The following is a 288358-nucleotide window of genomic DNA, read 5'->3' on the forward strand; positions in this document are numbered from 1 at the left end:
ACCATTCAGTTAGTTTTGATAAAGATGCTATGGAAATTGATATCTGGGTTTAGGAGGGGTAATCCTGAATTGTTACAGCAGGCGCCTCGTGACATCATCCAATATATAAAGAATATGAGGGATTCCCTAGAGTGCTTGATAGAATCTCTCATTAATTATTGAAACTCATTCACACTAATGCTCCAATTTTTCTGAGCATTGACTTTGAGGGACTTGATATTTTTGATGAAATTGAATGGAGATCCAATGGCCCCTTGATGCCTCTTTTTCACTTATTGATGTGACATGCAGACTTGAGTTTATGATATGAAAAGAATTAGATAATGCATCTTCATTACTGGTTATTTAGCTTTTAATGATGAATAGGTGAACCAGCCTAGAGTTGAAATTGGAAATAGTCAGGTTTAACCATGTAATCTATAAAAATGTATAAATTTTGGGTGCAGTGGTAACATTGTCCCTGACATTGGGTTTTGGTTCAAATCTAGCAAAGACATGGACAATCAGCAATTGGTTGTGTCCTAGTTGTAATAATTTGGTATACACTTATCGTTGTCTTAAATTATTGTTTTATGTTTAGACCCTAAAAACTGGGTACATGAGGAACAGTTAATTTGGTAAATGTGAGGTTTCATGGTTCAGGAAAAGTTAAACTTTAAATTATTTCTAGTATTGAATAACATTGAAAGCAAAAAACCCCAGATGGTTTAATTATAACTCAATTTTTGTCTATCTAAAAATGTGATGTCATTGCTTGATAGCTTTATCAGGGTAATAGCTTTTTATGTAGCATATCTGAACTGTGTCTAAATCACTCAAGCTTTGAAAATTATATGAAAATAGGAAAATTGATCTCTATATTATAAAATGGGGGCATTAAAAATCTAAATACCTCAACAACTATAAAAGATTCAAGTGGATTTTGTGTAATTGAGTTCAATAGTGCATTGCAAGAAATATGACTCAGAATTGAAATCAGTGTGCTCCTTTGATGTAGCATTAAGGGGTTTGTAGATAAAAAATGTAACGGGTATGCACAAAATGTAGATTGTATTAAGTGAAATTTAATAATCAGCAGCATTAAAATTGAAAAATTTAAGAATAATTCTTAAAGGAAATGAGTTAACATGTTTCAGGACAAAACAGAACATGTATTTAGGGATCATACACAGCCTTGTGAAAAGAACATTTGATATGTGTGGACTAAGTATTTGTATAGTCCAACGAATACAATTTCATCAGACTGAAAACATATTTCCATTGTCTATTGGTGACAGAATATTTAAAAAGTATTTTGCCGTGCCTTGTGGTATGGATTATCTGAGATATGGCTCATCAGGTCTCAAAAGTCAGTGAAAGACTCAAGAATGAAAGCAAAAGCTCGCTCGCGACAATGCTGGTGAAAGTTTGTTAAGCCTGGCTGCTTTCCATTGTTTTCATTTCTATTCTTGATAAATATTTTTAGAGTTTACTGTCATTGTGTGTTTGTTGACTTGTCCAGTGAAGATGTTGAATTTAATGTTCAATTTTATTTCTGCAAATTGAGGAAAACTTTCAAAAACAAGGTAAGATGTGAAATTTTTGTGTGACAGTGATGTCGCTATCTTTTATGCCATTAATTGTCCCTATTTTAATTTTTGTCACAAGCATCTTAATTCTTAAAGTTTTGTCAACTGGGTTAGCTTATGGCTTCAATGGTGCCACAACTGGCACTATAAAATGCTCACATCAAACTTTGAATGTCAAAAGAAGAAGATTTTTTATGTTCTTTTATCTGGCCAGCATCAGGTCATAGAAACCTAATCTTATAATGGAGTCTCTGTGTAATCTCTTCCTTCCTTTCACCCTTTATTCATAAGCTCGTCACTTGATTAAGAAAATGTCACAACTTTCTCCAAATCTGTTTGAGGGAGACCTGCAAAATTTTGTTTCGAAATTTTATGAATTTTTTATGTGGTATGAAATTTGGCCCCTATCCTGATACCTATTTAATTGGCTAATAAATGTTAAATTTAACATGGTAAGAGTCAAAACTAATCATAAAAAGCTGACATAAACTTTCCTTGATTGTGTGCACACAACTACATAAAGACAGGCTTAAGGAAATCTGACAAAAAATTCACACAGGTGAAGATGACTTTAAAAGTTGCTAAAGGGACATTTGAAATTCTTAGAGCCTAATGCAACAATAGGAGAAATTTTCCTGGATATTACAATACAAAGAGGGAGATGGGTTATAAGTAGAAAGATAGTGCAGACAAATTATCTTCATTTTCTCCGGTATTTATGGATACTCACGACTTTGTGGCATTTGAGGGGAAGAGGCAACTGGTTCAATGAGGCAGTTTGTTGAAATATTTACAACTCATTTTCCTCTTTGTCTGTACAATCCTTTGTTTTTCATCAGTCATAAACTGATTTGAATTTTTTTAAACGAATTTAAAAAGAGGTGAAACTGATAGTCAACGCAGATAAAATGCGACATTTGAATATCTAAGGCTTACAGGTGTGTTGTTGAAATTTTTGAGAAGTGTGTCTAAGGCATATAAAAACAATGAACTCTGAATTCTAATACCTTCTTCATTTCTCTATATCGTCATCAATATTTTGCCCCACATTCAACTTTGTTGAACCAGCAAGAGTCCGCTTAAAGCAATCAGATGACTCCACATAGCTCATGCTTGGGAGTTACATTTAAAAACTATCACTGCCTTGTGTTGGAATGTAGGAGAATATCTTCATTGCAGTGTGAGTTCTTTTTTTTTTGTAATTTTTTCCTACAATTTTACGAATTTAAGTGCTTGTTGAGTCAATTAAGACTATTTTAAATCTCATATAATTATAGAAATTTTTTTTAAGAAAAGTATCAATTGCCTTAAGTAGGAAATATTAAAATAATTTAGTTTTTTTGTGTGCATGTTTTTGCATTTTATCAAACCTTGGGGGAAGGATATAAAAGTGAATTCTGACAATGTCAAAAAAAGTGAAAAGAAATTATTAGGGGACATATTTTATTTATTTACTAATTACCAGGGAATGTGAGATCTTTAACAGTTGGTTAGGTTGATGCATAATCGTGAAAGGAGGTCTCCGGAAAGCTACAATAGACTCAGATAGTCATATTATCTGATATACTGAATACCAGCGAGTGACTCTTACGATGTGACGATAGAAAAACTGCAGTTCCTTGTTTACTTTTAAATGCACTGGAAGTTTGTTATCAGATAACATTTTTCTTTCTGTGGTCAGCTCAGTGATGAAGTCATCACATTGAGAAAAGCAATTTAACAAATTATATTTTGTGAAAAATTTTCATGAATGGAATATTATAACTAACTGTTATAACGGTAAGAAATCTCGCATATCATGTAAAAGACTTTGATATTCATTTTTGAATACATAGATGTTAATTGGCTTGGATTTCTGTAATTTTAAATGAAAAATGTTATTTTAATGAACAGAATTACAGCATATTAGAGTCACATAAAAATGTTCATGATCTATGTTGGGGAAACATTTTAAATCTATAAAAAAAATTCTCAACGATCAGAGCTCAGCATGTCTTTTAGTAAAAGTATCTATTATGATAATTGATTTTGCGGTTAAGGCCCACATATTTGTGAAGTGAAGTTTTGTCTTTAACTGAATCCTGCGGAGCACAGGTTCACCATACCTTCATCAATATGTCATGGTCAATACAGCTCTCAAACACGCTTACTTTTTTTTCCTCCCTTCTTTTTTTATGTGAACATTGATGATTTTTCTTCATATTGATCGGTATCACTAAACCTAACAACTGAACTACTTTGTTCAAGATTTTATCTGATCAAAAAATTAAAAAAATTTCATGCAAAATTAATAGTCTGTGTATAATTGATGATTTTGAAGTTAAAAACTATGAGCTTTACTTATAGATTTTAAGATACAGTACTTTTCAATTTTAAAAAAGTAATTTCCCAAACTTTTCCATGTCATTCGGTACTTGGGAGGGGAAACTGAAAGTGTTAAGATTAAATCTGTTTATCTCTGACCAAAATATCCAAGACAAGTAATATATGACTGGTTATGAATTTTCATTGTTTAATTTTCAATTATATCTAATAGCAACCACATATCTGTTTTACACCGTTGGAGATCTTAAAAAGAAATTAAACACCATATATGCATGGGGAGCTATTATATTGTTTTAACCTTTTGGGTAAGACTTTGTACTTTATACGCGGTGCATTGATCTGAGTATCCCTTTTAAAAATATCGACCAAGTGGTGCACATAAAGAATTAAAATCATTATTGATATTATTGCTGCCTGTTAAAACAGATTTTATTTTTTCAATAAAGCTTTCTGACTAATGATGGCAAATCTGAAAAGTGTGATTTAACAATAAACATTGTGGGGATTAAAACCTTAATTCTCTGTATTACAGGGGAAATGTTTATCTTTTTCTTGGTCTTTGTGCAATAGAATTAAATTTTTACGAGGGATCAACTAATAGGAAATATTGGACAATGCTGGTAGTCACCCGGGGGCATTCCGCGGACAATTGAGATGGAGGTTCCCAGAACCTCTGTTTAGGGCTTCTTACTGACTTATCAGTTTGGGTCATCCTTTAATTACTGGATCAACCAATAAAATATTTCTTTACAAGATTTATTTCATCATTTATCTTGAAAGGTTTAATATATAATTAACTGCATGTATGAGAAGGAGCAAAAAAGGGATTTCTTCTTCACAGTTTCAGTGTCTCCATAATAATTTTTTATTGTCCTTGCAATACACTGTTGATACATGTAAATCATTAAGTCATATGTTGTACCTAATGACAAACTAATTTTAATTACTTGCTTTGTTTTTAAATTTGATTGCACCCATATTTATTGATATGAAAGAGAAGGAAATGCCTATGGCTATAATAATTAATTAATAACTAAGATTCAAGATCAAAGAAAATATTTGAAGTAACTCCAGATTTAAATAGAAATTGTAACTGTTAAGTAATATCAAAGCACCTTCCTAATATTAGCGATTCCTTGTAAGATTTATTAAGTCGTATTTACAGATTAAGCAGGTGAACTTCCTAGCTTGATTAGTTTTTCCTAATCCACCTTTTATTTTAAACATTCCATAATTCTCATAAACAATGCACAATAACACCAAATTATATTGAGGATATAAATCGGTAGGAGACTATTTAAATAGCGCTGAAGTACGCACTGGGTGACTGGCGAGAAAACAGCAGCGGCCAAAAATAAAAGTCCGCAGATGTAGAAAACCACTGTTCTTCATTCATTGAAACTAATTACAAAGAACTAGCATAAGAAAAGAATATGACATCCAATGATATATAGCTGGCAAGCTTTGACTGAAGTTTATGTGGGTTTGGGACTCGGCCCTGCTAATGAACAGACCCTTTCAATACATTAACTGCAGTTTTTAAATTAACTTTAATAAAAACAGGATTTGTTTCTTTGTGTTGCTAATCAGGCAGATAATAAAGTTAGATTTAAATGTTTTACGACTTTATTCATAAAAAAATATATAGACATTTCGGTTGAATACCATATTTGTTGCAGAGGTTTACGAGCATAAATAAACAGGAACGATTCCTCTGAGTTCCTATGAAATATCTACAGGATGTTTTGTGTGGGCTTATGCGGGTCATTACATATTTAATTCTGGATTTGCAACTTTGATCTCATAGAAATTTGAAGCAGAAATAATGCCAAATTGATGATTGCTTAAAAGGAAATTTGATTTCAAGAAATGCTTTGAAGCTTTGCATGAATTTGCAGAATAATTTTGTAAATAGAAAAGTGAAAGTTTAGAGCAAATACATTTGATTCAGAGGGTGCACTCTTACTTCAAGTGAACTATCACTTATGCAGTTTAACTGTGTTTGAAACTTGAACTGCTTTCTAATAGAATGTTTCTTTATCCTATGGATAATGTCTTCCTGCTGCAAAATGTGCATTTACCACTATTTTGGCTTTTGCCATCTTAAAATGTGTCAAACATATGAACCCAAACTAAGTAAAGTTAGCAACTTGAAGGTGCATGCATTGAAAGTCATTGCAACATACTGTGATTTAAAAGTCAATACAAATGACAATTTTAAGAGTTTTTTGTCTTCTGAAGATTACCATTAAAAGAGATTTTTGATGTAAATTGGAAAATGATGGGAAAAGTGTCATTATTGGGAATTTATTTTCCAATATTCTGAATTAAGCTAGAACAAATGTTAGCATTGTCCAAGCCTCAAAGGATTGAGTGTGTTTTAATGTTGTTTTCAATAATTTCATAACTGTCTGTCAATCTCAGATCTTTGAAATCCAATATCTCCATCCAGCCGTGTTAATGATCTGACAGAGTAGCGTCCCCTGTGTCACTCTTCTGTCCCCTGAACATGAGGGTGACATTGGAGCAGACTCACTCTTAGCACAGAATCTATCATCCAGAAAAATGGTTATTGTTCCTCCACAGTGGTCATCTGGTCACTTGTCAATCATTGCAGCCGCAGGCTATTGTATGTCCATTCTACAATCAATGATGTTAATTTGTAAGGATTTGTAAGTCCCTGAATATCACTTTATTGAAAATAATTAGTCTTAATAGATGACAAATATAAGTTTACTTTCCATTATGGTGCTAGTGCATGACATGCCCAGAAAAAAATCATGGTGCTAACGACAACGCCTGGGCGAAGAGAAAATGACACTGCACATTCATTCTTTAGAATTTTTTGCTGCAGTAAAAAATGCATCACTTAGCAAAGTTGCAAATGTTCAACAAAAAGTTTACTCGCCTTGATTAAATGGATAGACATATAAAGATAAATTGTAAACGTAACTTTTTTCATTAACTTTCAACACATAACTTACATACGACGTCATGTTACATCAGAACTTATAGACGCACCAAATGCCACCTGCGGTTGGACGAGCCCGATCTAATATTAAAACAATAGAAGAGTTTGCGCTCGCTCAAACGGTCGCACCGTCAACATATTATATGTAGCGTATAACTATGACAAAAGACAATTGCAGATGATCCATTAGTTAAATTTTGTTTTTATTTCATTCTCCATATCAATTCAGAGTGTAAATATCTCGTGTTATTTTGGATTTAAGTCTGTTTTAACTGTGACTCAACAAGTACCCTTTAGTATGAGAATGGTTCTGTGATGAAGGCCATCCTATATAAACATGGTGACCCGATCTTTCTATAGTCCCAGCCTCAAGCCTGATAATTGTTTGATTCTAAAGTTTCATTAAAGTCTCATTAGCAGTTAGAAAGGCTTGTTTTGTATGAGATTGACTTTGATGGAGACCGTGGATAAGCGCTGGGCTCAGAAGACCGTTTGGTCCATTGCATCCTTTGTTGGGGTGTTGGGGTGTTGTGTGACAACCTCTTCTCTGACTGGACATTATTCCTGAATCAAAACTAAGAATAACAAATAACCTGAATTGTGCTAAAATACTTACACTGTGTTTCAAATAAATAAAAGGTTTAATGTAGACCAAAAGGCAAAAATAAATTTGAGACTATTTTTTGAAGGACAAAGCTTACTTAAATCCAGTGAGTCAGATAAAATTACAAAGCTTTAAGGAAATGTTTTTGCAAACTATTGTTCAACATTAAGTGTTGAAAAAGCAACTTTACAATGGAGGCGGCAGGGAGGGCCCAACATTGGCAAACAACCCTCTCCAGCAGATGAGCTTGTGTTGGTGTCAGTAGTGGGTTTACAGAAACTGTAATCTAAAGGTTGACAGGAAATCAAAGGAAGTTTAAAGATTTTTGTTGAGACTAATTAAGTTTGTTTTTGTGTGGCCAGATAAGAAGTTTTTGGATAATTACAGGTAATGTCTAAATGTGATAATCTGTGGACAGTTTCTGACATTTTCACAGGTTGGTGATAGGGACTTAGCTATAGAGAGGTGTTTTTACTAAGGGTTATACTGCTGAGATGGGCAAGACCAATTGTGAAAATATTTAGTTCTAGGGAAAAAGAACCACTGAGATTTAATTGAATTCTGTCAGGTGTATTTTTCTACAAACAAACAAAACTAGTATCTGGTGTGATTTTAGCAATTGGTGACATCAAGTCAAAGCGCCAAAAACAAATTAAATAGAACTTTTTTGTTAAAAAACAAGTTTCTGTACAATTTTTTTTTGACAATTCAGTGCTAAACACTCTCCATGATCCCCAGAAAAATAAAGAAGTTCACTCATATGTGATAAGGTTAAGCTAATTAGATTTTAATTCAGTTTTGAGGATTTGGAATGCCCATATTACAGGGGTCAGTGTTGTTCTGGACTCTCTGTAGTGTTAAGGTTGTGTATGAATTCTCTCAGATTCTTAGACCAAAGTGCAAACCAGGTCAGTAGTATGTTTCAGTATTTGTTAAAAATATATGTAACAATTTTTTAAAAAATAGAAATAAGCAAAATGTTTATTACGTTAATGTTCATATAAATATCATGAATAATGTTTTCTACAGTATTTGTGGAATTTTTTTGAAAGATTTTGTAATAGGTCTTGGATGCAAAAATTTGTTGAATTGATAATTAAAGAATCCATTCATTTCTGTATTTAAACAAAAAATATATTTCAGTCTATGTACTAATTTTTTTTTTGTGTGTTGATGCATAAAAAATCTGTTTAAATTTAGTTTCATGTGCAAGATACAAGTATTGAGATAAGATTTTTGTCATAATTTTAAAAAAATATTAATATTAATATTAAAAAAGGTGGTAAAGTAAATATTTAGAGGGCTTGAAGGATAAGTATATACAATCGGAATTTTTATTTAGCTAAAAAGTGTGTGTTTGTCTGTTTCAGAAGCTATGTTTGTAATTCTGTCAAAAATTGATGGATATCAAAAGGGTTCCAATGCAAACTGTGAACAAAGATTACATATGTTCTTGAGTTGCTATTTTGACAATTTTTGATTCATCATGAATGAATTAAATAAATGTTTGGCATTTTTAAAAAATATTGACCAAAGATAAAAATTAATTTGTCTTAATCAATCAGATAGGTATAGTTAAATCTGTAAAATTTTGATTTAAACAAGATTAATGAACCATGTATCTGCTGCTTTGTTTTGCTAATCATGGCTGTGTCAACAGAACAGTGACATTTTGACAGACTCTACAGATAAGTTCAAAGGAGCACAAGAATTATTCCCACCTATCTAAAGGATATTTTTCTAAAATTGAAGTTAAGGGGCTGGCATCTATTGAAATTTAAGTGAAGATTGAGCATTGATTAGTCTCGGTTTCATGTACAGCATGTCCCTGTATTCCCTGGGGTGCTTCTTCTGATTTCTCTCACTGCAGGTAGTCTTCCTATCCCCTGCTATCAATTTCTTACACCATAATTAAAACTGTAACAAAGTTTTAAAATTTGAACCAATGAAATTTCAGCAATGTACAAACATGGAAATTTGTTACTTGATGCATGCTTGCTAGGGTCTTAAGGCTAAAAGTGGCACTTTATAAAATTCAGGGAATTAATTGAACACCCATAATCATTATTGGGTGACATAAGGAGTTAATCACTGGAAAATAATATAGTTAGTGTACTGTCAAAGAAGACTGTTCATGGAATGCTTGATGGTTTCTGGATCTTTTTGAAATATATGATGTGCATATGATACTAACTTGTAAATTTCAAAGAGGTAAAGTATTTCTATACTCTTAATTTCTTTCAATTTATTTAAGTTGGATTTAAAAAATACACTTTTTTACCTGTTTATTTCAATTTTGTTGATTTTTTAACCCGGTTGAAGTTTACAGTAACATTTCTATGTTTCATGAGGGAATCTACAGCTTCATTTTGCCCCATGTTCATTATTTGAGAGTGTTTCCAAATGTATAAGTAAATGACAATTGATGACCCTAAAATTTACAGCACTCCGGATTGGAATAGGACTTTGACAAATACCTGACACCACCAGACATCTAAATTTCTAAATAGAATTAGCCCTTTCATCTTTCCTTCTTTTAATCATAAACTTGTTTATTTCTATCATAAATGTCCAGGCCTTATTTGGTCTCCCTATTGTAAAAAGTAATTAACTCTGCGGAGCTTCATTTTCACTGTGTACGTTTCAATCAGTCATAGGCAAATAACAGAAAGGGAAATACGATTTAGACCATATAGAAATGATCCACAGGTATTGTGGTATTAATGGGCACTGGTCATCTTGTCCTGTCTCCTTTGGATCACTCCTGTGAATATTGTTTTCACCTGTTGGAATTTTTTCTCTTGTAATAAAACCCAAAACCTTTCAGTTTCTAATAGCTGCCTCTGTTTTGTTGGAGGTTGATACTCTGAATATTTACATATTACAAATTTTTAATTTTCCAATTACCTAATATTCAACCCTTACTACTAACTGCTACAAACTTTTTGAAAAATTAGCATTCTGCATTTAATTCCTCAAAAAAAAATGTTGAAATTGAACTCCAGCTAGAATACCCTATAAATAATTAATGTTATAATTGGGATTGTATTACAATGTGTAACACTAAGGTGTGATTTTTTTTTCACCTGTCTTTTTTTTCTTTGATCTGATGTCCACTTTTGGTCCAGATGAAATTACACCCTGATGAGGTGCCGCATGCTGTTGATGGTCAGTTTGGGTCATCCTGCCCTGGTATCTTCTCACACCTGTGAATTGGCATTGTTTCTAGCCATACTATCTTTGTTCAGTGTTTGATTAAGGAAGTCCAGTTGACTAAATAAGTTGACTTTAGGTGATAATACAGATACACACAACCTATTTATTTCTCTAAGATTGGGATAGTATTTAATCCCCCCCTTACCGCTGTGAAGAATGCCTCATGTTTATTCTCACTGTATGAGGACCATAGTCAAATTCCCCATATCCTCTATAAATCCATTATTTTAATGACCAATTCAGAAATGTCTTACCTGAAATTTACAGCCTCTTGCTGTTAACTAATCTGGGTTCGATTGACTTGGAAGGTCCGAGTTTATTTGCAGATGATTCATTTTCATGACATTACCATGGTGACCAGTATCATATAATTTGGGTTATGATTTGTCCGATATTTTGTTTCAGTATTCCGTAATCGAGGAGAGAGGATGTTAGTTAAACTACTTTGGCTTTGGTTTACTTCAAAATGAGGAATTTTTACATTAATTCAAATATTGTCTTGGTTTTTACCTGTCTATCTTTGGACATTGATGAAGGGAGTTTATCTTTTTCATCTGGGAGGTAACTTTGATTTTTTTTTATTATCTGTTTATTTTTTTGGGATAGTAGAATTTAAGAAAACATTTTTAATTAATATTCATTAATTTTTTGCACCTGAAAGCTTTAAATAATGGATTTTTAAAATTGTCTTAACACTTTTAAAACCTTGAAATTGGAACCTTCTTTCAATCTTAAATCTTGTTGTAAACCCCATGATTTATCTGGTCATAATCTTTTTTTGTCCAGGGCAAAAAGTTGGGTGTTTTCTTAAAAAGATCAGATGATACAGAAAACTCCAAAGACACAAGACAAAACAAAAGAACATGAAATTGACACAAAGTACTAAAGAAAGGACTTTTAAAAGGTGACATCACACAATTATTGTCTGGAGTTAATCACCCAGAAAACCTGTCAAAAAAAATCAGTATTGTGCCTTCTTAGTCTTATACAATTTAAATCTGACAACAATATTAAGACATAATTCAATTATTAGGTGTATTAAGAAGAAATTATGGGAGAGTAATTGCATTCATTGGTTAACAGTTGGTCAATTACCATAGAAGAAATGTAAAGAAAATCATTAGGGGGTAAAAGACTTCAAAAGTATTTTATTTCAACCTGTGGTTTTGATTTACTGGTATTTTTTATTTTTAAAAAAATTTTGTACAGCTCATAAAAAATAGGAAGGAATGAAGTTTTTAATTCAATGCTTGGATTAATTTACTTTTGACACCTGAGGTAAAATAATTAAAGTATATATTATCATGATTTTTTTTAAGCATTGATAAATTTTATTTTGAAGTAACCCACTTATTTTTTAGTATTTTTTTTTAAATGTGATAATTTGTTATTTTTATAAGTATTTTAATGATTTAAATGTATTTTATCATTAATAATTAATTCAAATTGAAACATCAAATGAAATGCAAATCAAATAAATAGCATATGCATAAGCAATTGATTTTGAAGGATACAGTGAGACTATTTATAAAATTTAGAACTAATAAAGATTTATAAAGATACTATATATAAAATTAGATAATAAAGATTAATGTGAAGAAGTAAATTCAGTTTGGGATAATTTTGTGTAATATTAATTGATTTTGATAAATTTCATCACAAAAGTCTTAAAAATTAATCTATTAAATGCTGTGTAGTACAAACTTAATGGCATAACATGACTTTCCTCTAGATCAGATTTATGAAGACTTCATTGAAATTTCTCTTTAAAGCACATGTTGAGTGGGGATTTTGAGTTTATAAATTTCTCCTATTAGAATCACAGTTAGTTTTCTGATCCTATTTAGCGGGGAATTACAACACAAAGACTCCGCATTAGGCAAAACGTAGTCGACTTTAGCAGGATATGCTCCGTGACGGCTCTCTACGGATCTCGCTTTGCCATTATGTAGGGAATTTAAACATGATTGGAAAAATAAGATGGATAAAGGTGATTTAAGTCCAAAGGTATAAACTGGTGCGGTCAAGATTTTTGTCAATATTTAATATTGGTCCGTCTATTTTTTCAGATTAATGACAAGTCCACCACAGACAAAAGAAGCCTGTCTTGTATTCTGACATGCTGGTGACATTTAACATTTCTTCATGATGTTGCGAGTCTGTGTACTGTTTTCTGTTCTCCAACTGTGTTCCTGTTTGGTATATCATATAAACGAAGAGCGGGTTCCTACGTATTTCATAGGAAATGTTGGACAAGATGCAAACGTTTCGTCCATGCCTGCTGTCACACCTGATGTTCTACAGAGGATGGAATATTCCTTCATTGGAGACAGTCAGGAAATGTTTGAAATTGATCAGCGTTCAGGCATTCTGAGTGGAAAGACAACGATAGACCGTGAAGTATTCTGTCCACATATGGTTGTGTGTAAAAAAGAATTGCGGGTTGCAGCAAGAAGTGGAAATTTTTTTCTGACCATAAATGTGATAGTTTATATAGATGACATCAATGACAATGCTCCAACATTTCCGCAGTCTTCGGTAGCTTTGGAGATTTCAGAAGGACCCTTCATCAATTCCACCTTTCCTCTGTTAGGGGCATCAGACATTGACATGGGACCAAATAACTCTATCACTCATTATAAAATTACTCCTGATTCTGGAATTTTTGCTTTGGATGTTATTCCAAAATTAGATGGAACTTCGGATCTAAACTTAAGGCTCATTCGAGCATTGGACAGGGAACTAGTAGATAGATATACCATATATGTCAGTGCTTTGGATGGAGGAAATCCACCCAAATCAGGGACTTTAACTGTGAATATAACAGTCACAGATATCAATGACAAAGCTCCAATATTTACTCAGCAGATGTACAATGTAACCATCAAAGAGGACATGCCAATGAACTCTCTTGTTGTACAAGTGACAGCAAATGATGGAGACACAGGCAGAAATGCTGAGGTTTCTTACAAGTTTGCCACAATTCAGACAGACAACATCGACATCTTCAACATGAATCGTGCTTCAGGGGAAATAACTCTGATCGGGGCTCCAGAATACAGTTTGACACCGTACAAAATAATCGTGGAGGCTGTTGACAATGGTGAACCCAGGAAGAGCAGTCAGGCTCAAGTGATTGTCAACATCAACGACACAAACAACAATGTACCGGTAATCAGCATCAACGTTCTGTCTGAGTATGACTACGCCATCATCAACGAAAATGCCAACATGGGAGACATTGTGGCACATGTGGAAGTAGAGGATGCAGACACTGGAATTAATGGACATGTTTCCTGTCACATTGAGGACAGTGACTACTTCAAACTCCAGCCCATGCCAGGCACGCAGAATGAGTTTAAGGTGGTAGTGAATGGAACCCTGGACAGGGAAGATATCATTGAACATATCGTCACTGTGTATTGTGAAGATGGTGGAACTCCAGCCTTAAATTCTACAAAGAGCTTCAAGGTTCAAATTCAGGATCAAAATGATAATACTCCTCAATTCATTAACAAAATTTATCCTTGTGAGATTTATGAAAATGAACCCAATGGAACAGTAGTTGTCAAAGTAAGTGCAACAGACAATGATCAAGGCCACAATGCTAAAGTCCGCTATTACATCAATCCCAATGGCCAAGTGGACTTCAGGATCGCTAACCCAGTGGATGGTATTATAACTACTAGGCACTCTTTTGACAGGGAAAAGACCAGCCACTTTAATTTCACCGTAATTGCTGTTGATGGAGGAAACCCTGTTGCTCTGACAGCAACAGCAACAATATTGGTGAGAATTCTGGACAAAAATGACATCACACCTGAGTTTGACTCTGATTTGTTTGAATTCCATGTTCCAGAAGAGATTGCCAATTTGACCACCATTGGTTTTGTAAGAGCAAAAGATGGAGATGCTGGAGAAAATGGCAATGTGACATTTGTAATGGATAGTAATTCTATAGGAAAAGTGCCCTTGATGTTGAAGTCAAATGGAGAAATTAAGAGCATCAGAAGACTGGACAGAGAGAAGAATGAGGAGTTTAACTTTACAGTGATTGCTAGAGACAATGGCGTCCCTTCCAGAAGTAGCAGTGCCACAGTCATTGTGAGGCTGACTGATATTAACGATAATGACCCAGAATTTATATTTCCAAACAGTGTTAATTACTCCGTAAACTTATCTTACTTGGCTGAGGTTGACAGTGTGGTGACTACTATTATTGCTGTGGATCCAGACAAAGATGTCAATGCAGAAATTAGATTCAACATTATTGAAGGAAATCAATTGAATTTATTCAAAATAGACACATATTCTGGAGAAATATTCCTAGCCAGAAAAATCCATCTACATGAAATTCGTATTTATGACCTTCTTTTGACTGCTACTGACCAAGGATCAGTACAACAAAAAACATCTCGACAGCTCTGTTCCATCCACATCAAATTTGTCAACACCACAGCAGTTGCTCAAAAAATCGCAGAGGATGAGCCTCAAAACTTGATCATTGCCATTGTTATTGCTATAGTAACCTTAGTTCTGTCCATTGCCATCATCATCACTATCTGTGTCATCAGGCGAGCAGACGTCAAAAAACACAACTACCGTGCCAAAAGTATGGAGGAAATGAAGATCATGGAAACCATGGCTCGTAACAGCAGTACTCGGTCCTCGTCTTCCCGGGGGTCAGCGGACCATATCATCCCCCACAGGGACTTCAACCGGAATCGTAAGGAGGTCAGCTTCTCCCTGGAGGAGGACAGTATGTCGTATCGTCATCCCAGCAGCAGTCCCAGCATGTCAACCTTCAAGTCCAGCCCAGTAGATCCTCAGGTATGGAGTCAGTTTAATTTTTTTTTTTTTTTTAAATTTCTTCCTAAATGAATAGATTGATTTTTGAAAATATTTTTGTACTAAATCAATTGGAAAATGATTGTAATATATGCACAGTGCAGGTGAAAGATCGCAAGTTTGCATAGCCACACTAAATACATGCAGACATATTGAAGACAAACAGTCAAACATGTATTGGATGTTCCTATGTTTGGACAGGAAATGGGAAATGATTTAATTACATGATTTTATCCATTAATGATGTTGACTCAAACTTTGTGCTTGATTTCATGCAAAACTTGAACTCTGTACAATTTTGAAACAAATATTTGATTTTTTTCTTGTTAGATAATAAAATCTCCCTGTGATGCCCGTATAACATTCAAGATGATTTCTGAGAGTAATTTTATCTCGCTTAAATCCGAAATGTAAATCTGGTAAAACCTGTCATCTTTACACTAACTGAAATCAAAATATTGGTCAACCACTAAAGCATCTCCTCTTGAGAATACCAAGTCAGTAGGTGTGACGATCGCAATGAGTCTCAAACAATATCGCTTCCTCCGCTAAAATATCACAATCCATTAATGCTTTTGACTGGAAGCATGCAATTTTGTATGTTTTGCAGATTACTTCTACATAAAACTATAACCATCTGTTAGTAATGTATTAGATGAATATGTTCTGGCCCTTAAGGGAGATGCAAGATATTTGTTTCAAAATCAGTTGTCTGTTTTAGAAATACCAGTAAGGGTGCCATAAATTTCTTTAAAAAAATAATCCAAAATGATGTTAACTCATAAATGTCAAAATTCATTTAGAAGTGCATGTATTTGTGCTTTAGTATTAATTGGTGTCAAACATCAATTCATAACCTGTTCAGTACTAATTATATAGACAAAAAAATCCAACTGTTGAGAATTTCACCTCTAGTTCTTACTTCCAAATTTTTTTTAAAGGGGTGATTCCCACTTTTATCCTATTTTAACACGAAGGCCTGATTTATTCTTAGCCTCCGTCGGTACATCACGCCCGGGAGGACAGCACGCTGTCAGACAAAAACGCCCGCAACATCAACAGAATGGAGTCGCTGAGACTGCAGCAACGAATCCTACAGACCAAGGACCAGCAACAGTGGCAGCAGGAGGAGAGGATCAAGGTGACCAAAAGATTTATAATTACCTAATTAAAAAAAGTATATACTGTACTTAGGGGTACATGTACTTATAGAAATGAATGAATAAGGGGTGCCATTATATTGCCATACAGTAAGTTCCTTCCCAAAGAGATCATAATGTTTTCTTTGATAAAAAGCCTTTGAAAAAAAATGAATGAGGACTTATTGAGGAGCATATATGATATGCAGCTTAAAATTTACCATTTAAAATAAGTTTCCAATTGATATCGCATTTGCTGCTATTTAGAATGCAGTGATCAGAAGTGCTCTCTCTCTGCATACCTCATAAAATTCATTCAGAAATCTTCGTTTTCTCACAGTCGTTTAGAAAAAGTTTAAGACATATTTAGATAAGAATCTAGATGAAAGGATATAATGACATAATAGATTTGGTAACTCGTAGGTAATAATATGTTTAGATCTTAAGAAAATATTGCAAATAAAAACCTTCAGATTGCTCAGGGCTCGTGTTGATAATAATGGTAATTAAACATCTTGAAGCTTTAAAGATGTCTTTATTATGCATCATTTTAAATATGTTGGAATAATAGTAAATGTCACAGAAACCTTTCAGGCTCTCTAAAAAGGTTAGAAAATTGCTGGAGCTGTTTTTAACAGTTGGTCTAGTTGAAAAATGCTCAATGATTAGAAATAATAGAGTGAAAAATGTCTCCTTTTGCTTAAGGCCAGTCTCGTGTTGTTCCAGCAAGTGACTTCTAACAATGTTCATGTTTTCCCACTATATTTTGGCTCTGAAGTTCAAAGATATATTTCTGTCATCAGAATCTATTATTAATATGACTTCAAGCAAAACTTTTATAAAGAGGAAGGTCATGTCAAAGTTTTCCTCTTCCTATGGCAAGATCGTCCTGTTAGATATGGTGTGTGGTTTTAAAACAGATTTTATGAACAAAAATATAAGGCAGGAAATATATATGAAGTAAAACCTGTCTAATGGTCGACTGTACTTAACCTTTTGGTTCTGTTTGACCCAGGAATATATTTCCCCGGATCTGACATTTTAAAGCCTCCCCATACGGAAAAGTTTTTTAACAAACTACTATCAAACCATCAACAAACTACCAACAAACTATATTTTAGTGGTTTGTTAAAGCAGTTTGATAGTATAGCATTTAATGAAACACAAACAAACCACTGTTTCTAAAAATAAGTATAGTGGTTTGTTAGTCTTTCATTTCTGCTGATTGTGATTTCTTTATAGTTTGTTAGACTTGGTATCTTGCAACAGTGTTTTATTAGTATAGCATTTGCATCTAACCACATGGGAAATTACTTTACAGACATGTTTAGGGTTGAATTATCTAGAATTGTTGAAGTTTCCAAGAACAGCTTAATCTTTACATCCGGTGTTGGCTATTTGCGCCAATTTTCAAACCACCAAGCAGGTCAGAAACAAAGGAACTGGTGAAGGGAGATTCAAATTGTTAGTAATATTCGTTCTATAAGATTCCTGACTGGAAAAAGCAGCAATTAACATTATTAAAAGATGGATCTGGAAACAGAAGAGGTATTTAATGCATGTCATGAAGTTCCTTTTTACCTAAAGGCTGGACTACAGTAACCTTCTGTGAATGTGGATGTGTCATGCTTTTTACTTTGGGTTTTTAATTGACACAATTCCTAATACTAGTTTAATCAGTTATGCATTGGATTATGGGAAGTATACTTGAAAATAAGACAAAAAAAGATGTCTTTCAAAGTTGCAATAATTGCTAGAAAATATATAATGCAGCATTTTCCATGCCAGATGAAGCAGTGAATATTTAAATGTCAGCTTGAAGAACATTTTTTTTGGTGAAAAATACTATGAAGAAGAATATGAAGGAGAATATATGTGATAAGTACATGGACATTGACTCGGAATGGCATCTCCTAAACAAAAGGGAACATGTTGGAATGTTGCACTTGCATTGGCTGAACTTGTGAATCCTGGAATTTAAAATACTCTGAAACAAGACTTGTTGAACATGTTGAATACTTCAAAGTGTGACAGTGTTTAGGTGTTTTCAAAGACTTGTAGATTTGTAATAGAAATTTTCAAATCTAGTGTTTTGCTGATGGATTTGTTACCAGTGATTTGTTAGTAGTTTGTTAGAGTGGTTTGATAGTAGTTTGTTTGTGTGGTTTGATAGTAGTTTGTTAGAATGGTTTGATAGTAGTTTGTTAGAGTGGTTTGATAGTAGTTTGTTAGAGTGGTTTGATAGTAGTTTGTTAAGAGTGGTTTGATAGTATATCTACTTTCAAACCATAGTGGTTTGTTAGTAATTTGTTATAGTAGTTTGTTTGCCCTTTTTTTCCGTATGGGTCCCTCTGGAGCTAGGGAGTGTGCATAAAGGGAAATAACTCTGATAGAATTATCTGCATGTAAAGCACTAAGTAGATAACACCTGGCTATCCCAAGGGCCCCATATTACATTACACAAAACAACATTATCACTACACTATCCTAGACTTCCACCAGCTCTATCTTGTTACCAAATCAGATAATTAAATATTTCTGGAAACATTGTGCATGAAGTGAATACCCAAAAGTGAATACCCAAACAGCCTTAGTCTATTGAGAGAGAACTTGGGGGCAACTGGAGCCACTTCAAAGCATGTAACAGGCTGCCTTTGTTTTCTTGTTTAGGGGGCCAGAGGGATTGTCATAATGTCATGCATATTGAAACTTAACTTGGAGATCCTTTTCAATTTTGGCATCCATGAATATTAACTTGTTATGTCATATGAAGTGGTTCTGGTGTATTCAGTTGACATTTCTTGTTTCAATAATCATAGGAAAAGTATTTTATAATAAAAATTTTTTTTTTTTAAATTTAAAAATTCATTTATTTTTTAGAATATGCCCTACATGGAGATTGCTCGTCCATCAGAATTAAAGGGAGATAACCAAAGCGACTTGTCGGAGGAATCGCTAACCGGCGACAGTGGGAGGGGAGGTAGCGAGGAGGATATCCGCAACAGTGGGGTCCCTCACAACGACACTACAGGTAGATCATTAGCTTCACTCATCTAGATCCTAAAATAAATAATGAATTTCTACATCAATATAAAATTCTTTAAAAATTAATGGTAGCTGAAATTGGTTCTCTAAATGAAAGGTATTCATTAATATTTTATTAGTATAACTACCTCATTGTAGCAAAAACTAGTCTTGAGAAAACCATGTTTCATTTAAATTTAGTTTATAAAATATTCATGTAAATTTGACATTTTTTGGTTCATTTTTAATTGGAAATTTTGTTTGCTCTTTTCTAGGTGTAGATCAAGACTCAACAAGATCTCGTCATTTATCAGTGGCCAATAGCAGTGGCATTTCTTCTATAGGTTCACATTCCCTCACCAATCACATGAACTTTTCCACATTTGGACGTGGATCTCCTTCTGAAGGCTTGTCCACATTTCCCCGCAACGCCGGATCTAAAAATATTCTCAATGTCTCAAGACACCCTTCCTCAAGCTCAGTGAACCATAGTGGTAAAAATTTACAGAGACTTCATTCTGAACACTACTCACCGCAGAGGAAAGCTTTACGAGACATTCCCTCTGTGCCAAAGTCTTTCATACAGGATAGACTGCATAGAACTGAAAATCAAAACTTAGTGCGGTGCGATGACACTTATAGTGAGAGCTGTAATACCACAGCGCGAGACGACGATGACGCTACAACGACGTCAGGCAGTTACACCATCAACCCCGACGATCTGTGCAATGATATTGACAATCTCTTCTTTAAATCGGACACTGTTGTTTGATGTTGTTAGAAGAAAATTTGTAAAGACAGATATTGTGATATTTCATAACCTTCTTTAATTGTTCAAATCTTGCCAAAGTCTCATTGTATGTCAGATCACCAATCATATCCAAGCTTACATTTGTTGTCTTCCATGCTGCTATTTGCTAATTGTGTGTGAGAGAGCTGTATCACTGCCATGTGTGGGTGTGGTTTATATACAGCTAGTCCAATCAGATGACTAATTCAACTGTCATTCATTTTAATTTTATGTATTTATTATCTTTGTTGAGTTTTAGTTAGTTTTCTACAAGAGAATGAATTGATGCTAAATGATTGTACCAAACTATGTTATAGATAGTGCTTTTTGTACAGTGATGGTATATGCTCGTATAATTGTTCTTGGTACATTTTGTTTTCATTCTGTTTTTATGAATAATTAAGATATTCACATCAAATGTGATTTTTTTCACTCAGGGTAGAAAGAATAAGATCTGAGTTATCCCCCTTGAACACTGATCTTTTTTATTAAAATTAAGCAATGTTTTTTCTAATAAATTTCACAATGGAGAGTTTATTAATATTCACCTACACCAATAGCCACTCGCATGTCAGGTACAAGGGAAATTTGTTGTGACACAATGATTTTTTATTTGTTGAATCATTCAAATTGTTGTTATGCTAGTTTTTATATATACACTTAATATGAATATTGAAATATTTGTATTATAAATTTGGTGAAAAAAATGATATTAAAAATATGAAGAAATATGGAACAATGGTTTTGTTGTTTGTTTTTGTTTTTAATCTTTAAAAATATACACAACATTCTTGTGAAAATTCCCATGCAGTAATTGGCAAGTTACAAACTGCTCTTAAAAAATTAATTAATGGCTGTATGAAGATAGAATAATAAATTGAAGGCATTTTCAATACTACACCTGTCACATGTAGTTTCTAGATAAATATAAGGAACTAAAATACTTAGCATATATGATGAAATGGGATTTCTTTTTTGTGAATACACTAGATTATCACATGACCATAAATTTGGAAAATCAACCAGGACAATTTTGGGTGATATTAATTTTTAGCATTAAGGTTCATTTTATACACTATATAAATCTTGATAAATATAATCTGACAAATATATGCATGTAAAAAATCAATTGATTTCTAAAAATATTTTTTTTATTTACCTGTGATAATTTTAAAAAATGCAGCGAAATTAATTTTAGATAAGTTCCAAATAAATAAAATTGTGTTACTTATTAATCTGCATTGAATGCAAAAGATCGATTGAATTACAAGATATAATTCTTAAAATATTTCACTTTTTATAATTATATCTTATCGATAAAAGGAATATAAAAAATGAGTTATTGTTGAACTCATTGTTCACTGAAGATCACATTCTTTTTAATTTCACGTAAATATTCAACTAACTACTCGCGAAAAGAGTTTATAAAACATATATATTTTATTCACAGATAGCATTGCTATATTGTAAATTGTGTACTACTGTTTCACACTGAATTCAAAATTAACGATATATCAGTATAACCAATGTTTTTTGGAAAATTTTTAACTTCTTTCAAGCTTGGAAAAGCACGGCAAGTTAGTCTAAGCGAGATAACTCTAAAATTTTGAAAACCTGTACACGAAAATAAGGAGTTGTCTCTCTTGTTAAACTTAGAAAAATAGCTTTTTCTGACTAAATAGAACCCTTTCACGGCCTAAAGAGGTTTCATGCATGCAGATAATTTTGTATTCTATAAAATAAAACTTTCCGACAAATTCGAAATTATATGTAACAAAACAACCAGCTCAAAAGGCATTTGCATCTTTTTCCTGACTGTACTGTAAGCGCATGACTAATGTACAGTTTGTCCGTTCGTCTTTGTGTTCACCTGGAATTTTGGAATTTAGTGTTGTGGCACTCTTTGACCAGTTTTTAAACTTCTATTTCGTTTTACACAAACGAATTACATTCATGCTGTGTGAATATAAAGGCAGACTGTCCATTGACAGTTTCATAAGTTGAACAGTCAGGTTGATTTTAACATCTCTTTTCACAGTACATGTATATATTAGTATTCAGTACCTCTGCATTTTGCCAAGACCTGCAGTTTTTGATGTTGATGTCTATGAAAAGAAAATTAAAGACCCCCAACCTCGAGCTCCTTTCCAGAGAAACACATGGACAACTCTGCAATAGTCAGAAGATCAATGAATCTATGGAAAATTGGCTTAGAAAAATGCCCACTACTCATTTTTTAAATACTTTAACCATAATTATATATTCATGTATTCATATTACGGCAATGTAACAAAATGTTTTATAGCGAGAAGGCTTTCTGAGTTCCAGAACTATTGTCTTAATCAAATGTTTCACAATAAAATATGTTCAATTTACACACAAAAGAATTTTCTGCTTGGGGCAGGTTCTTTACATTTGTAGAAAAAAAAAATCCCTTTTTTGTGCATGTTCATGTTATCAAACTCGTCTTATACATGAAAATGAAATATATCTAAGGTATCGTGTTAAATGTAATGGCTACATTCTGACTGGAAGCTATTATACGATTTCAAGGAAGGGGAAGGATGGAATTTACTTCGTTAAAGGGGAACAACTCTTTAGCAAAGTTTAAAAAATAAAAATACCAGAGTTGTCTCTCTTTCATCAGTATCGATGCAAAATTCGAACACGCGATTACTTTTAAGAAATACGTGAATTTCCATTTGCTTGAAGAAATAACTACTTTAGGACAGAGATATGAAATGCATATATATCAAACGGATCGTAATAACTGTAATAACTATTGGTAGATATTTTAAACTGTATCAGGGAAAGAAAATATATTTTTCTTTGAAAGGCGAGACAACTCTTTTAGCCAAAAAAAAATTAAAATATTAATTTGAGTTGTCTCTCTTTCATCAGTAGAATGCAAATTTTGGTTATGGTACTTGTTTGTTATGTTGATAAGAAATAACTGCATTTAATTAAGAAAATACACGATATATGTGATGAAACAATTTAACATTCATAGGTTCATTAAAAAAAGTTGTGATTACACTTACGTTTCTGCCCCCCTCTCTCTCTCGCGCGCGCGTAGGTCCTACTCCAAATATTAATAAAATAAAATAAAGAGAGAGAGAGAGAGAGAGAGAGAGAGAGAGAGAGAGAGAAAATGGAACAAAAATAACACAATGTCCTTTTACAGTTTCCATTGTTTAGTTTGCAAATTAATTATATGCTGTGGGGAAAAAATCACAAATGTCGTAAGGAAAATTCACAAATGGTGTTGCATAGAGCAAATGTTCTTATGTATTTTCTTTATTTAAAAATACTTTTACAAATCACAGTATGTTTTATTTTATATACGGAAGTGTTTTTTTTTTTCTTTATAAAATTGCATGTTCATCGAAATAAAAGAAAAAAAATTAAATACATATACAATTATTTTACAGATATCGGGTAGCTGAATGTTTGTCTAGAGAAAATATTCCCTCCTTCCCTCTTAATTCCTGGATTTTGTTTGTTGGGTTCAAAATAATTAATTTACAAAAACGAATTTTTATTTTAAAAAAGCAGAAAATAATATTCGTTATCAATGTGAATATATTTTTTAAAGGCTGAAGGGGTCATACAATATTTTATAAAGGACATATGAACTAATAGAAATGTATGGGAGCATCTCTCATTTTCTCTTCACAAAGGGTTAAAAACTTATAGTAGCCTTCTTTTAAACTATCATGTGTTGTGGATTTCCAAAGACAGAGCAGGCATTAAAAATCGTGAAGAAATGTGGATCAAATCCCTTACAATTAATATTTCAGAATATTATTTATTTTGTGGTAATTCCAAATGGTGACAAAATGGACATAAAACCCAATCTTAACAGTGTTAAAAAAAAAAGGCAAATATACATTATCATGATGTAAATTTTGCAATTATCTCCCCAAATAAATTCAAAATATACATGATATATATATCATTATCAAATTATTGATTGAACAAAAAAAAATGCAAGTACAATGTATCGGATTTTAGCTTTACTAGTCCATCTACGATCTTTGTGTTGTTGCATTCAGAATAATGTCTTGATCCTTTTTTACACAATGAAGTCGAGAACAGGAAAAAATCACTTCATAGCTCTTAATTAAACTTTAATTTTTTACTTTTCAAAAGTATTGTTTTAAAATGATTGTATAAAGCACCAGAAATTACATGTTTCTTATAAAAAAAGAAAAAAATAATTATCCCACACCTAATAATACATGTTTATTATCAGGTACGATTTTTGTTCTTATAAGAAAAATGTTATGTCAAGTACCTGTGTGTAGACATATAACTGAATTTTTTTTACTCACATTCTTATCAAAAGAACAATTTCAAAATAAAATGTTTCCATTTCTAACTTTTTTTCTCTGTGATAACTCTTTGAAAGTTGTCGGAGTTGATTTTTTGATAATTCTGCTGGAATGTAAACTAGGCAGGTCAATAGGTCAGGAGCTATAAAGAGGCCTGATATGCTTGCGACAAATCTCGTGCGCATATGTCTCTGTGTCTGACGCTAAGGAGGACAAATATGCATGTAAATCTCATGCGACTGCCTTTGTGTTTGACGTCAGTGGGTGAGGACTATTGAAATTGGCATGGAAGTCCTTGTGTAATTTAAATCTATGTCTACATTTTTAAAGTCTAAATCTACAATTTTATTGTATGCTTCGCCCGTTATGCAAATTATCCCATGTTTCCCACTATTGTTGATACCCTGGCATACTATGCTAACTAGACAGTGATTGATTCCTTAAACGATTCCAACAGACATTCTTGTCATAGTCTTCATAATTCTATCTGTCATAAGTTCTTTGTAAATTGGATATGGTTTATGGAATCATAAAGCAGACACTCATTTTGGTGGAAAGGGGAGGGGGGACAAAATAAACAATTCATAAAAGTTTCAAACATGTCTAACACTGCCCTAACAAAAAAAAGTTAAAAATACAAGTTTTTTGACATTTTATTATTTCAAAGTAAAAAACAATAACAAAAATAACATTTTCTTGTATGTACAGCAAAATAAATAAATTATAACAACCTGAGATTAGAGTAGAAGTCTGATAATGACAATGGATGCATAGGAATTAATCAAATCAACTATATGGAAAAAATGTTTATAAGAAGTTTTGGATTATTCTTTTGTTTGGTATAAAATAAAGATTTGATTCAAAACATTTCCTCTGTTTTGTTGCATGGGATGAGAAAATGAAGCTGATGAAATGAGATCACAAGAGAGCAATATTATGTCCTATAGTTTGTCCTCGCTGTAGCCTGACAAAGGAGGTAACTTTGGTCTAAAAACAGAAAAACAAAATTTATATAAATATTAAAAGTTAGATATTTCTTTTTATTCTTTTTAAATCAAAAATATATCACTTTCAATGAAAAATACTAAAGTATGTCATAAAGTATTTACCCAAGCACCTGCTGAATTCTCTCCCTTGACTCGTCAGGTCCTGCAGTCTGAATCAGCTGTATTCTTTTCTAGTCTGCTGTAGTTCAGGTCTATTTTCAATAATGCACCAAAAACAAAATCCATTATCTCTGTTGGAATGTGGAGTCTTTCACATTTAAATCTGAAAGCACATTAACCAATGCAGTTAGTTTTAATACCAGATTTCTAAGCTGTAGTATTAAAATAGTTTTGAACAATAAGATTTAATAGCAGGGAACCTTCAATAAAGCATTTATAACACAAATCCTGCACTGATTACCCTATGTGGACAGCTTATTTTAATAGATATTATCTAAACTCCTATTGCTACAAATGCACATTTTCTAATATTGCATTTATGATTTAAAAAAGATTACTGACAGGTTATATATAATTTTAACCAATACACTGTATCCCTAGAAGCCAAGAAATAATATATCTGTCTACAGTTTAGAGACAAAAATGTTTTTTAAAGCTTGTAAGCAATTTGCAAAGTCAAAAATCAACAAAATCTGCATCAATTCACCAATACTGGTTTTCTATAGAATTACCAAAAAATGCTCCTCTACACTGTCATTAAATGAAGTCCCTCCCCCCTCCCTCAACTTTAACAGACTACAACTGACCTGTTAACGCCTCCCTGTGATGACTAGATCTGAACACTGGCCCTGTGGACATCCTCCATACTCCCGCCCCTTCCACTGTCTGACACAGTTACCTCCCCTGAACCATCACTGATTGAGTCCTCAACACCGGGTTTCTGCTGGGACAGATAGTGTCTGTTCTGAAACAAATAAAAGTATAGTTAGATTGCATCAATGGATTCCAAGTATTTTTCTTTTATTTATTTCCTATATTTTTTTTTTCTAATTCTACCTACAGATGAATAAGAAGAACAAAGGAAATTTAAAATAAAAACTTTTCAACTAAAAAGAACGATTAAAAGGAATTAAAGGCAAATTCTTCTTTTCCTCAATTTAAGGTCTTCAAAAATTATTTTACTCCTAAAGACTTTTTTAGGAAAAGCAACGTAATCTGTGAAAAGCCAAAAACCAAGAATAAAAAAAACATGATCAGATACTAATCAAATAAGAACAAATTCCCAAACTATTCTGTTGTATGAACATCATGTAAAGAACACCTCAATTTGTCCAAACTCACAAGGATTAACTTTGTTCTTTTGTGACACATAGCACTTAATCAAAACCCAGAATACAAGCCTAGATACCCCAAACACTTTGAAGTCCTGCTGGTAAAATTAGCCATTTTCTGCAAACCTGACAAAGGTTGCTGGGTGTGCAGTTTGGACCTGCAATGTGGCATTTGACCGATTCTGTCCCTCCCCAAGGTGTGATGACAAAAGTCACCTGTTGGTTTGGGAACAGCCAATACTTGGGAACATTCTGTCAGATGACCTTTTTATGTGACACAATCCGCTTCCCTTTCTTTCCATCAGACAGAAATTCACAGCTTTCTGTCCAGATCTTTTTACAATGTTCTAATCATGCCAATTTTTTTTTAATCAGTCCATCTGTATTTTTTTGTTAAATCCAATTTACCCTCTAAATTGCCTCCTACCAAGGACAAAGCAGTTTGAATGAAAATCCATTGCTGTCCAATGTACCCTTTAATACATTACAAAATCAACATCATCTAATACTAATCAAAATAACTGAGATAAAATGCCGGGGTATTCCCTATTTACTTTCCCTATGCATTGCGTAACATTATTTCCGCATGAACTGACCACAAATACCCCCACACCTCGACCCTGGATCGCTGCCATCTTCAGAGTCACCGAGGTGTCTCCATACTTGTTTTATCTTGGATCTAGGGGGGAGATTATGCCTGAATGTCCACTTATAGAGGATCAGCCTCACTGATTCTACAGGACAGTCAATACTTGTTTAGTATCTGTTATATGGTGCTTCAGTTGACATTGCCATTCAAAACTTTCCAGTAATATTTAACAATTGACACTAAATTGACACCACCAATATTTACAGTGGATTCATATTTTGCAAACATGTGGCAGGTATTGGGTATCAAATTTCTTGCATATTAAACCAAACTCTATCATACATTTAAATTATTCTGTCAAGAAACACATTGTACATGTAATTTACATGTAGGTAATAGAGAAACCAAATTATTCATATTTTGAAATGAAAAAAATATTTAGTCAGGAAATACATGTTGATATCTTCAATATTCCTTTTTTAAAATCCCTTGAAAATGGACGGAACCTTTGCTTACCTCGTCAGGGTGGTACATGAGTGGTTTATTGTAGTTTTTGATGAGTTTGTGGTGGAAGTTGATGGAAGCCATTCTGTTTAACTCCTCCTGGTGAAGATCTGATGGCTTCTTCTCTCTCCTCGGGCGAGGTGGGGGCGTGTCTTCTGGCTACAAAAAAATAACAGGAGCAATTTATTTTACATGTTCTCAGACAATTCATATTTCCTATTCCTGAATACTCTACTGAAAAATAATGAAAGTTGAAGATTTTTGACTAAATCAAATAAAGAAACTTTTTTTTTTATCTTCCACTAATAAATGCCTTGTAGATTAACATAACTGAGGTTGTTAATCTCTGTAATTTGCCTTTTATGTCTATTAAATTCATTAATTTAAAACAGATTAAATCATTAAGTAAATGAATTTTCATTGATTTTCTGTCGATAACTGGAATCAGGGCTGGTGATTATTCAGAGAGCGGTTAATAGCGGGGTAGGACACAGGTGTGCATGTTTACATGGCAACCAATGCACCACTCAGCTATGGGCTTTCTTTGTGATGATTAAAATTTGGACATAATCATTCACAAAAGATGTTCAATATTAAAGCCTAAATCAATATTAGCTGGCCCAAATTTTAGTTGACCACCATTAGTCTCTAAGAGAAGAATGATATCAGTTTTTGGTACAAGGGACCTATCTGTAAACAACAAACTAGACATGATATCCTCCGATACATGGTCTCTAATCCTATTCTCAAACAACCACACTCAAGTTTAAACAAATTGTCTTTCTATACATCTTTCAAAATGAAGAAAAAACCTGGTAATGAACCAGTTAAGCAGTTAATCACAATGTAATTTGAATTTTGTAGAAGCAAAGGGCCAAGACAGGGGTAGAAATTTATACACCTTTATCTTTTAAGGAAGAATAGAGCATTATCAGGATCAAACAAAAGTTTTAACAGATTACCTAAATACATCACAAGTCCAAGTCTTTTAGCTAATATTCGTTATTGAGGGGTAGGAGAGTGACAATATAATTATAGAAACCTGATCATGCCCGGCACGTTAAAGGGGCTACATTTCATTTTAATCAGTTTTACGTATCAACACGGAGATTTCAGAACCTAGTATCAATGATGATCTTGACAAAATCAAACACTGACTTTCCGCTATCTGAGTGTTGTGTAAGGATATGCTTTATATAGTGTTTTTATCAAGGTATTTTGAACATTTTTAGTGAAGAAATATCTTGTAATATATTTTAGGTATACCTGGCATTTCACACACATCTAGTCCTAATGCACTGACTATTAATGTACTAAACTATTTTTTTCAATTGAAACTGTGTGAAATTTTCAATTTTTAATAAACTTTTCTATCTTTAAATTACTAATGAACAAAATATGTATCAGAAATTTAAAATTAAATTTAGTTGAAAATTTATCATTTTTACAGGTAAATTACCAAATTCATAATCTCCTTTCAAAAGGAAGTTATAGCAGTCAGTTACCCATTAGTTAGTGTGTTTCATTCTGACTTGTTGTGGGACAAGTGTTTTGTCACAAGGAAGGAGGATGTTACATGCTATTGTTTGGTTACTGCCCAGAAGGTGTGGTTACAAATGGCTCCCAAAACAACATTACAACATCACAGCTAATTAACATTGTACACTCGGAGATAATTACTTGTTCAACATACATTTTGTTTGTTCTTTAAATTATTCATGTTAAAAGGGAAGAGAAAAATCAATGCAATTTAAAAATTTTACTTCTAACTTTTGTGGCTTTATGATTATTTCTTAATTTTTACAAAAATCTTTAAATAATGCACTGCCCAAATATGTAATAACATACGGATCAATTTCTCTGATTAGTAGATCTAATATTAATGGTGTTTTACAGTAAAACAGATATATACCTTCATGGATTCTTGAAAACATAAAGGTAATTAATTTTTTATCCCCAAAGATTAGATGAACAATTCTTTGACTCTATAAATCAACTTACCTGACTGTTGTATGGAGAATGATGCTGATTTGCATAGATGTGTTGATTGGTGGTTACAAAGTTATTAGGACCAACATCTCGACCAATCATAAAAATTCCTGAATCCTGTTGATCATCGGATGAGAAACTCACTTTCTTCACTTCCTGAGATGTGAGATTATTATTGTCTGTGAGATAAGTCTTGTGAGAATTTTCTCGAGTCAGGCAAGATTTTTTAGAGTTATATTGCACAGAGTCTGGAAGCTGAAATTCATGTTGATTACTTGACTCAACATTTGTAAATCTTTTACGCTTATTATTGTCCATCCTCCTAATTAGAAAAATGGTCACTATAATGGCTAATGACAGCACAATTGTCACACAGGCAATGGTAATAGCTATTAGCACATTCTGTCCAATTTTCTGTTCTGCCACTGTTGGAATAGCGTGATATTCCACAAATAGTCTCACCTCTACTCCCGTTTTCAGCGGCACTTTACCCTGGTCTGATACATCAATAAACAGAGAAAACTCTTTGATATCAAAACTCTCTATCTTCCTGGATAAATAGATTTGTCCAGATTTTGAATCAATGTAGAACAGGTTGTCGTCGTCTCTTTTCACAATACTGTACTTCAGAGATCCATTTTCCCCCTCATCTTTGTCATACGCTTCCACTCGAGTGACAACAGAGTTGGGGATGGTGGTATGGGGTACCTTAACAGACTCGTTTCCTCGGGTGGGAAACTTAATCTGAGGGTATTCATCATTCTCGTCCAGGATGGTAACAGTCACAGTACAAGAGGTGTTTTTAGGAGAGACACCTCTATCAGTAGCCATCACAGACAGTACGTACCTTGAGGTGACTTCACGGTCCAGTCTTCTGTTAGTTTTTATCTCTCCTGTGGACGGATTGATAGAGAATGGAGTGTTCTGGTAGGTGAAAGGAATGGTGTACACAATGGCTGCATTAGAACCAATATCTTCATCTGTGGCAGCCACAGTGCCCAGAACAAAGTCAGCATCCCTATTTTCCATCACTTGAAATTCATAACTACTTTGGTTAAATGTAGGATACTCATCATTATCATCTTCAATGTTCAGTTTGACAGTCGCTGTAGCTGTCAGTGGTACAGGGGATCCATTATCAGCAGCATACACTTTAAACAATATGCTACTCTCAACCTCTCTGTCAAAACGCACCTTGGCTCTGATGATTCCAGTACTAGAATCTACATCAAATTTTGTACGAAAGTTTTGCTCAATGGAGTAGCGCACCTCAGCATTGCTTCCTTGATCACTGTCTGAGGCGGTGACCTTGGTGATCATCTGACCTGGGTCTTTGTTTTCTGTTATGGTAGCATTGTACAGTTCCCTGTCAAACTTCGGTTCATTATCATTCCTGTCTAGAACTTGTACAATAAAGCTCTCTGACTTGTTCTGTTTAGGTACACCTTCATCCTCACAGTAGACTTTCACAATGTACTCAATGTTTTCCTCTCGGTCCAGTTCATTTGACACTATGACTTTATACTCTGTGTTGGAGAGGTTGTGAAGTTGGAATTTAGGATGGTCTATTGTACATTTCACCTGGCCATTCTTACCAGTGTCTTTGTCGACAACAGCCACGTAGGCAATAACTGTTCCTCTGTTGGAACTTTCACTGACTTTGCCCCCAGATAACAGGTTGATGTTGATTTCTGGAGCATGGTTGTTGACATCCACAACATGAATGTTGATAAAAGCCTGGCTGCTAAGAGGTGGGGATCCATGGTCCAATGCTGACACTACAATCCTGTGAGGTTCTCCAGAGGTGAAGGTCAACTGTTGAATGACCTTGACCTCTCCTGTACTGTTATTTATTGAAAATAACTTCTGACTTTCACCATTTGGATTCGACGAAAAACGATACTCAACAATACCATTTGGTCCCGAATCATCATCAGATGCAGACACTTTAATGATGTTAGTACCTACTGCAATATCCTCCTGTATTGTCACATTGTACTGTGAATAGCTAAATCGTGGCTTGTTGTCATTTATATCTGCCACTGCAATGTTAATTGTCATGGTGCTGGACCTTTGTGGAAGGCCGCCATCTTTGGCCACTAGGTAAATACGATAAGATCTCAACTTTTCTCTGTCTAGTTTCTTATTAAGCACCAAATTTACTTCCAAACTCTCATCAATTTTGCGGCTAAGTAACAATCCAAATGCGCTACTGGGTGGTTCCAGAACATAGGTTTTCAAAGAATTATTTTCCCCCATGTCTCTGTCTAATGCAGTAGGAAGTGGAAATGTGGCATTAATGGCAGTGTCCTCTGGTATTGAGAGGGAGGTAGAGTTCATTGGAAATAATGGTGAATTGTCATTTCTGTCTATGATGGAGACATTTACATTGATAGTTCTGAAAAAAGTTCCACTATTAGCACCAATCCTTAGAGATAGAACACATACTTTCATGAAAGGACATATGGTCTCCCTGTCAAGTTTTGATTTGGTTTTTAGTTCCCCTGTATTTTCATCGATTTGAAAATAATCACTGTTGGCTGAGTTGCTGCCCACACTAAGAAAGCTGTATTTGACATTGGCAAGAATGATTGGGTCAGTTGTGGAAGTGAGGTTGCTGTCATCTGCAACATTGCCAAGGAATACAGGAGGTAAAACTTCTTCTGTTGTGATGTAAGCAACACTCTGGCAATAGCAACACGAGATCCAGAAAAACACAAGAACTAAACTGGGCAAGATGGAGGCCATGATTGATTTCTTTTGTTCAAATTGCTAAATTAATGGTGTTGATCAATTATTAACAAAGTCTCACATTCAGTCATGTCATGTTGCCTTTCTGCTGACTTCACCAAATGACAGACCATCAAAACACTGACATTTATAAGCCTTTCAGTTTTCCTCTGGGACTAATGTTGCATCACAAAATAAACACAAATGGAAAATCTCTTCTATAAATTCTCCATGATTCAGTGTGGCTAATTTTCGGTAATCCAATTGTTATGTTGGTGAATTAAAGGCAAAATGGATTGTTTCCACTCCTCTGCTCCAAGAATTTTGAATCTACAAAATAAGAAAAGCAATTGAAGGAAAATATTGACATTTCTGGTTGGACTTGTGACATAAGGTTGGATAGCATGAAGACGGTAATCACAGGCTGATTGCAGAACACCTGAGGAAAAATTCCCTATCTAACATCATCTGTCTACTTCACTCAAGCAGTATTTCAATATTTTGATGAAAAAATCTTTTAAGTTCCCAACTGTTTTTCCCCTTATGCATTCTTGCATGTGTGGAAATTGAATTAGATTACGATATATCTGATTATAAAATCAAAGTGGGCATGATTTACTTAGACTTCTTCAATACTAAGTGACTTTATAGATTTCTTCACTGATAAATAAACATCCTGAGTCATTATTGAAACATCCTTTTGTCAGAAAGGTATTACAGTTAAAAGTCCCAATGCCTTTATTTTTGTTTTTCTACATTATTGTGAAAATTAATCTTTACAAAATCTCTTCAGGGAGGACAAGTATAAACTTAAAAGAAAAGAAGTTGTGTTAGTAATGGTTGAAAGTAAAGGCTATTTTGCATATAAGGTAATAAAATAAAATTCAATAAAAATTTCAAAGCTTTTTCTCCTTTGAACCATATGTTGAAAAAAAAAGTGGTGAATTTGTGTATTAATATTATTTGGATGACACTATATATGGAATATTCAAATGCAAATAACATTTCTGGCATTCAAATGTGACAATCAACAATAATTATATAATGGAAAATATATATCATTCTTATAAAAAAAAAGTGTCAAAGTCCAAAAATATATAAGCATGTACATATTTTCTTTGTAAATGGTATTTCTTTCAATAATCCAAAAATTAGAAATTATTTAAATATTTGCACTATAGCTGGTATCAAATTTTATAGAGCTATTTTCTTAAAATGCTTTTCATATCTTATATATGAGAAATAAAATTATTTAATCATACAAATAATTATTAAAACCTTTTAAAATTTCCAGTATTAACTTTGAATTGCTCTATTTCTTTTTTATTTCGATATATTAATTAATTTTAATATGGTTTAGAATTTGATAAAATCATGATTTTCATACATGACTTCAATAAAAAAAATATATGGAGATTTAATTAACCTAAGTGCAATTAAAAAAGGACCACTAAATGAAAATTAAAATATCAAGAACTTCCTATGAATTTAAAGAGAATATTTGATTAAAAACTGGATGCATACCTCTTCCACTTTGACAAAGATAAACAAAAATATCCCCTCCACTTCAGAAAACAAAAAACAAATAAATCCTAAGTGTTCATCATGAAGACAGACTCTGAGTTGATACAGGTAAGGCCTGGGTATAGTGATACAGGTATAAGGCCTGTGTATAATGGTACCTGTCTATACTACTGATCTCCCAACACACACCTAGTCACACTTTAACCTGATCAACAATACCGCCTATCCACCAATCAAATCGCTCCGTTCCACCGCCCCTCAGCTATCCTCTTATCTTATCATGTCAATGTACCCCTTTGCTAATTTTTAAGAATTCTGAGTGAAGGTTTCTATGTTTTTTGTTGTTTTTGATGTCTTGATAGCTGACTGGTTTGTTGTTTTTTCACTATGAAGGTGACACTGACATTTTTGGGTAGATAATTACATATGTTTCTAAAAACTTCATCCTCTCTCTGTCAACACAGTGGCATTTTACAAGGACATGTAAATTTGGCATTGGATTAAAATAAATAAAACAGAATTTACACTTCATTTAATGTCTTTATAATTATGTAAAGGAAGCAATGGAATTCAATCATCATGTTTTATCAACATTTTCTGTAATACAGAATGACAAGTTTACGACTTTTCAATTTTAAATTGAATTTCTTTCATTGATGAAAATTTAAGATAAATTGAACCAAAAATATTTATAATAATACCTTTATTTAAACATGCAACAATTTTCAACATTCAAACAAAAATTTTGAATGAAAATTTTGACATATCTGTTAAAATTTTAATTACAGTTATTAGAAGAAACTATGGTTAAAATGTCTTTAGGATATGATTTTTAATCAATGAAATTGTACAGCAATAAAATATTGATTATTACATGCTGTAGTAGCTTTTAAAAGCACATGAAAACAGATGATAATGTTTGTTTCTGATAATCAGTGGCTTCCTTGTACCACTGTCCATAAATCATAAAATTACAATTAATTTAATGTTAACATCATATTCTACATCTACAAAGATGGATTATTTAACATGCTGATAAAAGATACTTCAAAGTTGTTTAAAGGCATTTTTTTTTTAAATCTAGAACACGATTGGTTGTGCATTTTATGGTGTTTTTTTTTTTTTAATTATAATAAGGAAAAAATAACACCAAACAAAAATATATGGAAACATTTTAACAAATTAACATCTCAAAACTTGTAAAAGATGTTGGTACCAACCTCTCCAATAGTAAGCTTCCTCATGGAGGAAAAATTTGATTAAAAATAAAAAAATAACATAAAATTCTACAATTGAAAATATGTATCTAACCTTTTTAATCGTATGAATTTTAATTATTTAAGGAAGTTTATAGTCATACCTTATTTATCTGTGTTTGAAGACTAGATTTTATCTGTTCCAACATCCGCTCTCCCAAAATTTGATCAAATATTGATCATTTCTTTTTCATACAGTAAAGTTTTCTTTAACAATGTTTAGCAAGGGTCAACTAGTATCCTTACGCTTTCTTAGATAATGACACTTTTTTCTCTGTCCCCTGTTTATTTTGGATTGTTAATTAAACATTGCACATGTTTATATCTAAAAAATGTGACAATGGACTCTGTAGTTGGAGTGTGTGTCCAACTCAAGATGTTTATTCAGTGATTTACTTAAATACAAGTCTTTAATGCCATTTAACAGCCCACTCATACACAACATGCTGTTCCTCTCGCTTTCATTGTCCTGACAATTAGCTCACACTGTGCTGTGTTGTTTTACCAATTATTATTTGGGATAATTACACACCTGTTCAGGTGATAGGTTTACTTAGGACCAATCTGTTTCAATGTATGAAAGTCTTTGATGTCTTTTTTGGTCAAACAATTATCCTTATGGTCTTAAAGTCTTATGGTGCTTAACTGTTAATTAGTAAAACACTACATCAGTTATACTAAGTTAATTGATATTAACACAGTTACACAAATAAACAAAAAATCTCAGCAAATTTTTAATGTGTCCTTAAAGTGTAACACTTTGGAAAAATGTATGATACATGATATATGTATTTCCCCCTAAACCTTGATCTGTTGACTTCAAATATTATCTGAATATTAATGAAGTAAATTGTTAGCAACATCTGCAACCATGCACATAAAAAATTCTGTATATTTGTACATATAAAGTCTATACTTTGTATATTAAACCTGTTCGCTTTTTGTATTTTTTGAATATAAACAAATAACATACTGTATGTAAGTTGGAATGAAAAAAATATGGCTTTTGAGGTCATTTTGGTGAAAAATGTTCACTGAAGATTTTTTAAAATGAAATATTTATAAAGAATTAACATTTTGAATGAAAGGTAATGTGAAAAAGCTTTCACCTACAGAGTTGATATATTTCTTCTGTCAATAAACACGACTGTCTATAGTGAGGGTGAATTATCGGAGCTGTATGGTGCCTGTGACTAATTAACTCTACATTAACGTGGTGGGGCACGGCACTGACCATCTTAACGGTGCCTAGGTAAACTTAATCGCCCCCGTGCCAGGTAAGTTCCGCAGTCGTTGATACCCTGACCATTATCATAGCCATGTCAATACCTCAAAGATACAGCTCATAGATACTATTATAATACAAATCTACCCCAAACCTGGCACAAGGATTAGTGCCGTACTCGAGGATTACTCGACCTCTTTCAAATGAAATGTCATTAAATGATAAAATCTCGATTTTCTGTGGTGAGAGGGCTGATGAAGAAGTATCAAAACCTTCAGTGAGAACGTGTAAAGGATTATAGCCAGGTTTTAAAATTTTAATTTTTCAATGAAGGGGTTTTAAAATACAATTTAACACCTATCATTAGATTATTAAAGAACTAAAAACCTTGAATTTGATGAAAAATTAGAAATAGCAATATGCTTTCAAGAAATTTAAATCCAAAATCTTGCATTAATATCCCATCACGTACCAGAGAATTGAATATCAATGCCGATGCTTTGAATATCAAGTAATAACCTGGGTGAAGCCCGGTCTATCTGCTATGACAGTCATTTATTATATTCTAAATATCAGTTCCACCTAATTCCTGTGATATGTGTAAATACATCCTATTACTAGCTTTACCTAAAGTCAATAAGAAAGTCCCGACAGAGAGAATAATTCCTGAATCTCAGCCCGGCAATCTCCAGAACAGTCCAAATGTCCAGTATCACAAACACCAGCGATCAATTTCAGTTTATCTCATTACCTGATATCGTATCCACCATTTGGGCTTTTAAGAAGAAAAACACCTTTTCAGAGCTAGTATCCTAATCTGTTTGTCCACATATTATAAATGCACTCTCAGATCTGGGAGCCTGTCAGTAAGTGTAAGCATTGCGATGATTTGGTCTGTTTTGGGGGATTATGAAGCAGAGATTACAGTATTTGCAGAAGTTTTCTGATCAAGGGAGCAATCATAATCTTACTTTTGAAAGCACGGGGTTTAATCCATGTTTGTAATCCACCGACAAGAGGGTTAAAACAAAATGTTCAAATTGTGGTCTGTTTTAATCCAGTTCTGAGTTGAATGGCACAGGTTTCCTCATTGGGCTTACCTCAAATTCAGTACAAGTATTGTCATCAATTTAAAAAAATATAAAATGACAGATTGAAGGGGGTTGAGTCATTGATCTACCATAAGTATCTTAATTTGAAGGAGAATTACAGATGATTGAATGGTCAAAAATGAATTATGAACCCGAAAATATGAATTTACTTAGGGAAAAAACATAATGCACAACGAATTCCTGTCTGCTTACTTAGATCTATGAGAGACTTTCAAGATCTCTGGAGCAATGAAAATTGATATGAAGCTTGTTTGAAGTAATGATATGTGTATTTAAATATTTAACTCTTTAAAAAAGTAAAATTACTTTCTCTAATATATCAATTATAATGAAATTTGCACACTTAAAATCACGACACATTACGATGACTGCCATGATAACACAGTGATTAAATTGTCAGCCATTTCCAAAAAAAGACATAATTTCATTTCTGATAAAGATCTGCAAATTTTAAATCAAGTGAAAAAAAAACATTAAATTCCATTGCAAAGATAATCATCAAACTTATGGTTCCAGTCGTTGGGGAAGCTAACATGCAAGTTTAAATCCACTGCACGAGGGGCCATGTCATCTATATATGGCAAAATGTAACAGATTGGCACCATAGAAATATCACGAAGATCTCCATGGTCTATATTTTCATGGTCTCAGCTTTTTGAATTCTTTGATTTTTCATTTCTTGACAGTTGGAATGTGGATGGAAAAGTGTCAAATGGAAAAGTGTTTTTCGATAACAATTTCAATTACATTGATATAATTGACTGACTTATAAATCCAGGGCCAATAAAATGGATTGCATGAGCAAGGGCCATTAAAACCATTTCTATTGACATGACTACTTTTACCTTTATTTATTGATGTCCATGCAAGTCAAGCAAATTAAGATCGAAATTACTAAGAAAAATCGCATACAAGCAAGAAACTGAATTGAAGATTGTTGCAAGTCGATGCTTGGCAGGCTGTGTTAGTCCATAGACTAAACATTTGTTATTTTATTGCATTTCCTGTCAGAAGTAAAGAGAAAAACTTCCATTTACAACATTTACCCTGTCAAGACCAACTTTTTGATACATTTCCCTCTCACACCATCAACAATGGGAACTGCAATTTTGCTTAAATTAATTTTTGTTTATTCCTACATGGAATTCAAGTTACCCTCATAAATGTAGGTTTCATGTTTCCCAAAGTCAAGCAAAATAAGTGACAATTTCAAATGGCACATAGAATTTATGTTCCAAGTTATCACACCTTCAGATCTGAAACCAGTAATTGTCTACTTTAAAGAAAAATAAAACCTATATCCTTTGATGCTGGTCAAATCAGAACTAGTAAGCCATGTTTGATTTTCTTCCCAGAGAGAAAAATAAAAAGATGGTCATTTCTCAACTTGACAAAAAAATAGTCGCACAACGCAAATCAATTTTAGACTTTCAGCCAGGTATGAAGGGACATGTCAATTTGATGTATGTTTTGTGGCTCAATCATCTTTGATAAAAGTTTGCTCGGTCAGCTCGAAATATTTCTAATTTCCAGAAAATTATGAGAGGTGTTGAAGCATAGAGGACCGTATGAAAATGTTGAAAGGTCCGAGAAAAATGGGCTTCCTTCATAATGATTTGCTTGGTTAGGCACAATTTTTATCATGCTGGTCCAATATTAAGAGCTTTAAGAAAGCAGTGAGTTGGCTAGAATTTATAAAATAACATGGTATTTTCCCCTAACAAAAAGAGAAAAATTGGGTGAAAAAAGTATACTTCTTTGAAATGAAGACCTTGCATACATCTGTTAAACAGAGCTTAAAATTGATCAAACTATGACGTGTTTATCATATCTTTCTTTGTCTAAACATGACACTTTTCTTTTGATAAGATATTTTAATTTGTAAAGTTACATTTTTCTTAATTTAAAGCTTTCACCCTAAGACACCTTGCGTGTTTAAAATCTAACCTTTCTTTGTTTGAGCCCCTAGAGATGTATCATACACCTTGATGTGCAGGTAAAACACAGTTAAATATTATATCACAACGTTTGTTACAGGCACTGACATCTCTCTCATCCATTTCAAAACAAAATTTGTGCCCATAAATGTCTTGTTAACACATAAAAGAAAATGTAAATGTCTTATCATCATGTTATTGTTTCAAGGAGAAGAAAAAATATTTTTCCAAAAAATTCTAAATGTCACACAAGGGTATTTTTAAACACTTAACAAAAAAGGAGATGTTTTATTAAGATAAATGAAGAGAAAGACACATAAAAGACAGTCAAAATGAAAAGCTTTGAAAAACAGCAAAAAGCCTACTATTTTTTAAACAAAGAGATGAGTTTGGCACAATGAGGAAAAAAAGTCTCGTTGGCCTCTTATTGAAAAGAAATGTTCTGGTTTTGATAGACAATGAACAAATTTACACAGTAACCTAGCTTGCAAACTAAAAATCGTAAAACAAAGTGAATGGAAATTCTACAAGAATACTGCACTTGTTCTGTATTTTTCTAAAACATAGCATAAAACAATGAAAATTACACCACTGATTTCGGTACACACAAACATCTGCGAGATTAGATGGGATTCTGATAGATTTGAGAACAATTCAGGCAAGTGACCTGTTAGATTTAGATAACAGTTTAAACTCGACCAGGGACAAATTAAATGTTCAATATTTCGATTTTGAACTCTGGGATACGGGGGAACCTTGGAGTATTTCAATGTTCTTCTTTCTTTGTTAAAGAGGCCATGTTCTACAAGTGTGTCCATTCCAAGCTTCTGTCCCAGTAGCTCCTCAATGCCTGCAATGTCCCCTTCATTCCAGATACATTTTTTAATCATCAGGCAACTCACTGTGAGCGAGATCTTCAATGGCCGATGTTATCCCAGTAAGACGCAAGGTTAAAAATTGATTATTTACACCTGTCACCTTTTTATCAAAACAAATGATAGCTGGATTTAGATTTAACATGATCTGAGGAAAAAATATGCCACTTAATGAGTTGAATTGTTGGATATTGTCCCATAGTGAAGTGAAAATCTCCACTTAAATATGCCAGACCCCCTTGATCGTGTTAGTCTTTTCAGCGCAATAGCTCAAAGTTTATCACTGAGTACACTTCAGTTACATACACTTGAAAAAAATTTCATTATTTTCAAACTCAGTTGTCTTCAAGACAGGTCATATGTAATGAAATTAAATGGATTTTTTTTTTTTCAAATGTTTGTTAAAATTTTATTGTACTTAGTTCTTGCTCAATGTAAATTGCCTTGTCCAAATCCAAAGTTTTCTTTGATATTTAAAGTCAAGCAATTATTTATTTAGACACAAATTTTCAATTTCATGGAAAAATAAATTTAATGAAAGTGTAAAAAAAATCATTGCATAATGATGGTCAGCACCTAAAGGCTTAATATTAAAACTGAGTCAATTAAACATCCTCTGTTAATGACAGGAGTTATGTCTTACTAAAAATTTGAACAAAATTTATCAGAAAAATTCATCAAAAAGCCAAGCATTTCACTGTAAACATGTATAAAGTGAAAAATTTGGCACTGACAAGCTAATGCCATTAGAATGTAGGCCAGTGAAGGAAGAACGGAGTGGCGGGTGGCTGGGGGATATTTTTCTACACATCAGATAGGTATTCCGAGATATTTATCTACCCCACACTTCACCAAACACTGATTGAACTTGGATAACAGCCTGGGACGGTGGGGCTATAGGTTCTATTTCTCTCTGTCTCTCTGTCAATAGAACCTAATCATGGTCCCCTTACTCCATCATTTTATTACATAAGCTTTTTATCACGGGTAGATAGAAATGTACCCATCCATTAAAATATGCTTTGTGGTTGTAGGTCTTACACAATCTGTGTTTTTAAAAGGTTGTAATGTTATCTGGGTGACACATTAGAGTAAATTGTTACATTAACAGTACATGATGAGTGATAATGTACCAGATTAATATTGACTAACCTCAAGCTGGACAGGTTCATTTTTTCTTTTGCATATTTAAAAAAAAATTCAAATGAAAGTGGTTGTTAAAATTTGCTACATTGATATCATTTACAGCTGGAAATAAGATAAATTTACAAAATGATAACTTATATAGTTAAATATCATAAGAAAATTATTTCACAATATTTAAGAATGCACTCCTTAAAGGCTTGTGCAGGGATTTATTTTTTTAAGTACAAGTACTGGTACTTATATTGCAAATCTCTAAAGATATTAGAACTTTTATATAAAAAAAAATAGAAATAATAAGACTTTTTCTTAAAAATTACTTTTACAAATGTTTAATTAAATGTTTGATTGAAAATTATTAAGATTTAAAGAACAATGAGCATTATATACATTTAGTAGAAAATCCTAAATGAGATTTATTTTTAGGATATTTTCTCTAAGGTTTAATATGAAACTAAAAAATATTTCACCCGATTATGTGAATGGTCAGGAACATTCCGAGTTTTATTTCTTACATTAGCGAGTTGTTAATTATCCATAAATTCTGACCAGAACAAGAAGACGGCCATCAAATGAAACTTAGGTCAATTACCATTTATTAAAAATGTTTGGCCACGGGAGATGATTTTCACAGATAGACGTAAATGGAAAAATGGCATAAAAAGCCCAGGTGACCTCAACCAAAGAAACTTACTCCGGAGTCAAATGACTTCAATCAAAATACCTAGTGACCTAAACAGAGCTTTGACTAATGTTAAAATAACTGTTCATCATTTGAAAGGTTTAGTTCGATATCTATAAGAAAAATCAGCCCATTAAGAAGCAGTAGAAATTCTGGAGATACTGTTAGCTGTAGTATAACTGACATATATAGGCTTACCTTTGGCTCTGATCTTCAGGTGTCAATTTGTGGATTAAATAAAACTCAGATGATCCCCGTCATCAGATATCCTACAAAAACATAAAATTAACTCAGTCACACACGAAAAAAAAAATGTTACAGGAGCATGGCTAATTGAGGAAAAATAGAAAGGTGAAGATAAACAAAGGTCTGCACCTGTATATTACAATACTCACTGATCCAATGATTGACACATAAAACCTACCGAGTCAGCCAATTATATGGGACGATACCGCTGACTCTTAACGCTATATACACTGCCGCCAAACAAGAGAGGGGAAAAAATCTAACCCTGGATTTTTATATTTTCTGTCTCCTAAGCCCACCTTTTTATATCATAAATGTACAGCAAAGTAGACCTCATATTTTTCCTTTTAATTTGGGAAGCAAATTCTTGTGCCTGTGTGTGTGTTCAATGTTTTGTAAATAGAGGCTTTGAATGAAATCATAATAGAACTGACAGGAAATTGGTAGGTTTGTCCGTCTTTTCCGACCGTTCTGTTTGTCTAGCTCTTGTGTCGAACTTCCTTTGGAAACAAAAAATGTTACATTGAATGGGACCATCCACTTTCATCATCTTCTATAATGACTATTGTTTGGTCTACATAATGACAAAACTTACAAAGTAAAATTGTTTAGATTCTTATATAAAGGTCCCATAGAATAAATAAATCATTTTACAAGTATTTAAGAAAACTTTCATCTATGACAGAATTTGAACTGTTCCCTTGATCACAGCATGGTCTGGCTCCATTCTCTAATTTCAAAACTCTTCTATAATTTGAAGGACATCATAAAAATAATTCAAAATAATGATCCATTTTGTGGGGAGGTCAGTTTTGATAAAAAAAATCAAATGAACTTACATGTTCAAACATTGATAGAAAATTAATGGAGTCGTCTGATGACTGGTTGCTGACTAATGAACTTTAAATGACTTTCTTTATTTGCATTGGTTCACCCTAAAATTTTTTCTCCATTTTCACCTGAGTAATGACTTCTATAAATTACTTTCTCACTTATCGAGAACTTATCAAAGATTTTTATCTTGATGTTTGTCAATGAAATATGTACCGTATCTCATGACCATCAATAAAGGAAAAGCAGAGCATTATGGTCCATTAGAATATGTACAATTAGCCTTCCATCTCAATTTGATATTTCATAACTATGTTTATATAAAAAGTAATTACTCCAGCGGCACTTGTTACCTATCAAAGTTGATTAAAAATGTGACACATCTAAAAGAAAAAAATCATCACCTTTCCTGTAAAGTAATATTTATGTGCACAATTTGAATTTTACAGGGTGCTAAACATATTTGATCTTTTTTTCAACACTTCAAATAAGCATTAGTGACCCATACACATCCTTAATATTCCCCAAATCCCATCTGGGGTTCTATTACAAAAAATCATTTGGGCAGAAAAAATATTTAAAACAAATTCCTCAGTAACTTTTAGACCTGTGTCTTCTTATGCCAAATTAATACAGAAGTTGGGTCGGGACTGGGGTACAAGAATTCACGTCTGAGGATGATCGATACCACAGCTGTCAACGACAATTGTCAACAGTCTGCATGATTAGCTTCAGCGTCAGCTCATTTGTCAGCGATTAGCTCTGAACGATTTCCCCGACAAGAACCTCCAATTCATGTCCCCTAATTTGAATAAAAAATCAAAATGTAACATTTTAAATGTTTCAGATTTATAAAAGGAAAGAATCATTGTGGTTTCCGACAATCCAATATTGCCAACTTCCAAAAAAAAAAAACCAAGAAACATCTGCATTCTAAACAGTAAAGGAAACAAGAAAAAAACTTTCTTAGTTCCTTTACTAAACCATATCATTTTACCAGGTAACTCATGCAGTTGCTGACAATATTCATGTTTTCCTAATCAAGGTATTTCATCTACAAGCGAAATTCAACTTTTTAATTAAGCAATGAATTCTGTTTTTATAAAGAGGAATTATCACAACTACAACACTGTGTGCAAACAACTAAATGATTTTTATTTTTGTAATCTGTAATTGCAAAGTCCATATATATATCTGAAATCCATGTGTCACAGTTTAGAGTTTTGGAATCTTTCCTATAAAGCTGACTGCTCTAAAAGGCAAAGGTTTGGGAAGCGTTTGAATCACCATCCTTGTGGTTTATGTTTTAGGGGGACGACTTAGCAAGACTAACACATCAAACCAGCGGGAACTATAGGATCACCCTAATCACCCAGAAAACCAATCTGATTATGTGCTCAAATACTTAAGATCAGACAATGATATGGCAAATCCATTAACAAAACATTAAATAATGTCTTCCAAGTACACAGTCATTGCCAAGTATTGAAACGGCAAATGAAAAGACTTTTTCTCAACTGTATGCAAATAAATCTTTGTCCATTTAGGAGCACTTGCATTAAATTTTTTTCACAATACCATTCAAATCCGCATGATACAGCCAATACTTCTTGTTGGGGGATTACTTCAGTTAATTTTTTTTTTCAAAAAATTCAACAGTTCTTAATCAGATTTTAAATTAAATCTGTTTACGTGAAATGAGATTTAAAAATCTTTACAGTTTCACAACAAAAGATTTTCCCTCACTTACAATTTCATGTGTTTTTAGTTTAAGAAAAGAAAGTGTTTGAGTTCTTTGTTGAATGTTGATTCAAAATGCAAGATATCACGGGGTAATTTCTGTCAGAGATTTGACAAGTTGACCCTAGAACGGTTATTTGTAAAATCGACCTTTTAAGTCTAAACCTCTTTGTCCTTGGGTTAATTGCTCAGCTACTGTATTTTGGATATCAGGACTCACATCTCAAAAAAGCAATAGACTGGGTAGACCCTAGCTCACATATTTGTGAACATTTTAATTGATAAAAGCTATTAAACTGAATCCATTTGATGCTTCACTTTTTACCTTACTTATCAATGTTATCATGCATCTTCATATGTCCCGGCCATGTGATCTAGACAGTTTTAAGCTATTTTGATACAATGAGTATCTCTCCATCAACTTAAACAAGAGGCCCATGGGCCTTATAGGTCACCTGAGCATTATGCAACAACTTTCCAGTGATTAAACTTGATTCATGTTTTAAGCCAGATGCTATGGCATTCACAATTTTGAAAGAGGCACCATTGATCATCATTACAATACACTTAGCAGTTGCTTAGTTTGTTTACTTAATACCCATACGCAGGGTGAGGGAACACAAAATGCATTTCAACTAATCAGTAATATTCAGCAATAATCAGTAGTGCCCCTACCATACATGAACCCCTGACCCTTTGGCCTTGTTATTTAATTAATACCAAGGAGCAGATTTCAAACCATTCATTCATTTTCAGTATATAAGTACAGCCCCCCCCCCCCCTCTATGGTACCCCTGACCCTGGGGCCTTGAAATTCACAATTCTGTAAGATATGGGCCCTTGTCTATCATAACTATATTCATCATAACTTTATTTGTAGTTCATCTGCTTAATACCCTGGAGCAGAGAAGAAAATTTTTAAAGATTTAATGTATTTTCACTATATAATCAATAGAGCCCCACCATAACACCAGAACCCCTGACCCTGGGGCTATAAAATTCACAATTATAGAAGAGGCATTCTTGCTCATCATAACTATGTACTTAGTTAGTTTATTTATTTCCTAGGAGCAAAGGAGAAGATTTTCAAAGAATTCATATATTTTCACTATATAATCAATACAGTCCCACCCTAACCCCTGACCCTGGGGCCATATAATTCATTATTATGGTAGAGGCACTCTTGCTCATCATAACTATGCACTTAGTAAGTTTATTTAATACCCAGGAGGAGAATTGAAGATTTTCAAAGAATTCATGTATTTTCACTATATAATCAATAGAGCCCCGCCCTAACACCAGAACCCCGACCCTGGGGCCAAAACATACACAATTATGGAAGAGGCATTCTTGCTCATCATAACTATACACTTAGTTAGCTTATTAAATACCCAGGATCAGAGAAGAAGATTTTCAAAGAATTCATGTATTTTCACTATATAATCTATAGAGCCCCCCCCCCCCCCCAACACCAGAACCCCTGACCCTGGGGCCAAAAAATACACAATTATGGAAGAGGCATTCTTGCTCATCATAACTATGTACTTAGTTAGTTTATTAAATACCCAGGAGCAGAGAAGAAGATTTTCAGAGAATTCACGTATTTTCACTATATAATCTATAGAGCCCCTCCCTAACACCAGAACCCCTGACCCTGGGGCCATAAAATTCACAATTTTGGTAGAGGCACTCTTGCTTATCATAACTATGTACTTAGTTAGTTTATTTGATACCCAGGGGCAGAGAAGAAGATTTTCAAAGAATTCATGTATTTTCACTATATAATCAATAGAGCCCCGCCCTAACACCAGAACCCCTGACCCTGGGGCCATAAAATTCACAATTTTGGTAGAGACACTCTTGCTCATTATAACTATGTACTTAGTTGATTTATTTAATACCCAGGAGCAGAGAAGAAGATTTTCAAAGAAATAATGCATTTTCACTACCTAATTATTTAGCCCCGCCCTAGCACTAGAACCCCGGACCCCAGGGCCATGAATTTCACAATTTTGGTAGAGGACTCATTGCTGATTACAATCATGCAAACAGTTTGACTGCTTGATGTCCAGGAGTAAAGAAGAAGATTTTTAAAGATTGCATTAATTTTAGTGGTTTTGGCCCCACCCCTCAGGCCCCAGGGGGGCAGGGATCATGAAATTCACAATTTTTGTTCCCCTTCACCCATAGATGCTTTATGCCAAATTTGGTTGAAATTGGTTCAGTGGTTGCAGAGAAGAGGCTGAAAATGTTCAAATGTTAACGCACAACGTCGCACGACGCACAACGCACGACGCACGACGACGGACGAAAACGGATAGCAATAGGTCACCTGAGTTTACTCAGGTGACCTAAAAATTAAACAAATCATGACAGATTGAGAAATTGTATACTATTTTCTCAAAACTTCTTCAGGCTTTTTTTTTAACATTCACAAGCTTACATCCTAATGAAATAATAAAATTTTTCAATGATTAGTTTTTTTAACCACAAATGAAATTCACTACTGTACATGTACATGTATGTGGAAAATACCCATGTCTGTATGAGTTGAAGGAAATTGATTGAAAGTTTAAAATCTCAAAAACATCCAACTTCAATTAATTATTTTATGAACTTAAATCAAGAAGCTTTTTATTCTTTCAACATTCAAAGAGAATGACACTATAGCACCAACAGTAGGTGGACTATGACAGTTACTTTCTGCCGAGGACCCCAGTAGGTGGACAATGACTTATAGTACAGACTGTACAGGTGAGATCTTACTGTCACCTGTTGATGCTATCAGACGGGACCAAATACCAGGGGGGACTACGGACATATGGCCACTGTCTGCCCAACCAATCCCATTTATGTCTGCTGAAAACTGCATCAGCAGCTCTACCTCATTGTATAGAAATGTTTTAGAAGTAAGCTGCAGTGTAAAAAGGAAATTAAGGCCAATATTTTTCTGAAATTAAGCTCTCTAATACAATTTTTTGGCAAGATGATCCATTTCAAATATAAAGACTAAATCTAAATAAAGATTTCACTAACTTAACATAAGACATAATCAGTATGATTACATTCTTAATATGCATTGTCTATGATGTACCAGGTAAATAAAGAGAAAAATGTGAGTATGATAGGGATCAACTCCTTCTTCATCTCAGAATCTTAGGAATGTACCACTTCTTAGCTCACTCAATAGATAAGTCTCAGTTTCAAAATGCAGCACAAGACAATTTCAGTTAACTATCCTACATATGAAAATTAGTAAATTCAAATAATTTGAAAATGTTCATACCTGACGTGTATGAGAATGATATCCGTAAACCGATCAGCCGTGGTGAAAAGTCGACCAGGGGGCAGTATAGGTTACCTACCTGGTCACTTTACATTTAATTGGTTTAAATTGTCTCTTCTCAATTCCCCAGAAACTGCTTTGTTTACAATTGACCAACTAATGAAAGGGACCTTTTGGGACAAGTAATGCCCGGTCAACCAACAGAGAAATATCCAATGGAGGGGGGATAAACCATGCATGTTAAGACTTATACCTTTATTGTCAGTTACTATATAAAAGAAAATATCAATCTAGCAAAAAGAATAGACATTTTCCTGACACTTTTATTATTATTCACTGGATGTATGACTGGAAAAGACTGTATCAATTAAATTGTGTCAACAATGTTGATAGGTTTTTCGGGTAATTAAACCATTTCTATTAAAAATGTCTTATGCTACTGGAGAAAGGCGTCAATATATGTTTAATTATGCCAGGGTGTCGAAGATGACAAGACAAAACTTAAAGCAAACAAGACTGTGTCCTGCTGGTAGAGACTACAAACTACCATTACCAAATGTATTGAGGACCCTGAGACCCCAGAACAGTGTGAACAAAGTCAAGATTTCCTGCCAAATCTCACAGATTTTTAATACATCTTCAAAACCAGGCAGCAAACAATTACTCAGACTAAACTGTAATTACATAAATTCTAACACCATTTTAATTGATAGGAAGTGATTTATGGATTTTCCTTACCTAGGAAAGCTTAAGTTCTCTGCTGTTAAAATTTTATAAAGTGGAGTTTGAATGTACAATATGTCGGGGGCTTTCTGACATTGAGATCAAAGTACAGAATAGAAAAAGCCGGCCAAAATAAATTGTTTTGTTGCATGCTAATCTTCTTCTCAAAAGTCAAAATCTTAGCAAATACCAGTTTTCCGTGATCAATAATACAACTTACCAGAAACACTAATCCCTCTACCTGCCTGGCCAATCCCAAGACACTGAAATCTAACAAACTACCTTATCAAATCCCAAAGTTACAGAGCTGTGATAGAGTCCCACTTACAGAAGACACATTTTCCTTTTTGGACTATTGAATATAATTTATGGTATGACCCCCCCCCCCTCCCCCCGCCGCAAAAAAATTATACAAATGTGAGACAGTTTCTTAATACCAGTGCTGTATGTACTACCATAAATCTGGAAATTTTTCCTGTGATAGATTTTTAGCAAATTTGCAGGTTCACTGCATTCGCAAAAATGTTTTTCTTAAAAATAATTCAACAATAAGAAAATGTAAACAAAGTAGTGGTCATTCGCAAAATTTTAAAACCTAAAAATTAATTAACACCAGATTCGCAAAATAAATCGACGCAAAAATTTCCAGATTTACAGTAAATATCATAAGCATACAAAAACAAAAACATATCAAAGAAATTTACTGAAAGGTATGAATTCAACTTGAAGCATTTTCCAAGAACATGCATTTATCGCTGACAACATGAAGACCACTGTAAGTGAGGTATTGAAAGTGTCAAGGTCATAATTTTAAATCTTCAATTGAAAGGTCAGAATTCAAAGTTCATTTTTAAGATTATGCTTAAATAACATTGGTCATTATTTGAATAAGCTAAGAATTATTCTAATCTCATTTCAACCATGGCCAGAATGGAAGAGGATTGCACATTTTGGCCAATTGGTTTGCAATGTGCTGTTTGAGATAATAAAGTTCAATTGTTACAAACAACTTTTTGAAATATCTTTTTTATAAGATTTCAAACATGCATTTCAATGCAAAAATTAAATCTCATTGAAAAATGTATACACTGAAGCGACTTGGGTCATTAACTTTATGATTTATGATAAGCAATTTTTAAGAATGTAAGTTAGTAACTTTGACTATAATACTACATTCATAACTAAATAATTTAATTCTGTTTGTATTCTTGTCTCTCATTGGTTGATTTCCAAAAAGGTCATAACATTTTTAATTTTTTATGGGGACACACCCCCTTGACAACCAGCTGAATCATCTGTATCCATCAATCCCCTCATTTCCAGTCCTTCGGATTCATGAAAAATTCCAGATTTAATGAATGTACCTTTAACTTCAAACAGTTGCTCGATCTTACCTCATGTAGACAAGCACATGGCTGCTAGATCTATGTATTAGTTTTTACCTCCCCTTGCTTCCCATCACTTCCGTTACTACGGTTGTATTATTGCGCGGTACATTTGAACTAATAAAAACAACACAATTTTACATCCCCAGTTGTTTAATTATTTTAAAATTAAATTTTAAGGAATGACTCTAATTCTTGGTCATTTACTTATTTACTGATAAGCAATTTTTAAGAATCCGCTTCGCGGATTATAAAGCGTAACTTGAACTACAGTGTGTGGGAAATGAAAATTAAAAAAAAAACTCCTTAAATAACATAGGTTAAAAAGTCTATCAATAGTTATTATGGAGAATATTTTTGAAAATATCTATTTTTTTCATGGTCCATAAACAAAATCAAACTAGATAAAATTTGGATGAGCAGTCACCAGGGGAAACCGGAAAATAATAAATCAAATGGCTAATGGTGAAAATTACCTTTGGGCAACCACTATGACAAAGAGAAAGCTAAAGACAATTATCTCAAAATGGGACCAAATATTGGGCATAAGCCATGTCATGCTTGCATCAGTGTTTATTCTATATGTGACCATGTTAAAGCTTCGTTGACCACTTATGGTAGTGATTATATCAGTGAGAGGGAATAATATTTTCTTTTAATTTATAAAGGTACAGAGTGTTTTTGTGGGGAGATCCTAGCTACTGGCTACAGGACTTGCCCACAAGATGGAGACAGATAGGAAAGCATGACGACTAGCCATACTGTCCATAACAATCAAAGCACTCAAGAAAATTAACACAAAAATGTGGGGTGATTTCAATTTGGTTATCAAAGTCCAACCGAAAAATGTATTAAAGTCATAAAAATTCATAATATCTCATGTCAAGTCATTTTTAGCATTCCCTTTTTGTTTTTATTTTTATCTTTTATGGAAAGCTAATTTCAAAACACATGCAATATACACACATACAAACAATATATTAAAAAATATCCATGTACATATTTAAATAGTAGCTGCTATAAGTTTACAGACTCTCAATTTTTGTCCCCAGGCTCTGGAATCCAATAAAATCCCTGTCCCAATAGACAGCAAACTTACTGTCATAAAATCTCGTCTCAATTACCACACCTTTTACTGGGTGGCTTTGAAAAATTTAATTGAACAAGTTTGTGTATTGAAAAGGAGAGTTAATTATACCATCATAAAGAGGTCTGGGGGTATTAACTGGCCAACTCCAAATTCCTAATCAAAAAGTACACAATTTATCGACTTCATTTGCCTATTTGATGGCATATGTTGACTACCTCCAAGAAGGTGGGATATATAGACCTTTATAAACTGAGATCATTTATCTCATAAACTTTCAGATCAATCCATTGTTAAAAACAGACTTGAAGATTGGAATCAATGAAATTAGAAGGAATGGAGTGGAGGCCTTAAATATAAACTGTTATCTTCAAAAGCATAAAATTTGATCATTTTCTATATCTTCATATGCCTAAAAATTTGCAATATTCAAAAGAATCATGCAATAATATAGAAGCTTGGAGTAAAATCTTTATAAAAATATTTTGCGATCATTAAAGGAACCTGATTTACATCAGATAATTAAACTACCGAAGAAAGTTAATCGATACAAGATTTGTTGATATTTAGATTTAAATACGTGATTAGTGGTAGAAAAGATGAAAATCTTTTTTTATTTTAAACCTTAAAATATTTAATCATTGGTTGATCTGATCGAAAGACTTGACCACAAACAAATAAGACGTCAGCGTGTTCAGATATTCCGCAATGATCCACCACTGAATGCGAAACATGACTCACTATCAGAAACTGTGATTGATAGAGCTATCAACTAAAGAATGAAGATTACACTAGGTTACAGGACAAATATACCTCATCATTTCTTTATTCTGTCCAACAATGCCTTAGACATCATGAGGGAAAATATATTGTTTACCCTCAGTGTGTGGGAAATAGAAATTAAAAATACCTACAAACAGATGAAATTTCTTGATTTTTTTTTCCAGAAGTGAATATTTATATAGTAATAGCCTAAGTTAATAGAATAAAATTAAATTTGTTAAACTCACCATTCACTGACAATTAAAAAGTGAAATTAATCTTAATCCAGCCTTGAGATTTTTCAGCAAAATTCCAAACATCTGATGGTGATTATTTAAAACCAAAGTATTAGAATATAAAGTTATTCTAAGACTATGGCACCTGTCCTTGCAAGCGACCTGTATACCTCACACTCAGAAATAAATAATGAAAATCTATTGAAAACTTTCTGTTGATAAACATCAAATATTGTATAGTCTCCTTCTGTTCATTGTGCCACAGAAGTTTGCATGATGGAGAAAATAAAATTAGAAAGATAAAATCTGAGAGAATTAAAACACCATGTACCGTTACTAAATGTTGGTGAGCATACAGTGAACACAAACTGAAAGTAATTTTACTGGAAACTTGTGCTTTTGCCAGGGTGTCACCAATGGCTTAGTATACATACACATAAACTTGAAGCATGAAATAAGCTCTGAATGAACAAAAACTTTTCTGTTATAACTGATCAACATAAGAGATAAATTTCTTTATTTGTTCACCCAATTTTCCTTTCATCAATGAATTTTGACACAAGAGGTCAGAAAATTGCTTTTCCCTGTACCATAGATTTAGAAGAACTCACTACATGGACCATTCATGGCTACCATATATTAAAAGCAAACTCCCATTTGTGAATCTCATAAATTAGGAAAGCATGACCTTTCACAAAATGCTGGTTTATCACAATCACACATCATGAGGACCAACCAATACTATATCCTTTTGTCAGATAATATTTACAGCATAAATATAATATCCTCATCAACATGTACACATATTCAAACAAAATCAAAGCATAATTAACTTTCTGAACCCCTATTTTTAAAGTTGTTTCATATGGATATTACAGTTTGAACCATATCTTGAAATCAAAGTGATACTTCAAACAGGATTTTTCTACATTTACTCCTTTACGGTCAATCAAATTGAAATGGCTTGTTTCACTTACCTGAATATCAGCAGCAGTTTGATTATCTCTCCTCATCGGAGTGGTCAGCATTAGATGGTGGTGCTGTATTGCTTTAGTCTTTGTACTCCTAACTTCCGCTACAATAATATTTATTCCGTTAATCACCTATTTCTAAATTAGTGTCTTTGTAACGTGAACTCCAGGCATTTAATTCTTTAATGGAGACTGGCTAACTCGAATCAATTTGATCCTTATACAAATGTATCTCTTGTATTAATCAGATTTGCCACAAAAACGTACAGCAAAGAGGGAACAATGAATCCGGAATTGTGTAGTTAGAGACTGTCACAGATTTAATGTCAGTTGAAATAAATCTAATATCATTGTGTACATCTGACCTACCCCTGCGTGCCACCTTACCCACACACAAATTGTTTACGGCAAACTTCTGAACAAAAAATGCACTTCTGTGATCTTTTTTTTCATGGATGACTCTGGAAGAAAATAAATGGATTTTCGTAACATAGCTTTTACATAGTATCTATTTCAATAAGGGAGAAATGATAAAACTTCTAGTATACATGTACTTGACAATATGTTACCCTTCTTATTAAATCTGAATTGGAAATTTTAAAAATGAAGAAAATTCTGAGCAATTTTCACATTATAGATATCCCTACAACTTCTGAATTACACATGTAGTTAATCATATCAGCTCATCTATTTTATCAGCATCAGTTACTCAAGAAAGTGTTATAATTCATATCATGCATATAGACAAATAAAATTTGAACTCTGATGATTGGGCCCTATCTATTAGATTTTTTCCGCAGCAAATAAACTCTATAATACATTAACATAAGTTGGAATTAAAAAATTTAAAAAATTGAGTTCACCAAGAAACCTTGAATCTTTTTTTCCACTTAAAAAATCAAAACATATTTTACAACCACACAATGATTTTGTCTCCTTCTCTGCTATTGTCTGTCCCACCTATTGTTGTCAAGGGTTAAAAGTGTATCTCTATCAATCTGCCAATTAAATGAATTAAACGGAGTGGACTGGTTGACTCATTAATGATTGCTCGTTAGTTTGATCAGGACCAATAGACAAGGTGATATGCATCTCATACATCCCTCCCAATGTTTAAAAACAGATTTATGATAATTCTTGATAACACCTGAACTTTGCTTCAAAGCGATTAAATGCTCCACTGTGCTTCAAAACATACCTATACAAGATTCGAGGGAGGTTTTGTACTACATGAATTCGTGTGTGGACCCTGAAAGTTAAGAGGGCTAGACATAAATTATGATAGAAACAGATATCATCTGAAGATTTTTTTTATGATAAGGATCCAGCAGATAAAATAGTGACAAACTCAATAGAATCTCACCTAAAATCACACCCTATCTGACAAGTTGTGAGAAGTTTGTCAGAATTAGTCTAATATAACAAACTCTGCTACATGCCTGATTCCGCTACAATAATAGGGACACAAAAAATCCAGCAAGCTATCCAGTTGTTTTAAATTGTCTATGATCCTAGGTCTTCTTGTCTCATATCTATAGATAAGAAATAAATTTCAAGGATAATCTAATGAATAAAAAATCCTTTATAGGTGACAATGCTACTTTTAAATTAAAAATTAATCCATGCTTTTTTTGGAATATTGACATATTGTCAGAATTCTACTTTTCTATTGTTTTGTTTGGTGTTAAAGAGGAAATTCCATTATTAATAAAGTTACAAAAATTTTTAGATTCAAGGTAAAAATTAAGTCATTTCAACAACACACACACAAAAAGTCGGATGAAATAAAACAATCCTACAAAATTGACCACACTATCTAGCATTATATACATTAAAGTCCCAAATCGTAACTCTTGTGATCATTTCATGCCATCAATACAGGGACAAGTCATGAATATTAAACAGTTGTGCGTAGTTAAAAAAGAACTAGAAATATAATTTTTTTCCCCTCAGTGATTGACAGGTTATTGCTACATTAGGTGCTTTATTGAGTTGTTACTCTCAAGAATAAAGACATCAAAACAAATTTTCCCAACATTGCTTTACTGATAACATCAGCTCATTAAAGGCAAAAAATTCACCTTTGTTAAAAATAAAATAAGACACAAAAAAATACAAATGAAGCCATTAACTTTTGGCAATGTAACAAACCTGGCCTAATTGTCATGACAATATTCATAAAATACAAATTGAATGTACATTTAGAAAATTATAGAATAGCAGGTGTTCCATAGAAACTACATAATTATCCATCTGCAATAGTTTTGGGGCATTTCATGATCTTCAATTCATGAAATATGTGCTGTACAGTAAAATTTACATACTAGCTGTCTCAAAGTGTCATTTTTTTCCACTTTCTAAACATACTGTTTCTAACTACTTGTGTTTTCTTAACCGATGCAAAATTGTGCTTGCTCAACAGTATATGCCAATAATTTTGGTGGAATGTTTTGGACCAACACAGAGTTCCTTGGAGTTGTGAACGAAAGAAACCTTGTATTTTAGATGAGTTGTCAGTATAAGGTCCATCAAGGGTGCATCCTTAGCAATTAAAATTTTAGCATACTTTTTCTTAACCACTAACATAAGCCAAAAGTAGCATCACATTAAAAAGTCCTATTATATGGTAATTAAGATAGGGCCGATAAATAAATTATACAATAAAATTCGTTTTTCATATTTATATAACTTTAAAGAGTCTTGCTTGAATTTTTTTTAAAATCAATTTTAAGTTACAAATTCAGTTGAATAAGAAGCATGCTACATACATGTAATAACTTCTGAAAAATTATATACAATACCAAAATGTCACAGCAAACTGCTCAGTAAATCTGTACATACAGAGCCCAGGTAAGTTGATCTCAGTTCCCTCTGAGTTCCAGACAGGTGAGAAATATGGTCACCTCAGGTGTCACAGAGTCCCCAAAGAAAGTTCTGATGAGCCCCAGCTGAATATGCAGCAGACATCATTAGCACCTGATCTGTTCTACTGGACAAATGACCGATGTGTCTAAATCTGTGTGTCAGATCACCTGTAAGGTACAACGAGTACATAAAAATCAAGGGTGGAAGGTGAGTTTACTCCATAGAGACTGGATCATATATCATTGAAATCTATATAGTCTGTCCCACCAAGTTACTGTAAGCACTTTTCGCATAAAATCTCAAAATATATAAATACCTTGGCTTTCAACCCAGTTCCGATCGATAGATCATTTTTTTTCCAACCTTCCGCCGTTTATCCGAACCCTCGAGGTCAACCAGTGTATACACACGGCGGCAAATTCAAAGTCTACGGAGATTTAACATGGTAAACTCGTCCATTGGCGTCTAGATTACGGGGCCGGGAACCAGTTTTCGAAGGGAGTAGTCGTCCTTTGCAAAGTAAATTTCCAAAAAATCGTTAAAAATTCAAGGAATTAATTTAAATTGCTTTTATCGATAATATAACTTTTACTTTGAATTAAAATAAATTTTAACAGCATTTAACAAATTTAATTATAAACTACGAGAAAATAGTCCGAATTTAACGAAGTACAACTTGTGGATAATGGCTGTGGGCATGATGATGCAAGCTTGCCAGGCGCAGTGTTTAAAACGTAAGTTGTTTATATATTCTATGGTACTTTTTGCAGCTGTTGTTGTTTTCCTAGCTTATATACACACAAGAAAGAAGTGTCTACAAATGCTAAGAATATGAATATATTTCAAAACGCGTGATATTGCTGACATTAGAACAACAGCTCTATTGTTAGTGCTCATGGTTAACCGTTCGTGTTCAGTAACGGTCTGAATGTAAGCCCATGTGTGGAATATGAAAAGGGGTGTTTCAGAACACGAATATGGTTAAACAATTAGGTGAAATAATACCAAAAAGAATATAACAGGTAGTTAACTTAGTAACTAAAGTTTTAAAATTTTATTCTTACTTTCATTTTCAATTTTCAATTTATAACATTCCATGTACATACTACATGCATTTGGCAAATAAATAATAAGCTAGAGATCTAAAGTGCATTTTTATTTTTTCCTTATGTGTAGTATCAACACCCTGGGGACATCAAAACAGTTTTCAATAGATGACACATTTTGCAATTATTTTTCAAATCTTTTTATAATATTAAAATGTGCATGTAATTTTTCATCAAGTCTTTGGATTGAGTTCTATAATGGTCATTTATCACAGTACATGCATGCATATTGATGAACTAATTAGCAGAACCAGGCATAACCCTAGTAGATGAATATGCACGTACTGTTTCAGAAAATAATGATTTGTCTTGACCTTGCAGTTTAAATGAGAAAGTAATTATATATGTAGTATTCATGAAAGGAAAACAGAAAAACTAAATAGAAGAACATGTCTGAATAGTTTGATCAGCACAAGAAGTTAAGATAGGCTGAATTATTTCATCTGAGTACAGACTTTAAAATAAAATTGATATACATGTAACATCAAAGGGAATCTTCCATTACCCGGTAATACTAGCTGTCATGCACATATTCAGAGTTCAAATTCTCAGTCTGGTCATCTCGAAAAAAAAAAAAAATTTATTGCCCTGTCCCAACCAACTGGCTAAAATGACTCAAAAAAATTTTTTTTTTTATCTCCAAGAAGCAATTAACTTTTTTTGTATTCTGGAGAACACATTATTAATTTATAACTAGTGCTAATTGTAACGGGGACCGTTACAGATGTTCCCCAAACGCTCCCCAACTCCCTTTTGGTGCCATATTCCCTGGAAGCTTCATTAAATTAGACAAACTCGATGCATTTGAGACTTAAAAACGTTTACCCAGAAGTGTACAAATTTCATTCAAATTTTAGCATTGCACGCGTGCGCATGTGAATGCATGTGCGCAATGACCATATCATCTTGTCTACACAATCTATATATTTTAATATACTTAATATTAAAGTATTTAATCCATAAGTATTAAAAAGATACGCTCATTCAATTGTTTTTTTTTATTTTGCTCATTTCACGTGCACGCACGTGCATACATGAGCATGGTGACCATACCTTCTTGTAGATGTCCGTTACATCTATCTATGTTCTAAATCCAACCCGTTTGGTTGAAAACCAAGGGAGTTATAGCTGTTTAAAGTTTCAGCCAATCAGATTGCCGTGCACGTACATGCACATGTATGCATGTGCATGGTGACCATATTTTCTTGTAGTAGTCCAGTATATCTATCTATGTTCCAAATTCCATCCTGTTTGGTTGAAAATCAAGGGAGTTATAGCTATTTAAAGTCGAAGCCAATCAGATTGCAGCGCACGTGCATGCACGTGTTTTCATGATAATTGCTATATATCAAGTTGTAGGATATATTAATGCATGGCTATTTTCAAAATTTCAAAGGATTTCGTCAAAAAACAAGAAAGATATTGAGACTTTAGTTTCAGCCAATCAGAGCAAAGAGCACGTGCATGCGCGTGAGATCTTGCTATTTCGACCATGTCATATTGTCTATGCTACTAATATATCCTTATATTATAAGTTTCAAAGCATTTCATCAAAAACTTAAAAAGTTACGCCTATATCAATTAAATCGGTCATTACACAGGTTGCACGTGCACGCTCTTGCAAGCACGTGCGCGCAAAATGACCTTCGTTCCGCAAATCTACATAACATGTCTACTGACCCTAAAAACATTTCACCTTAGTCGGATGTATAGTTTACGAGATCATTCCCGGACAAAAAAGTACCCAGGAAGAAGAAGAAGAAGAAAAATAATAATAATAACTAGTGCTAATTGTAACGGGGACCGTTACAGATGTTCCCCAAACGCTCCCCAACTCCCTTTTGGTGCCATATTCCCTGTAAGCTTCATTAAATAAGACAACCTCTATGCATCTGAGATTTTAACAACATTAACAAAGAAGTGTACAAAAATCATTTAAACTTTAGCATTGCACGCGTGCACATGTGAATGCATATGCGTCATGACCATATCATCTTGTATACACAATCTATATTTTTAATATACTGAATATTAAAGTATTTAATCCAAAATTATAAAAAAAAAAATTCGCTCATTCAATTGTATGTTTCATTTTTCTCATTTCACGTGCACGCACGTGCATACATGAGCATGGTGACCATACCTTCTTGTAGAAGTCCATTACATCTATCTATGTTCTAAATTCCACCCCGTTTGGGTGAAAACTAAGGGAGTTATAGCTGTTTAAAGTTTCAGCCAATCAGATTGCAGCACATGTACACGCACGTGTATGCATGTGCATGATGACCATACCTACTTGTAGAAGTCCATTATATCTATCTATGTTCCAAATCCCATCCTGTTTGGTTGAAAACCAAGGGAGTTATAGCTGTTTAAAGTTTCAGCCAATCAGATTGCAGCGCACGTGCATGCACGTGTTTTCATGACAATTGCTTTATTTCATGTTGTAGGATATCCTGATGCATGGCTATGTTCAAAATTTCAAAGGATTTCGTTAAAAAACAAGAAAGATATTGAGACGTTAGTTGCAGCCAATCAGAGCGAAGTGCACGTGCATGCGCGTGAGATCTTGCTATTTTCACCATGTCGTCATGTCTATACTACTAATATATCCTCACATTATGAGTTTCAAAGCATTTCATTTAAAAATAGAACAGTTGTGGCTATATCTATTATATTGGTCATTTCACGTGTTGCACGTGCACGCTCTTGCAAGCACGTGCGCGCAAAATGACCTTGATTCCGCAAATCTACATAACATGTCTACTAACCCTAAAAAGGTTTTACCTACATCGGACGAACAGTTTACAAGATCATTCCCGGACAAAAAAGTTCCAGGAAGAAGAAGAAGAAAAATAACTAGTGCTAATTGTAACGGGGACCGTTACAGATGTTCCCCAAACGCTCCCCAACTCCCTTTTGGTGCCCTACTCCCTGTAAGCTTCATTAAATAAGACAAACTCGATGCATTTGAGACTTTAACAACGTTTGCCCAGAAGTGTACAAAGTTCCTTCAAATTTTAGCATTGCACGCGTGCGCATGTGAATGCATGTGCGTAATGACTATATCATCTTGTCTACACAATCTATATATTTAAATATACGAAATATTTAAGTATTTAATCCAAAAGTATTAAAAAGATATGCTCATTCAAGTGTTTTTTTGATTTTGCTGATTTCACATGCACGCACGTGCATACATGAGCATGTTGACCATATCTCCTTGTAGATGTCCGTTACATCTATCTATGTTCTAAATCTCACCCCGTTTGGTTGAAAACCAAGGGAGTTATAGCTGTTAAAGTTTCAGCCAATCAGATTGCAGCGCACGTACATGCACTTGTATGCATGTGCATGGTGACCATATTTTCTTGTAGTAGTCCAGTATATCTATCTATGTTCCAAATCCCATCCTGTTTGGTTGAAAATCAAGGGAGTTATAGCTATTTAAAGTTTAAGCCAATCAGATTGCAGCGCACGTGCATGCACGTGTTTTCATGACAATTGCTATATATCATGTTGTAGGATATACTAATGCATGGCTATTTCCAAAATTTCAAAGGATTTCGTCAAAATACAAGAAAGATATTGAGACTTTAGTTTCAGCCAATCAGAACAAAGCGCACGTGCATGCACGTGAGATCTTGCTATTTTGACCATGTCATATTGTCTATGCTTCTAATATATCCTTATATTATAAGTTTCAAAGCATTTCATCAACAATTTTAAAAGTTATGCCTATATCAATTAAATCGGTCATTTCACATGTTGCACGTGCACGCTCTTGCAAGGACGTGCGCGCAAAATGACCTTGATTCCGCAAATCTACATAACATGTCTACTGACCCTAAAAACATTTCACCTTAGTCGGATGTATAGTTTACGAGATCATTCCCGGACAAAAAAGTACCCAGGAAGAAGAAGAAAAATAATAATAATAATAATAATAAGAAACAGAGTAAAAACAATATGTTCCCCAACTTCGTTTGGGGAACATAATAATAATAATAATAATAATAAGAAACAGAGTAAAAACAATATGTTCCCCAACTTCGTTTGGGGAACATAATAAGAAACAGAGTAAAAACAATATGTTCCCCAACTTCGTTTGGGGAACATAATTACTGGTAATTTTTCTGAGAATAATTTTCTCATCTACCTATATACCAACCTAATCCTGAGTTGGGAGAGGGCAGGCCTCAACAGCATTGTTTTTTTCTGTAAAGTCCTATACTGCTCAAATGTGAACTTAATTTGAAAATTTCTGTTTCCTTAATCATGTTAATTCCAAGATTTTCATTTAAAGTACTTGTTTTTAAAAACCGTAGAGCATAATTAAAATATTTTTGTTTGATGTACCCTGACACACATTTTTCAAGGTGGGTAGGTACGTATCTTTTTTGGCTTAATAATATTGATCAAATTGATATCAAAGTGCCATTAAAAAATTCCAGACTCGACAGAAATTTATTAATATTTTCAATACACACTGGATATCTAGACAGATGAAATATATATTGTTAAAAAATTATTAATCTAAAAGCATCCAATAGAAATCACATACCACAATTTTAAAAGGAAACAGTATCTATTTCTAATAAATAAAACAATTTTTTTTTTTAATCAAAAATTCAAAGTGCTGAAAAAATGATTGGGTTGGGGTATTTTTGATGGGTCAGTCTGAGTACATCAAAGAAATTTGTTTATATTGTTGCCCTTATTTGCTAGTACTGTATTTGGTTGACTTGAACTTTGACCTACTTTACAAAGATACCCCAGAAACTTTAAGTTAACTAAAGACTTTTTTAAATATTGAGTGATGTATGTTGATAATTAACATTAATTTTATACATGTTTATGAGCTCATAAAACTGTTCTTTTAAACTATATGATATTCAGTAAACCACAAAAACTAATATCTTTATTATGAAAATACATTGGGATGGAATCTCACAAAGTGGATCGTGCAATGTGACAATTGCTTTGAAACATGTAACACATGTAAAATGATAAATAATTATTATGTTCCCCAAACGAAGTTGGGGAACATATTGTTTTTACTCTGTTTCTTATTATTATTATTTTTCTTCTTCCTGGGCACTTTTTTGTCCGCGAATTCTCCTAAACTAAACATCCAACTAAGGTGAAATGATTCTAGGGTCAGTAGACATGTTATGTAGATTTGCGGAACGAAGGTCATTTTGCACGCACGTGCTTGCAAGAGCGCGCACGTGCAACACGTGAAATGACCAATATAATGTATATTGCCGTAACTTTTCTATTTTTTGATGAAATGTTTTGAAATTCATAATGTAAGGATACATTAGTAGTATAAGCAAGGTGACGTGATCAATATGGCAAGATCTCACGCGCATGCACGTGCGCTACGCTCTGATTGGCTGAAACTAAAGTCTCAATATCGTTCTTGTTTTTTGACGAAATCCTTTGAAATTTTGAACATAGCCATGCATTCGGATATCCTACAAAATGATATATGGCCACACCAATTTGATATCTTGGTCGCCGGACCCGCGCGCACGTAATTTATAACTTTCCAAAAAAATAATATTAAAAAAGATTTCCCGCATCCGCAATATTTGGTTCCGTTTTCCGCATCATTTTCGACTCTAACTTTTAATTTTTCATTCCAAGTCACGATTGCGTTTAAAATCAAGGTTTTCAAATCAGTCTTTTCCTGAATTACATTGATCGTACAAGTAGAGCTTTTCAAGAAAGCTTACCGTCTTTAGCAACAATTTTAAATAGCAAACAGACTACATTTAACAGGCCGTATAATTTTTTTGAATTTCTTTGATTTTGTATTTTTTAAATTAGCTTTTTACAGGCATCAGCCCTACCAAGGTTGTCGCTCGGTAATCTCCGTAAACTTTGACTGGCCGAGAGCTTTCGGCAAACCTCGGCTGATTCCATTTCACTCTTCAAACAAGAAAGGGAAAAAGAATAAGAACAAATTCTAAAGCCTACAAGCAATAACTATCAAATTTTATTTATAATGAAATTAAAGAGACCTTTTTATTTATTGCTATAAAAAATATCATGTTATTAAGAAATAATTACTGCTGATTTTGTTGTTCGTTTTGTCATTTTTTTAAGATTGGAAATCTTGCAAAATTGTTAAGTCGTACGAAAAATAGATCATCAGAAAGTTATCTCCCTTGCCTTGAACTGCATTTCAACCAATGAAATAATTGAAAATTTTCTTATCATGCAATTTCTACCAATCATAAGAGAGAGGAAGTGCATAGTCCGAAGACTGTAAAAAACTTCAACTATACAATACCGTCTTCCAAGGAAGACGGTAATCACAAATATTTGGCACCGGATTGTCAGTATTCTAGTAAGCAGTTTAGCATAGAAATTATATCGAGAATGCCTGTACTCGTGGTAAAAATTGGTGATCAGGAAGGAGGAGTTATTATGAAAGACACTGTTACAAATTTTACATGGAGTACGTTCTCCGAACTGTTTGAAAAATATATATGTTTACTGTTTTAATAATATTCGAAAGACACTGATTCGATTGTTTAAATACGTTTACATAAAAAACCAACAAGCCCAATTCATTCTTGCATTCTTGTGTCTACACTCTACAGTGAAAAAAAGGTAAGTAGAAGGGATGTTTTATTACCTGTTTATAGTTTGAATTGCAGTTTCAGATACCTAAAAGCTGAAATTTATTTTAGATTGATATATTGTGAGACACAGACTGCTTTTTTCATTATTGAAAGTTTTTGTAGGAGAAGCTGTTGATTCGTTTAAAAGAGGATTATCGGTATACCTTGTACCAGAGGACACAGAGGATCAAGGAATAATAGTGAAGAAGGCCACAAACTGCAAAGTTATTTTTCAACTACTAGTACCTTAAAGCACTACCTTCCACCTGTGTGTGTCCATTGCTGATGTACTGAAAATCTTCTGGATTTTACAGTTCCATATATTTCTGCTCTTTATGAACAATATTCAGTTATTCAAGCTTTATTTCAACTTTGTCACTGTGCAGAGACCCTAGATCTTGAAGGGGGGGGGGATATTCTGCCCAAGAGGTGTAAAAGATAAAATGTTGTGAATTGGACATTTACATGATGTATGATTCCTACTTGAATCACTATGAATTGAAATTATCAGGTTTTTAAAAAATAAAATATTATTGCTCGCCTCTTTTCATTTTACACCGCTTCTACTTTTTTTAAATTTCAGCTTTTTAATTTAAAATTTTTAAATCGCTCGCTCGCCCCAATTCTTTCTGTCGAAAATCCGAAGACCAAGAAAATAAATTGGTCTGGCCTATAGCAATTTTCATGAAAACACGTGCATGCACGTGCGCTGCAATCTGATTGGCTAAAATTTGAAATAGCTTTAACTCCCTTGGTTTTCAACCAAACAGGATGGTATTTAGAACATAGATATATATAATGGACTTCTACAAGAAGGTATGGTTACCAGGCACATGCATACACGTGCGTGTACGAATGCTGCAATCTGATTGGCTGAAAATTTAAACAGCTATATCTCCCTTGTTTTTCAACCAAACAGGTTGGGGTTTGGAACATAGACATATATAATGGACTTCTACAAGAAGGTATGGTCACCCTGCACATACATACACGTGCGTGTACGTGCGCTGCAATCTGATTGGCTGAAATTTTAAACAGCTATAACTCCCTTCGTTTTTAACCAAACGGGATGGGATTTAGAACACAGATAGATGTAATGGACTTCTACAAGAATACACTTGAATGAGCGTTTTTTAATACCTTTGGATTTAATACTTTAATATTAAGCATATTTAAATATATAGAATGTGTAGAGAATATGATATGGTCATTATGCACATGCATTCACATGCACAAGAGTGCAAAGATAAAATTTGAATGAACATGGTACACTTCTAGGTAAACGTTGTTAAAGTCTCAAATGCATAAAGTTTGTCTTATTTTATTACGCTTACAGGGAATACTATAAAAGGGAGTTGGGGAGCGTTTGGGGAACATCTGTAACGGTCCCCGTTACAATTAGCACTAGTTTATGATGATTTCAACTTAATTATTCAGTTGAGGGTTGCATTCTGTATATGCTAGTAGCATAAAAATAGCTGACCACTCTTAGATTTTATAGATACATCTTTAAAGAAGCTAAAAGCAGGTGATATATGTGTTCCTTGGAACACTTTAGTTTGTAATGGCTGTACTCTTTTATAACACTAATCTTCCTCTTCTTTCAGCAATGTTAAGCTTGATTTAGCCACTGCATTATAAGGAGAGAAGCAGAAACCCTGACTAAAGTAAAGATGATTTGCATAACAAAGGCAGTAAGTTTACCATATAATATTCAAGATCTTCAAAATATCTCGTCTCTTTTAAATACATGTATTGAGAATGATTTGTTGAAGCTCAGCACCTGTCAGATGTGAATACATGTTACATTTTTCCCTCATCATTCGTAATCTTCTTCCAAAGAACCACTGGCCAGAAAAGTTGAAACTTATGCAGAAGCATCCTGGGGTAGTGTAGATTCTAAATTATTTAAATTATGACCCTTGGGGTAGTGGGACTACAAATAGGGAACCCAACTTTTACATTGAAATATACAAGAAAAATCTATAAAAATCTTCTTCTTTGGCATTACCAGTACTAGGCAAGCAAAACTGAAACTTATGCAAAATCATTGTGGGGTAGTGTAGATTTTAAATTGTTCAAATTATGACCCCAGGGGTTAGGTTGGGTCACAAAAGGTATAACAAGTGGGAAATCTGGTAAAGAACTGCATCGTCAAAGCTATTCAGGTAATTATAAGTGATGTGGCTCATGAGCCTCTTGTTATATAAGTTGTGATATTTTACAGAAAATTTGAGAAAATATTAACTGCAAATCTGTGTCTAAGCACCTGTAATACTGCACTATCTCACCATTTGAAAGAATAAACAAACATTGATAAAAAAAAATGTAATTATAACTGAAGCATAGAATATTTGATTATACACTGTACTTTTATTGCTTACAAAATTATGTTTTTATAGGATGAATAAATCACAAGAGTCCAAAGTTTTGATGACCATGCAGAGTCGAGATATTGAAACAAAGACATGCCTGCACTGTTCACTCAATTTTTCAGAATAACGTGTCAAATTGAAATCCATCTTATGTTGGACTAAACAATCAGGACATTTTTCTGGATCACAGGTTGTAAGTGTTTACATTGTATGAATGAGAAAGATTTTGCTCTTCCTATGTATACCTCAGATTGAAACCTGAAAATGAGAATTGACCAAGTATATGTATTTTTGATAAGTAAACAATTCATATTAATATGATGAGCACAATCTGAATTTTTATTGTATCTTTATATTTCACTTTGCACAAATTTAAAAGTATTTTTATGCACTGAAATCTTTATGACGATTTAAAATGTTTTATCATTAATTTTTTTTCAGGCACAAAGTATTGACAAAATCAAAGATTACCTGGTAGTCTGCAAATGGAGTGATCATTGGATGAGGCAGACAACACCATTTTCCTCGGAAATTTTAGAATAGAGGCAATCTCCATCTTCATAGATGACTGATGTCGACATCTTCTCACTTCTGTTTCATGTCTTTTCTACAGCATGGACTCCAGCATCAGTGGGCACTTGACAATTATTCTTCTTATTTTGTTCTAATATCCTTAAATATAGGATAAACAATTCATTTATCTTTTAAAATATTGTTAAATTTTACTTAATAAAACGATAAAAACAGTGCAAACAAACTGGTTTATCCTATAATCTAAAGCTGTTTTATGGTTCAAGCATTTATAATTTTACAAGACTTATTAAAAATCTGTTAAGGTACTTGGATTCTCATCCAAGAAGGATAATTCTTTAATTTATAATTTAATTCAGAATCTCAAAATGAATCTTGAAAAATTAAATCTCTTCATGCAACAGTTTTTATTTTATCATGATAATGTTTATAACTTCTCAATGTCCTTTAAGGTTGTTTGAAGTTCTCAGAAAGGTCTTGTAGAAAGTCGAAATGTTAACCTTATATAGTAAAACTCTGTTAAAGAAAAGTCAATGGGACCTATGAAAATACTTTGCTATAACCATAATTTGTTTTATCCGTATAAGGAATTCATTACATTTACATAGCTGGGGATCCAAGGTTACCTCGCTATATCTGTGAATTCACAACATCTGTGTTCATATCTAGACAAATTTTTGATATAAAATCTCTTACTTAAATATGAATTTTACTCTTAATTCACACAAACAGAAATAATGATTTGACATTTGAGGGCAAGACAGCACCATGACAATGGGCCGAGACAGAGATATCTCAGCCCCTAGGGAGAGACAGCTGTACTCAGGTCCAAAAAAATTATAGTCTTGTTTCCTGTTACCCAACCTACCTTAATTTTTCGCACCTGACCCTACAGTTTTTTAGGTTTGGAAAAAATCTGGAATTTCTGTAATTTCATGTTCCATGTTCTGAACGGTAAACCTGAAAAAAAAAAAAAATGTATATTCAAGTGGTATTTTACGAAAGACGAATAGGGCCACATAAAAAAATATTTTTATCTCGTAATTACGAGATCTTTTCTCGTAATAACGAGATAATTAACTCGTAATAACGAGATCTTTTCTTGTTATAACGAGATCTTTTCTCGTAATTACGAGATAAAAATATTTTTTTATGTGGCCCTATTTGTATTTCGTAGTATTTTATGATACTACCGAGTATATGTTTTAAATATGGACTTTCATAACATACTACTTGAGTCATGCATCAAAAGATAAAATTTAATTTGTAATGAAAATATTGGTCTATGACATGTTTAATTTGGTTTTGTATTAGTTCATATCGAAAATAAAAAGAAATTAAAAAATAAAATAATTTTCCTGCCTACCTACCCAATTTTTTTTCAGGCTGGTAGCAGGAAACAAGATAATTATTTTTTTGGCCTTACAAGGCACTGTCTCACCTAGTCCAAAACATCTGTATCAGAGCTGATATACTACTAGGTATATGATATAGGCATATATGCATGTTTGCGTACTAGGGAACTGTCGATGAATAAACTTACTTTGAAAATTTACAAATACAAAAGGAAAAAAAATTGCTGGGACTCAAAAATCAAACTCAAGAAACCTGCATTATTTCATACCTTCAATATATATGTATCTGCAGGTACTTATGGCTTAATATGTATAATGTACATGTTTGTGCTTTTCTATCTTGTAGTTGCACCAGGCAGCTATTCAGATTCCTGCAATGAAAATTTTTGTTCTGAAAACTCATAAAGATCAAAAGGCTTTCTGTTAAATTGTTTTATTGAAATAGAGAAAGGAAAAAATTATAATATATTTTAAAAAATCATAATCCTTCACACTTGCGTTATGTATTTTAATTTTATGTGTATAGGAATATTTTAAATTTTGGTATAATTCTGTTATATTTAAGGTAAACAAAAATGTATATCCTGGGTCTGAATTTACCTAACACCGATACATTACAGGAAGGTTTGGAAGGGCAAGGTCAAAATTCATTGGTGACGTAGTTTAATTGATGCAGACAACAAACGTTTTGCACCGAGATTAAAAATAAAATATCAACGAAGGATTTATGAGTTCAAAGAGTTGGAAGTATAACAAAGTCAAGAAATACTGTGGCATGTGCATGTGAGGACATTACTTGTTCACATACTGTGACACAGAAACGATATTATGACTTATTTTGACCGTGTGTTACAGTTTTTCAACAAACGTAAAGGAGTTGGATTTATAAGGAAAGCTAAGGTGAAACGTTAAGGTAAGGCAGCAATTATAATTTTTAAAAATCTTAATCCTAGTGATATAACTTTGATTGATCTCTAATGTTACGTGTTAGCTATAAATTATAAAACTAATTTTACTTGAGCTAAATTTGCAGTAGCCTAGCCTCGATTATTCTATCGAAATGTTATGTATGAATTGAGTCATACCTCTTTGCCTTTATGCAGTGACTAACCCTTTTATGAATCTTTGGTCCCTTGGGTCTCAGTCTGGGTATGAAAGTTTGTTGAAGAAGTAATATTTCTTGTAGTATAAATATATACTTGGAAGTCTCGGGCGTTATAGGTTTTTCGGACGTCGATAACCATAGAGCACTCCCGAACGTGTGTGACGTCATTTCCTTACTGACGACGACGTACGGAAAATTACGAACAATGGATGATCCCCTTCCGAAGTGGTGGCCATTTTGACAATGTTAAATCTCCGTAGACTTTGAATTTGCCGCCGTGTGTATACACTGGTTGACCTCGAGGGTTCGGATAAACGGCGGAAGGTTGGAAAAAAAATGATCTATCGATCGGAACTGGGTTGAAAGCCAAGGTATTTATATATTTTGAGATTTTATGCGAAAAGTGCTTACAGTAACTTGGTGGGACAGACTATAGATATTTTACCAAATTTTTGGACTGCTCCATAAATAATTATTTATCAAATAAATGAATTACTGGTACACAGATTAAACAAAAAATTGACCTAATCCAAATATGCTTTTACAATTTTCCCTTTCCAGAGATAGCAAACTACCCATTTTCATCCCTTACTTGCTGATTAAATCATATACCACAAAGAACTTGATCATGATCTGAGTGCATTAACATCTTTTCCTCAACCAGTGACCATTAGCACATTAATTTCATACTGTGATCCTTACACTTCTTTACAGTTGTTGCTCACATGCTCTCATTCAACTCACAAGTCTCCCAGATAATGAGCTAATGAGCTGCAAACTCTAGCTCTGATTGACAGAGCAGCTTTATTGAACTTATTAACCACATACAGTGGGATGAAAGTCCTACAATAACCAAGTTGTGGCTAAAAATCAATGAAACCATTGGAACAGGTCACCCTGTTCTTTCAAACATAAAACTGTTGTCACTGTAAGAGGTGAATTATAGGAAGTTTACTGACAACTATACATTTCTGCAAACATGCAACTGCATATATCAATATCATAAGCATCAGAAGCAAATTGAAAGTGGGGTGGCTAATTGAAAGTGGGGTGTGGGGGCGGGGGTGGTGGGTAAACAAACAAGAAAAGGTTAGCCCTTATTTTCAATGCTTATATGATGTCTAATTTTGAAAAAAAAAGGGGAGCTAAACATCTCCTACCCCCCCCCCCCCCCCCCCCCCAACACACACACATGGTTCCGATGCCTATGAATATTAACAGACTGTTGCAACAGTTAGTAATATTATCCCAAGAAACACAAATATAGAGACAATTTGAAAAAAAAGATTCATTGGTAAAATAACCCTGATATTCTCATACCCAGTGTCACCTACAGATTTTATTGCATATAGAAATTAGACATTGATGTGTTTGTTTCAACTGCTTGGTACTTTCAACTTAAATTCTTTTAAAGTCAGTGATAGCTTTTGTATGATACCGCTTTCAAGATTCAACTGTTCTATAGTTAAACTTCTTCAAACCAAGCTTATTTTTCTTTCACTAAAACATTTTTTAAAGCAATAAAATTGAAACATTTGCTGAACAAATGAATCACATAGGAAATTGATTTGAATGTACAGATGGTATCAGTAAGAAAATGGTCTAGGAGAAGGTAATGATATGCCAAATGTAGGTTCATTGTATCCATTAGACTGGTACAATCTCTGTCATCACTCACGGACTCAACTTAATTCCATCATCAGCAAACTCTGAACAAAACTCATCATTAATATCTCTGTCCCCTCTCTACATTTTATTAATGCGTGAAAGGGACCACAGGATCTATATAAATAACTGTCATATTCACTTTCAAAGGAGAAATCTTACTTCTAAAATCAGTTGTTTGTGGTCCAATACTGCATGGTGAACTTGAACTATACAAAACTTGTGTACATGCCCGTATTGGCGTAAGGCTGTATGGGCTTCCTCAATTCTTTGATGGTAATTATCATTAACTTACCTTTGTGTGAAATTAGGCAACATTTATTTTTGTTATATAAAGAAATAAGCAGACATCTTTTCTTAATTTTGTTATTTACAGAGTTCTATTTTGATAGAAAAGTCCAATATTCATCTTAATTTTAATTGTCACATTCATGTGTCACCTTAATCTAGTCTTTCACTTTCCTGGCCAGCTATCAGGATAATTCTCTGGACTTGGATTGATATGACTGTTTCCAAATCTAGGTCCTATAAAGATTGAAAGATCAATACTGGTATTTTAAATCATTATATACATTTATCCAATATTTCTGAACATTGAGCACCATTTAAGTACATGTGAGATTCAGTCATACAAAAAACGGAGACAATATGACAGTCGTAACAAACATGCTCAACACACCTAAATAAACATCATTACTCAATAGGTGGGGCATTGCTTCTGCATGGCTCCAATGCCATCACTTAATTATAAGGGTCAAGATTCAATGATATTTCTCCTTTTGTCTGTCATATTTCAAACTAAAATCTTTTATTTGCTCTTATTCTAAGATGGTAAAGCTGCCATTTAATTTTTTTTTTTCATTTCTAATGTTAGTGTATGAAAGATTTGTACTAAGACTGAATATTTATGTACATGTTATTAGTTTTTGGTGGAATATTGTCACAGCATACTTCAAATCTATTAAAAACAAAGGTTGGTTTTTTCAAGAAATTTACGTAATTTACTAAAACCAAGAATGAACCAGAATTAAATGATGACTCTAGAATTTTGAACCTGCATGAGGAAAATTCAATAGTGAATATAAGTTTTCAACATTTCTTTTTATGCAGAACATTATCTCCTATTTGGAAACAACAATTATAATTGCAATTTTCAGGGTTCTTTATTTAAACGAACGAACTCTCTCTTGCAATTATCCAGTATTATCTCCTTGAAAAAACTCACGAGAATAAACAACTGCCTTAAATTTACAAAATAAATTCAACTTAACACCTGCATGTGTGGGGTCAAACAAACTCCCCTAATTAGCAAAATCCAGGGGGTGTAACTATCCAAATCAAACTGTAAGGTCTTCAAAAGCACAGGCCAAGTTTATTTGCTTATTGACAAAGTGACATAAAACATAGAATTGAACTGTTAACAGTCTTGTATCTAAAGGATTGAATGGTGTGAGGTCTTGGCATCTTCTCATTGTCCACATGAAAAAAACAAGCCCGAAATGTTTCCTGACGGTTAACTTTACATCACAAAAAACTCATTTTACATGTTAATATCACATCACTGTGAAATATCTCTCTTTAAATGTAACTTTATCATGTGCAAAAAAACATTCATTATTTCAAGGGCTTTTAAAATGTGTAACACTGACACCTCTTAGTCTGTAATTATGTTTGAATAACAAGAGAGTCACAGACAAGCTTGGATCCCTGTTTGGGACTTCAAAGGTTTACAAAGGAAATGCAGGAAAGTTGAAACAATTCCTCCACAAATACATTTCCCATCTTTAAACAAAAAGAAGCCACAATTCACTTATAAAATACAATTCAACTCTAGACTATTGTGTACGATGACCAGGCTAAATGTAGAACAAACTGGAAAAGAATTTTTTTTTTTTTTTTTTTTTTTTTTTTAATGCTTTATTTCCATGCTTTCAACACAAACATCAAATACATTTATCAAAATTTGCACAGAAATTTTTTCACACCCACCCACTCTCGCACTTCATTCATACTTACAATACATCAATTTTTGTAAATTTTTACACACTTTATGTGGATAAAAAAGGGGAAAAAAGTATGCTACATTTTATCTAAATATGTTTTTTTTAAATATTTTTTTTTCAGAGGATTTACATTTCCAACATAGTTTTCCAATGTAACCATGCAGACTCAAAATTTTCTGCAGTTAGATTTTTAACAGATATGTACTTCTCAACCTTATAATACATTTTTAAATGGGCAATCAGCCCATTTAAATTAGGCTTCTTTGCATTTTTTAAGCAGTAAAAAATGTACTGTTTAGCATATAAAATTACAAAATTTATGACATAGTTTGAATTTGACAAAGGTAACTCTCCAAAGATTACATTCTGAATATTAAAACCTACACGTTTTGATGTGTAATTGTAAATATGTAGACTAAGATCATTCCAAATATGCATTACATCTTTACACAAGAATAGACTGTGCAATATGGTTTCACATTCATTGTTACAGAATGTACAAGTATCATTTTCCACAACAGACTTTCATTTCCGCTTTGAATTACTGCAAAGATACAAATTTGTAAGATATTATCAAATACCATATATTTGTCTAAATAAATGGTATAAATTATGCTTAAAGTAATATGTGTCCTAGATGAATGTTTTAAAGGAAGAAATTGATGGGGAAAAATCCCCCCAAACTTGATTAAATGGAAACTTAAAAATAATTGAAACACTTGAAAATAACAAAGTCTGAGTGGATAATGATGACAACTATTGACAAAATAAGAGCCACCGTCCATCTGTCACCTACAAACCAATCCCCACGTCATCTGCTGGTGGTTCTATCTTGTCTCTACCTGACACCGCCAACACCACATTACTTTCTTCAAGGTGCTCATCACTTGTCCTGCAATAAAAATAAACTTCTGACTTTTATTAGATTAGGATGATCTGTCCTTTCTCCAATGACAAAGGAGTCTGACTGGACCTTTAAGTGACAGTCATAAAAACTACCACATAAAAATCTTTCTCATCTGTTGTAAACAAGGAACAATTCACAGTCAAGTCATGAAATGAAAAAAAAAAGTTTAAATTTTATTTCATAGACTCCAGGCACTGACTCATTCAACCTGTATTTCCTAAATCTATCAAATGATAAGTATCTATGTCAAAATACAATGATACCATGTGGATGGTTATTACATTGGTGGATGAACTTCACCGTGTTCACTGACTAAAGGAAGACAACTCTTACAAATGCATTTTACATTTGAATCTAACCATACATTGGAAATAAATGAGTGGAAAATTATTTCTTATCTCTTGATACATGAACCAGCACAAAATATGATATTTAAAATTAATTAAATAAAGTCTGTCTGAAAAAAAAGAACAAATGAAGGAAAATATTTTTTCATTAAAGTTTCAATTTCTTCTATTCAGACTTTGACATAAACATGATAAAAAAAGACAACCAGAATACATGTATATTGTATCAACAATTATGAAAATCATTTTATGATAATAACTTACAGTTGAACTTCCAAATCTTGATATTGATGTCTCAAACACCATGAATATGCAGTGATTTTAGGTCCCAAACACTTATTCTTTAAGCATTTTACTCATGACAAATATCTTGAAATCTTTTCTATCTTTTTTAATAGCTGTCTCATCAAGTTTTAGATGAAAAGATTTGACTGTCCTTAATCCTTATTTTAAATTTGAAAGTTCAAGCTAAAAACAATCTCATAGATAATGTTTTTTCTTCCATTTAGACCAAACTATTGTTTGAAAGTCATTGCAAATGGAAAAAAAAAATAAAAATTTTGACTTTTTTCTCACATCGATGAGAAAATAAAGTACACATTAAATACAATTAATATCCAATTTTTCTTGTCATTTTATTTTTCTCTGTGTATGTCAAACAGATACATGTAATTCTATCTAAGGAAGATAGATTTATGCAGAATCTAATAGCCTGAATTATACATATCAAGATGCATTGTCATTCACATTTAATAATGTTAATCAGCATAGATTGTTCTTCATTCACAACTAAAAAAAGCTACATATGCATGTATATAAGGTGTTTCTCTTATTTAAGGTTGAAAAAAATATAAAGTTTTATCTGGTCTCAACAAACTCTTCCAAATTAATGCATATATAGGGATTACTATTTAGATACATGTATTACAGGTATCACATTTCATATCAACCCCAGTCCACAAAATTCAGTCCCCTGAGAACATCTTGTGGAGGGGGCAGGATGGAGGGTGGGGGGTTTGGTATCTGAGCCACATGTGGAGGGATTTCATACACTGGTAAAAGGGGAGCCTTTTCTTCTTCATTAACTTTGACCTCTCCTTTTAACCTCTTCGATAACCACTCTGAGAGCTTTTTGTCAGGAGCTTCATCATCTTCTAAATTCCTCTTCTTCTGTTCTTTAGCCCTTTGTTTTTCTTCAACCAGTTTCTCTAACTCTGTCCTCCTTTTATCTGTAAGGTGTGAAAATTTACAATTGTCCATGAAATTACAGGTCCCACTGCTAAGGAAGTTTTTGCAAGGTCTCTTTGAAAGTTCATCTTGTAGCACAATTTCTGGGTTTCTGTTGAGAAAAAAGTCAAAAGTGTCAGTAAAAAGTTTTAGTCTTACTTTTTACTTATTCCTTACTAGATATACATGATATAACTAGTTTTAGAATAAATCATTGATTACAAAATGTAAATCTGTGAGAAGTCACAATCTTTAGGTTAGACCTGAGATCATACCTGAACGAATCATAGTGTGCTTTCTTATTTCTTTGGTGTTGAACCCCTTTTAGATGGTTTTTACGATGTGTAGGGTTATCTGCAAATGATTTGTCACAATAGTCGCAATAATACCTCCTGCCCATGTTCTGTGATTTCAAGTTTGTTGACCAACTGGTTCTCAGACTTGAAGAGTGGAACCAGTTAAATTTTGTATTGTTAGCTCTTACATAAAATGTTTCCAAGTGTCTGCTTAATAGAGAAAAATGAAAACTATTCAGTTTCATTTATCAAATCCAAGTTTTTGAACCTAGCTTCGTGAAAAAATCTGAATAATTTTTTTTTACCTATTATCTCAAATATCCATGGAATATTTAGGGTACAAGTCAAAACGGCACCTGGTGAAAACGGCACTTAGGAAATATGCAAAACGGCACTTGAGAGTAGTCAAAACGGCACTTCAGAAAAGTCAAAACGGCACTTTTTAATTTTGAGAATTTGATATTGTTTATACAGAAAAAGGATCTTTATATTACATTTATAGTAATAAATGTGTATATAATTATTGATAAAAATGTTTAAAAAATATTTTAGGGGGAAATTGACTAATTCATTTGAAAATTATTGTACTTTTGTACAGTGGTTAGATTTGTTTAAATGTACTTCTTTAAATAATATGTCTAATATTTTCTACAAAAGAGATCAAATCCAAATTATATTATTATGATCCTTTGAAATTTAAAAATTTATAGTATTGCTAATATGTATACTACTCTGTTTTGGGGGTTGCCAGTCACAGTTGACTAATTAGAAGCCAGTTAAAGTGTGTTTACTTAGAATACACTTGTAGGAATAAGAAACAAAAGACTTTTTCACACCTCCCCCTCTACAATCTGTTGATCGTCAATTTGCAATCATATACAGTTACTATTGTGTATTTCTTGACAATATGTCAAAGAGATTGAAACTTAGATTTTCCTCTCTAAACTGTACATAAAATCTGAATAGCCATACAACATTTACTAAAGTTTTTTTTTTACAATATGAAACCTGTACATAGAAGAACAAAAACATTTGTTTGTTGTTTCTTTTTTAATAACTGAAGAATATCAATTTATTTCTATTTAATAATATTGTTACAAATAATAATTTATTTAGATGATAAAATGATGCTGTTATTGTTTATAATCTTGTTTTTGAAAATAACGTTACATTTAAAAACTATGCTGTTATTTCATTAATTTTAAAAAAGGAGACTAAAAGATGAAGATACTGATATTTCAAGGAATAAATTAAAAAAGAAAATCATTTCAAATTTGGTATTTAAATGTATGAATCTGTGGGGAAAAGTATGTATATGCATAGGTTCATACATTATAATTTAATTTTATATATATCACATAGATTTCATAAAAAATTGTTACAGCGTATACATGAAATGGACCCTCCCAGAAAACAAAAATTATATATGTTTACATGTATATATACTCACACAAATATATATCAATCTATATATCAAATTATCATTGCATATAATTTTTCCTATAATTGCCATTTTGACCAAGTGCCGTTTTGACTAAGTGCCGTTTTCACTAAGTGCCGTTTTGACCAAGTGCCGTTTTGCATAATCCAAGTGCCGTTTTCACTAGGTGCCGTTTTCACCAGGTACCGTTTGAACCATAATTCGAATATTTATAAATAAGATCTCCCATGATTTGTAGTTGGATATAATTTTTATCCAATGAGTTGCACATTTTTATTTATCCTTGAGCCTTGGCAATTTGTTAAACAATTTATACCAAATTCATGAAAGTACAAATTATAATTGTGGACAAAAATAATAAAGTAAGAACAAAAACAAGAATACACATCCTTCTTTATTATTTCTTTATTTTCAAATTTTGTCCAATTTAAGCTGAATATATTTCTTGAAAATCATATCCCAAATACTGGCCAAAAATAAACACATTTTACCCCCTAATCAGTTGACAGATTACAGAAAAAGCAGCATTTAAAATAATTCACCAGCAGATTTCTCAATGGAAAAAAGTAAATTCAATACATGTATATTTTAAAACTTGAATACTTGAAGAGTAAAGCTACGACTTCAAAAAATCATCTCATTGAATACATTCAAATACTACCTAAAAAATTACACAATTCATGAATGAAATAAATAATTTAATAAATTTATAATCTGATCTGAAAACTCAGACCACCAACTGCCCTTAGACATTGAATATGTCTGCCTATTGTTAATCAACTTATCTACTTTGCCATACTTTGAATATACATGTACAACATGGAAGAAAATTATTTCAAAAATTAGCATATCGGTAAACAGAAAAGCATAGACACTGAAAGACTTTAAAATAAAAAAAAGAACTACATGTAAATATGTTTGAAATTTTGAATACTATTCCATTTAAGTTGTATATGCATGTATATGCATTAAAATGATATTCAAAAAAGTGTTAACTTTAACAGATAAAAAAAATCATAAATGTATTCATGTCCCTAAGGTCATATAAAAGTACATAATCCCATTTCTTTAGAAGAGGGAAAATAATTCAATCATCAATGCATTTCTTCCACCTCTTTAAGAATTAAAGCATGCAATAAAAATAAACAGAGAATATTCATATTAACATATAAGGACTTAGAATCACACACCAGGAAAAATGAAAAATTAACAGTAAACCTATTCTACTTTCTTTCAATTTTTCATAACAATAATTCTACCCATGGGCATATTGCTTAACTATGAAGTTGTGTAGATAAAATATTGTAGGAACAGAAGTTTTGTAAATGATAGTTTGTTTGAAGAATTGTTTGAAAACTCAAAAATAAATCTGAGTAAAATCTAAGTAGCATATAATATTTTAATTCAATCAAAATATAATGATATATAAATCCATTGTTAAGTATGATATTTTCATCTCTGAGTAAAATACTTCAAAAGCAATTATTTTCATTAAATCTTTTCTAAAAAGTTTCCCATAAATTTTATCAATTTATAACCTGCACCAAAACTGATAACAAAAGAAACAGAGAAACTTTATAGGAAAATTGTTTAAGAAAAGGAGGTAACTCCATTAGAAGAGGAACAGATTTCTATTCCTCAAGCTGTTTTGAATCTGGTTCCACTCGTATTTTGTCTTGATATAGTGAATAGCTCCTCGCAAGAAGATCATCATTCCTAGAAAGATAGAAAAGACACAAACAAAATAAATATATATCTATGTTAGTTTACTTTAATATATTTTTTTCCAATATAATGATGAAAATTACCAGTATGGCATTTTCACAAATCATCAAAAATAGAAAATTTGACCGTAATATGGATATCAGACCTAATATCTTAAATATTCTTGAACAGCAACATTTGTTTTTAATCAACTGTTCTTGACAAAGACGTATTAAAAACAGTATCGTAAAAATGGCATAATGACATTCTAATGAAACAAAACATTAACATAAGACCCATAGGCCACAATGCTTACCTAAGTAAATACTGTCCTTCTGTTTTTCATCTGACAGTAGATTTCTTTCCTTGCCTATTCTTAAGTAAAACTTGGTTACACATTATGACCCAACCCCAGAGATTCATGGTTTGAACAAACTTCAATTTACACTACCTACTGTTTTGGATACTACCATATAAACATGACTATTAGGGATGTCAACGAATAGTCGACTATTCGACTATCAGTCGAATGGACCGACGATCGAATAATGAAACGACATTCGAATATTTAATATTAAGAATTCTCCACTCGAAATTGTAAAATGTCATTTTTCAAACCGTTGTAGTATTCGTCCTCACACGAATATAAGCTTAAACAAGTCACGGTATATAAATAAGTTTCCACATTGTACATATGAACAGTACAGTAATTACATACCGCGATGATTACTAGTATTTTTCAATCACTGACCTTTTTGTTATTGTAGTAAATTATGCAGTGCTTTACTGGACTTTGAAAATTGTACCAATTATAAATTTATTTATTGCCTCTAAGAATGTTTAAATTATGCTTTAGGAACACTGCATAGCCGTGAAGTTTTGAAACTTCGATAATTATTAAAACAGTAGTCTCCTACCCTTTTTCCAATTTATTCAAAATGAGCTTTAAAATCACTGTGCTGACAATTCTCTAAGTGTACCAGAACGAAAGGATGTATACAGACCAATTTATGAATGTGGTTTTCGAAAATTCATACATGCTGGAGAATCAATTGCTGGTGCAAATTTATTCCATTTCTACATTTTATCCCTACTTAAGGTTCCTCTGAATATCGGTGTGTAACAAACAGTATATGGATTTGATGTTACTTTTTACATAAATTTACAAAAGGATTTTTTTTTATAAACACGCTATTGATGATTTTTTTTTTCAATAAATGCTCCGAATAGTCGACTATCGTTCGAATAATGCAATCGAATGTTCGACTAAGAAAAATAAATATTTTGACATCCCTAATGACTATTCATGATTTTGATGCTCCTGGGAAAAATGTATTGAAGACTTGTCCTATATAAACTTTGACCCCCTTATCCGTCCCACCCTATGCCCCAGGGTCATGATTTGAATATACTTGAATCTACACTACTTGAGGATGCTTTTCTTTGAATATGACTAATCATGGCTTTGTTGTTCTTGAGAAGATTTTTTTCTACATATTCCAATACACATAACTTTGATTTCTTGTTGTCTCACCCTTCCTCCAGGGGGTCATGATTTGAACAACTTTGATTCGTAAAACTTTGATTCCCAGCTGTTGCTCCATTCTACCCACAGGGGGTCATTATTTTGGAAAAGTTGAATCTACAGTATTTAAGATTTCACTCTAGTTTCATCTTTTCTGGCCCTGTAGGTCTTGAGCTTTTTAACAGATTCCAAATTTTTTTATGAATTCATAATTATCTCTCCTTTCAAGTTGGCTCAGCATTTTTGGTGAGCGAATTTTAATTCCCTCTCCCTAAAGATGCTTTGTGGCAAGTTTGGTTGAAATTGACCCAGTAGATCTGGAGAAGTTGCAAATGTGACAAGTTTTCAGACAACACAACAGATGACAGAATGTTAGACACTTTTTGATCAGAAAAGCTCACTTGAGCTTTGTCTCAGACTCAAGTGCGTTACATATTTTAAAGCACACAAATCTCCCAGAATGGAAATGCTCTTGAAAATTTTCTTTCCCTACCGCAAAGGAGCAAGAGCCACCACACCCAGGAGTCACCATCTGCCCAGTCATTGGCCCACTTATTGTGCTAAAATAAACAGATCAGTTGTTCATATTTGATGGTCTTTTAAAATCATATTAGGGTTGTCAAAGTTCTCTTATTTTAATATAAACTTAACAAATCAATTCATAGAATTTTTTTCCTCTGATTGACATAAAAAGAAGAGGCAGGAAGAACTGAGAAAACATGTCAAAAAACAAGATTTAAAGAGAGAATCTAATCAACTTATTTAACATGTACTGAACGGAATATAACTAATTTAAAATTATTTTGGACAAACCTTAACAATGAAGATCCATTTAACAATGGAGAGGCCCAATCCTGATAGAGCTCCACATCGTCCTGCTATAGTGTTAAATAGGCATATCGAACACAGAAATCCAATCCAGTTAAAGAAAAAAGCCACTGTAAACCAAGACAAGCCAAAGTTAAAGGATGACAAGCTTTATTGAATAAAATTCTGGAAACACTGTCATATAATCTTGAATTCCAATTTACTTTTTTGTTAATACTTCAAATGTTTTCATTTATAAACAAGAAATAAACTCCCCATTATATGTACATGTATATGCTGTCCTTATTATATCAATATATGCAATATTTATATCTTACACCATGAGTCTGTACTTACTGACAAAGGCACACAGGAACATGCCATCTGTACCAAGTGTGGTAGCTTTGAACAATCGCCCCTCATGAGGAGTGATCTCCTAAAAAGTAGAGAAATTTTAACATCCCTGCATCTATGATTTTCAATTGAATTATTGAATGTAATTATTTTACATTAATTTTACTTGAATTCTCCTTATATTATTCTTTTAATAGTAAGAATTAATAGATATAAAGCATATGAATCAATATGCTTCCCATGCATTAATATCTCAGTTTGTTTTGAGGATTACTTCTCAGACATACCTCCTGACTATCCTGACTTCCGTCAGTAGCTCTCAGGGATTCCTGGAACTTGGATCGCTCTGCTTCCTCGTAAGTAGGCAGAGTTGTAGCCTCGGTATAAGATGGGAGCTTCTGGTTGGAGCTTTCTGCAACATAAATGTTATTGATACCAATAGCCTTAGTTTAGGAGCTGGTCAAATTCTTAATAAGTTATCATGTTTCAAGTCTAACAAGATATAAAACATACCCCGAGACTGGCCATTTCTTATATAAATAGATTTAAATCATATACCATTTTTCTCTTGAACTTGCCAAAAAGACTGTGTCTAAGTCCTTACATAGTTTTAATTCATACAAAATATTAACAAAATGCATCTGAGAAAAGCTTTATATATACATAGCATTATAATGGGGGAGTGAGAAAAAGGCTCTAGGAGGGTATTACTACTCTAAACACTCCCCCCCCCCCCCCCCCCCCCTTCGAAAGATAACCGATTTCTTTTGAGGGAAGTCTACTCCATCTCTAAAGCCAGTTTTTCATGGGTGAGTTATTATCTACAGTTAGTTTTCTGGAAGGAAATCCTAGCATCAGTTTTCCAGGGTCACTCGGTGAGGGAACATGGGGGAATATTAGGTGGGAAATCCTACTCTACATCTTCAAGGCTGATAAATAATAAATTCGACTCTCTGAGCTAAATCTACCTTTCATTGATAGACCGTAAAAACTAATATTTTTTTGCATAATAAAAAAGGAACAACACTAAGCATGGCAATATTAATTTTCTAAGTTATTTAGCATGCTATTTCTGGGAATTGCTACAGCATATGCAGCCTATGATGTGGTTTATTTTTCAACAGTTCAATAGTAAAACTGAATAAAGTATAAAATATTGTAGACTGAGGACTTTTTCAGGTCTGAAAAGTACAGAAATATTTACTGATTATTACTGAAGCTGCATCATTATACATGTACATATTAGTCTGGTAAAGGCAGACAAATACTGATCTGTTTACATACCATAACCTTGATAATCACCATGATAACCTACCCGCATTGTAGGAACCATTGCCTGGGTACTCCGGAGGAGGGACAATCATCACCAGATTTACAGGCTCTGCTGGGGCAGAAGCTTCATCTTCACGAAGCTGAAAAAAGAGATAATTAAATTGATAAAGAAAATATTTCATATTTTGTATGTTTAACAAAATTTGTGTGTCACTGTGTGTGAGAGGGCGGGGGGGGGGGGTAAATGAACAGTCTGTTAATTCAACACATTTAATAGTCACAACTCTATCCCATCTCAACGATTTATTATTTTTACATCTATATCACGTTTCAGTCTCAAAGTGAACAGCATTAACAATTTTAACAAATTTGTGCTCTCGACAAACAGGACAAATGGCGGTTTACAGAATTTTTCTAACCTAAATTATATAAACTGAAGGTATAATAATGTTTACGAGTTAGTGAATGTCAACGGTTTTGACACAGCACAATACATACCACCTCGTATCGTATAGAATTTCTGTCCATCCTCAGATGGAAACTCTAACTTTGATGTAGCCTAATTCCACAAAATCTGTCAGATCGTATGTTTATAATAACCACTTCCGGTATTGATTCCGTGTGATAAGCGAGATAACTCCCACTAAAAAATAGGAATATGTTTCACATTTCTTCAGAGGGCATAAAATCTTGCTAAAATAAAATTTAAAAAAAGAAATAACCAAATCTATATATAATAAAATAAAATAATGAATGAATGAATGAATGAATGAATGAATAAATAAATAAATAAATAAATAAATAAATAAATAAATAAATAAATAAATAAATAAATAAATAAATAAATAAAATACTGTGAAACCACTAATTTTCAAGGGGTGGTGGTGGTTTAATAGTTTTTGTTGTTTTCGAGTTATGGAGCGACCCACGCATTCGTAACACGAAATGTAAAATTTAATCAGCTTTACCACTCAAAACTTTTCCTACCACTAAATCAAATATCTACATATGATTATCAATATTTTTTCTCAAACCTAAAAAATTGGAACCCACGAAAAAAATGTGATTTTACAGCAAACCAGTTGATATCAATCAATCAATCAATCAATCAATCAATCAAACAATATTGAAGGGATGACGACTGAACTTTTACAAATCAATTTTATACCGAAGAATATACTTTTCACTTCTTTACGCAGTTTTGTTAAACCTTAGATGATTACGTAACGGTATAAGTAAACATTTTAAGTAAAGTTTTTAAATAATACTTAGATGAGTATAAAAACAAAACTCCAAACATAAAAACAATTTTAAAACACTGCTAAAGAATTTAACAGGGTAGGACCTGCCATGTTTGGAAAAACACACAAATACATTATATCTGCATGATAAGAACATTTAAAAATTGTACGGTATTATATACAGAAATGCAGAAAACGTATATTTTACATACATGCATCTTGTTACATTTGTGTAATGTTAACGTTTTATGTCGTAGGAATCAATGCATGTGTAATAGACAGTATAAAATAGACAATATACCTTTATCACCTGCATACGGAGTTTATATATATATATATATCAGTTGATTCGACACGCAAGAGCATACTCTACGTATGAACAATTTCTAAAACGAGGTAAATTACTGACAAACAAGTTGATGAAACAAGAATTTCAGCAGTTTTCGTTTAATGTGCAGTTTTCCTTTAATGTCATAATTTCTTAAGTTCTATGGTTGATAAAATGACCTTGTAAGCAAATACAATTTATATTGAGTCGAATGCTGATTGGCGTTTTCATACTGATTGTTGGTCCATTATTTATACACTAAATTGCCGACGGATTTATCCGTTATTTTCCGATCATGACAAGGCGCACGCGGCAGGTGTGACCCGTCGGCAGGGGATTCTCACTCCTCCATGGCACCTGATCCCACCTCTGATGTTTTAGAGGTGCATGTTTGCTCTGCTCCTATTTTGTATTGTTTTATGGACTTTTGAATTTGAATACTGTTCGTTATCTCTATATGTTTCACACCAACGTCTTAATCCCGCGGGGGGGGGGACTGAGAATTTTAAAATTAGCATTTGATCATTGGCAATTTTACAATTTGTGTTATGAATTATGCATTGAGGTCAAAGCAAAATGAAGAATATGATGTTGCCGTTACTGATGCCATCAGACATGATCTTTGAAAATACATATTACAAAAGACGAGCGCAGTCCTTGATGAAAACAGCATTTATTCTTCAATGGATGCACCTTAGGACAAAAGAAAAAAAAACAACTATAAGTTACTGTGCCTTTATTATTTTCTTACAAAAATATATTTTCATAATTTGAGTTGTTTTAATATAATTTAGTAATTGTGTTGAGACCCAAACCCAGAATATAATACGTACCAGCCATGCCTTTTATAATATAAGGTATTGAGAAACTTTAGCTACATGTAACTTCTCATCTGAAGCGTTTGCTCTCCACTCCCGATTGGATTATTAATTTTCGAGTCGATTTGACACAAAATATATAAAAAACAAAAACAAAATACAAATACTGTGTCACAGTGTGTCACGTCCAACCTTTTTGTCATCTTTATGAGCTTTACAAGGCATGTCAGATCCGCCTCAAATCCTACTACATTGATCAGTTTTACACAAGTCATGGACGGATTCTACAAGCTTTTTATACTCTCATCTTATTCTATATTTTTATAAATATCAATTACTGTTTATAGAACAGGCTCCAGGATCATGAAACATTTCATAAAGATGAAGTCAAACTAGAGGGTTTTATTGACAAAGTCTGTTTCCTGTTTGACAGCCAGCAGGCTCGTGGTATCAGCCTCCAAACATAACAACACTTTACAATTGAAAATGTTTATTGAAAGGCTGATCCCCACCCAACCTCGCCTTCTACTCTTTTTTTAATGAACTTTTTATTGAAAAAAAGTTGGAACTTACACCCCCCAGTAACAGGAAATACAAGTTTGGAGACACCCCCCCTTTTTTTAGACTGTCAAAGTGTAGTTTTTTTTTTTAGTTTAGTTGAAAGGTTTTCTTCCCCCTTTCCCCTTTTCCGTCTCAACATCGATACCTGCAGCAGGTCATGATTTTAAGAAATTTGAATTTACTCTTTCTTAAGATACTCCCATAAATTTTTAAAGATTTTTCCTATGTATTCCTGCGTGCAAATGATCTTGCATTGTGCACCTGTGGATGCTTCCATATATACTTATATACATGTACCAAACATTATTCTGGTCAATCTTGAACCTCCTTTAGTCAAGAATACTTTATGGCAAGTTTGTTTGAAACTGGCTTAATAGAACTCAGAGTGGTTCTGGAGAAGGTGATGTCAGAAAAAAAAAAAAAATCAATGATGCTGATAGACAAGAAAGTACAAGAAAGGGTAAGAGCCCTTTTTGGACACTGGTTTGGGGTGTCTTGCAGAATGATGCAAGTCTATAAATTTGAAAACCACTTATCTCCCCTGCCACAAAATGAGTATTGGTTCGAAGTTATGGGATACACAGAGGTCGCAGGAATGTCTGAAAATATGTCAGTTATAAATTTCCATATTTTCTCATTTTCATGCAATTTTTAATCAATTTTACAGCATATTTCTTTCACAAAACACGGAGCACATGCTTGCTTATCCATCAAATTTATATATTTCATACATTAGTATCAGATGCATCTTTTGTGCCTTAATCTCAGATAGGCAAGCTTGTGCTCTATGTTTTCCCAAGTCTCAAATACGACAAAATTCTACCAGAATTGAGAAAATTTGGGAAAATGTCCTATTTCTGCATCCTCTTGTGGCCTCCATGTATGCTTTGAATCAAAATTAGTGCTGGATTTAAAACAAGCATCAATTTAAGTTCTTAACTACAAACTATCACAATTTCATCTGTATTCTGATTTTTACATCAAATAGGGGGCTAGATTCTGTGGTTACCATATCTTGTCCTTTAATTGTTAAGGAAAGCTTATTTGAGACTTCAGCACAGGTGAGCTAAAAAAAAAACCCAAGACTATAAATTTGTATATCCTTTTAATAATACATGTATTTCTCTCAAGATTCACATTGATCCTGCATGAAATTACATGAAGCAATTTAAGTTACTAATGCAATGATAAAAAAAAAAGACATGCAGTTTTTCCTGCTTATATCACTAAAACATGTTTGATGAACATAAAAAACAAAATTATCATCATCAAAAAACATAATCAGCATAGCAATTATTGGTGGCCTTACAAGAAGATAATACTTTATAATGTAAATGATATGCAAATTAAATGAATGATTCTCTGTATCTATAAACTTATTGCAACAATGTAGATCAACTCAATATCTTAAAATAAATCTAGTGATAGTAATTTATACTATAATGAGAAGAGTGTGTTTTCAGCTTAACAAAATCAAGAAAACAGAAGTGTTCAGTGACATAAAGTTCCATCTATATTACTATGTAATCATTACTGGCTTTCATACTTCGCATAGCAAGTAATTTTTTTAATTTATGAACTTGAAAATACCTCAACATTTCATAAGAAGAATTCTTAATTTAATCATGTTGTATTAATTACATACGAAAGAATGGTATCCATGTGGGAAACATCAAATTTCAATTACCATATAATATTGTTTAAAAAATCTATCACATGAAAATAAAAGAATACAAATAAAATAAAATCCCGTATTTAAGCAAAACATAAGACTTCATAAAAGAAAACCCAAAAAGTTGTAAAAATGATATGAATTTCACTGATTTGGTGTATAACAATTTTTACACAAAACAAAGTAAATGATAATGTAAGGAACAGTGATAAACTATAAAACTGTGAAAATGACAGCAGCCTGCTTGTTTGTAAATAAAACAAATGAGAAAATTAAAAAGTTTCCAAATCTAAAAGCAGTATCGTGAATTGTTTCATTCCATGTATTTTTTAAGGCACCAATTAAAAAGTATCAATAAAATTATTAACCCCACCCCCATCCCCCAATCACAAATTCCATCAAAGTACACGAATTCAATTCAATATGATTAACAGAGAAATCAACCTAAAGAGAACATACATGGAAAATACATTTCATTTGAGTTCATCTTTGAAAAAAAAAAATCTCACCAGAGATAATTAAAATAAAACTTTTTGCACTTAAAATTCCCTGTTCAGTGCACAGTCATTAATCAAAATATTATTATGTACACTATGTCACATGACACAATCTTTACAGCTACAAAAATCTTTCATATACCGGGTATATATTCACTAGTAATATAATTAAATCATTGAAGTATTTTATTCTAATTGATTTGGATATTTAATTTGAAGCATTAAATTTAATCTTGATATTTATATTCATTTACAATGTGGTAAAACTTGATTTAAACCCACCTTGTAAGTGAAAATTTTAAAATTGGCTTTAAAAAATTAAATTGAAATACATGAAAACCCTTCCAGAATTTCAGATAGTGCAGTACAGTTATATGAACACTAGGAGAACATTAAGAGGGTGCCTCGTAAAAATAAGTGACTAGATAAAACCGCAGGCACGAAGTATGCAGAATAGCTCTTGCCAGTCACAAACAAATGTTAGAGCTAGGTGCCATGAATACAACTGGAAGATGAACATGAACTCTTTATGAGGTGTGAACAAAAAATATTTTCTATTGACTAAATGATAGGAAGCATCTGATTATGTCTAATCTACTGGTACGATGTAAGTACATGTAAGTACTGAGTATTTGGTATGTCTGCAAAAACTGCAGGTAAAGTCAAAAGTGTTGGTAAGTTTATGACGGGCTTTGGTTTGAAGACACAGCATCTTATAAGCAGTTTGGTAATCTTGGTCACTCCCATGTATAAAGATGGTATATAGGATCTATCAATGCATGTATAATATTTACTGTTTAAAAGTAGGATATGCAGAAGAAATCTTAATCAGTTGTACAAATTTTACATAACAGCAAATATCATTTGCAATCAGTAGTTATTTACAGTTCTTTGAACCATGTGTTAAAATTTTAAAAGCATCACACTGTGCAATTCAAAATTTACACCATATTCACTTTCCAAGTGAAGTAAAAAATTGAATTTATATCTATGTTAACAATGTTACCAGGGACCTATATACTAACGGGATAGGCAACTACCGCAAGTCTCGCGATATCTCGCAAGTCGCGGGATTTCGTAAGTCAACTTTAATTAATCATATCTCTAAAGCTATCGCATATTTGAGATAAAATCCTTAAATTATCTGTCAAAAAATCATTCAAGATTTGTTTTTAGAACGTATGATACTCCTTATCTTCGTAATAATTTTGTTTTGTGCAAAATTAGCACATGCCCCGATCGGCCAAATTTCCGAGAAATCGCCGATTTCGGTTATTGTTTTCTTTATATTTTAATTATATTATTATCATGCTTACATATTTATCAATAAATCAATTCCTATACATAAAAGGAATAAATGATATTAATCAGAAAATACCCTGTTTACTGGGAATAAACGGAGTTTGAAAAACTTGTAGTGTTGTGCGTGATGTTTTGGGTAAATAAACATGGCGATGAAGGAGTTGCCTATCCCGTTAGTATATAGGTCCCTGATGTTACCAATATTAATTTCTGTACTATAATACATATTGTATCAATTTTTTAAAAAAATGCTTAGAGTTGTTCGTATGGAAGGGAAAACATCAGCAATATTCTTATACATAGAGCTTTGAAAAACAACTTGTGCAACAAATGTTGAGGAAGAACAACCTAAATTTTCAATAAATGACAAACATGGTATACATAAACAGTCACGAATGATAACAGCATATAAATATATATATATGAAGATCCTGTGCAATAATTTGTTATTAAAGCTAGACGGAAGCTGTATATAACAAAACAACAGAATGTCCAACAAAAAACAATATTAACATGTCCTGCCTTCTTCTTAGTTCTGCATAGATAACAACTGATGGCTGTCCAGACCATCGATTCTCCCTGTCCCTGTTTTGTAGACTGACACTTCAATGGATTTCTTTGTCCATTCTCCACACTACATTCTGCTGTGTTATGCAGTCTATGTCACTGTGCACTATGAAGCAGCACTATCCGCTGGGCGACAGAATTTGAGCATTTGATCGGTGTACTGAAACACTTTCCACATGTCTCTGTCCCCAGCTAAGCCTTAATCCCTTAATCACAATAAAATGATTACATGCTTAAATGCATATTATTGCTCATTATGGTGGGTCAGTTTGTAGAAGACTTGGGATATTTCCCCATCACAGAACACAACCAGTACACTGGTTATTATAAATATATGGCAGTTTAAAGCTGGACTCTCTTCTATGGCAACCCAAAGTGTTGCTACTAAAGCACTAGACAGTTGTTTCTGATTTCCAGTCCTCGCTAAGCACCAGAGGTTCGTGTTCTGCACTTTCACCATTCACAGCAGAAATGTCGTTATAGTAACTTTTATTTGCTAATTGCTTTTTTGGCACATTTAAATTAGGTTCATCAAAATATTCGGGGTTTTGAAAGTTGAGACCCGGCTGGCCATGGCCATTATGATCCAAATGATCATCCAGAAAAACGGACCCTGAACTGTCATTTAAGTAATCTGAAAAAAGAAAACAAGTTACAGTAGCATTAAAAATGAATATTGAAGAGTGATTTTTTTTTTAATTATATGAATAATCTCGATTGTTGTACAACAATTCAATTCTGTGTAATGCATGTCCCCCCCCCCCCCCAAACCAAACCCTCTAAAAAATATCCCAGGGACAACTTTTCATACCTTGTCCATCTATCAGATCTGCATATGCCCTAGGTTTGGAAGACTTTGGCTGAAGATAATCGTCTTCATCCAGTGGTAACTGCAACTTGAGGTCTGGGGTGTGTTTCACAAAGTGATTGGGGATACCTTGTCTGCCTACAGAACCATTCCTAAGTGGTCGTTTAAGTCCAGTATCTATCTCATCTGCAAGTGAAAAAAAAATTAAACAATATGGTTTGAAATAATACATAAAGAGTATGTATGAATTGACCATTTTTATCGATAACTGAATTTACATAAGACATTAAGTCTTCAAAGTATATTCCATATACATGTCCATGTAATGTGTATTTTAAATGATACAAACGAAATCTATTATAGACTTTCTCCTGCAAAATTGACCTAAAACAGTTCACAATGATATTCCTTCACAGTAAAATTACCAGTGTGAAGCACTTTGACTGGATCAGAGCTATAGCGTGAATTGACACTGTCACCCCGAATCCTTGATGGATCTTGTGCCCGCTGGTCTCGAGCTTTGGCTGCGGATTCCAGGTGACCATAACGCTTTTCTCTGCGAGCTGGTGCACGGATTTCTTTGAGTGCCAGGCTTTGTGGTGGTGGTATGGATGCATCATATGGCAGTAATGGAGTCTACATAATGTCAAATAGTATACATCAGTCTATAGCCCTCAGTCTTCATTTGCCATATTTATCAACATAATTTTTGATTTATCATGCATTTTGTTACCGATAGCCATATACATGTATAATAGGACTATTTTTTATGGAAAGAGATCAAAAGCTGTGGAGTTAATGCATATCATTGTTCAAAAAATTGCTAATGACCAATTTGGTAATTTGAAAAAAAAAGATGGAGAAGACTTTGACCTTTGATGAGACAGGTGTGGTGGGGATCTCCACTGAGGCCCTGGGGGTGGGCTGTAGGTAGTCGTCTGCTTCTATCACCTCCTCTGGCCCATCCACGGCCACACTCAGGCTGCGAGCCAAGTCATTCTTATCGTATGAATGACTTGGAAGCCGCATTAACTTATCACCCTGAAAAATTGACATCAAAATTCAGATGTTTGTGTGTAGTAACGAAATTTTATAGGAAAGTAAAATAAAACTGAAAAATCCTTATCATATTGATTCACACATTACATAAATATAAAAAAAATATGGAAAAACAAACAAAAAAATCAGACTATGTAAACTAAAAAACAAATATAAAACACATGCAATCTGATCTTGAAAATTTCTACATTCATATCTTAAAGCTGTCTACATAACAGTTTTATTTTCATTCTCTTTATAATGCTAACATGCAGTGTAACTAAAAAAAATAAATTTAGTAACTGCTATCTTTCCTATAACATCAAGTTCAAATAATTGTTGTAAAAAGTCAATTCTACTTCTTTTAATACATGCAACAACAGAAATTTGATATGAAAATCTATGACTTATCAATACGATATGCAAAGAAGAAAGCTAATTATTATACATATCATAATCAATTTATTTTACAATGACCTTCAAACAAAGTTCAAAACTCATCTTCAAATAATTTATTAAGGCAATAAAAAGATGAGGGAAAATATTTATGTTCCACAGATAACAAAACTGGAGCAGTAGACACACCGTCTTCTTTAAATATTATCTAATTTCATGTGTGGATAAATACCTAAATTTCAACAATATATCAAAATGTCAACACTCCTCTGCCATAAATCAGGCCTCATTTCACTCCATATATCAAATTCCTGTCTTTCATTAAAATTTCTTTACCCAGATAAAAAACAAGTTCTTATGAAAAAAAAAAAGTGTCTGCAGATGAAGAATATTGATAATGGCAATTTTACAAATTTCTGGAGCAGGGAAGAAAAATAAAAACATGAGCTTTAACTTCCAAATCATAAGCAATTATCACAAGACACTTGTTTTTCTATACTAGCTTTCTCTGTTGCCAGCAAAGAACAATTAATTTCCCTTTTCCTTTAGTTAAGTGATGTAAAAATTGAATGAAACTTGTGAAGAGAGTTGTCTTGATTTTATCATTGTTGATTGAAACATGGAACTCCTATTTCATCAGCACAAAAATATCTACAGGCACAAAATTCAAGGACTGACACAAACTTACCTTATACTGTGAAGAAGCCAATAGAAAGCAGAGAAAAGACAAAGGAAATATCAGAATGCTTCCAACAACAAAATAAATCATTCCTGCCTTTTAAACACATGCTAAATTTTAAAATATTGTATACTGATTTTGATCCTGCTGGTTGCTGTGAAACATGCTGCTGCACACTAGAGTGTCATTTTGACAGCTGAATCCATGAGGAAAAGTTCACTAAGTTAGAAGATAAATAAAGTTTTTTTTTTTTTTTTTTTTTTTTTTTTTTTAAAGAAGAGCTGTAAGATCATGTGATGTCCTTTATTTCAGAACACCAATATTTTAATACATCTTATGTTAGAAAATGAAGGTTAAGTCCCAAACAGCATCACCCATATTACTTGACTGTTAATACATTTTATCATATACTTAGTAATAAATACACCGATTCTGCACAGTGTGATACGGGTGACGTCACAATACCCCATATCACGGCCCGGTCCGAAAATCCATATCACGTATCGGACCGGCGGGCCGAAAATCCATATCAAACCGGAAGTAACGCTTGTATTAAGTTCAAACGTTAATTTACTTGATTTTACTTAAATATTCATGTAAAATATTTCTTTAATGACATCTGTGGTCTTATTTTTTTTCCAGTTACCGAAAATTGGCTCTTTTAGATTTTAAACAAAAATGTCATAAACAAGCACGAAACATTCTTCAATGACAATACATGAACTCGCACATTAAGTATTTTAAATATATGATAAATAGAATACTACATACTAAAATCCATATCATATGTCACATCAGCCCTCGGGCCCCATATCAGCCCTCGGGCCTTCGGCCCTCGGGCTGATATGGGGCCACTCGGGCTGATATGACATATGATATGGATTTTAGTATGTAATATTCTCTATGTATCACATTTAGCTTCAAGGCAGATTTTCCAAGCCTTACCTTCACAATAAATTATTGTAAGTGAATAGCTAACAATAAGAATCCCTAACACTGACATATAGCTAAGAAAGACATACCAAACCCAAATTAAGAATTAGTCTTTTGTAAGAAATGACTGAGACCCAGTAGGAGTTAATAAATTATATTTCTACTCCACCAGAAACTTACAGGTTATTCTAGTTAGTGTTAAACTTGTGAAGGGAACAATAGGACTAACAAGTGCATTATATCCTATAAGAATGTTCAAGATAAAATGATATATAAAGGGCAGAAATTTTTATCCCAATAAGTAATTCACACGGCAAAACACTAATTTAAGAGAGGAATGAACTTCACAAATATTTTCTTTTGAAAAAAATGTGTAATATAAAAGCATCTGAAACCCAGAAAGGACCTATTTCATATATATCTACATTTGTATTACACAAAAAGTTTAATATAGATTGACCAAGATAAAAGGTAAATATGAAAAAATGCGACAAATGGTATACATAAAATGTGGGAAGTGGTGAATGGATTCAACTGTTAATGTTATTGGACATGACAAAACGGACATAGATATGCAGATTAATAAATTAAATGCACATATATGAGGAAACTCTACAAGATATATATGAGCACACCCATGCGTTAACGAGCCGCGGCTTTCAGTGTATACCTCCTCTCTCGGATTGTTGGACGTATCGGGCGTGATTAGCTCGATCTGTGAGGGCGTATTTGAGTCCTCTGGGATTTTCTTCAAAACATCTCCCTGACATGGTGACAAATATGTTTATCAAGTGCCTCAACACAAGGAAAAAAATATTTGTGCTTTAAGTGTGCTGTGCAGTTAATAGGACTGCACACTGTTGTGTCTTACAACCCTGTTATTGAATCTGTTCCCTCACTCCCTTTTCTATATTTTTGTCTTGCTATTTTTGCAACAAAGAATACCTCAAAACAATCACTACCTTTTTTATTCATTTTAGTGCATGTCTTTTAATTTTCCTTGATTCTAAAAATCCACAATAAATATGACATTCATAGAAAAAGTTTTGTTTTCATATCCCCCTTTGTTTTCTTAATCAAAATGTTTGTATAAATTATTGAATATTTCAAATGCCCAGTGTTTCCAGCTAAAGATATAATTTTAATAGTAAACTCTACCACTACCACTGTTCATATACACAGGCACCCTCCAATGCGCTTTCTGTCTTCACATACAACACTCCACCCCAATAAACATGATAAAGCAATGAAAGCTCTGGTTATATAAAAGTATTCAAGATAAACTGATAATCTCCTGCAAAACTGGAAGACAATGATACTATGATGATACTTACTGAAATAACTAAGTAACGACCAGGGTCTCTTGCCATTTTTGCAAACTCTTCTGTTAACTCAAAGAATGAAGGACGGCTATCAGCATCTAACATCCAACCTAAAACACATTTTCATATTACTGCAGATTTCAGTATTTGCTGCATATTGTTATGTATTCTTTTTTTAAAAATTATTTCTTGTTAACATCGTCTTTCGATAAAATATATTCCTAATTACATGTATTTCAATACATTTATTAATATGGTGATATCAAAATTGTTCTCTACGAATATTCTGTAAATTTATGTAAAAATCTTAAACTGGTTCCAGGAATGACAGACTTACATTTAATCATGATCATATAGACATCTATGGTACATATTGACGGTTGTGGGAGTCGCTCCCCTTTCTCCAGTAAATCGGGGACATCCCTGGCTCTCACATTTTCGTACGGCCGCTGTCCGTAGGTAAAAAGTTCCCAGACAGTCACTCCAAAACTCCACACATCACTTTTATGTGTAAATATCCTCTGCTGAATACACTCCAAGGCTAACCATTTGATGGGCATCTGATATTTCAAAAGTCACTTACAATATTCACAAACATTTAGTATAAGTACAGGATATACCACACAGAATTCACCACTTTTCAGGTTAGAAATAATGATCGAAAATTCTTTGTTTTAAATCTACAGCATGATAAGTTTCTCTAGATAATTACTTTATTCTTTCTTTATAAAACACAATGAGTGAGTCTTGATGTGATGATCACTAACCTTTCCTCCCGCTGCGTGATACTCGTCTTCATTGATGTCCAGTAGTTTGGCCAGTCCAAAGTCTGTAATCTTGATCTGGCCGGGACTCTGCACTAAAACATTCCTAGCCGCCAGGTCTCTGTGGACAATGCCCCTCTCCTCCAGATAAGACATACCCTGAAGTTGTTATAATTGTAATGGAGTGTAATAATGTAATATACTGTAACTGTGCAATGACTTAATGAGATGATTATGCAATAATTTTTAAAGAAAATCAATAAGGCTATTCCCTGTAATTGTAATCACAGGCCAAACAAAAAGCATGTAAAAAGGTCAAAAAAGTTTATGGAATGTAGATATATCTATATTAACAATATAAATTACACTCAACAGCAAGTTCTTACATTTAAAAAATTAGAAATTTTCCAACTGTACCTTTGCAATTTGTGTACACCAGTTGAGAAGGACCTTAGAGCCAATATTGTCTTTGTGTTTCCTGACATAGTCTAGGAGACAGCCTAGTGGCATTAACTGTGTAATGAGCATCATCTGAGCAGTCATGCATACAGCCAGAATCCGGATACAACACGGATGTTCCACGGATGCCATCACTCGGGCCTCCTCCAACAGTTCCTTATTCTGGCTCGGTGACGTGCTGTCTGACAGGACTTTAATGGCTACAGGAATCTTCACGTTCTCATCTTGGGGAATCCAAAAGCCCTGGAAAGAATAAGTTTATCTTTTTAAATTCTTCAAAGATTCTTCAAAGGTATTCGTCATAAAGGTATAATCATAAATTAAATAATGTGTACATCATATAATGAAGAACTCAACAAATTATAATTTGTATGCATCCAAGTGCTCATATGCACATTCTTTTACAAATTGTTTAAACCTATTTTTCCAATCCATTTTCTTAGAAATTTCTTTCAAATATTCATTGTGACATTATGTTTGCACTTCATCCATATACGAAACAATTTTTCCACATATCCACATTTGCTATTCTGGATAAAATAAATCTTTAAAATCATCTAAATGAGTGTAGTTCTAAATATTGTTCAGAATAAATCAAATAAATTACCTTATACACAGTACCAAAAGCCCCTGATCCTATTATTCCACCCCTGCGTAACTCTGATTGTTTTATAAGCCGGATACTGGACATGTCTGGTTTGGCATTGGTTGGGGTGAGAGGCTGCTGTTAAAAAAGAACATTACCAAATATAGTGACGAGAAAATCAAAAAATCTAACCTCATGCATTATCCTGCAAGGTATATATCTCTTAATTGTTTCTATATCTATGTATTGTAAACTATAAGCAGAATAGGTACCTCATCATCATATCCAGTCATCTTGGCTGTAAGTATGGCAGTCTTCTCTTGTGATTTAGCTCTCTGGCACCAACAATATCCAAAAAGAACCAGAGCCCCCGCCAGAACAATAATACCACCCACTGTAGAGGCCACAATGATCTTTGTCCTTTCTGCATCTTCTGCATGTTTCCTACAATATAATAAGTAAATGTTCTGTTGGGTGTGTATCTTGCTCATCTTTTAAGAAAAACATAGGTAATCAGAGATTACAGAGCTCACCTCAACGTGTGTTGTCTTTAAGTAAGGCAAATTAAGTCACACAATTAACCAACAAAAAGTGTACATCCAAAAATGCAAAATTTATGCAAATTTGATACTTTGGAATAGACCTATATAAAAACTAAAAACTAGTTCTTCATCATGAAAATGTAATTAAAATCCAGCATCTGAAGCAAGATTGAGAGTTTTCATCCCTTGATGCATCATTTGTGCAACTGGTTTATATAAGCCTTATAGTTTCTTGGTGATAGACTTGCACCCATAACTTTTACGAGGTCTATTATCTGGAAAATGTATGTCGAATTCAGCATCTGAAGCAAGTCCATTAGTGTGCATCCTAAGATGTATCATCCATGCAAGTTTGGTCAACATAGGGCTTAAAGTTACTTGCAAATGAAACCTGTATAAAAAAATTAACCTTTCCACTAATCCAGAAAATGTAGGTCAGATTCAGCATCCGAAGCCAGCCTAGTAGAATGCACCCTTAGATGTACCATCCATGCAAGTTTGGTCATTATAGGGCTCAAAGTTACTTGGAAATGAATCCTGCACCATAAACTTTAACCTGTTTCCTCGTCCAGAAAATGTAGGTCAGATTCAGCATCCGAAGCAAGTCTGGTAGTATGCATCCTAAGATGTACCATCCATGCAATTTAGTCGTTATAGGGTTCATAGTACTGTACCTTGAAATGAAACCTGCACCCAAAATTTTAACCTGTTCACTCAACCGGAAAATGTAGGTCAGATTCAGCATCCGAAGCAGGTCTTGTAATATGCATCCTAAGATGTACAATCCATGCAAGTTTGGTCATTATATGTCTCATATAGTAACTTGGAAATGAAACCTGCACCAAAAACTTTAACCTGTTCACTCAACCGGAAAATGTAGGTCAGATTCAGCATCCGAAGCAAGTCTAGTAGATTACATCATAAGATGTACCATCCATGCAAGTTTGGTCATTAAAGGGCTCAACGTATCTTCGAAATGAACCTTCACCAAAAACTTTAACCTGTTCACTCAACCAGAAATTGTAGGTCAGATTCAGCATCCGAAGCAAGGCTGGTAGTATGCAGCCTAAGATGTACCATCCATGTAAGTTTTGTCATTATATGTCTCATAGTAACTTGGAAATGAAACATGCACCAAAAACTTTAACCTGTTCACTCAACCGGAAAATGTAGGTCAGATTCAGCATCCGAAGCAAGTTTAGTAGAATACATCCTAAGATGTACCATCCATGCAAGTTTGGTCATTATAGGGCTCAAAGTATCTTCAAAATGAAACCATCACCAAAAACCTTTAACCTGTTCACTCAACCGGAAAATGTAGGTCAGATTCAGCATCCGAAGCAAGGCTGGTAGTATGCATCCTAAGATGTATCATCCGTGTAAGTTTGGTCAACATAGGGCTTATAGTTACTCGGAAATGAGACCTACACCAAAAACTGCACCAAAAATGTTAACCTGCACCAAAAACATTAACCTGGTCATTCCTTTGCTGAAATTGCAGCATCTGAAACTTTGACTGGTACAATGAAACACACTAGCAACATCTTCCATGCATGTCAAATCAATATAGGACATAGAAGTACTTAAAAAGAAAACTGCTCCAAAAAACTTAACCTTAACCCGGGACGCCGACGCCGACGCCAACACCGACACCGACGCCGACGCCGAGGGTATCACATAAGCTCCCCCCAACTTCGTTGAGGTGAGCTAAAAACCTTAAAAGCTATACCAATTGGACTGATACCCTTTTGAGCATGGTGGCATATTCAAGTCATGGTACAATTTATACTCTAGTTTTCTAGTCATATCTAATCTCTATAACTTACTTGGCTAGGCCATCTGCATTTCTCTTTGCAACCACTGGATGTGTGTTATCAACACACAGAGTGGTGGTTTCCTCTTCAGCCATGTCATCCTTTTCTACATACGGTAAGTCTGCAGGACATGACTTTGTACAATTAAACTGGCGACAGATATGGTCCGGGTCAGTGCAGTTCTCTTTCTTCCCCTTCCAGGACTCCTTATCCAAGTAAACCTTGAAGTTGTTGCAGGCTTGGCATTCAGTTTGTGAGGGACCATAGCAGCCCCCTCGGCATTCCTCATGGCATTGCTCGCACTCCTGGTCTTCGTTTGGATAGAACATGTTAATGCATGATTTTCGGCAGGCACCATCTTGCTTGACATATTTGCACTTAATACAGTCAAAGTTACTACCCTGGTGACAACCATCACACATCTCATCACACATAAAACAAGCCTACAATACAAAGATTATCTCAAATTAAAGTCAGAATTTTAACGAGTTTTCTTAAGTATTGAACTTTACACTTTATTGAACAATGGATGTTCTTTGAATTTATTTGAACAATAAAATGCTTACCAAGATCAGATATCAGGAGTTCAACATGTTACCACTTACCAATTATAAGTAATTAATTATGAAATTTGGCATTTGTATGAAAAAAAATGATTCTGGAGATTGTCAAACAAATGCTTCAATTCTACCAACTTACAGTGCTGCCAGCAAGAGAGGGTGAGATCTGCTTGCTGACTTTGTACAGGTAGTAATCGTGTGGACACCGCTGACTTTCACTGTCAGCTATACAGCGGAATGAGAATTCTTCTAACTGAATAGCCAGAGCACACGTGTTACAGCCTCCATTTCCTACCATGTCTGACGGCCCGGTGCAGCTGAAATAATCAGTGTGGACTAATGGTTAAACAGGATACAGCGAACAGCAGCAGGAGGAGAGAGAGAGCAATACTTTTTTAAAACATAGGTAATCAGAGATTACAGAGCTCACCTCAACGAATGTTGTCTTTAAGTAAGGCAAAGTCACACAATTAACCAACAAAAAGTATACATTCCAAAAATGAAAATATTTTTAAAAGCAATTTTGATCTGATACTTTGAAATAGACCTACATAAAAAATTTAAACTACTTCTTCTTCATGAAAATGTAATGAAAATCCAGCATCTGAAGCAAATTTGAGAGTTTTCATCTCTTGATGCAGCATTTGTGAAAGTTTGGTTTATACAATGTTATATAAGCCTTATAGTTTTTGGTAATAGACCTGCAACCATAACTTTTACCTTGTCTATTATCTGAAAAATGTATGTCCAATTCAGCATCCGAAGCAAGTCCATTAGTGTGCATCCTTAGATGTATCATCCATGCAAGTTTGCTCATTATAGGGCTCATAGTTTATTGGAAATGAAACATGCATTAAAACTAACATTTTCACTCATCCACAAAAAGTAGGTCAGATTCAGCTTCCGAAGCAAGCCTGGAAGTATGCGTCCTTAGATGTATCATCTATGCAAGACTGGTCATTAAAGAACTCATAGTTCCTTGGAAATGAAACCTGCACCAAAAACTTTTAACTATTCACTCAACCGGAAAATGTAGGTCAGATTCAGCATCCGAAGCAAGCCTGGTAGTGTGCATCCTTAGACGTATCATCCATGCAAGTTTGGTCAACATAGGGCTTAAAGTTACTTGCAAATGAAACCTGCACCAAAAACATTAACCTGTTCGCATCAACTGGAAAATCCATGCAAGTTTGGTCAACATAGGGCTTATAGTTACTTTGAAATGAAAGCATCCGAAGCAAGCACGGTAGTATGCATCCTTAGATGTATCATCCATGCAAGTTTGGTCAACATAGGGCTTATAGTTACTTGGAAATGAAACCTGCACCAAAAACTTTAACCTGTTCACTCAACCGGAAAATGTAGGTCAGATTCAGCATCCGAAGCAAGCCCGGTAGTATGCATCCTTAGATGTATCATCCATGCAAGTTTGGTCAACATAGGGCTTATAGTTACTTGGAAATGAAACCTACACCAAAAACTTTAACCTGTTCACTCAACCGGAAAATGTAGGTCAGATTCAGCATCCGAAGCAAGCACGGTAGTATGCATCCTTAGATGTATCATCCATGCAAGTTTGGTCAACATAGGGCTTATAGTTACTTGGAAATGAAACCTGCACCAAAAACTTTAACCTGTTCACTCAACCGGAAATTGTAGGTCAGATTCAGCATCCGAAGCAATCCCGGTAGTATGCATCCTTAGATGTATCATCCATGCAAGTTTGGTCAACATAGGGCTTATAGTTACTTGGAAATGAAACCTGCACCAAAAACTTTAACCTGTTCACTCAACCGGAAAATGTAGGTCAGATTCAGCATCCGAAGCAAGCCCGGTAGTATGCATCCTTAGATGTATCATCCATGCAAGTTTGGTCAACATAGGGCTTATAGTTACTTGGAAATGAAACCTACACCAAAAACTTTAACCTGTTCACTCAACCGGAAAATGTAGGTCAGATTCAGCATCCGAAGCAAGCCCGGTAGTATGCATCCTTAGATGTATCATCCATGCAAGTTTGGTCAACATAGGGCTTATAGGTACTTGGAAATGAAACCTGCACCAAAAACTTTAACCTGTTCACTCAACCGGAAAATGTAGGTCAGATTCAGCATCCGAAGCAATCCCGGTAGTATGCATCCTTAGATGTATCATCCATGCAAGTTTGGTCAACATAGGCCTGATAGTTACTTGGAAATGAAACCCACACCAAAAACTGCACCAAAAATGTTAACCTGCTCCAAAAACATTAACCTGGTAATTCCTTTGCTGAAATTGCAGCATCTGAAACTTTGTCTGGTACAATAAAACACACTAAAACCATTTTCCATGCATGTCTAATCAGTATAGGACACAGAAGTAATTAAAAAGAAAACTGCTCCAAAAAACTTAACCTTAACCTGGGACGCCGACGCCGACACCGACGCCGACGCCGAGGGTATCACATAAGCTCCCCCCAACTTCGTTGAGGTGAGCTAAAAATGTCTTTCTTTAAATTTTGACTCATACCAATCTGAAAACCAACAAGTTACAATATACTCCGTCATAATTTCTAAACTGTACCAACATGTTATCCAGCATGATAATAAACATTATTTCAATGCTTGATTTAAGTTTCAGAGGGTGAAAAAATTTAAGCATAGAAAGTTTGATTTAACCATAATAAAGCACAGATAGAATACTTACCCTTCTGCACAGTTAACATGACATGGATGACAGGTATTCTTCGCATCTGGGTAAAACATCTCAGGGCATTGTGCCAAACAGGTGCTTGTATTATCATGATGCTTCATGGTGACATGTTTGCACTTTGTGCAATTTCCTGGTCCCTGTGTATACAATGTGCATAAGTGACTGACAGAGTATGACTTATAAATATACCCTTTACATAACATTTACTTTTACAATATGTCACTTTTTCAGAAAATAATTTTCTATGAGGGTAAATCAGGTATAACTTACAGCTCCGGCACAGCCATCCTCACACTCCACATTACAGAAGGCACACAGGCGGTTGCCAGCGTCGTACATCATGGGGACCTGTTTACAGTGATCGATACAGATGTTACTACTGTTGTCAATCTTGTAGGAGCGACACCGCAGGCACTTGTTGGCACCCTTCCCCCAGCAGCCTTCATCAGAGCAGCTTTGGTGACACACCTGATTATCTTGTTCTAAAGAGTACATGAGATACATAAGTAATTGGTCATAATCTTTATTATCAATTATTCTCCATATTACTTTCACAATCTTTTCAGTTCATAAATTCTATCAATGAATTATGTTTAAAATCTAGATCTGAGAAAGAAATTTCACATTTTTTTTTCATTTAATTCATGGTTTTAAAAGTTAAATTTATTGTTAAATATTATTTTGAAATAGAGTTGATAAACAATAATTAAAATGCATTAGTGTCATGCAGCATTCATATTGAAAACAGGAGAGAATGGAAACTGCTTGAATAGTATGGGAGTCTTTGAAGGCTTCAATTTGTTTTCAGTGAAGTTTAAGTTTTGTAGGTACATGCCCAAAATGCACATCATCAGAGATGAGGAAAACATGTCATTTATCTATAAATTTGGCTTTAAAAGAAATGCTATATGACATAAAGGACGACACACTGTTAATACTGACAATAACAGGTACCACACATAAACATCACAAGCAACAGAAAAACATGGACAAAGGACACAATTAAACACTGCAACATTTAGTCCCTTTCCAAAAATAGTCACATTTTTTAAAATATTTTTGGACACAATAAACTTTTTAAAATTTTTTAAATAGCATCAGGACAGTCAGTTAATTATATTTTTATCTATTCTATCTCTGATATTCTATGTTTTACTGGATTAAAAAAAAATGTGGTATTTCTAAAACAATGCACCAAAAAATCTAAATATATCATAAGCCATTTTACTAGTACTATAATGTTAATATATAACTTAGTCTATGTCTTCCTCTCCTTGTTGCATACAACTAGCTGTACTTTTCAGGCCAACTTTTTGAAAAAAATTATAACAGTAAAAAAGAGCTTAATTATAAACTACTCTTGCATACTTCTGTTGCAATGTAAGATTTTCACCTGTAGATTAGTGTCCATGAAAAATAAGTCTACAAGATGCATTATTTAGGGGTTTTTTTGTCATGCTTGCATTCTATGGACTTTGAATTTTTACAAACATTTACTTTATTTGGAATCACTGGAAATTAAACACAATATTGATCATCAGTGGGAAACAAGGGAAATAACTGCACATCATTACCTAATGTCCACAGTCAAAAAGCAGTTTGAGACATTTTAGATGTTCATCTAACACAAAGGATTAATCAGTTACCATCTTATTTGTTTCATAATTAAATATCAAGGAATTTCCGGGAGTATATGTGGGAACAAAAAACAAAATTAGTTTATCTTGCTCTGACACTAAAAATTTCACAAACTGGTAGCGACAAAAGGAAGATCTGAATTTCGGTACTTTTTTCATGTAATTTAGAGACATGTTAATACTGCATATGAGACCCAAATAGTAATAGCTATATGTTTTGCACTGCTGGTATAATCTTTTTTTCTGGTCTATATAGTTTATAATACACATAGAAAAAAGTATACACAAAAAATCTTTTTATTTATGGAAATAAAAGTCCAAACAATTCTTTAAATATTTACCAGCAGTACTTTCATCTTGTTTAAATGGCCAAACTTTCTCATGAGCGATCATTAACCACAAATCAAGTCAAAAACCATGCAAACAAAAACTCTCAAGTCAAAGTCAGCAGTAAAAAAAGCTCTGATTTTGAGGCAAATGATGAGTAGATTAATGACAATTTTTGTATTTTCTTCCCTTGAGAAACTTTGGTTTAAAAAAAAAAATCAGAATTCAGATACAAGTACATGTACCATTATTTAAAAATATCTTCATCTATTTAATGATACAGTATCGCCAAAATTAAAAAAAAATTATCATCTTTTGAAACAAAATATCTCTTGCTATTCAAAACATAATTATAAAATATTTAGTTTTCATTGTGTGCATTTTCAGATGTCCCCTTAAATATAAAATTCTACGACATACATATTTTCTACTTTATGTGACATTTTTTTTATCATTATCATCTTTGTTCTATTCATTGTTCCCCCGACACTACCACTTCACTACGATATAAATGCAAGTCTTACTATTTAAGTTTCTATTCAAACTTAAGTTTATAATAATTATTGGATCAACAAAAATTATATTTGCATGAAATTGAATGTGTGAATATGTGACCACTCAATCTGACAGCTTGACAAATTCAAACAAGATGTACACAAGAAAAGAAGTGCAAATATTCATCAAAAAACTTCACGTACTGCAATCTTTAGGGTCTCGATTTTCCCTGGTCAGTACATATTCTTTGATATTGAATTCTTGACCTGGATTTTTTTGCACAGTGAAGAGTTGGGTAAAATCAGTGCCCTCTATAAAACACAGATCCTCATTCCGATACAGGCTTATTTTTCCATTTTTTATACTTTGCAGCGAAATCAACTCCAGTGACTTAAGTTTTGTCATAATCGCACTAAATGCATTCCCTGCTCTAAAAATAGAAACAAAAAGCACATCAATCATGCATTCAGAAGAAGGCCCACAAGAATGACCTCAATCTGGGGTTTAACAATTCATAAGGATCATTTAGACAACTAAGAAAGGGATCTACTTTAAGATCCTTGGCCCTGTGCTCAGGTCACAAAAATATTTTTTTGCTGGGTCTAGCTCATGCCAAAAAAAAACCCTCCCCATTTCTTTAAAAAATTACATACGAGTAAGTGTTCTAGAAAAAAAATTTAAAATAAAAACATAGGTAATCAGAGATTCAGATATACCTCAGAAAATTCAAGTAAGGCAAAGTCACACAATTAACCAACAAAAAGTGTACATTCCAAAAATGAAAATATTTAAGCAATTTTGATCTGATACTTTGAAATAGACCTACATAAAAAATTTAAACTAGTTCTTCTTCATGAAAATGTAATCAAAATCCAGCATCTGAAGCAAATTTGAGTTTTCATCTCTTGATGCAGCATTTGTGAAAGTTTGGTTTATACAATGTTATATAAGCCTTATAGTTTTTTGGTAATAGACCTGCACCCATAACTTTTACCTGGTCTATTAACTGAAAAATGTATGTCGAATTCAGCATCGAAGCAAGTCCATTAGTGTGCATCCTTGATCAACATGCAAGTTTGGTCAATAGACTTATAGTTACTTGGAAATGAAACCTACACCAAAAACTTTAACCTGTTCACTATATATAATGATTTTTTCCTTATATTTTGGTATATGCATCCTTAGATATATACATCCATGCAAGTTTGGTCAAAAGGGCTTATAGTTTTGGAAATGAAACCTACACCAAAAACTTTAACCTGTCCACTCAACCAGAAAATGATGGTCAGATTCAGCATCCGAAGCAAGCACGGTAGTATGCATCCTTAGATGTATCATCCATGCAAGTTTGGTCAACATAGGGCTTATAGTTACTTGGAAATGAATCACTCACGAAAAACTTTAACCTGTTCACTCAAGGAAAATGGGTCAGATTCAGCAAAAATGGTAGTTGCAATGGATGTATCATCCATGCAAGTTTGGTCAACATAGGGCTTATAGTTACTTGGAAATGAAACCTGCACCAAAAACTTTGACCTGTTGCTATCAAAATTTTTCAGCATTTAAAATTTTGCATCCTTAGATGTATCATCCATGCAAGTTTGGTCAACATAGGCTTATAGTTACTTGGAAATGAAACCTGCACCAAAAACTTTAACCTGTTGCTCAACCAGAAAATGTAGGTCAGATTCAGCATTGAAGCAAGCCCATATGCATCCTTATATGTATCATCCATGCAAGTTTGGTAAATAGATAATAGTTATTGGAAATGAAACCTACACCAAAAACTTTAACCTGTTCATTCAACCGGAAAATGATGGTCAGATTCAGCATCCGAAGCAAGCCTGTTAGTATGCATCCTTAGATGTACCATCCATGCAAGTTTGGTCAACATAGGGCTTATAGTTACTTGGAAATGAAAACACCAAAAACTGCACCAAAAATGTTAACCTGCTCCAAAAACATTAACCTGGTCATTCCTTCGCTGAAATTGCAGCATCTGAAACTGCTCTCTGGTACAATGAAACACACTAGAACCATCTTCCATGCATGTCTAATCAATATAGGACATAGAAGTACTATAAAAGAAAATTGCTCCAAAAAACTTAACCTGAGACGCCATGCCGACACCGACATGACGCCGACACCTGTGTATAATGCTCCCCCAACTTCGAAAAAAAGGCTTTAAAAACAATGATATACCTAAAAAATGCACAAGAAAAAATTCAAAAATTGTCAATATATGCGGACATTTAACTGGACCAATTGTGCATGTTTCTTTGGATCGACATGCATTTCTGACTCATGCAATCTTACTAAGCATTATTTCTTTGTGGATCTTCCTCAAGTCATATTACATACATAAGCTAACATGTTTGTTCTCTATACATATCTGCCAGGAGGTCTGCACTACCCATTCACTCATCAACAGTAGATCTTGGTCAACATGAAGCAAACCAATCAATCATTGCAGAAATCTTTAATCTTTTATATATAATATTTTTTCCTTATATTTTGCTATATGGTCTCTTGATATATACATTGAGAAGACTGAAAATATAATTTTATCCATGAAATATCAGATTTATTGAAAATGACTAACGGGTCAAAGGACTGTTTCATAGCTACGATGTTATACAAGCATTCAATAACAAAAGTTTTAAATTGTATACATACTACATAGGCCAGGGTCCTTATTATGCTGTACAAAAATTGTTTGTGAATGGATGTCAACCATGTTCACAAACATTTCTGGCTTAATATAGCAAAGGTTCGGATTCATTGCTATCAAAATTTTTCCATTTAAAATTTTTTTCAAAGAAAGAAGGTCTAGTTCTCTTATGAGAGGTACTTGAAAAACTCCAAGGGCTACCCCTGTATGCCTGTGAAAGAACAAGTCATCTGAATATTAAGACAATATGCCATTATGAATAAAATAATGCTTCTGGAAAGAAACAAATTTAGATTTCTGAAGGGAAAAAAAGCCAGTAAGTTAGCAAAACAAAACTGAAGTGAAAGCGTATGAACTTACATGTCTAGTTCACGACCATGAATTATTTGGAGATTAGAGAGAAAGAAGAGATCTGGCATTTCTTGGCTGTTTCCTCCCTGGACCATCAGGTAGCCAGTTATCTCCTTCACAGTCTTCAGAACATCTAACTGCTCTCTTTTCAGACCTTTTAGATTCTGGTAGTTATCCCTAAACATACAACCAACCTCTATAAATTATTAAATAACTAGAGGCCCATGGGTCTTAATGATCACCTGTGTATAATGCTTTACCAGAAAAAAAGGCTTTAAAAACAATGAAACTTGAAAAAGATGCACAAGCAGAAAATGATTCACATAATTAATGTGAAAGAAGAAGACTTTAAACATGAAATCAACAATTCTTTTTTTTTTAAATTACCCATCAAATGTTGTCTGAACAATCTTGAGATTTCCATCTATAACAGTGCAATTTTGAAATCTGTCAATGTTCTGACTGGACAGAAACTCATCAGCTTTCAGGCCATCACATCCTATCAATAGAAAGAAATGACATGTAAAAAAAGTAAAAGTATACAGGGATTTTAATACGTTTATTGAAAATGACTAACGGGTCAAATAGTTTTTATCAACGATGCAATCAATATTCAATAACAAAAGTTTTAAATCGTATCTGTGAAGAAATTAAGGGATTTTATTCTAAATATCTATATAAGGCCATATCATACATGTGATATGTACCGGCTGTACAGGAAATGTCCCGTATTTTCTACCCCCATCACAGTGTCCCGGCGGTACACCAAAATTCACGGGAAATGAAAATGTGTACCTTATTTTGAAATGTTTACCGGAAACCGCCATTTTTCTTTCATTCCCGCTCTCGCAACGCAGGAAATCTCGAACTGTGCGTGACTTACTGCGCTTGATTTATGTAAACAAAACATCATGAACGAAGGTGTGAAATATCCCCGTGATAATTACATCGTAATTAGGAGATATCAAAGCGTTTTGTTTGGCTGATTGCTTTTTAATTGGACCTTTATTAAGGATTTTTTACACTGTAACTTGACATTTCAAAGAGAAAACGCCATTCACAAGAATCGGAGACACTTTGTGACAGCAAAACGAAATTTAGTCCACTATTTGATTAGGCATACGTACTGTCTATTCAAACACAGATTAAGAGAAATGTTATTTTAGTACTGTCACAAATTAAAAATTACTGCTGAATGGAAACGACCAGACTCATACAATAACCTGTTTTTAAACACTGTACTTTTTACTAAGTTCAGCACTTAGTATAGTTTAATGCCGAAATTCAAAATTCTTCAACAGTTTCTTGAAATGAATAATAAATCATGATGTTATGCAGTGGTGCACCTGTACATTGATTTGAAATTTATTTTTTAAAAAAATAACACCTTGCATTGTTTTTTGGTCGATATTTTGTACCGTTTTTTGATTAGCAATGTACAGTATTTTCACCCAAATTCCAGTATATGAAGGCTGCTGCACAGTATCTGGGTCTAGAAATTATCACATGTATGCCATATACCCAGGTAAAATAAATCTGTCAATTCTGCCCCTTTGTTGATAATAAAACAATGAAAATTCTGAAACACTTAGAAGATGGCTACCAGAAACTAGAGCAAAACTACAAAAAATGTGGGCAGAACACCCCCCCCCCCCAAATGGCAACTGCAACTGCATAATCTACTGATTTTAATTGAAAAGCTTTCGAACAGTATTCTCAATTTTCTTTAGCCCAATAAACTCACTTTTTGGACAAATTCCTTGACATTGTACACATGTGTTGTTTTCTGGGTAGAATTCTGCTGGACACTTCCTCACACACAGGGCATTTATTTCATCTTTCAACATATAATCTGTTACAAAAAAGAAGTAAAAAATTAAATTAAAAACATACAAAAAAAATGTAACCATATGTGAAAGTAAAAAAACCTTCAAGAATATCAATCATTCTTTTCTAAATACTTTTGTTTCAGTAGTTATATTTTCCATTTCAGTAGTAAGTAATCTATGAATAATGATCAAGTTATCTGTAATTTAGAAAAACCAGCAAGAAGCTATCTCCACTTTTATTAAATCACAGTTTAGGGAGTGGATCCAAGATGTCTGGTATTAGTAAGATTACATGGATACACAACGCCTAAGATTGAAAAATGATTTCTCCTAATTATAATGCATATTTTTTTTCTGGCATGACAGCATATTTCCCAAATATATCTCTATTTAAGAAGATTTTTTCCCCAACAAACTTTAGAGTAAAACAAGCTTATTACGAAGTTGAAAGTGCAATTCATTTTATATCATTTAAGTTTACACAAATATATATTGAAGTCATGGGGAATGAAAATCACTCCCTGCAAGCTTCAATTCATTATAAGCAGGTTCCCTAAATCAATCTTGTTGGTTATACATGCATTGATAGTACAACATAATTAATACCTGGGCACTCTTTAACACACAACGATTTGTATGCATATTTTCCATCGGGATTGTCTTCTAGCAGCATGGTAAATCTATTATATTGCTTGGGTTTTGGACACTCATTGACACACATTCCTTCATTGTAGAAGTTTTTGCAAGCCTGAAAAAATATAAAATATACCAGGTAACTAAATAACAAATACTGGTAGTATAATCAAACTCAAATCATAACATGGTAACACTATAGGAGGAGGAGCATTTCAAAATAATTTTGAAAACGAATTGTACTTTATCTACATTAAAGCTAATTCGTTTTAAAAATAAAAGAAAAAAACTATCTTTCTCTGCCCTTTCAGGGTAACATTTGATAGAGCAAATAAATAACATGCTTTTAGTGAACATGCTTATAATGAATTGACATTTACAGGTATGTATTTTCATTCTTCATGGCTTTAAATTAATTAAATTATGATCTGAACAGAAAAAATAAGTTTACAATAAAAAAAAATTGCCTATCCCAGGTTCTTCTTTATAAGCATGTTCTATACTGTTACAGTGCCCAATGTTAATGGGTGTCCAGACTTGTAACCAGAGGGAGTAACCCATGTTAAAACAGTTCTTCCTAAGGGGCTGACAGATTGACTATGACTGTTCTACTCATACAATAACTAAATATCCACATACACTGTATTGAGGGACTGGAATAGAATGACTAAATATCCACGTACAGAGGGGCTGGCAGAATGACTATGGCCATTCTACTCATATAATGACTAAATATCCACTTACGGAAGAGCTTGCAGTATGACTATGGCCCAATCTGATTAAAATCAGATCCTTTGATCCGCTCACATAGACTACACAAGGAGCTGAGGAAACCCCATTCAGGGTCATCTCCTGGTGACCTTTCAATTATCCAATCAAATGTTCACTTCCAAGAATTTAGAAGTATCTCGAAATTCAGTTACAGAAGCACTTGGTGGCTCTTACCTCGCACACTAACTAACACTTTGAATGGAGCATAGCGGAGTCAGCCAAGGATTGCCGATTGTTACAGAAGTAAAAGCCCCGATGACACACGAACGGAAAATCGTGACCCAGTTTCCGTAGCCTGCCAAGAGAACGACTACAGTCTTTTCTGTACAGAAATATATTAAGTACTTGCTTTTGTCTTGGTTTTTATCTCTTTGTTTGGTACGAAATGATTATATCTTCTCGACAGCTATTTACACTTCTACATTTTTTCCTGAACGTCATTTAAATACGATCTCTCTGATTGGTCAAAATTTTAATGAATATTTTTATTAGAAAGGTCACCAGGAGATGACCCTGAATGGGGTTTCTTCAGATCCTTGTGTAGCAATCTATGTGAGCAGATCAAAGGATCTGATTTTAATCAGATTGGACTATGGCCCTTCTACTCATACAATAACTTAATATCCACATACACTGTACTGAAGGGCTGGCAGTATGACTATGGCCCTTGTACTCATACAGTAACTAAATATCCACATACTGAGGTGCTAGCAGAATGACTATGATCGTCCTTCTACTCATACAATGACTATATATCCAGTTGCTGAGGGGCTGGCAGAATGATTATGGCCCTTCTACCCATACAATGACTATATATTAATATCCAGTTGCTGAGGGGCTGGCAGAATGACTATGGCCCTTCTACCCATACAATGACTATATATCCAGTTGCTGAGGGGCTGGCAGAATGACTATGGCCCTTCTACCCATACAATAACTAAATATCCAGTTGCTGAGGGGCTGGCAGAATGACTATGGCCCTTCTACTCCTACAATAACTAAATATCCACATACGGAGGGGCTGGCAGAATGACTTTAGCCCTTCTACTCATACAATACCTAAATATCCACATACTGAGTGGCTGACAGAATGACTATGGCCCTTCTACCTATACAATAACTAAATATCCACATACTGAGGGGCTGACAGAATGACTTTGGCCCTTCTACTTATACACTTGGGTGACCTACCACACAGTCTGTACTCCTTGGACCATAACATCCTCCAGCGCACTGGCTATGACAGCACTGGTTTATTTGTTCTCCAAAACAGCCAGTATCACAACTTGGATGACAAAGCTCTCTGATCACTGAAAAATGCAACAAGATGGACCATTAGTCTACCTGAGACACCATTTTCTACGAGACTTATAATATAAATATTAGGGATGTAAAATCGGTCAATTTTTAATACTCGGTTACTCGGACGTTTTTCCGATCGAGTACCCGGGTACTCGGTAAAAGTCTAAATAAATATGAACAAGTTAATTGATAAATGTAAAACATTGAAATAAAACCACATGGTCTGATGGGAGGTTTACCTGTAAATGTGTTGTAACAATTAGGACAACTTTATGCCAGACGAAATTTAATCTAACATTTTTTTAAGTCCAATTTATTTATCAAATAAATACGAGAAATAAAATCATAAATGGCTCACAGTGGTTTTGTTTAAAAAAATAATCTGTTCCCTAATTGTAATGTAACTCTATCAATGCGTTTGACGTCCAAGTGATAAGTCGTCAGAGCTACATGTACAATATCAACTTGATCAAGTTCTAACAGAGCGGATTTACGATCTTCGTACACTTTTCGATCATTAATTTCATTAAAATTACGAGGCGGTATGTTGTAGTTTGGTGCAACGATGGACATTAGATTTTTAAAACCTTATAATTCAACCATTTGCATTAATTGGCACGTAATCAAACGCATCCATATCAACAATCGCACATGCAAAATCGTCTGTCTCTTTCCCTGAGAATCTACGGCTTCTGGAGAATTGACAAAATTATCTAATTTATTTAAACATATATAATAGACCTTAAACGATGTTCAATGAAAACAAAGAATTAGAGCAAATTAAACATAAGGGTAGAAGACAGCCGAAGGTGAGAAGAGCCAGGTAGGTAGCAGGTGCTTGGTCACGGTAATTACTGCACAAACACTGCCACAGGCGATAACGGTCATTTAGAGGCTCAGGAAACCCTAGTTACTGTATGTACAAGTGCAATGAACATTTTACGTTTAAAACCGATATTTTAATGCAATAATAAATAAGCTTAGAAATATTTAAAAATATACATCCGAGTAACCTACCGATTTTAGTATTCGATACTCGGACGTTCGATCGAGTACCCGGTTAACCGGGTACTCGTTGACATCCCTAATAAATATATAATTATGAATTAGAAAAATTTTATTTTGGAGACTGAATTTAAAGTCTTTGATTTCTTCAATACATTGAGGTCTACAATCAACTTAAGGGGATGAAGGACCTTAAGCTGAAAAAATACCTGTCATTTAATTTTTTTCATATTTTGTATATATCTTATTTAGTATGTCCTACATACTATAAAGCAGACATATCAATAGGTTTCTAGACTTATTTCTGAGATATTGAGTGACAAATACCATACCCCACAGTGTCTAAGCGGAGTTTTTATTCTCCGTGTTTCTGGGTCCATTACTCGGTCGATATTTGAAATTTTTCACCATAGATAAAAAATATACCAGCGGAAATGTGTCCTTTAAATTATTTTAGAGTATGGATAGGATTAAAAATTCGAAAAAGCAAGAATCTTTTGTAACACCACATCTAAAGAGGGAAATTTACGAGTTTTTTAGGACAACTTAAACCATAAAAAAATTAATTTGCAAAAAATCCTATCATTCAATATTTGAAAATTTACGTCGAAGTTCAAGGTCGTCATTGTATTGATTAACTGTAAAAATATCGATTGGTGAAGCTGAGCTCAATATTGCACGGGGCAAAGTGAAACGAGTCATGATCATGAGAAAAACGTGTCATGTTTACATATCTCGAGTACGGGAAAACCCAACTATGACGTCACACATTCCTGAAATAAGCGAAATAAGACAAACCCACAGAACTTTTCCGTCAACAACCATGTAAAAATATTTTTTTGCGTTCTGAAATTTACAAAATACCCTACCATGTACATATTATGGCCCGTTTTTATGATTTTATACTACCCGTTTTTACCGTGAATGATCTTACTGAACTAAGAGATCCACTATGACGTCAAAGACGCACTGGACGCGCAGAGTAGGGAAACGGCAGAGTGGATTAATCTATTCCGTAATTTGATAATATTTGCAAGAAATTTTGTATGTTTTCAGATATTTTTATACTAGATGGTGAACGCAAACAAACGGTCAAAAAAATTATACAAGTACTGTGGTTTCAATCTCGTTTTGTACATATTTTATCAGAGATTATGACGTAAATCAACTGAGTCACGTGACCATACATCCTTCATCCCCTTAACAAACTAATATGGCCATTTGATTCTTGAGAAAGTCAATATGTTACCCAATCATGCCCATTTTCAAATGGAGCATAATTACGGTAGAACATAGCGTTTGTGTACCATGTATATGACACATGATACTTCACAATTTGACTAATTAAGTCCTGGTGCTCTTCAAAAGAAGACATTAAGATGCTCACGTGTAAGTATCTGATACTGTACATGAACATATTCGCACCTTTGTATGACTGATTGGGGTACTATTATATTGTTGGAAAAATTTACAATAAATCTCTGCATATAAACTGAGCCTTTGGTTAATGTCAGGATTTTCTTCATTAACATAAAATTTTGTTTTAATTAATAAGACAGCAGGAAAAGATTTGTAACAAGAATTGATTTTAGTGTCTAAATGATCGTTTCCTGACTTTCAGTGTCTTCTTTTGGCTTTTGAACTGTCTCTGTGCTGTCGTCAACACTTCATTAATTATTGTTTTATGGTAAAATTACAATCTACATAATTAGTACTCACACTTCTGACACTTGTCTGGTCCACTCCCCCAACAATGGCGGCTGTTTGTCTTCTCCTCAAAACATTCTGGGGCACAAGGAGGACCTATAAAATTGAGCAATTCATTAACAAATTTAATTTAAGAAGAGCTCCATTGGACACAATGCAGACTTGAGTTACTCTGGTCCTGCTGAACATCTATCACAAAGTCCAAACTGGTCTCAGTTTATGTCAGTCTGGATCAAAATACCTTTAACAATTATCTGCTGATTTAAAATCATGATGTTGAAAAAGGAGAATTGATTGTAAAATAACTTACAATGTTTGCTGTCTGTAGAATTCGTATTTGTTGTCTTATGATTAACTCTGTATTTAGGGTCAAACTTAATATCCTTCCATAAAATGGTGTCATGGAAACACAGATGATCATTATTGTGAAAATAAATATCACCTCTTGTTATTTCTGAAAGAAAAAGAAATCAGATTTCTGTTACAAAGAGCTGATCTATGCATTCAATAATATGATACACATTTCAAAAATCTCAAAATAAAACATACATCTTAAAAGTATCCAATTTTCACTAATTAATGTGAATCCCACTCCCTTTCTCAATTATTCAAAATGAAACTCAAAAGTTTTTTGATAACTTTTCTTTAATGGTTGCTTCAGGTTACAAGACAAATAATACTAGCTGTCCTACTGGAACTAGAAACTTCTACTTTGAATAAACTAGAAATATATGTCCACATAAAGACATGAATGTCCTGCTTATAATAATTTCTTTTTTAAAATTGGGTTTTATAAATAATAAAGTCAAAGGTCATTGGAAAGATCAATTTAAAAATGATAGATAATAAATTCTCACCAAATTATGTATCACTGAATAAGCCTATTATAATAAAAATATCTAAAGTGTTGTTTTTTTTAAACTGAGCAAAATGGAAATATCAGAAAGTGAGGTCAAGGTCACAGGAATGTTCAAAGTCAAAAGATTCTGATGAAATTGGTTAGCTCTCACTATTATGTATTAGCATATTAAGTTTAATGAAAATATTTTGAATGGATTCTTAAAAACTGACTAAACAATACAATAAGAAAAGTGGGGTCAAGGTTAAAGGAGTAAGGTCTTAAAATGTTGATGCTGTTGAATAACTCTCATCAACATGTCTGAGCTAAACCTAATTTAGGAAAAGTGACGTCAAGGTCAAAAAGAAACGTCAAAGTCAAAAGAAAGGCCAAGGTTATAAGATGTTGATGCAGATGAAAAGCTTACATTTGTATGTATTGGCATATGAAGTTTGAGAAAAATATCTTGGTTTCTTTATAACTGTGCTAAACACTTATTTAAAAAAGTATGGTCATGGACAGAAGGAAAGTTCAAGGTCAAATAGAGTTGATGCAGTTGAATAATTCACATCATTATACATGTATATCGCTAACTGAAGCTTGATAATACTATCTTGAATGATATTTTTAAAACCAAAATAACAGTAGTCAATTTTAAAGAAAAGGTCTTAGTAAAAAAAGTTCTGGTTCTATTGAATAGCTAACATCGGCATGTATCAGCATATGACATTTAATAAGCAAGTCTTGAACAGTTTCTTTGCAACTTAGCTTTGAACTGATCTAAGTAAGGACTGATGAAAGGATAGAAGGAAACACTATATATGCCATAGCAATATTCATGGCTGGGCAAAAAATGTTTATTGAGATATGTAAATCATGTTTCTGAATAATGTATTCAAATTTGGTTATAAGATACCGTATAAGTAGAATTTTTAGCGAGGATGTAATTTTGCATTATTAGCGAGGGTGCTGACATCGCTAAAATTGAATATCGCTAAAAATTAATTGCGTATTATTTGTAATAGCTTCTTTAGTTAGCCTTTTAAAATCGCTAAAATTACTTCTCACTAAAAATAAAATACCAGTTCTATGGTAGAAATCGCTGAATTTGTGTCTCGCTAAAATTTCCACTTATACAGTACTAGATGTGCTCTGTTGTAAAGAGGTCAAAATGCCACCTCTAACTGGGGTAACTGAAACGTGTTAAAATAAGCAAATAAAAGATGTTTCATAAGGCATCAGTAGAATGTACTGTGTGAAATTTAAACTGATAATATAATTTCCCCCCACTAAGTATTTATCTGACAGATTATGGAAATGAATTCAAAACTTCATCGATTCTGAATTTCTTAGCAAATATACTGGTATATATTACTTTCCATTTATTTTCATATACCTGATAAATTGGTAAACCACAGTTCCTGTAGTCCAAGTTTTCCACCTGCATCATGATTCAAGGCCACAAATAAACTGTAGCTGTTGTTCTTATAGTGGAACAACTCATTCCCGCGTATAATTTTTAACTTAGTGAGTGGTAAATACTTTGCTGTCACAGAGGTAATTAAAACATACCCACTCACTTCCTCAATGTTTGATAAAAAACTTAAATCATAGGTAATATTAGGCTGTTCTAAAAATTTGATTTCTAAATTTCCATCCACATAGGTACAGTTTCCATATCGCTGTTTGAGTTTTCTATATCGCATTTCATCACTGGCTCCACTAGCACTTAAGCCTTCGGAAGATCCCCGACATACCTCTGAAATGATAAAAATTAAAATTATTTTATTCTCAATTAACTAAATAACAAAATTTTATACATAAAACAATTACCATGTTATTATTGAATTTCTAATATATACATATTAGAAAAAATGTTTTAAAAAATTGAATGGAAAAAAAAATGTTTGCCAAGTTAATAAAATCTGTTTATTTTCAACTACAATATATCAAATTCTAGATGCAAAGCTTTTTTAATTAGATAATTTATGCCACAAATAATTAAACAAACAGGAGCTTATAAACTTGTGCGTCATCTCTTTTACCCACTCCTTTCCTGGGATTTACGGCTTCATTATTTTATTGTCTTAAATTGTCAATGTTCTATCATTTAATGACAAATATCTTTGCCATCAGAATTCACCTTTATTAGTAAGACAAAAGCTTCTTTTCCAAACAGGTGCTTTTTCAAGCACTTTAAAAACAAAACTATTCAGCGTTTCTGACATTAGACTTCCCACAAACTAATGGAGTGTATAAATGCAATGCAAGGAATATAATTACATAAAATATTTTCGATTGTTTGAATTTAGCCTGCCCATTCAATCAAATTATGATATTTAATATTGTTACATTTGCGAGCAACAGAGATAGACCTTTAGGTTAACACAATCAGATAGGAAATTGTTTGGCTGGATCTTGTTTCTACCCTGCGCTGCCTCAGCTTGGTCTTCTGTCAATATTGTAGGAGTGAAATAGCCCCATCTCTACATAACATCTCATTTCCTTTTTTTCATTCCAGTATAAAAGGTCAAGCAGTGCTCAAAATACAAGATGAAGATAACAACAAGGAATTTTTTTGCATATTATCTAAATTTCTATTTATAATGTAATAAAGTGCTGCATTTGTCATCTTTTCTCCTATCTTTAAGAGCACTTTCCCTGCATTCTGTGATGTTTGTTGTGTGAGGGCGAGAAATTTAATTAATCACCTTCTATCGATTGGCAGGGTTAATTAATCAAAACTGTGATTTTATTGTCTCCACTAACACAGTGGAATCCCCAACTTCCAAATAAACTCTGTCTTCTCCATCCATTCAATAAAATTGGAAAGAAAGGTACAACAAAAACATGGGAATAGACTTGCAAGTCTCATTTCTGTAAGTCCAATTTACTGAAGTCCGTGGAATCCCAGACAAGTGTGTAAGAAAAACTTTATAGCCTTAGGGTAGATTTATAGGCAAGGAGAGGCAGAGACCATTATCATTTCTCTCTTTTATAGCCCCCTAATGCTCCAAGAGTTTGTAGTAATTTGTGTACTGATACAATAAAAATTGATTTATCCACAATAGATTCCAAACCCAAACAAATTCATTCTACTTTAACCATAAATAAAATTTGTGTAAAGGTATATTATTTCATCATAAAACAAAATCTTAATCATGAAAGGCTTACAACAACAACAAAATCAGCAAGAAAGATATCAAAGTAAACTCTGACCATGGTAGACTGACAATGTGTTCATGTCACTGAAATACCTGCAAATTTTTTAAGCAAGGAAAGATTAATTCTGAGAAACCATACTATCTTCATGCAAGCAGTTGCAGGCATCCACGTATTGCACTTTCTGAAGTGAAACAAGATCAGGGTGTTTTAATGCAGTTTTTGACCATTAAAATGATAGGGAAAATTGAAATTGGGAAGCTTCCAAGACGAAATGTTTAGTAAAGGAAAGATAAATGTCAAATCTTGCTGGGCAAAGCTTGATTGCAAATACATAATTTTTTTGCCTCCTCTCCTGCAGACGAATTAAAGTGGGTTATCACACAAAATCGGGATATACCCAAAAATTGATGTCTCAAATCTTTTCAACTTTCCTCTGCAGATAAAATCAAACATGAAAAACTTTCCACTGATTAAGAGAAGACTTGATGGAAAAATATGATACCCAGTTCCCTCCCTTGGTAATGGCTGATGTTGGAAGTGATGAGAATTATCCAGATTTTCTTTATCCACTAATGATCAGGAAGAACACTGGTTTATGATGGGGGGACCAGCTGCAAGTTTTACACGGACAGAAAATTAATATCATTCTAAGACTTTTTTAATTGGAAGTCATTTCAGTAGCAGTAAGGAAAATTCTTAAGTGTTACCAAGCCCGTGAGCTTTTTTGGAAAAAAAAATTATCTGAAGACTAATTAAATGTATCAATTGTCAAAATCTTTCATATCTTTCTCTCAACACCCAATGTTTCCTCAAAAATGTGATAAAATGCTGAGAGCAATTAGCAGTAATAAATGATAATTAAGTTGAGCACCTGATATATTACTCAAAGAGCTGATTCTATTTAGGGAAATTAATATGACCCTCTGCCATACATGGATAATGCCTCTCCCACTCCAAGATAAAGTTCCATACACGTGTACCCTGGGTTTAACTACAGGTACCATAAAAGACTGGTCTTTCCCCACATAAAAGGGAAATAACTCAACATCATTATTTTTCTTTCTAAATATTCATCATCATTCCAGCAGACCTCCAACTAAAAAAGGGAGATAATCCTTATCAAAAAGTTCTACATAATCAGTTCATGAATTTACGACCTTTCTGTAGTCAAATAGCAACAGTGCAGTTCTTAAAAATCTGGGTTAGTAAGGACTTCTCTAATGCATACCTCACAGATATTTCACAATTAAAAAGTCACTTACAATTTCCCTTATCTTTACACTGATGTTGTTTTTCACTATCTACTTTCTTGCCTATCAAGTTCTAGAGTGATATAATGAAGTATTTGACAGGCAAATGTTTCAAATGGCCACTGATGAATATAATCAGGTGCCTGACATTGCTGAAGTTTGATAAATTGTTAAAATTTATACCTTCATCCTCTCCCCCTTATAACATTATATACCAATGATTAGATAGTGTATCATATCAAATAACTTCCCTACATTAGTGAAAACAGAGCCATTAAAGATGAAGAGTTACAAATCATGTTTATTTTTCTGTCAAATTCCACAAAATATTAGGGTAATTTTGTAGTACATGTATATCTTGTGGACCAATTCCATTTATTGGTGAATTAAAGTGCACAGTCAAGCATCCAAGAAAAGTAACTGGCAAAGAAACACCTCTAGATTTATTTAAGGGGAGGCAAACACTCCTCAGCTGACCTCCTCCTATAAGTAAATAGCAGACATACTGACATTGTGAAGAATGCATTAGGAAATGACAGGAGGAAGCAGTTATCCTATTTCCTACCCCAGAAATGATGAGAGGAATCCATCAATGCAGAATAGGCATCAAAATGTTGACAGGTGAAATGTTTGTCTTAATGAAAAGTTTTTACACCTTACTTATCAGACAAACTGTTAACATGTACCTGTCTTTATCGGCAGCCATCAATCCAAAATTTACTGTGTTCTAGAAAGTTTTATACCAACTACAGACAATGGGGAAAATCAGAGCACCAACAAAAGTGTTTGGGCTTCCTTACTTAAAGCATTGTCTAAATATTAAAAGAACTTTTATGCTAAATCTGTAAATAAGTAAATTCAATAAATTACTATAAGAACATTAAAAATGATAATCTTTAAAATGTTTATGAAGTAAAATCCAAGCCATGTGTACAATTGAATTATCAGCATGTTGCTTTTTTTCAATTTCCAACAAATCCCCAAACCAAAATTTGCTGGAATGTAGCTAACAGTTTTTGAAATGTGTTATAGCTAAAAAAACATTTCACCATGAGGCAAGTCCTTAAGATATGATACCAATCCTTCATAGGAATCAATCATAAGAGATCTTGGAGAATTTGGGCAATTTTATGTTTGTCAAAGAATGCATCAGATTTTATTTAATTTGAAAACGGCATGGTGTCTGCAGCAGATGTTTACAGTTTGATAGACTTGAAGATGTAGAGATAAAATTGAAGATCTTTATAGGTTTTCACAGGTGTCTGTCTGTCAGCATAGGATGAGGCTTCTGTCTAGCAACCCTTCAAACTCTCCAACTTCAAAATCTTCTTCATTTAGCTAAATCAGATTTATGGTGTTTCTTTGAAATAATAATGTTGTATTGTGTGCATGTAGATCACCGATATGCATCCTTATGCATACAAGCATAATTCTCCATGTGAGCAATGATGCAACAAAAATGATTAGACTTTGCACCTGTCAGCATTTATCACCTCCCAACAGTGATCAAAATTGTATATCAAAGAGAAAATAACAATAATTACCAAGAATTCAGTGATGATGTTTCAAGTATGCCAGGCATCACAGTACAGATCTACAAACTTTCTGCAGTATTGCAGATGAATGAGGACAGTCTTCCATTGGATTTTTTTTTTCATACTTTTTGGCAAAGAACAAACATGCACCACCTGAACTTGAATCTCTGAAAGATTTTTGCACCATGTGATCAGAATTACATCAGAAGTAAACATCAACAAAATAAACAACAAATCCAAAAACTGCCACATGGACTGAGGACTATCAATGCTTCCCGAAGATAACAATGACTTGCAGGTGATTCAGACTTTCAACTGAATTCCACCTCATTTAGCAGGTGATTCAGAAGTCAGACTGGCTCTCAGAACTGTTTACATGTACTAACATTACCTGTCTGTCTCATTCAAATTGTGCATAAAGCAAAAGGAGTGGTGAAACTTCAGGCATTGCAATTTAAGAATAGCTTGATGCAATTCCTGAAGAAACAAAAATGGTATGTCTTTGACCGAGGTATACCATTTAGAAAAGCATAATAAATGGAATACTTAAGTTTAGTACGAAACATTCAAATGCTTAAATATAGTTACATATTAAAGTAAGAGAGCAAAATTTTGAAAATCTTCTGGCAGGGAAAGAAACGTTTGATCCATGCACAGTTTACCACCACTAGGCCAGATAAATGACAGTATAACAAATCAAACAAATGATAGGAAATTACAGTTTTATTCTGTATTGATGATATACTGTTACTTATTAAAAATAGTATGATGATGTGCTACTTTGTTGGTATAATAAATGTGGCAATCTTCATTACATGCACAAAAACAATTTTTTGAAAACTCCTACATGTGAAAATCTTCCAAAGTCTAAAGAATTGGAGAATAATTATTATGTGCTTGATAGAGGCATCTTGGAATAATGTCAATGCATTACACAATGAAAACTGTTTTATTTAAAGAAATGACCTCCTTCTTCTTCCAAAAAAAAAGAAAGAAAGAAGAAAATAAGCATTGAATATTCTCACGATTACACATTCACCTGTAAAAGAAATTCAAGTCATGTGTGATTGAATTGAAATCTGAACTTCACACATATTTCCATTTCTTTTCACCCAAAGCTGTAATTTCAAACTTCTGTAACATTAAACAGGTATATTGTATGTCCATAAAAACTAATAAAGGGATGGAGACCTCCAGGTTTAACACTTTAGTAGATATCACGAAATTGCAGCAATTAATATTCTAAATCTTTTTAAAAACTTCATGGAGTAATTTACGAAATCCTATTTTCAATACAACTCTTCACTTACTTCCTCCCATAATCCCCCCTCCCAATCTGGATAGACATTCTGCAATATGGCTTAAATTTCTTACAAAATTTACAGACTGCTGATAAAGTAGCCAACACAGAACCAAACACACAAGGTTTATCATGGTACTGATGGGAGTTTCTTGCAACTTGTTTCAGGATAATGTTAAACAGTAGCGTTTTATTTATGTTTTCATACTCCAGACATACAAGAGTCTGTTGATAGCACTCATGAAACTCAACTGAGGCCAAATTCATGATCAGTAGTAAATGTCATCCCTGCTGAGTGTGTACAATTTGACATTGTAGGAGGGTTAAATTCAGTTTGACATAAGGCACGTGCTCAGACCTTGAATGGAACTTAGAAGACCTTTTCCCATTCTTCAATGCACAGAACCCTCTTTGAAGCAATAGATCTTTGATATCTAATGATAAAAAAATCAGAGCAAAATGGCTGGGTGTTACACACAAGATCTATTATGAGGCTACAGGAGTAACATTATGAGTACTGAAGCCAAGAAATTGAGTTGGAAAGGATAGCTATCACTGTTTTGCTATACATGAGATGAGGATCTTCACAAACAGGTGATATAGTTATTCCAAACAACAAGATGTTTTAAGATAAACCAAAGAAACTTGTCTGTCATCCAAAACAATTTAAGAAACTTACATCAAAACCCCATCAGAAGCCAAACCGTTTAAGAAGTGTTTCCCAAAACTACAATTTCAGTATCTTCTAACTATAAAGCAATTTTCAATTTAATTCAGATATCACATAATTATATCCATGGTTACATACACTAGTAATCATTTCTTCTTGCCTCAAATAAACATTATAAAACTTCCATATTCATATCACTTATGGCTTTGCTGTTCTTATTAATAAGAAGAATCTTAAAAAATCAGTCAACAATGGAAGAAGTTTCAGACAACACACAACAGATGACACATGGATACCAGACACTCTTTGATCGGAAAAATTCTCTCTGCTGCCTTCAGCTCAGGTGAGCTTAAAAGTAAATATGACAAAATCAGAATGCAGTCTTTGAGGTGAAAACATAGGTAATCAAAGATTACAAAGCTCACCTCGATGAATGTTCGTGTAAGTAATGCAAATCTCACATCATATTTTCATAATATATAGTATTTATCCCAACAACAATATTCTTGCAAGTTGTGTTTAACCCCTTACATGGCATATACACATTTCTATGCATGTAGTGTGAAAAACATGTATAGTGTAAACAAATATTCATCAATTTGTTAATACTGCAGATATCAAGGACTTCAAGTTCATTGGGATTAATCTGTTCCCAAAACTTTAACCTGGTCTCTTGTATGGAAAATATAGGTCAGATTCAGCATCCAACGCAAGTCTGATAGTGTCCATCCCTAGATGCATCATCCATGCAAGTTTGGTTCAGGTAGGTCTTATAGTTACTTGGGAATGAAAATGTAGGTCAGACCCAGCATCCGAAGCAAGTCTTGTACTGTCTATCCCTAGATGCATCATCCATGCAAGTTTGGTTCGGGTAGGTCTTATGGGAATGAAAATGAAGGTCAGATCAAGCATCTGAAGCAAGTCTGGTAGTGTCCATCCCTAGATGCATCATCCATGCAAGTTTGATCCAAGTAGGGCTTATAGTTACTTGGGAATGGACCTGCTCCAAAAACTTTAACCTGGTCACTCATCTTGGGAATGGACCTGCTCCAAAAACTTTAACCTGGTCACTCAACTGGAAAATGTAAGTCAGATCCAGCATCTGAAGCAAGTATGGTAGTGTCCATTCCTAGATGCATCATCCATGCAAGTTTGGTCTGGGTAGAGCTTATAGTTACTTGGGAATGGACGTGCTCCAAAAACTTTAACCTGGTCACTCATCTAGAAAATGTAGGTCAGATCCAGCATCTGAAGCAAGTCTGGTAGCATACATCCCTAGATGCATCATCCATGCAAGTTTGGTTCAGGTAGGGCTTATAGTTACTAAGGAATGGACTTACTCCTAAAACTTTAACCTGGGACGCCGACACCGACGCCAACGCGGGGGTATAGCATAAGCTCATCTCGACTTCGTCGAGGTGAGCTAAAAATCACAATTTTTTTAAATCACAGAAATAAAATGCTGATGAGAAACTTGACATTTAGAATTGATAATTATTATTTCAGTTATTCTTTACCATCTACATATTGTCTTATTGTCCCTGATTACCGCATCTTGTGCCTATTTAATCCTCAGGGATCAATAAAAATAAAATTTATGTAAATTTGCTTAAATATGTGTGTAGTACACATGTACTTTTCTTTAACATCTTTCTTTTTTACACACCTAAAATCTTCATAAATTTGTGCTATTAATGGCATATATGCATTTAAATATAAGTACAGTCATGTATTACAGCATACTGTGTAGAATCTATAGATAGACACCAGACTGTGCAACTTAAAGACTGCATTACTTAATGACAGAAGCAACACCTCTCTTCCCTAGATCCAATTAACACTAATTACTGAATGTGTTAAAGGCAGGAAAAGGTACATCAATATAACTTCTTCTTATCTTCCTTCCTCTACGTTACACCCCGATCATGCTTATTTCAAAAAAAACATTATCCTACTGGTTATTTTTGGAAATAGTGAAAACCCCAAAATACAGTGTAACCATGATAGTAAAAAATAAATTATATTTAGCAATCTCTTGCCTAAATTCTATTGTTTTTTTTCTGTATTATTTTGATCATGAGATTTTACAAAAGATTTACTTTTAGTAAGATGATTTATTGTCAAAACGGAAGAAAGAAAATATTTCCAAGTCAGAGAACACAGAAATTGAAGATGATTCCAGTTTGACATGACAAGTGTCTAAGGATGGGTATTCTAACTTTCCCGGCATAATAATTGACATTATCTATTAAAACAATCACCTATTAAATCTGACAAGCAATAATACCATGGTCAAGCCCTCGACATTTTATCATTACCATGTGGCATACACAATGTTCATCCATAAATTTGTGGTGGACAGTGAGCTTTGGGGTATTGGAATCAGAGATACAGCTATTGATCCAGATAGATGCCTAATCTCAAGTCCATCTACCTAAAGCCTCCAAATTATCTTGTACAAGTCTACTAAAATCTGCTTTATCTACAATATAATGAAATGTTTTGATCTTATTCACTGTCCAATCAACTTCAGCTCAATAAATCTATCAAAGGAAATGGTGCAGTAAGAAAAACAGTCCTTGGAAACTTTTCCTGAAAATCAGCTGTAGTCCCGGCCTAAGCTCTTGGCAACCATACTGTTTTGCTTAATTAGTCTAAGGATGACAAATTGGCTTGGTTATAATTAGGGATTTGCAAATACATTTTGTAATTACCAAACATTAGGGTAACAGACAGGTGTATCCCTGTCCATTCTCAGATGATGTAGAACTTGGGTCTAGCAAAATGAACACTGTTGTGCAAACTTCACACAATCATTCATCAAAATTTTAAAGCAAATGGACATAGCTTTCACTGAATCCTGTAGCACAGTGTTTATCCCATAATAAGCACCCATGCTCCGATAAGCTCCCCACCCCATTTCTGATATCAATACTACTACAAATGTATCAATTTTCAATCTGAAAATAATATTGAACATCCCCCTCCTTGAGTTCAACAAATCATTTATTCTTACAGAAATTACCAAAACTTCAGAAGCAACTGTTTTATCTTCATAAACTAATGATTGCAAATCCATAAATTTACTTCCCAAAACATACAATAAAAGGTTAAATATCAATCCCCTTATTGCTCTTGTATCCAATTCATTACCTAATTACTAAAATATGTAACCTCCATTCTGAGATCAAATCCTACACATTTTATCTTTTTGTCACTAATTTCTCATAATTCAGGTTGATGTATGAAGTGGTAGTGACTTCATCATCCTAATGCAAATCTAAACTATTACTGCAAATCTTAGCTGACATCCAAAATGACTAGATCTCAGATAACTATCTAGTAAAGAGACCCACATCAGCAATTCAAATAGCTGTGTCAATCCTCTTGTTCTGTCCAGAATATATCAAACAACCTAATGTGGAACAGAACACTTATGTGCAAATATTACAATATTCATTCAAGTGGGAAGCTTTGTTGTTCAAAGCACTAAATTTATCTATAGCTATTCTACAATGGATCTGTTCCAGCTTGTTCGTTAGCTGTCTTGGTCATTAAATATTGAAACAAGTCTTCAAGGATGATGTTTCCTATTTCTGCCTCGCAATTAATGCTTTTTAGCCAAATGGATGTTTAAAGAAGACAAAAAGTACTCATTATCTCTCGCACTGTAAAATTAAGGATGGAAAATGGCCAATAAATGCTATTGTAAGCTAGGTTTGTCTTAAATTCTCTCTCTGTCTCAGAATCAAATTTTCGTGCCATCCAAAGACACTTTTAAAACTTGGAATGAAAAACATTTTGCTGCAAGAAGATGATGTAGAGGGTGGCTTATAAAATGTTTGCGTTTTACCATGTGAGTTGAAGGGAATGAGCTTTGATGTGATAAACACTGTTTACTGTCTGCTACATTAACAAATTACTCTCATCACTGCCTCAGAGATTTTTTGTCTCCCAGAAATAATCAATGTTTCAGTTACTTAATGCCTTGAATTAATTTGAAACGAATAGAAAACATTTTACTTCACTACGCCTCCGAAAAAAAAATTTCCAACTTAAAAACAAAAAGAAATTTTTCATCCTATTGACATATACACCTGGTAGAACTAACATGATGCAGCCATTGTTGAGCAATAGGTAAAAGTGCCAACAAGCTAAGATTTGGCTGTTGGTGTACCGTTTGCTATAAGTTTGAGTTACAGCTACAGAAGACAGGGTACAAAAACTGGGATCTGTGGCTCATTACCAAATGCTAACAACCTTCCCCTCACAGCTGCACCAATCAAAGTGTGCAAAGACAGACAGCAAGCTTCAGTCATACGACCTGTCAGTAAAGCTCCTCCAAAGATTTACAGCTAAATACCATCCATAACAATAACTAATCATCGCCTCTCTTTATGGACAGCATAGAATTTTCTTTTTATGACAGAGAACTAAGAAAACTGAGATGTAAAATCATCTCTAACCACCAAAGTGTACCGCTTGACAATTATGGTTCTGGCAGGAACACAATACACACAGGTCTTTACTAAAATGCAACCAGAAAAAGAATTTGATTTACTCTACAGCAAATATCATAGTCCCAACAAAATATTCAAACAAAAGTCTAAATGGTATTTAATGAATGTGTTTGTATGCTTTTTAATACAGAACATGAAAATGCATTTAAACTAAATGGATCAACAATGATTATTTCAAAATGGGTTCAATAGAGAATTTCTACAGATTAGGGAGAAACCAAGATCTTCTGAAGAGGAATAACCATATTAGTCAATCTAAAATTCAGAAGCATGTTTCCCTGGTGTGATTAATGTAAGTCCTAATGCAAAAAAAAAATTTAAAAACACAAACATTTAAATTATTGTATATAGGAACTCAATAACCTTGGCATAGCAACTTTTCTCTTTTAGTTGCTGAAACGGCAATAATCCCTTCCTTTTCAACATCCCTAAATGAAAGACAGACAGTAGTGAACTATAACAGTGATAGCGTGTGTGTGTGTCTATAACTTGTTCATGGACCCTTATAACTAGAGGCAGGCTTGCCTTCTGTCATCATTTATATGTGATCTCTCCGATACTTTATTTCCTTTTGTAACTTGGATGGTATTTCATAGTATTTGTGGTCAACCCTTAGAATTGTGTAATACTAAAGTCACCAACTTTGCAGGGAATTTAACTTCACTAATTCTCGCACAATAGAAAAAGCACTGAACAAGAACAGATATTGTTGACATCCAATTTTTACTCAAGTATTTGTTACTGGCGCCCACAGGGATTATTACCTGTGTAAATCATCCATTTCAAATGATGATCATACACACAAAGCAAAACTAAATTAATAAAAATTGGTTTTAAAGTCAAATTTATTGCCTTTCCGTAAATAAAAAAATGTTACATTTTATTTTTTTTTTTAAAAATCTCTGAATTTTTTTTGTTTTATTTATCAATAAATTTTCATATTTTCAGTAAATCCTCCTTGTCATGAAGAAATAAGGATTAAAAAAAACAAAGAAAGTTTTATAGTTTAACTTTAATAAATTATACAAATATGGCACTATATAAACAGGTTTATCATGTTCATTTTACATGCACCAGCTAACTGAAATGATCTAGGGATATGGCATTGTGACCAAAAAAGGCAGTTTTTGAATCCCTACTCATTAAATCACAAACTTTTTGACACATCCTGTACATAAAAAGTCAGTCAACACCATTCTGTCCTCTGCCAGCTATTTTTTATAGCAGGGTGCCCTCTTTAAATTGGAGACTATATTACAGCCTGCATCCAACCATGCACTGTTAAGGGAAATTAAATCGGGTAGATCAACAAAACACTCTCACCATGTTAAATAGAATGAGAACACACATACTGTACTTGCATTCAGCAAACACAGATTGCATAAATCCTGACATATATACATAAAACGACAAGACTTTAAAGTATAAAGTTTATCAGAAATCAGGTATATTCTTTAGTGACTTTTTTCATCCATTTCTTCTTGATTAAAATGTCATAAAGTAAAGATGTTGAAAAAATAGAGAAAAATATATGTGCCTTGAAATGGGCTTGGTACCTCAACCATAAAACTGCCAGATGGGGTATTTGCACTAAGTTTTATGTCCAAACTAACCAGTGAAGTCCAAAAATGGTCCTCTCAAACTTCAGTGACCTTAACTTAGTGTACATGCAGATGCATACAAAAAAGGCCCCGATACAAAGATAGCATGTACAATATGTAAATCAATGCCCTTTTGACACTTCTGACATTACTATTATACGAATATCATTAACCTTATCCATTTACTTGAGTAAAAAGTTATAAGTTCAAAAGTAAAAACTTTTTCTCTAAGGGATTTTAAATCTTAGGGATTGTCAATGGTTTACACACAGAATTCAGCAATGGAAGTAAATGTCCTTGCATGAGCACTACATTTAAACAAATATTTAATTTGATAGGTAAAGAGTGGCTTTTGAAAAAGTGGAAACGGTGGTCTGGCTCTGAATTTTCCCCGTGAGTAAACTAACAGAATTAATTTACACTGTGTAAAAATACAAGTCTGTTATAGCAATACAATGACTATAATACCATCACTATGCTAAGAATAACAAAGCTATTAGACTAGAATTGTGAATCATCCATCCTCAACACGTTTAACATAGAACTACAGGTAGTTAAAGATTTAATTGATTTAAACATGTTTTTAAGTGATGTACCACTTTTATTTGAAAATGGCCTAAGTGCAGACTGGTCGCCAAAACTATGTTCTTTGATCACTATCAACAAAGACTTTTACAAAATGTCAAACATCCCCCATCCACCTTATCTCTCAAACAAAAAATAGTAAGCAAAATAGACACAAATACTACCTAATGCACTCAGCTATATGGGAGAAAACACAAAGTAAGAGAAAAAAACACCTATGGCTGAGAAGTTTTTTCTTTCATGATTTTCTTGGAAGGGTATATATAACCATAAAGGACAATGAAATATGTTCTTTGTCACGTTATAGTGTTGAGCTTAGGACTTTCTTGTTCTGATTTATTATTACAGTTTCTACAAATGACTAGATTATCCGAGAAATGGCCATTTATATTCAAGAAACAACATATATGATACTTGACAATTATTATTGGACACTAGTTCACTAATTGAGATGAGTAACACAAGAGACCTTATTGAATACATTTATGGTAAATGATAAATACCATTGTTTAAATAACCACACTCAAGGAATATGGCCCATTATGAGATGGGGGTAAAACAGAGATGACTAAAAAGTCCACATTCTGGTCAATTAGAGAAAGGAGGGATAGGTTCCAGAGTATCGGACAATATACTGGTTACACCGTACCCCCACGCTATCCCCATCTAACTGAGAAAGTTGCACCTGGATCAGGTTATGTGACAAGGAGTCATTCTGAGGTTACCTAAATCTGGTCAGAAATTAACTCCTTCACGGTACAGCCCCTACTGCCTATTAATGGCGCCAATCTGTGTATTAAATTTCAGAGTGTCAAATGAGTTTCAACAAACACTTTCCATCACGCAATATTGTAAAACTGTTCTAGATGGTTCAAAGATACATTAGGATCACAAGAAAAAATCTTCATTTTTTTTTTATATCAAGTCACAAGGGATTTCCAATCTTCATAGAAACATCAATGTGGAATGATGATAAATAATTAATTAATATGAAATAAGTAATCACTTGGGTAATGGCCACCTACAACAATTGTACTAACATCTGAAGAGGAACTACATATTTGACATTTAAATTTAGTGCACAATGATTATATCCTTTTTTATTTCTTAATTGGTAAATGCAATATTATACAATTATTGCTGTGTTTTGAGGTCAATACTATACAATTATGCACTCTTTTGGTGTTGAATATGGTTTGTTATTCACCAGAAAAATATTCATAGTGACCGAGGCGAAGCCGAGGTCAATATGGATATTTTTCTGGTTAATAACAAACCATATTCAACACCAAAAGAGTCCATAATTGTTTTATTATATAGTCCGGATTTGAATGAATAAGACATTGAAGGCTGTATGATGACACCATTTTCATTTGCGATCTTCCATTGTTGAAAAAAAAATCCTCCATATTACTGTTTGTAACCTCCGTGTTTTCCTTTCCGAGTTTCGCTATGTGTAAGACGTCCAAATTTAAAAAAATAATCCTGAAAAAGGTTTGAATAATTGTTTTCCTGCTCAGATACGTAGCTCGCTGCGGCCGTTGCAACCATTGTTTACGACGTTGTTTGATATTTTGATTGTGACGTCACAATGCGTTACACGCGCATTGACCCTTCGGTGAATACGGCCTAAAATCCGGTGAATATGTAGTGTTATGAACCGTTTGCGTTTGTATAGATTATATAGGGACTATAAATAGCCTATATAATAAAATGATTTAGCCATCTGAGGAGGGCGAGGTGAATATTGTACTTCGAAGATGGCTAAATCATTGTACTGACCGAAAAAAAACAGCAATAATTATTTTATTATATGATTCACTAATAAAATGATAAAACCCATTACTTGTTTGCATTTAATTAAGTCATATCCAAATACAATTAAGAGAGAAGCAGAATTAAAATGTTAATCAACCTTACAGGTCATATTTCTTTTCTTTTCTTTTTTTGTTTTTTTTAATCAATTTTAGTTGCCATGAAAAAAAAAATTATGTCAGTCTTTTTTCTAGGATAGATTTTTAAAGGAAGGAGTATTATCAGGGAAAACTGACTGCCAAAAAGTAAAAATTGTTGTTCAGTAAAAGTGTTGGAGGAGTGTCCCTGCATCCCCTCTTACCACCCTCCTCTGAAAATATATATTCGCTTATGTTTTCATCAAATAAAAAAAAAAGTTATAGTTGTTTAAATAGCTTTCCAAATCAATTTGTATCAATTTGGAATATCTCGATCCATTTTTAGATCAACGTAAAGGAAATAAATCCTTGTATTGACCTGGAACGTCACGTGCAGGTCAATACAACATAGTATTTTTCTAACATAGTTGGATCTCAGCCAATCAGAGAGATGGAAATTATTCAATCATATAATAATAATATTTAGTAAAATTTATTGGTATAAATTGGGATATAGTAGACAAACTGTCATCCATTGGAGCTAGGTGCAGGGACTTGAGAGCTGACATAGCATAAAACACAGAACTTGGATAAAAAGCATATCAAACCACAAATCATGGGAGATTCTCTATATCCCAAGTTTTATGCATCAACTGTTTTTACTTATTTTAATAGGAATCTACTTTATTTTATTTACTACGTCATTCTCATGTACACTAAATCCATTCATGATTGTGACATCACAACTGTGGAATATCAAAAAATATTCAATGAGTGATATCCACTGAATAAAGGGGTAAATATGGGAGAAAATGAATAATGTTTATAATGCATTGTCTGTCACCCTGGTATTTCATTATTTTAACAATATTTTACTGTATTACTGCTGATTCTATTACAAGCATCTGATGGACACATTATTTCTAAGAATGTATTCAAATGTAGACATTATCAGATTGAACATCCTTCTTTCTGGTATTTATACACATTATAAGAGGAAAGCACAGGGCTCCTCTATTGTGGGTAATAATCATAATGGAGAAAATCTTGTAGGTGCATAGAAAATGTTCTCAATTCTCTGTTAAAAATTTGAACAATGGCATCAATGTTCATTTAAAGGAATTATTCTAAATGCACTTCAGGAATTTGTAGAATGCACAACATCAACAAGACCCACATTGGCCTTTGAAATTAAAAGCCCCTGTCTTGTAGCTTCAAATGCAATCATTACTACTAATTACAAATGGTAAACCTGGGTCCACTTCAAAAACCTAAAAGGACTAAAAATTCTAAAACTGTAAATAAACAGTTCTAAAGAAAGCCTTGCAAGAGGATTTGATCTAAAATTCGGTGAGGATTTGAAACTAAACAGACACTTGCAAAAGTAATTCCTCATTAATCTCTTTGGAGAACTGATCAGTAAATACACCAGAACAACAAAGGCTTAGGAGACCTCTACAGAGGGGCTGTGCTAAATTTTTTTTCAGCTAATGAAACTCTCCATTTGAGAATCGGTCAACAACTCCAACCTGCAGAGTTTGGTCAGGATTTTAATCTGGTTCAACAATGTAGCATATTCAGATGTCACTGCAGCGAGTTCTTCTGGCAATTGTAAACTTTAAAACTGACCCACTTTAACAAGATACTTTTAAAAAACTTTATTTTTTCCAAGTAATAGAAAATTGCCAAAAGTTTAATAACTTTATGGTTCTGCAGCCAAACAGAATAACTAAATCACATGTAGGAGGAATCTAGATAGATTAGATTGTAAGATAGCACAAATGAATTTAGTACTCTCCTGATAGCCATCTTAGCCTCAAAGGCAAGACACAAGCCAAGTTCACTGTCATCAAAAATTCTTCTAGAATGATACATGATGGCCCCTAAAGGCCCTCATCATAAAATCATAAGAACTCTACCTATAAACTGTAATGCAAGCATGTCAACAAGAAAATACCAAAGAAAAATACTTTCCCTTTTGACACTCATAAACAATTAAGTACTTTAATTTTTTTCACAAAAGGGATTTTTGTCAAATACCCCAAGGTATTTAATATTTAACTTTGCATTTAAATTTCTAAACTCCCAAGTCTTACAATAAAATAACTGATATCTGTACCCAGGAAGCCCTTGTTATTTCTTGTATGATTGGACTAATGCATGCATAAATCTTTTTTACAGTATGCCATGCAGAGAACCTTTGTTTTAGACGGGGCCTAAATTACACTTGCTACTGTATATTGTATATATGTTTTGACTGCCAATGTTAAATATTTAGACAGGCGCGATGTAGGTCAAAGATAACACTTTATTTAGTAACCATCCTCACAAACATATGTGGGTCACAAAGAAATTTGACTACAAAACAGTTGATAAATGAACCCACTAAAGAGTAAAGCTCTTGTTTTGTGATTTGAAAGACAACACATTATAAATATAATGAAAAGTATCAGGACAAGGTTGCAGAATAAATATGACTGAAATTGAAGCCTATGGGCCAGAAAGCTCACTTGAGTCACCTTGACCCTTCTGTTTTGAATATGATTTTAATCATTCTTTCCTACCTATTCACATGTAAAATTTTTAATCCCTAACTTTTTCTCATCATTGCCTTGCACGAATAATGACATGACCAAACTTGAATCTTCAGGATGATTATGAAATCTACTCTGAGTATGTAATATCAAATTGTCACACTGTTAACCTGTTGTTCCTACAAAAGGTTTTGATCCACCAAAAAAGTTTTGAAAAAGATGGTATATATACGTTATAATGAGGACCTACTGATGATAGGCCAAGAAGAGGGATGCAATAAAGAAATACTGCAATTTAAAAAAAATCTTAAATAAAACAAGAATATAGTTGCACTATATATGGACTCAGGTGGTATCTATAGAAAACATTTGCTAAAATGGGCAAAATATTTTTTGGCTATCTCACAAATCAATCACTATTTGTAAATGGGTGATCAAGTCCTATGAAGAGTACATTAAAGTCCCTAAGTCGAACCCTAAATCATCTTCCTACTCCTGTAATGGACATAATTTTATTGGAAACAAGGGAAGTCTTCAGTTATTTAGGGATTGTTACATAAGATACTGTACCCAGTTCTACAGATATAAATCTGTGTTCTGTCACAGGATCAGGTGGGTTTACCTAGGTAGCAATTAATTGCATGTGCTGGAATAGGACTCCAAACATGAGACAAGAATTATCATCTCCAAAAGCAATCAAAAATTGGTGATTTTTTTCTCTGATTATTTGCATACTTAATCACTGATTTTGCATGGCAGGGGGCATTTTTGTTGAAAAGACATATAAAATCACGAGAGAACATGCATCCATCATATGACTCTTTAATTATCCTTGTATTTAAACTCTATTTTATATAAATCATAAGTTCTTGGCATGAAAAATGAATTACCAACACAATATTATCTCCAATTATACCGATTTTGGTTAGGCTTTGTAAAGATTTTTCCTCTGTCCTTCGAAGACTTTTAGGTAAATAGCATGTTGAGTACAAGCTGAATCTCTAAAGTTCAAGCCATATTGAAATCCTTAGAAATATTATCCAAATGAAGGCTCAATTAAATGAAAATCAATACGTGTTAAATGATTTCCCTGGCAGAAAATGAGCAATAGACTGACATTAGTCTTTCAGACCCAAATTCTGTAATTTCTAAAGGTAAGAGGGAATTTTTAAGGTAAAATGAGAGATTATGAGTTTCTGACAAACAGATACCAGTCATTATCAATATCCTGATCTAATTATTTCCTATAAGCACTCATTGCCAAGGGGGGAAAACATCATATATCTAAACTCTCAGTATAAGACTTTCTTTTCTGTTTAAAGTACACTAAAACTAAATTGATTTGACTCTATAATTATATATCACAGATAAAAAAAAAATTAAGCATTTATCAAAATATAGAAATGTTGAACTTCAACTACAAGGACAAAAGAAAATACTAAAGACCTATTTAATGGACTTATCTTCTTTTCTTGTGTAATTATTAAAACTCATAATCTTATTATATTTCTTTATATAAAAAAGAATTTAGTCCATATTTTTTTTAAAACAAGACACACAAAATATCCTGTTGGTAAAGTGAATATAACAGGGCAATTGTCTAACAAGCTGCAGATATCTGTTGCTAAATTTTTTACTGGCCGGTCTGAAAAAAAACTGAATTGACTATCAGAGAGCTTCAGTGCTCCCATTGCAAAAATTGTTTACTTTATTTCTTGCACACAAAAAAGTATGTCATTTCTCAACTTTAATACTTTTGTATAATTTTTAATTTACCATTAATTACTCCATACAGTTTAGTTTCATATTTTCTTTTAATTATCTGTCAAAAAACCATAAACTATAATTGGTGAATATATTATAGACTCTTGGACAAGTAAAATTTATGGTTGGCCAAGTGAATATTTGTATGGACAAGTAAGAAAAAACTTGAAGGTAGAGCCCTTAAACAAACAGAAAATAAAACATGATGTGAGGTATTGGTTAAAGGTTGTGTAATCTGACGTAAACATGCACTCCCTGCATTATCAACATCTTTTGACGACACTGTATTCAACTGTCTACCTGCTCTGTGGTGAATTACTCTTATTCCACAGATGACGCAAAGTTTGAAGACTACAAGTTTGTCAGTTGAAATTTTCTTGTGGTTGCATGTTTACTTACCTGAAAAATAAAAAAAAGAAAAAAACTATATAGCATTTAAAAGTGCTTTGAATGATAAGGGGAAAAAAAAGAAAATTCAAAAACCTTATGATAAGCAGATGGTAAAATGCATCAACCATTTAAAGAAGGATCAAATCCCTATAAATTTTTGTTCACCTGTTACACACAAGAGCCATAATTTTCTTACAGTGAAATAAATCACTGGTGCCTGATTTGTAATTTGTTAAAGACCCATTTTCTTGGTCTCTGTTTATTTTCCTGGGAGGGTTAATCATTATCCAATTACTACTGTACATCACCCAAATATATAATATCTGTCAACAACACACAGCAATAACTAAGACCCTGTCTTCAATGATTCTGATGGATTCTGACATTTTGAAGAAATTTATTTCTCATTTTAATCTTACAAAGTATGAACAGATCAGAAGAAAACATCAGACTGCTTTCACTCAAACTCGTAATTGTCAGTTGTTTTCTTGTCATCACACATTTCTGATACCTCCCACCATTGGCTACAAATCCCGTCCTGTTCACCAGACAGCACCAGGCATAATAAAAATCCAACAAATTCTCATGTTCAAATTGTTTCTCCATTATCTACAGTCATAGGCAGGCAAAGCAGACATTTGATATTCAAATACCTGCATGGGATGACTCAAAGTACTATATTAAAGGTGACACAGTGAAATTTTAGACATGCGTAAGGAGGTTAATTTTTGCAAAGAAAAATTTAATATTCATAATTTTTTTTTAAATGTAGATTTCTATGCAGGTTGCCTATCTATGAGAAGATCTAAGAAAGATACACTGAACTTGCCACCAATTCTAACACTGAAATTGCCACCAATTCTAGTAAAAATTTACTCATTTCTTTTGTAGGTGAAATTCATAAAGAGAAAGGCAGCTGCAAAATAACATGGCTTTTTGAAAGCCATTATACCGAATCCTGGAAATAAAAACATTAAAAATACTTATAGTTATCCTGTCCAAGCTTCAAGGATGTAAAGTCGTAAAAAAAAATGTCTTAAAGGTTTGATTTAGGGCTAATAAGCTTGAAGTGAAGATTGAAGTAAAAGTCCTATATGGAGCAACAATATACAGTCACACAAAGGGAAAAAAATTTTCAAAAAATAATATTCAAATCAAATCTACCTTCATATATTCATTATATCATGATGAGTAGATGTTTTATACTGATACAAATAATTATTACCAGTAATTAATGGTTCCTTTTTTTTTTTTACTTCTAGCCAACTTGTTATTATGTTAACTGGGATTAGGAATAAACCAGTCTACACAAAACTTGGCTTTCTTCATTCAACCTCAAAAAAGTTTGATGAAATCAAACAAATAATTCAGATGTATCAATACACAACCAAAATGACCCCCAGTTGCGATCATAACATGGGTTTTGAGCTTCATAACTAGCTATTTGCATTCCATCATCTGATAATTCAGAATTCAAATCAAGCAAACATATTTTGTAATCAGAACTTGAAGGAGTGTTTTTCTCTTTCCATTCATCTTTCACCAAGAAAACAAACTCATCTCTTTCAAATTACGAAAATCAAGATTTAACATTTTTATCCTGAAATTCATCAGCACAGCTTATCAGTGAAGTGACGTTTTTTTTTACATGCTGAAACCTAGCCTAGTTCCTCTCATCCTAGCTTTGTCTATTAGGGATAGGTCAGGTCCAGGGAAATTGCAGCATCCGATTCAGTTAGTCATTTACCTGGCCAGGACATCTGTTTGATATACAGAGTTCTCATCTCTTTTCTTCATAAATTATCAAAAGCTACCATTATTTTTTTATTGACTGAAATAACTATCCTATATACTAGCCTCTAAGTTGGCTGCATTTTTTGAGGTTCTTTTGGAAGAATTTGTCATTGACTGGCTTATAAGTGGGTACAACTTCTGTCAGAATCAGCTGACAATATCAAATCAATCCTGGGTTGTTTTAACCTCAGGGGCCTTTAAAAGGTTAATAGTTAAGAATCTACATTAATTAATACCTCAAGAAGCCTTCACATGTTTCCCCTTTTCAACCAGTGGTTATTGGGAAGAAGATTTTTAAAAGATTTTTCTCATATACTTCAATATAAAAGTTTATTACCCTTCTGTGCCCCCACCCTAACCCTGGGAGGTAATACTGGGGGGATTTGCTTCTAAACAAGTTTTACATTTTTGACCCTGGTTCTTCAGCTGATTTTTTAAAGATTTTCTAATATATTTCATCGTATAACTTTCATCAGATGCTGGAGCACAGGTGATCAGAAAAGCTCACTTGAGCTTTCAGCGCAGGTGAATTATAAATATAGGGAGAAAAAATATTTTATTGAAATGTGTTTTTTCTTACATAGTACATATATAGTGGCATCAGTAAAAGGCTTCCTGATCCAACTGCTATGGAACAAGTGTGACTATCCTTTTATTATTTATCAAGCATAGAAGACCTAAGTGAAGTTTGTAAGAGCAATTGGTCCCAAAAAACATCAATACTACAAAGTCTGTACTTTGGCATTTCTATAATTCAATATTAAAGCAATGCTCTGCCTCTGGATCTTTTATCACATCCTTTAACATTTCTATAGAAGGTTAAAAATAGCAACTCCACTTATCTTAATATCAAAGTACTAATACAAGTTCTTAAAATTTTCAAAACTTTTACAAATATAAAAGTTTTAGAACTTTAATTTCTAGGTTTGTCACAGTTCCATCTGACAAATTAATAATAGCATAGATCTAAGTCACAATCCCATGCTCTTACAAAATCAATTCCATTCCTAATAATTTTACAAGATATCTCCTCCTAAGAGACTCACTCATCATATGAGTGCTATACTCCTTAACATGCTCAAGCTCATCAAAACTACTTCCCAGACACACTACTGCAGAGACATTACACAGGGAATTTTTGGCCGTCACAAAAAAATTCACCTCAAAGTCAATTCAAATAAAATACTTTTTAAAAATTTTAAAAATCATTAACATATGAAGCTAAAGAAAGTGATTTTTCCATTAACCTCAATTCAATTATTATCTACAGGTTTTGCCGCGTTAAAACACTAACTACCTAGAAGTCCCTCCCACTCCGTGGTTGTAACACATTCCCTCGGCAATCTCTCTATTAACATACTGACATCATTTTCTTTATTTCCCCCCAAATAATCTGCTTTTTATGCACTTATACTCTGATAAGTCTGATCTTCTTTTGTCAATAATAAATTCATCAGCAAATGGTAGAAATTGAATTTATCAAGCAAATTTACACTAGCTACTTCAATCTTTCAAATTTCAAAGAGTTTTCCCGAATGACTTGTCTTGAAGCCAGTTGAAAACCCAGTCATTATCTGCATTTTGGCTCTAAGAAACACATACTTGGTGATTTGGTGTTGTCCATGAATTAGCTGCAGGTGCATTTCTAAGAGAGATTTCATTTAAAAAGTATCTGCTGATTTCTTAGTATATTAGAGGTGCCCCTGTTGCTTTGCAGTGATCATATGACCAATGATGCTACACTCTATCTCCCCCTGCATCAACCATTTTGACTGCATCTGCAAATCTGTAGATAATCCAAGGGCTTGTGAGGTTCTGAAACCCAACAAAGTATTCAGGTCTTAGACCCTCTGCCAATCCCTCTTTATCCCCTGGAAGTTATCAGATTTATTTTAGTGATGATTTCTTTTTTATTATTCTGAATGCATTCTGGACGCACCTTGTTTATTGAAACAAGTCAAGTGCGTAAGTAAGGCTCATATACTTCGATCTGTTCTTTTATTTTTTACACAATACATACATGTCAAGGGAATATCCAAAAAGTTAGATCAACATTACACATTTATACTTTTAAGTCAGATGATAAGACCTGTTTATATTTGTAAATCTTAACAGAATATAGGTACATTAGGTGTGAACACATAGATTAAGCTATTTTAAAAAAAGAGATTGGGGCATTGCCTTGGCTGGTGTGTTAAGATTTGATAAATTTGAAAGAGAGTAAAAAGACTTCTCGTTAGGTTCCAAGCTAATTTTGGCACAGCCCTTGCAGCCTAATACCTGACCATCAATAATCTGTGTTTGGTAATTTTGGGACTATAAATGTGAAATACTTCTGCATTCAGACCCTTTTCTCCCTATGGTAAATTGACTATAAAAAGATTCATATATATATTCTGAAAGTTCTTATTGATTATGAATTACTATATGGACTACTTCACATAGAGAAAAGTGATATGTTTTACAAATTTCCTATCGGCAAAATGATCTATATCTATAGAGCTCAAAAATTCCCTATTAGACACTGCATTTCTGAAGCAGATGCAAAAAGCATTGCATATACAGATCTAATATTCATATAGTACAGGGCCTGTCTATGATAGCCTCTGCAGATGTAACGTTCAACTTGTGACTGGTATTTATATCTAGTTTTCAAAACATTCTTAAGATTAAGATGTTAGTTTTCTTAGTAAAGCTTATCGACTGCATGCGCTCTCATTAAGCATCACATGCAAGCAAAGAAATACCCAGGGCTGGTATTGCTATGGAAGACAGCAGAGATACAGAAACTTGGATGCTGATAACTTTTTTTTGAACTGGTGGAAACAGGTGATAGATAGGGAATGTGGGAATTGCTTGTTACCTCAATCACAGTAATTAATCATCCATTTCAGGTGTGGCTATGATGCTTCTCATATCAGCTTAATGCACTTCACCAGGAAGGTTGTAAATAATTACTCTAATGCACTTTAAAAACAAAATTAGGTTTTTGGAATCCAAAAATTATCATTTTTCATCATTTCTCAGACCAGTACTGACTTTATGAATAAAATTTTCATGTGATCACGTCTGACACCTCCATAATAATAATTCTTTTACCAATGGTCAAACAAACAGACTTCAAAATACACAGTGACACTAAAATTATTTCAATATTCATTACATACAATTTAAGGGACTTGTTATTAATACTTGGAGTTGGCATGTCATTTAAAAAAATAAATTTGTAATCTGCATTGGCACATGTATTATGATAAGACGACATTAATATGGATTTATGCATAATCTAAATAAAGACCCAAAGGCTCAGCAGAGGAAATCAGTGATGCTTTAATCACCCAGCTGAACATAGAAATATGAAGTCAGTGTTGCAGATCCTTGATTCTTTTAAAACTAGCTTTACTTTTGAATTTCAGAATTCAAAAATATGACAAGTTAGCAAACAGACTTAACTAAATAAAAGTAGATATTTAATTGTACTAAGGAAATTGATGGAGGGAGACATCTTATAAAATTATATATAATAAACATTGAAATATGAATTAGTGTTTAGCATTATGCATAAAACAATTTCAGAAAATCTATGTAAAAACAATTATTTTCAACATGTGCAGTCAACATGATTGAGGAGACACAACAGAGTTTATCCTTCATGCCACAGAGACATTTAGCATTTTCATATTCTACTCTTTTTCAGCATTCATACATCAAAATACAATGGGATCCAATAAATAAAGAGTCATTTTGTAAAATCAAAATATCAATTCTTTACCAATTAAGTAATTGCTTATGCAATAAATAACCAATATATTTAAAGATATGTTTCAGGGTTTAAGTCAGCTGCCTTTACAATCTACAAAGGTTAGTGAATCCATGAAGTCACTCCTCAGACAAGCTAGGAGGCTCCTGCACACTCAAGAGGCTGAAGGCATCTCTGGAGTGCACACCAGCCTTAATCTGTGATGGAAGGGAAGATAATCGGGGTCTTATCTCCTCTTATCAGGATATTAAACACCTGCCAGAATACGTTGGGTTGGAGGTAACTTTATGATGCTTACAGAAGGGGAGATCACCCTTCGTGTCTGAATGCCAGTGCATACTATTACCGATGAAAGCACTTCCTAGTGTGTGTCAAAAGAGCTTTTTTTATTTCACAAATAATCTGTTATCAATTACTTGGACAGAATTCTAAATTAAAGCAGCATACCTATTGGAATTTTTACGCAGGCAACAAAAAACATACAACTCTTTTGATAGAATTGATTTCAGGTTTCAACAGCAAGTAACTTAACACTAAGACAAAATACATACAAGACTTTATACAGAAGATAATGTTGTGCCTTTATTAACATTTCCTAATAATCTCAAAAGTTGGCATGTCACTAATTACTGATGAATCTTATCAAAAGAACCTTGACCTATATTCTCTAAAACCTTAACCTATTAGTGTAGGAGTACCACGGAAATTTTACTAAACATGCCATGCCCAGATTATTTCCTAGCCATGCCCAGATTCTTTTTAGAATTTTCAATCAAAACATAAAATGCAATATTGAGGCCCCTGAGGATTTCCAACCTTGAGATAAATGTACAGATTGAGGAATTCCTTCTGGCTAACATTATCAAAAAAATTTACTTGCAGGGACTCTGATAAAACCTTAATGTTAGTGCAATCCTATCTGATATACCATGCAGGTATTAAAATGTAATCCCCCCAATTTCAATTGGAAATCTCTGGTGCATACAGACAAGTATAAAAACAAATCCTTAAAATTGATTTTCTGTGTTGGGGAACATTTTCTATCAACTTCTACAAGATTGACCCTCCTGGGTTCTGTCTGCACTTTTTCAAATGCTTCAACATACTTTTCCTATCTAGATCAGCCTGGGTTTGTTCCACTGCTGGTAGAGACCAGATTCATTAAACAGTTACCAAGACATCCAATCTACAATGTTAAGGTCAAAGTCTTCCCGAATCTGGAGCCATGAATATATGCTACAGCATGATCCACTGCTAAAACCTCTGTGTTGTACTAATGATGAGGGACTTAGTTCTATGTAAGTGTTAATATTCTCCTATTAGCATAAACATAAGCAATTTTTGTAGCAGTGGTATTCCTTAATGAAAAGGCTCTAATAAGACTGTCCTTACGATAAACTGATATTGGCATCAATAGCTGGTGATAGTTTTTACAGCCTGATCAATCTAACAATGCCCCTCTCCCCAACCTATGTACCCCAATAAAAGGTATTCAGAAACAAAAAAATGTGTTGAAAGTTTTAAGTGGTCTATATATTGAATGTACTTATTCCTGTTTGCCCAAACCACTTATATGTCCCTAGTCTTTTACAACAAATACAGTAAAAAGTGCTTTAATCCAACAACTGTGAAATGTTTCTGTTTTTCTGTGAATTCCAACATTCATTTTCCATTTTCTTTAAACTTTGCAACCTGATGATCTGTCAATTTCAACATTTAAAATTTGTCATCCAGACCCATTGCATTTATGATAAGACAGATTTTACTGTAAATATACAATACTCAAGAGTGCACATCTCTTACCATTCATTTGCCTCTTATCTCCCAGTAGTGCATTGTTCATAAGTACCAAAACAAAAATAAGAGAATTCTGAAATTGAACGACGATTTGGCCCATGCCAATCACATTAATTTTTCAATAATCCAAATAAGTAGTAGACTTCTTCAGAACTTTTACTAAATATGTCTAATATGCTGTGGTGTATTTTGTGGACTGTAAAATGATTTGGATGACTTAGTAAACCAACCCAGCTGTGATAAAAGGTTTTTGAAATATTGAACTTAAAAACCAATTGGGCCCTTATCAATTTTACAGAGAATTTAAATTTCCATTTTTATTGATAGTAAATGTGAGTATGTGAAGTAACTTCTTCAAATTCTTTACATGTTAACTACACATTGGTATGTCAATTAACCACATCATGAAATGTGCTAGTTTTTGGCTCATTGTTGTTTTGTTCAAGTAATGAAGCACTGGCAAACACACTTTTGCTGAAGAAAGTGGGTATCCATCTGCAAGAATGTCTAACCCTCAAATATAAGTCAGGTGAAAAGGGAGGGAGGATGCAACCTTGTTTAAGGAACATGAAGTGACAAAAAACACATAAAAAATGAATGACAGAAGTCACAGAACATTTTATCATATCTATATTATATTTCACAAAATTTTCTTGTCCAGTGAAATCTTGTCCTCATTATAGTTCTTAGAACTGGGGGGAGTTTCGTCATAAGGTGTTCTGTCCTATTTTTTGTAGAAAATATGTTATATATAGGTAATGCAACAAACTGTTAAATGTAAACATTTCTATCAAATTGGACTAAGAACTGAAAACAGGTTAATTCTAAGTGTTTCCTCCTCATTTTTTCTTTAATCTATTCACCAAAAAGACAAATGCTTTTTAAAATGACATTCTTTAAAAGTGTCATATACTACTTAAGTTACTTCCTTCAGAAGCTCTTTACCTCTATAGCACTGCACATGTACTAGTGCTTGAATCAGTGGACACTGTATCACAGATTGCAGAGCAGGATTATCATTTGAAAATTTAGAATATAAAATTTAAACAAATTTGGAGCACAAAAAAATTATCAGAACAGCCGGCCCTCAAAATATATGTATACTAGTTAAATATGCATATTACACATTCCTTCGTAAGCGTTTGCAATGTGAAAGCACTAAAAGGCACGTAACAAAGTAGACAGTGGGGAAAACACATACACTATGAATTCATTACACCAAAACAGCTGCCAGGTATATATAACAGGTGATATTAAAAAGAGACCACACTTCAAACGACTCTCCTCACATTATAAATGTCTAGGCATTTTTCAAAGGGGAAATCCCATATTTTTTGTTTATATAAATTGTATATAGGTATAGTAAATCAATTTCTGTTTAACTTATTAAAATAGAAAAGAAGGAAAACTTGAAAGGTTGTTGCTATCCTTTCTCTATTTAATAGAGTTACAAGTAATAATATCTTTGACAGAGTGGCAGTTTTTCTTTTTATTTCGGTAAAGGATTTCATCTTGGGGTATATCATTATATTTTAATAGAAACTGAAATCATCTTCTGTCAGGCCAAAGCCCCAACATCTCTTTGTGTGAGTACCAGCAGGAGAGGAATCAAAACACTATCTGCTGAACTAGATCAACATTTGAAGTGAACATTGACACTGTCTTCAACAAATAATGCTTCCAAATTTCAAGAGAAAGGAATTATTGACATGAGTCATTAACTTGTGTGTAATTTTGCGAGTTTAATGACTTGATTGTGGTAGACTGATGCTTTAACCTGACAAATGAAAAACCTAGGACAAAATACACACCCTCGATAAAAACCTGCCAAAAAATATGTCCATCGCTAAATCGTACCAGTCCTGCTGTCATTAAAAAAAACAAGATCTCTTTATTTTCTTGCCTTGTTCCTCATTATGACTACAGAAAGCATATTTGTGAAGGAAAGTGTTGGAAAAATGGCCTTGTTTGAACTTTATAAAAAGTTTTATTTCTTTGGAAACACTTGTATGGAATCCTGTGACAAACCTATGAGTTATAAATCAAACCTGATAATTGTCACAGATAGTCTTATATTTCGCAAGTGGTGACAATGAATAATTAAAAAGGCTCCTGCTTACTCGAGCATGTTCAAATCTTTCTGCATGCATTAGTAATGAGAAATTTCAATACACAAAACAATATACCGTAAACGGCGAAAAAATTATTTCTAACAAAAAATTCCTACACTAAATATCTGTATGTACTTTGTTTTTATACACTGATATCCATCCAGGAGATTTTTTCGTGACTCTACAAACAATAATTGCTATGATATCTTAGGAATCTTTCAAGAAGATTTTCGGGGGGAAAAAATCAATCATAGTTTTGTTTCCAATCTAGATTGAGGGATTTTTACTGGGTTTATTTTCCACCTAAAATTTCTTATCTTCCTTCAACAGAACTCTGAAACAGTTGCATCATTCAAAGACTCTACTGTGAAAGTAACTACACTGCCAAATTTACACCAACTTTACATGAGAAAAGACATATGGACTTGGGAGATACTTTTTAACCAAAGTTTAATGATATCAATCAAAAAGGGTTTCACATCAACATATATGAAATCAAGTTTGTAGAAACATAACTAAATTTATAGTGATTTTAACAAATTGAATTATTTTTCAGAGATAGCATAATAATATTCCAAATTTCCCTTCATTCAAGTCCTCTACAAATATAAAATAAATATGCACATATGCATCTATGAGGTAAAAAGCGAAAATTAAAGAATCTCTTTTTTTCAACTAGCGATCCATCAAATCAAGCTAAATGAATGCTTGAAATCACATTCTTAACAATCTTTTAAAATGAACTGCCTGGGGGCCTGGCATTTAGAAAATAAACAGACTAAATGTACAACTCATTGGCATATTGTCTTAGGGGAGATTACTCCGTAGATTAGGAAAAATAAAAAATCAGTAACTGTTCCTTTTTATTTATGATATTACTCTACAGGCAGAAAGATTAAAAATTATTGTATAAATCAAAAATTGTCTTTTATAATTTTTTCACAAAGGTAAATCCTGTATTGCATAATTCTTAATGTAATCTCTTTTAACTCCATACATTAATGCCGTTGTAATGTAATACCCCTTCTGTTTGCGTAAAAAAGACTTAGTTAATTCATTCAAGAAGAGTAGATTTAACTGTCTGCAAATAAGACATGAAAAGACTTGCAAGGTTGTTATCAGTGTATGCAAACATAAGCTAGCCACTTCTGAGAAGGAAAACTGTGCCTTTTCCAATTTTCAAGTTATACAACATTATTCTTGAATTTTACCAAACTTCTTTCTGGAGTTTCAAGGAAGCCAAATTTTAAGATTTTCATGTAAATTTAAGACCATTCATCTAAAATAACATCAGTTGTCAGTACACAACTTCTTAGCTGATCAAACCCAAGATATTCTTCAGACCTGTCTACGGCCTGACGGAAAATGTAAACAGATATTGTTCAAGCCTGGACTCACAATCAACATTATCTAGTATAGTCTTGTAATCACAAAATTAAAGGTAGAAAAGGCAATTGGGTTATCAAATATTAGTTTCACTTCCAAAAACTACAGCACTGGGTATTTACCCAGATAACAAGCAGATATCAGATTTAAATGAGTATGAATGTGTATTGAAGATGCTACGAGAATACTTTGTAACTAGACTAACTGACTTTTTTTTAAAAACCAAGATTTTTAATAGATATAAGGTTGCAATTCTACGTTTCTTTTTATCTGTGAGTGGGTAGGCACTTGCTTGCGTGCCACTTTTCATTCATAAACACAGTCACTGAAAAACTATGCAACTGAATCAATGATGTCAGAGGCACTTTCTGTAAATGTAAAAAGCTCTCATTCCTGGCACAACGTCTTATAGTTCCTCCTGCACCAGATTATATTAATGTCACTAGCCTTCATAGTTTGGGAGTGTGGAGAAGAAATTGTAAAGAATGTCCAACATTATCATAAAGTTCTGTCTTTACAGTACAACAACTTATAAATCATAAATAGATATTCTGTAGAGCCTATAGTGTCAGTTTTAAAGAATTGATAATATTGGTACCTATATTATTAATAACAATTCGGAAATGACTATTTATAAACACCTACTAACAAGTTGATAAAATGCCAATTTCAAATAAAAATTTACAATAAATCTTTTATCTTAGAGTTAGAAGCGTCTTTAAACCTTTACCCTTGGGATACTGGTTGTGCTTGATATTTTTGTTACACTACAATTGATCGACAGTTAACAGAGGAATTTGTGGCATGTGTTAGTTTTCATTTCACTTTTATAATAAAGTTAATATCAGGGCGCGATTTAATGTGTATCGACGCGTCCAGTTCATAATACGCAGATGACCCAATTTTACCTGGGACCCTCTTCGATACCCCGGCCAGGTAAAGTAAATAAAGTGCTGTAAGAATGATCCCATAGTCTCCTACCACAACTTATATCTTATCAATCCCCACTAACATGTTCTGGTCACCATTCAAAAAACTTGGGAATATTACGCAAGTTTCCCAATCTCGTTTTTCGACAGCTACCCAACTTATACCAAATAATTTGACAGTCTTCGCGGTGGAATAAACTTACCTGGTTCCTTATATTTAGCACTTCCAGCGAATTCGCAGTTTGTCAGTTTTAATCCATGTACCAGTAATACCAGACTGAATATAAGAAAATTCTTATGAGCCATCTTTCGTCTTAGAATGAACAGTAAACTATCATTTTTAGCCTTCTTCGCACTCCTTCGGCAGCGTGTTTGTAAAAGTATAAAGTTTTGCGATGATACGATTAGCTGAACCTGAACCGGAAATAGCGTCAGAATAACAATAGTTATCAAGTTACGCGCGTTATTTTGTCAACAAGAGCACGTGGATAATGCACCTTCGTCAAAAATGCTGTGAACTTCAATAGTAAAAAGAAAAAAATATCAATCAAATTCTTTTTCTGCGGTCGCATATAAACTTCTTCCTTCTTGCCATATAATTCTTTAAGTGAGAAAGAGAATGTTTTTTTGATAAATAGCTTTTCATTAGAAAAGGGGGCGTGACTAGGGGGCGGATCACTTTAAACACTTAAAAACAGCATATTTCTTATTTTAATTTCCAGAATGATTTTAGCGATAAAAAGGTGATTATGATATATTAGTTGAAATACTTGTATCAAAAAAAGGTTGCAACAATTAATATTCCGTTTAGGTCAACCAAGTGATATTTTATTTTATAACTTTCAAAGATATGTCAAAAGAGAGCTTCCTTTCAAAATATGTTATCATTTTTATATTATCACTATTTTGATGCTGAAAAGTTCATTTTATAATTATATTGGCTTTAACTAAACAAACCAAGTGTTTGTGAGACCAAAAAATTACGTAGTACTGTTACATGCATGTACCCTTATATTTAATTTTTTTTTTTTTTTTTAGTTATCTTTGTACTATAAAAATGTTGAAGGTGGTATTTGATAATCTTATTTTGAAATAATACACATTTTAAGGATGATGTATACAATATTCAGTGACAAGCAAGTATGCATATATATATAAAACTAATCACATCAAAACGACAAAACTATTAAATTCAACATCGTTTTAATAGTCTTTTTTTTTAACTAGCACACACAGGCATGAAAACAGTTTTTATAAATTACAATAAAAATCTGTGATCTTATATTCAAAATGAGAGATTTACGACCATAATTGTGTAAACAAACAAATTTAGGTGAGATCTTTACCATACTATGCCATAAAACAAGAACAGTAATCAGACTATTTTACTGAGTTGTTTCTCTAAACCATTCAGTCAAATTACTGATTACCTTCCGATGCAATAAACTAAAAGGACGGATTCCGAAGCCCATGCCAGTGACACGCAAATTAGTTGGAACCAAACTACTGCCATCTATAAACTTCAAAATGAATTACATTCATTCGTGAGGGAGATAATTCTGAACAATAATAACTACGAAAATAAAAATGAAACGACTAAATATATGAATAGATGGTTTCTTTCTGTCATTTTTTTAAATTTCAATGCAAGGTTTTATTCACAACGAAAGGAAATACTGTGGATGCGGTGAAAATATCGTTTTTTACTAGTTTATGCAATTTAAATTGCACACATTTGCTACATGCAGACGTCAAGGAAACTATTTTATCAAAACACATTTTTTAGTGAGTTCTTTTTTTAAATATCAGTTGTAAAAACTCCACGCGATCCTCGCTGTGAAATGTGAGTATTTGGCGTCAGTCTAGGTGTAACACAGATTCTCCTTCTCTGTCACAGGAGTGACGTCATTTTCGTTCAAGGGGGCACATGCCTTTGGGGGTACGTTATCAATTGATTTTTTAATGCAATTCAGTGAATGTTTTTGATTTTTTAAGCTGTCAGAAAATCGTGTAACTAAGAAGCAGTTTAGATCACTGATTTTGTTTAAACCACAAACACTGTTTTATCAGTTAAACTCTGAGGTGGGGTTAGGGAGATATAAAGTACGTAGAATTAAAACAAATCGTAAATTAAAATGAAATCTTATGAAAGATTTCCTTTTTCCAATTGAAAGTATGTTTCTAAATAATTTCTTACTAACAGATTAATTCAAAACCACTCCCTGCTGTTGATAGACACCCCCCCCCCCCACACACACACACACACAAACTTTATTAACATTTAGTTTGTTTTTATGTTTTCTTTTCATATTTAAATCTTATATTTTAGATGTTCTTAAAGAAGTTTCGGTGTACTTCATATCCCTTTTACAAGACGAGATGCATATAGCGCCTATGAATACATTTACCAACACGAGTTACATTGCATGAGCTATATACATATATACAGGAATTTTTAATATCATTACAGAATGGTTACATTCACTGCATGGATATTGAACAATGTCTGATCCATCAGTTATGCATACAATGACATATTCATCTATAATGCAATATTTAATATATTTGAATTTACTTTGGATGTTTTTTCAAACAAATATAATTATAAACAGTAAAATGTCTTTCTTTGTTGTTACTACGAAAATTAACGTCGCAGCAATTGCAGGAAAAACAAGATGTGTTTGTGAAACACAATGCGCCCCGTCACAAAAACTTTAACCTTGCATAGGTCCATAACTTTTGATTTAGTGGAGCTATGACTTTCATATTTCATGTGTATTCCTTGTGACAAGACCTTTTTTTACATATACCAAATTTGACCTTTTGACCTTGACTCTGGAGTTTGACCCAATTTTACACAAAAATTCCAAACTTTTACTTTGGCCATAACTTTTGAATGGTAGGTACTAGGACTTTCATATTTCACATATGTATTCTTTGTAGCAAGACCTTTTATTGGATACCAACAACTTTGTTTTTTGACCTTGACCTTGGAGATTTCACGTACACAGATTATGACGAAAAAACTTTAACTTTGAGCATTACTTTTGAATGGTAAGGGCTAAGGCTTTCATACTTCAAATATATATTTCTTGTAAGAAGATCTTTCATTGAAAACAAAGAACTTTGCCTCTTGGACACTGGCCTTGGAGTTTGACCTACTTTTCAAAATCTTCGACCTTGGCCACAACTTTTGAACAGTAGATACCAGGACTTTCATATTTCATTTATGTATTCTTTGCAAATTCTTTCAAATACAACTTTTCCATTAAAAACAGAGCATAAAGTGTATTGTTCATTCTTTCTTACTAAGAATATGACACTGACATGTGTTTTCCATGTCACCCACGAACAGACTAAGAAAAGATATAGATTTTTTTCATGATGGACCATCAATAGAATTTATTTTCGAAATATTGACATGCGTTACGGGAAGAATATACCACAACAAAAATACAAGCTACAATTCTAGTAGTCGGATAATGACGTTACGGAAGTACAGTGATTGGTCATGCAAACTCTCGGCGATTCTATCAATGTTCTACTCTTCCCCGGGGAGATCCACACGCCTCCACGACAAAGACAAACATCTCCCAGTATCTCATTTTAAAGGATGGAAATGCTGTTAACTGTCACTTTCCCGGCGCATCCTCCCGAATCACCGTCATTCTGTAAGCAGTACAAACATTATCCTGGTTATGACCAACAAGAATTAGATTATATGATCGGGTTTTAACGACCATTTCAGGATAAGTAGGCACAATACAAACTTTATTTCAGATATATTGTTTTTTCTTTGTCTTTACTGACATAGCACAAACCAATAAATCTTCTATATATGCAACATAAACGCCACAAAAGAAACTGGTAGCGATACTGATTTAGCTTTACAATAATTTAAGAAAAGCGGTACAAGTGATTCTAATCCTTGGTTGAAACTAGATTGAATTCTCGAACTAACAGTGTGTACCCTTGTTCCAAATCCACCCACTCGTTGTTTCGTAATACCTGAGTTTCAATTATTTATGCCAGATTATAGAGTATGAACATCATGACATATCTGTTCATCATTAAACTTTGATAAATGAAAAAAAAACAAGGTTAACGTTTCTTCAAAGAGCATCAAACTTCACAAACTTCACAAACTTCAAGGTCATGAGGCCAAATATCAAACAATCCGAAATCTTGTCATAACAGATGTATTGTACATGTAATAAAAATATATGATAGACTGGTCTTTCCTTGAACATAAGTTATGATCAAAGATAAAAAATCATAGTTTTATCAAATTGTTAGGTCTAGGTCAAAGACAAACAAGCTAAATCAGAGAATCTTTGTCACCAGCAAAAGGAAGGTAAGGGGATGAGCTGATCAAGGACAGGGGGGGGGGGGTTTCGAGGGGGCACTTTAAGAAGGGTGTGAGGGCCATAGGGCCTTATGAACTTATCGTATAAAATTTAATTTAAAAAAACACTCAAGCTTCTTGAGATATTGAAATGAAAGTGTCACTCACACACACACACACCCTGAATGTGTGAATTTACGACCTTGACCTTCTGACTTCAAAATAGTTTTTTTTAGGCCATAGGGAGTTGTGGAATAAAATTTCATTCCCAAAGATCAAAAGCTTCTCGAGATATCACATGGAAAAGTATTTTTGGTCACGTTGCTCTCTGCATGTTCTTGACCTCATCGTACCTGCGTTAACATTTGATCATTTTTAACTTCTTCTCTGCAGCTCAATCAATATTCAACCAATTTTGGCATAAGGCATCTATGGGTGAAGGGGAACAAAAATTGTGAATTTCATGGTCCCTGCTCCCCTTGGGCTTGAGAGGTGGACCAAAACCACTAAAATCATCCTTTAAAAATCTTCTTTATTCCTAGACATGAAGCAAGCTAATGCATAATTGCAATAAGCATCAAGTCCTCTGCAAAAATTGTGAAAATCACAGCCCCAGGGTTAGGGGTTCTAGTACTAGGGCGGAGCTATATAAATAATATAGTGAAAATGCATTAATACTTTGAAAATCTTCCCTGCTCCTGGTTATTAAACAAACTGACAACATGCAAAGTTATGATGAGGATGGGTGCCTCTTCCAAAATTAAGAATTTCATGGCCACAGGATCGGAGTTCTGGTATTCAGGTGGGGCTATATCAATAATACAGTGAAAATACATTAATTCCGAGGGTCTTCACCTCTTACTATTGGTATAAGAAAATGATACCAGGTACCATTCTGCTTTGTCAGTCCTGATGCACTAGAGGTACATGAGATTACCTGCATTTCAAGATAAAAACATACTTTAACTCCTATACTGGTACTTTTTATTTAATTTAACAAGCAATAAAAACATTTATGACACAAAACTCACGTATATCTTATATACCGGGTACATTAATTCTGTAATGCAGTTAAATAATTTTCTTACATTAGAATCTTGTAAATCATGATCATGTTTCTTCATAATGCCCTAAAATAGAATATTGAAATATTGTATACTTCATCAACTTATCATTTAAAATATTACGGTACAACAACACATTGTAATTACCAAGAAACATGACACAAATTTTATGCACAAAAAAATCATTAATAATTTTACACATTTTTTTTAATATTAACTACTAGACATGTCTGCTCTTCTCTGAAAAGATATGTGTTGGGGACAATACATAATGTGACTATATCAATTTCAAACAATATGTTATCAAAGTTACATCAAAGTTATATAGTTTATGAAATGAAAACACACTTTGAGGTTCCAGCACTTATAATGTTAGTGAACATTTACTACTCATATTAACATCAAATGTTACTCACATAAATAATCATCATGTACCAAAAACATCACTTCAACAACAGCAAAAGACATGACATGAAAAATCAGTTTCCAAGGAATGTTTTAATTTAATTATATCATTCATCATTTGTTTAAAGACCAAAGAGGGTCAAGTGAACCCAAAGGGTCTGAAGGGTCAATAGTTTGACCTGAAAGCCCAGATGTCTTCTGCTGAAAATTAGCTTTTGTTATTTTCTTTTTACCCTCACTTGTCCCTAGGTCAAAGGTCTGTGGATTTTGTAGGTCAGCAAGTGACAACTGGTTCCCTGCTCGTGCAGACTGATGAAACGGTGACCCTTCCTTAGATTCTGGTGCCGAGTCAAAGCTTGGAAGTGACACTGAGTCCAAACTCCTGTGTGATGCTGAATCCAAGCTTTTAAGAGAAGAACCAGACTCGGAATGAACCATTTTAGGACTAGAATCAACACTGTCTTCCACTTTCTGAGAGGTTTCAGTTCCATGATCTCTTCCTTTGTTTTTATCCGCCCGTTGCACCACATCAGGTAAGTTCTCCGACAGATCCTGTTTGAGGTGTTCCTGGGATTTTCCTACCTCTTCCTCCGTGGGTTCCATGGCGTGAAGTCCCATTTTAGCCACATTTGTTCGTAGAGCACTAACAGACATAGAACCAAACAAGATGTCCTCAGTGGGTGTCCATTGATTGGATTTCTCTCCTGGATGTGGGAGTTTGTCTCCGAAAGATGCTTTCTTTATTAGGATCCCCTCTACAGAAATGAAATTGATCTTGAACAACTTATCAAGTTTAAATAATGGTTATTAATCAGGTAACAAAAAATTGACAATAAGAGAAACAAAGCTTTCAAAACCCAAACAAAATATGAAAGGACAAATACATTTCCTCCATGCTTACATAATTTTTTTTTACAGCAATGTCTATACTATAAATTGGGACATCCAAGGTAAATTTGTATTGCAATATGAAAAGAAAAGGACCTTTCTTCATTGGTTGATACATAAGGCTCTTACCAATAAATACAATGTATGTAAATTTTGGATAAAATAGCTTGCACAGTTTCCTTGAGAGTGAGTTATATCTCAGTGTGATGGACACTTACCTTTAGCTAAAATGTCCTGAGCATAAAATAAAACAGCCTCATATGCATATTTCAGCTGAAATTTTTCCTTTATGGCAAGACGTCGTTGTTTAAACATTTTCTTCGCCACATCCATGATACCAGAGACCCCTTTTCCGTGATCAATGTCTTGCATACAAGTGTATATCAACATGAACACACCTGTCCTGCCAGTCCCATTACTAAAAATAAAAGAATCGTAAAGATAAAGTCTCAAGAAAGGAAGGACAAACTGTTCATCTCTCTATCTTTTAACATTACTAGAAAACTGACACAGCCAGTTAGGTGCCACTTAGGGCTGTCGGTAAAAAAGTGACAACTTTCCAAAATTAATGTTTCAAACAAAATGTACCACAAAAACAATACAACAGGTAATATGCAATAGTACATGTATATATTTCAGAATTATTATCAGAATATCCATAATTGTTATATCGGTATAAGGAATTCTTTAAATTTATATAGCTGGGGATCCTGGATAACTTCCCTTTATCCATGAATTCACAATATCCTTGTCCGTACTTATCAAGTTTTACTGTACATATGCCTTACTCTCATAGCAAAGTACATGTACTTCTGAATGAAATTTGAAAATTTTCAGTTGAAAAGTATTCAAGTTGTCAAGTCACATTGTCACAATAATTGTGTTCATGGGTAAACATTTGATCATACACAAAAACTGCTAGACAAAGCGATGTGACCATTAAAAATGTTTAACATGGAGTCATGATTTCATGGTGACTCAATTTTAATGGAATTCATGGGTACCTTTCATACACAAATTAATAATTTATGGTTACAAATCATAACTCTTCTTGTAGGTATACAACTTTACACAAAATTACGTCCCCATTAACAGGTAAAATTTAAACTATCCAAGAAAATTGACCCCGAAGAATTTTTATGATTCCAGAGTAGGTTTCTTTCTCTCAGAGTTATAAACTTCTGTACAAAATTTGAAAATGATATGTAGAAAACTTTATTACTTTAAAACAAAAGTGATGATGGACAGACAAATGACCGAGTGATTCCAAATTAATTTTCAACAACTTGTGAAGTTATTTTTTAACGTTACAGAAGCTTCCTTTTACCTGCAGTGAACCACCACTGGCTTTAATAGACTGCGCTGCTGTTTGTAAAAGCTGTGAACTTCAGTAATGAATTGTAGGATATAGGAAACATTCTCAGGAAAACCACTGTAATAGAGAATTAAAGTACATGTATCTTAAAGAAACTAATTAAAATATATACCTGTAATATAATCATTGATTTGTTATATGATTTATATCCAATAAATATATCCAGTAAGTTCAAAACAATAAGGAATGAAAATCAATTTGCTGTATGTGTGATTTCATTATACAAACAGCTTTACTGAACAAGAGGCCCATGGGCCACATCGCTCACCTGAGAAGCTTTGAACATTCCGTTCTTTACCAGATTTCCCCTTGTTATACACATTGTGACCCCACCCTACCCAACTGACCATAATTTAAACAATTTGAAATCTACACTACCATAGGATGCTTTGATTCAACATAGTAAAACTTTGATTCCCCATTGTGGCCCCGCCCTACCCCCGGGGGTGACATGATTAGAACAATTTAGAATCTACACTATCCCAGGATGCTTCCACATAAGTTTCTGCTTTTCTGGCCCAGTGGTTCTTGCGAAGAAGATTTTTCCTATATATTTCTATGTAAAACTTTGATTCCCCATTGTGGCCCCGCCCAACCCCCGGGGATCATGATTTGAACAAATTAGAATCTACCCTACCCCGGGATGCTTCCACATAAGTTTCAGCTTTTCTGACTCAGTCGTTGTTTAGAAGAAATTTTCAAAGATTTTTCCTATATATTGCTATGTAAAACTTTGATCCCCCATTATGGCCCTGCCCAACCCCCAGGGGTCATGACTTTAACAATTTGGAATCTACACTACCCTGGGATGCTTCCACATAAGTTTCAGCTTTTCTTGCCCAATGGTTCTTGAGAAGAAGATTTTTAAAGATTTTTCCTATATATTTCTATGTAAAACTTTGATTCCCTATTGTGGCCCCGCCCTATCCCCGGGGGTCATGATTTGAACAATTTAGAATCTACACTACCCAGGATGCTTCCACATAAGTTTCAGTTTTTCTGGCCCAGTGGTTCTTGAGAAGAAGATTTTTAAAGATTTTTCCTATATATTTCTATGTAAAACTTTGATTCCCCATTGTGGCCCCGCCCTATCCCCGGGGGTCATGATTTTAACAATTTATAATCTGCACTACCGAAGGATGCTTCCACATAAGTTTCAGCTTTTCTGGTCCAGTGGTTCTTGAGAAGAAGATTTTTTAATGACCCCAGCCTATTTTTGTCTTTTCTTGATTATCTCCCCTTGTGAGGGGACTTGGCCCTTCATTTTCACGATTTAAATTTCCCTTCATATAAGGATGCTTTGTACCAAGTTTGGTCAAAATTGGCCCAGTGGTTCTTCAGAAGAAGTCGAAAATGTGAAAAGTTTACAGACGGACGGACGGACGACGGACAAAATGTGATCAGAAAAGCTCACTTGAGCCTTCGGCTCAGGTGAGCTAAAAATGTAACAAAGTAAAAATTGAGACATACCTAACTGGCCAATTTTTGTACTGCAACTGCACAATTGTTCTTCCCTGCTTTTTCTACAATGTGTAAAAGTTTTAAGTTTTATTCATTCTTTATGTAAATGCATGCTTCTATGATTTTAATCATACAAGAAAGAAGGTGTTACATGTATTAGGCTTTTACCTCACTGTGATTTAAATAAATGATCCTCTCTACCCAGTTGACCTTGTCCTTGACACTCTGCAATGTCAGTGTTATTGGACCATGGTACTCTGTCCTTCCTTTCTGTTGAGGCCAATATTCAGGGAATTTCTAATAAACAGTTTAAATATATCTTTATTAAAACTGCATGTTTATATAATACACTTCTTGATAAATACACACCATTTCAGATTATTTCTATTCAATATTACACATCAAGTACTATCTGTACACAGGTACAAAATGTTATAAAAATGGAATTTTTTCCCTTAAAATGTCAAACACCTTTCCTTCCTCAGTTTCACTGGAGAGCATGACTATGACCTCTGACCCTTGTTCATACACCATTACCCAGAAGTCTGTGAGTGTCACAGGAAGTGGAGACTGGGTTGTTATAAACTTTGGGCAGTTTGGTGACAAATCCTATTCAATATACAATACAGAAAAAAAATCCTCAATACATATCAACAGTCACAAATACATTTAGTATAAAGGTGCCGATTTGTAGAATAAATCATTAAATGAAAAGATATACAAACTTCCTTCATTGAGCAGCTTACCACAACAAGACTTGCATTGATATAGTCATCCTTCAGTGTGGTGAGTATAATTCGATTTTCATCATCTACAGCATAAAAATAACAGTTGTTTTAAAAGAATCCTGCTCTGCAACCTTTCTTTACAATAAATTCTATCAATATGCACACTTGAAAAATAAAATTTAGAGAAATATATACCCTTTTTGATTTTTTAATTTGGTTGGAAATTATTATAGGTTAATTTTCATCATTTTATCATCAAGTATGAATAAAATTTAGAGAAATATATACCTTTCAGAAAAAAAAAATTAATTAGGAATCATATATGTTTTCTGCATTTCATCAAGTAAAATGTTGTTAATAGCAATTCATAAATCATCATAAAAAATAACAAATCCCACATGTAAAGAATGATAACTTACAAGGCATGCTGTCTTGCTCTCTGTTTTTAGCTGGGTAGCATCGGGCTATGGCCATAGAGGCCTTCTTCCCACGTCTGTCTTGTTCTTCTATTAGTTCCTGTAAAATTGACTAACAGTGCTGCATACCTGTTTCTCACATTGTATGTATACTGCATACTGTGGTTTCATAAATTTTGTTGGCATCAACTTTCGTAGATTTTACAAAACAGAGGTTTTCGAGGATACATAATTTCGAGGACAAAAGCATTGTCTTTGTAAATGAATAACACATTTCTCAATTCAATGAACATTTAATTTCGTCGATGTGCTCAACAACGAAATCCTTGAAAATTGGTGCTCAACAAATATTGATGAAACCACAGTATATAAGTGCATGTACAGATATCAAAGACATTAACCACTTGGACTTATTACAGGCTTGAGGCAAGCTTTGGTTGTGTTGACACAATCCCTAGTTATTCAATTTATGAACATTTATATAGAAATATGATTTTCATTAATCCATGATTGATGACAAGAAATTTGTTGCATTGTACACTGCCAAAGTTATATATTTATATAAAGATTCAAATATATTAATTGAATATCACAAAAATTGTATTAATCGGTTCATATTAGTGCAACACTAAATTTGTATTGCATTGACACTTGAAATGCAGTGAAGTTTACATGTATTAGTAAAAAAAAAATATTTAATATGAAAAATGTTCATTGTAATACATAGGATTACTGCAAGTATACAATATTTGGTTCCATTGGTATTTTACCTTCCATGCTACATCTAGATTGGTGGGCCCAGAACATGTGGTTTTTGTGAGGCTCTCCACATACTTGGCAAGTTTCTCCACCTCTCCCACAAACCTATCCTTCAGCAGGGGGTCAGAAAAAGGATCCTTCGATGCCTGACGGGCCAACTGGTTCTTAATCACAGCTTCTTCTTTTTGTTGTTCAATTTCCTTTTGATAAAAACAAGTACATGTACGGTAATAACAATTTTTCTGCTATAAAATTATTGACTACTGCTATGGAATACATTACTTCCCTAAAAGTTTAAAACTATAACGAGGGACATGCACATTCAATTAGTATTTCATAAATTGGTATTTCTTTTCCTAATTTTTTTAAATAAATATTCAATGTCACGTAACCAATAGGTACATGTATTATCTATGAAGCTTTTCTGTTTCCCAGTTTCAGAGAGTAGAAATTTTCTTTATCTACCATATTGTCTTTTTTGTAATTGTTTTACAAACATTTCACTATAATAAAAGATTCACTAAATTAGATGTTATGAGAAGCGGTCCATCAATTCTAACACTAGAGCAGCTTTGATGATGAAATTAATCAAGCATCAAAATTATGAAGAATATCAAGCAATACCAAATACTTCTAACCATCGTAAATCAATAGATAATGCATTAGGAGGATGAGAGAAAAAGAATGTCCTTACTTTTTTCCCATTAACAAAATGAAACTTAAAATACATATATCAATGCAATTAAGGAAAACGTTAATGGCATATTAACAAAAAAAATCTGAAGATGAAATAAGAAAAGGAATCTTTTTGCTGAAGAAAAGTTTGCAATAAACATGATATGATATTTTTTTTTCCTGAAGTGTCAGAAAAAACTTTCAACATATGGATAACATCAAAGCAGATCACCATTATCCTTAATAATAAATTTGTTCTGGTAAGTCTGTGTTGTAGACAATTTGTATGAGAGTTGTGCAGTACTACCTGTGCAGTGAGAACTTTGGGGGTAAGCATGTGGTCGTGGGTGGATTTTTGGGGGATGCTTGGACTGGTGGACAGGATATCATCCAGGGAGGCGGTGGAGGCGCTGGAGTCTTGACGCTGGTGGGTTTTATGTTGAGGGACAACAGGAATCTACAGACAATTACAACCAATTACAACATAGAATCAGGACATTTTCTTCGACGACTTTTATTTTGATTTCCAAGGCCTTAACTTTAATTCTTTTTCCATTTAAATATCCCATTTAGTTGTATGCAATTGACAAAAGTAATGGAATTATCAGCTAATACTTCAGTGTGGTGTTGCCTACCTGTTTCACGGGAACCTGTTTAGGGGGAGATAATGAAGACACTGAGGGGGCCACTGATTGGGGTGGATCCTCATTGGCAACTGGCTTTGGTTGATTAACAACTAAGGGCTGTAATGGCTGCATGGATCCTGGTATATTGGAATCAAATAAACCTTGTAAATCTGTATCCAAAGAAAGAGATCATTTCAAGGATGTGACACATAGCCCCGGTATAGGACAAAAAAAATTAAATGTCTAAATTTTACTCTAATTTTTTCATGCAACTAATCACTGATATGAGTACCATAATGAAATACATGAACTACTTTTAACAAATATAAGATACATTAATCTTTCATTTGGTAGGGTTACTATGTTTGGCCCCGCCCCTCTTTCAGGCCCTTGAAATATGTGAGCACAAGGTACATTTTTCTCCTTTGATTGGTCACCATATTTTATCGAAATCTACCTATATGTGCTAGGAGAAAATTGTACCTAATTGAACTCACATGTTTATGTTTAAAATATTGAAAAATCTAGCTGGCCATTCTCATTACATGAACAGAATAAGGAAAGAAAACTATTTTTTCTGACATAATTTTCTGTTTTCAGAGATGCATTATGAGTGAGCACCACAACATTACTGGGAAAATTTAATGTTTGAAAAAGGGCTTTCTTTTACTTGCTTTCCGAAAAACAATTTTATATGCATGTCAGTCACAGACTAAATGCAATTATAAAATTTCAATTCTCACAATTACAAACATCTGATATATCATATAATTTTAAAGTTTTGTAAGTCGATAAATGGACAAATGGCTACATGTATTCGAGAGTATCAGTGAATACAAATATCTTATGCATTGCTTGATCCAAAACGATAGGCACTTAGGTTCCATGCATTGGTATTGCTATGCATAAAAAGGCTTTTGTTGACTATTTAAAGTTTGAAATATAGCTGAAATAATGTGTAAATTCACCTTAACCACATGTCTATGATAAAATATAAACATCTAGTAAACCAGCATATTTTGTCATTCAGTCATCGGATTGGACAATTGCACTCTGTAAGGGACTATGTACAAAATGATAACAATAGCCACATAAAAATTCATGGATAATGCAGTATTCATCAACATTATAAAGAATAGGAACTACTGACACTCTTCAGAAGGTGTCTTTTTCCTTCACCAGAATGATTGTAGATTTACTATAATTCATCAAAGAAAAAGGGGCCTCTGACCAATGTTTTGTCACCTGGGGCATGTTTTACAAAAGGACTGATGACTAAAGACCAAATTTAATTCTTCATATAACTTTTCAATAAACTTTTGAACGAAAATTATTTTAATCTTTTAAAAATAAATGTGGTAAGACATTTTTACATAAATAATTTTGAAGAGAATTATTAATTTTGCAAAATTTTACAATCATCTGGTCTTAGTTGTAGTTCTTTTGTGAAAAGGGCCCCCGATCCTTTACCAAAGTACTTCTTGATCATTTTGTAACTACAACTTAATTTATAACTGTAAAAGAATCAAATTACTAGTTGTCTTTTGGGAATGCTGTTCTTTCCAGATTGAATAAAGATGATACATTTATAACTTATATTTTTAATTTAGAAATACATGGAAAGGTATTAGAACCTTGGTTTTGAATTAAAAAAAAACCACTAAGGACCTTGCTGAGTTGCAGTTGGCTTGTTGATTCCAGGGCCCTGTGATGGGCCATATGGAGCTGATTGGCTTGGTTGATATGACTGATATGATCCACTGCCTTGCTGTTGGGGTGCACCACCACTAGCTGTCTGTTGGAATGTATTTCCACTGGAACCTTGGTATGGGCCTCCAGTAGATGACTGGTATGAGGCTCCTGGTACAGACTGGTATGAACCACTGACAGAGGACTGGTACTGGGAACTAGCCCCAGAGCGACATCCATTGTTGTTGTTGTGGCATTACCATTGATGACATCCACTGTTGTTGTTGTTGTGGCATATGCTGTGGTGGCATTACCATTGATGACATTTGTTGAGAAGATGGTACTTGTGCTGGCATCATCCCTTGATATGGCATCCCATTTGTTGTGGTTGCTGTTGCTGGGGCATTTGTTGTGGTTGCTGTTGTTGGGGCATTTGTTGTGGTTGCTGGGTCAACTGTTGAGGATGCCCTTGACTCATTTGTTGTGGTTGTGCTACAGCTCCAGGGTAGCTACTTGTGTTCTGTTGCTGTTGTACATATCCTGATGTTTGGTAATTCATTGGTTGACTTGTTTGCTGACTAAGGTTTGTCTGAAGATTTTGTTGAAAACTTCCACTCTGTCCCTGCTGGCCAGATCTTGGCTGTGGGATATTTTGTGACTGAGATTGTACACTGTACTGTTGTTGTACTTGTTGCAATGGCTGCTGTGGTTGAGAATAAATTTGTTGTGGGGCTTGCTGCACCCCCTGTTGCACATTTGGATAATTTACACTATTGCCAACACTACTTAATGTTGCAGATTGGGTGGTGGCTTGGCTGCCAGCCATGTACATGTGTGACTGTGCAGTACTGCTAAACATAACAGGAGGTTGTGTTGAGGTCATTTTACTCATTGACATGGCTGACATTGACTGAGATGTACCGGTGTATGGCATTCCTGTCTGAAATTTTAGCACTTGTTGCTGTGGTTGATATTGCACTTGGGGTTGCTGTTGCCTTATAGCTTGTGTTGCTGCTGATTGGCTGAGACTAGTGGCAGAGTAGCTGGTGGATGGCAGGGGACCATAACCAAGGTGTCCATATGTTAGAAGTGGAACAGAGTTTAACTGAGAAGGGTTCATTGTACTAATGTGACTTGTAGCTGTTGATGGCATAGACTGATGTACACTGGAATAAGGCATCCCTAAATGCAAAAACTCAAACCCATTTCCTAAAAATAGAAAAAAGAAAGAATGAGAACAATGAAAAAGTTTTACTGCAGAATAGTGAAATTTCATTCTATGCAACTTAAAATCATTGTTTCAAAATTAATTCTCAGCACGTATAGAAAACTATTGAATAAATGTAGATATTTTCTTATACTAGTTTCCTAAAAAAATGGTACCTGTCTGATATCTGGGATCTTTTTCAATATTTACTCTTTGCTGATTCATCTGGGATTCTGCATCCCACTTTGTGTTTTGAAGAGCTGGTCCAACTGGCTTTTGAGGGGCATAGGCATGAGGAACATGGGCTGGATGTCCATAAGCCAGGTTATGTTCTTTACTGTTGACTGTGTGGGATTTATCATCACCATGACTGAAAGACTGGGCTGGTCTTGACTGATGAGTGCTAGCATAAGGCAAGCCTAAATGTAAGTTGGCAGGAGAGGATCTTCCTTCACTGTTTGAATCAATCCGATTGGTCATGTACGCATTCATGTTACCCGTATTCTGATTTGTCATGTATCCACTGCTACCAAACTGCTGATTTGAATACATGTTTTGTTGTCCACTTGGAATAGATGGAGCTGGCTGAGCCTGCTGTTGTTGTTGGCCTTGGTTTACTGGACCCATAGATTGCTGTGGCTGGGTAAATTGTTGTAATTGTTGATTAGGAACATTCTGAGGTGGAGGCTTCGTCTGATAATATTGTCCTTCCTGCTGGATATATCCCCCTGTTTCTTGCTGACCTGCAGAACCTTGACTGTAACTGGCCATTTGCTTCATCACACTAACTCCTCTGCTGACTTGACTGTGTTGGAGCTGATTTGAGGGCATTTGGTAACTTACACTTGTTTGCTCAGTGGAGGAACTGGATGCAGGTGACCTATACTGCTGCTGACCAGTTGGCACTGGTTGTGAGGACTGAGGAATTTGTTGACTTGCAGACACCATTCCACCAGGAATTCTTGGATCCACTGATTGCTGTTGCTGTCTGGGGTCATTTTGATTATAATTAACAGGCAGCTGAACTCTTCCTTGCCTGTTTGGATCCGTTGTATTCTGCGGCCCTCGTTGTTGTACTTGTCCTGATAATGTCTGGCCATATTGTCCAGGAATCTGACTCGGAGAAACACCATGGTACCCCTGAACCTGTCCCTGTGGCAAACTTTGGAATTGAGATGTCTGACTTTGAGTTGGATATCCTTGACCATAGCCCACTGGGAGACTGTGGTACTCTTGATCCTGTGCTGGATTCTGACTTCTGCCCTGAGGTGCTGGACTTAGTGACTGTGATCTATACTGCTGCCTGGGCACTGGACTATGGGCAGGAGAGGGGAGAGCTGGACTTGGAGCAGGACTGTGACCAGGGGAGGAGTATGACTGACCCACATCAACATGAGATGGATTAAAGGGAGGTCGTACTGAGAACTGTGCCATGTGTTGGCTTAATGAAGCAGACTGATCTAGGACTGGTTGCTGACTTCCTGCAACAGCAGGGACTTGTGGGATAGATGGATTCTGTTGGTCAGCCCTCGGTAGATAACTATTTAAGTCTCCTTGATTCAGTAGGTTCTGAAATATCAATGAATGAAAAATAAGTTTTAGATTTCGTTAATTTCTTGTTTACTGTATAAATGATCAATTCTACAAAAATCGTACTACTTTCATGGGATTTTTCCCTGACCTGCATCAATATATAAAGAATAATTACAAGGAAACAACTTTGAGATAAAATTATGCTTACCTGAGGTAAACCTGCAGTAGAGCCGGGTAAATCTGGAGTGCTTCCTGTTTGGGATCCAGGATTTTCAGGTGTGGATCTAGCATTACTTCTCTTCTCCCTATCTTTGCCAAAGGTCTTTGGTTTCATAAATGGTAGATAGTCCTTCAGCTTGGGTCCTTCAAAACCAGGGATAGTGTTCAGTGCTGGCACAGGTTGTGGAGGAATAGTAGCCGTGGGGAGGGCACCATCAGAGGCACTCATAGATACTGTGGGATCTGGAACTGTATTGTCTGGCTTTGGAGCCATTGGTCTTGGAGGAGGTTCTGAAAGTAAAGTTTATTATAAGGCTTAATCCTAACATTTTTTAAATAAATTGCTCTTACACAATCTTTTCTTTTGTTACACATAAATAATTTGTAATACACAAATATAAAATTTACTTTTCTGATTTTTATCTTTATGTATGCTGTACAATGAAAGTTAATAAATTGCAGGTAAAACCTGGTTTTAGACATTACCCACGCTGACACCTACCCTTGGGTTTATGTCTGTTGATGATCTGCTCCCTCTCCTCGGCCTGGATTTTACACAACCCTCGACAGCGAGTCAAGAGTTTAGACACATTGCTCTCTAGCTTCCTGTAAAACTCCTGTCCTTTCTGTGACTTTGCCAGTAAATCCTCATACACATCAAAAGAGTTGATCAGGTCTTTAATCATCACCTCTCTCCTTCAATTAATGTATTTACAAAATGTCAGAAAATCACAAAGCACTGATTTTAAGAAGGAATCAAGCCCCTCTACTTTTTTTTTTTACTGTTTTACAGTCTTTCTAAAATAACTTTTACATGTTTTAGCTGTCAGTCATTTTGGCAAAGAAAAAATTCCTAAAAAAAAAACATTTTATTATATCTTTATAGGGCCCAAAAACATTTCCATTAAAATGAAATTTTTCATTAAAATAAATATATATTTTTTTGTATTTGTCAAAGATGGCACATATAAAGTTAATAAAAAGATAATTCATAGATGTACCTTGCAGCAACGTCCCCAACTTTCCTCCTAACCTCTGCGTATTTAACATTAGCATCAGTAAGAGCTCTGAGAATGTTATCCTGCGCTGTCAGATTTTGCTGTATGATCTCTTCCAGCTTTTTATGCTTCTGAATCTCCTGCTCAAACATAACCTAGAATGGAAAATGTAGAACAAATACAATTGAATTTCCATCTAGTCCACACTAGTATCTCACATATCATGGATATGTCAAAATGATTTGGAAGTCTAAACCCCTTTTTCTTCAAGTTTTTTACACTAGATATCTGGAATCTTCAAATATCTCAAAGGTTGTCCTCCATTTCATCACATTTAAGATAATGAATTTTGACTGTAAAATTTTCCTACACTTTTAAAAGATTTATTGCTAATAGCAATGTACTAAAGTCAGCAAGTGCCAATTTATAAACATGTATTTCATTACACAATTTAGTCCCTTTTCACCTCTGTGTAGATGGAATAATATATTTTCCTGTCTAGTGTTAAAACCAATTTAGTATTACAAGATCAACAAAACATAAATAGGAAATCTTTCACATTAAAAGCTGACAATACATCCTCTCTTTCAAACAATCCTATTGGCCTTAGATTTGATAGCTCTGAATCACTCACTTGTTTGTTGGACCCTTCTTGTGTAACAATCCTATGTGTTATATCATCTTTTTGAACTTCGGTGCGGAACTGTTCTTCCAACAAGCTTCTTTGAGATTTCATTTCGTCAACCTTTGATATTAATCTTTGAAGTTCTTTCACAATGGTCTCATCCTCTGGGGCTATATGTAGAAAAATAAATGTTATGACTTCTTAACCATGGTGCACAACAATTCAGAAACAATATGAAAAATATTTTCATAATAAGAAAAAAATATTTTCATAATAAGTAAAAATATTTTTATAAGAAGAAAAAATATCTTCATGATAAGAAATATCTGTTGATGATGCAAAATACAAAAAAAAAAAGAAATCTGTGAGCCAATGCTCACTAGTAATACCCCCGCTCCGCTGTAAATAAGCACTATCATGTTAATATATTACACAAGTTCAATTACAGGCAGATGAAGTTGACATCAGATTCATATCAAAATTAATCCCACCACATGGCATGCCTCAACAAAGTCAGTAATAAAATTTCAAGCATCTGCTATGAATAGCTAATGAGAAAACTGCTATGAAGATTTGTCATGTATGAAACAGACAGACGCACAGACAAACAGGAAGTTGACATTGGATTTAAAAAAAAAAATGTATCCCACCACATAGCATGCCTCAGAGATGATGGTATTAAAATTTCAAGCATCTGTGATGAGTAGTTGCTAAGAAAACTGCGACGAAAATTTGCTATGTATGAAACAGACAGACGCACAGACAAACAGGAAGTTGACATCGGATTTGAGGAAAAATGTATCCCACCATATGGCATGCCTCAGAGAAGATTGTGTTAAAATTTCAATCATCTACATGAGTAGTTGCTGAGAAAACTGTGACAAAAATTTGTTATGTATGAAACGGACAGACAGACGGACAAACAGGAAGTTGACATCGGATTTGAGCAAAAATGCATCCCACCATATCGCATGCCTCAGAAAAGATTGTGTTAAAATTTCAAGCATCTACGATGAGTAGTTGCTGAGAAAACTGTGACGAAAATTTGTTTCGGACGGACACACAGACACACGGACACACAGACAGACAGATAGACAGACAGACACACAAGGGTAAAACAGTATACCCCCTCTCCTTCGGAACGGGGGTATAAAAAAAAAAACAACAATAACTATAAAACTGCAATGTATACATTTCAATAGACATTGAAAAAAATTCATTTGAATAAAAACTTACTCTTTTCCTTGTCTTTGGAGGGTAATGCATTCTTAATATCTTCAATAGGTCCACCTAGAAGTCTGAGATTGGTGATGTGTGCATTCATTGCTTTATGGAGGTCATTGTTGGACTTACTCCCTTTCTTATGGCCCTCAGAAAACAAGTTCAGTTCCTTCCTGATGTTTTCAAACATTGGATGTTCTGCTCGCTTGCCAAACTGTTTCTGTAAAATGAAAAAAAAATTCAAAACAAATGCAGAACAGTTTTTGATGAAAAAATAAGCTTTTGCATTCATTTGTTGGACATATGTATTTGTTCAATCAAGAACCTGAAATTCTTCCTCTTCCTTGGCATCCTCCTCCAACATTTTACTGATTTCATTTAAAGACATTTCAACCTCTGTGGCTACATTTGAAACACCTGAAAATATAATAACATACTCAAAACAAACAATCTCTTTGATCTGATAAAGGTAGCATTCTTTAAAATCTATAAAAATTTCTGCAAAAATCCAGCTCCTGTCAGACAAACCTGTCATGGCATTCACCAGATCTTTAATGGCATTTGGTTTGACAGATACAGCAGCACATTTCTCCAGCAGAGATTGTGGCAAGTTCTCTGGCTCATAGCTCAAACTTGATTGGTCAATGTTCAGAGAGGACATGAATTGCCTACAACATTATCATAAAGAATATGATATATGTAATCAATGTATATTCTAGAAACATGTTGTAATTTTTAATTACATAAACATGTATTAAAATGTTTATTATCCAGATTAGGTAAGCTAAAATTGTAAAGTTCTAAAATGTACATTTTTTATCTTGTCCTTTTCTGATGAATTGAAAGTATGCAAAGCAAAATTACAATAAATTAGGGTTTTCCACAAAATGACTTCACTTACGCCAGCTCTGCATTCTTCTCCTCTATAGTTCCACAAACTCTTCTTATCAGTTTGGCTTTTTCTTCACTGAAAAAAATGAAGAAGATGGAAATGTTACCATTTTTTTACTACAAAGATCTACTAACCTAGTATCCAATTTCTCAATGTTAATTACATCCTTGTGATGTAAATATACATAATGAACTTTTTACTAAACCATATTTACATGTATATGATAATCTAGATTATCTGTACAATGTTTAAAAGCTTTAGGGACTCTGCACATCAAAATAAGTTTGATACTAGTAAGCACTGCTCCGTAAAATCTACCTGATAATCCTTTAAAACCCTCTATATCCACCTCTGAATATATACCTGTAGAGAGATGAAGCCTCGTGGGCCTCCATTGGGACCAGTTTCTGGAATAAATCTGGGCCCGAGACTTCAGGATCACTCGGGTTAAAGGTTATACCCTTTACTAGAGAAGCACCTGTAACATAGCACATATTGTTTGTAAGTTCTGAATACTACATACTCTGAACATGTGAATCTGCATACTCTCCAAACTAAAATGAAAATTACCTTTAACTTCAGGTAAACTGGTAATATCTGGAACCTTGTCATGGTACACAAAATCATTATCCTTCTTGGCAGATTGGTACCTGATAAAATATTAAACTTTTTATGCCACTTATACTGAAGATTACAGAAATATTCCACTTCAAAATCCTTACTACGTTGAAACCCGAAGAAAAATGGCAAATACATATAAAAAATGTTTTTCTATTCAAATTAAGAAAAGTAATTTTTCTTGTCTATCGGTTCCCTCAATGGCTTTAAAATGAACTTACTTTCCTCCTATGACATCCATTGCAAATCTGAAAGATTCCTGGATATCCCCACCTTCACTCTGTAAAAAAAATGTAAACACACCATCAGTATATCAAAGAACATGCAAGAGACATGTAACTAATACATAGCTCAAAGTTATCACAGTCTATATTTATCATTAACAAAACCACATAGATATCAAACTCCCATAACTACCATAAAGCTCATAATTTTATCAGAGTCCATATCTTTCATAACTTGTAGTTATCCCATACCTCTGAGTCATACCTGTACAATGTTACTGTAAAGCATCTACATATTGACTTACCTTGCCCTGTTTAATACACTCATTGAGTTTGTTGAATGCCGTGGTGTAGTATGCCAGACACTCTCCCCATTTCTGTTGGTCCTCTGACTGCTTCCCCATGTAGAAGTTTGTAATGCATTCATAAAATTGGCTCTTTAGTTCCATTCTTCTCTTCCATTCCTAAATAAACAACCAAATTATTTTTAAAAGAAATCCTTTTTGATCACAAATTTTATCTGAAAACCTGTGAATTAGCTTTGTACATGTAGCATGTGTGCTTTCATTTCTTCCCTTAAAGGTTATCATCACTTACTTTGTATTTACGTGATGGCACTATTCCCTCTTTGTAGGCAGGTTCCAGAGATTTCAAAGCAAGGTTGTTAAACTCCACAATTTGGGCTGCTACTTTGGCAGTAATGGAACTCTTTCTGCTGTCAATCATTGACTTCTCTAAGATACACTCCTGTGCCTGTGCCTGTAAACAAAAAATCATAGTTTACTAGTCATCAAAGAGCATATTTACTCCTGGCCAGAAGATTAATTAATCTGATTCAATCTTCAACAAGCTGATGCCTTCTTTTAGGCCTGCTGAGCTTCAGATACAGAATTATGGAAGTATTAAAAGAAATTTTGAATACTATTTACACCCTTAACTCTAAGGGCATTTAACAAAGCATACCATTTCTCTCCCTTACAAATCTTTTGAAAAATACTCTAATGGTGACATGTGGAATATGATACTCCATCTTTACAAATGAAATTACTGTAGAAGTACTTTTTTCCATGTGGTATTATTTACGCTATGTATGTGGTCACAAATTTTCTGCGGAAATTAAACCCACTGAACTTAATACAAATATAAGGCATATAAAGAGAGACTTAAGATATCTGTGTAATTTTCTACCAGAGGATTGAACAGAAATAGAGATTCCTCGGAATTATGACCCCACAGAAAAAAGTAAGTCTACAGTAACTCCAGGAATTAATGTAAAGAATTGTTCAAGATACATAGGTATTTTGGGATACAAAAAACCAGAAATTATTATCAATTTGCATCAACTGTTTGTTCCATTCCTGTTCATCCTTCCATGGTAATGTTCTTCATGTAAAATCAGCTCCTGTGCAAATTCTATTTAAAGTATGTTTGTCTAGGAATACGGTTTTAATCTCAATGAATTTCTGGTTTTTAGTATATTTATAAATGATTGAAGAGGATTCAATGAAAAATCCCAAACCAAACAATACTTTAATTTGAAGTTCTCAACCATGAATTACTCACATCATCAAAATTTACAATTTTACAAACACAAGTAATTGCTTACCAGCATCAAATTGATGTGAAAGGTCAAGAGGTCATGTGAAAAGTCAAGGCTCATCATGGCTGATCCAAAGTGGTCTCTAAGATATTCAAAGGCTCCTGAGGCACACTGAAAGTGTGTGCAAGCCACCTTCATACTCTGAAACATAGAGAGCAGCATTATCAATTTGAAGGATTTTCACTCTTATTAACACAGACAGTAGAGAATCTCCTTTCTATTTCCGTTTTTACTTAATTTTTACATTCATAATTGTGTGCTTCTTCAAAGTACACTGTCACTTATCTTGATTATTTTTATTAACCATTGAAAGGTTTATGTACAAATTCTGTATCAAAAAAAAAGAAAACTGATATAAAATAAGTACATCAGCATTTGTTCTGGTTTCCATAGATCCCAGTATGGAGTGTAATGCTCCAATGTTGTATAGAACTGAAGCCTGCTCAAACTTGATGTCTGCTAAAGTGACCTCTCTAACCATGAAAATGTCCTCCCTGAAAATATAAATCATGACGTCTGAAGAAAGATGTGCATGTTAAAGAATATGAAATGCATGTAGTAAAAAGCTGTTTGTTATCTGTAATTTACAGGAACAAACGAGTGACCCTTGAACTTATACAATCATTTTTCACTAGCATAAAAGGCCTAAGAATTTAGATAAAAGTAAATAAAATTACTGTAGTCAACATAAATAAAACAAGTAAAATACATGCATACAATATACATATAACATATTGCATTAATATTTAACCAGCATTTGTCTTTTCTCAAGGCAACTGAAAGCCCTAAATGCATAAATTGCCATTCACAATACCTAGTCTACTGGCTATATATACATACAATGGTTTAATTTAAACATTTTTCTTAATTAACTCCCCTTAAAGGGATTCTGGCCCTTCACTGGAACAAAAGTGAATGCCCTTCACAGAGGCTTCACTCAAAGATACCCTGTGCCAAGTTTGGTTGATTGGCCTTGTGGTTTTGGAAAAAAAGATTTGTAAAACTAAAAAGTATATGATTACAACGACAACAATGACAATTATGATAACAAAGAACAAATTTTCATTAAACATGTAGCTTATTTGAGCCTTACTCTCAGATGAGATAAAAAAAAAAACATCTCTGAACTGATCTCAAATTTGAAATATGGAACAAAGATCTCATTTAAAGAAGACTAAAATGCTATATATACACCTGTACATACAACATCAACAATGCTAATACAATAATTTCTATTCATTTTTGTTTTATACACACATATTTTTTTTTTTATTTTCTACTGAGAACTGAAACTCTGATAGGATCACAACCATTCAGATACCAATAATAGGTGTCAAAATGGTACAATTATCAGACATTATTGAAAGATCTTTTCCTTAAATCATTAAATGAATAACCCATTGATTGAATTCTTGCAAAATCTCCTCTACCTTGTACAATAGCAACTTCTTAAAATGTATAATTCCCCTGTCATATTTTAAAAATATTCAGTTGTTCGACTTAACAACAAAGGATTATTAGGTTATTTGGATGACACTGTTTTTATACTTACGTCAGATACCTTTGATATTCATAAAATGATTTAGTGTTAGTAATGATTAGTTCATCTGTGAATCTGCCATGCACAGTTACAAAGTAAATAGTTATGATGAAGAATTTCTTTATACAATGCAGTTTTGCAGTCATAGTTTCATAAGAGACAATTTTTAAACATGCCATCATTACACAATGCACATTATTAAACAATGCTGAAAAATCATTCATGTTCCCCCCTCTCATTTGAAGAGTTTCACTTGACTAGAGTAAATATTCTCTACTTTAATAAATTCAGTTAATCAGGTTACATTTACAGGTTGGGAAATCTACAAGCTTGCACTGCTAAATCAATCTATCCTAAGTTAACCAAAATAAGTACAATGGAAAACTATGAGATCAACTACTAAAGAAAGCATATAACTACATAATTGATCTCTATTTACCATGTAAATGGCATGGCAGCTTGTCCACCATCAGTCATCGGAAATCTCCCTTGAAGAAACTGTAACTGGGCATAGTACTTTTTCAGGGTGCTGCATCCCATAAAATCATGTGAAACATGAACAGCACTCTGAAAAGGTGAAAAAAACTATCCAGAGTCAATAAGTTTAATTCTAAACTGAAAAAAACCAAGAAACCAAATATTTAGTTTATTCAAAACATACAAGGGGTATAAAGAGTGATTCCCCCATCCCTAATTTCTTTGCAGGAAAATATAGTTAATAAAGAGTTATCTAATGCAAAACAACCCCTAATCCTATCATGCCACAAGTGGCTATATGTACAAACACTTTCTTTACTTTCACATCACAGTGTAACAATCAATTGCACATGCAGAGATAATTCTCAAACACCTACAGGATTGTGTACCATTTTTTATTTCTATACACCTCCCAAAAAAATTCAGTCTGACATTGCTGATCTTTGCCTGTCTCAGCTACTCAAGTTCACTACAAGCTGGTATCTTACCTGTCTCAGCTGCTCAAGTTCACTACAAGCTGTTATCTTACCTGTCTCAGCTTCTCAAGTTCACTACAAGCTGTTATCTTTACCTATCTCAGCTTCTCAAGCTCACTACAAACTGTTACCTTTACCTGTCTCAGCTTCTCAAGTTCACTACAAGCTATTATCTTTACCTGTCTTAGCTTGTCAAGTTCACTTCAAGCTGTAATTTCTACCTGTCTTAGCTTCTCAAGTTCACTTCAAGGTGTAATTTCTACCTGTCTAAGCTTCTCAAATTTACAACAAGCTGTCTGTTATCTGTCTTAACTACTCAAGTTCACTACAAATTGTTATCTTTACCTATCTCTGATTCTCAGCTTCTTAAGTTCACTATAAATTGTTATCTTTACCTGTATCAACTGCTCAAGTTCACTACAAGCTGCTATCTTACCTGTCTCAGCTGCTCAAGTTCACTACAAGCTGCTATCTTACCTGTCTCAGCTGCTCAAGTTCACAACAAGCTGTTATCTTACCTGTCTCAGCTTCTCAGGTTCACTACAAGCTGTTATCTTACCTGTCTCAGCTGCTCAAGTTCACTACAAGCTGCTATCTTACCTGTCTCAGCTGCTCAAGTTCACTACAAGCTGCTATCTTACCTGTCTCAGCTGCTCAAGTTCACAACAAGCTGTTATCTTACCTACCTCAGCTGCTCAGGTTCACTACAAGCTGTTATCTTACCTCAAGTTCACTACAAGCTGTTATCTTACCTGTCTCAGCTGCTCAAGTTCACTACAAGCCTTGTTGTAATCTGCAGGATCCTCACCATAGTTGTCTCTTATATACTGAAAAGAAAATAACAGATTTTAGTTTATATGCAAGTTCTGCTAGCTTTTTAATTAAGATAGAAATTTATTTGCTTTTCCAAAGAGATTTGTTGTGTTTGTATATTCACACACAATGTATTTATGATTGAATTGAATTATTTACATTTTTGAAGCATGGGGTGTCCCTCAATCTAGTTCATGTATTACACTATTCAGTAAAGGATAACCTGGTGTGACTATAAACTTTGTATGTAGTTTAAGCAGTGATATATGATGACAACTCCAAAGTAGATAAAAACAGTGCCTTTCAATTAAATACTCCCCTATAATTCAAACTATCTAGCATTACATGAAAACAAAACATACATAAGCAGCCCCATGGCTGTAAGTCACATTTCCACCCAATGGCCGTTTAATCACTGTCATGAAAAAACTTGAGATTCTAATATTTTTTTCACCTCTGTGAGGAGTTGTTATGGATATTTTTAAGATCAAAAATGATACACGTAGAAATTAGCATGTATGAATTAGCCCCTTCACGATAACTGCGGTACGTACTACACTTTTGCAGGGCAAAATAATAATGTTTGGCGAAGTTTTTGTTGACAGATAATTAAATGACGTATCTCAAACAATTACTTTTACGTCATATTTCACCAAACTATATCATTTTGCCCTGCAAAAGAGCAGTACCCCAGTTACCGTGAAACGGTCTATTTATCTGTTCATTTCAGATACCCTAAGCATTCTTTTAAAAGCAAGGGAAAGCATTAAATACAAGAAATAATACCAAAAGTGAGCGACAAAAATGCAGCAGCATTAATTGAAGGTTTTTAAATGCTTGGATCTGAAGCTCTCTGCTTCATTATTCCTACAAGAGCCTCGGTCAACATTCCTATGCTCCTTACAAAAGTTACATACATCAGATTCTTACATCTGAAGGCCATTTTCTAAGCAGCTTGTTCCGTCTGAGAATTTGGGCAGAACATATTATTCACAGTATTAACTACAATGCTTCAGCTTGCATATTTATCACGAAATATACTGGGAGGAAGCATCATAATTAACGTCCTCAAGAATTCTCGAAATTAAATTCATTTCTTAATTATATGTTATACCCCAAACTGGTTATATCCAGTTGGGTGGTGGTCCCAACAAAGGGAAAGAAAAATGACTACACTAGAAAAAAAAAAAACTTCTTGCTTTTAAATCATGTGCCATCTAAAAAGATATCACCTCTTTGACGATACCAAAGTGATTTTTAAACAGAATAAAAAAAGGAAAGCATAAAAAATAAAAGGATACTGCATATGATCATCATGATCAACACACCATTTTGGTTTTTTATGTGTGTGATAGAAAAGTACACAAAGAAATAAATTACTTGCTCTGATATCCTAATATATTTGATTTTCTTTGTTATTAAACGGGTTTGTTACAATTTCTATTTATTTGTAAGACATGAGAAACTGGATCCTGATGTGTTACCGATTCATTATCATGATTCATATATTCATGACAAAATGACGTCAAAATTAGAAATAAATATATACGCAATTTATGGGAAAACAGCTAAATTTCTGACAATTATCTCTATAATATATAATATCAATAAAAACCTGTTTTAGCACTGGTCCAAAATCTACATATTCAGGGCTCGTTTTCAGCTCGAAAGCTATCATCGGCAGTCGAGGTACTGCCTCCATCTTTGTTTTTTTCGGAAGGCTCAACTAATAGATGAAACCGAGTCATTGACTGGAGATATAAAAGTTCCGAATTGATGTTTCTTTGTCGACTTTTAACTTTACTGAAATTATTAAAACCAAGAACTTTTAATGGAGAATACTATATCCACTTTTAATAACAAAAAAAAAACTGGATAAATAAAAATAAATTTAAAAACTTTTTTTTAAAAACAGCTACTCTATGACTTACTTTCTGATACATGTCACAGCGGATCCAGGAATTTCAGGGGTGGTCCAACCCAGTCGAATAAAAAAGTATCCAAATGAGAAATTTATTAATATAAAAAAAAAAAAAAAAACGGAAACTCGCCCAGTCGTGAAAAACCTAGGTCTTGGGGGGGGGTCGTTGACGTTACGTTCATTTTAAATCTTTAGAAATGGATTGCTTATGAGCAACACTTGTTTACATATGTATGTCATATTATTGAAGGAATCACTGCCTAGTGTATTGGGTATGCCAGGGCATCAACGATGGATGGAAACGTGAATTAATTTGAAAAAGTTAAAAAGAGAAATTACTGAGCTTTAAAATATGCTTTGTGTTTGTCTTAAAATTATCCTTTTTAAGTCTAATTCTAATAAAATTACCAATGGTTTGTTTTCAATTTCTTAAGGTGAGATGCCAGCATGAAAAGAAACTGGTAGATGCCATACATCAGCTTTGTGATGGTTCTCCTACCCCATATACAAATAGCATTTTGTTCAAGCCTTGACAGACCCCTGTTTCCACCAAATACTCATCCTACATTGATTGATTGATTTTTGCATGACGGGCAAAGCACGTTATGCATAAATTATCCCATGTTTCCGACTCTGAGTTCAACTTCCCAAAGGTGGACTCTAAAAATTGGTTCGACTCTACATTAACACTGTACTTTGGTCATGTATCAAATTATACACATAAGAGAAATATAGAAACTAAATAATTGAATATTTTATCTTTTAATTTATACCGAACTAAATATCAAAACATCAACTAAAATGTTGGCAACACTATTTCAATCTGAGAACACATATTAAATGTAGATTAGGCAAAATTGGATGTTCATCTACATTTTCATCCAACAAAAGCATATGTCAACGCTTTTTTGAAACAAGATGGTAAAATTTAAATGTATAACAAAATCAAAGAGTAAAAATAAATTGGAAATGGATGCATGTTTAAAAAATTAACGCAAAATAAACAATATATATATACAAACAGAAACCGTCTCTGCAATCAAAGCCTCTATACTATTGAGCATTAAACTTCAATCATCTACTGTACATCCAAAAGACAAAGCAACCAAAACGAAAATGGTCGGGACAAAAGTGTGATATGTTCATCTTAAAACTGAGATTTTTGGTTAATAATAAACCAGAAGTCTCTGTCGAGACTGAAGCTCTACTGGTTTGTACTTGTAGCAAATGAAGAAAAAGTACTTATAAGCAGATGGGAATTGAAACTTTAAAACAGCAATAAATTACATTACATTATATCATAATCAGACTAAAACTGTATTTGGAGTAGCATTTTAAGAGTATTTAACTGAAATTTCTATTTTTAGTAACCACGGCAACACCGTTCATTGAAGTCAAAAACCGATATGTATACAGAATTATGTATCTTAGTGTAGTCTACTTGTGTGCCAAGTTATATTGAAATCAGACCAAAACTGTAGGAGGAGTAGCATTTTGAAAGAATTTCACAAAAATTTCTATTTTTAGTAACCACGGCAACACCGCTCATCGAAATCAAAAAGCGATAAAACAAATTATGTATCTTAGTGTAGTCTACTTGTGTGTTAAGTTATATTGAAATCAAACCAAAACTGTAGGAGGAGTAACATTTTGAAAGAATTTCACAGAAATTTCTAATTTTAGTAACCGCGGCAACACCGTTCATCGAAATCAAAAACCGATACACAGATGACAGACAGACGGACGGACGACGGACGCATTACTATCGCAAAAGCTCTTCTAGTCTCTGACCAGTAGAGCTAAAAGCATGAAACTGTCTGTTCAGCATTTGAAGAAACATCATTTGGATACATGTGCAGTGTATATTTTCAAAGTTTATGTTGACAATTAGATCTAATAGTTTAATACTATTATCGGGTCTTTGATCTCACCAAGATTCTAGGCTATCACCTAACAAGTAAAGTAGATATTAAAGGAAAATATATGTACCCGATCCCACGTGTTGGGATACTAGTAGTCCAACGGGGCGAAACTAGACACAAATAAAAGCGTTAGGCCTATCTGTTTTATCATTGTGACCACAAAACCCCAAACATTGTGAACAATTTTAGTTGCTTCTATCACTTGTAATTTATAGTACTTACAATAAAAATATTATTTAAAGTATATTTTTATCAACAACGAAGTTATTGGCAATACCAGATACGTCACATTCACAAATGCTGGTTATAAAAATCCCTGATTGGTTGATAATTCTTTTGACTATCCAGATTACATTACAAGTGCCTACACCTGTAATATTTTTGTTTGCCGGTGTCATATAATATATTGAACCCCGCGATATTTTGAACCCGGGTTCAAAATATCGCTGCGAAATATTGAACCCCCCTATAAAATATTGAACCCGGGGTTCAAAATATTATGGCCATAAAATATTGAGTCCCCCTAGCTGTCCTTTTAATTTAAGAGGTAGGGGGTTCAAAATATTATGGCCATAAAATATTGAGTCCCCTGCCCTTTTAATTTTACAGGGAGGGGGTTCAAAATATTATGGCGGCCATAAAATATTGAGTGAGGAGAAACCCCCTGCCCATTTAATTTAAGAGGGAGGGGGTTCAAAATATTATGGCCATAAAATATTGAGTCCCCCTGTTCTTTTAATTGACAGACAGACGGACGGACGACGGACGCACGTGTTGGGATATTCCAACGGGGCGAAACGACACAAATAAAAGCGTTAGGCAAGAGGTAGGGGGTTCAAAATATTATGGCCATAAAATATCGATTTGGATACATCCCCCTGCCCTTTTAATTTTACAGGGAGGGGGTTCAAAATATTATGGCGGAGTCCCCCTGTTCTTTTAATTCAAGAGGTAGGGGGTTCAAAATATTATGGCCATAAAATATCGAGTCCCCCTGCCCATTTAATTTTACAGGGAGGGGGTTCAAAATATTATGGCCATAAAATATTGAGTCCCCCTGCCCATTTAATTTCACAGGGAGGGGGTTCAAAATATTATGGCCATAAAATATCGAGTCCCCCTCCCCACTTAATTTTACAGGGAGGGGGGTTCAAAATATTATGGCCATAAAATATCGCGTCCCCCTGCCCTTTTAATTGATGAGGGAGGGGGTTCAAAATATTATGGCCATAATATTTTGAACCCCCCTCCATCTAAACTTAAAACAGACAGGGGGACTCAATATTTTATGGCCATAATATTTTGAACCCCCCTCCCTCTAAATTTAAATTGGTAGGGGACTCAATATTTTATGGCCATAATATTTTGAACCCCCTCCCTCTTAAATCAAAAGGGCAGGGGGGTTCAATATTTTATGGCCATAATATTTTGAACCCCCCTCCATCTAAAATTAAAACAGACATGGGGACTCAATATTTCATGGCCATAATATTTTGAACCCCCCTCCCTGTAAATTTAAATTGGTAGGGGACTCGATATTTTATGGCCATAATATTTTGAACCCCTCCCTCTTAAATCAAAAGGGAAGGGGGACTCAATATTTTATGGCCATAATATTTTGAACCCCCTCCCTGTAAAATTAAAAGGGCAGGGGAATCAATATTTTATGGCTATAATATTTTGAACCCCCTACCTCTTAAATTAAATGGACAGGGGGACTCAATATTTAATGGCCATAATATTTTGAACCCCCCTCCCTGTAAAATTAAATGTGCAGGTGGACTCAGTATATTATGGCCATAATATTTTGAACCCCCTACCTCTTAAATGAAAAAGGTAGGGGTTCAATATTTTATAAGGGGGTTCAATATATCGCAGCGAAAAAGTGAACCCGGGTTCAAAATATTATGCGATATTTCGAACCCGGGTTCAATATATCGCGGTATCAAAATATTATGCTACACCGGGTCATTAATGTTTGTTTAATTTTTTCTTAATGTGTCGGAGAACTAAGATCTGTGGTCTCTCCTGCCATTTCTTTAACATGGACACGTCACAAGAGAGAGTGTCTTCCTTTAATCTGTCCAGCAGTGTTACACACGCCACAGCTCCTGAAAAACAACTGAGAAATGTAAACCTTCTATATTAGATCCCAAGAAATATTTGAGTGCCCAAACATTATTCATGAAGTATATTACTTAATATAGTAAATATGTAGAAGTACAGTAACAGTATAGGAATACATGTGTAGTATAGTTTAGTTTTATAATAAACCTTTGACTCCAGCAAAGTGACACATGGCAAGAAAGCCTAGGGATTCCATCTCTATATTACGAATTCCCTTCTCTTTCAGATCTTGTAGAAACTTCATCTTGTCTTCTTCCTCGTACTCACAGAAGGCGCCATCTAATCTCGCCTGGCCTTCAGAAATGTAAATTGCAAAGAGTTTAAAAAAGGGAGATATATTGACATCACGAATCAAAATCTGGCTTTCTGAGATTTACCAGTCCGAAATATCTGGCTTTTACTTTAACGGTTATGAGCTGCATTTAAAAAAAAAAATGTTTTAATTATGATTTTGTATGTAATTTAAATCCTTATGATAAATATCCTTATGATAAATAAGACTAAAATAAAGCGTAAAAATGTTTCAGAGAAATTAAATTCTGTACAATTAAATGTATAGTATTATATAAGAAATCAATATTGTACACGACGACAATAATATAATTTAGCTTCAATCAAAGCTTATAATAAGTTCTTCAATTGCAAATAAATTATGAACAACAGAATGTGATAAATGTTCTATTTTCCTTTCATTAAAATACTTAATTACAAATTTGCACCAAATTTTGCAATGTCAAACATGCAGCTCATAGTGCTTTAATAAATGTGCCAGGAAAACGCCAGAACCGGCGGCATTACGAAAACTGGAAATTTCACCGTCTCCAACAGGAGTTGATTTTCGATACTTGCGAACCGAACTAAATGCCGAAATCAGAATTTATCAGTGGCACAATCCTTCTAGTATTCACCAATATCGACGAAAAGAAAAGTTCACTCCATTTTACGATATAGAACTTGTATTTAAAGATTTTCAAAATACACGAAAAGAAAACAAATCTCGACAGTCTGATAAATGTTTTAAGTGGACTGTATATTTCATGACTGAACCATAAAAAGTATGCACTGTTGGTAAGTACTTAAGGTATTGTACTATTGACAACTTGTGAGTTTGACATTAAATTCGGTTCACAAGTATCTAATTTTACATTACTCATATAACTTTTGTAGGGCATTCATGTCCTATGAACCTGGCACGTTTTCCTGGTAGGTAAACTATCAAAATCGTAAAAGAGCCTGGAAAACCTAAGATTTTTCGGACTAATATTTACATGTAACTTAAAAAGTCGTCCGCTGGCATAGCCCCTGAAGGCAAACTCCACATCAAATTACATTTTAAAGTCATTAATTAAGGGATATCAACCTTCATAAAAGTCATCAGCACAAAGAGTAGTTCCCTTAACAGTTTGGAATTCATCGTCTGGTTCTTGGCACCTTAACAGTGATTCCACTAACGACTGGTCAACTTTGGCCAAACGCTTCACAGGTTTACCCAACACAGTCTGTTAAAGTGTGAGACAAAAAAAAAAATATCGAATACAGGCATCTTCTTAAAAATTTTAATGAATTTCAAGAATTACTTTTATATTTTCTAAAAACTCGTCCTGTTTATTTAGAACATGAAACTACCAGTTTGTAATATGGATTCATTTCGCCATCCACGGCTTTATCTGTAACAACCACCGACCCTGGCTCCAAACCTACAACGATTGAGTGACAGCCACTGTTTGACCAGTTGATGCAAAATTATTTAACCATATAAAAACCATACATATAAGACGTTTAAGTAGAGTGTACATACCTACTCCTCCACATGTACCAATCCTGAAGAACTCCACATCCTTACATTTGGCGTAATAAATAAGCTTGATGATCTCATTGAAGACAACCGACAACGACGGAATTCCGATCCCATGCTAAAATTAATTTAATATTATTTAATTCAATCACTGGATGAAAAATATTCAAAACTGAAAATAAAAATATTTTTTGAAATATTGATGATCCTTACCTACTAAAATAAAATTAAGAATGTCTGTAACGTGAAGACCTAGAATCGCTCTTCCAATACATTTTGCATCTCCGCCACTGTGATAAAATTTTAATCGACTTATTCCAAGAACCCAATTGTTTTACAATTATTCTAAATCAGCCGTCAAGGTTTGATGGTCATAAGCCTCTTATTATCAAGGCTTATAAGATTTGACAACGAATAACGATGGAATTCAAAAAGTAGGTCACTGTGACTCACTTCATGTATCACGGGACACAGCAATTACAGTTTGGTTACTCTTGATTTAATTCATAGTGTTCGAATTTTTCTTAAATAATGAAATTGTATAAAGCTCTAAAAATAGTGGTTTGTAGCCACTTAATTACTATCCTAATTACTTCAATATACCAGTGTGTACTCAATAAATTTCAAAAGTAGGACGCTGTGACCTAATTGTTTTATTCCGTTAGTACATGTGTAGTTCGAAAGTTTTAAAGATCTGACACTTAAAAAAAACAAATTTACCTGGTCTCAGAACATTCAGTTGATATAATGCAAGTCTACAAACTGATAACGTGACTTGATAAAGTTTAATTCAATAATTGACGGACTACAAAACCCGAATGTATGCATGGCCACAACCTTACAACGTATTTACGATTACAACCGTACAACTTTAAATTCAAAGCAAGCGATTTTTCCTTTGACAATGATAAGAAAAGTCGTGTTTAAAAAGAAATACAAAAGTAGTTCAGTTTGCAATATATACTGTGGTAAGAATACAAAATACCATCTGTCTTATAAAAGCTTATATCAGAATTAAAAATTCATTTGAGATGCCTAAGTTGTACTCACGCTGACAGATAATACTGGGCCTACTTTATGGATGGAATACCGGTCTGTCCCGGAGGCATAGTTTTTCGGTCTATCTCCGTCCTTTTCGTGATCATTTATTTTCAGTTCTTCTGCAACAAATGCCGAAAACTTTTCCATTCTTGAAGGCTGTCCTCCAAAGCATACAAATCGAACATCGCCAAACATTTTTTCGAGGTCATCTTTCTGTGTGTCCAAAGCAAGATGATATAAATGGTCCTCATTCAGTCTGTGCAGTTTTTTGTAATTTTGAGGAATGACTAGGCTGAAATTTATTATGAAAGCAAATCAATAAATTAATTTTAAAAAGTTGTCTAAGAAAAAGTATTATTACATACGAAATATGGTGGGTATTTGTGATTTTGTTTGTTAGCTATATATATATATTATATAACTATTGCTGTTCTTGAGGTCAATACAATGATTTAGCCACCTAAGGTGTACAATATTAACCGAGCCCGAAGGGCGAGGTGAATATTGTACGTCGAATGTGGCTAAATCATTGTATTGATTGGGGGAAAACAGCAACAATTGTTTTATTGTCAGACAGACAGACGGACACGACAAAAACTATATACCCCCCGAATCTTCGATTACGGGGGCATAAAAAATAAAACAAAAAACAAAGATAATTTCATTTTGGAAAATCAATCAATCAAATTTTTCGTAACGGTCATGCAGGCTCTTTTGCCCGATTGAACAAGCTGCTTCGCGGCATAATACACATGTTTTGTACAAATATTGTCTCTAGCCTCTGACCAGCAAATCGACAAACTATTTATATCTGGATTGTGGTTGTTGTTAACCATGTAAACACAGCATGACATGTTGACCTGTTGACTTTTGTCAGAGAGTTACTCAGAGATTTTGTCGGACAGCAGAAATGTATGTTGATTTAAAGAGCCTTTCATTCAATAAGGGGTAACAGGAAAATACTATGTTATCTTCATCCGATTAATTCGTTCGTTACCAAGCAACCATTATATTTCCTCTCAAGAGGTAAGCACGTCCACGTGTTCGTTTTTAGAGGTGTTGTCTCTAATAAGCGATTTGATTGGACAGACCAAAGAAAACAAAAATAACACGTGCTTGTAATTTGATATGAACATGATGAAGGGGGAAATTGGGAATCGAACAAAATTTAAGAAAACATGAACACAAAAGAAGATAGTGTCGCTAAATATGTTCAAGATACACATGTACAACCATGTTTTAATAGTTAATTATTTGAATGAAGATTTTTGGTTTATTGCTTTTCCATGAATTTGAATCTGTGTCTTTAGCTGATGCAGTTGTAAGCATGATGTTTAATCGATGTATGTGAAGCTGGAACATTCAAACTGCTCGAGTTATCAGCATAATGATTAGTCTACTTACCCATTGCCATTTTCCGTAATATTCACTGTAGATTCCATTTTCCTGACCGGAACTGAGTATCGATCGATCTATGTGGATACAGCCGAACCCTCAATGCATTGGCAAAGCTCAGACAAACGCGGAGGTACGGAAAGGAGGTTGTATCAAAAGGTGATTAGAAGGAAGTGGAAACAGAGAGGGGCCGGACTGGTTAAACGAATGCACATTCGTCCAAATGGATTAGTCAATTCTATCTTTTTTATTGAAGGGATTTCCCCAATGTTCGAATAACCTTTCCGGTATTTGAGTTAACAATGTAGATGTATATACATTTAATACAAAATGATTTTATTTTATTTGAACATATTTCATTGTATAATTTAAGTACAAAGGGATGTTAAAAATGATATTAAATGATATCAAGATGTATCTTGAACAGTGACTACATGACCACTTAGCTTATGACCTTGGCTAAAGATTATCAAACACGGAAAGTACTAGTCCGATATTACGAAAGCCTATTAGGATCAATCTAGAGAGAAAAAAAATTTAAAAGGCGTTATAATGCCAAAAAAAGGCATTATAACGCCCTTTCAAAAGGCGTTATTACGCCTTTCCATTCCAAAAGGCGTTATAACGCCTTTTTAAAAGGCGTTATAACGCCTTTCTAAAAGGCGTTATTACGCCTTTCCATTCTAGAAGGCGTTATTACGCCTTTCCAAAAGGCGTTATTACGCCTTTCCAAAAGGCGTTATTATGTCTTTTTAAAAGGCGTTATTACGCCTTTTTAAAAGGCATTATTACGCCTTTCCAAAAGGCGTTATTACGCCTTTCCAAAAGGCGTTATAACACCTTTCCAAAAGGCGTTATTACGCCTTTCCAAAAGGCGTTATTACGCCTTTCTAAAAGGAGTTATTACGCCTTTTTAAAAGGCATTATTACGCCTTTCCAAAAGGCGTTATTACGTCTTTCCAAAAGGCGTTATAACACCTGTCCAAAAGGCGTTATTACGCCTTTCCAAAAGGCGTCATAACACCTTTCCAAAAGGCGTTATTACGCCTTTCTAAATGGCGTTATTACGCCTTTGTAAAAGGCATTATTACGCCTTTCCAAAAGGCGTTATTACCCCTTTTACTTTCAATTCATAACTAAACATATTTAGCCCAACCGAGGGCGGGGGGGGGGGGTGGTACAGAAATCGTACCTTTGGGACATGAATTTCACAATTAGATATAGGACTAATTTCTCAAAAAATAATTTAAACAGATAGCAATTAGATTTCCAGGAAAAAAGATTTTTAAATGCGTCATATATTTTCAATGTTGAACCAACTAAGTCCTTCTTTCGTACCAGACACACCTCTACCAAGGGTCATTTATTTCAGTTGCTCATTATACTCATGCAAATGGTTGCCTGCTTTTTTCCAAGAAGAGCGAAAAATATCTTCAAATGACATAAATTTTAATATATGGCAAGCAAAGCTCCAAGATAAATCTGCCTATATTCTAGATCTTCACAAGTAGGGTGTTGCCTTCTCTTAAATGCAAACAGTTGTCAGTGAGATGTGCAGGAATATAGAAATTGCATAAATAAAGATGGTTTTAATTAAATCTTTATATATTTATTAACATAAGATAACGCCTTTTCCTTTTCATGTAGGCCAGTAATACGAGTGCGAATCGGGTAACCCCTCCCCCTCCAAACATAACACTTTTGAGGAAAAGTCTTGCTACAGTTTAAATATAATTAACTACTGGTTTCTTGGTTCCTGAACATTTTGTTGCAGTATGTAAAACTGTGGCAAATTATTGCATTTAAATAAAGTTTTGCCGAGTATTTCCCCCACGAATTTGGTCAGTGGAGAGTTTGTGTGTGTGTGTGTGTGGGGGGGGGGGGGGGGGGGCTATTAAAAGCACGGCCCTGTTAAATGCAAAATAATGGTTATTCAAAAAGCATAATATAATAACTTTTTTGGAAAGTCATAATAACGCCTTTTAGAAAGGCGTAATCACGCCTTTTAGAAAGGCGTAATAACGCCTTTTGGAAATGCGTAATAACGCCTTTTGAAAAGGCGTAATAACGCTTTTTAGAAAGGCGTAATAACGCCTTTTAGAAAGGCGTAATAACGCCTTTTGGAAAGGCGTAATAACGCCTTCTAGAATGGAAAGGCGTAATAACGCCTTTTAGAAAGGCGTTATAACGCCTTGTAAAAAGGTATTATAACGCCTTTTGGAATGGAAAGGCGTAATAACGCCTTTTTTCGCGTTATTACGCCTTTTCAAAAGGCGTTATAACGCCTTCTAAATTTTTTTTCTATCTAGATTGATCCTAATAGGCTTTCGTACGAAATATCTCACGTTTTCTAGGCTTTTTCGAATTCACGATTTTAATATTTTACGTGCCAGGAAAACTTGGCACGTAAAATAAAATCAAAATCGTGAAAAAGGCTGGAAAACGTCCGATAATTCGGATTAGAAAAGTATGTCCTGAGCAGCAGCATACCAAAGTCTGAATAAATCTAAACAAGCAAATTCAAAGAATTGTGGTCCCCCGCTTTCGATGTCTTTGTGGGTGAGAAGTCTTTTTTATGGCATATTGTGTCAAATATGAGCTCCCTATCATATGCTTTTTAGAAGTTATCTTTTTAATTAGGTCAATCGTGAAGTTCAAGGGGTCAGAAAATCATAGCACGCTTGGAAATACATGTATCTGTCACAGGTAATGCACTTGTCAAATATGAAAGGCCCATGTTTTCTCATTCAAAAGTTATAAGGAAAATTTAACATTTTTGAAAAGTAGGACAAACATCGAGGCCAACGTTCGGGGTAAAAAATCATAGTGTATTAAGAAAGCTTTCATCACAGTCAATACACAGATTAAATATAAAAGCCCTATCTCTTCTCATTCAAAAAGGTCAAGGTCACGAGGTCAAAAACCATAGTGTATATGGAAAGGTCTTGTCACAGATAATACACTTATATAATGTGAAGCCCTATTTTTTCTCAACAGTTATGGCCAATTTTAAGAAATGTTTAATTTTTTAAAAAGTAAGTCAAACTTCAAGGTCACGGGGTCAAAATTCATAGTGAATTTGTTAAGGTCTTATGACAGGCTTTATACAGCTTTAATATGGAAACCCTATCTCTTCTCATTCAAACGTTATGACAAGGTTAAAGTTTTTGAAAAGTAGAGCAAGGGCAAGGTTATGATGTCAAAAATCATATAGAAAGGTCTTGTCATAGGTAATTTACATGTGTAATATGAAAGCCAGTCTCATCCAAAAATTATGGCCAATTCAAAGTAATGTTTTTTAAAAAGTAGGTCAAGGTCACGGGGTCAAAAATCATAGTGAATTTATTAAGGTCTTATCACAGGCTTTACACAGCTTTAATATGGAAACCCTATCTCTTCTCATTCAAACGTTATGACCAAGGTTAAAGTTTTTGAAAAGTAGATCAAATTTCAAGGGCAAGGTTACGATGTCAAAAATCATATAGAAAGGTCTTGTCATAGGTAATTTACATGTGTAATATGAAAGCCAGTCTCATCCAAAAATTATGGCCAATTCAAAGTAATGTTTTTAAAAAAGTAGGTCAAACTTCACGGTCAAGGTCATGGGATAAAAAAACATAGTGTATTTAGAAAGGCCTTGTCACAGGTAATATATAATATGAAAATCATATCTCTTCTCATTCAAAAGATATGACCAAGGTTAAAGTTTTTGTGACAGACGGACAGACAGACAGCCGAATGAGATTCAATGTCCCCTCGCTTTTGCCAAAGCGGGGGACAGCAATTTACGTGATCAGTCTTCCTTTATACATAGTTGGACAACAGAATAAAAGGACAAAATTCATATTAAAACTGCTTTTTACATGTAACAGCTGGTATTTTCTCCACCTATTTTTGTTTTCTTTTTATGCCCCCCGTAATTGAAGATACGGGGGTATATATTTTTTATCCTGTCTGTCTGTCTGTCTGTCTCTTTCTCCGCAAAAACTTTAACCTCACTGACTGGATGGGACTATGGCTTTCATATTTAAAAGGTGTTTTCCTTGCGACAATACCATTCTTCGGGTTCCACTAAATTTGACCTCTTGACCTTGACCTTAGAGTTTGGCCCACTTTTACAAAAAAGCAAGATGTGTTTGTGAAACACTAATTCCCCCATTTGGCAGCTTATGGCGAGGACTGAATTCTCTCAAATGCATGTCAAACTCCAAAGGTTAGATCAAAATTGTTGGTACCCAAAGGAAGGTCTTGTTACAAAGAATACACCTATGAAATACACAAGCCTAGCTCTGACTGTACAAAACTTATGACCAAGGTTTTAAAGTTTTTATAAAGCAGGTCAAACTCTAATGTCAAGGTCAAAAGATAAAAAATATTTCTACCAGTAGGTCTTGTTACAATGAATACACTTGTAAAGTTTGAAAGCCCTAGCTCCAACATTTCAAAAATTATGGCCATTGAATACACTTATAAAGTTTGAAAGCCTTAGCTCCAACATTTCAAAAGTTATGGCCATTGAAGGTTAAAGACTAAAGTGTGATATATTTTTGTAAAAGTAGGTCAAACTTCAAGGTCACGGTCAAGAGGTCATATTTGATGGTACCCCCCCCCCCCCAGTTCTTGTCATAAGGAATATATCTGTGAAATATGAAAGCCATAGCCTCATCCACTCAAAAGTTATGGGCAAGGTTAAAGTTTTTGCGGACAGACGCACGGACGAACGGACAGGGCAAAAACTATATACCCCCGAAACTTAGTTTACGGGGGCATAAAACCCCAAACTTTAACCTTAGCCATCAATTTCGAACGGTTGGTGCTAAGACTTTCATACTTCACAGGTGTATTCATTGTGACAAGACCTTTCAATTGGTATAAATATTTTTACCTTTAACCTAAACCATAGAGTTTGATCCACTTTTAATAAAAAAGGTAATCTTCGTCATAACTTTAGAACAGTTAGCACTGCATGGAGCTTTCATATTTCACAGGTGTATTCCTTGGGAAAAGACCTTCCTCTTCATATCAACAATTTTGACCCTTTGACCCTGACCTTGAAGTTTGAATTGCATTTGAGAAACTTCAATCTTTGCCATAAGCTGCCATAGGGCGGCATCAGTGTTTAAATAACGAACACACGTCTGTTTACCATAAACACTTCAGTCTTAGGAGATTGGCACTGGTAGCACTATATTATTGAAGATGAAAAACACACACTTTTTGAATGTTTGAGTTTTGTTACAGAACGAGGGAATATGATTAATGTTATACAAAGACACTGTATCAATTTTTCTCATTTAAATAATGAAAATAAGTTGTTGTGGGTTCTAAATTGTGAAAATATTGAAGTACTTTCAGCTGTTTGTGAACTGGTTAGACAAACCATATAAAATACTGATGCATATGATGTGGCATTTCTCTTTATAATAATAATAGGTACATGTAAATTTTTTATACTCAGAAAAAAAAAAACAAAAAAAAAACACTGTATGTACTGAATTTAAAAAAAAAATCTGAAGTTCTTAAATCCCCTTGTGAATTGATCAAGGGTGCAATATAGTGTGTCTTCTACATGTATAAAGAAATTAAATAAAAAAATTGTATACTTCAAACACTTAATAGATATTACTTTGGTCATAAGATATGCAAACTAAACATGGTGACTTATGAAGTACCAATGCACTGTCCCATGAAATCTTTTGCATAGTGGAATATAGCTACTCAGTATGTTTGTGTGTGGGCATATATATATATGTGTATGTATGTATGTGTTGGTATGTAAAAAAAAAAAATGTATATATTTTTCATTTCTGTGTATGTATATCTCTGGCTTTTTTGCATTATGATACACGGTGGTACTTCTTTATATTTTACAATATGTATTTAAACTTCACATGTTAGCAATTATTTCAACTTATGAACCATGTGTAAATTGATTAAGTATATACATGTACTAAGAACACATCACACCTTGTTAATAACTATTATATGCTCTGTTTAATAATCATGTATGTAATATGCCCACAAGGGCCCTGATCTGGAATAATAAAATCTATTCTATTCTATTCTATAATTATTTAGAATCAACCAGTCTTTAGAAGATTAATAATGTGAAAAAAGTCTCTATAATCATGAAAATAGATTCATTTGAAGTTTTAGTATATTTTTGACCATAAACTCTACCATTGTCTTGGTATGAAGTTCCAAACTAAAATGTCATTATATTTTCAGTTTTATTGCCGCGGCTCAAAAGTTTTGCAGAACCTATGAATTCACCTTGAATGTCCCTAACTCTCGCACTGATCAAACAAGGAACAATCAGAAAGAAAAGTGTTTAGCAAATAGAGGAGAGACAAAATATCCTTATTCTTTGTATCGGGGTTGTAGTATTTATAGTACACAGTTTTTAACTTGACAGTGGCGTAGCTAGCGAATTATTAACTGTATTCAGAAAGGCAAGGGGTCTGGGGGCCGCCTTTAGGCCCCCAGCGGGTCCAGGGCAGGGCCCTGGTGGGGGCCCAGGGGGCGAAGCCCCCGGAAGCTCATGCATTTTAAGGGTTTTATACATTAGAAAACTACCTTAAAATAGTTCAATTTTTACAATCGTAGTTCTAATATACTAAATATTAACAAAAACTTGCCGAGTTTTGACAATACTAACAACTCCCCATATTTCCTTTTTCTAAAAGCATTTCTTGTTTTCATGAACTAAGTCAATAAATTTTCAACAGTGAAAATCTTGTAGTATGTGGGGGCTCCGAACTCACAAGACCTTGACTTTGTGAGGATGCTATAACTCATATTTTCCCAATAATTTTTCACAAGAACATTTCGCCTTTTCGTAAAGTTGGCTAATTTTTAAAACTTTTTTCTCCTTATTATTAGCAACTTTTAAATTATATTACAAAAAAACTATTTTGAAATTTACTGAAAGAGAATTTATTATGGACTTCAGGGAAACCTTGGAAAAATTTTTGACAAAAAATTCAATGTTGTAGTAGTTGCTATAAAATTTATTTTCCAGTTAACCCTGTTTTTTTTTTTTTTTATGATAAACGCGAAATGAATTATATATACAGGTATATCAACACAAAAAACTTGAATATTCTCAATTTGTTACATGATACAAATCAATGGTTTTGATATAACATGTAAAGTACATATACAATGCAGGTACCTTTGGGGAATTAGTAAATAACATACATGTAGTTTGGATTATTATTTGCTTTTGCTTGAATTGACACAATTATGAAATTCGTCCTCGAAATTCTAAAAAAAAATTATATATATATATACCACAGGCACTTGTTTCTGTAAAAAAATTTTGACCCATAGTATTATTATACTATATGGGTCAAATTTTTTTTACAGAAACAAGTGCCTGTGATATATACTCTGTATCAAAGATCTTAGATAGAAGCTGAATATATTCTTTTAATCTATTAAGCAGGTAAGGATTAAAAATATCTTTTAATATACAATGTAACTTATTTTATTTTAATCTTTTTATTGAACTTACAACTTTTTCTTTATATTTATTTATTTATTTTTTTGTGTGTGAAAAATCTGTGTATTCATTTGCGTTTTTGCGTAAAGGGCGCTACGCCACTAGTTGACAAAAAAAAAAAAAAAAAAAAAATCCTATTTCGTGGGAGGGGCTGGGGGTGTGTATAAAATTGGACTTCTTTCAATACAATTTTTTTTCTCGAAACACTACCACCAGGGACCTATATACTATAGTGTTAGTATATAGGTCCCTGCTACCACTTACCCTTTTTGACCTAAACTGCAACGTGCCTGCTGAAAGTGGAATGGGTGGGGGCAAAACCTTGTTCAATGCCTATATTGTGTCAATCTTTGTAAAAAAAAAAAGAAGAAGGGGGAGGGGCTAGGCCCTCCTACCCACCCACCCCCCGGTTCCAACACCTATGTTCACGCTCTCTCTCCATTGTTTGTCCATTCCTTCCTTTAAATATTTGATCATGATTATAATACATGTATAGATGACAAAGAAAGAACTATCTAGAAAAACACTTTCAGATGAATTTGCATTATTTTGGATGTATTTTCATCTGAGGTTTGCAGTGGTATGACTATCATAGAAAAGGTGGTTGGAGTCTGATTAAGAGGCCGTGTCAGTAACCATTGAGATTTACATGGAAAGTCAAAAATTTTGAATTGGGCAAAAACCACCCTAAAATATTTGAACAACAACAAAAAACACATTTGAGACAAATTTTACAAATTTATTCATCATCATTGGTTTCCATGGCAACAAATGTGATTTGCATAGTAAATTCTCAACGAAACATTGTAAAATAATACAAATTTAGACATATTTAAATGCAGAGGGGGGAACAATTGGAAGGTCTAAATTTGTTTTCTTATACTGAAATAATGAAAGATGCATCAGAAGAAAATATTTTTATGTCTGTAAGTATTTTTAAAAATTTTGATATGGTTGCTATGGCAACCGAAAAATGACAAGATTTTCATGATGGGAATATCCGTGGAAAATTAAGTTTTTCAAAAGTTGAATACTTAAAAACGCAACAACCGTAAATATTGTATGTCATACAAAGTTAAAGATATATCCCAATACTATGAAATTATAAAATAAAAATTGGTAGTCGGATGTCCAAATTTTTTTTTTCAGAAATCAAAATTTGCATTTTTTTCAAAACACTTTCAATGGATTTTAGCAAGTTTTGGCAATTTTTTTTTAATATTACAACAGATATTTAACAGTTAGATGCCATATCTACAGAAACATAGTACTTTAGAAAAATCTCCATAAAATGTACGACTTTTTTATAAAACAATAGGAAAAGAAATCTCCATAGCAACGGAAATTATACCCTAGCAACTGACTTGACTAGGATCGGCAAAACATGAAACATACACCCAAGAAATTAAAGCCTCTCAAGTGGAATATTTGGGTCATGGCATCCTGATCAACTGTCAACCCTGTTGTACTTACCCCATCATATAAGTAATAATAAGTACCATTGCTCCACAATGTCTAATAGTTATACAATATAGTCAGAATGTGGACCAAATATGCAAAAACTTGACCATATATGACATAACAAAAGTCGAAGTTATATGTCAAAATGACGCAATGTTCAACCCAAAGGGACGCCAATGCTCTGTCTACTGGCTAATTTACATTGCTGTACCATGTTTATTATTTAAGTTATAAACCTAAAAACAACTAGAACTGTCCAAATGGGACAAAATACCCCCCGCTGGGTTTTTCAGAAGTGCTAAATCATGAATATTTTATGGATCTAAGAGAAGAGAGAAAAGCTGAAACATTTTAGTGCAAATGTAATTGCTCATTAATTTTTTTTTATAAATGAAACGAAGGTGCAGCCTAAAAAATAGACTGAATGTATGGATCACACATGAATTATGAATTTTTTTTGTCAGTGACCTTGAACTTGCATAAATGACCTTGGTTTAAAGTCATGACAAGTTCTCAGGTCAAAGCAATGTTTGTGTAAAATGGGAACCTTTCAAGTTTATCCTTAAGAAAGATATGGACCAGACATGAATTATAATTTTTTTACTGTCTGTGCACTTGAACTTGGACAATTGACCTTGGGTCAAAGTCATGACACACCCTTATGTCATAAGTGATCTTTGTGTAAACAAGAAAGTATCCAAGTTTATCAATAAGAAAGATATGGACCAGGCACAAATTATGAAGTTTTTCCTTTCAGTGACATTAAACTTACACAAAGTACCTTGGGTCAAGGTCATGACACATCCACAAGACAATAAGCGATTTTTGTGTAAAACAGGAACTTACCAAGTTTTTCCATAAGATAGATATGTACAAAACATGAATTAGGAACTTGTTGCTTTTATAACCTTGAACTTGCATAGATAACCTTGCATCAAGGTAATGATACATCCTAAGGTTATAAGGAATCTTTGTGTGAAATAGGAACTAACCAGTTTATCCATAAGCAATATATGGACCATGCACATATTAAGAAATTTTCCTTTCAGTGCCCTTGAACTTAAATAACCTTTGCTGAAGGTCATAAACCCTCTTTGTGCGAAGTAGTAGATTCAAGTTTATCCAAAATAAAGATATGTACCAAACATGAATTTTACAATTTTTCTTTTAGTGACCTTGAACATGCACAGATGACCTTGGGTCAAGGTCATGACACACCCTTAGGTCATGAGGAATCTTTTTGTAAAATGGGAACTTACCAAGTTAATCCATAAGAAAGATATGGAATGGACACAAATAATGAAATTTTTCTTCCAGTGACCTTGAACTTCCCCAAATGACCTTGAGTCAAGGTCATGACACACTCTTAGGTCATGAGCAATCTTTGTATTGAGTAGTAGATTCTAATGTTCCTCCGTAAGAAAGATATGGACCGTACATGTTTGCACAGCTAGACAGATGGACGGACGGATAGACAGACAGACAGACAAGCTGATTCCTATATACACCCCCCCAAACTTCGTTTACAGGGGGTATAATGAGAAGTCGTGTCTGTTAAACACAAGACGACCTTATACTTATTCAAATGAAAATAAACCTTAACATCAGCAAGGCTTGTGAAAATGTAGTTTACAGCAATTTTATATTTCAAGTTTTATCTTATTTTACTATCAAAGACCAATCAACTGGTCAAATATCAATGCTCACTAAAAGTATCACAGATATGAACGTAAGTCTGGTATTTTATTTTTAGCCAGAAGTAATTTTAGCGATTTTAAAATGTTTATTAAAGAAGCTATTACAAATAATAAGACATTAAATTTTAGCAATATTCAATTTTAGCGATGTCAGCACCCTCTCTAATAATGCCAAAATGAAATCCTTGCTAAAAATTCTACTTATACGGTATGTTCTTCAAAGTACATTTATGCACAGTAAACAAGAAGTATGACACATTTGATTTTAGATATTATCTATTTTAACCAACTAGAGCTAGAGCAGTATAATCCAAGTGTTGTCCACAGACAGATGGACAAACAAACAGGGTGATTCCTATATCCCCCTTCCAAAAACTTTGATATCAAAATCTTAAACTTAGTAAGGAAATGTTTTTAGTTCACTGCTTTAAGAGCCATATCAGAAATCTGATTCAAATAGTTCATGTTCCCTTCAGCTGTCAAGTCATTTTCTTCACTTCAGTGTTAGACCTCTGCCTTTTCACCAATGGCATCAAGATACATAATCAAGGTCTTCCTTCTATGTAATGGACTATCTTCATGCTCTTGAGAATCCTGGCATTCAGATGACTTTCACAAGGTGTTTGGAAAAGTTGTCGTCTGAAGTTGAATCCACCTACAAAAGAAAGATACAAAATCAATCCAACTAACAACTTCATTTAAAACAAGTTCATTTTGACACAAATGTTACTCATGCTGAGACAGTGTTTCACAGCCCTGAACCAAAGTCACACCTTCAATGTCAAGGTCAAGGTAAAATTTGATGGAGTTTTCAGGTCTGTATTTCTATATGCCTCACGGAACAGCTTCATACTTGGCATACAATGCTCCTAATGATAAGGTGGTGTGCATGACCCTAACTCAATGTCAAACTTCAATGCTAAGGTCACAGTAGACTTCAATGAAATTGTCTTATCTGAAATGCATTTCATACCTGCCTCAAAAGCACAGCTTACATGACACAAATGTGCCTCATGATATCAGTCTTTAACAACCTTTGACAGAAGACAGGGTGAGCAATATGGGCCCATTTTATGCTTCTTGTCTGGGTTTAAAATATGAAGTTCATAGGTCAAATGGATTTAAGTTATTGAGTCACAATCCTTTCAAGTTTGAAGTTTCCAGGACATATAGCATTTGAGTTATCTCTCGACAAAGAAATGGATGAACAAAGTGATTACTGGTACTCTTTGAGGCTGGGCTCTTATGAACAAGCTGATGGTCAAAGTAGTTCTAAACAATTCAGTACATGTAAAAAAATTCAGTACAAACCTCTATTTGTTCCATATGCTTTGAATCTGGTTGTACTTCATGGTTATTTGGTAGTTCACATAGCAACTCATCATCATCATGATTCTCCTGAAAGTATTTCATATCTGTTTACAAATTTACATGACCCTACTGCATATAGTTGCTGATTCTTTATAATAAACAAGCTGATGCTAAAAGTAATTTAAAGCAAGATAAGTTTGTGAAACAGTATGCCCCCAGCGTCAACAAATATAGAAAAGCTAGTTTTAGCAAAAAGATCAAGATCTAAAGGTTACTAACGTTGGTGTAATTTAAAAAAAATTAATTAGTGGATTATGTATACAAAATATGATCTCACAGTTCAAAAGTCATGGTAAAGGTTAAAGCTGACAACAGATAGACAGAAAGGACAAACAAAAATATGTTCATGCTCTTGGGCATAATAATTCAGTACATGTAAAAATTTCAATACAAACCTTTATTTGTTCCACATTAATTGGATCTGCTTGTACTTCATGGTTATTTGTTAGTTCACATTGCAACTGATTATCATCATGATTCTCCTGAAAATATTTTAGACCTGTTTACAAACTTACTTGAGCCTATAGCATATAGTGACTGGGATATGATATAAGACATTAAACTGGACAAAGGGGATACTCCAATTTAGTCTCACATTTTCAGAATTATCGTATTCAGAAATTGTGCCCAACCTGATCAAGGGCTTAGGAGGAATAGCACCCCACCCACGCCTTACTTTTTTGGGAAGTCAAAATTTCCTGTAGTTAAAATTCATAAATCCTGGTTCCCCTCCCCTCCACTTTAAGGGTCAGGAGCAAATTTTGAAACCAGAGTTGAGTCTGTTATCCTTGTTTCCCTTCCCCTTTTCAAATCAATATTAGCAACCTCAAGTTTTGTCATCTTGTTTTAGTGTAGCTGCAGAACTGTAGCTCTCCAAAAAAATATATATTGATAGACCTGAGATAATGAGGTATAGCGGGTATGGCTATGAATTTTTTATGAAATATTGTTTGAAATATTACTTATCAAAAGAACACTAATATGCAGACATACACGATTGGAAATCTACCAATTTGACCTTATCAGTGATTGATGAATATGCTCTAAATAATAAAGTCTGAAATATCTGGCATTTTTCAGTTTTTTTTTTTTTTTTTTTAATATTTTCTGTGCCAGGAAAACGTCAGAACCAGCGCCATTACGAAAACTGGAAATTTCGCCATTTCCAGTCAGAGTTGATTTCCCATACCTGGGAACCGCATTAAATGCCGTTGTTACAATTTATCAATGGCACAATGCTTTTAGTACTTGACAATAACAATGAAAAGAAAATAATCACTCATCATTTCGATACAGGACTTGTATATTTTTTTTAATTTGTAAACGCACGAAATGAAAACAAATCTCGACAGTCAGAGAAAATGTTTCCATCGGATCATGGATCATATATTTGCAAACAAACCATAAAAACTATATTGGTAAGTACTAGAGGCATTGTACTATTGATAAATTGTGAGTTTGACAAGTAATTGCAAGTATCGAAAATACACCCGAGAATGCCGCCTCTGCTTGGAATTCCAAGTTTTCGTAAAGGCGCCGGTTATGGCGTTTTCCTCGCACGTAAAATATAGAAATAGTTAAAAAGCCAGGAAAACGTCAGATATTTCGGACTATAAATAGTACTTTTCAGTCACCTACAAACTCTTGATGCTGTCATGTCCTCTGTAACCGCACAAGACCTGCTTTATACGTCTTTACATGGTGTTTTTCTTCTCCGACTTCTGCTGCAACAGCAACTTTCTGTTCTTTATCAGCAGGAGAGTTCCACAAAAGGGAGATAATCGTTCACGCGTTTTCATATTTGTGGTACATTCTAAATCAAATTATTTGCTATAGAGTACCCAACTACCATTTTTTATTATTGGATTTATAACTTCAAAGCTCGTAGTTTCTATTGCATGTATGATTATGATAGAGTTTGGTTGCGTTTTCGTGTAAAATATTTATAAAAATCATGTTGATTTTACAGCATTTGGTAGAAACAAAGCAAAGTAGGCCCCAATGCTTTAAAATAAACATGGGAAAAATTAAATCTCCCATTTATATTGAAATTAAGAAAAACATAGTTTGATTCTGTAATTAATTTTGACAGGGTTATCAATAATCAAATTTCACACTTTTCAAGCATTAAAATCACCGTTGCTATGGTAACAAGGAAGATGTGACCCAAATAACTCATGTTTGAAAGGACATTCATCTATACTTCCATGCACCCAAATATTAAAGCAAAATATTTTTTTTCACATTCCACTCACTTTATATACAATACTCAATGGTTACTGACACGGCCTCTTAATTTTTGGGTGGAATATATTTGCTGGCTTCAAATTTACAAATTAATATAATATATATATAGTGATGAAGATCGAGAATCGTAAATTTGGGCAAGTTGTCATTACTCAATGATGCTTGTACATAGAGCAACATAACGGGAAAAAAACCCTTGGCCAATGTTTTAGAAGAGATTTAGTTTGTCTATATAGCACTTCAATAAATAGCAAAATCGTCTTCTTATTCCTTGAAAAAAAAATGAAAAAAAATCTTAGTAAAATTTTGCATGGGCCGAGGTGTATACTGGTGTCTCATAATATCGCGGTACTTAATCCTTTTGCATAAAAAGTGTTATTCCAATTTTTTTACTTTAACTTTCATCAAATACTAATCATAAACCAATCTATGGCCTAACTTTTTAGCGTCAAATTATTTCTCAGGTTTGCATTGTTTAATTTGTTGTCTATTTTTAAAACGGGAAGTCTTATTTACCTCCTAAATTGTAGAGTCTCATAGTATCGCGGTATAGGAAACATGGAAACTTGTGGCTGACATGGACTTCAATTTTTATTTTTATATTTACGGTGAAATTCTACATTAAAAATAAACATTTATACAAACTAAAGACTTTCGAAACATGAACTTTATTCTGGCTTTTACTAGGTTATAAAATCAATGATCTAAATATGATATAAACGGTAATGGAAATCTGTAAAATTACGTTTTATTTGAATAAAAAATTACTGACACATGTTCCATACTTTTTAATCGTCACAAAAGTTTACAATCGGACGACAAACAGATAGTATTTAAATAGAAAGGATATGAGCTGTGTATCTGAATTTTTGGAATATAGCGCGATACAATGGAACCCGCGATATAATGAGAAGCGAGTATATATGCCGACCTGTCTTAAATCTTGGCCGACCCGTTTGAGCTGATAAGACACATTGTCCGACACTCGAATCAGTTTGTGAACGATCGTCCAAAAAAAAAAAAGGCGCGAAATTTGGAAAAGTTTGAGCAGAGGAAATCCAAATCTTTCAGCCTGGGCCTTACCTTAGTAGATGACATATTACATAAAAGGTGTATAATGTGAGGAAAATGGCAGATAACACATATGATGAAATTGACGATGAACAGAAAGAAATTCGACAGGTATTTTAACGTTTAGGCTATGTATTCATTTTATCATTTAACGTTATCGATAGCTGCATATCTGTACGGCATATGGTTATGGTCAAAGACTAACTATAAAACGCTACAGATCTTCAGCTATTAACATTTATATCATAAACTGTCACTTGCACCTGGTCACTGGTCATCGCAAAGCTCACTGATTCACTGCATAATTGTTTTCAAATTTTTAGTCTCTTAGTACCGATCTCGCTGAGATTATCTCACATTTAGCAGGTCCAGCACAATGTCTTGATTAAGCTATATAGCTTTATTAAGCTATTTAAAATAGCTTAATAAAGCTATTCATATGCAGTTTTTAGCAAAAAACGTTTTTAGTGAGAAATAAACAAAAAGTCGCAAGTATTTGACTATTCTTATATGTACTTTGGGCTATCAAAAAAACAACCAAAATCATAGAAAGTTCTAACATTGCTGTTGTTGAATACTTTTAAGCAAAAGATGAATTTCCATTGTTTGGGTAACTGTACTAGGGGAAAGTGTCCTACTGAGTGCGTTGAGGCGTGGATAAGTATGATTACCTCTCATTGTGTTGAACTGTTACTAATCAATTATCCTGTTGGCCATAAATGATCTCCTTTATAATTTCATTCAAGAAATAACTGTGTGGTCACTCATCAATGGCCCCAAACTTTTAAAAATTTGAGTACAAAGTCTCTCAAGGAGACACAATTTGGTGAGTGATTTTTACATGCATTGTATTCAGAAGAGTTCAAAGCTTAATATTTCCACTGCACCAATGTGTGATTTTTTGCACATGCTGAAAAAATAAAACATTTGAGAAAAAATTGTGATAAAATAGCTTAATTAAGCTATTCTGAATAGCTCATTAAAACTATATAGCTAAATCAAGCTATATAGCTTAATCAAGACATTGTGCCGGACCTGTTTAGCAGGTCCAGTACAATCTCTTGATTATCATTAGCTATATAACTTTAAATAAACAAAAAGTTGCATGTATTTGACTCTTCATATGTAATGTACTATGGGCTAGTCAGGTCCAGTCCAAAGACTATTTCTACCTATGTAGCTATCAATAGCTACGTAGGTATTTAAACCTACCAAAAGTAGCTATTTTTACCTACTTTATGCTTTACTTGCATTTTGTGGCCAAACGGCCGAGCAGCGCAATATGGTGAGTACCAAATTTCTTGAAACAGTCAAACTGATGATGGATATGAAAAAAATTGACCAAAAAATGCTTACTTCGTAAATTAACAATTTTGCAAACAAACTGATGTAAAATTGATGATTTAGGAAGTAATCATTTTTTGGCCAACATTTCGTCGTATTCATCATTAATGTGACTGTATCAAAATAAATGGTATTCACCATGTTGCACCGTTCGGTGTTTTGGCCATTAAATGCAGAAAATACAAAAAAAGTAGGTAAAAATAGCTACTTTAAGTAGGTTTAAATACCTATGTAGCTATTAATAGCTACGTAGGTAGAAATAGTCTTTGGACTGGACCTGCTAGTATCAAACCAACAACCGAAATCAAAGATAGTTCTATAAACATTGCAGCTCTTGAATACTTTAAAGCAAAAAAAAAAAAAGAATTTCTATTGTTAGAGTAACTGTCCACCACCCTGTGTGCATTGAGGCATGGATAAGGATGATTGCTTCTCCTTGTACTCAATTATTACCAATCAATTATCTTGTTGACCATAATTGGTCTCCTTTATAATTTCATTGCAGAAGTACCATAACTCGCTGCATTTCATTTCCAGAAATCTGCATAGCATTTCCGACATTTTTTAAAATTTCATTATGGACATTTGTTTATTTCATTTTGGACATAATGATTAATTTTTTCTTTCATTTCCTGAATTTACCTGTGTGGTTTAATCATAATTTTTCCAAGTAAGTGAAAATGTAATTTTAAAAGTGTATTTATTGCAAAAGGGCGTTAACGCCCCGAAGGGCGTTATAGTAGATTTGATCACATACCGACTTCATGTCATATCCCCATGACACTCTAAAAAGTATATTTTATTTCGTATATTTATATTTTTATTTCTCTTCACATTTATAAAAAGACAAAATGTACTATTAAGACTTTGTTACTGACGTCATATGACATCACAGTCAAGACTTTCCAAATGTCTCGCGTGGTTTGCTTTCAATACGCAAGAAAGTCTGATGATATGACCTACTGCATGTCATTGAAAATTGAATTATAATTTAATTAGTATTGTCATATAAGGAAAGACTTTCCATATAATTCCTTTCTGTATTTTTTTTTGGTACTAGAAATGTAACAAAATACTGTATGCTGATCAAACCCTTTTACAGAAATTAAAGGCAGCTTTGTATTACACCACATTGAAGATCAGTGATGAGCTGGCCGAGGAGAAGGAAGTGACACTAAGTCGACAAGTGGTGGCCAGTATTGCTGAAACAACATGGAACCAGTGTCAGCAGTTTGCAGAGGATCTAGAGATGTTTGCCAAGTAACCGTTTTTCCCTTTGATATCAATTCTGACAATTTTTTTTCATTTTTTGGACAGAGGGTGGGGATAAAATGAACTTTAAGCAATTTTGTATAACATTACCATTAGTGGAAAAATTCTTACTATTAATATGATAAAAAATTTATGAAGGAATCTGTGATTTTGAGAGTTATCTCTCTTAGCTAGGGGGTTCCTCCTCCTTTACTTTAATTAGGGCCCCGCAAGGATTTGCGGGTGCCCTATAGTAATCACTGTCCGTCCGTCCGTCCATCTGTCTGTCTGTCTGTCCGTCTGTCACTCTTCTGTCCACAAATTTTCTGGTTTTTTTTCTAATAACTTTTTTTAAGGTCGCGCAATCAAGTTCAAATTTGGTATGATAGTTCAGTAGGCAGAAATACATATTTTGATGCTAAGTTTGGTTCTCTATGTCTTCTGGTTTGGAGCTGGGGTGGTGGGGTAGATTCCTTAACTATGCATAAGAATGAATGGGCAAAGAGAGATAACTGCTGAGAATGTTACCATTGTAAACTGGGAAGGCTGTGCAATTTGTCCTTTAGGATTAATTAACCTTCCACATGAAGAAATTCCTAAGAATTATCTTTATCTGTCACATTGAGATTAATTACTGTTCCAGCCTCTGTCTGCACTGAACTTTGTTTTGAAGTTAAGATCAATTTTGAATGATGTGTACATTCTTTGAAATATGGATCATTAAATGTTCATACTTTATATTGGTTAAAATACTGTACACAAGGATTTAACATGATTTTATAAAATTCTAAAATCAAGAAATAAATTAAGATATCCTTTTTTATTATTACTATTTTATTTTTTAATTATTTATTTAATTTAATTTTTTTTGCTGCCCTAATGCTGTTAATTTTAACAGGTAATCAGATAATAACCCCATTCTGTCAGTGCTGAAAAAAGTTCTTATTGTAAATTTATATAGAAGAAAAGGATTGGAGAGACCCCTGGGATTAATTATCTTGCTTGCTGCAGAAAATTTAGAGGTTAATCTTTATCTGTCATATGAAGATTAATGAACACCTTTGTCTGCAACTGATGTTTGTTTTGAAGTTGAGGTCAACCCTGGGTGATATTTGCATTCACTGAAGGCTTGCATTTTATAAAACATCTGCTTAAATCTTTTTTAAATACACATTAAATTTAGTTTTTTTAATAAGACATGAGGTTTTCCCTGTTTTATGTTAATACAAGGTTACTATTTACAGGTTTTTGGACATTCAGGAATTATCTTGAAATTTTAAAAATACAGCTGTTACTTATAATCTTCATATATTAAAAAAAATGTAATCAAATAAAACTCTCATTCAATGAGCTGCACCCTTATATTTCTACCCCTCAGCGGGGCCTTTGCTGACTGGTCAGTTTTCTAGTATTTCAAGAAAATAATACCAGATGGTAAATAAAAAATTCTTACAAGCACATGTTGGGTTCAAAAAGATAGTGATTTCTGGATGTTTTGTTGTAGACACGCCAAAAGAAGCACAATTAATGCAGAAGATGTTAAACTACTCACAAGAAGATCACAAAAATTGGTATGTATGTTGTATCAGAAAGGATATTATTAGAACTCATGAAATTAGCTAACTAATATAGTCATATCTTGCTAAAAAAAAATTGATTCTCCTTTGATGGATTTATTTTTTAACAGATGTTGTACCGGTACATAACTCTATTTCACTTTCCTTGCCACTGGTAAACTTGTAAACTTGCACCATCATGCAAAAATTTATACCCTGTTTGGATTATATGATTTTCTTTATCTACAGAAATTTTATTTTAATGGAAAAAGATTTTGACTAGAAATCTTTTGTAGGGTCTTTTTTTATTTCAATATTTTCCCCATAAGATACTTGAACAGATAGAAATAAGGGGAAGACATGAGAAGTCCAGAAGTTCCATATCAATGATTATTATTATGTATTGTATGCTAAGCATAAGTCAGTCTTGCTTGATTTTATCAGTTTGAGCTATATTTTAAAGCCTTGATATTATTTTTATTATTTTCCTCTTTTTGTGTTTTGCAGCACAAATTTATCTGCCAGAAGCATGAAGCTTATGTAGAAGAGAAGCAGGAGACAAGGAAGGCAAAGAAACCCAGGTCCAAGTCCTCCACCACCACGGAGACTTCTGGTTTACAGGCCGAGGAGGATTCTAATATGGACTGAAAATTAATGCTAGTTCAAAATTTAAAAAAATCATGATGGAGAAGAAAATTACTGCCCTAAATTTTATGGTTACATTGTCATTTACGGAGATTCTGTTGGGCCCAAAAAAGTATATAGAGTTATATTAATTTAAGTTGTGTTGAAACCTGAAAGATTGTATTTTACTGCACGAAATGTCCATCAACATGTATGTAAATATATTCTAATGCCTTATGGGACAGAGAAGGAAATACCTTTAGAATTAGAAATACCGGTATTAAAGATAAAAAATCTTTGTGGGGGAACCCCAATTTATTGTGAATCAAGATGTATTGATTGTGCCATATGAGAAACAGAAATACTGTAGTAGCTTACTAGCTTTTTGTCAGATGAGAGCTAGTATACTTATACAAAATGTTGCAAATACATTGTCATTTTTAACAACAGCATATATTATAAAATGGTATGATTCATAGATTTGACTCGTAAGAATGTGAGCGTTTCATGTTATGAAAAAAAGGATTCATCGTTTTCTATACCTAGCTGGACAGGTTACTTTTGATCCATCTTTGGCCTGTTTGTGATACATGAATATTTGACAATGATAGAGTAAGGCTGAAGTGGACTCCTAATTTTTAGCTCACCTGAGCCGAAGGCTCAAGTGAGCTTTTCTGATCACATTTTGTCCGTCGTCCGTCCGTTTGTCTGTCTGTCTGTCCGTCTGTAAACTTTTCACATTTTCGACTTCTTCTCAAGAACCACTGGGCCAATTTTGACCAAACTTGGTACAAAGCATCCTTGGGTAAAGGGCAGGGGAATTTAAATTGTGAAAATGAAGGGCCAAGTCTCCTTACAAGGGGAGATAATCAAGAAAAAGACAAAAATAGGGTGGGGTCATTAAAAAATCTTCTTCTCAAGAACCACTGGGACAGAAAAGCTGAAACTTTTGTGGAAGCATTCTAGGGTAGTGTAGATTCTAAGTTGTAAAAATCATGACCCCCGGGGATAGGGCGGGGCCACAATAGGGAATCAAACTTTTACATAGAATTATATAGGAAAAATCTTCTTCTCAAGAACCACTGAGCCAGAAAAGCTGAAACTTATGTGGAAGCATCTTTAGGTAGTGCAGATTCTAAATTGTTAAAATCATGACCCCGGGGATAGGGCGGGGCCACAATGTGGAATCATACTTTTACATTGAAAGATATAGGAAAAATCTTTAAAAATCTTCTTCTCAAGAACCACTGAGCCAGAAAAGCTGAAACTTATGTGGAAGCATCCTTAGGTAGTGCAGATTCTAAATTGTTAAAATCATGACCCCCAGGGATAGGGCGGGGCCACAATGGGGAATCATACTTTTACATTGAAAGATATAGGAAAAATCTTTAAAAATCTTCTTCTCAAGAACCACTGAGCCAGAAAAGCTGAAACTTATGTGGAAGCATTCTGGGGTAGTGTAGATTCTAAATTGTAAAAATCATGACCCCCGGGGATAGGGCGGGGCCACAATAGGGAATCAAAGTTTTACATAGAAATATATATGAAAAATCTTTAAAAATCTACTTCTCAAGAACCACTGGGCCAGAAAAGCTCAAACTTATGTGAAAGTATCCTGGGGAAGTGTAGATTCTAAATTGTTCAAGTCATGACCCCCGGGGGTTGGGCAGGGCCATAATGGGGGATCAAAGTTTTACATAGCAATATATAGGAAAAATCTTTGAAAATCTTCTTCTCAAGAACCACTGAGCCAGAAAAGCTGAAACTTATGTGGAAGCATCCAGGGGTAGTGTAGATTCTAAATTGTTTAAATCATGATCCCCGGGGTTGGGCGGGGCCACAATGGGGAATCAAAGTTTTACATAGAAATATATAGGAAAAAATCTTTAAAAATCTTCTTCTCAAGAACCACTGGGCCAGAAAAGCTGAAACTTGTGTGGAAGCATCCCAGGGTAGTGTAGATTCTAAATTGTTCAAATCATGATCCCCGGGGGTTGGGCGGGGCCACAATGGGGAATCAAAGTTTTACATAGAAATATATTGGAAAAATCTTATTCTCAAGAACCACTGGGCCAGAAAAGCAGAAACTTATGTTAAAGCATCCTGGGATAGTGTAGATTCTAAATTGTTCTAATCATGTCACCCCCGGGGGTATGGTGGGGCCACAATGGGGAATCAAAGTTTTACAATGTTGAATAAAAGCATCCTATGGTAGTGTAGATTTCAAATTGTTTAAATTATGATCAGTTGGGTAGGGTGGGGTCACAATATGTATAACAAGGGGAAAATCTGGTAAAGAACGGAATGTTCAAAGCTTCTCAGGTGAGCGATGTGGCCCATGGGCCTCTTGTTTAGAAGCTGATTCCTTGTTGCTAGGGAAGTATTGTAAAAGTCGTTTTTGAAATCTGAGATAAAGGAGACTGCCATACTGGTACACAGCTACAATTTTCTTTTCTTTTTATTCTTTGATTATAATATTGTCCACTGTAGAAAACAGCTGCAACCTGGTACATTGGAATCCCGCTATTACGGTGACGGTTTTATAAGATAGAACACTTATGTTGTAAATTCAAAGCACAAAACCATTTCAAACAGAACCGTTTATTACATTGTCCAAAAAAGCCAGGTCCCGGTATTACGATGTAAAAATTCTGACAAAATTTTTTTCACTCCGTGTTTATTCAGTGTAACAATACATACTATTTTCTGTTCACACGTATTCATCAAGAAATGCAAATACTACATTTACAAACCAGAATAAATATTTAAAATATTGATCTTTTGTTGTTTCTCCCTACTTCTACACAAATGAAGGAAGATGGAGGTGTTTGGAGATCCCTTTCAATGCATTAACCACAAATGTCAGGCTCTTCAAAGGTGAGGAAGTCATCCAAGAGATGTAAGAATTAAAGATGTACTTGATGCCATAGTTATTGGTAGTAATCCAGCAAATAGCTTGTGCAAGGCAGTCGAAGATTCTAGGACTAGATCTGTTAACTATTATTTGTCAGTCTTGCTTCATAAACCTGGATGAATTGTTCATATGTAGCACTATTCTAACATAGCCTTAATGCTATAGCCACTGCAATACACTTGATGAAATTGACATTTTTTCTGCTGTAACATTCATTTACTGGAATTAAATGTATATAACATGCATTGTTGAGGTAGCTACTGGTATTTGTGGTACTGTAAATAACTTTTTATTTGTGAGATTCAGAACTTTACTTTCACGTAATATTACGCGAGGTGTGCTCGCGAAAATTTAATTCTTGTGTATAATAGTATCCCTTAGATTACATAGAGCAATAACCCCAATTCGTGAAAATTTTGTCTCGCTAATCAAGAGTCAATGACTATCCTCGCGAAAATAAGGTGTTGCGAAAATTGAGTGATTTACAGTATATAAAAGTGTGGCCACACTCATATACTAGTGCTATAAATAGCTACATAAGGTTAGTCTTTTATTATAAATCCTTTATTTAAATATGAAGGTTGTAGGACTGGTTCAAGTCACATTATAAGAAACTAAATAGTCTCATGGGTGTCGATACACATACTTTTTAAACCAATGTTTCGTAATATATTTTGTAAAACTTTAAATATAATGATAATCTCAGTTCTTTTATTTTGATCCTATTTATACATACCGGTAATTTTATTACAAAAAGTGAATAAAATTAAGGAAAAGTATATTTTAGCCCTCTCCCTAGACTTTCTTCTGAGTCATAAAAAAGTAAATTATTGTTATAAATCTTTGTTCCAGACAAAAATGTTATTAAAAAGTACTGACTACTGCTCTAAATCAAATGTAAGATTTGACATAATGAGATTATTTTGACTTAAACAAAATAAACAATAACTAAACATCTTTTATACGTTGTAGATTTCTGTAGAAATCTAACTTTTAGTTTTATTCATGACGAAATAGTCAATCCGGAAATTTTTGGGTTGTCCTTGTGAACTTGAGAAAAAAAATCCCGGAAGTTCCCATGGTGCACCACTGCCACGTACCTGCCATCTTGCTGTAAATAAACTAACGAAACCGGTCTTTACTGCAGAAAATTTTCATTCAGACTTCGTTTTTGTCGTTGACCGCACAAGGGCTAAGAAGAAATGGGTGGATATTGGAGTTCAGGAGAAGTTCCTGGTGGAGGCACCGAAGGGTACCATGTTCTCCGGGTAAAGAGGACATGAATATGTTCATTGAGATTCAAAAAAAAAAAATACACTCCTGAGAAAATGTTTTTATCAATATTGTCATATGAACTGAAATTCATAAATTTGAGATAATCAGTGAATCATTTTGATTTTGTGTCGATAGCAATGATATTGCAGTCATTATCGATCTCGGTATAAAATCGATTTTGGGCATTGTTTTTTTTTTCAAAGTGACCATGTGTTCGTGGCATGACATACAAATTGCCATGTTTTTTCATACTCTTGTAACCATTATCATTTATCCAACATGATAAAGAATTTATTTGTTAACGTATCGAAATATTTTAAAATATTAATACATCAGTCTAGTTGTATTCCGAGATTCCTCCGACTCTTACCCCTGCTTTTTATATTGTGACGTGCAGAGAAGAGTTGGAGCTGAGGCCATGTTGAAAAGTGGGAATTGAGCGACACCAGCTGGTGTCGCAACTCAGCCTACGTTTTACAGCTTTATTTCACAGATTCAAGTTCCGAGATGAGAGAACTCAGTAAAGAGATGATTCTTCTACAACTTAATCATCACTAAAACAATACTACAGCCATTTAAAATGCTCTACCACTGACAATTGAAATATCACTTGAGTTAGACTGCTTCCTCGCCCTTTGACTTCTTTGCGCATGACATATTTGAACAATAAAGAAATTGTGTTGTTTCAGGTGCAAGATGGATCCCCTGGACATAAAGCTGGTCTGGAAGCATTTTTCGACTTCATTGTTGCTATAGGAAATACAAGATTGGTCAGTATAACTGATTCGTAAGACATTTGTCATGAAGTAATTGTGATTAATATCAAATTCACATACATTTCACAAATGTGAAGTATGGAACAATGATAATGAAAAATATTCTATAAAAAAGAACTTTAAACCAAGATATGCATATTTTTTTGCTACAACTAGAAATAAATGGAGCAACATGACATGATGTTGACTCTGAAGATATCCTGCATTGTAAGATAGAAATAAGCTGATTTCGTCTTTTCCCCTAGAATGAGGATAATGACACCCTCAAAGATTTACTGAAGGCAAACATAGAGAAACCTGTGAAGATGGCTGTATACAGCAGTAAGACTCAGTCTGTTAGAGCAGTGACCATTATACCAAGTCACAACTGGGGCGGCCAAGGGTTACTGGGAGTTAGTATCAGGTAAAGTACCTTCATTATCGTATATTTACACTTTGTATTTTCTGTTTTGTTTAATTATAGAGGATACATCATTGAGTTTGGTGAAGTAATGGTATTCAGAAGGGTATTTCATTTGGCATGTGTGTTTTAACTCTGGTTGGATTTATTTTGCAGGTTCTGTTCCTTTGAGGGTGCCAATGAAAATGTTTGGCATGTTTTGGTAAGTGTTGTAAGAATACAGTCAAATTTTGTTATCTCGAACTTAATGGGACTGAGAAAAGACTTGGAGATATCTGAGAATTCAAGATATTGAAGGTAAAATACTTAAAGAATATGTGGTTGGGACTTCCAAATCAATTCGACATTTGGTATTTGAGATATTGGAGTTCGAGATACCGAAGTTCAACTGTACTTATTTTCAGTAGGGATTGAATATGTTTTGTACTTTTTTCATTGTATGTAAAATGACAATAAATTAAGTTTGCACTCAGTATAAAACAATGAATTTAATTTGTTCATTCATTTCATTGTATATGATATGCCATGGGATTAGACTTGATTTCATGTTCATTGAATTCCAGGATGTACAACCCAATTCTCCTGCAGATTTAGCTGGTATGAAGACAGATACGGATTACATCATAGGAGCTGACTCAGTGTTACATGAGGTACACACTCACAAATTAAATGCTTACTTTAGCATTTCCCATATCTTCTTAAAAAGTTGCAAAAGAAATCAAAATGCTATAGATTTTTTTTTCTTCAGATGATATTGACCACATGCATCCCCCGCAAAGATTTTAAATAATGTGTTTTTTTTTTCTAAAGATTTTTACACAACATATTGAAAAAATTGAAATTGGTGATGCTCTGTTTTTTTGTTTTTTTTTTTAAAGCAAAATAACCCCCAAATGAGTCTTTGTGAGACTTTTTCTGTTTAAAACTTAAAAATGTAACAAATTAATGCATCATATTTCAAGAATTGTCCGCTTTTATGTCATGGCATTCATATGTACAACTCATATTTGAAATCATTTTGAAAGCATCAAAACTGATAAGACCTGATAAACTTAAACCTGCTTCTTTTCAAAATTGATAAAATATTTTTAATGATTGAATTCCTTTAATTTCAGTCAGAAGATCTGTTCACATTAATAGAAAATCATGAGGGTAAACCATTGAGACTGTATGTGTATAATACAGAGACAGATTCTTGTCGAGAGGTTACACTAACTCCCAATGGAGCATGGGGTGGAGAAGGAAGGTAGGTTGTCTGGGCTTAAATTAATTTAATGTCTTATAGCTAACAAAGTCAAGATTGCTCATGTTATACCCAGATTGTTGGCGTCTGTGTTCAAATCCTAGTGAAAATTTTTGGAGCAAGTGCATTCTCAACTCAAGTTACTAAAATGTGTTTGCTTTTTATACCCCCGCAAACGAAGTTTAGGGGGGGGGTATATTGGAATCACCATGTCCGTCTGTCCGTCTGTCTGTAGACAAGATTTTGTCCGGACCGTTTCTCAGAAACTGTTGGATGGATTTGTCTGAAAATTTATACACTTATTATTCACCATATGAAGGTGTGCACCTGGTATTTTCATCATGATTGGATGATTTTTCTGCATTTTACAGGCGTTTTTTCTTTTTTATTTTGTGATTTTGTTTGGCTCATAACTAGAAAACTATTAGACTTACAATCATCAAACTTGGACAATTTATGCATCTTGGGTAGATGGTGTGTCCCGACCTATTTCAAGGTCACTGTGACCTTTAATTTAAGTGATTTTTTAAAAAAAACTAAGTCTTTAAAATTTTAAATTTCATAATCCTAAAAAATGTAAAAATATAGTCGTATCCTTATTAAAAAATGCTAAATTAAGTAAAAACTTATTTTTTATCATATACTTTACAGCAAATTCTGTAACAAATGTTAATGATTTGAGAGGAATTCAGTTTGTCCCATGGGCATAATTATCAAGCACTGGTCAAGGAGAATTTTTGATAGCAGAAATGTACATGTCAAATTAGAGAGAAATTAATGAGTTCATTGTCGGGAGTTTACTGGCAAGAGCATCATGCAGTATTATCTTAATTCATCTCTTGGGAGTTGGGCAAAAAGAAATGGCCTTATAGTTGCTTGTGTTAATTAAGAGTTCTTGATGGCTGTAGTTCAGATAAAGATCTTTCAATTGATGTAATGTAATTAAAACAAATTGATGTTTTAGTGTATGATTAAAACTGAATTAGTATTGTATAATATAATTAAAATTAATTATACATGTGTTCATTGAAAAAAAATTACATTTCAATTTTTATATATTTGCAACAAATTGCAATCATGTCTCACTTAGAATTTTATAGTCTAAAGAATAATTAATTTTTGATTTTTTTTATTAGACTGTAGCATTTCCATTATTTCATAAAATATGCAATAAACAATTTAAAGCTGCAGATGGATATTTGTTAAGCTGTAACACAGCCAGTTTACAATTATATGATGTATAATTTGTTTTAATTAATCCCTACACTGTAAGTCTCTTAGAGATGTATGTACAATATTTTAAACATGATAAGAAATGGAAATTAGATCATTGAAATCTGTGTCAATCTGTTAATCAAGGTTACTTGATTTTCTTGCACCCTAACCAATTTATGATTATCGAACAATATTTGATGGGCGTATCATGCTGTGGCGGGGCACTTTATTAGACAATAGTGAACACCCCTTACTAGATCCATAAAATATTTCTGAATTGGCACCTACTCTGAAAAACCCAGCGGGGGTATTTGTCCCTATTGGACAGTTCTAGTTTAAGTATGATATGTAATTCAAAAATATTTATCTGTGTCTTTTGAAAATAAATTTTATCATAGTCATCAGCAGATTCATGATTTATAACTTTTTGGGGGGAAGTACATGTAATATGATAATTTAGATATGATATTTCTCTACAGCTTAGGTTGTGGTATTGGCTATGGCTACCTCCATCGTATTCCTAAACGTCAGTTTCCCTCATCAAAGTCCAGTGTTACGCCATCAGCTCCTCCACAACCTTCTAAGGATGGTTTTGCAGAGGTAAGCACGAGATATTTATTCTGTCTTAGCCGATAGTTCTTTGTAGAATCCTAGAGATCTTGAACAATATATATTTTGTACAAGTGCATGCATGTGTAGACATTGTTGTCATACATGTTTTAACAAATCTAAGTAGAAAATAGAAAATCTGATCAGAGAATTAGATTTGATGTGTGTATTTGACTGTAGAGATTGGGTCATGGAGTGAGCTTGCCTCCCTCGGGTGTGAGTCCGTACAAACAACAGTTGAGGGCCGACCTGAACTATTTTCAGGAGGTAACCACACACAGTAGTACTGACTGGCTTGTGTGTAACCTCTACTTTTTGCTGTTACTTTCTTTTTAATCCTGAAAAAAATAATTATTTTTATCAATCTGAGTAACTTAGATTATTTAATGTAAACTAACCTACATACTGACATACTATCAGTGATATTACTTGTAGTTATTTTTGTCTAAAAGTGGGAAATAACTAAATAATCATGCTTGCAAAACTCATGTAAGATGGTCTATCTATTTAAAGTGAAATTCAAAAGAATAAAGAACAGGATTTGTTTTCAAAATTATCTCTGGAATGTCATCAGTCTGTTTTTCAGAATTTTTTACTTACACTGTATTGCAAATAAGTAGCTAAAATCTGTTCTTAAGAGTACTGTAAATCACTTTTTATTCGCGAGAACTTTATTTTCGCGTAAATACGCGAGACGGTATGCTCGCGAAAATTTCATTCTTGCATATAATAGACTTACTTAAGATTATATAAGGTACTGTCCACAATTCGTGAAAGTTTTGTCTCGCTAATTAAGAGTCAATGACTATCTCGCGAAAATAAGGTGTCGCGAAAATTAATTGATCTGCAGTACTTGCCAAAAAGTGTAAGCTTCAAGAGAGAAATTTCCATTGTTATTTCCTGTTCTTGGACTACTTTACTTGCTTTCTTTCATTACAAATCTTGCTCTTTGATATAAAGTAATACTGTGTTACTGTATTTTAAAATGCAAGAACTTTTTTCATTGAAAAAAATGGCTATTTGTAGTTAAATCATCTGTCATTTAGAGTTTTTGATTTTCAATCTCCTTGTTTATTTCATAATTTCATTTCAGTTTCTGTTGTGCCACACATTGCTGTTTAGAATTTCATGTTGTTTTCAAAAATGAATTTTTCCTATGCTAGATACAAGATTCACGATTTAATGTTTAAATGTTGTTATTATCTTACTTATTTATAATGAAAAGTGAATTTTGGTGAACACATACCATGGAGGGTTTGAATTTATTAACCGATATAGTATAGTTCACACATTTGCTCAAATATAGAATATATCTTTAACATTTATATGATTAATACATGTACAAAATTCATACTGTTTGTTGAGCTAATTCTGCCATGAGTAGAAATTTAGGCATTTGTAAGACTCGTGTTATTTCAATTCTTCGTAATATTTACCAACAAAAGTAGTGTGTGTATGTGTTAAAAATAAAATATATACATTGTATGTACATGTATAACCTTGAGGAATGGGAATCTAGTTTATTTTAAAATTATAGTGATATAAATGCAATATATTTAAAAATGTTTTTTGTTTAAATATTTATTCTATGCTAGAATACATTACATTGTAATATAAAAACAGTTATTTTAATGACATAATAAAATCTTGTATTATATTATTTACAGGTGCCTCTAGGTGGAACTACAGGAATCACACAGGACATGTCAAATCTTAACATCAATACTGGTAAGAAACAGGATTATCTAACATTTTAGTTTGTATGTTTTAGCATTTACACCTTACATTCAATAAATCATAACACAGTGTAATTTTTTTGCCAACTTTTTAAAAAATATTTACAATTTGTTGTTTATGAAAAAATGATGCCAAAGGTTACATTTTAAACATTTCATAATTAAGAAAATGGTGACTAGAAGCAAAAGTTGTATAATTGATGAATATGCATTTCTTGTTGCTATTTAGGTACACCAACCATTCCAGTAATACCCCAGACTGACAAGTTACCAGGGGTCCAGCCCCCAATGGTCTTACCCAACTTCTCAATGGGGGCCCCAACAGGTACAGTTATTGATGGTTATTTTTCATTACCTACCTGATTTAAGCTTTAATATTTGGTTAAGGTTTGCTAACACCATAGCAGGGGCTTAAATTGGTATGGATTTTTTTTTTATTTAAGGCATCCCCCCTCCCTCTACATTACCTGCTGGCATTGGGAACCTTCCGTCATTAACATCTATTCCCCCCTTGACTACCCCTGTATCTTTACCAGGGATGCCACCGGGAATGGTGCTTCCAAGTAAGTTTTAATTGTGGTGATGTGTGGGAATGTTATGATTAATCATCTAGATACATATAATTATTGTCATGTGTCTAACTTGAATATTGAAAATCATTTAGTATAATGTTTGAATGACTTTAATGACTTGGCTGACAATCAGTTGTTATGTGTAAATCTTAAGATTTTTTTTTTCATTAGGATAATCAAATGTTTTTGCAAGTACACATGTCAAGTATTCTTTTTTTGACTTTTTCAGATGCAGCACCGGGAACAACAGTACCAAATTTTCCCATGCCAACTTCAATGCCCCTACCAACATCAGTGCCCCTACCAACATCAATTCCTCTTCCCAGCTTCCCCCTCCCCACACAAACTCTGGTGACCTCTCCAGCTGGTGGGGTCCCACCTTTCTCAGCCCCCACTGGGGTCCCTCCACAGGTGTTACCCACACCTGTATCTACTGACACCACAAATGTAACAAATGTGGACACAACAGCTGTTAATCATGGACAGACAGCGCCACCAGAACCAGTGGCAGCGTCATCATAGCTATTATAGTCTGTAATGTAGTATAGTTATTCCAATTCTTTTTTTTTTTTCATTTTTGATTGCTACATTTAATGATAAGTACTGGTCTTGATGTTTTTTTTTATTTATTGATACTCTATTGGTTGCATGTACATAATGTCACACTCACCTTGTAAGAGATCCATTGATCTGTTTATTAATATATTGAATCTGCATGATACAAAGTAAGTGGAGGTATATGTGAAGTTGTGTCTAGATTAATGAGATTGTTGAAAGTAAAAAAGTAATGCATTATCTTTGAAAAAGAGGGTACTATTTACAAATAGACAAATTTCACATTCCTAAGAGTTATCTCCCCTATTTGGCGTAAAGCTCATTTTCCCCACTTTGTCCTTTTTAAGTTACCTGTTAATAATTTTTAATCTTCAAATGTTATCGGACAATATCGATCTGTACCTGTATTGCCAGAGTATGGGGCAACATGAAAAATGTAATTAACATATTCATACAGATTTTGTTTCTGAGATACTGACCCATAAAGTTGGTAAGGTTATAGAGGGAAAACAGTGTCTTACACCAGTTGACCCCGGATTGACTCTGCAAAGGGGAATAACTTTTGTAAATGTGAAAGTCGTCTGTTATACAAGTTTTATTAAATACAAGGCATCATTTAGATTTTGAAAATTAAAGGAAAAAGTACACAATTTTTACTAATCAGTTTAAAATTTGCTGTGCATGTATTTTCTTGTATATATAATATATAATCAGATATTTATGCACTGTTGCATAGTTGAATGGAATTATTGGGGATATGTAAATGTACATTGGTTCATTCCAGAATATTCTTACATTTGTATGAAAAAAATTATATCGACTTCTGAAAGTGTAGATGATCAAGTCATTACTGAATTTAAATACAGTGTATAAGAAATTGAATCAAATCATGAATCCTGTGCAGTTGTCCATTCAGTGCTAGTGACATTTGGATGAACTTTTTATGGTTGATTGCAAGGCATGATCAAAGTTAGGAAATTGCAAGTCATCAGTTAAAGTCCTCTAAGGTCTTGATAGGTTCTTTGTCATCCTTATAATGTAGTTATGTACAGCAAGTACAGTAAAACTCGTTTAGTACGAACGCGGATATTGTGAATTCTTGTTATAGCGAAGTCATCTTTGATCCCCAGCTATATAAATTTCATGAATTTCAAATACGGATATAACGAATTACGGATATATAGCAAAGTAATTTTATAGGTCCCAGCCACTTCGTTATAAGTGAGTTTTGCTGTAGTCATGTATAGTTATTGCATTTATAAATAAATGAATCTTCATTACATTGCTAATGGATAATACAAGTTCTTTGTGTAAATTAAAATTGAGGTTTTCTAAAAAGAAAAAAAATATTTATTTACACTTGGCAAACCTTTTATCATGTTGAAACATTTTTATGGTTGAAGTCAATTTTCATATACAGTATGTACATGTAAAAGGTATATGTCTTTACTTGGTGAAATGTAAAAAAAGTGATTGGAACTGGAGAATATGAGTGAGTGCTACAAACTTTCAGTAAATAATTCTTTTTTTTGGTTCATCTTTTATGAAGCATTTGTTTTTGCTTGGTGTATACTTATGTTTAAAAATAGAAAATAAAGTTTGTTGTAAATTACAACATGTAAAAATGGTCTGAAGGTGGTTATTATGGTTAAAACTGTGCTACAGTATTGCCAGTTTGTGCTCTTTAGGGTAATGGAAATATTGACCCTACAAAAGCTAAAATACTGTAGATTAGGAAATGATCACGATGGTTTTAATTTTGCTATGTTCACGTTTTATCATTTATCTGCAAAATTAATCCCATCATGAATGCTATCATTAATTTTTAAACACTTACTTATCTTTATACGAATTTTAAATTAATTTCTTGCTGCGTGAAATTACAACCAACGTGATTGTTACTTCCTTAGTGATCGTGAAATTTTAACACCGTGATATTGAAATGATTTACAGTACTTTCAAACTTGTGTAAATATGAGAACTGGCATTAAAGATGATTTATGTACTAGTATGGAACAGGTCCTAAGAGGAACATATCAATGCTAAAAGTAAAACAGTGTCTACTTGATACTCCAGTAATGTATAGAATACATTAGACCTTTATCCTTTGTAGTTCTACAAAAGTGGTAGTTGACCTGTTCATATAAAGGTCAAGGTCAAATTAACCCTGAGACTCAAATATACTCTGATCATCATCTGACCTTTTCAGTCTCAAAATAGCTAAAAACTACCCGGTAATAATAGCTAAAAACTAGAACACATCCTAAACAGATTACTTTGGGGTCAAAAGATCAGCAAGCCAGTTCAGAGATTTTTTTGTACCGGCTTAAGATAAAAAGCAGCATGCATGCATTTAGTGGAGTAGAAGGGCACTTTTAGAGGGGTGGGCATGTCCATAAGGATTTATTTTATATTATACTTCATTGCAAAAGCTCAAAAGCTATTTGAGCTTTTTGTGTCACAGTCAAAAAATTAAATCCAGTACTTCAGACAGGGTTATCATTGCTACTTATTGTGAAACTATACTAGGCAAGTAGGTAGTTACTACTACAAGCCTTGGTTAACGTCCCTGCACCACTTATATAGACCTTGTTAGGAGTTGCCAGTCAAAAATATCTCACCATGAACCTCTAACTTGCTGGAGTAGGCAAGTAGTTGTACTTATTACATGTGTATAACAATTAAATTTTTACCTCTGGAAATCACGGGAAAAGAGTCTGAAAAAAAACTGCAGAGAAAATTTATTTAAAAGTCTTAGCTTTGGCTAACATAAGAATTGAAAGATATAGTTTCATCAAGGTAATCCAAGAATAAATGTCTCCGTAAAGGGCAGAAGTTTGAGATATTATCTGGAAACAATCTGGTTACAAGTTGATATACAAGTTTGACTTGGTCTTTCACCTTAAAATTAATGAAGAATGTTTCAGAAATTAAGATCGACATAATTAAAGCAAATCTGGTGACCATTTCATTCTGTATAGAAATTGTCATATAGTGTTTGTCATGTCCGTTTTCCGTCCTTCCGTCACACTTTGTGTTTAGCTCTGCTCAAAGCTCAGTTTCAAAGAAAGTATCCGAGATATTTTCATCGAACTTCACATGCTGATAGATATTGATGAGAGCTATGCAACCGCTTCAACACTTTTTGACCTTGACCTTTCCTTTGACCTCACTTTTCTTAAATTAGTGTTTAACTCAGTTTTAAACATACCATTCAATATGGTGTAATCAAACTTCACAAGTTGATACATACTGATGAGCTATTCAACTGCATCATCATTTTTGACCTTGACCTATCCTTTGAACTTGACCTTACTTTTCTTTAATTAGTGTTTAGACCAGTTTTTAAAGATACCTTTCAAGATAGTATTATCAAACTTCATATACTGATACATGCTGAAAAGAGCTATTTCACCGGATCACCATTTTTGACCACTACCTTTCCTTTGACCACACTTTTCTTAAATTAGTGTTTAGCGCAGTTTTTAAGAAACCATCCAACATATTTTTATCAAACTTATATGTTGATACATATTAATGAGAGATATGCAACTGCATTCAACATTTTTGACTTGACCTTTGCTTTGACATTGACCCCACTTTAAAGAAGTTATTGTCAAGTTTCATATGCTGATACATATTGATGTAAGCAATTCAACTGTATCAACATTTTTTACCTTGACCATTCATTTTGACCTTGACCTCACTTTTATCAAATTGTACTCAAGTCAGTTTTAAAGAAACCATTTATATTTTTTTCAATTTCATAAGCTGATACACACAGTAACACACTGATGAGAGCTTTTCAACTGCATCAACATTTTTTGAGTTGACCTTGGCATTTCCTTTGACCTTGACCTCACTTTAGAGAAATTAGTGTCAAACTTCATATGCTGATACATACTGATGTAAGCAATTCAACTGCATCACTATTTAAGATATTCTGATCAGATTTCATACACTAATACAAATTTTCATGTTGCGTTACTAATATACCCTCAGCGGGGTATTCATATCCTATGGACATATTTCTAGTTATCAGTAGAGTCATTATACCCCCCGCAAACGAAGTTTGGGGGGGTATATAGGAATCACCTTGTCCGTCTGTCCGTCCGTCTGTCTAGCTGTCCGTCTGTCTGTGCAATCGTGTCCGGTCCATATCTTTCTCACAGAGGGACATTAGAATATACTACTCCACACTAAGATTGCCCTTGACCCAAGGGTGTGTCATGACCTTGACCCAAGGTCATTTGGGGAAGTTCAAGGTCACTGGAAGAAAAATTTCATAATTCGTGTCCGGTCCATATCTTTCTTATGGATAAACTTGGTAGATTCTCATTTCACACAAAGATTGCCCATGACCCAAGGGTGTGTCATGACATTGACCCAAGGTCATTTGGGGAAGTTCAAGGTCACTGGAAGAAAAATTTCATAATTTATGTTTGATACATATTTTTTTATGGATAAACTTGGTAAGTTTTCATTTCACAAAAAGATTGCCCTTGACCCAAGGGTGTGTCATGACCTTGACCCAAGGTCATTTGGGGAAGTTCAGGGTCACTGGAAGAAAAATTTTATAATTCGTGTCCAGTCCATATCTTTCTTATGTATAAACTTGGTAGGTTCTCATTTCACACAAAGATTGCCCATGACCCAAGGGTGTGTCATAACTTTGACCCAAGGTCATTTGGGGAAGTTAAAGGTCACTGGAGGAAAAAATTTCATAATTCATGTCTGGTCCATATCTTTCTTATGGATAAACTTGGTAGGTTCTCATTTCACACAAAGATTGCCCATGACCCAAGGGTGTGTCATGACCTTGACCCAAGGTCATTTGGGGAAGTTCAAGGTCACTGGAAGAAAAATTTCATAATTCGTGTCTGGTCCATATCTTTCTTATGGATAAACTTGGTAGGTTCTCATTTCGCACAAAGATTGCCCATGACCCAAGGGTGTGTCATGACCTTGACCCAAGGTCATTTGGGGAAGTTCAAGGTCACTGGAAGAAAAATTTCATAATTTGTGTTTGATACATATCTTTATTATGGAAAAACTTACTTCTGAAAAACCCATATTTTGTCCCGTTTGGACAGTTCTAGTTACAACTTGACTTTTTTACCACAAGATTTACCACAAGAGTCATTGCAAAGGCTCAAAGAGAATAAAACTTCAGTGCAATATTACACAAGGGCGAGATGAATATTGTCCTTCCAAGATGGCTAAATCAATATACTAGTATTGCCTGGAAAAACAGCACACGTATACAGATTTGAAATATAAAGTTTAGCAAGACCATTGTGGTAGTATTCTTTGTTTTATTAGGTGACACTAGAATTGTCATAACAATCATATAAAGGTGTAACAATAAAAATCATGAGACTTGGTGAAACATTTACACACTACAATAAGAAAAAAAAAGGAAAAAGGGGGGATAAAAATCACAGATCAACACTTCGTACACCATCACAGATTGATCAAAATCTCCCACACAATACCGTATATGAACACCTCCAACACGCACAATTTTATATTATATATCATTACCTCACACACACTATTATAAATGTATATCAACATCTCCCACACAATATCAAATATCATCATCTCATATCCTCTGTTTATCAGTAATGCTGAAACTTTTATGTTTGGATTGTGTATAGAAAACCACTTTTATAATTGCTTTCACACTCTGAAGAGAAATACATTCCACTGCCAGGGATGTACCACAGGCTCTTAATTATTTTGATAATTTTTTAATCCATAGTATAATAATAACATTACTGTTACATGTATTATACTTTGGGTTAAAAATTTATCATCGAAATAATTGCCTGTGGGATAAGCCCTAAACACATTGATATGGTAATTTGGGCATTACAAGAATTTTACACAATATAAAGGCTGGATAACTGTGTGCCAATAATGTACACTTATAAAAATGTTATCTCAATAGCACTTTTCTGATTAATCTTGCTACACTTATTATGTAGCAATATGACATACAAAAAAAAGATGTTTCTTCATTTTCAAATTCCAATAGACCCATAAAATGCTCATTAAATGTTAAAACTATCAATATTTTGAATAGAGAAATGTGCAATAACTTTTATCACCATTCATGCTAAGGGAGACAGTTTTCATTTTATTAATACTTATATACACTTGTTTTCTCTCTCTCTCTCTCTCTCTCTTGATAAATACATATATAATGATAACATATATCAGATTTCTCTCATAAACATTTGTAGGATTCCTTTGTGCAAATTGATGTAAACATAGGAGATCATACCATTTAAAGTTACAAGAAAAAACATATACCTAGTAACATTCATAGGATTGATACAAATTAATTGATAAAATAAATGTAATAAACATTTCTTGGATATTTTTTTTATGCAATAAACATTTCTTGGATATTTTTTTTTTCATTATTGCAAAAAAATTATATTTTATTATTTAGCTATGTTTTCATCTTGAGTTAATTAGTATAAACCAATATGGTATTTTACAACAAAAACATATATTATTATGATCTTTTATGAACAATTCAATGCCTGCCAATTTTCCAATGTTTCAAAGGCATTCAATCAATATTACTTTACTATATTATAGAAGCTAATATAAGAAATCTTAATAAATATAATAAAGCATATACATGTTGTAAAATATTTGCTAAATACCATTAAAGTAAACATAATATAAATATATATGTAATACTTGTACTATAATGACTGAATATTAAGCTAATTAATAATAAAATACAGGTGATTCATATTTCCTTCTAAAAACAAAGATTAGACTTTTTAAAACTTATGAATTCCATAAATATACATGTATAAAGCACAGAAATTCACATTTAAACAACATACATTGTATTATGATCATACAGACTGTGAAATCACAGATTTTCATGATGGTATACGTTTTCCATTGTTTTGTTTTTTCGTGGTATGAAGAAATATTATAAAATTTCAACCATAGAGTTAAACATTCCATGCACCAATATTTCCATCTTTAAAAAAATCTAATCCAAAGAAAATAAGTGATTTCGAAGTACATGTATGTTCAGTTCTTGTAATGTATGGATGCAATGTATGACTACCGTAATTGTAACTTTTGTACTAAGTAAAACAAATCATAGTACATTTTGAAATGTATTGGAAGCATCGTCATTTGATTATAAAGTCATGAATGCAAATGTGACTACAATATAATATGTGAGATGACTTTCTATCAACTATCAGTACATGTATATCAGTCAACATGTGGCATTTTCCATTTTTTCAATGAATACAATTATTCATCACCTGCCTGGCATGAATTAAGGCATGTAATACTGGAGGATTTAAACCCATTTAAATAAAAATCATAAAATGAAAAAGGCTTTAACAATTCATGAAAAAAAAACAGACTAATATCCTTTTCTAAAATGACATATTACAGTTTATAGAGTTTAATTTAAATTTAAAGATTTTAATTCGTATAAAAAAGGAGGGATACTCTAACATATACTCTGAGCTGTTAGCAAGAGTTTAGCCTAGTGTACAGCTTTATTTTTGAGCTACAATCTTGCTATTGTAGCTATGTGCATACAGCAAGTAGCACCTTGAAATGTTGATCTGCGGCAACATAGAAAATGTTAGGATTTCTCATCGATGAGCAACCATGTTCTGTTATTGGTCATTTCGATTTACCAATCAAAATTCATCTTTCCAACTTATCAAAACACACAATCAATCAGTCAAACAGGATGATTGGTTGTTAATGCATGAAATTTACTCCTGGATAATATTTTATGTTTGACCAAAATATATATTTTTTTTCATTCTCACTTAACAGGTTCTTGCTTTTGTGTTTTCTCAAGTTCTTTTTGTTTCATTTCAAATTTTTTGGATTTGCCTTCAAAACATTCACCCAAGAAGTCCTCTAAACTTTCATATAAATGTTTCCTCGTGTTTCCACCTCGCAAGCCATGTTGTTGATCAGTGTAAACCTGTAAGGATATCAACAACAGTAGAATGATCATGAGTTCTTTGGACGAATTCAGAGAATGAATCAGTAAGTTAACTACATGTATTCATTTGGTTTCAAACTTAATGTGTCTAAATAACATCACAGAAGCTGAACCAATGTGATTTCTTTATGAAATTTATTATTTCTTACAGAATTGCAAGAGGCATATTGGTCACTGTCATGAATAAATACTGCTTACTCTTATATATATCAAAAGATTTAAGTTAAAAAAATGTACAGTGTAATTGAAAATTTTACACCTCCTCTACCTGTAGTCTGAAGAAAACATCCTTTTCTACTAGAGCTTTTATGAACTGGGCCGAGTTTTGGAAGTGTACATTATCTACAATAAGCAAAATAAAGAAACTGTTAACAGAAAATAATTAATTTTTTTAAAGAATTTTTTAAGAACTTGCAATTTGCTGCATAGATTCGATGTTGTGTCAGTGTTTCCTATGATTGAATGTACAAAGTGTAGATATCCATTCCATCATATGTTAATGACTTAATTTTAGTATGAATCATATCAATTAAATAACAGGTTTCACTGTTTAGAACTTACCATCTCCTGTTCCATGGACTAGCATGTACTTAACATGTTTGAAATTCTCTGCATATTGTGAAACATTAGAGGACTGCAAAAAAAATATATATACAGTTGAACTTCGGTATCTCGAATACCATGGATATGTCGAAGTGATCTGGAAGTCCCAACCACATATTCTTTAAGTATTTAACCTTCGATATCTCGAATCCTTGGATATCTCAAACTTTTTTCTCAGTCCCATCAGGTTCGAGATAACGAAGTTTAACTGTATTATGAAAAGTTCTTAATGACTTCATTAACTTTACCAAGTTATTACAATGTCCTTATGATTGTTGCATGCATCTTAACAATTCATAAGCATTTTAATAAGATATTGCCTTAGTACACTCTTAAAGAATGAGTTTAACATAAAAATTTATCTAGGGCATACCTTGTATCCTAGGACATTATCATGTGGCATACCCATGTATCTTTCTGTGTACACAGAGTCTGAAATTATTTTACAAAAGAATTTACTTGACATAAATCTTTTTTAACAGATACTGACACTTAATAGTAAAACTGATTACACCTTAAGCTTAAATGTACTTCATCTTTTGAAAATTGAAGAATATATTATTTTTTTTCAAGCATTTAATTAATTATTTTTAGAGAAATCTTGAGATGTTTAGATACCGTAATAATGCCAGTCAGTAACAGGTGCTACTGATATACCACACTCAAACAGTCCATTTCCTCGACCAATCACAGCAGCTGTTGTATAACCACCATAAGACTGTAACAGTTAATACCAAGTTTAATATAAATATCTTAAGTGAAAGGCTTTATAAATCCAGATTACAGTAAAATGATGTTTCCTTACCCATCCCCAGATAGCTTTCTTGCTGGATTCCACGTATGAGATATCATTAAAATACCTTCAAATTTAAAAAAAAAATGCATTTATAAATTTTTGATATTATAATTATTAAAATTTGGGAATATTTTATGCATATGTAAATCTTTGTTTGTTTGTTGTTTAACATCCCTCTTGAGAATTTTTCACTCATATGGAGATGCCATCATGTGCTGTTGGATAGCTACAAACTTTGACCTGTGCTCTGCACTCAGGGCCATTGAGCAGTGAGGGATCTTTTTCTTGCCAGCACTTACAGTGACATGGGATCTTGGTTTATACAGTTTTATCAAAAGGACAGGTCCCCGCATCCCACAGTGGCCGGGATTCGAACCCACAAAGGATCAACTCCTTACTCTTCAACTCTAGAGCAGATGCTCGATCTCAAATTTCAATGCAATCAAAAATAGCAAATGCAGAATTTAGTTTAAGGAAGACTTCAGTTTCATGGTACAATGGTTAGAGTGTTTGCTCTAGAGTAAGGAGTTGGTTATTTCATCGCAAATTTGAATCCCACTTCGGGACTTTGACCTGTCCTTCAGATGAGACTGTATAAACCAACATCTCCTGTCACATTAGGTGCTGGCATTAAAATGACCTCATTGCTTAATGGCCCCGAGTGCCAATACATGTATATAGGTCTAAATCTGCAGTCCCCCACTTGCAAGTAGTGGCATCTTAACATGAAAGAAAAATAATTCTGGGAAGGGATTTCAACAAGCAAACCACTTATGACTTAGGATTTCAAATTTAAATGGCAAAAAGATATGTGAAAGTTCATCAAAAAGTCTAGTTCTTGTACCTTCCAGCTTTGATAGTGTCATCTACTTCAGCAGACCCCAGGCTCTTGTAAATGGTATGGAGCCATTTTTGTCCCCTCCCTGAGCTGCCTCGGCCATCAGCATAAGCCACAATGTAGTTCTTTGAGCTTACCAAGAAATCCTCCCAGCCAAGCTGGAATTTGTAGGTCACTTTCTGTGAGTCTGGTCCACCATACCTGGTAGGTGACAAATATCTGGTCAATCACAGTGGACAGAGAATGCACTTGTTAGTGAGCACTGCTGATTTAAAGTTAAGATACTTACACACTAAAAAGTAGGGGGTATGTGTAGTGTTGGTTTGTGTCCAAAATCGGGGGTAGCAACATTTTTGCATACATTGCTGTCGAGAAAATAAAGATAAGTTTAACTTATGTACAGTAGCTCTTGAACATCATTCATTCAAAAAAAGAAAGTTAAAATGGAGCATAGATAATGCAAGAACTCTGAGTATGTACTTACTTTCTTTGTCATTGATAGGAATCTCAACATATTTGGCAACTGGAAGAGCTTTATTAGCAAGCCTCTTTTTCAAATGGTCATTATTTTCAAATGTGACCTCTGAAATTCAAAGAAATATTTAAACATGTTTTGTGAAAAGAGAAAATTTATGTAAGATTTTTTAAAAAATCTTTATGAAGTTTATTTATGCTTCCAAACTATGTTTCTTTTTTCAAGATTTTTTAAAGATTTCTTTTAAATTAGAAAGTTATAGACAACAGTGTAAAAACATGTATTCAAATATATACTAGCATATATTAATATGTAAATTTATAAACTAATTACAATCTTAGTAAAAAAGCAACCCTTAGTTTACCAAATTTATGTACTCATTTCTATCAATGCCATATGTTACTACCTAGCAATGTACGGATGTAACTAATAATATCTTAAGCGTATACACTAAATGTAATACAATTTCTTTTCGAATTTTGAATTTGAACATTAGACTAGTTTTATTGGTGCTTATATGTGGTGGATATCGAGAGCTGTCTCATATATGTTTACAGATTTTAAAACAAACTGTTTGTTAATTAAATTACCGGTAATACAGAAGCACATGGAAAAAGTCAATTAAAAAAAAAACTTTTATATTAATTTTGTGCAGCAGCAAATGCAGTTAAATGATGTGCAGTATTAAAATTGGCAAATGCTAGGTATATGTGGATTCCTTTGTTTGGAATAGAACTAGTGAATTTTTAGAAGTGACGATGTGGAGAGAATTTAATGTTTCAAACTGGTTAAAGGAGCTCCAAAGTCAGTTAGTACCTCTTTACTGTACTACACAAATAAGATGTACACAAAGAAATATATGACAGGCTGTTCAACATTTGCTTGTAATGAAATACAGAGTTCTATAATTTACATGTATCAGACTAATTATAAAAATATCATATATATAAACCATGACTTTATGCTTAAAGGTTTCGAGTCTACATGCATACTAAAATTCAATTCGAAGGAAAATTAAAATACAATGTACCCGGTACTTATTTGGACTGATGAGCTCCTCTTATCAGTAATCAAATAAACAATTAAAGGAATTTTTTCCCAACTTACCCGTTGAATTGTCATCTATATTGTTGTAATTTTAGATATTTTAAAGTTGATTTTTTTGCCATTTATACATATTATTCATGCTTACACATTCTGATAGAAAAATTGTTTCAATGTGTTAAAAGACTCACATTTTGCTTATAGATAGAAATTAATCTACACTTCTAAGAGTTACTTAAAACCTATCAGTCAATGCAATTTTCACACCAAAAGCAGGTACAATAGAGCTACAGCAGATAATTCTGATTTTGAGATTTTTGTTGCTTGTAATTGCTTTTAAAACACAGTTCATTTTCATGATACATTTGAATAGCTAAGATATAAACATTTCAATGAAGATCATCTCCAGTATGGTTATTACCTATGGAGGATTTCGTTGACTTTAGGACATAAAATGGCACTGAGGGCCCTAAACATCCCAGAATGTAGAACTTTCCGGAGTGGCTGAAGCTGGCTGACACATACTGACAGTCTGGGTTATAGTTACACGTGATACAGGTCGCCTGCATGGAATTGTCAGTTATCTTTGTACTCACACTGTCAATGAAATTAAAAGAGTTATAAATCATCAGAACGTTTTCAATAAATTTGAAGAGTTTGTTGTCCACTGATAATCTGATTTTCATGTAAATCTTATGAAAACTTATACCAAGAGACTAAAAATTATTGTAACAGGAAAGGACAAAAATGTGACCAACCAGACCAAGATTCAAACTCAGGCCACCTGAACCTCCAGTCAGGTTCTCTACTTGAGCTATCTGACCACAAGAAATCCAGCCTGCCCAACTGCCACATCCCTCCCTCCTTATACATCCCTAAAACACCAACCAGCCTCTTCAAGGGGTTTCACCTGTCATACCGTATAAGTGGAAATTTTAGCGAGACGCAAATTTAGCGATTTGTCCCAAAAACTGGTAATTTATTTTTAGCTAGATGTTATTTTAGCGTTTTTAAAATGCACGTTAAAGAAGTTATAACAAATAAAATACAATTAATTTTTAGCGATATTAATTTTAGTGATCTCGGCACCCTCGCTAATAATGCCAAAATTAAATCCTCGCTAAAAATTCTACTTATATGGTATCCTGGTCATGGCACCAATTTTAGAGGGAAGGGGAAAAAATGCAACAGACAAGACCAGGATTTGAACCTGAAATTCTTAAATCTCCTGTCAGGTGCTCTACCAACTGAGCTATCTGACCATAGATGATTGAACCTGCCTGACCAACACAATATTTATGGGATCAATGGTACAGACATCCTTTGAAATTAATTCTCATAACAATTTCATAGCAACTTCTTGGTATAATTTACTAAAATCAGAATATTATTTTATGTAATTACCTGTAAAGGTGTCTTTTCCTTGAATCCCCATTTGGAACCCCAATAAAGTACAGAATTTCACTTTCATCATCCAAGCCCACAATCTGCATTACATCTGATGTTCCTCCCGTTCGGAATTTCTTTTGTGCCAGAGCAGGATTCAGCTGAAGATTTAGGAAAAGATTTCTTACTATTAAACATCCATCAAAAAGGCACTGCTTCTGTCAACAATATACAGTCTACCATTTCTTTACATTTGGATAAATATGACTGTATCCGTTACTGGGCATATATAGCTCTAAGCTTTACAAAATTGCTGTGCTAACATCTTTATAGCAAATGAAATAGCAGCAAAACTGAGAATTATGTTTTGAAATCAGCAAAATATTTTCTTAAATTTAACTACAAGTACATGTATATTGTATAACAATAAAGAATTTATTTTGGGATTAAATCTACAGTGTATCTATGAAATACAGTAGGAATTTTATAAGCTTAAGTTAAAGCTGAATTAAAACATTGAAAGCCAAATTCTACTGATAAATATGTGTTAAAAAACAAACAAACTTATTAATAAAATTAACATAGGGAACTAGCTGGATGTAATAGCAAAAAAGGACAAAAGCTTAGGTGATATTAAATGGCATTAGAATATTATAAAAAATATATTTATTATAAATAGTATTATAAATAGTAGAAGTAGATACCAATGGGGAATCATAAAAAACATTCTCCTATAAAACCTCTACCAAATTTTGTACTACTATTAGTTTGAAATCCAAATGCCTGCTACATGCATACTTCATAATATTTCAGACAAAAATCTTTCAAATTTTAAAGATGTACCGTATAAAGAATTCTATCGAAAGACATGTCTTTCTTCAGTTAATCAGTGTTGGAATTAATACATGTATCAGTATAAGAACCAACAGTTAAAAAGAATTGTTAGGAAATAACAAGAGGTTGGTTCTCTCTTCATGGTCTGGTGTCAGGGAACCTGCAGAGCCTCGTTTTACAAAACAGCTTATGTCAGTAAGACCAAAATGTAAACTTGTGAATAATTTCCCTTTATGTTTAAATTTGACTTTTTTCATTTCTAACCTTTTTAAAAAAAAGAGTTCTCAAGAGATGTTTTAACTGCAGATGTATTAATATCTGAGGTTTACATTGATTTAGCTGAAGCTTTTGGTCTTGGTCACAAGTTCTTTGTAAAATGGGGTCCTGGTATATCATATCTTGCAAATACCCCCAAAAATTAATTTTACTCTAACTATTAATCATGTCCACTAGAATTAGTCATTATGCGACTTAATTAAGTGATTTATACTACCTGGATCTCCCTTTCACACATTTCAATAATTTTAAAATAAATTTTACATCATATCTTTCGACATACAAGTCTTTAGAACACTACAAATATTTTTAAAAAATTTCATAGTAAGTAAATGTTGGATATTTCAATACCTGTATTACAGTAATATTGTAAGAATATTCTATAAAAAAAAGACAAGATTAGTTAACAAAAAAAAAAAAAATACAGAACCAAAATACGAAACTGTGACTACAAAAACAAACCTTGTTCATGTTACTCACGGAGGCTTCTACCATCTGGACCTGCTTAAACGAGCCCAATTCTGATTCTTGTCTGGGAAAAATCATATAATACCAGTCTGCCTTAGGACTAACTCGAGGTGGGGTGTACTATTGGAATGTAAAATCTTCAGTTAAATACGGAAAGAAACTAACTTTTGCAAAGATCTTTACTTAACATGCATGTGAATATATATGAACTTGCACTGTAATAGAACATGAAAGCTTAAGTTTACAAATTAATGAACTAAAATAATTTAAGTACGGAAGTTTAACAACATATGAAATGCATTCACTAACCAGATCAATCCAACCTCCCCTGCTCTCTTCTTCTTGATTCTGAAAATTGATCAAGTAAATGAAACTAAAATTAAGCCTGAGATTATTAATCCCATTAGTTCTGAAACCAGAAATATAGCAGTGTCCGGACAAAAATCGAAGAAAAAATTATGAAGAGTAATCTCCCCTAAATTGAGAGTAAGATCAGCATAACTTGCCTTTTTACATTTACCGTCCATTGCACTACATATTGTCAGGATAGTTTTATTCTGGGCACGATTTAACCATGATATTAGGGCATAGTTATTGTTGATCCAAGTTACCGTTGTAAAATAATGGTCCCTGAAATTCAGCAAACTCATTTTAAAAAGAAATTCCTGATGAATAAAGAAATTGACTCTTAATCAGTATGATGTGAAAGAAAAGAAGGGAGAACTGAGATTACAAAATTCTATTTTATAATCTAGTATTTTGCAGTGAAGAAAACCATACATCCTCAACAAGTACATGTAATACAAGGGAGAATTCTACATGTAGTTTACCCTTTCAAGAAATAAAGCTTATAATTAAAGTTCTTACTTATTTTTAAAATCCTCTGGGGGTTTCAAGATGAAAGTCTGGTTACTTGTTCCAAGCATTCTTATTTTCAGTGTAAATGTTGGATTTGCATATCCTGGCTGTAATTTGAATAAATATCATATATCAATTTGTTAATTTTAAACAAATACATTCTTAGGGAAAACATAAAATGCTATTGTGACAAAATAATACCATTCCGTTGATGAAAACAGTAAAAGCAAAGTCATGGTCATTGACTGTACATATGTATTCAGCAGCATTAGAAACCAGAGGCTCCTGTGCCACACTACTCACCTTAACACCTTAATCCACATTGATATGTGCAAGTCCCATTTTCGGTATATTTATTATGTACAAATACAAATAAATTCTAAGTAAATGAATTTGCATTACATGAGGATTTCTGAGCATTAAATAATAACCCTCATCAGACTAAAACAGGTTGTTAAAAAATATGCTAATTATAAATCCAAACTGTGGACTGATCATGAAGTCTCATGCAGGATCATCAATTATAACAACTTGAACATGCACCACAGCAAAGATCTCAAGACACATTAGTCGATTTTTTTTTTCAGCATTAAGGAAAAAAAAAGCATCAATTCAATAATGTCTTAAATTTCACTACAGCCAAATTTGTTTGTAAATGGAGCTTAGATTTTTTGAGTACCTTTGGGTAAAAAATTTTCATGTTTGTTCCGTATGCATCTTCCATATCGCCGTAATATGGGTAATAATAAGGTCTGACAGTGGAGTCATTAAAGACAGCGTAAAGGATTTTGTCACCAGAGGGCGACCACCAGATAGCATTGTCAGAAGATATAATCTCCTCTGGAAAATAAAAATACTTATCAGAAATGTCAAGTTTTAAGATCAAGAAATGAAACACATTCTTAGGGTCTCTTGGCTACAATAAATAAATAACAAGACAACCAAGGTTTTAAAACCATGTATACTGTACTTTCTTAATGTGTTTTTGCTTTTTTCCATCTTTCAGTTCTTGTGGGAATTGATTGTGGTAAGATATTATGGCTATAGACACATTTCAGATTTCCATTTACCTTCATAAACCCAGTCAGGGACACCATTAAATATTTCTCCTGTGCCCGGATCTTCAGCTATCAGCTCTGGAATGGCACGCTGGTCCCAAGGATCGGCCAAATAGAATATGGAGTTGTGATGAACATAAACCTAAGGGAAGATAAATGTGACTTTACATTCATACCAATCTTTTTCACTTGTAAAACTCAAGTATCAACCCATTCACGAGTAATGCATCCAAGCTCATTTCTAGATTAATCTATAGAATACGCTCTCTCTGTCCTAAAAGTACATATGTATCAATAACACCAAATTCTGTTATATGCGCCACTAATTGCGATATTCTTGCCAAAGTAACAATGGTACCTACCACGCTGTGTCCCTGGGGTGACCAGCTGACATACTGGTATCTTTGTCCTCCAGCTGGATCAAAGTCTCGTATTTCTCTACCAGAAGATAAATTTACAATGATTTTAATGGAAAATAATTCCATCTACAATGTTACATCATAAAAGTGAGTGAAGAAAATTGTGTACCTTGTTTTCAATTCTAATATTTTATATTTGCTCTTCTTTGAATGTCTGTAAATCTACAATAAAGTCATAATTTTATAAGTCAAACTATATTGGTATTGTTTTGATGAGAAGGGGGTAATATCCATATGAACACAAAATTTCTAAGGAAATCTGATTCAATAACAATTGCATAAAATAAAACTGCAAAATTTGTCAATCTTCTCCTCTGTTCATGCCCTCACTCCGAAACAGAAAGGGGTTTACTAGCCTTGTCTGTCTGTCTGTCTCTTTGTGTCTGTCCTTTTTATTCAAAAGATCTATTAAAGTTGAAGCTTAAAAGTTTCATACCAATTAAACACTGTAAGATTAAATTGCAATATACGAGGGTTGATCCAAAAGTTCGTGGAATTTCTTCATATTTTATTTATTATTCAGTGGAATTGGTTGAAAATTACAAATGAAAATATAGACACTTGATGAATATTTTAAATTAAAAAACATTTCAAATATCTTCGATAGTAATTTTATGGCAGTTGCCATAGAAACGGTTGTTTGGAATTGCGGGGGAGACATTAACGCGTTTATTATCATTTAAATTCTGAATTCGTGAAATAAGAATTAAACGGCACTATGTGGTATATAAAACGAAAATTATGTCATTATTACGATTGCTTGATCTTATATAAACCTTTTGTATGAGAGTTTTACTGATTTTACTGGATATTTAGTTTATAAGTTGATGATTTATTGCTCATCTTTTTAAGTTGTTAGATAACGTCAAATTTCGGTCAAGTCACACGTTTTGTGAAAACGCGTATATTATTGACATAGGTTTGGGAAAAATGCATTTAGTTACTGGTTTTCCAGTGGCATAAGAAATTTAAGAAAAATAGAACTTCCATGGATGTTGATAAAAGGTGTGGTCGCTTTTTAGAGGCTCTGTTTAAGTACGTATCCCCCTAGACAAATTAAAAGCGTTAATGGACGTTGTCGGCTGTCGTACTGTTCTTGACATTGCTCATGTTGCTACTGAAATTGGAACATCATATGGAAAGATGGGTAGTATTTTGAAATATGAGTTAAAAATGAAGATAAGTTGCTGCGAGAGGATTCTCTATCAGGCTTTTCTTGAGAAAAGAACGGAGAAAAATGCAGCATTTTGTAGAATTACATATTATAATTGGACATTTGGGCGAGATGCTTCTATAACGTGACGTGACATATCTAACTTGAGGTTACGTCGATGTCTGCCCCAGGTTTCCCCACTATTCATTTTCAGAAAGCTCGTGTGACCTTATTGGTAATTGGAAAATGGTGAAATTTTCCAATTCTGTTGCATTATGACTCTATGTTATGAATATGCCTTTTGACTGATTTCATCAAATCACGATAAAATTTTAGAAAGAAATTCCACGAACTTTTGGATCAACCCTCGTAAATGCAATCCACATAAGCTGGTTTAACTTACAATTCAATTTTTTCACATATTAATGCTTTTTAAAAGGATACATCATAAACACTCCAGAAATTAAATCAAGTTTTAAAATAAGAAAAGTATATGCCAAACTCACCCCCTGGACTTCATAAGGCAGTAGGACAAACTTCTGATCAGCGGAGATGTGGTATTCACCAGTATTCAGCTCTCTCTACAATAATAAAGGTTATACATACCAGTACTACCCTTCATAAGCATCCCTGAAAATTCATTCTTAGTATATTTATAGATTTTTGTTAATGTCATTTAATTTAGCTTCTAGTTATATGTATTTCAAACAAAAAAAAGTTAAACTTGAAGCAAGATGTCTTTATTTCTAGTGACAGTTATCAGTCTTACAAATGTTGAATTGTCTAGAAGTTCTGTGGTCACGTTGAAAGTACAGTTGTAAAGTAAGACAGACCCTTCTTCATTTCTGTACACAAAGGAATCATCTAGAGGGAAAGAGAAAAATTATGGTTTCTGAGGAAGAATTAATTTTCAACAGTTTAAGAATTGGTGCAGATGCAAACTTTTTCTATAAAAATCATCAAAAATTATCAGAATCAACATCACAAAGAACTATCTCTCGAATGACAAGACCATTCTCTTTAGTGATGTTTATTGCCAGATTACAGAAGTCTATCTCGGAGCCTATACAGGTTATCTATGGATCTACTCACCTAGGTATAAACCTCATTATAAAAACAGAAGCAGAAACATATGTTCTTACAGCTATACAGATATCATAATTAATTAGAAATCCAGACACTAGCTATTACACGGTAATGCACCTCCCGGAGAAAAACAAAAATAACTAGCTAGCTAGGAGTTTAGAACAAGGTTGTTATTTTCAGGGTAGAAAAAAACCCTGAGGATTACAACAGATTTTAGTTTGTTCATTCGTTTGGAAAGCAACATAGGCTTTGTGCTATCTGCTTTCCTCACGATCAAACATTTCCATTAAACCAAAGTAATTTAAGCTATTTCCTGAGTGAAAAATATTTGTGGGGGCAAATGCTAACGGAAATTCAACAAAAATGTTGCAGATAATACATATAATGCATATTTTGATAAGGATAATAATTGTACACAGAAAGATATATATGAAAGACCAATCTATTGATGTAACAGTATACAAGCACATGTATCCAACTATATCTCATTTAATAAGAAAATGAAAATTTCAGATTTAGTACATGCTATTTCTAGTTTTCCTACAGATGCTTTTAAAATTGTAGAAAAAAATGAAATATCAAATTTGTGGAATTTGGTTTCAAAAAATCATTTTAAAGGAAACAGCTCTGTCTGACATTCTGTCTTCAATGTGTTGAATGTCAAACTTGTCATCTATATGACATACCATCAAGGTCTCAGCTAGATGACATTGCAGATGAAAATGGAATATGTGCTTTACATGCATTGACTTGCTTTTATTTGATTCATCATGAACATTTAAATGCACCTGTTTAATACTGACTTTCCTTTTCTTACCATCTCTCCATTTTGGGTGAAAGCTATGAATCTTGTAGTCATGTCCAAAGAAATCATTAAAGGTGAACTTTTCTTTTTGACGTTCTTCTTCACTTCCTACAAAAAGCAATGGTGAAATGTCAATGAGGAAAAGTGTCATGCTTTTTAAAAATTATGCATATATCCAGTGTGTATTGCTCATGCAACCTCTGTGCAGTAAATGGTTATTTTTCAAGTTGCAAGACACCCTTTCTCATCAACTGACAGGGTTTTCATGGTCCTAAGCCTTAGAGTGTGAAAGATTTGATTCAGATATGAATAAGTCAACAGACAAACAAACAGACAGTGCAGAAAACCTATCCCATTATAATACAGTTCATCAACTGATAAGCTTATAAAATCTGTCATAATTGATATCTGCTGCAATTCAAGAGAATGTACCATTTTACAGATTAGGCCTAGAAAAAAAATATGTTTGTTTCCACTTTCAGGCTGAAAAAATGTAGGGTAGGTAGGTAGGCATTTTTTTTTTTTTGAAAAATTTTTTTTTGCTTCTTTAATCAAAACATGTATAGAATTAACATTAATGACAAAAGAAATGGTGTTTTCAAGCATTTCTGTGACTTAAACTTTTAATAGAAAGATGACCAAAACTTCTTTCTGTCTTGAATTGCTTGCAAAGTTGGAGACCTAATTCCATGGGTGAAATCTTGCACATCATGGGACAAAAGCATTAAAAAAATATTTAGGGTTGGCACTATAAATTAGGGTCGGTCGGGAAAGCGGAAACAAACATATTTTTTTTCTAGGCCTTAACAGAGTATAAATATAAAGCAAGTAGCATACAATCCTCTTTATACTTTTACTGTATACGTGGTTACTTCTGTGTTATCTGCAAATATAGCAAAGCAATTCTGACCCATCTAATTTTTTACAGCTAGACACTAAAAGTGTTGTCCTCTTTGAATTTGCACCTTTTAAAATTGCTCTACTGCAACAAGGGCAAAAGGGGAGAAAATGAAAAGGGGGTGAAAATTTCCTTGTATGCAGTATCTAGAAGCACTGTTAGCAAAGGCTATAATCATATAAACCCCACTTTGATATGCTAGTCATGTAGCATTAGTGGATGGCTTTGTGTATTCATTTATGACATAGTTGTATTATCTAGTTATCAAGCTTCATAATATTAACCACCAATGATACAGCATCTAAGAATTCAAATTGTTCTTTTAAACATGGATAGCAATCTAATAGAATCAAATCACTCATTAATAAAAAAAATTACTTACCAGGTGCATCATAGATAAACATTATATAAATGGTGCCTGTTTTGGAGGGTAACAGTATACAGTTAAAGTATATCATTGAGGGAGTCAGTAAGATTCCAGTTCCCCAAGAGCAAGTCTATTTCCCTTGGCGCTTGCGCCGAGGGAAATAGGCTTGCTCGAGGGGAACTGGAATCTTGCTGACTCCCGCAATGATATACTTTAACTGTTTTATTATACCGATACAAACAAGACATTTGAAAAAGTTACATATATATTCAATATTATTATACCTCTACTGATTTTTCACTATATAAAAGTAAATCGATATATTTTGCTGATTTCCTGAAAATCACCGTGAATAAACCGATTCCCTGCAAAACAGACTGATTCCCTGCAAAAAAAAGTACATTTTTTTATGAACTGATACACACCTATTCGGAACACTTAGCATTTTCTTTCAATTTACGACAAACTTAGAAATGTTCCGAATAAACTCATGAATATTCATTAATAAATCGAAATGCATCGCGAGTCAACTGGTCCCATATCAATCAGAAAGAACCAGTTTACTGGTAGCAAATGACAACAGAAATGGCGATCTCAAGATTTGCATAATGTTACTTTCGATTTTACTAGGTAACAACTCAGACAATGAACTGATTTATTGATAAAATGGAATTCTATTCATGTCTGTATTCTGTTTTGTTGTTATTTTTTATTTATTTCTGTTGGAATTAAACATTGTTACAGAATACAGTATTGAATATATATGTAACTTTTTCAAATGTCTTGTTTGTATCGGTATAATAAAACAGTTAAAGTATATCATTGCGGGAGTCAGCAAGATTCCAGTTCCCCAAGAGCAAGTCTATTTCCCGAGGCGCTTGCTGACTCCCTCAATGATATACTTTAACTGTATACTGTATTCTGTAACAATGTTTAATTCCAACAGAAATAAACAAAAAAATAACAACAAAACAGAATACAGACATGAATAGAATTCCATTTTATCAATAAATAAGTTCATTGTCCGAGTTTTTACCTAGTAAAATCGAAAGTAACATTACATAAATCTTGAGATCGCCATTTCTGTTGTCGTTTGCTCTCAGTAAACTGGTTCTTTTTGATTGATATGGGACCAGTTGACTCGCGATGCATTTCGATTCATTAATGAATATTCATGAGTTTATTTGGAACATTTCTAAGTTTGTCGTAAGTTTAAAGAAAATGCTAAGTGTTCCGAATAGGTGTGTATCAGTTCATAAAAAAACGTACTTTTTTTGCAGGGAATCAGTCTGTTTTGCAGGGAATCGGTTTATTCACGGTGATTTTCAGGAAATCAGCAAAATATATCGATTTACTTTTATATAGTGAAAAATCAGTAGAGGTATAATAATTGAAATTGACATCCCAAGGAAAACCATTGTCAACCGACGCGTCAGCGGAGGTTGACAATGGTTTTCCGAGGGGCGGCAATTTCAACTGTTACCCTCCAAAACAGGCACCATTTATTTTATTATACTGAATGTCTTCTTAAATTAAGTCAGCAAAAAAAATCGTCGATCATCTTTACGTTCACGTTTAGATAGCCTTCAAACTCTTCGCTACTTCTAAAAAGATTTACTGACCTTTATATTGTTTGTTTGATACTCTAAGAGTCTTTTATCATATAAAGTTTCATTATTTCTGCACTCGCAAGCATGTTTCGTCTGTCGTTTGTTGTTTTCAAGTAAACTACATCGGACGCAAGCTTTTATTGACGTCAACTTTTTTCCAGTTCTTTCAAACGCGCAACTGATGTTTTGAGAATTCTACGGTGAACCGTACGCGCATAATATCCATGCATGTGGCATTACCGTTGTGTTACCCATTGTCACGTGTGTTGCTAAGGCTGAGGGTAATAGAACGGATTGTTAACTGCGTCTAAACCAATCAGATTTTAGTATTTAACATGAAAGTATAATAAAAATACATGTATACTGATCCACTTCTGTGCCACATCAATTACACGTATAGTAAGATTTAATGTATCAATAGTGGATGTTGTATCATCAGTGGTTACTAATAGCACAGCATGTATTGATAGGCAATCACTATAAATATTATATTCACTAGCATTTAGTCTGATTAGTAATCTTTTCTCTTATAAGCAATACCTTTCTTAGTGTCATCATCTATAAAACACAGAATTACCATTGTAACAACAGTTAAATAAGGAAAATACACAAATCATACAGTTATCTTAAGACTATATATCTAACATAAAAGAAATATATATATATTACAATGTCATATGAAAAGACTATGATTTTCATCAAGTTCGTCAAATTCATGCAACTTTTTTCTAGAAATTAGATCCGTATATGTCATAATTGGTTTCTCTTATCAAAGCAAAAATATAGCATAAAGAGGGAGCAAAAACACCATTCCCTCTCAGTGCTCATATGATCTCTTGATCCCAGAAGAAATTCTGCTTTTGGTATTGATCAGAAATTGTGCAAAATAAATGTCCCAAACTAAATCAAGTTTTTGCCTTGAGAGCACATTATTTTCACAATGCTAGGAAAGGGTTCATTGCAAATACAAATACAGAAGAAATAATTCTTAAAAAATCCATGGCACAATTGTATACGACAAATCTCCTCTCTTTCTGAGCCCATCATATGATTTCCAAACCAGAAGGCAAGCCTCTGATGAGACTGTAGCTCTACTAGTTTGTACTTCACACAAATGAATACAAAAGTAGCACTTGGTCTTGAAACTTTTCAAAAGCAATGAAAATAATTATTATATTGATCTTTGGTTTAATTAGTCTCTTTGTGGCAGGTGTGCAACCAGATGATGTAAAACCAAAGCAGGAGTAGCCTTTTAAAAGAATTTTACAAATTTAAATTTTAAAAGAATTTTACAAAAATTCTGTGATTTTAGTAGCCATGGCAACATTCAAAAAATAATGTTCATTTAAATTTAAAAAAATACACAGGATTATGTATCCTAGTGTAGTCTATTTGTGTGCCAAGTAATTCTGAAAACAGATCAAAACTGTAGGAGGAGTAGCTTTTCGAAAAACTGTATACAGACGGACAGACAGATAGAAAAATGGTCAACTAACACCTCACTATCCCATAAGTTCTTCTGGTCTCTGACCAGTAGATCTAAAAATTGGAAGTGATTGCTCCTATATAGTAAGGCAAACAGTCTGTCTGGTAGTTAAGCAGTGAGGAAATTTTAGATGCATTTTAAATTCTAATTGCTTCACAGCTTGAATCATGGATCCACCTACACTGTAAGTGTGACCACATTGGGTCAAACATTCCATATCTTGATCAAGATTGAGCTTCACGTTCATGATAATCATCAAATATTAAAGAAAAAGATTTTGAAGTAGCATTATAATTTTGATTTTTTTTCCTCATCCTGTAATAGAATATCACAGAACAGCTAGAACTAAGAAGGAATCTAATCCCTCCTCCACATGTAGACATTGCATGTACTGATACCTTAATTCTGGTTGGAATTTGCTCAGAATTGGCTTTCACAGATGAATGTGAAAATATATTTAGAGATGTTGTCCAAAGATAACAATAAATTTCTGGAACAGCTTAGATTCAATCTTAATCCATGCAGTTTATAATGCGTTTTGAATTGGTGAATCACATTCATGAATGCAAATTTCATTGGTGTCAGAAGTAAACTTAAAGTGGGGGGGGGATTTTTTTTTTTAAGCCCTACAAAAAAACCTGACAAGCAAAAAATGTCCATTGTCCAAACAGGAAAACCCTATTTCAGGGGGGTTCAAACCAAATTTAGTAACAATGAATTTGTTTTAGCAGTATCTATGACATTCAGAAAGAGACAGTTATTGAAAGTAGTGCACAGTATTTTAGTATAACAATATTCATGTCTAGCTTTTTGAGTGACAGTAATTAAATGCTGAACCTCTTATCTATATCAGGTTACACTGCCATAAAATGCTACATCACAGTGAATTTAGGCTGCGGTCAACCTTTTTACCAAAGTTGTAACATTTAAAGTTTCCTGGTGCTGTTCTGCAGAAAAGCCAATTAAGGTAATACTTTTGACAGAAGCATAACTGTATGTATGATTTTGACCATAATGCAAACTATATTGTATTTTTTTCATTAGAGATATGTATTCAGAAATATATCCACTTAAATGTGCATGTGTACAAAATAATAAATTGACAGACCTGTGTTTCAGTATATTTTTTTTTTTTGGAAAGCTACAGATCTGCAGCTAGTGTACATAGCAAACCTAAATACATGTACTTCAAAGGGTACTTAAACAATCTTTTAATGCCACAATTTTAATAGAAAATATCTATGTCTGTAGAGATCAGGAAAAAGAGATCTCCAGAATGAATAACAGCTGTTTATCCCTATGAACATCTCGCTGATTTAATTTTCAAATTACAGCATTCTTTCATCTGAGGATCATTATCCAGAATGGCAAGCAAATAATTCATTTCTATAGACTCAGATACTTCAAATACACAAAATTTGACATAATTAAATTAGACCCATCATTTATTTCTTTTAAGCACTCATTTTTTTTTTAAATTAATGCATGGAGTTCCCGTTGTGAATTAACTGATCAAGTCAATAGTCAGAAAACAGAACTGCTGTGCTGATAAAATTTGCATATTTACATACGGAAATAAGTTTTTTCTTTCCTTGACAGTAAATTCAATTCACATAAGAGACTGGCATTTTCTTATGTGCCAAAAACAGTTCCATGACAAATCCCTGAACTTCAAGAAGAAGACCCAACAATTGTAACCTCTTCATGCAAATTGATCGAACTTTCAGTAATTCAGTAAAAAAATTAGAGGATGGTAAAATTAACAATTTGAATGAAGTTGAAGAAAATGTATTAATATTCTTGATTAGCTGACTTTTTAAAAATGATGCTTACTACTCAAAATATATTTCACATTTATTCATTTTATCTAGTAATGTTCTGCATGTATTATCTATTTTAAATTCAAAAACAGCTAGACCCTTTCCCTATTTCCTCGTGCACAGTAAATAATAGATTTCAATTAATCACAATCCCCCCCCCCCCTAACTTTAGATGTAAACAAATAATTAACTATATAAACATTATCTAAACCAAATGAAGGAAAAATGTTTTTTTTTAAAATTTTTTAATTAACTAGAAATTTTTATTAATTATAGTTTATTTATTTATTGTATTTTCTAAAATTCAGCTATGTTATTTATAATTAACTAGTAATTATAGAGTCAAAATATTGGTAAAACAACATTTTGTCCAAAACAAATTCTATTTAGAAACCTGTAGAGTTTGCTTCCTCACTAGTACAAGACAATTGTTATGGCAATTGGTTATTTGGTACTAGATATATACAATTCAATGATTTGGTAAAAAAACTTAATTTTCAGTCTCAAATCACATGCACTTTTTTCGGTAATATAACATGCAGCAAGCATCTGCATTTAATGGTCTGTGTGTAGTTAAACATTACTGGCCAACATAAGAAATTCTTACTCTAGATGTCGGCGAGCCTTACCTGGGGTGACAAGGATAATGGCAGTGACAATAAGGGCACACACAATCAGAATCACCAACAGGGCAATGGCGATCCCCCTCCAATTTCTTTGCTGAGTTGTTCCCCCTACCAGCTCCTAAAAGAAGAGAAAAGGTTCTAAAGAAAATATATTATAGTATGAGGCCTCCAAGTACTGGGGGACTCAGTTAGATTACCGTTTCCATCTCCATGTAGAAATCTGCAAAAAAATGTCAGTCAATTAAAGAAACTGTTCTCCCTAAACTCTACACAGGAGAATTTTTGGTTTGTTTTTTTCTTGTAAAACCAATTTTCAGTTCAACATATTACATAGTTATCAAGTACTCTACACAGGGATGCAATTCAAAAGGACAAATTCAAAGCCTGATTCTTATACTTATAAACTAGTAACTTCTCACAAAAAAAAAGAAAAATCACAAGGGGAAGCCAACTTTCATGTTCTCTTAATTAAATTGCATTCCTAAAAATAACTGAGGAACAATCAAAGATTGGATTGGAAAAAAGTTCCAACTGCATTATTCCTCAATTCTTTTCATGACAACAAAACCATAAACATGATGAATAGAAAGTCTTATACAATATCACATTTTTCCCAACATGTGTTGATTATACACAATGTATCAAAAACACTAAGTATAAAAACATTTCCAATGGATTACCGTAGCCTCCGATATTTGCATGATAGTGAGACAGATTTCAAGAATCTCGATTTCAATCCATTAGAAATTAAAATCAGTCAATATTTCTTGTATGTATTTTCAAACTCCAGGGCACCAAAAAAAAAAAAAACAAACCAAAATACACAGATGCTAAGGTTTCCTTAGCAATGCATTCTGTGATGAAAATTGATGGATTCTCAATTCCAATATGTTGCGCTCAGGTTGAAATCATTCTCAGTATAGGTGGGATTACGTTGAGTTCTATTATAATGATTTACTGTAGAAGATTCCATTTTCATGACTGATAGCTTAGTTTATTACATAAATTTTATAATGAAAGATGGAACATGTTGATTCCAAAATCAATTTTAGATCTGTTAACTGTATAGCACACATGACGTGGGATGAACTTTACAGATACGGGAATTAATTTTCACAGTTTTATACACAACTGAGGTAAACAAGTGGGATGAGATTACTGTTTTACGCTCCTCAACAAAGCAATTTATAGAAGAAATGTCATTAATTTAGTACCTTCTTTTTGTAATGAAAAGGAAGCCTCCTAAATATTATACAGTTGGTTTTTTTGGGGTTTTTTTGTTTGTTTTTTTTTAATAAATCTATATACTTCAATGTACATGTATAATCATTTTTAAAAAAATCACCAGCATACATTTTAACATATTTAAAACTTGAATTTAAATTTTTTAACATTAAATACCTGATCCCCATCACTTTCCACACTAAGACTTTTCTTCATCCTTTTATCTATCATAGTTTTTCTCTTTAACTTTACATCAGAAAAATAATTCCTTTATAAGGAACAAGCTTTGTTTTTACTTCGATGACTGTTTTCAGTAATTTATCAGCTTCAGAGGAAAATCACTACACATGTGCAACAATCCATGCATCAAGTTTTGTATTGGAAATTAAAATGACGATTGTGTAGATCACATAATTACATCTACTTCACACATATATAAATGCAGGCCAATTTACAGAAATCCAGATTCCATTAAAAGGCAGTTGGAAAATTAAATCAAACTTGTTGCTTTCTCCAGGAATTGATATCCAAATTCATGGCTAAGCAAAGAAGACATACGGAAATGAACTGCGGAATGAGTCAGTGTCTATAAAGCCGGGCTGAAGCGTAGCTCAATACTTAAGAGAAGCCCTGTCTACTGGAGGGTCTTAATTGCAGAAAATCTTGGAGGAACCGTGGAAAGAATTGTCAATAATTCTCAGATCCTAACTGCCATGACACAAAACTTCTGTCACAGGCACATCGATTCTGACTTTGGTTGTTAATTATTTTTTGGCCATTTTGAGACATTGCCTCCGTGCATCATCTATCACATCTCCGCAGGGACTACAAGGAACTGATGCCGTGGGATCTCCTTTAGTTACTGTCAGATGCTTGCCCATTCCGGGATTTCTTTGGAAAAGACATTATAAATATTTTTTTTTACGTACAAAGGCTGCTCGCTATTTGTCATAATCGTTAACAATATGTATCATCATTCCAGCGAAGTGCTCGGAGCAAAAAATCCTTAATGCACGTTAATAGGAAAGTTCGGAGGCTACCACTTTGCTTCTTAAATTTCCCTATGCTAAAGACATCAACTCACTCAGGAAATTAGAAGAGAACATAATTTTCAATTATAAAAGAAGTTTTTTGGGGTTTAAAATGTTTTTCCAATCCTAAAAACAGGTTTCTGCAATGTTAAATGATAAAAGTAATTCCCATTGTGAAAATAGAGAGCATGGATGTTGCAGGTGTTGAAAAAATATTCTCTTTTGGGAAGTAATGGCATCATTACTATTGAGCTGAAGGCTCTGCTGATTTAGCCATGCACTTTTCAAAATATAAATAATTAGTAAAAAAAATTTCAATGTTTTTCAGTGGGTAAAAAATGAAGCAAAACTACCTCAGGACACAGTTTCCACAAATGTACACTAATGTATAAAATGGTGTGAATAATGATAATTTGAAGCTAGGCTATAATGTAGTAGTAATAGCTAATGTAGGGGAGGTGCATTGATTTTAATACAGACATTTCAGAAAAAGTTATATAAAGCAATTATTTTTCAACTATTTTCTAATATTATTTACTTTTGCCAATGTTTTGTCAATAATAACCATTACAGTAAAATTTCAGGGTTATTTAAACAATAAAATGCTTTCTTTGTTTGTTATTACTGGAATTAACAGAAGCAGCTGTGGCGCTTTTCTGCAATAGCTGCGACCGTTAATTCCAGTAATAACAAACAAAGAAAGACATTTTATTGTTTATATTTATATCTGTTTAAATAATCATTTAAAGAAGGATTAAAAAGTTTAATTATTGTATTAATGATAGGAACGTCTTTATACATTTCATTGATGGAACAGCCACTGATCAAGAAATCTGTACAGGCAACATGCCTAATGTAGTTTATGCAGTGATTAATGCAATGGGTTTTCTTAAGAAGTAAAGGAGAAAATATTCAGTGGATGTAAATATACCTTCATAACACCATATTATAGCACCTTCCAAACTATTTCTTTGTATCCTTTTGGACTACATGTACAGTACAGTAAAACTCATTTAGTTAAGTATGAACATGAAGTCTCTGATGAAACTGCAGCTCTACTGGTTTTCACTCAATTAACAAAAGTAGAGATAAATGTTCATTTGAAAATATCAATATTTTGCTACCAGAAGTTATAAATAAGCTCTGTGAAGTGTGCTGCTTATCTTCTGATACTACATTTAGTCCATTAGGGCATTGTAGAATAAATGGCTTAAAACCATTCTAATTATACTTATTATGGCACAAGTTCCAGTTATTACCTAACTAAGCACATTTACAATTCTGCCAAGTAAATGAGATCCCCAATAACCAACATTACTGGTTAATGCTGATGTCTCCCTGTCTTGCCTTCACGAATCAATGGAGAATCTTTCCTAAGACTCCCGACAGTCACAGGGAATTTCATATTAATTTCTATCAATATTACTCAGGGGACTAAAAATCTTCACTTCCTGTATAAAAGAACATCTTTTCTACAGTCCTACACCCACTTAAAAAAAAGATTCATGCACCTCAAGAACCAAAGTTAAAAAAGAAGTCTGTGAGCCAATGCTCACTAGTAATACCCCGCTCTGATGCAAATATTATAATGCTCGTATGTGAATATACACAAGCTGCATCTTAAAGAGAGACACAAAGATAAACAGGAAGTTGACATTGGATTCAAACAAAAATGAATCCCAACATATGGAATAATTAAATAGTGCTTAAATTTCAAGCATCTGCAATGTCTATGTTATATGTATGGTATCTTGCTTGGCTACATATAATTTACATTTAAATAATTCTATATAAATTGACTTCGACTCCAACATGTGTTGTAATACCCGCACCTCAGATCTCCACATTTTTTCCTTATTCAAAATAAGGAAAAAATGCGGACGGGAGTATTTGGACTAATTTTCCGCATTCATTCCAGATTTTCGTAGATTCAAATTTCCAATTTTCTCCGTATTCAAAATATGGAGAAAATGTGGATGCAGTATTTGGACTCTTTTTCCGTATTCTCTCCAGATTTCCGCATTTCCATATATACAAAATATGGAGGTATTTACTTGGTTGATAAAATGCGGAAATACGGAAATCTGAGAAAATACGGAGTTAATCACATGGTTATAAAATGGCTAATAAAACCGCTACATGATGCATACATACATAAATATTTACAAAACCATCAACAATGTGCAAAATTATATACAATTTATTAGGCCAAAAAAAATAATAGTCTTGTTTCCTGCTACCAGCCGAAAAAAAATAGGGTAGGTAGGTAGGAAAATTATTTTATTTTATTTTTTTATTTTATTTTTTTCCGACGGCATTTTTTGGATATGAACTGAATACATGATCAAATTAAACATATCACAAGTCACTCAGTATAATCTTTTACAATTAAATTTCATATCTTGATGCACAACAACTCAAGTGGTATTTTATAATATAAAGTACACTGTGTAGAAAGCTGTTTTAGTTTTCTCAGAATTTTTTTTTTCAGTTATGGAACATGAAGGTATTTGTCAAGTAGATAATCAAACAATCATTCCTTTAAAAACTCAGCAAAGGACCATATGTGTTACAGAAACCATGAACTTTGTTAGATTACACTGTATTTGATTTCTGAGCAGGTTAATTTTATCATTGTTAACTATTTGAAATCTAAAAAAAAAAAAAAACAAAGATGATGAATCTGAATACATGTAAATTTGTAATTTAAGTGAAATATTTTAGTGAACAGGAATTAAATCAAGAACAAATGTTAATTGAAATTTCTTTTTTAAAAAGTGGAAAATAGTATTTTGTTTACATTAAACAATATAGGACTATTGAAACAGAATGGGAATTAATTTTTTTAATAAAGTCCATGCAATGGGTATTTTACTGATATTAGTCCCACCTTTCATTTAATATATGTATGTATTTATTTCTTAAAAATTAGTGTTAGTTAGTTAAAATTGCAAGTTGTAAAAGTAATTATCCAGGAGTTAGACATGTACTTATGGTGATAATTACGTTTAAAGATTGACTAGACTAATTATGTTTTCCTTTACTTGCAATATTACCGTTTCCTGGTATTAGTGTAACCCCATATTTAATCATGGTGGTAAAAGTATCTACAAGAATCCTTCCATGTTTTCAACATTCATCACTACTTTTATGCTCTTTGCACTTGGAAGTATGACAATTTTATTTTATGTTAGCGATGTCGGCGACATTTATTTTATAATCGATGAGTAGCATCGAAGAGCTTCTAACAACTGACAATCGATCACTAGCAAAGATATCACTTAAAGTGGTAGTACTCGAAAAGGTTGTTATTACGCTTGTTTTTGTGTCCTTGTAGCGACACCGTTCCAAAATAACAGAGAGCACATGAGGGTGGCCTCTTCCCAATGGCCGCCGCCATTTTGTTTTGTATTTATAACATGGGAGCCAAAAACGGTGACAGAACGAATTCCGGAAATATTTCATTTTTTTTCCGAATCGAAAAAACTTTATCGGCCCCCAAAAATAGGGTCGGTCGGGTAGCAGGAAACAAGACTATTTTTTTTTTTGGCCTTATATCATTATGAGAAAAAAACATATAAATGAATGAACAAAATTACACATTATGTTCATGAGCAATGTATTGGATCTTATATCTTTGACAAACAAATAGGAGCATGTATAGAAAAAAAACTGGAACTCTTATTTAAGCCACAAGTTCATCATGGAAAAAATGTGGCATTTTTTAATATTCATATTAAATAAATGGAAATTTATTCATTCTATTTAAGCAAAAGTGGGAGTGAAATGTTCAACACTATTAGGTATTGGGGAAAAAATAACAATTGACATAGCATTGAATATTTACAAAACAAGAAAAAATTTTAGACACTTTTTATCAATCTGGATCACATTTGCCATTTTCTACCTGCATCCCTGACTCATATTTCTCACAATTCAATTTATATCTCAGGTCTGTGCTTTACACCCATCTGTCCAATAAAAATTTTCTTCAGACTTCTTTGTAATTTGTGTCTCTGCATGTTTAATTTCTTGCAGCAGCACTTGCGGTCGAATTGGCAAATCCTATCAATCAAAAAAAAGTACTTAAACTATAATGGTGCAATATTAATAAAATTTAAATTCATTGCTTTTATTCCTTTTAAAATCTTTTAATAAACACATTGAGTTTGGGTTCTTCAATTTAATATCAATTTGTTTAAAATATTATTTATAATAATGACAATCATAGTTGACTGTTTTTAATTAAACAAGCAATAAAAAAAGAAAAAAAAGAATATATATACCTCAAACATAACCATCCATGGACTAAGCCCTTATTCTTTTTCAGAAAATCTCCTCCTCATGCACAGACGCTACCAAAAAAAAATGTATGGTAAATCATTGCTAGAGATTACAGCCCATGGCTCCCCAAAATTAACACCTTTAATTGTGGTTAACCATAATAAAATTCTATGAGCTGATTGAAAGATTTGAATCATGGGCATATTGGCTGAAACGTACGTAGCCTGGTAAAGTCCTAGGCCTAGAGTATTTATTTTCATCATCACAGTGACACACATGTTAAAAAAAATATGACTGACCTACCGCATATGAAATACGTGTATCTGCATCTTTTGGTTGATACAGCAATACGACCTCAGGCTATCTGGTCAACAAACTTCTTCCTTTAGACAGAGCAGACGTTGCAACATGGAGGCCAAGGTTAAATTTTGGCGGTCTGTTGTTTAAATTAATTGATCACTGAGCCCGACTTTTTGAAACATTCTTCCGATCCCGATCAAATTGTACATTACATTCAGGAGAAACAGAGAACTGCTGTTAACTCCAAGACAGTTTTTATGCACCCAAATTTTTTCGGGGCGCATATTGTTTTTGTCCTGTCTGTCTGTTTAGCTGTATGTCTGTCTGTTTGTCTGTTGTCAACTTTAACCTTCGCCATAACTTTTGAACCGTGAGACTTAGAGACTTCATATTTGGTATGGATACTCCACTACAAAAACACTTTCAACTGACACCAAGGTCAATGACCTTGTGACCATGACTGTGACCTTTATGCTAAAAATAAACTTTCGCCAAACTTCTGAACCGTGAGAGATAGAGACTTCATATTTGGTATGCCTACTCCACTAATTAAGTGCTTTCAAATGACACATAAGACAATGACCTTGTGACCATGACTGTGACCTTTATGCTAAAAATAGCTTTTTGGAACTTTCGCCATAACTTCTGAACGGTGAGAGATAGAGACTTCATATTTGGTATGCATACTCCACTAATTAGGCACTTTCAACTGACACCAAGGTCAGTGACCTTGACTGTGACCTATGTGCTAAAAATAGCTTTTTTCGAACTTTCGCCATAATTTAAAACCGTGAGAGATAGAGACTTCATATTTGGTATGCATACTCCACTAATTAGGCACCTTCAGCTGACACCAAGATCAATGACCTTGTGACCTTGACTGTGACCTATGTACTAAATATAGCTTTTTTCGAATTTTCGCCATAACTTTTGAAACATAGATGATAGAGACTTAATATCTGGTATGCATACTACACTAATAAAGTGCTTTCAAATGACACCAAGAACAATGATTGTGTGACCTTGACTGAGACCCATTTGCTAAAAATTGCTTTTTAGAACTTAATGTTGCCGCCAGGTGCTACTGTGTCTCACAAACACATCTTGTTCTTGATGAAAAAATTCTAAGTCCAGAGCTCCGTATTTTTTCCGGATGAAAAATATTCTAAGTTAAGAGTTCAATATTTTTCCAGATGAAAAATAGACTAAGTCCAATTCTCCGTATTATTTCCGTTTATTTTCCGTATTATTTCCGTATATTTTCTGCTTTTCCGTATTGTTAATTTTCTCCGTATTTTTTTCCACATTTTTTCCATATTAAAATGAGGAAAAAATGCGGAATAATGCGGAAATCTGGAGATCTGAGGTGCGGGTACTTCATTTTATTATCGGAACTCTCTAGTCTCAAAATTATACAAATCAAATGTGCGCGGTCATATATCCGGATTGCTATGCAATGCCATGGTCAATAATACAGCATCTAGTTGCTGAGAAAACTAAAACGGAAATTTGGTATGGACTCACGGATAAACAGGAAGTTGACATTGCCATGGATTCATACCATGAAAAAATATTAATCCCAATTAGCATAGTAATATGGCTATGCCAAAACAAAGAGTGCTAAAATTTCAAGCATCTGCAAAGAGTATAGACCCTAAGAAAATTGTGATGAAAATATCTTATGGGCAGACAGACACACAGATACACAAGGGTAATAGAGTACATCCCCTCTTCTTCATATCACTCAAGGGTACCAAAAAAATGATTGGAGCTTTTCTTATAATAATAAAAAAACCATATGCCATATAACATTATAGGTTGATTATTAGATCATTTCATGGATGTTCAACATTGTAAAAACCAGCCAAGACCACACATGACCCTGAAGGTAAACAACACATTACGCATTTCGTGAACGTGTTTTGCACGCAGATATTTCTTGTCATGGACCAATTACCTGGTATTCATTTATGTAAACTATTTATATTGGAAGTTGCTTCGATTGCGCAAACTAATTGAATGGATTCCAAACTAAAGAATCGTGAACAAAAGATGTTGTGCATAAATATGGCACGCCAAATTCACAAAAATGAGATAAACCTAGTTTCACAATTGATAAACTAGGTTTATCGACTGTAAACTATAGTTTACAAACGTAAACTATAGTTAACGATTCGTTAAGTATAGTTAACGATTCGTTAAGTATAGTTTTCATCTGTAAAACTATATTTAACGGTTGTTAACTATAGTTTACGAATGATAATCTAAGTTTATCTGTCTGTAATAAGCGTTAACAATAGATTTTGTTGATAAACATAGATTCACGTTTGTAAACTATAGTTTACAATCGTAAACTATAGTTAAGAGTTGTTAATCATAGTTTCACAAATCGTGAAACTATATTTATCAGATCGTTAACTATAGTTAACGGTTTGTAAACTATAGTTTACAAATCGTGAAATTGTATTTATCAGATAATCTATGTTTTGCAATCGCAAATGATAGTTTTCGGTGTTAAGTATAGTTTACGGTTGTGAAACATAGATTATCGCGTTAACTATAGTTTGCAGATGTAAAATATAGATTAACTTGTTAACTATAGTTACAGTCCGTAAACTATAGTTTACAGTCGATAAACCTAGTTTCTCAATTGTGAAACTAGGTTTATCTCATTTTTGTGAATATGGCGTGCCATACATAAAAGTTGGTTTACAGTATTTAGTAGCTATAAATGTAGTAGCTGTCAAACTATAGCTCTCTTGAGAAAAAAATAACTCAAAAAAGTTCTATCCGATTGTTCTTCCTAGATCGAGAGCTACATTTATTCCTGGAACTTGGAATGTCTACACAAACACACCAAAAAAAAAACCCCTGCATTTTAATTTATTTGTTTACTTTTGTTCAGTTTAAATTTCGTAATTATAAGAATAACCATAATAAAATATGAAATACAAGAAAAATCACTATGCATCATCACTTTAAGTATTTTATCCATGCATAGAACATAAAAAAGGCAAACATTGTTTTCTACCATAAATTAATGAAACTTTTTAAATCTCATATTTTTAACAATTAAGATTTATAGTTCAAATGATCCAGACAGACTCTTTTCAGACTCTGAATACAAGGAGAATCTATATGCACCATTTGCAAATGTGCCTTTTTGTATTTCACACATAATGTTATATGTATTGATCCTAATTTATTGTGTGTCTCCATTTGAAACTGTATCCCCTAGTAAATCTGTGAGCTTAGTATGATGTGTTAGAACTGTATACTTGGTACAATAACCAGATTGTACCAGGTGTTGTATAGGGAACAGTATACAGCAAAACAAAATTTGTTTTCTGGATCAATAAGGCATTAATTGACTACATATGTCTATCTGTGAATATCATTTTTATAATATCTGATAAGGATGGGTGAAAAAATTCCTCAAAAAAGCATTTTAAAAAATTTATCACAATGCCTGCATGGATACACCCCCCCCCCCCCCCCCCCCAACGACACATCAGAAAATATACAATTTCACTGTGACCATGCAAACATTGTATCTGATATCCAATGTAAAGCCTTCATTTCTTCAATGTACAATGTATTATAGCACTCGATTTGCATTTAAATTTTTTTTATTTTCTATTGATTTCAAGTAATCCTTTTGTCACCACAGCAAGTTCCAAAGAATCATTAAAATTTGATCACGTTTGGGTGCTGCATCAATAATGTAATCTACTTCACAACAAGCAACCTGAATGGAATCCATTAAACTCATGTATACCCTTCCAATCAATAAAAAAAGTATAGATTTTCCTGACATATTCTTTCAAAAAAATTCAGAAACTGTATCAATATTAAAGGATGATTAAAAAAAAATGCCTTTAGGTAAAAGAATGAAATCTTGGTTTCATTTCAGATGGGAGCACATATGTATAGGCTATATGCGAAAAATTTGCAAAATTTCTTTTTTTTTCTAAAGGGAAAATTGTATGTTTTAAAACACTAGTTAGTTAATTTTTCCTTGAAATAAAAATACTGTATTTGTATTTAATTTTTACATAATCTGGCTTGACACCACACTGTATCTATTTTAACTGATTAAAAATAATATGAAGCAAAACATTGTTATAATCTAAAAACAAAATAAATTGAAGAAAAATTCAGTAAAAGAAAATCTATTTTGGGGGATTTATATAATACATGTAGGTTGTTAATTATTACCGTGTTGTAATCAGAAGCAGATGACTCGGCATCACTCATCTTGGTTACAGAACGCTACGTCTGCTAATCCCAATCAAAAACTGTGGAGGAAAAATCTACTTCCCACCTGCTCCCTGGCTCTCAGGTGTAACTAAGGTTTACTAATCAATTTTCTATGAAAAAGATTACAATGTGTCCCCTTGTGTCTTCTCACATTCGTTGATTAAATGATAAATACTAAACACATCTTCACAACTTAATTAATCCACTGTTGGAACATCATCCAGCATTCAAACTAAGTTCTCTCCCACTTTTTATCTCACAGGTATGCTAAGCTTGCAGCAAAGTTCATAACTTCAGATAATACATCTTTTCCAGAAACTTTTCAGATAATTCACTAAAAACTCTTTAATATTCCAATATTCTGACGTTTTTCCCCCTCTCTCCTATGTCTTTTGAGTGAACAGATACCTATAGTTTGGCTGTCCAGAGCCACATGATACAAGAGCTGTAGATAATACGTCTCAATCACGCATGGGGGAATTTAAACAGCAGCTACTTAGCCAGCCAAACAATATAGTAAACACTGGATAGACATTGGATACAGTGGCAGTCATGTCAGCCCAGCCCCTTAATTAGTCGCAATACACAAAAACACATGTCCAAAAATACCAGCCTCAGTGTCTATAGTGCCAGTACTAACATATATACTTTGTGTGTTACCCCCAGCTACACAACACAGTCTATATTGCATCAATACAGCATCAATAATCACCATTTGTCTACAAGTAATTTTAAGTGCAATATTAGAGTTGGTTAACCATGCAACTAAATATACATTTTCACCTTTAAAACATTGCTCTTGCCATACATCAATACCTTATTTAATGATGACCTACTAAATATACACGTGTACTTTACATTTGCTGATTTTTCTCTGAAATTCCAGTAGCTAGCAAACTATTGACGAATTTGAAGAAAAGAATATTGAGTATTTTCTATTGATTTTAGTAGTGCGGGTGTAACAGCAATTAAATACAACACCAGCATTATATCAATTTTGATGTTTGTGAGCTCGGAAAGTGAGAAAATTAGATTAGCAAAATGATAGATTCATTTATTAGCAAACAAGCACACGTACATCTTGTTCAATATTTAGTGCAAGGCCTCTATTATAATTTAGTAAAGAAATCCAGTGTTCAGACAAAGACTGTTTTGATATTTGAATTCATGCAGAATTATATCTGGGCACTCAATCAATAAGCGAAATCGACTTTAAACATTAAAGCCCTTGTTGCGGAAACAGACACTGAGACTAGCTTATACATTATTTTCCAGGGTTATCTCCCCTTAGAGAAAGTCAATTCATTCCCAATAATCATTTCTCTGGCACTGTATCAGCATAGTTACAAATTGATAATGGCTTTTTCCATATCACCAGTGATCTATATGATTCTTTTTCCCTCTCATCTCTTTCGTAATCCCCCTTATATTATCCAGAAATTCTTCATTTTGAGATTAAAATGATCCCCCCCCCACTTAAATTACTAAAAACATAATTACAGCATCTTTTTTTTTCTTTTTCACTAATCTGTAACTGAATCTATTTAAAAAATAATTTTGTAAATGACTTCTGGTGTAATGGAGTGATGGAAATTACTGCATAGTTTAAAAAAAATTAATTTTGAAATTCTTAAATAAAAACATATATATATTGAACTCTCACAATTCTGCAACCTACACACTTGAAATGTTTCTGCTAGTCTTCACCCACTGGCTTCTGTCATATCAACAACTGATATGGTTCATGAGGATGCCTTGATAGATATTGTATATATATAGCTACATGTAACAGCAATATACAGATGATCTACTGGATAATGGTATAGGTAATACACTGTAGGTATACATGAGGTGCCTGGTTTATATTGACCTGGATGGGTGTACAACTGATATCATCAAGATGAATTACATCATCAGTACAGTGGCTGGGACGGCATATACTGGGTAGATATCGAAAGTTATATCAATTTTACAATACAGCTGGATAAATTCAGTCAAATTCAGAGAGTATAATTACTGAATTTTAAAACAGTGATCCTTCAGATTTGAGTCACAGACCTTTAGATTGCTTTAGTACAATTCTCTGTTATCCTTGGACTTTCAGTATGGCGTGGATAGAAATTCGGGCAAATGTCAACAAGTTAGCAATGATCCAATGACAGTGCTTTGTACGGCAAAGAGATGGGGTGGGGCTTCAGTCGTCTCATCGTTGTCAACAATTTAAAGTTGCTATAGTTATCAATTTCTTAACCAAAGAGAATCTCGAGAATCTTTTCGCCATTTCAGAGGCATTAAATTAAAATTGGGCTCAATATTATGGTCCTAAACTTGACCAAACAAATTTCAATCCACACAATATTGACTTCAACATCACTAAATTGCATTAAAGAAGAATTTACACCCCTACCCCTTTAAGAAAAACACACCATAATTTGAAAAAATAAAATCTCTGAGTCGACACTATAGGAAATATAGGAACTTTCAAAGATGTTTATTAAATATTTTCTGACCCAGTTACTGGCTTACTGCTCATAAAAAAATTCAAGATTAAGTTTTTTTCTGTTTTCATTATTTTCTACATTTTAAGGATTGTGTTCCTTCATTTGAACATACTCTTCTATGAAGGTTTTATACTACCCTATAGGCCATGCAAGGCCATAATAGGTAAAAATAAGTAAGTACACTGTTAGTATGCTTTATGGCAATATTCTTTGAATTTGGTCCACAAGTTCTGGAGTAGAAGTTGAAGATGGATAGACACACAGCCAGACAAACACCGGGTGAACAGAAAATCTCACTTAAATCTGGTTCAGGTAAGCTAAAAAGTATAATTTTTTAGTTAAATCCTCCTTAAAGAAGAAAATTAAATAAAATTGTTTGATTGCCCTCTCCAGACTAACTGGCTAAAATGGCCCAACTCAAAACTTTTTTAAAGCAATTATTTCTTTTAAGTACTCCAGAAAAATAGAATTTAAAGAAATTAGCATTTTAATTGAAATTTTCCAAGAAAAAAAATTCTCACCTACCTGCTGACCCAATTTTTTCAGACCGAATTGGTCTAATTCAATTTTCTAAAGGTGGTCTAAATATTATGGAGTATGTTACAATCAGCCCACCCCCCTTAAAAACAAGCAAAATACAATAACATAAATACCTGCTTTTCAATTTCAGACACAGAGAATTTTAAAAGTCCCATCCTTGTCCTTTAGAATTTAATTGTGCCTTAATATTCCTATTATGGTAATGGATGTATATCAGAACTGAACACACAATTTATTTAGAGCAAATTTATATTAATTCATGTCACATGAATTATGTCACAGTAGAGTGCTGTCATACAAAAAAAAAAAAAAACATTTTTGACAACCACAGAGTGCAACAAGGAAACAAGGTAATTTGCCCTGAAAACTTGTGTCAAATTTTCTGTTTGATAGCTACAAAAATTTGCTTAAACTTCCTGGAAACGGTAATGCTTTATGTATTGAACATTGTCAGAATGTAAAACTTGAAAGCAAATGATGTCTGTAAAAAGTTGCAAATAAAAAACACATTACTGCATTTGCTGCGAGCCACGGAATTTATAATGGCTTATTCATGACCATGATTCCATAAAAAAGAGAGTAATATTTGTGGTGTAAATGATGGTATTTCATTTTAAAATATTTCACAAACAGGCTAATGACCTTTATAGTACAAGAATCATAGAAATATATATGTACATGAAATAAAATGGCACAAATGATGACTGAATTGTAGTGCCTTAATATAGTGTCATAATATATCAGTTGTTAATTAGTTGTCAGGAGTACAGATTGAAGGCAATTTCAAATTTGCAAAGTAATACACTTTAGCTTACACACAGTTGTAAATCATCTAGAATTCTGCTGTTTATATACTTAACATAAATCTGTTTGTCAGGATGGAAAACCTGTCTGAGCTAAGCTGAATTTAACTTCTGTTGCAGAGAGAGAGAGGGGGGTTAGGGAGAGAGAGAGAGAGTTCTTGTAAAAATTTGTTTCTGTAGTATTTATTTTACATATTGTAAAAATCACTTTCAGTGGTAGATGAATATGGGAAAAATATTTGCTTCTGTTTGAAGGGGAATAACTCTACTTCGGTTCTTCAGAAACTTTTATTCAATTTTTTCAAAGATTAATAATTAAAAGTATATGAGAGTAAAAAGGGATGCTGTATATCAACTTTCCTTTCCAGATTTATTCTTTCATTATATTTTCATGGAAGTTTTTCTATCAGAATTTCTCTTTTATGAGCAATTTTTATAGTCTAAGAGTAATATATATGTATTTTCCAAGTCTGAAAAACTAGTAAGGACAATCTATTTTAGCACTGTTCACAACTTCTTGTAGAGAAAAAACCTTTTGATGTCTTTCTTTCAATATTTCATGATTATCGCTGTAAAAAATAAGCACTAATAAAAGATGAAAGCAGTTAGAGCACCAGGAGTACCCTGTACTGTAGTATGGAACAGCCACTGTGAACACCCCCATGCATCAAGTATTCATGGGTTAGCTACTCCTATATATTGTTCAGTCTAAGTATTTCATGGATTAGCTACTCCTACATCTAGTTCAATCTTAGTATTTCATGGCTTAGCTACTCCTACATATAGTTTAATCTAAGTACTTGGTAAAATGATGAAAAGAAAATTGTCCTATTGATTTTAATTTTTAAAGAGATCATGAAGTAAAATTGTGAAATTACACAACTACCAGTACCACCCCTGGACACAAAAGTAATACCTACACAGTGGTACATGTACTTAGAGTCAAATAAAACCATTAAGTGATGGCCAGTTACTCAAATAAAACCAACAAAGAATGAAAAGTCAAAAAAAACTTAGGACTAAGCAAGCAAAGCCTCTACAGTGTTAAACCTGCTGCCCCCTAGACATGTACTGACTTGTGACTACTAGTCATACACTGAGGATTGATTGATTGTATACTGTTTAACGTCCCTCTCCAGAATATTTCACTGATATGAAGACGTCACCATTGCCGGTGAAGAGCTGCAAATTTAGGCCTATGCTCGGCACTTATGGCCTTTGAGCAGGGAGGGATCTTTATCGTGCCACACCTGCTGTGACACGGGGCCTCGGTTTATATGGTCTCATCCGAAGGACCGCCCCATTTAGTCGCCTTTTACGACAAGCAAGGGGGTACTGAGGACCTATTCTAACCCGGATCCCCACGGGGCCATACACTGAGGAACTTGAGATACATACAAACTTCAAATGTGTGACCCTGCATGGTTATTGCTGCCTAATCAAGTAAGACTTAAACTGCTGTCCCCTAGACATGTAATGACTACAACTTGTGACCCAGACTAGTGACTGTAAGTCAAATAAGACTTAACTGCTGACCCCTAAACAAGTACATGTACTGACTACAAACTTGTCACGCAGACTAATAATTCCAAGTCAAGTAAGACTTAAAATGCTGACACCTAGACAAGTACTGACTACAAACTTGACCCAGAATAGAGACTGCAAGTCAAGTAAGACTTAAATACTGACCCCTAGACAAGTGCATGTACTAACTACAAAATTGTCACCCAGACTAATAATTGCAAGTCAAGTAAGACTTAAACTGCTGACCCCTATAGACAAGTACTGACTACAAACTTGTCACCCAGACTAATTATTGCAAGTCAAGTAAGACTTAAACTGCTGTGTCCTAGACAATTAAGACTATAAACTTGTGACCTACACAAGTTGCTGATAGTCAATTTAGACTTAAACTGCTGTGCCCTAGACAAGTACAGACTATAAACTTGTGACCCAGACAGGTGACTCAGAGGTCCTGTGCACAAGGGACATTAGCATTATCTGGGAGCTGAATCTTCAGCATGTACAATGTATAGTGAACAATAGTCAGAAATTGTGAGCTCAATCGCAGCTTCAAAAATACAGAATTCTTATTGGAAATTCCATTTCTTTTCAACTTACTACAAAAAAATTTACATAACAAAGCAGGATTCCAGCTAATAATGACCTCTTATGCTGGGGAATCAATCATGGAATGATTTTTCTGGCATTCTGAAATGACAAACATCCAGTTTCCTCTATTGCCTATTAACACACAATTACTGCTATTTAAGCAGACCATAAAATTTGTCCTTGTAGGATATATTGTGTAAAACTTCTAGTGATATATTGATTCGTACATGTCTACCAACATAATTCAATATCATTGCTGTATATTGCAATGACAAAGGAGCATAACCTGATTAATGCAATATAACAGTTTTTATGGAAATTGCACTGTTCACTGCATCAGAGCATCTACAAAACAGAGCACAATAGAGGGGACATCTAATTTCACATCATTATCCATACTGGTCATATTTCCCCTATACTATCTGTAACACTGTGTAAGGCAACAAAAAACATACCTTTGCAATGTAATACTGGAACTTAACTACTCATATCAAATGCTGCATCTAAATCTCCTTTGAAAATGATTAAGTATAAGAGTAAACAAAAAAGTGCCATTTTCTTACCATTTTTGGCATCTGCATATTGCTTCAATCACAGTTTTCCAAGCATACAAAATTTGATCTAATAATGGTGAGCACTGATAGTCATCTTATAGGACAAATCCCCAATTAAGGCATTGTACTCCTAGCCCCTGGCAATTACACAAGAAAGATGATTGGCTCGGCTGGAATTGTCAACAAGTTAAGGAAATGCATTCTCAACATCACATCACCCTATTTTCAACAGTTCAATTAAACTGCTTCTGAGAAGAATTTTGATTGTTAGTCCTCTGGCTTTGTGCCTGAAGTAAGTAGTTCAAAAGAAAAAAGTATATATGGTTCCTAAATGAATTTTACACTACTGAATCTCAGCTCATTAGAGTTGGACAAAATTTCTGCTAGATTTGAAAACTTACCTTGGTATCATGTAGAAAATGAGATTTTTTGTTTTTTCAAATGACAGAAAAATGTACTGCAGAGATATCAAACAAAATTAATTGGACCCTTATAGCCTACAGAACTGATCATCTTCCTTGTGTAATTGCTATGCCTCCAATACCTTAAGATCCAGGATCTTAGAAGCATACAATAACAATGTCGGCCCTCCTTTGATTCATGTATGTCCTCCAGTATGTATTAAAAGTCAATAATGAAATAACATTCTATAAAGAAGCTTCAAAGCCAAACCATTATTGGATACTAGTAATTATATATAGCTTTAATAACTCTCCTTGGTTAATTTGTGGCAGATGAAGTCTTTGAGAACATGACTTTTGTCTTTGACTAAGCAAACATAAATACTCACTCTCTGGATATTATAATACACCTTCTAACTCTCAAACAGTTTATGCTATACATGTACCAGTAGTTGAACATTGATATTTCTAATAATACATCGAATACCATATATATTTCAAAGTGAGTTGCAAGTTCCAACCAATCCTTCTTCATGTATTTTAACCTCAATATCTCGATCCCTGAGTTATCTGAAAGTTTTTTTTCTTACTCCAGTCAAGTTAATAAGGTTAGTCTGTATTTTTATTGTTCATTCTTTGTGAATTGATATGCCTAATACTCACAATTAACTTTTACACCATTCAAGATTTTATAATTTGTTACATTCTTTCTCAATAATTTTTACATTTTTTGAATAAAAGATAATTTGTTAACTTTTTAATGAGTTAAATTACAAAATATTGAAACTGATGCATCCCAGAAGTAGTGAATCAAATAGGAAGAAACTCTTCTCTGTACAAATTCAATAATTATATTCCAATACCCTTGAGGCAGGAAACATTAAACAAAATTTAAGTTTTAATGAATCATACGAAATTGTACATTTGAATCATATTTTATATTGCACATGGCACTTTATGATTTGTTATTTAAAAGAAAATAAGATATAAAAAAAAGCTTCTAAAAATCATTAATTGATGAAAGAAATAGTTAAGTACTGGGTGCAGCATTATTCAAGCAGATAGACAAAACAGAAGCATGCTCCCTAGTCGCCATCAATTTGATCATCTTTGTCAATTATCTCAGCATTACAAGAACACATCAACACTGCTGATGAAGCAACGATACTGTTGTTGATTTCAAAAACAGAATTTCCTGCTGTTATTGTTGTTTCAACACCGCAGCCTGAGATTTATAAGTACATTATAAATGTACGTAAACAATAGTTTAAGGTAAATCATTAAGTATATCGACTTTTCTAAGATAGAAAATAATGTACACATTACAATATTCACAAATTGCAAATTATGAAGTAACTTATAATGCTGTTTAAGTTTTTCGATGTATAACATTCTGAGCCTTTTAGGAATATCAGTAAGTTAATGTCAGTTTTCATATTTCCTTTCAATCAATTCGACAAATTGCCTGAAACAAATACTACCGGTACTTATCGCCAGGGGAATTTGGAGGGATGATGAAGATTTTATTTTCCGATTTTCATCCGACTTTGCATGATATTGTTTGATGCAGACCAAATTTTTATTGATTTTCCCTTTTCAACTGAGAGAATTTTTCTCAGCAGACAGTAATTGAACTTGTGTCAAACATGACATGAAATCTGTTGCATCTTCATTTCCCGTCAATCAAACAACTGCCTTTACAGACAAGGTTTTCTCAAAGTCCTTCATTGTTGCTAGTGGAAAAGTACATGTTAAAGTACATGTAGAGTTCTTTTTGTGATAGCTCATGCAATTTGGAAAACACTTGTACCAAGACTCAGCCTCTGAGGAGATTAATGATTTAGTTGCACTTGATAGGGTGAAAAGTCAGTAATTTATTTTTATGGGTTATGAATTTTGATAAATGGTGTTTGCATGATAAATAGGAAAGATACACATTTACATACTAGATTCATCAATTAAACATATTATTGGTGCAACATTAAACAAACCAGCTAGCAACTCCTCCTACTAAGTACCCCTGATGCATTGTGAGAGAAAAAGGGTCCCCTTTTATTCAATTATCAAAGGTTACAAATCCAACCTTATTAACCCTAGAAAATGAAAAGTCCAACAAAATTATCTATGTCATTAATTGTGTGTCTGGAGCAAGTAAAATTAACAGCATCTGAAACTCTTTACTTTGCCAGAAATAATTCAGTAGAAAGGGAACTACTTCTAATGACACCTCGTTTTTGTTTTCAATAACTGCCCTTTTTTAATGCAGTTCTTTTATTAGACAGTCAAGGCACCAATGATAAAAATAAGAATACACTTGGCTATTTGAGCAAATCTTGCCTGTGTACCAACATAGAAATTGGATCAAAGTAGCATTTTGTACTAATGTACTAGATCAGAGGTATTGTGAGCATTGGGAATAGGAGGTGCAGAATGAATCGTACTTTGTAATGAGGATTCTGTAAAATTATCATTACTTCTTTTTCACTGATAAAAAATGAATTGCAAGTAAGAGTTGAGTACCCCCAATATTATAGAAATAATGGCAGTCACTTCCATGTTTTACTGAGGGAAACCACAGATTGAAAAATTACTAGACAGTCAACATTTAGATTAATTTTCCATTATTATTTTTTAATTCACAAAGCAATACCAACAGACTATTGCAAATTACACACATCATAATTTTTTACTAGTGCTGTTACAAAGCGTCCTGTTCATTCAACTTGAAATTAGGTACTTCATATCCAATTTGCCTTAGAAGGAAAATCAAATTAAAGCAACTAATTGATTGTCTCGACCAATGTTTCCAAGATATTAAAAATGTCTGCCTTAAAAGTTCCAATCACTTAGCCTACAAAAAAACAATCACAGTTAGCCTCCATTTACGGCAACTGATTTGGTATTCATTAAATGAATCAAATATTGATGTCTGAAATGCAGTTTAATGCAGCGCAGATTTTGGATAAGTCAAAATGCAGTAAACAGAAATTACTGTACCATGAAGGAAGCAAGACATCTCAAGTCTGTAGGGGAAAAAACCCTAATTTTTTGTAAGACTTAAAATAACACATAGTTATAATTCAAGAAACCCAACCCCCATCCCACCTCCTAAACTGGATTTCCAGTTTGCAGAACAATAACATCATAAAAGCATATGTTAGTTGAAAAGTCAGTAATGTAATGGTCTTGAGCAAAACTTAAATAAAAAAACAACAGAAATAATATGTTGCTTACTTACCGTCATGTTGACTGGTAGCACTCTAGAAAAAAACTTATAAAATCAGAGAAATAGCTTCTCCTCAGTTTATATCCCACATTAATGGTACGAAAGTAGAAATGGGATGTATTTCTCAGATATTAGTGTCTGACTTCAGAAATCTGACACTATATCACATTCACAGGACGGAGCAAAAAGTAGTCTGAGCATCCCTTGGCGACTAACACATTGTCAATTAACAAGATTCGAAATATAGGCAATGGTTTCAAACTACGATGATCTCTACCACCGCTAGCTCGGACATGAAATCCATCTCCCAAGGTGACAGATTAGTCCTAAATGCTTTTTACACTAGACGAGCAGCAATTAACACATTAACTTCATGCATCAAATTTTAAATCATACTTTGCTTTTGCCAGTAATATTGTTCACTCGGTATTGATTTGTTAGAAAAAGTCGCTGCCTCAAGATGACAAAATCGTGATTGAACATCAATGGAGGAATGGTCCCATTAATTTGTATCTTGCATTTAACGACATCGACTTTTTGAGGCCGCATATTTCGATCCTGATTTTTGTGAACTATCGATTGTCTCCCATTGACCAGATGGCCTTAAATCTGATTTTGTCTACATTTGTCCGAGGACATATATTGACTCATTTTATCAAAACAATAAAAGCATTCTACACAATTGATTAACTTCTGAGCAGAGACCAAAGGACCAATAATTAAAATAAATTCTGGCTTGCAGTTCGTTTGCCGTAGAACTTAACATTAAGATTGGGCCTAAATGTCAACCAGCGATCTGTTGAATAGTCAAATTAGTCAACAGATATATAAGGCCTTAAGAATGTATACAACTAAAGCATTAAAAGTTATTTGTTTTTTAATGGCTTAAATATACTGAGATAAATAAAAAACAAACTGACCGGATGCTGACCAGTGGACCTTGGATCTTTGATGTCTGTAAAACCATTCTCAGATTTCTCCATAATGCCTCCTCCAAGATAACCTTACACAGGATTACTGTTTTCTACCAGGGCCTCCCCAAAAACGTATATTTACATTGATTTCAGGATACCTGATATATAATTTGTCCGTGTCCTACCAACCAAGAAATGCTGCTTTCTTTTAAACCCCCTTCTTTGAATAAAAGAAGAATGATAGAATGAGCATATTTGTAACTATATATTTATCAAATGGCTGGCATTTTACAGGACAACCCCTTCAGTGTTTTCAGGCCAACATCTACCTTTGAATAGATGTAATAGTGTTACAGGCATCTTATCTTACAGTATATTGTCACTTGTACCTTTATTGCTTTACTTCTACAAACAAGTTTATCGGGTCTGCAAGGATTTTCTTTGGATCATGACCATGATCAAAATATATTAAATCCTGCTTTGTCTTTCTTAGTCAAGGTCTTTTATTGGGGAGGGTTGGCTTGCTAAGAAACTAATTCAGTGGAAAGGAGAAAAAGGGAAGGGTGTACCAGAACCTGTAGATAATTAATGTACAAACAAAACTTATTTTTGAAAATGCTTATCACTAAGTAAATGAGGAACTTCCTTAAGAGGGAATCCCTATTCTGTAGTATCCCTACTCTAAGCCTTCATTGTTTACTACTTACAAAGCTATAGGAATAAATGATACTTAAGTCTTTTTTTACTGCTAACAAAACTATAAATTATACTATAGAAATAAGTGATATTTGTTTATGTCACATTTCAGATATTACAAATAAAGCAACACAATTATATCAGCAGATACAAAATAATAAAATATTTGAATCCTGTATCTGACAACACATAAGACACTCAACAATTGTTCATATAAATTATATCCTTTTCCAGAGTTTTAAAATATTTCTAGATTAAATCAAGCACAGGGCTTATTTTAAAATGCACCATCATCTTATAAATGCCATGTGCAATATTCAGCTTCCTAATTATTTGTATTTAATCATCCTAATTTCAAGTTCAACAAAGTCCACATGTAAAATCACCTGGCTGCAACCTTCCAATATATCAAAGAAAATGTGTTAGAATTAATCAATCAACCAGGGTTAATATGACCTCAATTTCTAAGTGATGAATTGTTATAATATTCATAACTGTAAATTAAAAATGAAATAATGCAGCACAAATTATAAATAAGTCAGAAATCCCTGGCTTCAGACTGTAGATCAAGATACACCCTAATTGAGTCTACTGGGCAAGTTTGTACTTTACTTCAAAAATTGTTATATGGATTGGGTCCAGGCCTGTACTGCCAGGGGTAGGGCATTTTTCTGTGAAAAGTAAATTCTAATTTGGAGGCTTATCACCCTATTAAAACAGTCTTCTGTACATCAACATAATTTTATGTTTGAAAAACGTTGCTACAGGCTTGAGCCTAATTTTATTTTCTTGTAGTTTTGACACTGATTTGTGTCCTTATTATTATTTTTTTTTACACCAGTGTCGGTATTCAATTCGCGCTTAACGTTTCCCTCTCCATGCTGACAAAAGCACATTTTTAAAACTTTAATTGATCTGAACAAAGTCGAGCGAGAGATGCCCTAAGGTGTAATTTTTAAGCTACAAAATGTTAAACATATTGCCAAAAAAAAAAATGCGTTGCTGTTTTGTTTCATGAGAAAATTAAAACTAACATCCTCCCCTCAATGCTACTCACTATCTCCACTTCATCCTGAACACCTTGTTTCATAGTACCCTCGACATTTTTCTTAATCAACCTCTTGCCAGCGTCATCCATTTTTCAAATTTTCATCAATATCGAATAAATGTGTTAGTTTTGCCGATCAATACTCGAGGCCTGTCGGCAATATAATACAAATGGCACATTCGGTTTCATCTAATTTCAAGCATGTACTTCACGCGCGTCGTTTCCATGATGAAATCAAGTCTCATTAACATGGAATCTCTAGACAGCATTTACCCGTTATTGAAATCGTCGGTATAACTAAAATGAGACCGAATAGAAAAACAAAAGTACCACAAACGCACAAAATTGATGATAAAAAGAGGCCACAGCCACGGGTAGGTTATAAAATGCATGGAAGTATCAGTGAAGCAAAAAGTGCGAATGTCAATGGAGAGAGAAATTCCCCGTATACCACTACGTTCGTAGCGATATACGTACATGTACTACATTTTTAGAAATACATCGTCATTTGGAAAGAATGTATACAAAAGATAACTATTTGTATACTAATGCGCTGTATATTATTACTGAAGTATTGCCGCAAAGTTCTATGCGTTTGTTGCACACTTTGCAAGTGGACAAGTCTCTTTTTCTATAGTGTTAATATCGAGTTGTAGCCTTTGGAAAATCAAATATTGCACGAGGATTGTTTCTGCACATCATCGAATGCTACAGTAATTTATCTGTACTAAATTCGACCAATTTATCTATCAAATGTTTACAATATTTAGAACAAACATTAATAACCTCGTAAAGCAATTTCTCTGAGTTAATATAACAGTTTATCATATACTTAGTAGTAAATACACCGATTCTGCACGGTGTGATACGGGTGACGTCACAATACCCTATATCACGGCTCGGTCCGAAAATCCATATCACGTATCGGACCGGCGGGCCGAAAATCCATATCAAACCGGAAGTAACGCTTGTATTAATTTCAAACGTTAATTTACTTGATTTTACTTAAATATTCATGTAAAATACTTCTTTAATGACATCTGTGGTCTTATTTTTTTTCCAGTTACCGAAAATTGGCTCTTTTAGATTTTAAACAAAAATGTCATAAACAAGCACGAAACATTCTTCAATGACAATACATGAACTCGCACATTAAGTATTTTAAATATATGATAAATAGAATACTACATACTAAAATCCATATCATATGTCACATCAGCCCTCGGGCCCCATATCAGCCCTCGGGCCTTCGGCCCTCGGGCTGATATGACATATGATATGGATTTTAGTATGTAATATTCTCTATATATACCAGTTGAATGGCTTTATGATAGCGTCTGTATCATATTTGAACTAAATACTTCTAACTTGGCGATTCCTAAAATATACAATAGGTCTTATTATACTATTTCGAATTAAAATAACTGAATCTGAAAAAAAAATCTTTGAAACATTAGATAAGGAATGTTCTAACCCATAATAACCTCAACAGCTCAAGAAAGTTTGAAAAGCCATAGGGTTTGGAAAATAATATACATAATATACGATGCGGCTGTTAAAATGTTATCAGCCTACCTTAGTGGGGCTTTTTATCCTCCGCATGACTACTCGCATTTTGTTTCTAAAAAAATATCGCTGTTTCTCAGAGCAGGCTAGTACAGAAAATTTAAGATAATACATTTTTAAGTGGTTCTATTCCCAGACTCTGTTCTTAAGCAGAATAGAACACCAGCGTGTAATTTGTTATATTCTCGTTCTTTTATGTGACCAGATGCTCCCTGCTTTGGCTCTTAACGATGAAATTACAGGTGTTTTATTGAGAAAAAATCTTCCCCATGAGCGGTTCAATTTTTACTTTAGACAGAAGCACGTCAGAGTTATCTCGCTTTCCACAGGAAGCCGTCATTTCTCCGATGAGGGAAATGGCACGGTCCTTTCTCTCAATTTAATTACGTGTCAGACAGAAACTAAAGGTCTTGAGGAAATATCACAGCTTTTAATTAAGCGGACAGACAGCAGCAAATACAGTTTCTGTATGTAATTTTACTGCGAATGATACATGTACATTAATTTATACTCATTGGAAACTCTATGTCATAACAAATATTTAATTTAACTTTTAAAATTAAATCGATGCGCTGAATGTTATTGATGTTCAAATATAAACTTCATTAAATACACGTATAAAAAGTACAAGATTAAAAACATCCAGAAATATCACATCATACATACAGTAACCTTATTCGATGACTTAACATTTTTTAGATTTAAAAAATCTATCATCTTGACAGAAACATAACAGAAACCAAGAAAATTGCAATAGCAGCAAACCCAAATTACACAATCCTTCTGTATTCAAAAAAGTAAAAAATAACCTTATAGGGCCTATATTTTGATGGCACTATTCTGCTGTAAAATTTAGCATTCAAAAGAAGAAAGTAGAATTCATAGTTTAAAGTCGTTCCCATTATAAAACGATGAAAATTCCAATTTTCACTGATGCCCAAACAATAAAGAGAAAATTGTACAGGAAGTTCTGAAAATACAACTCACTTCAGAGTCCAAGTCGGAGAGAGAAACCCTTGAATATTTACCGGAACCTTCAGAAGAATGTCGGCTCATTCTATAAACTGCACCAGCTCAACTCCATACACAATCAACGGAATATTCAATTATTGTAATATTATCAAATCCAAAGACATGTTTACAATCTCATTTTGTCGGTTCAATGATGAAAGACCGAGTGCGTCGTCTAAGTATAATGTTTACAAATCCAGGGACATTTCCTTGACAGACGTCATCACGCTTAATGAAGATATTTATAATATCAGGAATTCTTGGGTCGTCTTTATGAAATTAACAAAATTCTTATCACGTGGTTTTCAACCTTGAAACAAAAATGTTAAGATTCAAATGAAAATAAGTTCTTTCAAACAAGAGACACAGGGACCTTTTTGGTCACCAGAATCTCTCGTCTCTACTACATATTTATAATTCAGATAAAATATATATTTAAGGAATCACTATCTAGTTAGGAGGGTATGCCAGGGCATCAACAATTGGGAAACCAAATTTTAACGGGCGAAGCCCGTTATGCTAAAATTATCCCATGTTTCCCACTATTGTTGATGTCCCTGGCATACCCTCCTAACTAGACAGTGATTACTTATATTTCCATTTCATTGTGAAATAAAATTGTAGATTTAGACTTTAAAAATGCAGACATAGGTTTAAATTACACGAGGAGTCCAATCCCGATTTTTATAGGCCTCGACGACTGACGTCAAACACAACGGCAGTCGCACGAAATTTTCATGCATATTTGGCCTCCTTAGCGTCAGACTCAGAGACATATCCGCACGAGATCTGCATGCATACAAGGCCACCTTAGCTTCTGACCTATCGACCTGCCTAATTTATATTATGGCAGAATTATCAGGAAATCAACTCCGCTTACTTTCAAAGAGTTATCATAGAGAAAAAATTTAGAAATGGAAATATTTATATTTAGTACACCGCCATTCCAAATTTTATCAGATCTTTTCATAGAGAATTAATAAAGCCTAACCCTTAATACTTTTCCCACGGGGGGGGGGGGTAGCTGAGGTTGTGAGATTTTGGTGGTAATTATATTTCTGCCTTTTAAAAGAGAACTCTAAATAGGTTGGAGGTTGGAGATGCATGAACATTATCGCTACAGTATTAAAATTAACAATCATTCCATCTTAAATTTCACAAGTCAAACTAAAGGATTCATTTCCAATACCCCCTTTTACACCAAATACAATGTATATATTGCGAATCACTTTCAATGTCTAATTTTCGTCCTTTGCTAGTAGGTTCTCGCTACGATCGAGTGAGCAACCTTATCGCTCATCTCTACCTCCTCAAATCTTTCATAAATGTTGTGAAATCTTACGGCCTAATAATAGCCCCCTCCTTATGTCAATCAACCATTGTCCAATAAGTCAACCGTCATGTTGCAATTCTCATCATAGATTAGCAAGGGCTGTAAGAATTATTTATCTTTGGTCACCTCATCTGTTCATGCAGTGATGTATTTCACATTGATTGAATGATTGTTTGTTGTTTAATGTCCCTCTTGAGAATTTTTCACTCAAACAGAAAGCGCGAGGAAATTATTATTTTTTTCCACTGCTGACAGATTTATTAAAAAAATTGTCTTAAAGTTTTAACTGAGAGAAATTTATTGGCTTATATATGGCTTAAAGAAATACTTTAAAAACAGCCGCAACTGGTTTAGGAACAGCATACACTTATCCACTGGCTGTGAGTGGGATAGCTTTTTTGTCAAACCCGCGACAGGGACTACTCCCCAAGCGCTTGCCCGAATGGCAGTGAATGTTCACTTCTCCATCGCACCCAATCCCATCTCTGATGTCTTGAAAATTTTCAGAATATAAAAGATGGTTATTTTACCTTCTTAACTTTAATTATGAATCATTTTAACAGAAATATCTTAACAAACGTAGATATACACGTCCGTATTTGTTTATCAACTTGATTAGTGTTTTCATTTTTAGTTACATGTTATAAAGCAACTTTAATTTTATTAGCTATTTGATAAGGAAAATGTGACCATGATGCTTTCAGTTGTAAATATTATAATATTTTATTGGTAAATTTATTATCACAACTTAATTTCAATATATTGATAATTCATAACTCACAATTTGTTTTTTAAATGTTACTTTACCACTTTTTTCATGCCTCCGACTCGATTTTCCTTTTAAAATCGGTTTGAGCATAGCGGAAGATAACTCTGGATAGAGAATGGATTGAAAGTTCTAGAAAGTCAGATGACATCTAACCTTTCAATCAAGAGTGAGAACGGACATAAACGGAAAGGTTTGGTACATTTTGTTTTCTAATCAGTGACTAGAACTTCTTCCTTTTATTTTACTTAAATCAAGATTTAAATGAATAATTCATTAATGGCGTTTTCTGAAATTATGAAACGCTTGCTTGATGTCAGTTTCATTTAAAAATGTCTAATTTAGATCTGCAAACCGGAACCACCACCATACTCTCGTTTTTGCTATTTTGAGGCTGTTAACCGAAAATGAAAGGATATACTTTTAATTAAACATTCGATAATTACTACTGGAATGAAATCTGAATATGGTTTTCTTATACCTAGTGTTCCTATGAGAGAAAGTATGAACTCTAGTGCAAGCATTTTGGAGTTCATTTGCAAAGAAAGAGGGCGTATAAGGCGTGGACAATCCCCCGCTCTGAGACAAAATGTTTCTCAATTTTCAAAATTCACAGAAAAATTATGTTTTCTAGAATCATGTTCTCAGTAATGTCATCTTCAAAACATTTTATCATTTTATTGTACTGAACGACTTATTATTTGATAATTTTTATTTCAAAGTTGACAGCTAAGCATATTTGGTGGAAAATGGTTTTACTAGTAAGAGCTATAAAAAAAGAATTTTGAAAATGAATGGGTCAAGTCTCCATTCTTCGTTAACGCTTAAATGTGAAATATATTTCATTCGTCCAAAAAATGAAATCTGAACCCATTCTATATAAAAATCGAAAATTTCTGGAAAAGGTGTACGCTACCACAAACCCGTTCATTATTATCATACTGACAGACATCAATAAAGCACATGCTTCGTAGCGCAGTGGTTAAAGCGGTCGGTCTTGGACCAACCCCTGCGCTATGGAGAGAGATCGAACCATAAGTGAAGCTTTTTCCTTTTTGTTTTCACATATCTTAAAAACATGAGTGAAAAATAAATTATTTATAAAATATTAAAACAATGAAATACAGAATTAAATGTGTAAAAGATGATATTTATAATTTTGAAAAATATAACTTTTAGAATTGAAAAATAACTTTGTACGCCTCCATTTATTTATTATACCCCCCGTTTGAAAAGCGGGAGGGTATATAGTAATCGGTATTTCCGTCCGTCTGTCCGTCCGTCCGTCCGTCTGTACGTCCGTCCGTCTGTCCGTCCGTCCGTCTGTTACGCTTTGGGGTACCCATCTCTTATCCGCAACTCCTCTCATACCACTGAATGAAATTTGATGAAACTTTCACAGAATCTTTATTACATATTGCCATTGTGCACCTCCTATTTTACTTTTTGATCCGACACATATTTTGGCCTTCCCGGCCACAGTTAAAACCATATGGGAGGCGGGGGGTATCATTTAGTGAGCTCATCGCTCACAGTACCTCTAGTTAATCTATAATATACTAGTAATTTGAACCCCAAAAATGCAGTTTAAGGTATTCAATCTCTAATAGCAACGGATTCAATGAAATTGAATACATAACAGATATGTAGGTGTGGAATACTCGACATACTTTAGACTTAATTCCCATTTATTACTATTAGCATGTAAGAGTGGGATGTGTCCCAATTAATTACTATTCCGCGGGGGGGGGGGGGGGGTGACCCCTTCGAATGGACCCCCCTCTAGATCCACGCATGTGTCTTTCAGCCAATACGATGATTTAGCCACCTTAGGGATACAATACCCCTCAACAAGACCGATGGCTAATGAATATTGTCTCGAAAGGGGTGTGTCTTAATCGTTGTATTGGTCGCAAAATATTACATCAGGGGAAAAATGGAGATAGTTTTATTTTAAGAACCTTATGATTTTATCATATGGGCATATTTCTAGTGGCATTCTAAAGAGCAAGATTTCGTACGAATAGCACTGCTTAAATGAAGCATTTCAATGATTTAATTTCATATAAATCATGGTAATAAGGTCCAGGGTGGACCATAGCAAGATTTCAAATGCTTTTCCTGGAGGAAGGACAGAAAGGGAGGGCTATGTACAGTATCTGTGTGGCAAAGCCACAATATAGACCAAAGGATTTGATAAAATGGAATATAATCTATTTTTTAAAATTGTTATAAACACAAAGAAAATGAAAAGCATCCTCATGTAGCACAAGTCTGCACCATGTACTTTGGCACAGTCAAAGGTTACTAATGTCAGAGTCTTTTAACATGCAAACATGTATTATGACACAGAATTGTGATCCGCAGGCCTCTAAACCCATTTTGCTCTCCACTGTTTACCGAGCATTTTGTCTCCAAACATGCCTCTAACATTTATTAAAATATTAATATTCCAAAAAATATGGACTAAATATTCCATATAAATAAAGATTTACAGGTGAAGCAGTGAGAGTTGGTATTGATCTGGGTAAAAATAAAACGAGCCGAGCTTCATTTTCATTGCCAAAGACGAGGCCGGCTAACTGGTCATAAACCTGTCGACAGAACTGATATTTATTTTACAATGGAAGGGCTACAGTACTATTGCTTCCTTTTTAGAGTTTTTTCATTATGTGCAACCCAGACGTATTTCACGCAGTGGATTTTCTCCTCTGAGGAGCAACAAATGCTTCAGACGGATTTCAATGGAGGATGGCATTAATTTGCTGTCTCTTTCTTCTTTTTTAAAAAGGAAAAAAAAGCAAAAGTTAAGGAGACAAGAATTATGTTTCTATCTAACAGACTTGCATCTATAAATTCAAATAAAAATCAATTTGTTCAGAGCTATATGACTTAATACCCATAAACGAGTCACCATTCGAACACCTTTACAGAGCGACATTTCAACAGTGTTTTATAACAATATTCAGCATTCTGCATGGCACAAGTACTTTCCATTAAACTTTAGCTTTCTAGGCTCCCTTTTTGTATATCATTTATGTCATTTTTTTGTGGTAAGAAACGAAATACTGAGGTTTCTAAAACATGCATCACTGGAAAGTTTTATTGATTCTAATCAACATGTTGTTTGAATTTTGCTTAGATTAGAATGCACAGTCAGATCTATAGGCCTGACAATGCCTTTTTTTCTTATGTAACATCAAAACATACAATAAATGGGCTAATTTCTTTTCTTTTGAGGAAACTGCACTAAAGAGAATTAATTTTTTTTTAATCTTATTTACTCCTGTGAAATTATTGTATGCTCATAACAAAGCGTGCCTTCCTGCACGGGGAAGAAAATTGTGTAAATTTGCTTGATAGATGTAGATACACAAGGAAACATATTTAATTAAGATGATTTGTACTGTAAAAGTTTTCATTTCCCAATTTTATATGATTATTTTGCACTATCTTTTTACAAAGCAAAATTAAGGGTAATAATTTTTTTTAATTCAAGCTTGAACAGCTGAGGTAACTAGCATTGTCCTACATAACGCAACCAAGATGAACAAATTTTAAGAAACACAAGTTTTCGTATAAACAGTCAAAAACTCGGTCTAATTTTCTAAATAATTTTTTTAAAGTATTGAAAACAGAATTATTGGCCTAGAGAAACGGTCGATATTGCCGTTACACAAACGTGTAACTGCGCGTCAAAAAATGATATACAAAGTGCGAGTTGTAGGAAAACTTATGACAAGGAAGTCATAATTACGAGTGTTTGACATTTCTTACAAGCTTAATGCTCTGCCAGTGTAACACCTCGCGTATAAATCGGGTCTTGGAGGTAGATTACAAATTTATATATAAACAATTTCGAACAAAAATGTATTTGAACTAATCTACCAGTGAAGATTTTTCATGTTATTTTCGAGACGGTAAAGCATTACAGCTATATTCATTTGGAATTAAGTACAAAGAGTTCAATATTTTAAAAAATAAAATTAAAGAATACAGAATTTATTTAAGGGGGGTGGGGGTGTGGTAAAGATTAATCCTTCGAGTTATTTTAAGGTAGGATTATTCTCTGGTTTCCGACTAGATGAAATATTCAAAGTATATTTGCTTATATGTTTTTATATTTAGGAGTAAGATTTAAAAGACCATTTTTTTCTTTCCTCATTACAAATGTATGTAGAAATGGTAAACTGCGTTTGAAAACTAGCAGGGACTATATTTTTGGCGGAATGGTGGCGTATGAAAATATCTTCTTTTCTGCCTCTCAAAATTATTTAGAACAATGAATTTAGTTATCATTTTTACACAATCAAAGACTTGAAGAAATTTTCAAATGTAAGTTAAATTAATAATGAGGGATGGAAGTTTCAAAATATATGAAATAAATATGTTTAGCCAAATATTCAGTTAAGTTAAATTATTTATGTCAATTTAGTAATATCATCTTGTAGGCCTTATATGGTAGTTTCTTTTATGCAAAAGAAAAGCATTCAATCTTTTGGAATGCAAGTAGAGATCGCACGATTGTCAACAGTAATTTTTTATTCTCAATGTCCAGGGAAAAGGTAATGACCTTGACCTGACCTTGCTTCTAATATAAAGCGGTCAAATTTAATCTCACTGATTACATCACGTAGTTATATTGTCTTCTTGATTCTGTGAAAATTTCATTAATTTTTAAATACAAGAAACGTGAGAAGAATCCTACCTTAAGATTATCCTAAAATTTTGAATTCGTGATATTGCATTACCACATTTTTTAAGACAAAAAGTAAGAATATCAAACATGACAAATATATTAGTAATAAAATACGAGCATACAGAGGTTTCAATTCAGACACGAGGGTCTTTTTACAATGTTCTCGCAATCATGACCTATATACTAGAAATACTATTACACAAATCATGTAATGCTATACAACTTAAAAAAAATAATCTTCAATTTTCACGACTTGGTTTTGAATTTAGCATTTCTTCTGTATTGATATCATCGAAATCGATTTTCAACAAGAAATTCCTATTAAGCCATTGCTTTTAATTGAAAAGCTGTTATTTTACACTTTTTATATAAAAAAAATCAAGTTATTATTATAAAGGAAAAATGAGAGAATTTTACCTGAACAGCAATAAACGCGTTATTAATACTGTCTCCACTGCTAAAAGCTCTCCTTTCGTAGATTGCTTTCTTGCTGAAGCTAGTAGACATGCTAATGGTTCTAATGCTCTCCCACTCGCACTTTTAAAGCAACATTCTTGTTTGTTATATAAAAGTTGTCCCTTTTAAACATCTGCGTTCTCGAACGTTTCTTAAAAGCAACTTTCACTCCTTTTCCAACATTCTACTTCCACTGGAACGTCCGTCAATCCGATTTGACAGAATTTAATTCTAGGATCGAACACTATTTTGAAACAGAAGATGAATTGAGCAAATAAAGCCTGTGCTCACAAATTGAAGCTTCTTTTTCCCTACTGAATAAAACAGCATGTTGGTATTTTCAATCAGCTCTAAAATTAAGACTTTAATTCTGAACTAATTTTCCATCATTTCTCTCGTCTTCGCAGCGTTCATGCAGTGATAACAACGCACAAACAATGGTTTACTTAACGTAAAACTAGCGACAGTGATTGAGATTAATGTGGTTATTATCGAGTATGTTAGCCTGACAGCATTCTCCTCAAACACCTGATTGTATGGCAAAACTGTTTAATATTATACGGTCCAAGCTGTGATTGATACAATTTCTCTGCATCATCGTGATCACACCACTGTGTGAGTAGTGACAGAAAGAAATTAATCTCGAGGAAGTTATCTCTGGACAAAAAATTGAGAAGCCTCGAAGAAGAGAGAACATGAAAATAAATTGTTACAAACGTGAAAAATTTCCCATTGTTGTATTGATATTCCCAGTGTTGTTGTAACGAAGTATTTGATTACATACATACACTATACCATTTTTAATGCTTTTTGTTCTTGAAATGAGTGGAAAAAGCTTTTGGTTGAATTAACCATAGTAACTTGAAGTAAGTAAGTTCCCTATAATACTGTCCGCTACACTTCCCCCACTCACGAAAGCTTCGACCCGGGAGTTTAGCATGAGTTCTCTCTGAGTGTCTGGATCTTTTCAGTGCCGGTGTAACGACGAAAAGTGACTCCCGTAGAATATTGACCAGGGGGTCATTTTTCTACGTAGAAAAACGACCCAGGGTCAATATTCTACACAGGTAGGGTCATTTTTCGACCGTAGAAAACCCTTCCAGACCGGTAATTCTACGACACCACACACGTTGAAAAATGACCCCATAGAAATTTGACCCCCTATTTTTTTTATATAATAAAACCTTGTACATGTATCTGTGTCTCCTGATGTTTTTTTTTCATACTTTCAAATGTAAGGAGAGGGAATATACTTTACTCCCTCTCAACATATCTTACATGTAATAGTAGCATCATAATCAATGTATCTGGCATGGATTTTTTTTTTTTGGTCTGCAGCACCCCAATGAATAAATACTGATTTATTGAGGAGTATAAATGTATGAATATATTTTTGGAAGTTTTTTTTTCTTCTCACTCAAAGAAGTTCCGAAAATGGCATGATATGGACTTTTGATCTTGGATACTGTTCGTTATTACCGTCTTCCTTGGAAGACGGTATTGTATAGTTGAAGTTTTTTACAGTCTTCGGACTATGCACTTCCTCTCTTTTGTGATTGGTAGAAAATGCATGATGAGAAAATTTTCAATTATTTCATTGGTTGAAATGCTGTTCAAGGCAAGGGAGATAACTTTCTGATGATCTAATTTTCGTACGACTTAACAATTTTGCAAGATTTTCAATCTTTAAAAAAAATGACAAAACGAACAACAAATTCAGCAGTAATTAATTCCTAATAACATGATTTTTTGTATAGCAAAAAATAAAAAGATCTCTTTAACTTCATTATAAATAAAATTTGATTTTTATCGCTTGCAGGCTTTACAATTTGTTATTATTCTTTTCCCCTTTCTTGTTTGAAGAAGGAAATGGAATCAGCCGAGGTTTGTCGAAAGCTCTCGGCGAGTCAAAGTTACGGAGATGACCGAGCGACAACCGTGGTAGGGCTAATGCCAGTAAAAAGCTAATGTAGAAATACAAAATCAAGAAATTCAAAAGAATTATACGGCCTGATAGGTGTAGATCAGTTTACAGTTTAAGATTGTTACTAAAGACGGGAAGCTTTTTAAAAAAGCTCTACTTGTCTCCATATGTTTTGAACATCTTTCTGATAACCATAAAATTGTAGGGAACTCTCCCAAATTAACACTTTTAGCCATTTGAATTCATTTTTAATTTTTTTTTTACAAATCCAAAAAACCTTGCACAGAAGCAAGAAATTAAAGCAATCTGTATGCATTCTGCTTTAAAATACATACTTTTTCAAAACTATATACGGGTTATACCATGATACAAAACGTCCAAAACGGGCAAAAATCTGAGTGAATAATAGTTCAGCCTTCACAGATATCTATAAATTCATCAAAATATCTAACTATTTCAACACTTTTTAGCCCACAGGCACCTGATGAATGGTTGCTGTAACCTCCTCTTTTCTTCTGAGATTTTCTTAGATACTAACTTTGCAAATATACATGAACTCTTAGTCTATCATGCCATATTTTCGATATATCGATACACCAACATACAATCAATCAACTCTTTGATGGAATTTTGAAAGTCCCATTAAATAATTTATGATATGAATAAAAAAACTTTCAGCGACAGGAGTTTCGGTATCATCGAACCAGAATTGTGCAACAACTACCTTTGTAGTTCTGCTTCATATGAATACAAAAATAGGTCTGTAATAACGGGGCGCAATTGGTACCCATGGGAATTCCAAAAGATTGTTGGAAGACCTGGTCTCCAAAAACAAAATAGATATTGTCAATCAGAAACTCAAGCATCGTTTTGATGTCAACTTCAAAGTACTTGTGTGTACATTCAGAATGTTTTTTAACAAAACAATTTTGCAAATGACCAATGACAAGGTAAGTAAATTTACGAGTTTCATTTTTTTTTTTTTTTGAAAAAGCAGCTGTCAATAATATAAAAAATACTGGACTTAAGTTTATCGTGGGGAATAGTTGTGTATGAAGTTGAAAAATCGTAAGTTTTAAGATGTTGATTTCGTGAAATCTTGTGATTTCATATTGTCCAAAAGTTCCTTGGAATTTTTAAGCATCCACATCTGATTTACACCACTTCTTGAATATATTGTTACACAGTACTCCTGAATACTCTCCTTCACTACTGTTAATATCTTAGTGAGAGTATAAAGAAAGAGGCTTAGTTGAACATTTACTGGAACCCGCTATGTATCTTTGTTTGTCAGGATTCTTATGAAGTTTTGGAATCTAATAATTATATATTACGTTAGTTCAAATTCATTTTGGTTCTTTTGGATCTTAAAAATATTCAAAACTGACCTATGGTTTTGAAGAATTTCTTCATTAGAAAGAGAACTATGAATAGAGGTTGGATTACCTCTTGCAGAATTAAATCCAATTTCTTCTAAAATGCAATTTATATGATAAGCCTTATAAACGAAGACAATAAAATGACAACTGTGGAATCTTACTGTATAAAATGTGATAAACAATTCTATTAATTAGCGTATCTTTACTATAATAGCCTTAGAATATTTTAATATATGCATTGTTTTCCTTTAATGGGGATTAAGCAGTTTGTATTATTAATACAAGGCACATGTATAGTATAACTCTGATTTCGTTATTTAAGTTTTAAAGCTTTCAAAAATGAACACTTCATATCATAAGCTGTTTAATATTACCTGCATACATTTGTCTAACAAGAATATTCCTACCAAAACCAATTTTTTGCCTAAAAAAATCAAAAGGGGTCATTATTCTACGGGGTCATTTTCCGACAATGCACACGGGGAAAAATGACCCTAAGGCCATAATTTCTACAAAAATGTAGGTCATTTTTCTACGTAGAATACTGATCAGGGGGTCAAATTTCTACGTAGAAAAATGACCCCCGGTCAATATTCTACAGGGGTCACTTTTCGCCGTTACACCGGCAACCAATGCTGTTCCCGGACCCTAGTCCGTATCTGGACACGAAGTCCTGTAAATGTACACAAGTCCTAGCTCTAAGACTCGTCAAATACCAGAGTCACTACGCTGCCACCAATTGTGTAACATGAAGAGGTCACCCATCAAGGGATGAACAGGTTCGCCTGGGATAGAAGGAAACTCTACTGCATCAGTAGAAAAGCTAGCTTCCCAGTGAGGCAGTATAAGTTCCCTATGTACTGTCCTCTATAAATCATCTTCACATTAAAACAAATTAAACAAGAGGTCCGTGGATATAACGTTCTTTGAGAAGACTTGTTCCTGTTGTTTTTACCACTCAATATAAGGAAGATTTAAAGGACTTTTTCTTCTAATTAATTCGCATGAAAATTCGTCACCCCATATTGTGACCCCACCCTTATTCCAAAGACCCTCTCTTAACTAAAGACTACCATATCCATACTGGATTCCAATCCTTACAAATATACATTGTCGGATCCAAGTAAAAGAGTGATAAAGCGTACTATACATGTAGAAAGCATTCCTATGACCTTCAACTCGAAATTCAGACAAGTTTATCAATTTATAAAAGATAATTTATCTCTATTCTTTTGTCGTTTCGATGTTTCCCGATAGGCTCGAAAAAAGAATCACAGACTTTGCCACATTTGTTTCATAATTGATTTATTTACCGAATAAAGATTATAGGGGCAATTAACAACCATACTGTATAACAGACATGGTGATTTAAACTTTTCCATCGTTCACTTGCATTTGATGTTTATGCTTTACATCTTTTTGATACTAAAGAAAATGATCTAAGTACGATCAAGTTTTTATTTTAAACTAGTCACGCTACTAGCAAATAATTTGAAGTAACGGGGATTTCAACAACCGCGTTTAAAGTTCTTTTTTGTTCCGTGATTTTTTATAATAACCCTGTTGGTCAAATACAACCTATCATTGGGAAGTATTTTTGATGTTTCAAATCAATTGTTATAGCTTGTTTTTATACATTTGACCATGGAAGATTCTATCTGCCTGATCAATACATAGGGTTTCTGGCGGGTTTGGCCGGTCGGAGAGGGATGCTTACTCTACTACGGCACCTGATCTCACCTCTGGATTTACAGGACCCATGTATAATACCCTTTTCACTGACTTTCATTTTGAAATCGATCACTATTTTGTTATCTTCATCTTTTCCACTAAATTTGAATCCACTTAACACCAGGCGACCTTCGATGTGAATATGAAACATATTGACTAGTCTTGTTACGATAGTCGCACTATATCGTCGTTTGATCGGCGACAATCGATTGCTTCGATAGATCTATATTTTTCAAGCCGAGCAGGTTTAACTTTTATATTCACCAAAGGGACGAATCGGCGGTAAACAAAATGGCATGTGCATTAGGTTGACGAATTATATCCCCTGGTGCATTGTCTATTTAAAATACTTCGCAGGATGAATAAATTTTACCTTTTTTAATAGTTCAAATTATTGATTATATAATTGATTGTGTTCTTCCGATTCAATTTGATAATCGATAGTAAAAATTGTCCGATTTTACAACACTAATATTGACGCAAGCGTCAAAAATCGGCCGCAAACCAATTAATTGATTCTTTCATGAAACAATTAGAAACTAAATTTTTATATTTACCTGTTAATTAATATATCCCTGTGACATTAAACATTTGAATGCGACATTCCAGGATTTTCTTCAGTACATAATACATGTACATTGCTACGTGTGCTATGTATAAGCAACTTACTCATAGTCCTCTGCGTCCCTGCACGCAGTTTATTTGGTACAGACGAACTCTGGCGGAAGTTTGATGTTAAAGTAGTTTTTTTTTTTTTTTACATTTAACCATTAAAAGTTAAACTAACGTTTAAACTTACCTAACTAGAGATAGTTTAACTTTAATAAAACGTAACAGCTACGTGGGGCTCCTCGCTCGCTCAGAGGATGTTAAAACCCCCAAACTCCCTCTAGATCCGCCACTACATTTTTTTCTATCTTGTTTTGGTTGTGAGGTGTGGCGGGAAAAGGCTTGACATATTGTAAAACGCGATTTATCCTTGTCTGTTGGAAAAATTCTCCTAATATTCTGTCTGATAATAAATTAAGATTTAGTCATATTTTTGAAAAAAATCCATATTAAATGTACATTGTATGTTTATATTTACAGGTCAGTTTAAATCATTTATACAACAAATCCTGTTGAAGTAGAGAAAGTAAATTTGTTTATACATGTATATAACGCGGTCTTTGCTTTAGACTATGCCCAACATGTCTGCTTATTTTTCCGCACTTCAGTCTCATCGGAGTTTGTCAATCAGGATTGGATGAAAACATTTAACCCATTTTTTAAAATAAAATTTTAATTTTATGATTATTGTGCGCTTTTTGTTAAACATTTACACACTCTTTCTTAATATTCTATTTTATGAAATGTTAAATATTTTTTATTCAAATTGTTCTAACTCCGCAGAAACGCACGGCGACCTAAAACTTCCATATCAAACAAGTAGAGCTTTTTTAAAAAGCTTCCCGTCTTTAGCAACAATCTTAAACTGTAAACTGATCTACACCTATCAGGCCGTATAATTCTTTTGAATTTCTTGATTTTGTATTTCTACATTAGCTTTTTACTGGCATTAGCCCTACCACGGTTGTCGCTCGGTCATCTCCGTAAACTTTGACTCGCCGAGAGCTTTCGGCAAACCTCGGCTGATTCCATTTCCTTCTTCAAACAAGAAAGGGGAAAAGAATAATAACAAATTGTAAAGCCTGCAAGCAATAAAAATCAAATTTTATTTATAATGAAGTTAAAGAGATCTTTTTATTTTTTGCTATACAAAAAATCATGTTATTAGGAATTAATTACTGCTGATTTTGTTGTTCGTTTTGTCATTTTTTTTAAAGATTGAAAATCTTGCAAAATTGTTAAGTCGTACGAAAATTAGATCATCAAAAAGTTATCTCCCTTGCCTTGAACAGCATTTCAACCAATGAAATAATTGAAAATTTTCTCATCATGCATTTTCTACCAATCACAAAAGAGAGGAAGTGCATAGTCCGTAGACTGTAAAAAACTTCAACTATACAATACCGTCTTCCAAGGAAGACGGTAATAACCGACCGCCTCCTGGCGGCCGGTAATTACATTGTCATTTTGCCCTGGATAATTTTTTCCCATATACACGTATTACCATTATTTATGTTTTTTTTCTCAGGAAGACCTTTATTCCCTATTGTGACTACACAATGCCCAAAAACTTGAATGTAAATTAAATGCCCTAAAACTTCTTTATAATTTGAACTTACAATTTACCATAAAGCTTTCACTAACATGCCTAAACGATTTATCTTTTCTGGCTCTGTAGATTTTGAGAAGAACATTTTGGAATCCCTCTTCCTTATTTGTTCTTCCAAATTCAAAAGACGTTGGCGTTCAATTTAACAAACACTTATTTCTTCAAGTTTGGTTGAAATTGATCATGCTGTTCTCCACAATTCGAAACACTGAAGAGCTTACTTACACAACTAAAGAACAACTGGGCAGACGGACGAGGACAAACTTCCCTTAGATTAAATTGCTTTAAAGCATTTTTCTTGAATGGAATTAATATTCCCATTTGTTCATATGAAGCCTTTTGCCAAGGTGGCGTGGATACAGGTTTGTTCAGGTCATGGTTCCAGGGTGACAGGACAGGTCAGGATAGGGAAACAAGTTCCACGTAGGAATATGCATGTAAAAATCTTCATAGGTTTTATTTTAAAGAGCAAAAAGGCAAAGATTTTTTAAATTCATTTACAATCATCTTCAGGTATTGCCTCGTTTTTCAAATCAAAGCAGAAAGCTCCAGTTGTAGGGTGGGGTTACAATTATTTTAAAAACAACAACGTTGAAATAACTTATAGGTAGGAAAAATCTCAAAAAATCTTTTCAACAGCAGCAAGACCATGATTAATCGGAATAAATACCGAGCATTGGGTAGAAAAGATTCAGCTTTGGGGAGGGATGGGAAAAGAGTCCAGTGTTTGAAAGATATACATTGGAAATCCCTCATTAGAAAAACACATGCGCAGTAAGAACTTCACTTTCAAATCCACATCTCTCTCATTCATATAATTATCAATTTTTTCATCAGTTTTTTCAACGAAATGGCCTGCTAGAATGTTATCACAGACAAAGCATTGCATGCTTAGCCAAGAAAAACTTACAAAGAGGTTTATTTTTAAACTCAAAATAAATCAAAAGCATCAGTAGTATCACTCTGTTTCATTCGATTTCCCGTACAATAAAAAAAATCACTCTTTCGTTCAGTAAAATCCTTCGGATATTCGTTTTAGTGTGACATAATGCCAATTCTTATTGTGTTATCGATATGTACGTATATAGCACAGGCACTTGTTTCATACATAGGGCATCCCTACTTATTTTTACCCAAAGGTACCTAGCTGCAATAATGTAGCCCTCTCCCCCTTTTTTTTTTTTTTTTTTTGGGAGAGGGCTACAACTCCTTAGGATCTTCATAATGGTGCAGCGGGAGTGATTTGCTCCCGCACGGATTTCGGCTCAAATTAACAGTAAATGGCTATTTTATTAACATTTCTTACCTTGACTCCAAATAAGTAGTCATCCAAGACGTAAACCAATGCAAAAATATTCCTATATTGCTTATTTTTTGTGTATGTCAACATCACAAAAAATGTTTACTGACCTTGATAGATTGTATTTTGGGACAGCCAATGAGAATTTAGGTTCTATAGGAGCGGTAAAATCTTATTTTAAACATAAATATTGCTGCTTGCATAAAAATAACACTTAAAATGGTTTTATATACCTATGTTTTTGTTATGAAATTAAGCACATACATTTATAAACACCGATAATTGCTTTATTCAGTTGTTCTAAATTTCAAGCGAAAGTTACGTCACGCGTGAACTGTCATGGCTGCTGAAGTAAACTACCAGGAAACATATATTTTACAAGTTTTTCGCATCACGGGGTCTACTGTTGACAGTGAATAAAAAATTCGTCTTATTAGAAGTAAGTTGAATGTAAAAATAATTTATTTTGCCTGCAGTCGCTCCTATTAAAAAAAAATATTTGCACCATTACGGAGATGCGATGGAATTGTAGCCCTCTCCAGAAAACATCAGATTTAAAAAAATCGGAGAGGGCTACATTATTGCAGCTAAAAGGTACCTAACTCAAATTCAACCATCCCCACTTCAAACCAGTATTTTATCAATTTATCAATCATGAACCGACTTCAATAAGACATAGTTCAGTTCTAGAGACTATATATCGTACCAGGCGTCCTTGATCAAGCCTCTTTATTGTCACCACTCATTAATCCCTCGAAAATTACCTCAACGACATTTTAAGACTTTAGGCGGGATACATAACTTCCGATTAGTGGTGTAGTGTAAGATAAAATCAGAGACTTCAGTCTTCATCTAACATAAGCTTACATTGACACAGTGGTTCTAGAGGAGGAGAAAACTGAAGGACAGACAGACAGACAACATATGATCAGAAAAAAAGATCAGGTTAACCTTTGGTTAAGTTGAGCTGATTAATGACCCAATCCCAATGGATACTGATTATGAGTATCAATCTGAAAATTGAAACATTTCTCTGCATATTCCCCAATGGCGATAAGCTTGCCGAGCCATTACGATACACTGACAAC

The 288358-nt window shown here is 33.5% G+C and overlaps 10 protein-coding genes and 5 long non-coding RNA genes across 35 annotated transcripts; 4 read left to right on the forward strand and 11 right to left on the reverse strand.

Moving 5' to 3' along the window:
- The first annotated feature begins 3207 nt into the window (after positions 1-3207).
- LOC134275360 (protocadherin gamma-B1-like) lies at positions 3208-21224 on the forward strand. Its single transcript, XM_062757633.1, has 5 exons — positions 3208-3347; positions 12754-15514; positions 16527-16673; positions 19552-19702; positions 19971-21224. The coding sequence occupies exons 2-5, from the start codon at positions 12830-12832 to the stop codon at positions 20465-20467; spliced, it is 3480 nt and encodes a 1159-aa protein (XP_062613617.1). The 5' UTR covers positions 3208-3347; positions 12754-12829; the 3' UTR covers positions 20468-21224.
- Positions 21225-25522: 4298 nt separating this feature from the next.
- On the reverse strand, positions 25523-54386 carry LOC134275361 (protocadherin-11 X-linked-like). 5 transcript variants are annotated; one of them, XM_062757635.1, is made up of 8 exons: positions 54318-54386; positions 53937-54034; positions 42862-42932; positions 30192-33239; positions 28203-28349; positions 26573-26730; positions 25937-26088; positions 25523-25806 (listed from the first exon to the last, which is right to left on the reverse strand). In XM_062757635.1, the coding sequence occupies exons 4-6, from the start codon at positions 32925-32927 to the stop codon at positions 26596-26598; spliced, it is 3018 nt and encodes a 1005-aa protein (XP_062613619.1). In that variant the 5' UTR covers positions 32928-33239; positions 42862-42932; positions 53937-54034; positions 54318-54386; the 3' UTR covers positions 25523-25806; positions 25937-26088; positions 26573-26595. The 5 variants fall into 5 exon arrangements, with proteins under 5 accessions (XP_062613619.1, XP_062613618.1, XP_062613621.1 ...); XM_062757634.1 differs by having other exon boundaries at positions 25929-26088; XM_062757637.1 differs by lacking the exons at positions 42862-42932; positions 53937-54034; positions 54318-54386 and adding an exon at positions 37542-37685 and having other exon boundaries at positions 25929-26088.
- Positions 54387-55369: 983 nt separating this feature from the next.
- Positions 55370-72366, reverse strand: LOC134275357 (uncharacterized). The gene is made up of 3 exons (XR_009993805.1): positions 72008-72366; positions 56727-56962; positions 55370-55462 (listed from the first exon to the last, which is right to left on the reverse strand). It is a non-coding gene; the product is annotated as an uncharacterized LOC134275357 (long non-coding RNA).
- Positions 57472-67490, forward strand: LOC134275355 (uncharacterized). Its single transcript, XR_009993802.1, has 4 exons — positions 57472-57529; positions 66144-66230; positions 66939-67104; positions 67353-67490. It is a non-coding gene; the product is annotated as an uncharacterized LOC134275355 (long non-coding RNA).
- LOC134275356 (uncharacterized) lies at positions 67082-70312 on the reverse strand. Of its 2 annotated transcripts, XR_009993803.1 has the most exons (4): positions 69883-70312; positions 69067-69168; positions 67383-67583; positions 67082-67169 (listed from the first exon to the last, which is right to left on the reverse strand). It is a non-coding gene; the product is annotated as an uncharacterized LOC134275356 (long non-coding RNA). The 2 variants fall into 2 exon arrangements; XR_009993804.1 differs by lacking the exons at positions 69067-69168; positions 69883-70312 and adding an exon at positions 68311-68399.
- A 3074-nt stretch (positions 72367-75440) lies between the features above and the next one.
- LOC134275358 (zinc finger matrin-type protein 5-like) lies at positions 75441-76483 on the reverse strand. The gene is made up of 2 exons (XM_062757630.1): positions 76327-76483; positions 75441-76163 (listed from the first exon to the last, which is right to left on the reverse strand). Exons 1-2 carry the CDS (start codon positions 76449-76451, stop codon positions 75770-75772), a joined length of 519 nt encoding a protein of 172 aa, XP_062613614.1. The 5' UTR covers positions 76452-76483; the 3' UTR covers positions 75441-75769.
- A 1686-nt stretch (positions 76484-78169) lies between these two features.
- Positions 78170-84089, reverse strand: LOC134275362 (NEDD4 family-interacting protein 1-like). The gene is made up of 7 exons (XM_062757639.1): positions 83949-84089; positions 83494-83590; positions 82466-82590; positions 82182-82260; positions 81831-81955; positions 81511-81577; positions 78170-79504 (listed from the first exon to the last, which is right to left on the reverse strand). Exons 1-7 carry the CDS (start codon positions 83976-83978, stop codon positions 79401-79403), a joined length of 627 nt encoding a protein of 208 aa, XP_062613623.1. The 5' UTR covers positions 83979-84089; the 3' UTR covers positions 78170-79400.
- A 3397-nt stretch (positions 84090-87486) lies between these two features.
- LOC134275365 (epidermal growth factor receptor-like) lies at positions 87487-150004 on the reverse strand. Of its 3 annotated transcripts, none has more exons than XM_062757640.1 (25): positions 149781-150004; positions 117991-118353; positions 116067-116210; positions 115769-115852; positions 112934-113052; positions 110945-111086; positions 110254-110361; positions 108897-109008; positions 108519-108686; positions 105691-105917; positions 103299-103510; positions 103023-103165; positions 100477-100654; positions 99790-100220; positions 97694-97865; positions 97443-97559; positions 96794-97078; positions 96380-96535; positions 95950-96172; positions 95625-95722; positions 94961-95053; positions 92118-92285; positions 91670-91880; positions 91248-91430; positions 87487-91070 (listed from the first exon to the last, which is right to left on the reverse strand). In XM_062757640.1, the coding sequence occupies exons 1-25, from the start codon at positions 149881-149883 to the stop codon at positions 90829-90831; spliced, it is 4482 nt and encodes a 1493-aa protein (XP_062613624.1). In that variant the 5' UTR covers positions 149884-150004; the 3' UTR covers positions 87487-90828. The 3 variants fall into 3 exon arrangements, with proteins under 3 accessions (XP_062613624.1, XP_062613625.1, XP_062613626.1); XM_062757641.1 differs by lacking the exon at positions 105691-105917 and adding an exon at positions 108164-108369; XM_062757642.1 differs by lacking the exon at positions 94961-95053.
- A 4885-nt stretch (positions 150005-154889) lies between these two features.
- LOC134275372 (tyrosine-protein phosphatase non-receptor type 23-like) lies at positions 154890-178158 on the reverse strand. The gene is made up of 32 exons (XM_062757660.1): positions 178067-178158; positions 176391-176465; positions 175125-175252; positions 173513-173639; positions 173152-173286; positions 172143-172304; positions 171851-172009; positions 171543-171601; positions 171274-171353; positions 171067-171181; positions 170713-170778; positions 170340-170479; positions 170137-170228; positions 169827-170031; positions 168600-168760; positions 167969-168120; positions 167470-167663; positions 166957-167258; positions 165392-166784; positions 164366-165217; positions 163988-164260; positions 162329-162489; positions 162001-162150; positions 161030-161218; positions 160263-160359; positions 159862-159926; positions 159587-159724; positions 159284-159412; positions 159125-159177; positions 157607-157711; positions 156498-156697; positions 154890-156146 (listed from the first exon to the last, which is right to left on the reverse strand). The coding sequence occupies exons 1-32, from the start codon at positions 178151-178153 to the stop codon at positions 155506-155508; spliced, it is 6885 nt and encodes a 2294-aa protein (XP_062613644.1). The 5' UTR covers positions 178154-178158; the 3' UTR covers positions 154890-155505.
- LOC134275366 (uncharacterized) lies at positions 175647-176271 on the reverse strand. The gene is made up of 2 exons (XR_009993806.1): positions 176075-176271; positions 175647-175901 (listed from the first exon to the last, which is right to left on the reverse strand). It is a non-coding gene; the product is annotated as an uncharacterized LOC134275366 (long non-coding RNA).
- Positions 178159-182025: 3867 nt separating the features above from the next.
- LOC134275359 (uridine phosphorylase 1-like) lies at positions 182026-186837 on the reverse strand. Its single transcript, XM_062757632.1, has 7 exons — positions 186662-186837; positions 185267-185549; positions 184220-184334; positions 184048-184118; positions 183782-183920; positions 182569-182715; positions 182026-182405 (listed from the first exon to the last, which is right to left on the reverse strand). Exons 1-7 carry the CDS (start codon positions 186697-186699, stop codon positions 182266-182268), a joined length of 933 nt encoding a protein of 310 aa, XP_062613616.1. The 5' UTR covers positions 186700-186837; the 3' UTR covers positions 182026-182265.
- Positions 186838-197779: 10942 nt separating this feature from the next.
- On the reverse strand, positions 197780-200461 carry LOC134275368 (uncharacterized). Of its 2 annotated transcripts, none has more exons than XR_009993807.1 (4): positions 200320-200461; positions 199081-199167; positions 198626-198712; positions 197780-197969 (listed from the first exon to the last, which is right to left on the reverse strand). It is a non-coding gene; the product is annotated as an uncharacterized LOC134275368 (long non-coding RNA). The 2 variants fall into 2 exon arrangements; XR_009993808.1 differs by having other exon boundaries at positions 200324-200446.
- Positions 200462-202009: 1548 nt separating this feature from the next.
- Positions 202010-207412, forward strand: LOC134275367 (centromere protein S-like). The gene is made up of 4 exons (XM_062757644.1): positions 202010-202114; positions 204450-204607; positions 206103-206169; positions 206662-207412. The coding sequence occupies exons 1-4, from the start codon at positions 202061-202063 to the stop codon at positions 206800-206802; spliced, it is 420 nt and encodes a 139-aa protein (XP_062613628.1). The 5' UTR covers positions 202010-202060; the 3' UTR covers positions 206803-207412.
- Positions 207413-210769: 3357 nt separating this feature from the next.
- On the forward strand, positions 210770-219703 carry LOC134275369 (Golgi reassembly-stacking protein 2-like). 2 transcript variants are annotated; one of them, XM_062757645.1, is made up of 12 exons: positions 210770-210960; positions 211657-211737; positions 211989-212146; positions 212300-212345; positions 212707-212793; positions 213259-213389; positions 215081-215201; positions 215391-215477; positions 216878-216938; positions 217176-217271; positions 217390-217509; positions 217748-219703. In XM_062757645.1, the coding sequence occupies exons 1-12, from the start codon at positions 210895-210897 to the stop codon at positions 218038-218040; spliced, it is 1347 nt and encodes a 448-aa protein (XP_062613629.1). In that variant the 5' UTR covers positions 210770-210894; the 3' UTR covers positions 218041-219703. The 2 variants fall into 2 exon arrangements, with proteins under 2 accessions (XP_062613629.1, XP_062613630.1); XM_062757646.1 differs by lacking the exon at positions 215391-215477.
- A 3665-nt stretch (positions 219704-223368) lies between these two features.
- On the reverse strand, positions 223369-271572 carry LOC134275370 (dipeptidyl peptidase 4-like). Of its 12 annotated transcripts, none has more exons than XM_062757648.1 (26): positions 271441-271572; positions 244997-245111; positions 241602-241619; positions 238199-238294; positions 237065-237159; positions 236802-236876; positions 235252-235304; positions 235086-235161; positions 234736-234865; positions 234345-234505; positions 233675-233772; positions 233314-233437; positions 233117-233155; positions 232802-232927; positions 231248-231390; positions 230265-230440; positions 229907-229921; positions 228809-228907; positions 228614-228689; positions 228331-228525; positions 227496-227550; positions 227309-227408; positions 227064-227122; positions 226649-226721; positions 226356-226429; positions 223369-226066 (listed from the first exon to the last, which is right to left on the reverse strand). In XM_062757648.1, exons 1-26 carry the CDS (start codon positions 271507-271509, stop codon positions 225902-225904), a joined length of 2505 nt encoding a protein of 834 aa, XP_062613632.1. In that variant the 5' UTR covers positions 271510-271572; the 3' UTR covers positions 223369-225901. The 12 variants fall into 12 exon arrangements, with proteins under 12 accessions (XP_062613632.1, XP_062613631.1, XP_062613633.1 ...); XM_062757647.1 differs by lacking the exon at positions 271441-271572 and adding an exon at positions 268897-269033; XM_062757649.1 differs by lacking the exon at positions 271441-271572 and adding an exon at positions 267150-267346.
- Between the last annotated feature and the right edge of the window lie 16786 nt (positions 271573-288358).

Source organism: Saccostrea cucullata, unplaced genomic scaffold (assembly GCF_032062105.1).
Source record: "Saccostrea cucullata isolate Sc308-1 unplaced genomic scaffold, CSIRO_AGI_Scuc_v1 ctg242, whole genome shotgun sequence".
Lineage (NCBI taxonomy): Eukaryota > Metazoa > Mollusca > Bivalvia > Ostreida > Ostreidae > Saccostrea > Saccostrea cuccullata.

Bases quoted from the DNA above. Each gene is read 5' to 3' on its own strand.
- LOC134275358 (XM_062757630.1), bottom strand. From the start codon at position 76,451: ATGGGCAGGAGGTATTATTGCGACTATTGTGACAAATCATTTGCAGAT. The intron at 76,164-76,326 runs GTATGATCTCAG...TTTTCTCAACAG, and splicing joins GCACACTATGATTCGTTCAG to AAACCCAGAAATTGTGCTAC.
- LOC134275369 (XM_062757645.1), top strand. From the start codon at position 210,895: ATGGGTGGATATTGGAGTTCAGGAGAAGTTCCTGGTGGAGGCACCGAA. The intron at 212,794-213,258 runs GTACACACTCAC...CTTTAATTTCAG, and splicing joins CTGACTCAGTGTTACATGAG to TCAGAAGATCTGTTCACATT. The intron at 213,390-215,080 runs GTAGGTTGTCTG...ATTTCTCTACAG, and splicing joins GCATGGGGTGGAGAAGGAAG to CTTAGGTTGTGGTATTGGCT.
- LOC134275365 (XM_062757640.1), bottom strand. From the start codon at position 149,883: ATGGCTCATAAGAATTTTCTTATATTCAGTCTGGTATTACTGGTACAT. The intron at 118,354-149,780 runs GTAAGTTTATTC...TTATCATTTCAG, and splicing joins TGCTAAATATAAGGAACCAG to AGGTATGTCGGGGATCTTCC. The intron at 105,918-108,518 runs GTAAGTTCATAC...TTCTATTTTTAG, and splicing joins CATGGTCGTGAACTAGACAT to AGCAGGGAATGCATTTAGTG.
- LOC134275370 (XM_062757647.1), bottom strand. From the start codon at position 268,977: ATGGATGACGCTGGCAAGAGGTTGATTAAGAAAAATGTCGAGGGTACT. The intron at 232,928-233,116 runs GTTAGTGAATGC...ACATTCCAATAG, and splicing joins GGGGAGGTTGGATTGATCTG to TACACCCCACCTCGAGTTAG. The intron at 231,391-232,801 runs GTTTGTTTTTGT...CTAAATCTTCAG, and splicing joins CCGTGAGTAACATGAACAAG to CTGAATCCTGCTCTGGCACA.
- LOC134275362 (XM_062757639.1), bottom strand. From the start codon at position 83,978: ATGGACAGAAATTCTATACGATACGAGGTG. The intron at 82,261-82,465 runs GTATGTCTGAGA...TCTACTTTTTAG, and splicing joins GAAGTCAGGATAGTCAGGAG to GAGATCACTCCTCATGAGGG. The intron at 81,956-82,181 runs GTAAGTACAGAC...CTTGGTTTACAG, and splicing joins GTTCCTGTGTGCCTTTGTCA to TGGCTTTTTTCTTTAACTGG.
- LOC134275372 (XM_062757660.1), bottom strand. From the start codon at position 178,153: ATGGAGGCAGTACCTCGACTGCCGATGATAGCTTTCGAGCTGAAAACG. The intron at 175,253-176,390 runs GTAAGATAACAG...TCACCTTTTCAG, and splicing joins AACTTGAGCAGCTGAGACAG to AGTGCTGTTCATGTTTCACA. The intron at 173,640-175,124 runs GTAAATAGAGAT...TTATATTTTCAG, and splicing joins GCTGCCATGCCATTTACATG to GGAGGACATTTTCATGGTTA.
- LOC134275367 (XM_062757644.1), top strand. From the start codon at position 202,061: ATGGCAGATAACACATATGATGAAATTGACGATGAACAGAAAGAAATT. The intron at 202,115-204,449 runs GTATTTTAACGT...ACCCTTTTACAG, and splicing joins AACAGAAAGAAATTCGACAG to AAATTAAAGGCAGCTTTGTA. The intron at 206,170-206,661 runs GTATGTATGTTG...TGTGTTTTGCAG, and splicing joins CAAGAAGATCACAAAAATTG to CACAAATTTATCTGCCAGAA.
- LOC134275360 (XM_062757633.1), top strand. From the start codon at position 12,830: ATGATGTTGCGAGTCTGTGTACTGTTTTCTGTTCTCCAACTGTGTTCC. The intron at 15,515-16,526 runs GTATGGAGTCAG...ATTTATTCTTAG, and splicing joins CCAGCCCAGTAGATCCTCAG to CCTCCGTCGGTACATCACGC. The intron at 19,703-19,970 runs GTAGATCATTAG...GCTCTTTTCTAG, and splicing joins CCCTCACAACGACACTACAG to GTGTAGATCAAGACTCAACA.
- LOC134275361 (XM_062757635.1), bottom strand. From the start codon at position 32,927: ATGGCCTCCATCTTGCCCAGTTTAGTTCTTGTGTTTTTCTGGATCTCG. The intron at 28,350-30,191 runs GTAAGTTGATTT...ATTTTTTTGTAG, and splicing joins ATTCTCCATACAACAGTCAG to CCAGAAGACACGCCCCCACC. The intron at 26,731-28,202 runs GTAAGCAAAGGT...TATTTGTTTCAG, and splicing joins TCATGTACCACCCTGACGAG to AACAGACACTATCTGTCCCA.
- LOC134275359 (XM_062757632.1), bottom strand. From the start codon at position 186,699: ATGGAATCTACAGTGAATATTACGGAAAATGGCAATGG. The intron at 184,335-185,266 runs GTGAGTACAACT...AATTAATTTTAG, and splicing joins GCCCAGTATTATCTGTCAGC to CATGGGATCGGAATTCCGTC. The intron at 182,716-183,781 runs GTTGATATCCCT...ACATTTCTGAAG, and splicing joins TGCTGATGACTTTTATGAAG to GCCAGGCGAGATTAGATGGC.